The sequence below is a fragment of the Oreochromis aureus genome, linkage group 1 (genome assembly GCF_013358895.1).
Source record: "Oreochromis aureus strain Israel breed Guangdong linkage group 1, ZZ_aureus, whole genome shotgun sequence".
In the NCBI taxonomy this organism is placed as follows: Eukaryota; Metazoa; Chordata; class Actinopteri; order Cichliformes; family Cichlidae; genus Oreochromis; species Oreochromis aureus.
In genome coordinates, this window is record NC_052942.1 from 29,175,433 (window position 1) to 29,419,656 (window position 244,224).

The window sequence follows — 244,224 nt, forward strand, 5'->3', positions numbered from 1 at the left end:
CAGGTGTACTCAACCTCATCACCTCTCTCTCTCTCACACACACTCACTCTCTCTCTCCAAGACTTTGCTAGAGGCAATGTAGAATCAGTGATGTGATTCCTTTTGTCATCCAGATAACTTAACAATTTGCAACTAGGATTTCTTCACAGTGTATGCCCACAAGTAGAATTTTAGCTAAATGAGGCATCAGTAAATCAGCAGGCAATTTAATGAAAGAAAAAGCCGCACACTTCTCTTTTATTCTTTTGTAACATCCCCAATCTCTCTGTTCTATGTGCTGACTGTGCAAGATAGTGACAATTAAGGTTTGAAAAAGACCTGATTTATAATGTGCAGTCTGGCAAGACGGGATATTTTACTTTTCATGGTCTTTTAATGTTTAATGACTCAATTTGTATTTCACAAAATAAGTCACAGAAAAGTCCTAAGCTATGTTGTGTTCAATTCGTTAGGTCATTGCCCCTTTTTATGAAAATCTAGTTGTCCACAGATGAATGCATTTTCAGTTGGGCTGATTAAGTCAGGTGACTTCATTGCCCAGTCCACAACTATTTGTTCTCTGTGAGTCTCATTTAGTCCCCAGTGTATTTTCATATCAGAGTAAGTATAATAAAATTATAAAGTAATATTTGTTGATATAAAGAAAAGAGCAGTTCTGACTGCATTCCAATGTGGAGAGATCATTTAGAAGTAAAAACAATGATTTATTGATGTACAGAGCATGAGTAACAAACGTAATTTGGCAAAAGACTCACATGAAGAGACATAGCTGAGTAGCATCTCAAATGAAGGAAGGAAATAGGACAGAACCCCCAGAGTCTTGATGCTGTGGTGGTGGAGCAGATGGCAGATGGAGTCTTGGATGAGACTTGCTGAATGTCCAGGATAAGATGGAGATGGGCTGGTGGTATGTTGATGAATGATGGTTTGCAGAATGGCAGAGTGACAGAACAGCACAGAGTTTTAAAGAATGGAGAACAGTGTGTGTTATTATGAAGGGGGAGCGGTATATCCATAGAGAACAAAACCTTTTTTTCCTAGGGTACAAATATACCTTTTAATGCCATTAAGTTAGGTATAAGAGTCTATAGGGATTGTCATGCTTTTGGCACAAACCTCAGGTGGCCACTCCAGGAACTGCAGTTTGTGGTAGGCCTATTTATAAACCGGCTTTCTTTTCAAGCTCCAGAGGTTGTTGTTTGGCAAAAATGCAATGCTCCCAAATACCAAATAAACCACAGCCTCTAGGTTAACAAACTTGTAATCTATTAGTTTACCCCAGGAAAAATGCGCACAGCCAGTAATATGTCAGTTAATAAACAACTGGGACATGGTTTTAATATCAAGAACAATATTGACTAACTGTGTTCATGCAGTGTGTAGTTGGGACTGGCATCTCTAAGGAGACTGTTGCAGATAGAGCAATAACACTCAAAGGATACACTGAATGTGTATATACTGTGCCAAGAAAAAGCATTTGGCCCTTCTTGATTTCTTAGTTTTTCTGTGTATTTTTACACTTACATGGTTCAGATCATCAAACATATTTGAATATTAAGCAAGGGCAACCCAAGTAAATACAAAATGCAGTTCTCAAATGATGATTCTACTCGTTGAGGGAAAAAACATCCAAACCTACTTGGCTTTATGTGGAAAAAGTATTAGTCACCTCTTGTTGAATCGTGAATTAACTATTATTAAACACATTTTTTGGCATGCAAAATTCTATTTCACTAGCCACACCCAGGCATGGTTGCTGGTAGATATGTTGAATCAAAACAACAGCTGTCTGATGAAGTAAAGTATGTTAAAAGAGCTCAAAAAGCAACACAGCATGACACAAGGAAACAGCTGAGGTTGTGGACTGCGAACTACAGTGAGTTATTGTCCACAAGTGAAAAAAACCTCTCTTCCTAGAGGTGTCCAGCCTACCAAAATTAGTTGAAGACTGCATCAACAAATTATCTGGGAGGTCACAAAAGGACCCAGAACAGCATCTAAAGAAATACAGGTTAGATTTTTGTCCAAAAGACCAAAAAGAACACAAAGCTTTTCCTCACTTTTTCAAAAAAAACAAAAAAAACCATTCTGGTGATCCTCAAGAGCATTCTGTGGACTGATGAGACAAATGTTGAACTTTTTGGGAGTTTGAGTCCTATTACATCTGGCATCAAACTAACTCAGCATTTCATAAAAAGAACATCATACCAAACGTGTCAAACATGGTGGCAGTAAAGTAATGTTCTGGGGCTTTGCTGCTTCAGGACCTGGACAACTTGGCATAATTTATAAAGGTATGAATTCTGTTCTCTACCAGAAAATCCTGAGGGAGAAAGTTCTGCAAAAATAAAGCAAAATAAAGGTTTTGTTGTGACCTAGTCACCGTCCAGATTTAAATCAGACTGAGATGCTTTGGTATGACTTACAGATTTTTCTATAGTGCACTGTGGTTGCCAAGGGGTCACTGACTGGCTTCAAGGCCTTCCTGACTGCGGCTTCAGTAATCAGTTTCACAGAAAACCAGCAACCTCCAGCAACTATTTGCTAACCACCAAGGAATACACATTTTTTTTCTCTGTTGGATCACCCATCGGGCCTGTGTGACTGAGGTCATATGAATTGTCAAGCTGCTTTGGTGTGCGATGAGTTGAGTTGAATTTTGTCTGCTTCACACTCCCATATTTTTTATAATTGAGAATGTATGATTAACACAAAAATACACTGTATGTATATACATTTTTAAGTAGAAAATTCAGTACGTATTAATGCTACTGAATGTTTGTGTTAGTTTTTTTTTTACACTAATAGATGAAAACAATTAAATATTTATTTTTTCATGGCTTTTTATGGCTATAGATAACCGATAAGCAGGTTTTACAACGGCACACCAGATACCTAACCTGCTGCACATAGCACTTTCAGAATTGACTCAGAGAACTCAAACCTTGCTGATCACATTAAAGAATGGTGGTAGAATCAGTAACTGTTGTCCACTATAGCAATCACATATCAAAGACCAAGGCTCCTATGGTGAGTGTGGATGAAAGATGATCTCACCCGTTCTGTTGTCATACAGTGTCATCGTCTATATTGATTCAGTGACAGATTACTCCCACGGGGAGCAGTATTGGCAGATTGTGTGTGTTTCTTGTTTTCATTTCTGGGTTTCTTGGCATGATGCAGTTGACATAGGGTGTATTGATTGGGCAATTATTGCAACACTTGAGACAGCTGGGATCAGAGGGGTTGGAATAGGAGGAGCATGTGTAAATGTGTTGTTATAGCACCAGGAAAATATCTCTATTGAGCAGCAGCAGCTACACCTTGTACACAGAGACATGAGCACATACGCCCTCCTCGGGATAAAAATGGAATATTATTCCCAAAACACAAAAAATTAAAGAAGATTAAATAAATAAAGGGTGTAGTGGAACATAATAAAAATCAATCCCTGCTTCCTCATCCTCAGCTAAACGACTTGTTCATTAGTGTGACCAGCAGCAGTAGTAAGCAATATACTGTTACATCCGAGTATTGATTTGAAGTGGGGTATGTATTGCCTTTCTCTGTAAAGTGCCATGTAAACCAAGAGAAGCAAAGCTGTTTAATAAGAAAGGGCTTAATTGCTCTGTGTTTAAAAAACAGCTTGGTCTATTCTCAAAAGACCCCAAAAGTCTGCCAAACTGATCAGTATTCATGTGGATTTGCAGATATACAGAGAGCTCTAGCTCATTCCTCACATCCTGGACCTTTAGGTATTTGTGTGATAAAAGTTGCAAGAAGCATTGTTCACCAATTAAAAACAACAGTTGCTGCAAATAGTGTCTTAAATCGGCTCGTGTTGTCACTGTATCACAGAGTGGATCGTATGAGGGAGGGAGACAGAACTGCTTTGCTCTATATCAACTCTCCAGAGGCCTTTAGTGAAAGGACTGCGCCAAACATAAAAAAGGGACTTAACTCGATGTTTTAATTGCCTGTGTGTTAACAGCGCTTGATATAAATGAGTAGCATTTAAAGACCGAATTATAGCTTTGTTTTTAGAAAATGAATCCGTAAGAAAAGAAGTAGTAGGCTCCTATCACACACAATCAAACCTGAGAATATTGATGCAATTGCGTTTTAAAATATTCTCTTAAAAAGTCACTTTTTCTACTGAATCGGTAGAAAAAGCAACATATATTATATATTTCACTATTATAATATTCATAATATATAACAAGCAAATAATGAGCTGCAGGAATATAGTGAATACCATCGCTAGACCATCTGAAACACAGTTACTAAAGCATTGCCTGAGGCAAGGGTGAGTTTCATTTACATCTCTCACATTTATTATTCACCTAGTTTTAGAGAGTCTGGCGAAAATAGGTGGACTAAAGATGATCAATATGAACAGTATTAATATTTACAGTACTCTTAGAGACATTTAATGACTTAAATTAATATTGTATAAACTGCAGAGCTGAGACACGATAAAGAGTAATGAAACAACACAGATGTTCCCTGACTACATATATGAATTCATATAAAACGTGCATGCACACCGAAAAATAGATTGACAGTTCCTTTTTGGACATGGCACCAAAAGATAGACCAACATATAACACACCTGTACACATATTCACACACACACACACACACACACACACACACACTTGGGAGCCATGTTCCAGACATCCTCCAGAGTACGATGGGGGCAGGGGAGACAGTGATGGATTACATGCACATCTGGGCTGTAATAAGTAGGCCCCATATCCCACCTGCATTCAGCAGGAGGCAGGAATCCTGCATAATGGCTCTGCATAGAAGGCCAGGTACCCCAGGCTGTATAATGCCTTGTCAGCGTGCATGTGTGCGTCAGCGTGTACGTGTGCGTCAGCGTGCACGTGTGCTTCTGTCATTACTGGATTTACAGCTCAGAGCAAAATAAAGCAGTTCTCAAAACCATTCAATATCACAGCTGTACCTGAAAAAAGACATGCAGAAATAAACACGAGGTGTATTTCTGATCTTTCTTCTGATTTTGAAAGACACAATAAGGGTATTCATCTGTCGCTCATCATTTAAAGGGATATTGTTTTAATTTGTAAGCAGTAGAAGACATATATATTTTGTTTTTTCTTTGTTTGTTTTGGTTATTGAATCAGTTGCTAAATGTTTCTAGAGTTCCCATAAAGGATTTATAGGACATAATAAATTGTGAAGAAAAAAATCTATTCCAACGCACAAAAGAGACGTCTCCTTTTAAACCCCTAATAAAATCGCTGATAGAGATCTCGCAGGTGCTGGAATGAGACAACAATCGATGGGCCACAAAAAGCAAGACACAGAAAACTACCACCTGCGATAATCCCTGAGCTTGTTTAGCAGGGCAGTCTATCCTCATCATACTGTAGTGCATCTACTAAGGTAGCCTATAGCCTCAATAGCTCCTTAAACCAAAGACACCTGGGGGAAATATTTCAACTTAATTTATTAGTTGCTTGTTCATTTTTTTTATGCCAAAGAACTTTAGAGATGATGGTGGCTTAAATAAATGGTAGATTAATTTTTATCATTGATCATTTTAACTAGCTGTGGCCTGTTGTGTGTTATGCCTCTAGGAAAATTAGAGTTTATTTTGTTGCACTTTTTTTGTCTTAAAACATACACTGCAACAAGAATTTCATGTCTGATTGAGGACAGGCTTTTCACCACTTACAAGACTAAATCTAAAAATTCTATTTAATTGATTTCTTAGATGGATTTACATTTTAACTGCCAACAGTTTGTGCATTAAATTATTTAGGTATCTTTGAAGTAACACACATAAAGGGAAAGAAAAAATAAAAAGTGGTGCTCAGCTACATAAAAAAAACACATTCTCTGTAAAATCACCCCAGTTTATCTGGTCTATAAATACAACAGTGTGTAGAAGAATGTGTATAAAAATCCCACCATGACATTCACCTCTTTCTTTGCTGGCAATCACTTCCACTGCAGTATGTTCACGCTTCAATGCCCTGGCTGTTTGGGAGCCACTGACCCTTTACCACAGCTACTGACCAAGGCTGATGAAATGCTTGACAGGTAGGTTGTAAGATAGGTTAGATTAATTAGGTTGTGGTTTAGCTGATGTTGCAACATGCTCTAGAAGTATTATTCTGGGTGTGTAACACATCAAGTTGGGCCTTGACCTTTTTAGGCTAAAGTAAAGAAAAACACTAGTTATGATGAAGCAATCCCTGGAGGGGGGGAAAGCTGTTGTTTTCCCAAGTGGGTGCAAGCTCTCATCATACTGCATGAGTCTGCATGTGTAGTTTTTTTGTGTGCTGTCTGATGAGAAAGACAACTCAAACAACTGTGTATATGATATATACACAGTTGTTATGTTCTCTTGTTTTCTCACCAAGAGTCTTTACACAAACGTCATGTCTTTATGCTAAAGAGGAAGCTTAAAGCTATTAAAGTTACCATAACTTCCAGTAAAATTAGACAGCCTATCCCAGCTTCCACAGGATAGGTGGAGTACACCCTGAACAGGGTCACCAATCTGACTCAAGGCTAATACTAAGAGACAGACAACCATTCACACTCACATTCACATCTAAGCATATAATATTTTGTTTGTCTGTTTTAAAAAGAAAAACATAATGCTATGATTTGCAATGATTTGAAACCCATATTTTATACACAGAACAACATATGGTTCTTAACAAATGTAATAAATCATCACCCAGTGTAAGTTTATCCCACAGCTTCACTAAATTAACTATATTGGTAATGACCAAAACCTTTTTGTTTTAATGACTTTGTAATGGAATGATTAATCCACTAGTATGTCCAAGCTCTACAACTGAAATGAAAGTTTTAATGCTAAAATAAAATGATTGTTGGCGTCCAAATTCACATTTCAAATTGAGTTTTACAAAAGAAAAGGAAAAAAGTAAACCACATTGTATTTTTTGATTACAACAAAAAAATTATAGTTATTTACTTGCATTACTGGAAAAGTATTTACTTGAATGTTATGCTAGATTACTTAATGTGTGATAATCTCCAATATGCTATGTAGCTGAAATTGAGGTATAAATAATTCTGTATTTTAATCAAATGCTTTAACCGAAAGTTTTTATTATTATTTTACAAAACACAAGTTTGAAGTAGTACACCTCACCATAAAACTGTGAACACAGAATATTTCATCAACAACAGCACATAATATCATCGAAGAGAGAATCTGAAGAAACCTCTGTGTGCAAAGGACAAGGCTGAAAATCAGCGTGGGATACCCGTGCTATTCAGGCTTTCAGGTGATAGTGCATTAAAAAAAGACTAAGGCTTATGTAAAATGGACTCAGGCTAAATGGAAAACTGTTCTGTGGACAGACACATCAATTTTTTGTTGTTTTTGTTGTTGTTGTTCCTTTAAAAACATGGACCCCATCGAGGAGAGGGGCTTGTTATTCTCACTCAGTTCTAAAGCCTGTGTCTCTGATGGTATGACAGTGCATTAGTGCCTAATGAATTGGCAGATGGCACATCTGGGAAGGAACCATCACTAATGAAAAATATATACCACTTTAAGAGGAACATATGCTCCCATCCAAATTGCATTTTTTTCAGGAAGGCCTTGCATCTTTCAGTGAAACCATGTTAAACTACATCTATTAAACCGGCTTTTAAACCAGCTTTGTAGCACAGAAGTCCTCTTACTGTACTGAAAACACCTGGGACAGTTGCACAGCTAAAATCCTATATCACACCAAAAATGGGAGGCTTCGAACTTTAATTTTTCTAAATGTCTCAGTCCACATGAAAACACAGAAAACAAGTGTTTTAACAAGAGCGTTTCAGAGCAACAACTGGCATTATACCCCTAAACATGAACAAATGTTGGCCAATCAAAAGCTCACAAACAATAACAGTTCACACAACTGATGTCATTCGGTCTTGGAGCTGAGTGTAAAAACAAAGCTGGAGATGTATGCTTCAGCAGGAAATCTACGTCACAACATCAAACCCTTCTGAATCCGTATGACGTAAATTAGGGCATAACCCAGTATGCACCTCCCTGGAAATGCAACAACACATCACATCAATGCACGCTGCAACTATTGTGACAGTAGATTTCTTTTTATTTACAGCTACTTTTTTTCCTCTCACTGAGATAAAAACCATCAACATGTCAATGAAAATAGCCATAGTATCTACACAAGAACTCACAAATGTCAGCATGTGTTGGAGGGGGACTGCTACAGTAAAACAGCTGGAATAGGCAAGACAGAATGTAGAAAGAAGTGGAGAATCTAAAGTGACAAATGTTTGCTCCTGCAAAAAACTGATAGCAACAAATAGCTGGGAACCCAAACAACATCACATGGTAATTAACAAATAATGCACCAGCACAAGCATAAATACCGGCAACGATCTTGGCCCCTTCAGCAGGTAAGAGGGCACCTCCTAGGTGAGGTATTCTGGTCACAGACCCAAGACACGCTGGAGATGGTACATCTTTCGGCTGGCATGTGAATGCCCTAGTGTTCTCCTGGACAAGATGGGAGAGGGAGGTCTTGGCTTTGCGACTTTTGCAATAGAATGAAGTTGTGTGAAATTATTTATAAGTACACGTCTAAACCAAGACAGCTAAAGCCCATGAATCTAAACTGTTCAGACAAGAGTGACAGATTTCCTTCCTTTTCAAAGAAGACGATAAAGGCACAGTTGACATTGCGAGACAAAATCTCCATTTTCCTTGTCCACATGCAAACACAGAAACAGAATCTTCGCCAACAAACATAATTAAAAGCAGTCTTCTAGCTACTTACAGTAATTTGCCAACTATGTACACTATGTTGGACATTGTTACATAGCCATTTATTTCTTTTTAGATTAACTGCATTCATAATTTGTAATCTGAAGCCCAAAAATGTGTTATCTTACAGGGTGATTGTGAGGTAATGTAAGTTGAATTTTCTTCTCCAGAGTTTAAGATTTATGTCAACTGCAGAAAACGTGTCTTTCGTAGATGCAGAATTCATTGGTAGTGTTTTTACCAGACTCATTAGCATCATTACTCATTAATACTTGCAGTGTGTTAGTGAAATGTGATCTTACTGATCTAACTCCTTTCTTCCCCAGTTTTTATAAATTGTTCATATGAATTGCCATATATAATGTAGCTTTTTTGTACTCCATCAGAAAAGCTGCTTTTCTCGATATTCACATTTATTCTCTCTGTAGCAGTTCATGTCCCCTTTTAAATTCACTTCCTCCTCAGGACCATACTTGGAAACTTGTCACAGTCTGCCAGACGGCCAAGACAGATGATTTGTGACCCCTTATCTCAAGGCACCAACACAAAGTAGCTGTTTTGCTGTGTTGCATTCGTTTGATAGTAATCTCTGCTCTGCAGGCTCTACAGGGGATGGATTAACAGAACCTGGTCCTGTACAGGTTTTTAAGTAGGAAACATATGTCGTGAGTTAAAGGGTAATGCATTTCAAAGGTGCTAACTTTTTTTTTTTTTTTGCTTTGTTTTTTGTATTGTTTGTTTATTAAAGACAATCATGTTAATAATAAACTCACTCTGCAGTGCAACCACTGACCACAGCTCTCTCCTCCATCTGGCTAGGTTTCACCATTCAATAATATGACAAAAGGGAAACACAAGCAACCGCATTTCAATTGGTGGTGTGCCTGTCCTTCACTCTTGGATGTTTTTCTTCTTCTTATGACTCAACCCATATCTGCACCACTCTCCATCTGGTCCACTTGTTCCAGATGCAACTGCCAGACTTTTTTCTGGCTGGGCCATCTGGGCAGCTCTCTACTGGCGCTCAATTGAAAGCAAATATAGTGCATTTCTTGTTGGATTGCTCTTTTTTTAATGTGCTGCCTCCCAAAACTTGAACACACATTCAAACGGATGGCACAGATAAATGGAAAACCGCCGTTTGGGCAGAGTGCTTGCACTCCCTTGTCCTGAAAAAGAGAGGACAGTGTTATGCAAAGAGTTTGATCTTGCATTGCTGAAAACTATTTTTAGAATAAGGTCACTCATTCTCCATATGAATAATGTTTTTAACGGGTAAATTTGTTGTCTGTGAACTTGTCTGGCTGGATTTCACATTACATATGTGAAATCAAGCCAAAAAACACCCCTCCTATCTCTCTTTCACTTGCAAGCTTTGTTGTATTTGCAAATCATTATAAACACAAACACCTTGGTGAAAGGCTCGGTTTATTTATTCTTCATTTCCTGAGCAATAAATTTCATCCATCATTTCATATTGTTTTTTCTTTCCTCTTCTTTGGCAGCACTATTAAAAACTCCCTACAAATAGAAAAATATGTCTGTCAACGCATCTAATAAATTCTTTTCTATTCTGCCTTCAAGTAACAAAGAACATGCAGTCACAGCATGGTAAGAAGTAGAAAAATAACAACTGAAAATTAAAGATTTACTTTTATGGTGCTTTTTGAACTTCTGAAGATAAACACTTTAGTCATATTAAACATTAGCTGTGATTAGTCAGTGCAGTTATTAAAAGCCACCCACATCTGACAATACTTATACATCAATGCATAAATATACATTCAAGAGGCTGAGACAAAACAAACACTGCAGTCATCTGTCTATCAAAAACATTTTGAAAGACTGCTGCAAAAAAAAGCCTGCATCAGAGAGGAGGGAGAGAACATCTCTCCTATCCTGTCATTTATCTACAAAGTTCCATTGCTTGTAATAAAATAAAATGCCCCTGAGACAAAGAGTTAACTAATTAAAGAGAAAACCAACACAAACCAACACCAACATGTTTTGCACCGTCAAAGGCACCTGCGGCAGCACCCAAAAGGCAGAGGAAGATCCTAACCATCGCACAAAAAGTTGGACTTCTGGACATGCTAAAGGAAGGTAGAAGTTACCGTATTTTTTGGACCATAAGGCACACCGCATTATGAGGCGCATTAAGCGAAACAAAACCGTCAGATAAGGCAAACTTTACTCAACTCATTCTTCTTGCTTCCTCCACTTCCGTACCATTAATGTTGAATTCTCTGGCAGCTGCTTTATTCCGATGTTCTGGACCTGAAAACAGGGTTTGATCTTTGGTTTCATTCTATAATACTGAACTTATTTTTCTACGAAGGTTTGAACTCTGAGAGTATTTAAACAAGAGAGAAAAGTGTGAAAATGTTCATGCCTGTCTGAGAAAAGTGTATAAAGGGTGTAGTGAGGGGTTTTACAGCCTTAAAACATCTATAATAATTGTAACAAAAATAAGCTGGCTGCTTCGGATTTCACCTATCGCGGGTTATTTTTGGCACGCTACTCCCGCGATAAACGAGGGACCACTGTACAATAAAAAATACCTTGAGGTGACTGTTGACCTGGGGCAATTTGAATTGAATTGAGCATCTTTTTGACCGTCATTAAAAATATCATATACAAAAATACTATTTTTATCTTTTCAACTTTTCTGTTGAACTACTAGTGAAAGTTATTTGTATGAAAAAAGCAAAAACAGAAGTTAGGTTAACTGTTTCTTTTGCAGTCACCTGATCTGGCAGCTAATTATTTAGACAGAGAAAACATTTTAAATTCTAATGTATTTTTTTAATATTTTAAATTTAAATGTAAATGTTTGTGTGCCTCCTATTCAAGAGGATGTAAACCTTTGTTACCTGCTATTATAAAGGACTGCATTCTCAGTTTGTGTGTATTTGCTACTACATAGATGAATGCATAATTTCAGATATGTTTACTGGTATTCATTTATTGGTGGACTATAAAGGGAAGGGTTACTGAACTGACCACAAATGTGGCTAACAAAAAAGCCTGTTAGAAGCATTCTATTTTTAATAAACCCAGAAATTTGTGTTTAGATAAATAACACCGACACTATACATAAGAGAGCTTTTTTCCTCTACAAAGTATTCCTTTTGTTGCTTGGAAAACGGCATGTATTCTGTACATGTGCACCACAGTGTTTCACTTTGCTTGGGATGGAGTGTAAATGTAGAGTTTAAATTTTAAGTTCCTTTATTTAAACAAATTTCTTTCCCACGCCCAGTCAGTAAAAATGAGTTATTTTAGGTTCACTTTATTATTTATTTATTAGATGTCACACTAACTTTATTTGTCAATGAGCCTTCACTGAGAAATGGCCAATCTCTGGCTGGTCTGGCAGTGATAGATCTTTTTATAGGATTGCCTCTATAGCACTGACAGCTCCTTACCACAGTAGACTCATCATGCCTGGGCCCGGCTGGCAGGTCCCGCACGAGAGAACATATCAACATGAGCATAGGCCTTAATCACCAGTTCTCATCAGGCTGTCAGGCATGTCAGGCTCTTCATAACCCCCTCCAAATATCCCCACACCTCTAAAGTATTCATACTCCTACCTTAGAATATACAGTATCTGTACTGTGTTACTGTATATATTGCTGCATTAATCACAAAACCTACATTTAAACCTAAAACGACCACAATCACATTTTCCACACTGAGAAAATAAAAAGTGATCTTAATAGTGATCAAATTATATTGTGAGTACATGTTTTACTAAACACACTATACATTCAACTGACAAAATTCATTGCCATTGAAAAAAAATAGAAACACAGATGGCTGCACAAAGTCTAACAGAGAGCAGACAACGCTTTAAAAATGACTGCACAGACCACAGTTGATTTTACTTTATTGTCCATTTTCTGCTCCTCTTGGGCTGTGCTGCATTGATTTCAGGTGGCTGAATGATTAAGTGATTGCACTTATCTCCGATGTGCTCCCCAAATGGGAAATCATATACCTGAGGCACAAATCCCTCAAATAATCTTTCAGCAAAATATTGGGCACTTGCAGCGTAAGCTCAAGGTGTACTGTAGTTGGTAAACACACTTGACCAGATAAGATCAGAATCTGGTGTTAAGCCACAGTGTGTGTGTGTGCGCACGTTTTTTTGTGTGCCAGAGACAGATGGCAACAATAATGCTTTTAAAAAAGAAGATTTACAGAAGCAGAGCGACAGCTCCATGTATAACTGGAAGAATCAGGATGAAAACGGGAAGAAAAAGATGTGATCAGAGGAGAACATATGAGCCAATCAACTGTGGGAAGACAAGCAGAGCAATAAAAAGACAGATAAGAAAGAAGTGAGAGGCTTTCATTACAGGAGTCAATATTCAACAATGCAGTGTTTTTTCAGATAGGACAAACTTTACTGAAGAAAATTATATACAAGAAAAACGTATGCAACCAAAGGAAGTAAAGCAGACACCAAATGATCTCTTATCACGTTTTATGGCTTTAATAGCTTTTATTATCACACACAATAGTATCTCAGCCTAATATACCTTAAACTTCTGCTTCTTCATTAAAATAATTAAAAAAGCTGAACTAGCTGAGCTAGCTGAACTGTGCACAAAAATGGGACTCGTTTGGCAGATGAGTTGTGCCCTTCACCTTGACACTGTGAGCAAATTGGAGAACAAACAGAAATGACAGATGGGCAAAGAAGAGTGTAGGTTCCATCCAGAGGGTGGTATGATTGACCTGGTTCAACACATCTGCACTGCCCAGCCACAGCTCAGATTTTGTCAGTGGTTCAAAAGGGTCTGGCACTGCTGTTTCTGCATTGTGGGAAATGCTGACGACATCGCCTCTCCTATCTGCATATAATTTAACATTAAGCACACATGATTTTGTTTCACATGATTGCAAATTAAACATAGTATATTTTAAAGAAAAATATATCATTCTGTTTGATTTAACTTCTACATTATATAATGATAAATAACTTCACAGCAGCTGTGCCACACTAAGCTACCTGATCTATAATGAAGGGAAAATACAGGTTTTTTTTCACTTTGAGCCCAAATGTGGGCTCAAAGTGAATCCCATTTTATGCTAAAATTCACACAGTTAAATATTAACAAATACCTTCTCACTGGATTGATTTTAAACCCATAGATCAATGGTGCATGATCTTTTTCCAAGTAATAAGCCAGGCCAATAATAACATTTTCTATGAAGGGCGAATCTAACACATATTTTATTCCTTTGATCTGTGCTTTGATTCAGGGACCACGGACAAATATCTCTAAAAGCTTAAAATAACTTGCCTTACTTCATGTTAATAATCAAAACCTGGCATTGCTGCAGAACAAATGCAGGTGATGCCCCGAAAACTGTAAAACTTCCAAATTAGCCTCCTGAGACCCTATTTTATCACATGGGATGTGTCATTTTTGTCTTTTCTGCACCTTATAATTCATTCTGCTTAAAAAGTGTTTGCAAGTGTGTTACTGTTTGTAACTGTAGTATGATGTAAATAAACTCACTGTTTCCTTGTTCAGACATGACGCTTAGTTTTCTACTTCTACTTCCAACTCAAAACAATTAGCATTTTACTTGTTGAAATATAAATTGTTAACAAATGTCTTGCTATAAAATACAATTGTTTGCAATATTTATGCTTGCTGGAATAAAATGTTTAAGATCTGTGTATTTCATTATGCTAAATATTGTTTATATTACTTGAATTTTTTTCATGTTTACCTGTGAATTTTCTCCACATGTCACACACACACATACACGCCTGTTATTATGTATTCAAGTCTATATGCATGTATTCTTATCCCTGTTAGGTGGTGTCCACAAGCATCATGTGCTAATACAATGCTGGCAATGCTTATTAAACAAGAACATAACTCATGCTTGTTTGATTAACATCAATACAAATTCTCCCTCTCATCTGACTAACTAAAGCTATGGCCACACAGTGTTTTCTCCTTCAATTTGAATCTCAATGCTCACTCCTTTCCACACGGCGGCATCTTTAATAAAGGCTGCTGCTTGTCGGCGAGGGTGTCCTGTCTCTAGTGAGATGGTTAATAAAGCAGAGATGTTCTGCCCACATCCAGGGGCTTTGAAAGGGAGGGGTGGGAGGGGGGGTGAAGACTATTATTCAGTCAAGAAAAACACGGGGGCTTTACATACAAGCACCACTGTGCAGAAGCAGTGGTGAACTTTTCTTCTTGTTCTTTTTTAATGTGTTTTTCTCTTCCAGAATCTAATAGCTTCCCTGGACCCAGACAGCTTCACATTAATTGGCCAAGGAGGCGATGCCAAGGCTATTCTACTCAGGTCCTCTGGCGCTGCCACCGCCAACTCAATATAGACCTTGAAGTTCACTCTTATTCTCTGTGTCTGCCTGTTTCTCTCTTTCTCCTTCATGTTATTTTCCCTTTCTTTTTTCCCTTTATCTCTGCATACCTCCCCAGTCTTTGCATGGGTGATTGTTTGTTTGTTTCTCTCTCTTTCACAAACACACACACACAGCCTTTCTCCTTTCATTGATTCCACTTGTTTTTCTCGTCATTGTCCCCATCCTCCTGATGTTTCCCCACTCTCTCTTGCTCTCTCTCACCGTGTCTTTATCTATCTCTTTCTCTCTCCTGGTCATTCTCTCTCTGCCCACCCCACCTGCTTTGTCGGAAGCATATAAAGGAGGAGCTTTAAGTCACAGCTAATTTGGACATTGCCCAGTGGGACTCATACCAAGGCCAGCTCAGCAGGATATCAACACAAGAGGTACCCAGCGGGCCTCTTCTTTCGTTCTCCCCATACATGCACGCATGAAGGCGTAAAGTTTTTTGGCCTTATGTGTCGGACACCATAAATATTGGATTACATGCCCTTTCTTGTACTTTGCCCACCGATAGTCTTTATGTTTGTGGAAGGGGAATTTTACAAGGAGAACATCCTTGTCTTCTATTACTTCATGTTTTGTCTTGCTTCAGTTTGGGTATCCCACCCCCACCAGCACTATTTTGACTACAGCCTTTATAACTTGTATCACCTGTTATTTGAAAAGGATATATTGGACGGTAACAACAGCTCTGACTCTGATCATAGAATAGATTGTCCAGTCATTGCAGAGTTATGCTTCAATCCAGGGTTGTTCAACATACAAAAGTGTCCTTGGTCAAGCAGTTTCAACTCAGTACCTTGTAAGGAAGCTCACCTGCCACTGGTGCCTGGGTATGTGTGCGAATGAGAAACATGTTACACCATAAAATTGCTAAAATAAAAATGTATTGTTTAACTTTAAAATTACATGTAAAAAATGTGAAACAAAGCCCTTAACTAAGGATGCAAGAGGCAGAAGAGGAATGGAGCTGGTTCTGTCGTGCTTCACTACTTTAACACCATATGTTCAACAAAATCCACAGATGCAGATAAATGGCACAAAAATATGAGCATTGGTATATTGCAGTGGGGAGCTTTAGATGCGAGCACTTCGTTTTGTTCTTTCTCAAACCCTTCCCATGCTGACCACTGTGTGAGATGAGAAATGAAGTCAAAGATACTGAAGCCGAAAATGACAAATATCTGCCAAGTTTCTGGAAATTTAAATCAATCAGTTTAATGACATTCCAAAGTATCCACAACAAAGTATGTGATTGAATTTTTTTTTTTTTTTAATTTTCCCATATACAGTGTTATCCTAATCCCGTCTGAGATATACAGTAGTGTGTTCTTGGATTATTTTTATGACAGATTTAAGCACATTTTATACATGCAATTGGTATTTTTTTGCACACTCTATTCCTAAACAACTTTTTTTTGATTCAGTATTGTAACTGCCTATGTTAACCTGCCTCATGATGTCATGAGGAAATTAAAAAACAAAGACCCTTTGGCTGGACTTTTAATGATTCTTCAGATGAAGTCTGGGCCATTCATTTCATAAGTGACCCCAAGGTTGTCAGAACTCTGTGAGGAGACAAACCAAAGACTCTAAGGAACCAAAATTTCTTGACATTTTTAAAAAGTGACTTTGAGCAATAGTTCTCAAGGCCTTTTAAAGTTTTTTCTTTCAACATTAGCTACTTTTCGCTCCTTCCAGTCCTTGTACCTGACCATTTTCACGTATGTGTGTGTGTGTGTTGAGCCACTTAACATTGACCTAAGAATCATTCAAAGAGGCATAGGAGCTATCCCATCTGTCATAAAAGGCTGTATACCGTGGAAAGCTTGCCAGCCTATTGCCAGGATAACACAGAAAAGACAAGAGACAGACAACCATTTACACTCACTTTCACACCTATAGCCTAACCCAGGGGTCGGCAACCTGCGGCTCCGGAGCCGCATGCGGCTCTTTAGTCCTTATACTGCGGCTCCGCCTGGTTTGGGCAAGTAAATTAGAAGTATTTAGCTGAAGTGTATTTTATTTATGTTAGTTCTTTTTAACTCGTAGTTCTAAATTGGAAGATTATTGTGATATTAAAATATAACAATAAAATTATATTCTATTATTTTTTCATCGCTCAAAATAAGCGTCACACTCGCGGAAGCCGGTGTACCCGCCGAAACGCCGTGCATTTATCGAGACTTTCAACCCCAGGTATGCCAATTATGGATCTTCGGATCCACATTATGTCAGCAGCTGTTCTCCACCGTGAACTATGTTAAAGACAAACACCGTTCACGCCTGACAGATGACAGCTTACAGTCCTGCGTAAACTGACTTCGTATAGCCCCGATTTGCGGACACTGTGCGCAGAGGTTCAGGAGCAGAAGTCCCATTGTAAACAAATCACGGCAGACCCGACGATGTTTCCATGAACATGCTTTTGAGCATCTCTTTATTGAGCACTTTTAACACACGGTTGCTGTACGCATACAGCCGGCTGTAGCTTTTCAGCTCACAGCCCGACATACACCACCAATAACACAACAGCACAGACAGCGCAGACGTAAAGGCAGCGAGGCGTGATTGCGGGTGTCGCTCAGGTGCGTCCGCCTCCCCTGCAGCGGCGCTGCAAACCACGCCCCGCCACACGCATTAACCAGGTAAAATTCATATTTAGGCAGAATTTTGCAAATATCTATTTTTCATTTTTCAGCAGCATAGAGCTTTTTTCCAATTATTTTTTAAGAGTCAGGCCAAGGCTCCAACAGCCCAAAGACGATATAAGGGTGGCGGCTGACAACAGTTTTTGTTTGCTACATGGATCATTTTAGTTCAGGTTGGTGTCTTTCCTTTTGTTATATTTCTTTAAGAGTTCAAAATGTGTTGATTACATAAATATAATTTAATTTTCTCTGTAGCACTTCATGGATTTCATAAGCAGCACACCTTAGTTGTTCACACAAAGCATAAAGATAAAAAACAATATATACAGTGTTATCTTCATTTTAGATGTCAAAAAGTATTTGCGGCTCCCAGTGTTTTCTTTTGCGTGGAAACCGGGTGCAAATGGCTCTTTGGGTGTAAAAGGTTGCAGACCCCTGGCCTAACCCATGCATGTCTTTGGGCTGTGAGAGGAAGCCAAAATTCTCAGAAAGAATCCAGACAAGGACAGGGAGAACATGCACGCTCCAAACAGAAAGGCCCTAGTTAGTTGATGGATTGATACCCAGGAGAACCATCCTGTGATGCCACTGCATCCCTGTGGTAAAAAGTCCTGACACAATATTTTGATGAGGCAGTAAACTCAAATCGTCAAAAGTTAGATTAAATGAGAATAGTTATTTTGGTTTAACAGACCTCTTCTTAGGACTGTGTGTGAGTATGCACAATCACAGTCATGCGTTCAGCCATAATTTCCATCATTTTCCTGTTGACTTTGTTGCTCCTAAAATGCCATACCTACTGTATTAGCACATGGACTTAGCTCTTTGTGTGATTCTAAAATATGATATGAATGATAAATGTAAAATAGGTCATGAGCTTGAAAAATTACATTTTAATTTCACACAACAATACAAATGAGGACACCACCAACACAGCCAAAAATGTGCCACTGTCCTAATATTTCTTGCACAACTCACCCATTGTGTGCCTCTCAACTTTTGTAATGTCTCTTGAAATGGTAAGAGGGGTTGACAGCTCATTCGCCTTAAAAAAAATAAAAAATATAAACATGTCAGTTGGTGTCAGCAGTTGCTCAAAGTCTAGCATCCCTGTGGAGCTCAGAGTAATTCAGTCCATCTATTTTGAAACAGTGCAACACTTAGCTTAGTCACAAGCCTGAGCAAAGGCAGACACAGTGCAGAAAGACAGCTATCGATCAGAGACAGGCTGTCAGATGTTTGAGGGAGAGGTTCCCTGGAAATCGCCTCTAACGAGCTCTGCTTTCCTCCCACTGCAGCTTTTGATTCATTGGCGTCGGGAAGAGAGAGAAAGACGTAAGAGATGTGCTATGGTAAATGTGCGGTTTAGTGTCACAATCAATGAAAACAGCAGCAGCACTCCCTTCATAGACATGAACCCGAACACACACCCTTTACCCAAGCAAAATCGTTTTTGGAGTAGAAGCAATAGAGAGGCAAGTGTATTGAGATCTAATCAAATATCCCAACACAGTCCGTGTATTGATCAGAATTTCAAGGCAGAATTAACCAGTGTTCCCCCCTTGTTTGTTCAATATCTTAGAAGAAAACAGATGTTCAGAATGAGCAGAGTGAGAAAAAGGACAAAGAAATTATAATACACAAGAGAAAGCATCTCATTCTTAATTCATGGAAATGCATGGCTAATAAAGAAAGAAAGCAAAATTTATAAATTGTTGCAGTGTTGAAAATTCACCTTTTCAGACATAAAAATGAACATGAAAAACAAAGAAAAAGGAAGTTTTATTTGAGCAATGAATGCAATCAAGAGCAATTTTTCCCCTGCATGTTAATAACATTATAATTAAATAAATCTACTATTGTAAAAATTATAATCTGTTATTCAGTGTCAATTAAATTAGAGCTGGAAAGGAATTATACAACATGTTTTTAAGATTTTTTCATTAATCACCTTGAGAAACAAGAGGATTTGATAACTGGCATAGCACAAAAGAAATGTTTTGTCTCTGTTAATGCGCATCTTTTTACAGTTGCCCTTCATAAATATGTGCAATTTAAAAGGCTTTTCTGACATATATGTTGGCTAGATTGTCACTGAACAAAGCCCTTTACAAAACAGTCACATGACCCATCCTTAATGAAAACAATCATTAGTAGTTTGAGTCAATTATGAGCACATTAATTGCAAAAAAGCTAGAAGTTAAAATTTGCTGTTTTCACTACACTTGTGTGTCCTGTGTGATAAATGGCATCTTCCATTTAACGCTATTTGTATTTGCCATCTTCTTCGATCCATCTATAAACTCTCCCACACTGCAAGCTCAGTTAGACTAGTGAGTGGTCTGCTATGATGCTCCAGAGGGGACATGGATGTGTCAGGGAGGAGGACAGACCTCTAATTAGTTGGCTTCTTTCTCTTGGGAAGGGAGTGTCTCTAAGATGGTGTCCCTGCTTCCTAATGAGCGCATTGGAGACCAGTGAGACAAACCCTCGCTAGGTAGACCAGCAGTGCAGATTTCTGCCTAAAGTACACTTAAAGCACCGCAAACTGTTTGTCCCTAGAGGTCTTGTTTTTTTTTCTGTCATTCACTCTCTTTGTCTCCTTCTTTCACTCTGAAAAGCTTGACCCCCACCAACTCTCAAACAACAACAAGTTACTCTTTTTCTCAGGAGACTTTAACACACATAGGTGAATGCGCACACACAAAATCAACGCCCGGGTATTGGAGACAATCGCACTCTACAATGCCCCATTATTGCTGCGGTGTGCTAAGCAAAGCATCAATACACAGCTCCTTAAGCTCCTAGAAAGGAGGTTTTAATCTGTCGCAATAAGACCACTGAAGATAATAAATTACTTGAGAGTCTGAACATACTTGCACAGGCGATTACCTTCTCAGTTTGTGGGAGAGCAGCAGGATCATCTGTTGACTTGCACAAGGGAAGAAGTCTGCGGAGAGAAATAATTCACACCACCCTCCCACTTCCTACCCCCCATACAAGAGATAGCTTAGTGGGCTGTGTTATGTTGGGGTTTGATTAAAGAATCCTCTCATTAAAAGGTTCCCTCCAGTTACTAATCAAAGCAGAGTCGATATCTGGGAATTAGCTCGCCAAACACTCTTGCCCTGCTGTTTTCGCTCTCCTTCCTGCTTTTGCTTACTCTCTCTGTTCATCCATTTCCTTCTCTATTCTTCTGCTCAACTTTATCTGCATTTTTGTCCCTCCTTTAACCTCACAGGCTCTTCCATCTTCTTTATCTCCCCTTTCTTTTCCTTCCCGTTAAATATCCAGTCTTCTTCTCTGTCCATCCATTCTGCATCTGTCCTTTTATTGCTGGCAAATTAACCAAGAGACGGAAGTCCAGTGCTGTCAGTCAGCTGTACTCTACATATATCTTCAGAGACAGGAGTCAACCAGCCAAGGAGTTACACGTTATTTTGCTTTAAATGTTATACACTGAAAGTATTGATGTTGCGTTTGGTCGATTACACGCTATGGTTTAAGGCTGTTTAGACAAACAGCAGTTTAGTAAAAATCAACCCGAAAGCATCAGTCATTTTGGGGCAAGTGCCCTAAAAAGAACTGTTTATGTTCAAATAACTGTGCAATTCAGCACCCCAGTAATTACAATGAGATGCAATGTTTGCAGGGGTAGATTGGAGAGATGCCCAAAGAATGGACTTGACAGACTGTTGATTGGAAATTGAGCTGATTCCTATTTAGTTCTTACCTTCTGGTTGGAGGTTATGGGATTGCATGATGTACAAAAGTGTACTTCTCTACTTCTTCAGATTAAAACATCCTGACATCCATGAATGTGCAGTCACATTCATTTTTGTCACTCATGTTTTGATTAATTGCAAATATATGCCAGTATAAAAAACTTGCATACATACTTGTAAAGTATATTTGATGGCTTTTGAGTGGCTGGTACAGTGAAAGTATTTTCTTTCTGCATTAAAAGTAGCATGAGAATATACATCAACGACTTTTTAGGGTTGGTGTAGTTTAGTTGACTGATAATACAATGATCCATACTCTATTTCCCACATAGTCAAAGAACACCACATTTGACAAAAATTAAATTTAAATGGCAGAACTCATGTGGCTCCCTTTATGTTTTATCTTTATCGATCTATCACTGCTTGACCTTTCTTGTGTATTCAACAAAGCATTTTAAAGGTTTCCGTAAAAATCCATGCACTCTCTTTTGTATGATCACGCCCTTCACTAACCACTGAACACAGGGCAGCATGGCTCCCACCAGAATCTCTGTCATACCTCCTCTGTCTTTTACCCATTTTGTATGAGTGTTAGATCCTCTCTCAGCCTGTCCCAGACACAGGGGGTGGAGTGGCATCAACAAAGAGACTCGGCTTCTGTGGACTGATCTCTGCGTCCTTTTGTGTTGACACTGTTTTCACGAGCTGTGTAAAAAGCTACAAAGGTTTTCTGCTTCACACTCTGTTGGCTAATTGCATCAAAGCATTTGGAGTCTGTTGTCTCAGCCCCTGTGTTTGTACAAGCATCAAAAGGAAAGAGCTTCAGCATGTGGAACCTGTGCCAGATATCATCTATCCAGCACGGAGGGACACAAGAATGCATAAACCACGAGAGTGTGACGGTGGCATTTGTTTGTCTCGACCTGTACAACAAACACAACCTGACAGGAAATTTAGAAATTCAGCATCTCTCTCTCCCAATAATGAAGGAAACCGTATGGCACAGTCTGCCTAAGACAGAGCGAGAGAGATGCAAAGAATGTGAATTGAAGACGACAAGAATGAGGGATAATAGTGGAGAAAAAAGAGAAATTAAGAATAGTTTCTATAGCAGGCTTGCAGTTGATTAGACAGTGCGTAGGAAAGGGACACCTTGACATGGGATTCATGCAGGGTGTGTTTGTCTGCACGGGCCTTCATGTGATTCTGTATTCATACCCATGACTAAGTATAATCACATGCATATATTCTGTACAAATGCATGACTGTGCATAGAATGAGAATCCATACACTGCACGGTTTTTCCTCTGCACACTGTGTTTGTGTATGACAGCAGGGTGGGCCACACAGAGCAGGGCTTTGTTGAAGCTAAAATGCTGGCAGTGTCTGTTCATTCAGCCATGTGACATGATTTATGTGTGAGATACAGAGTGTAAATGTCCTGCCTGTGACCAGCAGACCAAACAACAGACCAAACCTGAAGATGAACAAAACTGATTATACTGTGTTTTCCAGCTCACTCATATTTCCTACCACTCTCCCTCTATCTCTCTCTCTGATACCATGTCTCTTTATCTCTATTTTTCTCTTTTTTTTCTATCACCCTATCTTTGTTTGACCTGAGATCCCCCACTGCCCATGCCGTGATTTTCCTCACCCATACGCAAGAAAACTTGGATAGACGTGCTCAGCCTCTGGGCATGCTAAGCTACAGTCACAGTCATTGACACCACTGTTTTTAGAAGTTGCACATGTGCAGTGTTGCATTGCCTCGTAACGTGTTTTAAAGATGTGTTAATAACATAAGAAAAATAACAGTTATGCTGCTGTTAATGTGACAAAATGAGAAAAAAAGAAAGAAGGTCAGAAGTGCAGAGTGAGCAACGATCTTGATGTTATGCACAGTTTCTCTGTTCTTTTGGTGTAGACAGCAATGAAATGACAGAGCTAAAAGTGCACAACCATCAAGTATTAACTAGATTTTACACAATGTTGTTAATAATATTTAATTTTAATACCTTTTTAAGAGTTTTATTACCTTGGCACCAACATACATCATCAGTAAAAAGTAACAAATAGTGTTATACCACATAATTCTTAATGTGCTCTCTATATGTATCTCTTATGTTTTAGAAGAAATTAGTACTATTAGACTTTGTTATAATTAAAATAGTAATGATAAATCAAATTATATAAATTGAATAATGGCAAATTTGTGGTATACCACAAATATTTTGAGAATTAATGTGCCATTAATTAAAGGTTATCAGTACAGCAATATATTTAATCTTGAATCGGGGCAGCTCAGCCTTCTGTAATACCAAGTGTAATGGCATTTTCCTGCATGGCACTAACTGTAATTTTAATGCAGCTGTCAAAAAAAATCTAATATTGAATGATTCTGCAAATGTCTGCAAAAGGCAGCAGCAGAGCAGTCATACATATGGAGAGATGGTGGTTATGGTAAATAAAATGTGGTTAATGACAGATTTACTGTGGGTTTACTGTGGTACTGTAAATAAAGTGGCAAATATCAATAGCTATAGTGAATGGTGCAATGTGTCCTGCACTGTAAATCTTGAGGTGCAGAGGAACTGTGCGACAGTCGTTTTGGCTCTTTGAAAGGATTTTTCTTTGAAAAATTGGTTTAAACAGGTTATAAAAAGGTGCTTTTGGGGGTTGTTTTTTGGCTGGGGTGGTTATTTTTTCTCATCAAATTTGGCAGTGAACATCAGTATTATGTGCTGAATAGTATGTAAAGGCCCTTGTTATATTTGTAAGGCTAAGATGAACAACCTTGTGCATCATACACCTGAGACACTTGGGAGAATGTTGGAGTACAATAAGTCTCCTTGTGCCCCAGCTTTTCATGAAATTTGAAAACCTCTTGGTAAAAAAAGACATGTTCAATTCCACCTGATTAAATATGCCAGTTAGTGCTTAAACAATGACCTTACAATAAGACCAATGTTATTTAAGCACAACTCACCTAATTTAATGAAAAGAATATAGCACAACAAATGTTCCATTGAGTCTAGTTATACTATTTAACTCTTCTTCAATGAGCTTCTTTTGAAAATCTTTGAAAAATGATTCATTCTTATGAAAGAGTCTGAATCTGGTACGAGAACATCCAGGGTGAAAGTTTACCAGCCTGATGCAAGTGTGGTTTAACGTCAGTGCTGGGTGGATGAATGCCAGCATTGTAAAATAAAAATATAGATTAACTGTGCTCTTTCTTTTCATACACAGTATTGGCACAGCATATCAACTTTGTATCACAATTAACTTTTAAAATATTACGTTAATAACCAGAACATTCAATTTTCAGTTGCTAAACTGTTTGTACCAAGGTCAAGAGTGAATCGTCAAGCTTGGCATTTTACTTAAATGAGTCTTTGAAACTTTGCCCTTCAACAAGGAATGTTTGAATTGTTTTAGGCACAAAGTTAGATGGGATGAAGGATGTGTGGGGAAAGGAGAGTTGACAGCAGATGAAAAAAGTATAAAGTAGATAAGGGTTGAGAAAGAGAGGAAGAGGAGAGAAATAAAGGACACAAAAGAAGATTAGGGCAGAAGGGAATGTCAGTGTCCATGTGTCCAGGTGTAGAAATGATGGGGAGTGGCAGACTGTGTGTGTAAATTACGGGCTGGCATGTTGAATATTTATGAAGGAGAGGGAAGCGCAAAAGGAAGAGATGGACACAGGAAGGAAATTGGAGGGGACAGACTATCTCCTCTGATGGATAATGACGGCCTCAAGTCACAGATTAAAGCCTGGACAACTGCTTCAATAATGTTAAATCCACCATGGGGCTTTTTTCAATGCATTTAACAGAAATAGGGCGGGAAAAAGACTTGAATGAAAAATTTCTATAGAGAATGTGAAACATGATGATCATGTAATAACGACTATGTTTCAGATAATATTCTCAAACCAAGACTACAACAGCAGTCTGAGTTCACATTTATCATGTTTAACACGCTTTATGATAAGTAAATAAGATTCAGTTAAGTACTAAACAACTGAGCAAACATGTGACTTTCACTTATATTGAATAATATAACAATTATAGAGTTCAAATAAATAGCATGTATGTATTCAAAGATAAACTAAGGTCACATTTGATATTTAAGAGAAACGAATCCATGTGTTTCTAGTAAATAAATTAAAAAATATACATACATACATACATAATGATTTTATTTCTTAATGTCGCAAATCCACACTCAGGTTATTATATCAACACTAGTAAAACCTGTCAAATAATATATAGCCTTAGTACTTAGGTTGATAAGAACATATTGTAAGTACTTTGATTATGTTCAGTACAAAATAGTATCAAAAAGAACCTCACAAATACAAACTTTTTGTAGATCATTACGTGTAGGGTGCAGGACTGTGGATGTAATGGGCCAAACACTTTACAGAGTGCTCATGCACATGCATAGTGGCACATATAGTGATGTTTAATTAGAGCAGCAAGTTCCTTTTGGCAATGAAACCTCCTGGTTTGGGAGAGAAGCATCTGGACAATACTATCCCAGAGGCCCACATGCTGGCAACTAACTGAGGAGTCCCCACTGTGTTTGAAGACAGAATACAGAGCAGAGCAAAGCTGCCTGTCCAGAATAACACATCAGTCAGACAACTGGGGCCAATTCACATGTCCAAAGGAGCGACATACATAGAACAGAATAGAATTTAGGGAGGCGGTTTTGACGATTAAGTTCTTTGTGTGATGAAAAAAAAGAGCATTCAGAGTACATCACTGTACATCATGTCTTCAAAGTTATCTATACTCATCTATGCTCATACTGGGACAATGTGCATTTATATTGAATAAGCTAATTTGCTAATAACCAGATATGTAGTATTGCTATATCTGTTTGCATATACAATGTGCAGACAGTACTGTCTTTCCATTAAAAGGAAACAATGTTATTAAAAGTGCTCTCATCTAATGTCGCACATTTTTGTGGCAATGATGAAAGAAGAGGAGCAAAAGACATTCAGCAGGCAGAAACAAAACCACATGGAAACAGATAGATAGAATGAGGACAGCTTGGACCGGACCTAGAGGAGAGCAGCGGTAGCAGCTGTTCATATTTCCTGTTCTCTCCAGGCCTATATACCAACACATCATGGCAGCATACCCTGGGGATAAATCAGAGAAAGGCTCTTAAAACAAAACCCAATTAGCACAATGTAGCAATAATGGGCTTTTCTCAGGTGCATACTCTATTAGGTCTGCCATCTGCACTCACATCTATATAGCCCAGCTCATTGCATGTTAGATTTAAGCTTACACCAAAGCACATTAAACCAGTTGCATATATTTTAGTCATTTTATCAGTGTTGCTGCGCTATAACCAATTTACTTCTCTTCACGTTATAGAAAGTTTACTAATGCATAACATGAAGTTTAGCTTCAAACAAAATAGTGTTTCCCTTTGAGCTGGTTGCAAATACATAGCAAAATCTTAAAGCAGCATGATTATAAAGGGATTATTTTCTTGCAGAAGATTCTATTTTTTCCCCTGGGAGTGAGCAGATTGACAGTAAGCAGAGCCTGACATAATGCATGTTCTGAAACTTTCGACACAAAGAAACATAACAAAGATTCTGACAAAATAGAAAAGGGGGAAAAGTAACATCGTGGAATATTTACAGTAGATAAGGTGTGGGGTTTTTTCAGCCATGCAGCAGTTTCTTTTCATACTGCACTGCATAGGAATGAAATGTCATCTGGTTTCTTCTTAAGGAAAGAAAACAGCTTAGATTTCTGATAATGTGTTTTTGCTTTTTTATGTTTCCAACATCCACTTGTTATTTAGGTTGGGCAATTTTACATATTTCAGATATAGAAGTACAAACATAGGAGAGTGTAATCTTGTTTTTATTAACCAATTAGTTAGTCACTTGATGCTTTATTGTCATCCAGAAAGGTCGGTATTATCTGAAGAATGGGTGTATGTTTTGAAAGTTACTCAAGAACAGGTCAAGAGGGCAGACTAGAGGGAAATGGAAATATTAAATATAGATGGCGATTGCTGACAGCAGAGTGGAAGAGAAATAAACTTTCCAACCATGGAACACCCTGTCAACAGTATATGCCCACATCCTTATTATCAAGAGGACTCATGTCAGCTCTGTCAGCAAGCTTGAAGTGTCTTGCTATCTGTGGAAATGTGTTAAGTAGATGTTGATCTGATGCTCTCCCTTTGCAGCTCTTCACATTTTCAGAACTGTCCAGTAACTTGGTAATAAGACAATTTTACCACATGCGCATGCTTTTTACTAATAAAATAAAATTAATCAAAACTCAAATTTATATCAAATGTTCTCTAATGTGTTAAGCAAAGTGACTGGTTACTCTCAGGGCATGAAATCATCCCATTTACTAGCCACATGCTGTATAATTTATGGCTGTGGTGGGTGACTCAGGCTGTCTCACTTTTAGCCTGGCAGGTCACAAGATGGTTTTCTAAATGTGTTTTTACAATTCTATAACCTGAGCTGCTAACATGTTAAATTGACTTGGAAAATTTGGTGTCAGTCAGCCACTGTGATGGAAAAAGTTTCTTGGTCAGGTCTTTTTAAAAATAACTACTGATAATACAGCCTTGAGGAAAGCAATCTAGTCAGTGGGGCTCCCATTATAAAGAGCCAGCTATGGCACAAAACCTGTAGACTGATGTTTAACTTTCAAGCCAAATGTTCTTGTTTACAATTAGTACAAAATTAATGTAATTAATTGCAACTAAAAAATCTATAAAGATTACATGGTTATATCTCTGTATTAAGCCTGCTACACATACATACATACATACATTAAATGGTTTTGTAAATAGGCCTAACAGATGGAAACCTGTTTTAATGGGAGGTGGGTCAAACATATTCTGTCTGACCAAATGAATCATGACCTGTCTTTTTTGTCTAGTTCCCAGGCTACTACATAATGGATTTTTCTGAGGATATCTCTGCACGGATCAGCACAGATAGTGTAAGTGTTGCTGTTGCTTCCAGTAAAAAGAACATTTCTTTGTGTAGCACTTGTTACCAAAGTTCATGTGGTATTCAGTTAAACTCTGAGGCTTTAGCTTCATTTTTATAGCATAACTCAAAGTGAATTAAAAACATTTGGCAAGACTTTTCAGCTTAGCCCCGGTGATGGTTAAGAGACCAGGGCACAAATCACCAGAAGACACCACTTGCCATCTGCCTAAAAGATAAAGCTATTCCAGAGGTTACCCTCAGTGAGGTACTAATATTCCATCATTTCATATCACACACAGCATGGTGGCACAATTTTCCCAGGAAAACCAATTTGTAACACAACTGCATAAAATATGAATGATAAGTGAGAGCAGAGAGAGACACTTAAGCAACTTGTAATATGTCACTTTCCTGAGATAACTGTCAAGAGAAAGCACCAAACCATTAAGTCAAAATGAATTTTTTTCACCAGGGTACCATCGCTATGACTCGAAGTTCAGTAAGTAACCTATAAATAGTGTAATGAGTTCGCCTAGAATTATTTGATTTGTTCAAGTACGCAGGATTTGTAGTTGTTAAGTTTACAGTTGACACATTTTCTTCAAGTAGTTATACACATATAAAACTTTTGACTTTCAGCTGCTCTCTTTAGGATTCGCCACAGTGGATCATCTTCTTCCATCTCATGCGATCCCTTGAATCCTTTTCTGTCACACCAGCCCTCTGCATAAAGACTTTAAGAAGTAATGAGGACTGTTTTATACATATTTATCTACATATTTATTGGTATATGTCTAACTGAAATCCCACTTTGTTGTGTGTGTGTGTGTGTGTGTGTGTGTGTGTGTGTGTGTGTGTGTGTGTGTGTGTGTGTGTGTGTGTGTGTGTGTTTTAATTATGAAACTGCAGCTATAGCACTGTGGTTGTGCTGCCACAAGAAGGCTCCATTAGTGACCACAAATAACTGCTAGGAATCAGTGATAGGACAAACTGCCTTATAGTACATCGCAGGAGAAAAAACATTAGAGTACTTTCTTGTTCTTATATGCAGCATGAGGTGTGATCAGTGAGCTCAGAGACAATTCCTGCTGCACAAGAAGAGGGCACAGCACGGTTATGCCAGTGGGTGCAAGCACTAACTTTTATTGGTGTGGATTTTTTATCATGTTATGCAGGGTTTAAAGTGGGATTTAGCAGGTACTGGGGTGGCATGTGTAAAAAAAGGATTACTTAGAAATATGTTCTATAAAAACTAGTTTTATGAGGCTGTGATCAGGTAATCTGTGCTGCTGCCACCCGAATTCACTGCTCTTTGTGGATTTAGCCAACTGAATTCAACAAGATAAGCAGATGTTTCGCAAGCTGTATGGCTGTGCATAAAAAGCTAGTATGTATACAAGGTCTTGTTCAGAGAGCAAATAGAAATTCATCACCTTAAAAATTAAATTAATGCCAAATGCAAAATTGATGGCTGCAGTTTAACTCTGACCAAGAACACCATGTCTGCTCTGTACTAGTGAATTACAGTAAACTTCATCACAGTACTGCAAACTAACTAGTTTGCTCTTAACTACTTAGCAGACCTACATTATAATCATGCAAAGTTTGCATAACACAGAATTAGTATAGGTCAATTTGTTTTGCAGGAAATTTCAGAAAAACATATTTCAGCAACAGATCACATATAGATCAGATATCTGATTCCAATTTTTAAAATAAATTAAGACAGGAAGAACACTCTGAACACTCCTTACCTGAGAAAATAATCTCTCATCTTCCTCTCATGTCCTGACTGCCTTATATCTTTTTCCATCTCTTAGTGTTGCGCATTAACATTTCTTTTCTCTCCAAGGGAAACATTATTGCTGTAAAAAAATATGCATTTACTGTCAGACACAGTTTGAGACAAATTGTGCATTAACAGTTTGTGTTTTGGGTGATATTTGTTGAGCTATCTAAGAAGTTCTATTTAAAATTACCTGCCACTAAAAGAAAGAAAGAAAGAAAGAAAAAAAAATCAATGTTACTTTGTTTATACCTGCTTCACTTCTGTAGCTAGATGCTGAGGTACCATGAAGGCAACTTTACATGAACTCATCATGGAGATGAAAGGAAAAAGGGGATAAGTGTAAGCAGGCTGTGGGATTTCATTATATTTTTATTACTGATCAAGTATCTCCACGCCATCACTAAAAGCAGTGCCAGGCACATGGAAAATTAACTTGTCTGAAAGAAACATGTATTAACCTACATATCAGATTCAAGGACAGGTAGGTTCAAGGATCAAACCACCAACGTTCCGATTAGTGGGTGAGCTGCTCTACCACCTGAGCTACAGACACCCCGTATGAGGGGATTCAAGTCTTTGTGTTGAAGATCATCACTAGTGGCAAAAGATCAAACAGCCGTCTTCAAACTGAAAAGAGACCACAGGCTCCAAGGCTGAAGAGGGTGTGTCAGGTTAGAAGTACAAACAGGAGCATGGTCAATGTTTTCGTCATCATTAAAGGAGTTGTGTACTGGTAATACTTCCCCCAGGGTTGGAATGCTAATGCAAACTTTTGCTGTAGCATTTATTTGTGAGAGAACGCTAACTAATCTCTGGCACAATGGGACTTAGAAAACTGGACTTCCTGGGAATATTCAAAGTGTGACATTAGCACTCGAATTGCCATAATGCAAAACAAGTAAGTATTTTAAAGGGAGTGGCAGTCAGACTTAAATCAGGTCATTTTTTTACTTGTTTTAACTGAAAGAATCACTTGATGTTTTAAGTTAACCTGGTTGTGTTACCCCTCTTATTTGTGAAGAATGAGCCCAGTTTGATAGTTAGGGGTTTGATTGCTGTACCAGTCTCACAATTCAGATTTCAACTTTACATATAATCTGTGTGATTTTGTTGTGCCTATTTACGGAGTTTCTACTGAGTACCAGTATATACTGGCATGCATATTTTGTGGTGGATGATTAATTAACTCATAGTTCTTCCCCCCTGGTGATTTTAATGGGAGTGTGATGCTACAGTCTGTGGAAAACATTTTTTTCTGTCCATGCATTTTGACTTTCAACTGTTGGCATTTCCTTTTTTTCCAACTATGAAAGTTAAAAACCCCATTTAAAAACTAAAAAAAACAACAACAACAACTTTAAATTTAGCTTGTTTTTTACTCCCTATAAAGCTTTGTGAAGCTCTCACAGGACCTACTGTATGTATGTGACTTCTTGTGGTTCTTGTCAATACTCATGTTATAAACTTATAGTAAAATATCAGTGAAACGGGGCTGCATTCTTTGAGGTTTTTCTGCTTTTCCTCTGATTTCACTCAAACAGCATGTCCCCTTGGGCCCTGAGCTGGTGACTGATTACAGATTCTGTCGACAAGCTTAGCATCAGTTTGAACTGTGCGCATGGTTGCATAAATACCCATTTCATTATCCTCTGACAGTGACTCCAACACAATATTTGCCTGCATCAAAAACAGCCTTTTCAGCCTCCTGGGTGATAGTGTTGTCTGTAAGCATTAATAGTAAATTCCTTTACAAGGTTTGTATGATGCTTCTTGTTCTCAACAAATAATATAACCACTGAATCACGACGTGTGTTTTAATGCGATATTTCACACAGTGTTTATTTAGTGCACTGCTTGTAAACTGTTTATTTAATTTTAATTTTCACTGGGATTCATTTTATCACATATTTGAGGTGAATTCACAACTATTACAAGGCTCATCTCGTCTAGTTAGGGAAATATCATCCAGCCTTCACCCCATTGCAGGAGAGGTAATAAAAGGTGAAGGTTTTAAAACCAAACCCAAGCATTTGGTTGAGCAGAGGTGGCAGAGCAGACAGAACCCTGCTCTGAACCACAAGTCTCATTGATTGTCTCTGTACACTCAGTCATCCAGAATAGCTGCCCATTTGGGTGTGTGTATTTGTGTGCAGCGCTGTAGGACCCAGTGATCAGCCAAACACATCTTCTGAGGGGTTTCTGCCGTTACTGTAATAACACACATATGCAAACATCAACATGCATCACCCAAAAGCCCCACTGGAATCATCAAATCTTATCTGTCCTTTCCACAAATAAACTAAATCGACTTAGGTCCAGTTATCTCTAAACCTGAACATGGTCTACTGAAAATGCTTTTTATACATACACCACTTAACTCTTGCAGAGGCACTGACTCATGTCCAGGAATATCTTATTAAAGTATGTTTTTTATTAAATATATTTATTAAAAAAACACACAGCTTGTTTTTTGTTTACACAATGACCAGTAGAGGTCCTTTACACACTGAGCACATTGTGAAATTATTCCAAATCATTGCCAATTTGTCATGTAACATATGTGAAAATGATAAAAATGCATTTAAAAAAATGGAGTCGACACCAAGCAACGAGGAGCTGGTCCTCATGTTTCTTAACAAGAAAAGGAGGAAACTGAGATTCTGGGTTTATCCAATTCTCAAGAGAAGGCAGCAGCAGGGAGCATTTCATAGTTTGATCCAGGAGTTGAAGCTGTATCACGACTGCTTTCCTACATATTTCAGGATGTCAGTGGGGCAGTTTGAACTCTTGTTGGCAGGGTTGGAACAACATCTGAGGAGACAGAGAAATCATTTCAGAGAACCGACTGACCCAGAGCAGTGTCTAGATGTGTGTCTGAGGTAAAGTAGTATTATTTTAATATTTCTAAATCATTGTATATTCAGTACCGGTGCACGTTTTATGCAACAAGTGCCCTTGTTCCCAAATGCAGTGGTCTGATTGGTCAGATCTGTTTATTCATATCAGGAAAAATCAAGCTTGTTCTGAATACTCCGCAAATTAGTTCTATGAAGTTATGCTGTCAGCATGTACAGCTGCATTAAGGTGAGTCTGGAAAATATTTTTATGTTTGTGAAGTTCTCAATGTGTTCCTGCAAGCGGAAGAGCTCGAGATTGTAAAAAAGTTCAGATATCTTGGGCACACTTTGAACTTGATCTTCACTTTTCAAAGTCATGTTATAAATCTGTCCAGCATTGTTAAATTGCTGCAAGTATGTTCTTACATCCATTCATTCTTTCACATATTAATTATTGTTTCACTAACTGGTCATTAAAAAACAGCACTTAATGTGATTTGAATCAAATTCATTAGAATCATTATTCAAAAAGGCCATTGAAAGTCATGATAAAACATCATTTTCATTTCATTACTGTAAGAATTTTTTTTTAAATATAAGTTTCTCGGTATTTAGAATTTGAAAAAAAAATGAAGTCTGTTTTATATATTAGGTTTTGCACTGGAGGTGGAGCTCACACAAGGCACAAGAGTAGATGGGACTGTGAGGTGCCTTATAGGTCGACTGCATTTTTGACTTATTTCTGTCTTGGTGTAATAATTCTAGTTCTTTCTATTTGTTCTTGTTGCATGTCTTTTTTTTTATTGTAAAGTCTTTATATGACCTGACTTGGGACTACAGATTTAGATTAGTTCTGTTATAATCTGTCATGTTTACATGTTATATTTGTGTTATATTGTGGTATATATTGATGTGAATCTGCATCACTAAAAATTGCAAAACAGGAACTAAAATAATATATATATATATATATATATATATATATATATATATATATATATATATATATATATATATATATATATATATATATATATATATATATATATACATATAAGGAGCTCCATTTTTCCTGAGTGAAACTTCAGAACAAAAGTTCTGAGTTCATCTTGAGAAACCTGAAATTTCAAAATAAAAACTCTGCCAAGCGCTGAGAATGAGCTAGTTTAGTCAAAAGTTGCGGTGAGATTGTCAAAATAAAAGCCCCTAGGACATGACAAGATTAGTTTTAAATGTATAAACGTCACCTTAAAGTAAAAAAGAAAAACAGTTTAATGTGAAAACTGTCTAGAAAGAATTAAAAAAGATTAAGGCAGAAGATACAGGAGACAGTCTGAAATCTGACATTAGAGAAATTCTGTGTGTGTGTGTGTGTGTGTGTGTGTGTGTGTGTGTGTGTGTGTGTGTGTGTGTGTGTGTGTGTGTGCGTGTGTGTGGTTTTGGAGGTGCTCACTAATCAGCATTTGTTGCATTACTATTGATATTTTATACATTAGTAATACAAGGCTGCAGAAGCCTGACAGAACCTTAATCCAATAACAGGACTTGTATTCATGCAAGCCTCTGCATCTTTCCAGCTGATCAATAGGAAATGACACTACATCAGAGAGGTCAAATCCTTAGTCTGCACAGAAAAATCCATTTCAAAATTATTTCTTGTGTATGCATACATAACAGTCACAACAATAGCTTTTGTAGTCTGCATTTCTTTCCAGCATGAAATATAAATTAACCAATTAATGTAAATGAATCTTTTATTTATCTTCGAGGCTGATGCCACAACATGTTTTTGTTTTTTCTTTCTAGTTGTGTAAAAACCAACCTATGTTACAGCATCCTCTCGTGTGAAATTTGAGAGTGAGTTTTTCTTATGTTTACTGAAAACACCTCACTGAATCATGCCGCTGTATGTGAAATGACTACTCCATTAAATCCAGTTTTCATAAAGAAATCCACATAAGCATTGACAACATATGAAATATATATATATATGATGTCTGTACAGGTATAACCATATTAAATATAAATAACATGGTAAACTTACCATAGGGTCTGTCTTTCATGGATTCCTTTGAACATCAAGCTCCCACAGCCTCCTTTCAATATTAATCCCTGTATCCAGCTGTGAGAACCTAACCTGTTTCAGTTGGAAATCAATAGCCTGTGTGAATCCATTGCTTTCCTCTTGCATCACATCCTGTGCTATGAAAGCAAGTTATGAGACGTGTGCGAAAATGTTAGATGTTTCTACAACATGCTTGTCCCGCTCTGCATGTAAAACACAACTTCATTATCATCAGCATATGTCATGCTACATTCACATAACTACTGCCATCCTTACATTATAGCTTTACTATAAAAAACTGTCAGATTGTTATTTTTAATAATCGGCCATTAAAAGTCCACTAATGATAATAATGTAAGCTGTTACGTTTTTGTTTAAAAACAAGCCAAACTAAAAGTAAAATTCATTTCAACCACAATAACATTATTTTTCACCTCTGCGTACTTCAAATTTATGTGATTTGAGGAGCTGATTTTGACAGAAAAACCTTTTTTTTTTTTTTTTTTACCTTTTTTCTCATTTTTTAACAGTTGCAGTCCAAACATGGACATGCATCATCTGTGTATGTGTGTGTGAGAGAGTGTATGTGTGTGCTTTTGTATGCTGCTGCAAATTTAGAATTATCTGGCAGCTCTGTAGATTATATCCCTTCATTCTGGAGCTTAGCCTTGTATTTGTCAGATCCATGGGATTCTGTAGTGCCCCTCCTTATTATGAAGTGGCCTAAATGATTTAAACCTCTCTTTCCTCTAATCAAATAATTGGTTGGTGGTGATAACTAGGCTATGTGATTGAGACTAGAGTAATAGAGCATCACAGAGGCAAGGAATTTAGAAATTTGCCCTTGTCCTAACTTCTCAAAGTCCTTATTTGTTCCAAGTCAAATGGATGATTTCTGTAGTCTGGAGAGAAGTGGAAAAACTGCAATTTCCAGCAGTCTTAGCTGGTTGATTTTGTTTGATTTACATGAAAGGGATACACACGCATATTTAAAAAACCGAGGGGGTTAATGAAGACTGACTGAAAGTCACTAGTGCTTTGTTCTCAACATCTACAGGGAGCTTACTCATAAACCCTGACACACAAACATTTTGGCACCCACACACACTCACAACAGGTTGAGCTGCCTGTCAGTCATGCTTCATCCTTAGCCTGTTTCATAAGAGATGAGCATGGTGTTGTTCAGTCAGCTTCACAACAGAAAGAGGATGTGGAGATGGAGGCAAAAGACGAGAAATATCCGTTTTTGCATTCGGCAAACAGCCAAAGCTTCACTGAACCGCAGCCACTTATTTATCAACACTTAAAACAAATATGCACATGCATAAGCATACTGTTGACATACAGTACATCTACCATATGCAAACTCTATTCATACACCCAGCCTTCTCCTTTATCTTTGAATACAAACACACACAGACAGATGTTAGGCAGAAATACATTTAGCAGTTTGTTATCGTCTGTCCACCCATATTTAAAGAAGATTTTGCTAGCCCCCACAGAATTATACAAAAATTAGTCTTTTAATTGTGCCAACCGAACGCCACCATTATCCCAGCGTTAATGTTTCACTGGGTGATTCAGAGCTCCCTCACTGTACAGCTGCATTATCAGGCTTTGTGAAAAAAAATTACATAATTTCAAGGGTTCTGATCCACTGACAGGTTAAATACTGATGAGAGCACATGTAAGTTACATGTAATTTCAAGCATTAACAGAAAAGAAATTCAAATTCTAACATTTCTAATTCTGTAAAGTCTTCTCCATATCGCTTCTCATTTCTCACCATTTTCGCCTAAGAGAAAACCGGTTGTCAAAAACTGTCACGCTCGTTGGCAAGACCGCTGACGTTGGCACGGTGTGTAATGAGGGACTGTCGCTGGAGCACTGAGGGGAGACGGCAGCGACACGCCAGCGTGGGAAACTCATCTAAATCACATTACCAAACCCTGCCCCGAAGGCTCACATGGCTGGCAGATTAACCTGCATGGGCTGTCACCATCGCCTCTACTGCTTTCTCTAAGTTCACTGTTTTGTGTAAGGGTGATGGGTAATAAACTTTGTAATCAGGTCCACAATGCTGAATTACTTAAGTAGTAAATTAAACCCAATATAGAATGATCAAAATTAAGGTGCAAGAAGATAAAATCACCTACTGAAGAGTTCTGGGGAATACTGATGAATCACTCTTATTTACAATGAGTGAATGAGGATGCGTGACACGCAACAGGTGTGGGTGCATCATTAGGTGACCAAACTAACTGCCAGTATTTGCAGCCAACTGGCTTTTTACTGTTGACAGCACACTGCATCAAGAGCCAAGGTGATTTTGTACCTGCATGGGGCAAAGCTCACCTCCCTTTCCAACCAGCCACACTCTTATCTCAGCTGTGATTTGCAAGATGTACTAGTGGTGGGCTGCCAGTTTTGTTAATCCTGTTTTTCTCCTGCTTATTTCATTCAAGAAAGTTGTGTTGTAATTTCTTTTAGTTAGTTTTTGTTAGGTTTATTTGTTGCCTGCTCACTTAGATTTGGTGTGTTTGTGGTGTTGACCTAGGAAAGGTATTTCCAGCTCTATCATTTTTACTATGCTGTAAATAACCACATCAGTCAAGCAGTCTGTCTTCTTAGGTGCTTGGAACTTAGGTGTATTTTATGTTGCTGCTCTGGATGACGTATTGTTTTTGGTTAAATTTCCACATGTTCAGCAATATTTCCATTGCTTATTATTAAAACTGCCACATCATGGTTATAGCCTATTTTACAGTAATATGTGACTTACAGAAAAACTTCTTTTTTAAGTAATCTATATTAAGAGAACCAAACAACATATCGGCACAAACACCTCATACCAGCTGTCAAGCCCAGTGGCAGTGATGATGATTTAGACTTGTTTTACAGCCATGGGATCTTGGCATCTTGCAGCCATTGAGTCAGTCACATACTCCTGTGTATACCAAAGTACTCTGGATTCAAAGCTTGGCTGACACTGGGTCATGAAACAGGACAATGATCTCAAGCATTCCAACAAACAGACAAAAGGACGGCTGAAATATTTAAAAATCAACGTGTTGCAGTGGCCCCGTTCCAGTCCAGACCTGAAATGCTTAAGAGACCTGTACAAATGAATACCAACAAAGCTAAAGGAACTGACAAATTCCTACACAACAATTTCAGAAACTGAAAAAGTCACACAGAAAAGAAAGTGGTTCTACACATTACCCGAATCATGGAGTCTACTTCATTTTCACATGGCTGTATTTACTAAAATCTTAATATTGCCATGTTGTATTTTTATTTTCATCCTCATAAACTTGCTATTAATGTAACCACTGCTGAAACACCTAAGATGAACGGTGCTGAGCTTCATTTTAACATTATTATTATTGTTTAATTTGCTCATCAGTGCTGTCTGACATGGTGCACAGCCAGTCACAGTGGCAATTACTGCTCTAGCAAGAGTCTAGAGTGGCATCATTTGACATAAGTGAGGCCCATTTAGCAAACTGTAGATACTCTGGCCAGAGAGAGACACTCTGCCACCAAGGCTAAAAATTCATAATTCAGAAAGAGACATGGAAATTCACTGTCCGCAGTGCTATTAGACTGATTGTCAAGGTATATTACATTTTCCTCATACATTCTTTTAATAAAAACATCAAAATTATTCAACCACAGGAGCAATAAGCAGACTTACAGATAGAGTGAGGCAGTTTTTTTTCTAAAGTGCTAACAAAAAAGGATCCTTTTAGGCTTACCATTTGAGATCCAGCACTGCAATATCATTCATCAGTTTATCTGTCCAGGGATAGTTTGCTGACCACCCCTGCCCTTTTGCAGCAACAAACTGCTTCAAATTCATTGGCTCAGTTACACACATTCACACCTGGGATATAACCACTGAAACCACATAATATCTTGCTGTTTCTCTTGTACTTGACAGGTCCACTGAAGCAGCTGGGGTTAAACACACTGTTCAACAGAACCTTGACAGAAATCACTATGGGAGGATCTGGGGTCATTTAGTTTACGCACCCAGACTTTCTGGGCCCCTGTGGAGTTTCCGGTTATGTCTGTTAAACATAAAGCACCGCAGTGCGTACATAATGTATCACACATTTCACACATTATGAAACATTTCTAAGTATTTCTACAATTACAAATTTGACACATGTTGTAAAAAAGTCATTATTTGTTAATCAAGCTTTAATTAAGGGACCGGTAAATTTATGCTATGAATCTTTATACTGGGAAAATGAAGAGATTTAAAACTCTTCAAATTCAAAGGATGTCAAGAATATTGCTCATCAGTACAATATTTAAATGAGGGAAATTCAGAATTATTTTAGTTTGGCCATCATGTTGACCTACGTTAACCTCTATTCACTTAATTCCAATGAAGGTCACTAAAGCCACGCAAGCTGATTTAAATATGAGTTCCATTCAATATTGAGCCCCACACTAGGGAGCAACCTTCCCCCGACATTTAAGCCAGGCTTATGAAAACCTAGACATATATACCTAGTGACTGGTGTTAAGTGGAATGAAGCCCAAAGGAGCTCGGCAGGTTTTGGCCCTTTGAAGCTGACAGGCCTGCTCCCTCCTGGCACGCCATGACTCCACTTTCTGCTTTATGGGTAATTTATTCAGCTGAATAATTAAGGGCCAGTCGGCAGCAGAAAGCATGAATAGCAATAAGCACAAAGAAAGTGTTAGTTTCCTTCAGCTCGTAAAGCCAGGCTGCCCAAAGCCAACCTGAGTCTGAAATATTATTTGAAATGGATTTTAGCGCTTTCTTAGGAATGACTGATCTTGTGTAGCATAGTATGTAAAAACTCAGTTTCTTATATTACATTTACTGCAAGGTTCACTGCAAAGTGAGTAATAGATTTTACTGTATGTATTTATGTTTTCATGGTTTTAGTGTTGCATTCTTGCTATTAAATAGCCATAAGACATAAGACAGTTTTACCTTCTCTGTTTCAAATTATTGATAGTTTATGACTAAATATTAGCAATTAGATATTAGTAATTACCAAGGTAATAATTTAGGAACATGTTGGTATTTAAAAAACAGTAGTTACAACAAGGGGCCAAAACCACAATTAAAAGGCCCAAGTAGAACCAAGATAGTAAGGAACTAAACAATTTAACTTAAATTGTTAGATTAAAATACAATATAATAATACAGACAAACTTTTAAGGCAATAATCTGCTGATAATAGAATAATGTATGTCGGGGTTTTTTTTAATCAGTGATTAACACCTTAAAAATCACATGTAAGTTTTAGAAAGATAGATTTGGTAATTAGCATATTATAAAGCTTCATTTTACACACATGATGGTATTTTAAAAGTGGTCTTATTTGTGATTGTTTTCAGTATATCTCATTATACAGTATTCAGAAATCATATCAATAAATCAAAGGAAAAACCTTTTGTTTGGCTGGTGCCAATACATCAAACCTACACAGGTTTTCCAAAAGACAAAATATAGGTGTTTTTTTCTTTTGTTTTGCACTTTTAACACCTTATGAAACTAATAATTTTTGCTGTCAGTGTGACTTTACACACTTATCTGTGACAGTGTTTTGGCCATGAAGCTAGCTAAGTGTAAAAAGCTCAGCCCCAAAACTATAGTATGAGAAAAATGGCCATGGTAGAATGCAAAATGACTTTCTGCACAAAATATAGGAAAACCCACCGTTCCATTTATCCAGAGACTTTTAAATAAATTCCATTACTGTCTTACAGTACTATTTTACCAGAGTCTGACAAATATGGACAGACACACACATATGCTCTCATGCTCCTGGCTCTGTTTCTTTGTAATTGAGGTCTCTGTGATAAGCCAGGGTCAGCAAAATAATGGAGCACAGAGTCCATTTAAAACATGAACACAATTAGGTGGGAGGCAAACACTGCCGATGGCTTCTGACCCCACTTCATTATTGTGCAAATGGAATGACTTTACTATCTCACTCAGTCTCGAACATAACCACTTGTTCCCTGTGTTCTGTACACACTTACTACCAATTGCGCATGCCAGATAACCCACTTATCTCCCAAGCCAATATAATGATTTCAGTCGCTGTTAGACAACAAACATATACTCAGACATACAGTAACACACACTTATTTGAACGCCAGGTAACTACTTGTGGAGAACAAGCATAAACTGTCTCAGGCATCTTCTCATTAGGTGCATTCACAAAACCATTGAGACTTATACCGATCATCAAAAGGCAATTTAACTCTACTAAATTGCCAAATTGAAAAGATCACACAATCCAGCATAAGCAATTACGGTCCAATAGCTTTCTGCCCTGATGTCTTAAGGCACGGACAGAGCCCTTTTTTTTCTTCAGGTGTCTTTCACAGACTATTTCATTGTCTTTGGAAAGACACACGTTTACAGCAGATGTGAAACCTGTAATTTTGAAGGAGATCTCCTGCATGTGTAATGAGGCAGCTGTCAGACTCCTCTGGCCAGTCACTGATTGAGCTGTCAGTTCAAGTGGGCCTTTCTATGTGTTTATATGTGTGTACACGTAAATCCACGGAGAGTCTAACCGGTCGATACAGATCAACAGCTACGACAGCACTGCGCACGCAGGATAAATGACTCGTGAATTAACTGTGCACGTGCATAATGCCACTTTAATTTTGGTTTAATTTGAGTATGCAACTCAAATCCAAGAGCAAATTTTTCTTTGTTTAATCTTCTACTTTGAAATGCGCTTCAGCTGGCTGAGATTTGCACACTTTTGTTTCTGTCAAGCAGGACCGTCAGAAAGGCTTCAGTCCCCGTGACAGTTTCTACAGTTTTTCATGTTAAAAGCCTGGTTTGTCTGCATTATGATGGAGGGCTTTCATGTCGATTATACAGTCAACTTTTTGGAAAATGGGAAAAAAATGTCAGTTTGTAAAGCAGATAGGGTGCCCTTCATGTAACCATTACTGTATGTGTCTTTGAGAACCACAACTTTATTGGCATCTGTCAATCAAGCAAACACACTTGAGAATAAAGCACAACAGTACTACAAAGACATGTGAAGCTACGGGGAGCTCAATATATGAGTAAAGTCATTTTGCAAAATTTTATTTACATGATCCATCCACCCAGCCTAGGTATCTATTTTCTGCCACTTATTCGTGGGGTATGGGGGATCGTACAATCTCATCTGTTTTCAGAAACACTTTCAAATTATTAGTGTTTTAAGAAATATACGTCTTTTTTTATTTGATGCAATAATAGAGGGGATTTGATGCCAGTTAACAACAGTCACATGATCAGCCGTTTGCTTATTTTCTAGCATCTTTGCCAAAAATGAGTTTCTCCAGTAAGTGACAAGATTCAAAGACAAATGTGAAAGTGAATTTATTTGGCTCCCAGGTCTTATACAATATGACATTTTGGCATTTTGATATTAATGAGTTTCTGTGTCATTTACATAGTCTCAAAGACATATTGGATTTATACAGGATAGTAATATTTCAGTGATGGAATTTTAATTTGTAATTGTTCTCTCTTTTCTGTTGTTTTCTCAGTTTGGCTAAGCATTATCTCATTTTGAATGGCATGTCATATCCTGTTTGTTCTAGTCTCTTTCACTGTTTGCCTTTCAACAAACCTGTCTGTTTTTTCTGTGCTACTCTTTATTCTTATGTTTTATCATAATAGTTAATGGACATACGGTATATACACAGGGTCCAAGTTGTGGACAAAAAAAATGGGAATGCATCATTCACAAAGTTGTAAATGATGGACTGAATGACGGTCAGGTTGGGATTGATCTTAACAATTGGGAATGTGGCTGCTCCTCCCTATCAGTCCATCACAGCAACTTTGCACCATCCGTTGCAAAGCTAACAAACAAGTCATGCTATTTCTTCAGAGACACCCTTCAGAAAGCCGCCTTGGTGCATATTTGTAATTTAACAAGATGAAAGAATTCTGATGTCAACAATCCAGAAAGTGGTAGTATGAATATTTCCAGAATTTGTTTGGTGAGTTTCCTGATACTTTGAATCCAGTTAATTTTTTATTTGCTTAGTTAATTGTAGTTTTCACACAGAAACAGCAGCGCCATCTCTACTCTAAGTCATAACTACATTGTTGTTTGAGCTCTAGTCTCTTTTCAAGAAGCAATACTGTGTATTTTAAAATGCAATACTATATTCCTATGTACAGAATTTGTACATGTTTTATTTTATTTTATTTTATTTTATTTTATTTTATTTGCAGATGCAGTTCATGAGTATCTAAGATAAATATGACTTCTGTGTGTAATCTAGTCAGTATAAAAATAAATGATCTGTTGAATCGTAATAAGATTTGACTGTTCATACATTAGCTTCTTGGTATTTCACCAGAGGAGAAATAAAAAAGGTCTGTTTTCTTTGTTTGACAGCCAGAGAGATATTAATCTAAACATTCAAGGGCATCTGGTAATGTTTTGATCTAAATCCATATAGGTTATAAAGGTGATACATCTAGTTAAATATCACAGAGAATTGCTATTTTCCTGAAAACTTTATCTTGAACAATTTGTTATATAATATATGGGATGGATTTCATATGGGATAGGAGCACATCCAATCATCGAGTTAGGGCTCTTTCAGTGTCAAAACAATAGTCGTGTTGGTGCAAACAATTAGAGTCTGTAGCGATAACAAAGCCCTATTTTATAGTAACTGTAAAATGTTTTGCCAGGCTGGAAATCATTTATGTAATATATTTGACTTCCAGCAGTCAAATTGTAATGCCGTTAGACTAATGGCTGCCCTCTTATAGGCTTTACAACAGCATTGGATGATAAGTATAACAGGTTTACATAAATAAACAAGCAAGCGGCAGTATAACATTCCCATCCCCATGGGTGTTCTAAGTCGAAGTGATATTTCTGGGGGCAGGTGTGGTCTGGTGGAAATGCTGCAGTACCATATGCTACATGCACCAGTAGTCATTCAGGAATGCTCTGTGATCATATAGCATAAAGGCTGTGGATCTATATAATCTAATGAATGGTTCAAACTCATGGATAAATCAGGTAATGCAGCTTGCAAAAAAAAAAAAAAAAACAAAGAAAACACATCAGATATTATGAATCCTATGAACGTAAGGATTTTGAGAAACTACGTGTAGAGCAGTGGTTCTTAACCTGGGTTCGGTGAGTCGGTCTCAGGGGTTCGGCAGAGCCTCCTCCGTGACATGCACGGCTCATTTTGTGCACCAGTAAAAAACATATCTATGTCTTGAATTTGAAAAAAATCATATTTTATTTTTCACTAAAGAGGGGTTCAGTGGATGTGCATATGAAACTGGTGGGGTTCGGTACCTCCAACAAGGTTAAGAACCACTGGTGTAGAGGCATATCACAAATGAAAAATAAAGTGTAGTTTGTTCTCAGCAAACAGTTATGGAGTAAATTAGATAATAAGTATCTATTTTTTTGTAAGAATGGCCTTGTACTTATAGTTTGTTTTCAGGATTGCTTCGTCAGCCAGCCAAGGGGAAAGCTGCAGATCTCTTCCCTCCCTTCCTTTCTTTTTATTTTACTTTGTCTGTAGTAGTACCTAACAAAGGCCCATAACAATCACAAAGCCAATATAGAATAGAATAGAATAGAATAGAATAGAATAGAATAGAATTCAACTTTATTGTCATTGCACATGTCACAGGTACAGGGCAACGAAATGCAGTTTGCATCCATCCAGAAAGTGCTTTAGTCGTGATATAGATATATTACAATATAAATTAGCAATAATAGAGATGTGTAAGTATATTACAGAAATGGGTCTATTATGGTATGTTATAATGTACACAGTGTGAAGTATGTTATGAATATGCTATAACTATAAGTATGTACAGGCTGTAGTGAGTACAAGCTATGTACAGGATATGAACAGGATATAAATATGAAATAAAAACTATACAGAAATCTGAGATATACAGTTATACAGAATGTGAACTATGTAAGTTATAAACAGTTGTGGGATTAAAAATTATCGTATGTACAGAATGATTATCTACACAGAACTATACAGTAGTGGTAAAGTGCTACTGGTTGTGGGTGTGTGTATGTTCAGTCCATGAGTTTAACGTGGGTCAGATGTCAGGAGGCAGAGTTCAGGAGTCTGACAGCTGTGGGGAAGAAGCTGTTCCGGTACCTGGTGGTCTTAGTCCGGAGGCTCCTGTAGCGCCTCCCAGAGGGCAGGAGGGTGAAGAGTCTATGTGATGGGTGACTGGGGTCTCTGATGATTTTCCCAGCCCTTTTCAGACACCGCTTCCTGTAGATGTCCTTTATGGCAGGAAGTGGTGCTCCGGCGATGCGCTGGGCAGTTTTCACGACCCTCTGCAAAGCCTTCCGGTCCGAGGCAGAGCTCCCGTACCAGACTGTTATACAGTTGGTCAGGATGCTCTCGATGGTGCAGCGATAGAAGTTCACCAGGATGTCTGAGGACAGATGGTTCTTCCTCAGAGTCCTCAAGAAGAAGAGGCGCTGGTGAGCCTTCTTGACCAGCTTGGAGCAGTTGGTCGTCCAGATGAGATCCTCGGAGATGTGGACTCCCAGGAACTTGAAGCTGCTCACACGCTCCACAGCCATCCCCTTAATGTGGATGGGTGGATGTGGGTCAGCATTCCTCCTGTAGTCCACGATGAGCTCCTTAGTCTTCTCGGTGTTAAGCAGCAGGTTGTTTGTGTCGCACCACTCAGCCAGACAATCCACCTCCTCCCTGTAGGCGGCCTCATCGTTGTCACTGATGAGGCCAATCACCGTGGTGTCATCTGCAAACTTAATGATGGTGTTGGAACCATCAGCAGGTCTGCAGTCGTGGGTGAAGAGGGAGTAGAGGAAAGGGCTCATCACACAGCCCTGTGGTACACCGGTGTTCATTGTGATATATGAGAATATGAGAAAAAAAAACAAGTCCTAATGTAGAAAATTTGTGACTCTTAAGTCAATTGTAAAATGTGTGCTTGCAGACAAATAAGGAAAGCTGAGCTCCATTCAGACCCAATCCAACTCTAAATAAGTAAGACACTGAGTGTTTGTAAAGTAGATCTAACTGTAATCCAGAAAATATATCTACTATAAAAACAATGTGTTAGTTTACACATTGGTCAGAGGGCCCGGTGGCGCCAGTGTCCAGCAGCCTCGCCTCTGTCAGTGCGCCCCAGGGCAGCTGTGGCTACAGTGTAGCCTGCCATCACCAGTGTGTGAATGTGTGTGTGAATGGGTGGATGACTGAATGTAATGTAAAGCGCTTTGGGGTCCTTAGGGACTAAGTAAACCGCTATACAAATGCAGGCCATTTACCATTTACCATTTACAACAAACAAAACTAAAATCTAAAACTCAGCTAATTCCATACAACATTAACACTAAGACTTGAAACTAGCACACCTAAATGATCTTGCTTTTCCCTGACTGTGACTTGTGTAGACAGAAATTGCTGAAACTTTTTCTCTGTCTCATCCATTATCCCTCTCCTTAGTCTCTGTCTGTGCATCATCTGTTTTTAAAAACTCATACATCTACAACATTTTTATTCTTCTTTATCCAGTATAGTGCACTGGGCCAGAATATATGTATCCTTTTTGAAAAAAGTAAGTTGATATTTTTGGAAATGTTACCCTATTTGTTTCATTGCCATCAGTTATAACAGTTAGGTTAACTTAGCATAAACTGAGAAAACAGATGTCACAAATGCTGGTTGATTTTTGTATGGATAGAATGGTCAATATATGAAGAAACAACCAAAAGACCTAATGGGAGTCTCCGAATTTTCTGTGAAACTGTTAATTTCAGTACTGAAGAATAACCATGGACAGGGTGAACCACGATCTTTCATCAAAGCCATCTGTATTTTTTAAAAGCATAATTAGAAATTTATGTGAGGAATGTAGTTTGTATGAATGATGCATTCTTGAAACTCTTGACCATAAAGACAAGTGTGAGAGACAGGCAGTGCATATCTAAAATGCACTCATGTAATTGCACCTTGTATTTATATCAAACTTTCACATTCAAAATTCAGAGTCAGTGTGGGAGTGGGTATTTTGAAAATCCTGATGCAGAGATATAATTCAAACATGTGCAAAATGCTAAAACATATGAGGCCATGTGTAAGTTTGATCCTCTAGCAGCAGAGCTATTGAGCCACTGCCACTGTTCACACAGAGATCAGTGGCTAACATGGCTTTTTGTCGATGAGTTGTAACTGGTATTGAATCCGTGTGTGCCTGTGTGTGTTTAGGTGTGTGTGCTGAGGAGAGCGGTAGCAGTGAATGATATAAATTTTTTAGCTACATCCAAGTCTACATTGATTTTTAAATATGTCCTCGAGGGCACAGTTCACTTTGATGTGCAGCTGCTTGTGCATACAATGCAATGCAATTGAAGGCAGCCAGGATGGTAGAAAAATAATTGAAAGGGATGCAAGCACAGACACACACTCACGCAGATGTAATTTCGACTTCACCTAGAGTGGATAGAAGGTTTCATGTTGGTAGCCTTTTCCTTGGTCATGTTGCACATTTGGTAAAATAAGCCAAAGTTAGTATGTTACGATCTACATCCCCCCTAAACACACACCCTCACATACAAAGGACATGCATACTTAACTAACACTTTCAAGTCAAACATGGGGTGAAGGTGGGGGTGGGATTAGATCAAGGATCTCCTCTGAGCCCATTCTTGTTTACAGTGGTGATGGACACATTGACAGATGAGGTAAGGGAGTAGTCTTCGTGGACTATAATGTTGCAGCAACATTGTGATCTGTAGTGAGTAGGGAGCAGATGGAAGAAAGCCTGGAGAGGTAGAGGCATGCACTGAATGGAGAGAAGAATGAAAGTCAGTAGATAGTAGATGTAAAGGTGAGGCTGTACGGAGCAGAGATAGTGCTGTTAGATGAGTTTAAATACCTGGGGTCAAATATCCAAAGCAATGGAAATGAATGAAAGAGTTCAGGAAGTTGTGAAGAGAAGAGAGTGGGTGAAGACACGTGTCAGGGGTGATTTGTGACAGAAAGATAGCAGCAAAAAGTGAAAACGATGATTTACGCAATAGAGTAAGTGCTGGTAGTGGGATCTGCTATGGTATGTGGTTCAGAGATGGTGAGACTGACAAAAAGACAGGAGGTTTTGAGGAAGTAAAGGTGTCCATGAGGTGAACAATGGGAGATCTGATACAAGATGTTTCTGAGGCTTTTTACTGTGTCATAAAACATAACACACACATAACATACACACACACAACACATAAAAAGACAGACACAAGCTAGTAGTTAGGTTGCAGTTTTTTAACAAATTTGCAGGAATTCCAAGCAATTTTTTTTCACTTTGTTATTATAGGACACTGAGTGTAGAATTTTGAGGTGAAAATGTAATTGATCCATTTTTTGAATAAGGCTAAACTATTACTTTTATGGTATCACACACTGTAAAGTACTTATTTTACTTGCTGGTATTTTCAATATTTGTTGTGCCATGAAATTAGACTTATATATATATATTGTGTCTCTTTGTCTTATCACCTTATTTCTCCTTCCTGTTCATCCAGTGGCTTTCCTTCCTGCATCAAACAACCCACTTGATTCAATAATTAGCTGTGTCTGCCCGGGTGTAATAATGTCGAGGGCACTGGCAGGTGTGACCAGATACAATCTGTTCTTTACCATGTGAAGAACTTCCTGTCTTGGCCAATAACTTAGTCACTGCATTACAAGAAGCTCATTGTCAGTGTCAGTGACATGCACACACACTTCCTTACACTCCCGTCCACACACAAACATAGAATCATCCACCGTCAGTGTAGGTATGTACGTGTGTGTGTCTTTCTTAGCCCTTTACAATTCTGCCCCCTCTTGGTAGCTGTTATTGCAGCTAAAAGTGTCCGTTGAATGTAAACCACACCTCTACCTCTACCAGGGGAAACTCCACTCCGCTTCCCACTCTAGCATAGTGTTTGCATTCACATAGCACTTTGACTTTAATAACTCTAAGATAATACATGGTATAAAATTATATTAATAATAGTAAAAAAAAATTGTGTGATCTTTAGAAAATTGTTGCGCTCAAATTTCTCATCTCATGTCAGCACAGAAACAGGCAACAATCAAGGTGTTTAATGCCATTAATTAAGAGCCCTGTTGACTATGTGTAACTAAATAACTATAACAAAATCACATAAGGCTTGAAATTTTAACATTTACTGCCTAAAGCTGTCGCACTATCAAAATTACATGCGGTCTAATCAGTTCAGCACGGGCTTCATTTGAAACACACTAAACCCCACAGCACAGTATGCTTATTATGTGGCTAATTAAACACACTAAACCAAATGCTAAATTACCCACTGCAGACTAATCATAGGTAAAGTATCCAAACAATGTTGAAATAAAATCCTTTGAACCATTAGGCAATTGGGTAAAAAAAACCTGTGAAAATAAGTGATGCAAAGTCACAAAAATTTGTTCCAACCACTATGAGTCATGACTGGCCTATAATAAAATTTTGTTTTTCATTTGTTTTTTAACCCCTTAGGAGTAAGTCTTAAAAGTACTCAAAAAGCCACAGAGGTACTGCTTGTGTCACACATCCAGTGTCCACACTTTGATTTCAGGCAGCACATTTTTATTGCATGGGTCACTTCTTTCCTGCATTCCTCTTCACTCGTGACTGTCAAATAAAAAAAGAAGAAGAGAATCAAGACAGAAAAAATCTGTACTAATGCAAATATGCAAATGCAGACAGCAAAAATGGACCAAACACACTGATAAACAACTGCAATTTGCAGTAGAGACACAGATTCCTTTTATCTGGGTAATACTAGAGACATGACATTGTTCATCAAGACAGAAGATTATAGGTATGTAAAGAGAATCAGAGAAAAAGAAGTGTGAAAGGAAGTGAAAGCACAGGATGTGCAGGGATCGATGTTGAGCAGCTATATTTACCGTGGTCCAATTAAACAGGAGGAGACAGGAGCACACTAATGACCTGACATTTACACATACTGAACCCTTGATTTGTTTTGATTACACTGTGTGAGTGGGTGGGTGGGTTGGGTGTGTGTGTCTGCGAATAGGAGAGAGTGAGGATTTTTGTAGGTGAACCTAGTGAACTTGTCACCTAGTGAAGGTGGACCTATGAAAAGCAAAGTGAAGTTTTAGAAGTAGCATTTAAAAGCAGCTTAAGTTCAGTAAACATATAAATCCATTAAAATGTCCTCAGATCAGATATGTGATATGGGTTTTTGTTTTGCTAATAATAATTTTATAATTTCCTAAGAAATACATAACATTTAAAGCACCTACAAAGTTAGCTGAAACACAAATACCATGAGCTAAAAGGCAAAAATAGTATCAGTACTATTTGAACCAGTGATGCCTAGCAATGAACTTGTTGCAGGCAAAGCTAAAACTGCTTAATCTTTAAAAATATATCCAGATCAACCACTGTGTTTTTAAACAGCCCCCATGTGGTCACTTATGTAAAACACAAGGCCTTTCTGAAAAGACAGTGGTGTCATCTGTCACCTCGGTCCACTGCTGGCACATTTTGTTCATCACTTGTTGCAATCTGCAATCACTCTTCACAAGATTATTCAATTAGCTACAGTAACACCTTTCCAAACTCTAATTAATATCCTTGTGGCTTTTTTTCCTCCAAGTAATAAAGCTCTTTCTGTACTACCTTCTTGGTGTAACAGCCTGCTCTCCAGCCATTCTCCCAAATCTGTTACCCAGGATTTAAACCTTAAAAGTCTTGCCTTAGACAGTCTCATACTTTGGGACCTTTGATATTTGTATTCTGCCTCTGAGTGAGTTATGTTGAACTGCAGAGCAAGTTCAACATAGCCAGGCTTTCTCAGGTTAGCTGGCTTGATAAAACCTAAAACCTCAGAGATAATGGGTATCACAACAGTGGTTAGCAACCTTTTCTGTTAGCCCAGACTTTCTTATTCAGACATTTTGGATGCTCAAATAAAAGTGGCAGTTTGATACATTACTAGATTTTTCTTCGTCAAAAAATCAATAAATTGAGCATTGATTAGACATTATCGGACAACTGGCTCGTAGAACTCTAAAAATAACATTACATAAAATATTGGAAGGTAGTGATGCATCAATCGACCAGCCAGGGACTGGAATTGACTGATTTCCAATGTTCTCGCCCTGAACCAGCGACTGGCCATTCACTCTCCCATTACCATCTCCAATTATGAATCTGTTTTATATATGTTCAATACGTGCACAGTGCTACAGGCAAATAGTTGCACTTGCAGCCACACACTAACATATTGTTTGCAAGAAGATGTGTTACATAGACGCAATAAAGCAGGTAAAGAATCTCTTTATGTCTATATGTCTGGTTTTAGAGTCTCTTGATTCAATCTACTCTCAAATTCGTGAGAGTGTTTTGCTTGGGACTTAAGAAAAGTGCATTGTTTGAGTTGTTTGGATAAGCATTTTGGAGGTTTGTTAAATTTAGGGTAAGAGTATCTAAGTTTCGAATCGACACAATTAAGGCACTGTAGCCTCATAATGGTGTCATCAGTTCATTGATTTAATTTTTACATAAGGTTCCGCTAACTTTGATATCATGATGCTAACATAGCAGTAAAATATACAAGAGCTAATATTATCAAGACATTTTAACCAAAACTCAAATATAAATATTCTTTCCTTTGAGCTGTAGCGTGATTTTTCCTTCTAGATTATTTTGGTGCATGTTACACAGTTTTAACGATAGCAGCTGTAGGAGTGTCTGCCTTCTCTTGAATATGACAGAGCTAAATGTTGCTTCCCCTGTGGTGCTCAATGCACCAAAGGCAGTTCAAGGTAATTCAGTGATTATGGCCAAGTATATACTATAACCATGTTGAGAATCCATCAACATAGGATTATAAAAGAAACAATACCCTTCTTTGAAATGGACTTAATGCCCAACCTGCCACCGCCTCGTACCTATACCTAGAAAAATCTTCTTCCATCTCCAATATCTCCAGATGCCTTGGTCGACCGCATCGTAATCCATATCCCCGGGCCAACACCTAAAGTAATCTCTCACCCTTTCTTTTACATCATTCCTTATTCTGATATTCCTCATAGCCTCTGCCTATTTCCCCTCCTCTGTCCTCATTTCTCTACCAAGCGCTAGTGAACCATTGTCCTTGCCCAGCTCATTGACGGTGCTACTAAATCACGCTGGATTCTTTCTCGCATGGAGTATTAGCTTACTTTGCTCTGTTATTGCTAGCTCTGGCCCACAGGCATCTGGGTTCTTCATGGTTCTGCTCACGACTGTCCTTCTGCCTCCACGCACACATATGGGGATGCACACCAAATCACATTCATGCACACATCTCAGATTATGCTCAGCATGTTGCAGAGGAGATAAATGGCTCCTCTGTTGCACAGCCACAGGTTGGCCAAGCCTGGAGGGAAAAGGATCCATTTAAGAGCTCTGCAACATGGGGCAGGGTTTAGGGGATAAGGGACAAAAGCAGAGGACAACTAAAATTGAATCATGATGATTTCCAGAATACATGCTCCAGGACGATTGGATTGGGAAAGATGAATTAGTGGAGAGAATAATGCGATCTTATCCAGAAGGAAGGTATTTTATTTTTTCCTTGAATGAAAACTTTGAAATGTAGAGTCAACCATGTTTCATTCAAGAATAGTGACCCACCAAGAGAAGTTTATTATTGTTCATAAATATCTGATTACTGAGCTCACAAGAGGAGGAAGACAGCAACAATATGTCCTAGTTAGAGCCATCTGCCTCACAACAGGAGGAGGATCTATCTGTCTGGGAATTACCTACTGATGGGAAACACCTGAAGGGAAATATGATCCATGTGAGTCGTTGAGAAGTCTAATTATAAATTGCTAATAAAAGGATGCTTCAGCTGTATGTATGCTTTGAATTTTTGAAAAGGCCTTATTTAATATTTCCTTATTTTACTTTTATGGATTTGCTTTGTTAAGCATAGACTGACACCTTACAAATATATATTAATTGTTTAAATTTAAAGTAGTACTCAGGACAGTATCCTACCTTTTGTTTGAGACCTGAGCAACAGCAGCACATCTGTGTGTCAGGGAATTATTCAGTGCTCATACCAAAATAAAAACGATGTCTTTTCCTGCCCCCACTCCCCACCCCTCCATTTTGCCCTGATTTCAGTCTACTGTTAATGTCACGCAGCTTATGACAAGAGTTTCACAACTATGCTGTATTTTAAAAAAGCACTCTTTGTGGACAGTACTATACAGCTCCTGTATAATCTACTGGTCCATTGTGGGGCCCTAGGTGAACTTGACATACAAGGCCGTCCTCATTGACATGCATGCCCATGAATCACTGTCAGAGACAAAGCTATTCTAGTAGTACTGCACTCATGAGTTTGGTGGAATACAGTTTAAACAAGTAAAATAATACAGTATGGTCGTGCTCATGTACATTGCTGTTGCCATATGTAGTCTTTAGCTTAATTATTTAAAAGTGAATGTGGAAACGCTGGAATTTTCAAGTTGATATTTTAGACATAAACTGCAATACAAATTAGAATTATGTTTCCATGCTGGGCTGGTCAAACACTGCTCAGCTTACTGTAGTATGCATTGTCTTGTAACTCAAACTAATGAGATGGATTCAGGAAGACCAACAATTCACATAAATGGATTAAGTGAAAGTCACTTTCTTGCCTTCTTGGCTGCAAACTCAGTAATAAAATCCTTGTAATCCAGCTTGAATGCAACATTCTTTTCAACCGATAGCAATGCAACTGCAAAGCCTGTAAAGTCTGCCCTGCAACATGTAGGTGTGCAAAGAGGTTTTTCTTCTTTTTCTTCTTCTCAGTTTTAGCTTTCAAACCTTTGTTTCCTTGGTACAACAGTCACTGGGATAATCAATAGTTTTGTGGTCGCTTATTTCAGTGTAGAAATGTACTGGGCCTGTACTATGAGTTGAGCTTACTTTAAGATAATCCCAAGGAGAACAACTACAGCACTTCAAACACTTTGTTTTATCAAAAGAACTGAAGGAACTCTCTCAAAAAGTAAGATTAGTCTCATTCATTATACACGGTTTGGTCAGATCTGAGAGAAGCCGGCATTTGTTTAAAAAAAGCAGTTTAAAAAAGTCAGTAAGACTTTGGATCACTATCACTTTGAAGTGGTATGTTAAGATTTTATTCCAGGTTTGGAGTATGTTCATTTGGTTTTGATTCACTTTTCTCTCCTGGATTTGTTTTGATTGCAGTTTAATGTCTATATCAAAAGCAATCTCTGATGCAAAGAGAGTTACAGCTTTTGTTCTGAGCATTTTCCATGGCTAAGTAGAGTCTAAAATATCATATGAATCCACAAAACAACGTTTGGAAAACAATTTGCCATACTCAACCCATGTTAAATTCTGGGTGTGCCCACCACATTACATAAACCAAGTTCAGGAATAGGGACTACTCAGATATGAGTTTGATTTTCCAGATTTTTGTTTTATTGTGTCCTTGTCCCCAACAGCCATTTATGCTTAGTCCACGGGCCTCTAGTTCAGCCAAGAGTTTATTGGGATGAAATCAGTAAGGTTTTCTTCTACATTTGCTTCTAATGATGTCATATTGACAAAACAGTCGTCATTGACATTTACTCTTAGTGGCAAATACCTGGTGGGGACTCAAAAAGCACAGAAAAGTATCCTGCTCATGTGCCATAGTTTGTGGCCATGAAAGAAAGTATCTCATTTTCATTTTTAAAGCCCTAGATAATGTCTACATTTCTGATACTTTTTTTTTTTCAAATCTGGCAAAATTCTCAGTAATGACAAAAGGTCATTACTGTTGTCTTCATCAAGTTTTGCTTTTGTAAATTCCAAAAAGTTCTCACACTAAATGTTGTGTGACTTTTAGAAAGTGTGTTTAAAAAATCCTGCCAGTTTGCTTTTTCTCTTTTTAACTGTGCAATCTCCATCCATTCAGTGGCCCTTGTGATGTGCTGACAATATTATTCTTTTATTTATTATTCTGATATTATTATTGCCCTAATTTGCATTTTTAACTTACCTGTACATTTACAACAAAAGCACGATACAAGCCAATATCTGAATCTTTCTCACACAATAATGAAAATTTAACATGATGACAAGCACGTTTTCACTTTTTTCAAATGAAATCTACTGTCTTGTCATACAGATGCAATGGCCAGTAAATTTGCTCATTAACCTCTCCAAGCTGCACTGACACTTTTGTCACTTTTGAAGAAACACTCTTCATTACTAAGTCTCATCTTTCACCACAGTCTGCAGTAAGTTGTAGTAGGTAACAGAATTGATTGCCCGTACGAACATATAGTTACCTGATACCATTCAAAATACCAAAAGCCTGGGTCCCAGTGTGAGTGGTTCTAATAGTCGCTGTATTATCATTTTCACAACTGTGGACTTCTCAGACACCACATATCAGTGAAGGGAAAGGGTGACTTTATTTTTCTTATTTTTGTAAGTATCTGACTCATTTCTGAGAACTTAGTCACACATTGCACGATTCCATTTCTGCTCCATTTCACCAGCAACGAGATCGAGCCTGCACGACATAAAAAAGAAAAAAAGAAAATGTCAGGGAATATATTAAAGCTGAAGGATCACAATGTGATATCAAAAGATGCATACTTTTTTTTTAAATTAAAACAGCAAATTGGTTTAAAGCAGCTCTTCATTTTCCACCACTTTAGGTCATTACATTTAAGAAAAAATTAGAAATATTTCAACGATGTCCATTTAATAATCATCACATGCCAATACCATGCATGTGTGAATCTTAGTCTCTTAACCTCATTGCTTAACATTAAGTTTTGTGAAGGAAATGCAGAAAAGGTTACAGACTCAAACCTTTTTTCAGTGCTTTAGAGTTTGCTTATAATAAATATATAGAAATATAATTTAAAAAAAACCTTGCCTCTCTTTTATTATCTGCCTTCTTTTGGATAGCATTCATACTGAGGGGAACAATTTTGCTCTTGATGCACAGTTCCCACTGGGATAATTGATGATAATACTGAAACCCTGGTCTCCTACCTGATCGGTGGGTTTGCAGCATTTTTTGCCCACCCAGTAAGGATGTTACTTCCTGTAAGATCTGCTGAGAGATTCTTTCTCACAGTATCATGTTGCTCTTTCATCAAAGAGCCTTTAAACATCAAATGTTTGTATCTCCAGTTTTAGTTACAAGCACAATGTGTCTTGCAGCTGCAAGGCTGAAGGCTGCAGTGCCTTATCAACAGCTCTATTGTTATTGTAGAGCAAGTTTTAGAACCTTTGATCCAGTAGAGATGGAAAAAGTAGAAGTTGATAATGGTGACATATCAACAAAGGTTGGCAGGACATTATGGGTTGGCAGGATCTAGTTCTTAGTCTGCTGTTCTCATGTATGAATAGGGCCACTCCATCTCAAATCAACACATTTTTAGAACATTTTCTGCTCAACCATCTCCACTTACAAATAGTGAAACATTCGAGGCTATTTGACCATTTTTTTCTTGATTTTTAAGTAACATATTAAAACAATTACCCTTTGAAATTAATTTTCCTTGAATTAAATAAAGTGGGATATTACATTATATGTAAGAGTTTTGCCAAAGCATGTTTTAGCATAGTAGCCAACATGAAATTTCCAGAAAGGATTTTTAATACAAAAAAGTTTAAAACAATAATTTAAATACATCAGAGTGAGAATACTTTATCACTCCCTTAATAAATCATGTGGTTGCAGTTGCTCCAAGACAATTACATTAAATGAAATAATACAATATATTACAAAGTTACAAAATATAAGAAATAGCTTTATTGTATACAAATATCTTAATCATAAATATCCAGAATACTACAGAGATTAAATATATGATGATATGATTTACATTTTACTGTAAACTGTAGAAGATTGTTATTAGTTATTTTCACTGTAAAGGATGTGCAAAAGGTTGTAACTATTGCACTGTGTACTGTGGATTAGATGGAGTCCATTAGTACATTAATATGTTTTTATACACATCACACATAATAGATACCAAGATGATCATTATTTTCATATTTCAGTGTGGTTAAATTGAGACCTGAGTTACACATGCCTACAGACAAATCACTCTCTTTCCTCTGGAAACCTCTGGTTACTGGGCTGGGGGAAACGGGCACTCCCCAACAGACTGGCCAGTGGTTGTTGGAGGCTGCTGACTGTCACCAGGTTAAATCAGCCACAAAGTGGGTGCTACAATAAAAACCTCTTTATGACTGCTTTGGTTGCTAGCAAATTGCCAGGATTTGCCTGGTATTTTGCATGGGAGATGCCAACTTGCCTGTAAATGCCAACTAGTAGTAGTGGTAGTGGAAAAAGTCTGATGGAAACAGGAAACAGAGAACATTAACCTTTAAAAGAAAAGTTGTGGCATGTTTCAAAAGGGCAACGTTTCACTACTTTTCAGTTTCACTACTGTTCGGCAAACAGGTGGCAAGTGTTTGCAGTCAAGGCAACTTTTTACATGTCAGCTATGTGCAACTGTAGCAATCTGCTAGAAGCCAAAGCAAACACAAAGAGGTTTTGATGCTTTTGATCTTTGCAACTATTTTACCCTAGTATTCCACTATTACACCTAATCGCAAATAAGTAGTGTAGCTGTGACTAGTCTGAGTTGGTAATAGAAAGGGGTGATTCTAGGTTCAGACTTAAGGGGGGGGGGGGCTCAGCTCCCAATCATAATGTCATGCATGCAGGGCCTTGTAATTAATATTAATGAGGTATGATTTGTTGCAGATGTAATCAACCCTTTTCATACAACGTTTTAAAGGGGAGCCTTTAGTCATCAAACCAGATGCAAAGGCCCAGTCATTAAATAAGTTAAATAAATTTAAATAACTATTTGCGGCAAAGCAGACGAGAAACATGCATCTTTCAGCTGATGATAGTAATAGTCTAATAACAAAAGTTATTAATTATTAATGACAAGCCACACCTCTGTGTGAGCACACTGTGACATCATGACATCAACCACACTGGACATAAAACCCATTTCCATTATATCCTGTACTGTCATCAATAGAAGGGTTAGAAAAAGTTAGGAAAATATAACATTTGAAGATAATTCCAGCAAATAATACTAAACTTATTAATACTATTAATAGTTATTTTTAGTGGTGCTTTAATAAAATTTGGGGGTGTTCAAAAAGGGTATAAACTCACCTATGGTAATAGTCGAATATAGTTTAAAAATGATCTATTATCAACAAAAAAACTTCACAACAAAAGCCATGAGTAAAGTTAAAGTTTGGAATAGAAGAATATGGCCAAAATGTTAGCTGTTATTAATATTCTGCTGAAGTGATTCTGTGTCTGCAAGGAGGCCTTACGCTCCTACTCTCTCCCTCTCACCAACTGTCTGTTCTCTTAATTGGAGCTGGGAGTCTAGGACCACTTCTCTGACCGTTGCACACACCCTTGGGAGGCAGGTCAGTACAGCAGCTAACACAAATATCTGTGTGTGTGTGTGTGTGTGTGTGTGTGTGTGTGTGTGTGTGTGTGTGTGTGTGTGTGTGTGTGTGTGTGTGTGTGTGTGTCTGTGTCTGTGTCTGTGTGTGTGTCTGTGTCTGTGTGTGTGAGAGAGAGAATGAGAGAGAAAGTGGTCGCTGTGAAATAGGAAATTGGCTATAAAAGAACTGAATAAGACTAATAAAAGGCATATCCTGCAAAATTTGCTGTGAGTATTAAGCCGGATATAGTTGGTATGATGAGGAATTAAAATTTTTTATTATTGCTAACTGTTTCCTGAATGACACATCACATGTTAATTTTAAAGAGAAGTATTAAATAGAAATCTCTCTATGCTCTCATTGTGTGCTTTTGGCACCTCATCTATCCATCATTTATGTTCAAATCAAATTGAGGTGGTTTTTAAGGGCTCTGTAATTTCACCTATTTATTTTGCAAGTTCACTCATGCATTGTTTTGCAAGGGCAGTTTTAACAGTTCACTCAGTATATCTCCACACTGTAAAAAGAAAAGATGAAGTACACTCAGAATGAGGGCTTTTTCCACTGTACATCAAAGAGCTCAACATCTTCCATTTAGATGGCTTATTAGTAATCAGGATTGTGAGCCCTGAATGATGGGGGAGTGGGAGGTGATTGGCATTAGTTCATATCTGCTGGAGTCTGTCATGTTTTAGGCAAATTCTGTGGAGTGCAATTTTCTAAGCTTCTGATTCTGTGTGGGACCGTTAACTGTGAAATTTGGTAAAGTGCTTTCAGTGAAATGCTTTTTCAGTGCCTGTTTTGCTTAATGATGTGGGACTGTGTTTAGAGGAACAGCTTAGTGAAATGAGAATGTGGCCTGGGTGACCACTGTGGTCTTAATATAGTTTTTTAGCTAAGCCTTTTTGGACATGTTTTGTCTTTTTCCAGTGGTTACTGATGTTTATCTGTTTTAATATTTTCATTTTGTATGTGTCACAGCATTTGAGCTGCATTCTGTACATCCTTTGGCCTCATGCTCATTCAATGTAAGTACCTTTTTGTCTCATATTGTATTTGTGATTCATGTCTGTCTACAATGAATACCTTTCATTACATCATATGTTCCATTCACTTCTGCTTATCCTTTTCAGGGTCGCTGGGATGCTGGAGCCTATCCCAGCTGTCCCATTTCTTCTAGTTGCATGTTGAAGCTCTACTTGGAACCTTGTTGAGATCCAACCATACAAAATATGAATTTTTGCCATTTTTCAAGCAGTCTTAAACTTTTGATCAGGACTGTATATGGGTTTTTTCCCCCCAGTGGCCAATCGTGCTATCATGTTCTCTTAGTTAACTGATAACCCTTATTGATGATTCAGAATGATGATGAATAATTGCTCTGCTGCATGCTCATGTACAAGTAAGTCCTCTCAGCAACATAGGATTACTCATCTATTGACATATGCAATAAATAAAAGGCCTCTAATGAGGAAAAATCAACATGTCATTTCTTAATTCATCCTTTTATTGACAGATTGATTAAACACAAGTTATGAGTGCATTAGGCTGTGCATTTACGCAAGTTAGATTAAATTACAGAAAGCTTATGGAGGCTCCTCTGTAAAATTAGAACTAAAGAATGATCTGAATGTTGCGTATGATAGCAATAAATGAGCTCAATTATGTATGTGTGATTGAATTGCTCAACCACTGTGTGAGACACTCCATCTATGTATGACAATCTTGCTGCTTTTTTCTTGTCTCTCAGCTTAGCTACTGCTTAATGCGAATCCCATCCTGATCATAAAGCACATTATATTTCGGTGCATGTATGCAAATATGTCAAAAATAAAAATAAAATTAAGTTTAATTTAGTTTTACGTCATGTTCCTTTAAACAGATGTCTTCATGAGTTTAGCGTTCCAAAAGAAACCCAAAGGAAATATGACTAGAAAACAATTATTAGAGTAGGATTTTTTTTAAAAGCCAAAATTATTCAACCCAAGGCAGCAGAGACATTCATAAATTTGTACCAGATGAGACAGATTTATGAAAGAAGCTGCTGTTGATTAGATCTCAGGTAGTCAGAAAACATCTGCTTGTTTAAAATGCAGCATGCGTTTCTGCTTTCAGATTGTTCAGTTCTCTGAGGACCTGTTGGATTCAAACACCACCACCGTCGGCACAAAGAACCAATGAAACCACCTTGTTAATATTAATAGCAAATGATTAAATGTATAACACTTTGTCACCTTTGTAACTTCTCTAAAAGGTACAAATTTTGGCAGCAGTGCACTGTGAAGAAAACATGTTGTTTGGCTGTGACTTACAAGACAACATAGTTTTAGGGTTTGGGTTTTTTTCTTTACTCCTGTGACAACCCGCCACATGGCTGTTGTCTTCAGCACGGAGTCTCTTGTTAGCTTGAAGTGCCGCTATGTTATCAGACTCTCCTCAGTCTGTCTGCCCAGGGCTGACTCACTGCTTGGCATTCACTAATGCCACCCACACCAAAAACTCCTCACACACTCTCTATCACAGGAGTGCTTTATCTGTTTACATCTGTCTTTCTTGCCCACTCAGAGACACACACATCGGGGTGGCTACCTCAAGCTTTTAAGTGTCAGAGGGTAAAAAACAGGGGCCAAAATTTTTTAGTTTTTTTACTTTTCTTTTTACTTTTTTTTGCCATTAAGCTGACATTATTGTATGCCTTGTCCTGTGTAGTGTTCTGTATTGATTTAATCTATGACTTGGTATGAGCTGATGGGTTGCATGAGCTGTAACACTTCCCCTTACACTGGTTTTTACTGTTTATTGTACTTTGCTCGAGTCTCTCTTATTTTGTTGCACTGTATTTAATAAAGTTTCTGGCAAAGACAAGAAGTTTGCCTTTGCATCTGTACGATTTTGCCTACAGGAATACATGTTATATAATTTTGCAGGGTTATCGTAGCCACGCTGCCCCTCGTATCTTCTGACCTTTGGCACATGGGGTTATTCGCACAACACAGCACAATAATCTATTCACGCACACCAGCAGAGACACATATTTTGTCTCTCGTTCTCTTATCTGAAAGTAAACACGTCTTCATTTTGTGCTGGAGGCTGCATGCCACACAGTGTCTGTTGTAATCTGCCTCCTCCTGACAATTCTCAATTCAGATGCATCTGAGCGGCAACACCAATCTGTTTTGTCATACATCAATTTCACAATCTGTATCAACCAGCGCTCTGCAGCAACTTCTCCCTTTCTCTTCCTCTCAGCACTGAATTTCTCTCCCAATTCTTACTCTCTCTCCTTCCTTCAATGTCTTTGTAAATTTTGAGGATTTCTAACTTACAAATAAGAATTTCAGGCTACAGATGTTGTCATGAATAAGTAAAAACAGGGCTGAGAGCATGTCGATCCCAGTCCAGCAGCCAGACCTGGATCTTCAGCAAGTATCAAAATTAGTGATGAGCAGTCAGGCTTTAAGTCTCCATTTCTATCTGTTCATGTTTCTGCAGTAGGATCAATGTGGTGATAGCTTTGAAGTCTCTATGAGCTTTTTTCATATTTGCTTTGTGTTATTGGCTTTGTGTTCATAGGTAACAATGAAAAGAAAGGTCATACATGTGTCCTCATTAGGAGAGGGATTTATGTTGCTGTGTAGGACTGTAGCCTATACATTTATGCTGTTAACTAGTAATTATGTGACAGTACGTTTCAGATCATTTTGCAGAGTAAGGAGAAAGTAATGTAACGAGAAGTGTTACAAATTACTTTCTCCAGCAAGTAATTAAGTAACATACTGCATTACTTTTAACAAATGTAACAGGTAATACGTAATGCATTACTTTCTTGAGTAAACCCCAAAAAAGCTGAGAAGTTATGGATAAGGGCTGGGATTGGATATCTGTGCACTTTTCCCCCCTCCTCCTAAATTAGAATACGTTCCATAGTATTACAGTGTATTTTCTTTTGTTTTGTGTCCATTTGTTGTTGTTTTTTCCAAGACTATTTGGATCATCTACCCATTGAGGAAAAACGAACATATGAGATAAGAAACTGTAAACTGTGGGAACTCGTGATCCATATCCTGCCCCAGCAGCTTGTTTTTTAAAATCCCTGTCAGGTCGATCCCAGAACTCCAGTTTGGTGACATCCATGTGTATCTTGGAGAGCAAGGGTGTCAAAGATAAGGCCCATAAGCCAGAACCAGCCCAGCAGAGACCCAAATCTGGCCCACTGGATAGTTATGAAAAATGTGAATAAGATCATAAATTTTAGACTTTTAACGGCATGTTCATGAGTTTAGCAGCTCACAAAAAAAAGCTGTAAAACTCGAAGCCATTTATATTACACTAGAGTAAATAAGTAATTGATAAACAATGAAATGACAGAAAAGTTCCTGTTTTTCTACCTACTAAAGAAATGTCATTTTTTATACTGGGTTCAAACATGCTCCTTCACCCACATATTATAAAGATGGGATGTCAGTCCATTAATTCACAGTACTGTGAAAAAGAATTTTTTTGGATTCTTTTTTTTTTAACGTTGCATCTTTGTCACTTTTACTTGTTTCAGATCAAAGAATTTTTAATACTTGATAAAGATAACCTGAGTAAATAAAGATGCAGATTTTAATTGATGATTTCAATTTTTAAGGGAAAAAAAGCTATACAAACCTACCAGAGACAGTAGTTTTTTAACTTTTTTTTTTACTAAATTGAACCTATAACATTTACATAATGCTTTCACACAGCAGAAGCCTGCATAGAATCACATTAACAGGTAGGCTCGCACAAGATAAGGATTGCTTGTTTCCCCCTAGAATCTCAAGGTCCTCCAGACATTAAAAGACTATTTTGGCTGTGTCTCATTTTTGTGTGTTTTTGTTTCTTCATACAGGAGAAAGAATGAACATTGGGACTCACTGAACATTTTTAGCGCAAGCATCAGACTTTACGAGCATTTAGTTAGACGTGCCCTTTGACCTCTCCAAAATCAAAAAATACAGTTCACGTATATTTTGAGTTTTCAGGTTTTTCTTTTACAGTTTCACATTTGTTACAAAACGGTTTCCTCTTCCCTTTATTTCATGCATCAGACAGAAGTAAGATCTTTTTCATGAGCTTCTCCAAAGCGAAAACATTGTGCACTTTCATGCTTAGAACATCAGCGTTACCTTTTTTTAATTAGGCTGTTTTACCATGACAGATCAAGATCCAACACCAAAAGACGTAGTGTTTTTAACATCAGACAGGTGACCTGTCATTTTAATCCACGGTTTAATGATTAACCTGTGTATAGATGCACTCCCAGTAACAACACATAGGATGTGGTGTCTCTAAAACTCGTGCAGAATACATAATAGAGAATGATTACTGCAGCTCATTTTATCAGTGTTGTATGACTTTATGAAGCTGTGAGTAAAAGTGGAACAAGTCTGAACAACGATCAGATTAACAGATGAACAGACATGACTGACTGTAGCTGTGTTATGGCAAAAAGCCATTCTAGCTCCTCTTCTTCTCATCCTCCTCCCTCTCATGCAAACATAGGCTTCTTCCAGCTGTTGTTTCAATCAGTTTCAGGTACCAGCCTTCAACTCACCTGTGTTTCCTGTGCACTCATACCTACCTTATACTGGTGTGAACAATTTTGAGACATTGTGGCTAAGAAATGACACATCTGTGCAGTAATTGTGCTCGACTTGAACCACTTGTAGTTGCCATTATGCATCACAAGGCATCATCATGGAAAATGTGTTTTAGTGGTGTGTCAGGTTTAGTGAAAAGAGCGATTAAGACATGCAAATTTTGTCTAAGTAGGTGAAAATGGTTTATAAAGGCAGGATTGATTCAGTAAATCAGTTTAGGACAGTATGCAAGTGGTTCAGAGGATGGGATTAGTGTTATAGCAATTCAAGAAACTGCAAGAAAATCTATTCAGGCTCTTCTTTAAGCTATGGCTTTTAGACTACTATAGAAAAGACAGAACAGTTTATTATTTTGCTTTCAGCTGGTATTATTCTGGTTTCAATTTGGAGATTTTGAGCCTGAATATTTATACAAAAGCCGAATAAATAGATGACTGCCTGAAAGATGATAAATGGTTGGCAGTAATACAAAGAACACAGAAAAAAAACATGAAGCAGTCTTCAAAGCACATACAATGTTTAATGTTTTGGACTATAACTGTGTGGTCATTTATTATTAAAACCAAAATAATACAGAAATATCCCTTCATACTTGCATGTGGGGAAGACCACTCTGGTTCTGTTGTTACCATCACATTGTTTGTGGACTAATTCTCTGGCTACACTTTTTAATGGAGCTTCTGTGCTATTAGGTCAGGGATAAAACCTATGACACAGAACACAGGTGAGCAAATTATAAAGTGAGATACGCAGAAAAAACAGTGTGTATGCAGATGGTGAAGAGAAGAGAGGAGAAGGTTTTATATTCATTAGTGTTTTCTACCTGTTCCATTAGTATTATGCTGCTGCTGCCTTTACCTTTCCCATTTTTGTTTTTAGCTTGCACAACTCAAAGCTTCAGGATTGTTTTTCTCCCTCTGGTTGTCCACATGTGGGAGCTTAATGAGGATAAAGGTGAGGCAGGTATCAGAATAACAAAAAAGACACGAATGAAAGAATGAGCAAGAAAAGCAGTACCTATGCAAATGGACTTAATGGGTGTATTGAAAAGGGTGAAAATGTCTTTCCTTTACCTGGCCTACAATCTTATTGGGCTTCTGAGCTAAAACATGCATGTAGAGGATGTGTGCACCGTTTTAACAGCCTGAGGAGAGCCTTTCAGAATTTTTCTTTTTGCTTTACTCCAGAAGTAAGAAAATTGGTAGTTAGGCAGGTCTCAGTACCATTATCTCTGTTTCCTTTAGTGACTCTATCCTTTAGCTATCATAGATTCTTCTGTATTTAGTACATGTGTTTTTGAGCCACCTCAGTTGATGCAGGCTTAATTAGTTTAAGAATAAAAACAAAACAGTTATAAACATTACATTGCATGACATAGATAAGCATCATTTGGGATTATTAAATAGCCAGAGACTTGAAAATAAAATGTCTTTGCGAGCTAACCCATTTTTTGCACCTGACTTTTTTAATCAACTCATTTTGAGTGAAATGTCAAATTTAAATAGTCCAAAAGCTGACTCCCAAAAAACTGATGTACCAATCCAACTTTTCCAGTTCTGATCTGATACAGATGGCTGTGGTATCCCACTCTGACAAATTATTTTTAATGTGTAAGGTAACATCACGTTTGACTTAAATGTTAAATCAGGACTCTAAAATTACTGAATAGGTATTCATAAATAATAAATTAAAACAGGTGCCCCAAGAAATTGTACAGAAATTTAAATTGTACTGGCATTATTAATTACATTTTTTTATACTGATCTCATTTCAGATGAAATGCACACACACACTTACACACAAACACATCTGGGTCTTGCACCCAGAGTTTCTGAAGTTCTTGTAGTTTTTCTGGATTCTTGTTACCTGTTGTGTGGCTGTGCTGGTTTTCATTGTCCTGTTTGGTCTCCATCTTCATTCATGTTTGAGCTTCACTTTTGTTACTTTTGGAGTAGTTTGTGTTTCTTAAATATATGTTGATCTTTGTTTTGTTATTATAACCTCGCCTGGTTATAATGTTTAGTCTTTGAAATTTTTAATTTATTATTTGGTCACTTGGTTGGGATCCTCTGCTGTTCTTGAGCTCTTCTTTTTTGATTAGTGTTACGTTCTGTTTCTAGCTCTTTGTTTTTGGTTTGTGGTGTATTTATGCTCCAGTTTACTAATTAGTGTTGTTGTTTAGTTCACTCACTGTTTTCTCTTGGTCTTCATGTTTTCATCTTAATTATCATTTCTTTTTTTTTTTCTTTTCTTTTTTTTTTTAACCTGTCCCGTTTGGTTCTTTTGCCATCAGAATTATTGTCTAAAGGCGAAGAAAGATGCCCAACGGATTTACTTTACCAAATTGACCATCCCAGCCTTGCCGTAATGGTCCATTTGATTCACCTTTTATTGTTTATTTTATTTTCACTTGCTGAATACGGGATAGACTTAACTGGGGGAAAGAAAGGGGAGAAAGAAAGAGGGAAAGAAAAACAGCAGGGAAGAGGGACGGGGAAAAAGGGCAAAAAACCAAAAACCAACAGAATAAGCAGACAAAAAAATACATATATCGATCATCTGGATTACCTGTTGAGAAAGAAAGAGAAAGCAAGCAGAAGAAAACGAGAGTAATAAACAACATCACAATGATCTATGGGAATATGACAGTAAATACTAAATGTTAGACATTATTGTGCAGCACGTAAGATCGACAGCGCAGAGTGTGCTTTGAGGTAAGAGCCAAAAAGGGTGTAGTTTGTGTGTGATCACCTGTGTGTACACCTGTGAGCATGGACGCGCTTGTTTTTTTTTGTTGTTTGTTTGTTTGTTTTTTTTAAAGGTTCCTTCATGTAATGATCTGCTAGAGGGTGTGGGGGGCCGCTGCCCCGTCCTCCAGGGCATGACGCAGGTATGGAGGAGATCAAAACTCTAGACATCCAGAGGCCCCCAAAAGTCAAGAGACCAAGGAAGACCAACAGAGGGGCAGCTGCGTCACTATCCCAGAAAGAGCTGAGGAGAGTCCCAGATGAGGGGTCACTCAGCAGCCGCGGAGCAGAAGCCAGGGGGGTTTGCAGTGACGTGCCCGTGAGCTCCGCCGGCAGCCAGCTGTGCCTGAGTGACCGAGCCCCGGGCCGAGAGGCCGAGGGCACCCCGCCTCCGAAGTGGCCCGAGCGAGCCCCAGGCTTCATTTCTACTGAAGAGTCTTGAAGTGTTCCCATGTATGTTGCTCTTTAATTCCTAGTTTGTAGATTCGAGATTGAGTTTAGATTTCTTGTTTTTCTTTAGAAATTTGGATCACAGACTGTCTTATTATCCTATGGTAGTTCTGATTATCTGGTTTCTATTCACATCTTTCTAGGGATGGGATTAGTTCTATTTGTTTCTTTCTGGTGTTATGGTTTATGTCCACTATTTGTAGTTTTTATTATCTTTCCTTTATCTCATTCTGCATTTATGTCTGCATATATTTCCTGATTTACATTATTAGTTTTCAGTGGTCTGCCATTCCCTGATTGTTTTCTAGTTACTGTTAATTCTGTCTACATCTGATCCCTCACATGTTTATCATTCCCAGTTAGATCATTTATACTTATAGGCTCTGTTTCATCTCTGTTCTCCATCATGGAGTCTTTCATCCTCCTTTTTTAACTCTGTCTGTTCCCCATGTACATGTCTGTCCCGTGTTAGTTAGATCAATGTTTCAGGACCTTTTAGGCTTTGTTCTTTATGGACTTTCTGTTCTTTGCAGACCTCCAAAGTACTGTCCCTTTGACTTGCATTTGTCATGCATTTGGGTCTTCTCACAGCGCAGTTTATGATTATGCGTAGCGCTAGCATGAATGGGACAGATGAAGTGAAATAAAGTCAGTCAAACTGAGAAGCGCAAGTGCAATAAAACCATCTCAACAGTTTTTAAACGTGTCCTTCTAATCATGTTTGCCATCTCACCCTAAAGAATTTTATCCCTTCTAACGTTATGGAATAACTCTCCCTAAATCTGCCCTCAGTGAAGAAGAACTTTTGTAAAAATACGAAGAAAAATTATTGGCATTGGAGTGAAATCCCAACAAAAAGTTACTGCTTTCCTGTTAGTTTCTTCCATGTTTTTCCAGATATTATATATTGATTTCTGGTCCACTTTCAGTGCAGTCGCTATGTCCTATTATTGCAACTTACACTCTGCACTCTACTTTTGTTTTTTAACCCAAACCCAGAAGTATCAGGGGTTAGACCAGGAACATGGTTAGGAAGGTTTTGACATTGTCAAGGTTGTGCACTGTGAATTTAGCCCCCAAGTGAGACTGTACTGTAGCTCTTCTGGAGTCTCCTGAGGCATGTAAGGCTTGAGTCACATAGGCGTAAGACGAGTCATTGACCCACTTGCTGGAGGTTGTGGAGGTTGCTGGCAGTCACTAGGTAAAACTGGATGCTAGCACATTGCCGTTGTGTCCCATAGATTGTATGGAAAATACCAGCTTGTCTGCAAACACTTGACAGCTATTCACCAAGACTTAAAACTGTAACATAACCAACATCATTCATATTCAAGGCAAAAATTGTGCCTCATAAAAAAAGCTACAGCAGTGATGCATAACTTACCAAATGACAGGTCATCAAAGGTCACCAGAAAAGAAAGAGAGGCAAATAACCCAAATAACCAGGTCCTGAAGCTGAATGGAAATCCAATGATTCTAAACCAACACTAGCAATATTAAATCATTATAACAGCCAGTCAGAACACGTTAAAGAAACAGTAACTAGAACCCAAATAACAGAAGAACTAATGCTCAAGATACTGGAATGATAATGAAACCAGAACAGCAATCAAAAACTCAATCTCACAGTGATGAGACACTTAAAAAACAATAGAGTACTAAAGAAGAATCCTCGTTGAGAACACACGCTTTACATAGCTTTGGTTCCTTGTCCCAAGGACTTGAAGTGACTCCCCAAGAGTGACAGAGAGAGAGTGGATAAATGTTTACAGAGTTTTTTGTTAACACGAATTTTCAAGATGTTCAAGAAACATGTTAAGTGTGTATATTTCCCCTTTTTCCTCGAGTTTGTTTGCTCATATATAATGAAATGTGATTAATATAAATAAAAATGAATGATATTTAAAAAAACAAAAAAAAAAAAAACAACTCAATCTCATAGTGATGAGACACTTAAAAAACAATAGAGTACTAAAGAAGAATCCTAAAATGCCAAAGCAACTCAAACCCCTACCACCAAAACAGCGATCTTGGTTCAGTGTATTTCTTACAGCTTCTGTGCATCTTGTGCTCTACGCCTCCTCCCTACACCACTTACTATCACACAGCAGGTTGTCTTTCTGCTGTAGTGGAGGACCTGCCATCTCACCCTAAAGAATTTCATCCCTTCTAAGGTTTACTCTTTTCTTTTAATGGCAAGTGATATGCTGGCTAGTCCCCTTTCCTTTGGTCATCACATCACACCGTGGCATTTTTCTCTGGAGGTATGTGACCTTTATCAGGGAGCAGAGCCCAGTGTTGCTTCAGCTAACTACTGACCCTCTCTCAGGGAGCTCATTAGCCAGCCACACTCTCAACTGCCACTTTCCAGACACTTGGGCAATTAAGCTCTTTACAAATACCACCAATACCTGAGGACAGCCAGCAGCCACGGACAAACCAGGAGGGCAAAGCCGATGAATGTGTGTTTTTGTACGTGTGTGTCAGCAGGAGGGATAAGTGTCCAAATGTCTGTGTGTGAATACGTTTGGTCTTTAGGTGTAAACACAACAAGTGTGTGCGGGTGCACACTGAGGTAATAGCTGATAGAAATGTAATTCATGCTATAGCAGTGAAATGTAGACCACACAGGCACAGCCTGGACGTATTTAAACACCAACCAACTGTACAACAACCTTAAGTTATCTATATCTCAATCAGACTTTTAATCAAACTTTAACATTATAGTAATAGATCCATCTTAAATGAGTCTGTGATTATCTTTTCATTATGTAGGTTTCTGTCAGCGCTCTTAAAAAGAGACTTTTTGTTTTTTTGCTCTTTTTTTAACCTTTAATTTGGTGAGTTCTCACTGATCTGGAAGGTTCAGACTTTAAGCCTTTTTTATACAATGACTGAAACCAAATATTATGCCACTATGCAGTCAATGAAAGTATCATTATAAAATAGTATCCCGTACTACTCATTCAGTACTTTATATAAGGGTCGCTGAGAGCACCCAAAAGAATTAACATGTGGGGGAAAAAGAACAACATGGTTTTTTTTTGCACTGCTGAAGTGCAGAAAGGCTAGAATCAGTTGACCTTTGATTTAATATCTCGAAATCTCATTACCCAGCTATATTGATCTTGTTATTGCTACTTGTTATCCACAGTAACAACCACAACCGGTGCCTGAATGATTATTTAAGATCTCTCATTAACTTGCAACTCTAAAGGCTAAAGTGCTGTTAACTCTGTGACTGTTGAGTGTTTGTCACTGGAAGCCCAATTTGAAACTACTAAATAACAAGGCTGATATGATCAGAGGAATGACCAGAGCATAGCACAGTGTCCTGTCTGTCACTGATTGGCAGCTGTTTGGAGAAGTTAAGCCTCAGTGGGCTGTAGTATTTGGTACGTACTTGCAATATCTTTGAATCTGACTCGCAGCCAACCACCTTCTGTCCTCCTAGCTTTCCTGTCACTCACATGACCACAGCAGACTGTCCAATTAAATAAAAATGTTTTAAAAGTAGACAATTTCTCTGATACTCTTTTGATCGTGGACAGTGTCATCTAATTTGTGAACTTGAAGAGCTTTTTGCCAAAGTTGAAAACTAAACACAGAAACTCTTAATGATAGCACACAAAAGGCAAATTAATGTAATGTATTCAAAGAGCTGTCAAACTAAAGAAAACTTGGGAAAGTTACACGGCAAAACTTGCAAACCCCACTTTGCATCTCCTGTCCTGCCTGTTGACCTGGAAGACACAAACTCTGTGTGCACTGACGAGGTGGTGTGAAGACAACGATGGAAGGAGGAAAACGGATAATGAGAGAGATAGAGGGATACTCCTTGAAGCAGCATTACACTCCAAGGTGAACCGAACACTCGATCCAAGACTGCGGTATCCTTCATTAGACAACCCATCTCATTAAACAAGTCTCGCTATAGGCCAGAGTGATACGCTGAAAGAAACACGCTTTTATTTAGGAAGCAAGGCCAATTAGCATTTTCTTTGAGAAATCCGTCTTAATGAGGTAACGGGCTTTGGCATGCAGCCACTATAGTCCAGTTAAATGATTCTTTGAGTCTTTCGTCAGTTCTCCGGGGCACTGTGTCCTAGGCTGTAAATATTTACAGTTCAGAGCTTCTTACTGGTTGCATTAATGGCAGGGTTTTGTTTGCGGAAAAGGTTGAAGTTCAAAATGCATCTGCAATGCAATTGTTTGTGTAGTTTTAGTAATGGTAATCCAGCTGGCTCAGAGGACGTGGAGGGATGCAATTGCGCCTTCTTTGGAGACACTTTCTCCTTCTCTCTCTCTTCACTTAACCACTGAAGCCCATCTTGAAATGTTGAGATATTGTGTGACCGGCTCTTCAGCAAACAATCCTTAATCCTATCACCTCATCTCCAGTCTCTTGTTAATCCTGGACAGAGAAAAGTATTAGGGAACAAGGGGGACATGATGATGGTGTGGAATAGTAACCTGTGAAAACAGCTGGCTTAATGGTTTATCGTATTCTGATTTAGCTGAAAGCTTAAATTGAACCATTAAAACCATTTTTGCTATTAAAGAAAAAAAAGAGTGTTTTTTCTGGGGGGGGGGGTTGTTGTTTTTTATCCAAGTGGCAGTGCAATAGATTTACATTAAAGTACAAATATAGCAGAAAATTGCAACACTTGTCAAAATGTGATCAACTGGAACAGAAAAGGAAACCAGTGTTTTTCCATAATTCTCCACTGTCCTGCATTTTATGACAGTTTCTCCAGATAATAAATATGTCATGCTGAAGGAAGGCTAATCAAGCATTTTATTTTTAAATTCTGAGATATCAGCTTCTGTCTGCTCATGAAAGGCAGCGTTTGACTGTAAAGTGAAAGAAAAAGGAAATTAAGACGTCTGTATTGTTCTCGCTTTGCAAACTCTTCTGACCACAGGAATGGGTGCTCCTCGCTATTCGCTGAGAGTCTCTCCTGCCCCCTGCTGATTCCTCTAGGAACCGTTTGGTTTAGCCAGAGAAGAAGACAGAAAAGCCACCTGAGCTACAGGGTTTAACCCATAACCCATGCTAGAAAACAAGCTTTCTCTAAGCTTTCATTTTACTAGTCTTTGTTTTAGGGAGGTCTAATAAGATATAGAGAAGGAGAAGGGAAAAGAAAGAAAATAACAAGTCAGACAAGATTGTGAATTTAAAGTGGGTGAAAACAGAAGGGGGCAAACATGGGGAAAAAATGGAGACACCTAAGAGAGCTCTAATGAATACCATGCTCTTTAAACCATCTTCTGTCCAGCTATTTGATCTGTCGAAAGCATTCTGTCAGTCCCTATAACCAGCCCTGTTGATTAAAAGAAAGATTTTAGAAAAAGGAATATAAACAGAATCTCGCTCTCTTTCTGCACTACTCTCTTTGTAACTCTCTCTCCTTCTGCTTCTTGCTTTGTCTTTATAGCCATGGGCGATGACTGAATAATTCTGTTTGAGATTTGTAAAAGTAAGGGAGAGAAAGACATCTTGACGTGCTGAATGTGAAAACAGTGATCGTTGAGAGGTGAGAAATATCTTGTCTGCCAGAGGTTGTGCCATAGATTCACAGCTGAGCGTTGAGACATTATTTTGGTGGAGTTTGAATGGCACAAAAGAGAGTGCACTGTGACATCCGTATTCTGAAATTTGCACTGTTAGAAAATTAGAGTTGGATTTCCAGCACTATAATAGCATCTGTTGCTTTGCTGTTGGCAAAATTACGCAGCAGGGGTTACTGGGTAACAATAAACTTTAAGAATCTAGAAAGAGTCCAGCAACTGCTGTTACTGTTACACAAAAATATGTGTGTTTAACTTGAAACTAAACAAGTGTTTTCTTATGCACATTAAAAAAAAGAAGAGTCACAAAGCTTTCCTATTTTAGAAGAGATGTGACCTTAAATCATTGCATTTCTGTCAACCTTTATAGTTTCAGTTTGATTGAGTCTAAGAAAATTAAAGTATTGATATGCATTATGTGCTCTCCTTTATTTACCTTCTACTTAGTAACCTTCTCTATGGAAAAGATGTGTGTAATGTAGAGGAGTAAACAAGAAAGGACACCTGACAACACAAGAACGTCCAGGTAAAATCCATATATGATGCTGGATACATGTCTGCATCCATATATAGAATTAATATTGTTAACTTGTTTAAAACTGAACTCTAGCATGTCTATCGGTTACTTACTTACCTAATAGGCTATAAGGCTGTAAGAGGTTTAGACCTAATTATGAGAGAACTGAAAAAGCAGGAAGAAGGAACTAAAATTTACATCTTCGTCTGCAATCTTTTCATATGATGGAGCTGTGTGTATTGAGATTCCTCTGAAAAAAAGAGAAGATCATGTTAGCATGTGCACTGCTGGGGTGCAACAGTGTGATTCTCTGTTTGAGAGCTGATTGCTAGGTGGTCTCCTGGCAAGGGTCATGAAAAAAACAAGATTTCCCCTCATTGTAGGCGTCAAAGAAGTTGCAGAAATATTAGCAGCACTAGCGGATGGGTGGAGCGACGAGGTAGATCGCTAGAGCGGATCCTTGTTATTCCTCCTCTCCATTCTGATCCCTTGTTAACCCAACTCTCAACTCCTACCCTAGGGAATAAAAAGAATAACTTTCATATTTACTTAATTCCCTCAATGTTACTCGGAAAGTACTTTAAAGTAATTCAATTTTTTGTTGTTGCTTTAAATCCTAGTGCTGTGGTCCTCGGGGAGTTTCTGCCTGTGTATTATAAGCCCTGGAGTTGCCCCCTCCTCTGTTATCTGTAGACATAAGTACCTGTCATAGAATATTAGTTAACTAAACCTATTAGATAGTTCGCTAAAAGGCCAGAAAAGTTCAACTGTGCTTTAAGGTTTACCATCACTCTTTGTCAGCAGAACTAGGAAAATGTTATTACTTCATTTCAATAAGGAGAAGAAGAATTGAAAACAAATAATTATGTCCAAAGTCTTCCACCCATAAAAAAAACATGGAAAATGGAAATAACAGATACAGAAAGAAAGAACCAAGAAGCAAAAAACACATTTATGTTCATGTTAAATATATCACCATAAATCCATCTTAATTCAGGAAACTGATCTACAGGAGACTTTTGTGGTGGACAGAGTGAAACCTTGTGCAGCTCAGCAGCTCAACTGCTGTTTCAGGGAATTATGTTTTAGTATTCTTTTATTTTAATTATACTCTGGAGGAGGGTTAATAGGATGGCTAGTGCTATAAAAACCACATTCATATTTGAGAGGTTTTCCTCTGTCAGCAACTGTATCATTACAGTGTTGCATCTCAGAACAGGAGTGCTAAATGCAGTGATTATGTGGAACATCTGTCGGTAAAACAATTTCTGGTGCAACAGGAGAGGTTTGAAATGCTGCCAGAGCTGTAAAAATGTGACTGAACACCTGCTGACTGATTTGTTAATGTGACTGTTTTTCTTTGCAATTGTTGTCATTCTTATCAATTTACTGCTTGTGAACAGAATATCCTTCCCTTATCCCTCTCCTCTGACAGTGAGGTTCACGCCTTAAAGATAGTAAAGATAACTAGCTACAGCAGCCCTGTGAAGTTTTGGTTTTACTCAGGTGACAAAGATGCAAATTTACTGCACTATGAGCGGTAAAGACAGAATTAGGAAATGTCTGTGACTACAGTCTGGTAAACGCCTACACTGCAATGCAAGCTGTTTCTTTATTGTCATGTTTTTCATGTCATGGGAGCTGTAACTGAGGTCTTGGCCTGACCAATGCTAGATAACGAAGCAGTCAGACATTTAAGAGACTCACCAATGTTGGGGTTGTGACTCAAGAAAAGTAATGCATCACACATTACTTGCTACTACTAAAGTAATGCAGTACGTTACTTAATTACTCACCTGAGAAATTAATTTGCTATGGCCACAAAGATTTGAACAGTTAGATAAAAGCTCAACAAAATTGAGGTTTCAATTACCTCTGCTCTGCTCAGTGCACCACTGTCTCACTGTGCAGTGTATATTAAGAACATTAATGTCACTGAAAGCATATTCATTGCATTTTACTGGCTCCTTTTTTTTAGAACGCGTTAGATAGGAACTGTTTACAATGATTTACAATAACCTAATGCAGCTTAATAGCTCTGCTACAGTTTACTGGCAAAACTGGAAGAAGACAGCTAAACAGACAAATGGATTTTGTTTACTTTGATCAGTTGTTAAAAGAAACTCTGGTCTTGATTAGGTGCATTCCTCAAGGAAATCAATCAACAGCCATAAACAACTTTAACTATAAAAGAAATCCCCCAGAGTCCACTATTTCCTTCGCCTTTGATCACCTTGCATAGCTGAGTGCAGCCTGCTATTTCAGAAATGACTATGAATTTTAAAAGGAAATTCTGCCAACATTTTGTCTTTTAAGAGAAAGTATGACAAGACTAACATGCACAACATTCTCAAATAATTGCAACAATAAATACTTTAAAGATCTTCAGTCCATTTTAAGGATGCCTGGTCAAATTGTTGGCCCGCAGGGAGTGGAGAGACATGTGCCCTCTCTGTCACACATGAAGTTGCCGGCCTCATCTTCTCAGCAGTGTATGCAGACCTTGAGAAGAATGTCATTACCCACAGAGGATTCTTACGATGCCCCCCACTTTCACCACCCACTGTGCAGGCATCCTAACCAAGTGGTAGAAGTTGCTAGGGCAGCAAAAGGCCATCATGGCTGAAAAAGTGCATAATATACTGGGAAAAAAAATGGCCTGTGGGCAATGAAATGTGGCTAAAAACTCATAGCTTAAGCCTTCATACTAGCAAAGTTGGATTTAAGTCATCAAAGTGGTTTATTCTATCTTTTATTTCTCTTCAAAATGAAAAAAAAAAAGATGCATGAAAATTTATGTATTAGCTTGTCAGAAACTTTGCCCAACATAGTGACAGACATGTGGGTGGAAAGACAGATGGACAATCATAATGACAGACAGCGAGCCTGGCTGTGAAATCAGCAGGATGTCCTGAAATGCAAATGTGCAGAGCCTGCAAGATATCCAGTAACATTTTAACACCATGAGATTATGTAACTCTTCACATTATTACGTGAAAAAAATGTTAATGTTCTATTTGCTTATCATCTCTTATGCTGGAAAAGAAGCAGTTTTGCTTGTCAGACTACATACACAAAGAAAACTTTGACTAGTGATATCGTTGTTATTCTTGTGCATTCTGACTGATTGAATCTGCACCATATTTCTGTCCAAACCGTAGAAGTTTCATTTCAGTGTTTGCTTACTTCACAAAATTTTATAAGGGAGTGTTGAAGTAGCAGACTGGAGGTCTTGCTTTTGAAGCAGAACCTTTTTCCTCTGAGGTTCATGTGTTGGATGCAGCTTTGTGTCACAGTCACAGTCAATACACACTGCTCTCCATCTCCATCATCACAGCTCCACGGGGACTCGGAAGGAAGAGAAAGGAGAGAGACAGTGTGTGCATGTGTGCGCATTTGTAGACTATGATTGTTGGCGCCTTTGTACCAACAGGAAATATGTGTGTTTGCTGTTTGGGATGTGTGCGCGTATCTCTGTGGGTGTTTCCAAGTGTGTGGGAATGCATGTTTGTCTCTGAGTTAGTGTGTGTATGCATGCTTGTGCGTATTTTGCATGGGTAGGAATGTGTGTGTGTGTGTGTGTGTGTGTGTGTGTGTGTGTGTGTGTGTGTGTGTGTGTGTGTGTGTGTGCCAGACTCCCAACTCTCTGTGGTATTCTCCACTTCTCTAACCGTCATCCTTCTGTCTGCTATCTGTCTAAGCTTAAAGCGCCAGTTGTTTTCTAAGGGGCCTGTGGGAGAAAAAGAAACAACTGGGCGATTACGCTTTTTCTTTTATCCTCACAAAGATGTTCTGCTCCTCCCTGTCTTGCTTTTCTTCCAGGAGGTCTTTGCTGTGAGGCTTTTCCCTTTCTGCCTTTCAGTGATTTTATTTATCCATGTGCTGCTGCTCAGTTTCTCTCACATCTCCTCCCTCTCTCTTAAATGATGATGTTGACTTTGATTCTCAGTTAAGACTCTCCCTCTTTTTCCATTTGTCTTTTTGCGCGTCCCTCATCTGCTGTGTTTTATTTTCTTTTTAATGTCTATTGAAGCAGCTAAAAATATTCACATTTGTTTCTCAGTGATTCAGACTAAAAGGATGCCCCGTATTTATGTATACTGATATATATACATATAAAACTTTCAGAAATTTGCATGCTATGCTCTGGTCATTACTATTCCGCTCAGATTTTGAATCTGATATCCTGCTGCGCTCTACATTTGCCTCATATCATTTTGATTATGAATAAACATCACGGCCAATCACAGTGCATCCATTTACCTCCAACTCTGATGCCCCTCACACACACACACACACACACACACACACACACACACACACACACAGGCAGCCATTCTCCGTATCATGTTTGAAACACACATGAATACATAATGCTTACCTAGGAGATAAACACGAATTGCGTCTGTTTAACTGATTAGGATTTGAGTGTCGTGGCTGAATGGACAAACCCACGCTAAGACTCTGCTGAATGATCATTTTATTACAAAATATATGAAAGGTCATCCATTGCTTTCTGATAACTAAAATCTGGACGGCTGATATTAAATTGCGGGAGGAGGAGTGACATTAAAAACTGCCTCAGGATGGTGTACGAAAAGAAAAGTAGTTCCTTATCTCACCAGAGCACAGTTTTATACTCCTGGGTTATTGGAGAGCCGGAGTTGAAGCTTAACTCACTGTTATAAAAGTTGTTCAATTTCCAGGTTCTATATCAACCATTTCTGTAAAATTATACTTTCATGTGTGCGTTAAGTATTTCTATAGGGTGTGCAGTCAGGTTCATAAGCATTTAGAAAATGATAATTTACTGTAAGTGCAGACTTTCAGCTTTAATTCAGGAGTTGTAACTAAAGTTTTGCATTAATGTTTAGTAGTTTTGGCACATGGCTGTTTCACGATCTCTGCCACAGTTTCTGTTCTCTCATTATCCATTAAAAGATTAATGGCATCCACAGAGGGAGTAATCTGGAGTAACGTGGTGACTAGAGACCACAGATTGACAATAACATTCAGTGACAATGGGTTAATTAGCTGCTGAAAACATGAAGTTTGTGGGTTTCAAGTTAAACTTTTCTCAGCTTTGAGGCAAGAGGTTGAATTGACTACCAATGAGAGGAAAGGATAACACTGATTGACATATGACAAGGTAGTAAATTAATTAGAAGACTACCTAGGAATCCAGATCAAGGAAAGTCTGCTAGCAACCAATTTTCAGCCCCAGAGCGATGCATGACAAGCACATCGGTTTCTGTGTGGACGCCCCTGTAAGCAAAAGCAAAAGATAGAGTTCATCTGGAAACTGCATTAGGTAGTTGTTCTCTGGAGCTTTCAATATGAGATCCAAAGAGATATGATCATTTTTTTAATTTTTAAATTCCTGGAATTGGGGACTATATACATAAAATTCGCTCTTATTCCTAAAAAGGTACTTTTGTTAAACTCTTGAATTAAGATAAGATAAGATAAGATATTGATCAGTTGTTTATTGATCGGTTGTTTTATTGATCTTTATTGATCTTTATTGAAATTTGTGTGTTACCACAGCTCAGGTACAGATAGCAGAAGAATACAAAGAGTGTACCAGAATATAAAGTCAAGAAATACAAATAAACAAGATAACACAATATGCAATGCAATGCAATATATACAGCGGTAGCTGAGGTTCTATGTACACGCATACCCAGAATGTGTTATGGATCGAGGGCTGTGGGGGAAATATGCAAGTAATAAATTTCAACTATTCTACTATTACTATTACTATGTAACTAATAGATATCTATAAGTATCTGTAAGTACAGACATGTACATGCACACATACGTGTACAAATACACATACATATGTATATATATATATATATATATATATAAAGCTGAAAGTCTGCTCTGTGATTTAAAATCCACTGTGGTACTGACAGAGGTAAAATTCCAGAAATACTGTCAAAATACTTATCTAAGTATACTTTCTTTTTAGTTTTTTTTTTTACCTTGCAGTAATGTTTAATAGGCTTTAATAAGGCTGAAGCCAGTTTTAGTGACTGCGCTCTCAAAGAAGAAGAAGTACAATTTGATAAGACATACTATCACCATAAAGTTTCACTTTAACAGCTTGAAATACAGAGGAGTGAGCTGCTTTCGTATGTGAAAAGGCAGAATAGTTTGACTGCTGCTTTGCACCCTGTCCAGTCTGCAGCAATCCTCAGACACAGCACCTGAAGCAGATCAGGAAAACAGCTCTGACCTTTAAAGCCAGCCATGGCATCAAGAAGAGCAGAACCAACTGTCTAATGGTGTGTAGCCCGATTTATTTATTTAAATACTACAGAGAGTATAATGTAAGCTGTCCAAAGACATGTTGCATTGCATGTGTAAGTGAAATGGTGTAATGCACCACAAGCCCATCACACTAATTAAAATGATCAGTTGACAAGGCGAAAAACATTATAGAGAAAATTACAGAAAACAGGCACAGCTGGAAGGTGACACAGCATTCCTTAAGAGACAAATCCAGGGTCTGCTTCATGAAGAGTTAATGTGGTGGAGGCTGATTTTGTGGGTCCCTCGGCAGTGATAATGTACCCCATGAATCCACGCAGGAAAATAAAATGACCCACAAAAAATGACTTATGATAAGTGACAGGTGTTTTTTGTTTTTTTCATTTTTTCTCACTCACTGTCCAGGGATTCTGTGCTGGCAACAGACTGTTTGGGAAACATTACTGCGGTCGTTTCGCACTCGGGGAAAAACAACAATTGTGCGTCTGGGGAAATGAAAAGGACTGGAGAAAATCTTGCAAATGAAGTAACAGCCATATGCACAAATGCAAATGTGGAAAAAGAGATTCTCCTAACTTGAAAATACAATAGTTGCAACTAAAAGGCTTAGCAAAGAATCGTCTTTTCTCTTTATTCTCTATGTTTCACACAATATTTTTACTCATGTCCTGTCTTTCCATCTGATATCTTCTCTTTTTCCAGTCAGGTACACTATCGTTTCACTCTTTTATAGGTATGATGTCTTCTTTTTTTCCTTTCCCCTCTCTATTTTTGTTCATGGCTCCGTGTCTCATCTTTTTGTAAATTCAGTATTCTCACCCTGTGTCAAGTGGAAGGTAGGAGACGCCCAGGTGTAAATTGCACAGCTTGCGATGGCTGGAGAAAAGCACAAAGCAATTTCCACACCATTTCTTTGTAGGGTCCATCGCCTCTGCTGCCAAGCCCTGTAGGGACCTCAAACGAAAAGAGAAACCACCACTTAACCGCCAGCCAGACAGCATGGAGGAGATTAGGAGAGAAGAGCGCAGCGAGAGGGAAGGAGAAAGACGTTATCGCAGCTCACCCTCGACTAGCAGTCAGAGCCACCCAGATTACTGTTATTGCCACAGATTTTAAACAACTGAATCCACACTGCGGCTGACAATAAAGAGTGTAAACCCCGCTGTTTAAGGGTGGTTCCACATCCTGGAGCAAATAATATGATTCTGAAAAGGACGTGACTGTAACCACCCAGCCTAAACAATGTGTCTGAGGCTGCCTTTATGTGCTATATACTGCTGTTGTCAATGAGGTTTCACAGCCACAGGCCAACGGTGCAAACACCCACAAAATGAAAGCTTCATTTAAGGTCTCTGAAATTTTTTGATTTGGACAAAAGAAATAAAATGAATTGAATTTGAAAAATATTTTGAAATCTATATATGACAAATACCAATGCAATCTTTAATATAATACCCGTCAGACGCTCTGAATCAAAACTGATTTGCATGTCTTATCCATCAAAAAAAGCTTATCACTAAGCAGTTTTGGCTTTAGTAAATAGGAGAATCTGAGAAAGACAGAAATGGGATGGGAGTATCATGCAGAAAAAGTGAGCTACCAAGCTGCCAATCGTTGGACAAGTTTACTAAATCTCAGATTACAATGTTATTTCGCACTGAGTGCCATGTATTATCGGTTAATGGCAACCTAAGTATGATTAATATTAGGTAAAGACTGTGATTAAAATTAATTAAGCTATTGTTGGTGAGAATAATTTTTAGTCTTTAATAATAATGTAATAACCTTCGTTGCAACCTTATAATGGAATGCAAACTCTGGTCTTACGTCCATCCACCATGTCAGACTCCTCCACATCCTTATAGACACCTTGCTACCTTCCTACAACCACTGAATGCTGGCACTGGTTTTGCTTCAGAATCAGTCAATGAAGATGAAATTCCTCAGGCCAGAAAAGCAGAGATTTATACTGTTTGTTGTTTACAGCAAGGACCCTTAGGCCACTTGCAGACTAACAGTTACCATGCATGAAAAAAAAACCCAGTCCTTTCAGTCATTTGAATAATGTCTTTCCAGCAGCACAGAAATGTCACCAGTTTTGCCTCTTAAAAATTAAAGCTTACTTAATCAATTAATCTTCATCACATAAAACATGCAATCTTCTTATATTCTAATTAGCATCCTAACAGATACTAGTTTATCACTGTCATCTCTGTGTGCACAAGTCACTTTTGTAAATAATATAACACTTCAGCTATATAGATGCATATGCTATTAAGGCAAAAAAAAAAAAAATCAGAAGGCTATCCTAATGTTTGTCCAAAAAATGCAACAGCATGCCCCAAAGCATAGTTAAGGCTATAACTGCTAGACAAAAACAGATATTTTCCCTATGTACACCACCCACAATCAATATGATTGAAGTGCAGGCTTTCATAAAGGACTTTACAAAAAAAAATGTATTACCAGTTTAGGAGTTACACCCATTTTTATAGACAATCTCCCATTTTCAGAGGCTCAGAAATAATTGGACAGCTGACTGACAAGCAGTTCTGAAGCCAGGTGAGGCCTATTCCCCTGTTATTTCATGACAATTGAAGTTGTCCTAATGTCTAAACAATGAATGTGAGTCTTGAATTTCTTATTTATAGTTCCTCATTGTAATTTTTAGTATAAATTTTTATTAGAGGCCTATATTAACATAATGATAAAAAAATATCAGTAGATGGGAATACAAACTTCAGTCTAACTTTTTTTATTCTAATTATACTCAGCTTGAATCTGAAGCAAAGGAAGGAAAATGTTTCTCTATGTACAAATATGTAAAGTCAGGGGTTAAAGTGGGATTTAGCAGGTGGGGGAACCCTAAAATTGGTTGTAATGGCTCAGTGTGGGGGAAAGAATCACAACTCAAAATAATTTCTAATTAGAGCTCTGGTAGATTTTCTTAGTGTACAGGCTGTGGACAGCTGACCTGCTGCTCTTTGTGGATGTACTCAACTTGATTCAACCAGATGTCAGCAGATGTTTCATGAGTTGTCCTGGCTGATTTCCATCCTCTGCACTGACAGAACACTGTTTATGCTGTCTTCATATTAGGCACTATAAAGTTACCTTTTAATCCACCTCTGCTGTCCTGTCTTTCTTGCCTTTCTCCATCTCTGAGTCAAGTTAGCTGTCTTACTTTTCTCTCCCTGTGAAATACAGCAGCTAGACCTTTAGCTAGCAACACACGACAAACTGCACACAAACATGATGTTTGTTGAGCTGATCGAAATGTTATGTTTGAAATTACCTGCCAAAGTCCTCTTCTGTAGCGCTGGCTGGATATACCGAAGTACCGCAACTTTGGGACACCTGCATTTGTTCCGGTATTGTGACAAAAACAACAACAACAAAACCCTGACTTTGGCACATGTCATCTCGTTTTATGCAACATTATATTGTTATTAATAAATGAACAGCACTGCCATTCATGTGTTTCTGTTTAGGTTCAGATTGGTTTGATGTTTTAAGGCTCGCAGTGACGAAATAACTCGACGCAAATGCGTGAAAGCAAAAGTAACAGTCCTGTTTAAAAATGTAGGGAGTAAAAGTAAAATGTAGCAAGAAAAAAATACTCAAGTACCGATACCTGAAAATTGTACTTTGACCTAAATGCATGTTGTTGCAAGAGGAAGAGAGAGAGGAAAGTCTCGAGTAACCTGAGAAAAACAAAATAAACCTATCAGAGAAACTTTAAAGTGGCCAAATCAAGAATCTGGTCTATATTATTAGAAGGGCTGGATGCACTTACCAGCTCAGCAGCACTAAAGGAAATTATTTATTATTTTCATGGTTAAGAAAAACAACTTTGTAACATCTAGCCAAGTCAAGAACATTCTTAATGAGGTGGGTGTTTCAGTGTAAAGGTGTACAATCAAGAGACACCTCCGTGAATCTAAATATGGATGGTTTACAGAAAAGTGCAAACCAACGGTCGCACTCAAGGACGAAAAGCCCAGATCTGACCGAAAACATCTAAAAGAGCTGACACAGTTCTGAAATGTAAAAAAAAAAAAAAGGCGAGGGTGAGAAACAGCTCATGATCCAAAGCATACCATATAATCTGTCAAACATGATGGCGGCAATGTTATGGCATGGGCATGTATGCCCGCCAGTGGAACCAGGCACACTAGTGTTTATAGATGATGTGCCTGCAGGATGAAGTAGCAGGGTGAATTCTGAAGTGTACAGGGCTACACTCTCTGCTCACATTCAGCCAAATGCCGCAAAACTGATCAGACAGCACTACTCTGCTGTATGCAAACTACTTTAAGATAAATGTAAATGTTTGTGATCCATTAAACTATTATCAGTGGTAATGTGGTAATAAACAATGAGAATGCAGGCCCCATCGAGAAATGATCAGATCATTCGGTGTATGGATTGATATGGTAGAAAAACATGATAAAAATATTATTTTATTTACCTAAACAATTGTTTTCAGGAGCAACCAGATAAGAGTAACTGGGTCACTGGTGCATTTTCTGGGACTAAGCATGCAACTTTTAGCATGTGTACAGTATACATACTCTTTGTGTCTGCTGTTTTTCAGAAGTAAGCTGTAAATAGATCATTGCCTTTAGCTGTTTATTCTTTCTGCTGCTTGTTTCCTATCTACCAGTCCAGTCAGTACACTGGTTATTACTGCTAAAAAAAATCCATTTGCAATAATTGCAATTGCCAAAAGCCAGTTGACCTACAAATCTCTCAGCTGCCTGTAAAAAGCACAGACAAAGGCTGTTTATATGAGATAGCGGTTCTCACAAAGCAATTGGGGGTTCTAGTTTAATCTTTCTGCGGCCTACCTTTTATTTTGATATAATCTCTGAGAAATATGGTTTTGACAACAGCATTTACAGTATATCACACTGAAAGCTTTTAAATAAGTACCGCAGCACTGAAAAAGAGACAATATTGCTTATTTATTGTAGAAATTCTGTTTCAGAGCTGCAGGGTGGTTCGACAATAATAACTTCCCATGGAAACGTAGTGAGTCTATTAGACTACTGGTCCTATTTAAAAACATGCACACAGGCAGTTTTTGGCAATAATTCAGTACCATCCAAGCTGATCTATTAAGATGTATTACACCCACTACAGACCTACGGGGGATGGAGAGGTCAGATAAAAGTGAAGGCCTCACCTCAAGCTGATGCCCGACATCCAAATCAGCATTTCAAAATCACTCAGCAAGATTAAAAAGGCAGGGAATGGAAGGGATGAGTGGGATAGAGAGGTAGGGAGCTGTAGGATAAGAGAAGCAATCTAGGTGCTCCTGCTTAACTGTTGGCACGATTAGATACATCTTGTTCCATTATGCATTTTCTATTTTCTATTGCATTTTCTCCAAGGAGATTTGAAACATTTCTAATAGCTTTTCAAATGACTTGCTGTCTATATCGCTTACTTTAAGGCCACTCATGGACACGGAGACTGACGTGCATACAGAGGAAACATTGTCCGTCTCTTCTTATTTGTCTTTTGATTTTTTTTTTCATCTGTCACAAGTTTTTCCTTCCTTTGTGGTGTCACTCTTTTCATCTTCCTGTTAATTGGCTTTCTTTCTATGTGGTTAGCTGTTTTTATATTACCATTCATGTTGTTAGAGCAGGTTTAAAACAAACACGACCCCAAGTAAAAGAGGAAGGAGTGAAAATGCATAAATCTGAAAACCCACTGACACACGATAAAGAGCAGCTCTCTGTGCTGCTCTACCTGACACATTATCACCCTGTCTGCTGTTTTGAAGACACTGTTACAGGGTAAGAGATAGAGAAAAAGACTGATGCTGCTGGAGTCTAAAGCAAGAAATAGCAGGACAGACAGAAGGAGAAATTTGCACTTTGCCTTATGCTACTACTGGTTGCCGATGTACATAATTATTGCTTATTTATAATATTTTTTAGGAGTTGTAAATACAGACATAGCACTGGTTACATTTCTTTATTGAAACGCTATAAAGCAGAAATTGATTTATTATATCAAAAAGCAATTTTAAAAAGCAAACCTGTGAGTAACTTTCAGGCAAAAAACATGTTTTGAAGAAATGGTAACACATCTGCATTCAGCAGAGTACCCGGGTAAAGTACAACCCTGAGAAATACACACGATGGATAAACAAACTCCAGCAGCTCATATTTTTTTAAACACTTCAAGCCACACGAGTAAATATACTACAATGTGCATATGAGTAAATTCCCTAAGGAATATTAGTTAAAATGTGGAGTAGTGCAAATGTATAAATAATGCTAGCTGGGTATAACAGGTGCTTCCAGACCACAGGAACTTTTCAGTGTTGTGGTAAGTGTTGGAGGTAGAGCTCTCTATTTTTTCTGTGAGAGCACTGCACCAACAGAGAGCTCTTACCTGACTGCAGTGCCTCTCAGCTCTAGGGAGGCTTTTAGCATCTTTCAGGTGGATGCTTTGATTTCATGACCATAGCATGGAATTTCAATTTTACCGTTTTGGTTTGTCCTCACTTCCACCAGCCTCATGTTGACGGAATGAAAACAAATTCCTATATCATATTTATTATTTTTAATTCTGGACTGTGTATTTTTTAAATGTTCCACAAACAAAAAACGCCTTTTATTACTGACTTTTCTATCCAGGGTTTGATTTTATAATTGTAATTTTGAGTTTTTATTGTTAATCTTTTATTTTAATTCTAGTTACTGCTGAGCTTTTAGTGGAGTCTCTGGTGTGTGTTTGGATTGCTGCAATCCTGGGATCGCTCTCCTGTTCCTGTTTTTTTTTTTTTTTTTTTTTTGTCTTTTATTGAGCTTGAGTTCCTGTTTGAAGTTTATTTCTTCTTGTTCCCCTCAGTGTTTTGCTGCATGTTCCTCCCTCCGTCTCATCTATCTGTTAGTGTCTACTTCACTTTATCTATCATGTTCAGCATGAGTCTTCTTGTCTTTGTTTTTAGTAACTGCCTTTTGGTTATTTCCTGATTTCTCTTGCGTCTTGTTTCACTTTTTACTTCCTGTCTGTCCAATTGTCTCACTTGTATTGATTACACGTGGACCAATCCCCTCCTTTTTCTAAACAGTCACCCATCAGTCTGTATGCTGTCTAGGTTTTCTTTTCTTTTGTTTCTCCTTCCATGGTCCAGTGTTTTTCTAAGTTTAACCTTATGCTCTTTGTGCCAGTTTGGTTTTTGAACTCATTTTTTGATATTTTTTTTCAACAGACACTGAATATGTACTTTGTGTCTGGTAGTGTGCTATATTTGGTTCTCTTCTAGACCACAGTGTGCATTTTTAAACCTGTAACCAGCACAAATCAAATTAGAACACAGTGTTTCAACTAAGTTAATCATACTGTATATACTGCATTTTCATTATGACCTGTCACACAGTATCGTTATTTTGGTTTGTAGATCTTGAATCTAGGAACATGGACTAGTACGGACCACTGAAAATTCCATCCATCCAGAGACACACACGTATATGCATCTATGTTTCATTAGTTGGGGGAAGGGATAGATATATGAATATCTATAAATAACATGCAAACTATCCACTGATCATAAATTGCCAGAGCTGTATTAATTAAACAGCTTGTTTTTGTGGTAAACTGCAATGTTGCCATTTTTAACCATTTTCAGTGTAGTGTGAAACATTGTCAGTCCTAGATAGACATTTTAAGCAGAAATGTATATGTCGCTTGTATTTTAACATATCTATCTCATTTTTACTTTGGCAAAAAAACAGAATATGTTAGATTGTGGCCTGCTCTCCATATGTTCATATAAAGATCCCTAAAAATGTGAAAATGCTACCAATCAAAGTCCTACACAAATGCACACACACAAATGCAACAATATGCTAGACAGGAGGTGACATAACACATCCAAGTCTCTCCCTACAGTGATGGATGAGTCCAGGCATCCCAAAGCGAGTCGAGGCGTTCCACAACATTGACAGAGAGAGACAGAGATGGGCATTTTCTGTGTGTGTGAGAGGGAGAGTGACTGCGAGAGAAGGAGAAGAATGATTTTTGTGCATGTGTGTGAATACAAGAAAGATAGCGTGCGTTCTCATGAATGTGCACACGCGCGCGTGTGCAGATATGTGGGTGTTGATGGTTGTTGCTGAGCGAAGTAGAGCGGAGGGTGACAGTGATAGAGAGGTTCACGGGAGGGGAAAGGGAGATGACTGGAGGGAGAAGAGCAGTGAGAAGGACAAGTTACTGCCGTCGGTGGTTGATGACTTGAGGAAAAAAGGGAGAGGAGAGAAAGACATCATCAGGCGGGGGAGGGGGAAAGCGAGAGAGGGGTCATGGCTGAAAGAGAGGGAGATTCCATTACTCGAGAGAAGGAGTCGGTTGTCTTCGGTATCATTGAGGAACGCTTCAGAGCGTAAGTGAAGTCACAAGCTCACAGCCTGGAAAATGTGTGTCCTGCTTCAAATAAGTTTGATTTCAAAGAGAGAGTACGATCCAAACATGGGCAATATGTCAAGACTGTGCAGAAAGGCTGTTTTGATCAACTAATTTCACTTTTGCCATCACATTCATCTATGCCACTAATGCTGATTTGGGCTAAAAGCACATTTTAGATTTCACCAAACTGTAACTAAAAAATATTATTTTGATCCAGCAAGAGTATCTTTCAGCAAATGCTCAGGTGGGTAAAATGTCTCACAGTTATGATTGTGACCAAGGAATGATTATGTAATCATTAAATTATAATGCGAAATAATCAGGGATCAGACAAGCAATGCAAATTATAATATAAGATGCAATCAAGAGGAAGAAGTGATTTCCTGCAGTTACTGATAGGAGAAGACAGACTAACAGTCAGCTGGGAGTCCTTGCTTTAGATCATGACCTCGATTTCAAAAGAGAACATTGATATTGGAGAGTTTTGCAAACCGAATATCTTTGTTGTGATAATTTAGTGCCACTCCAGCTCCACTATCTTTAAAGTTATTTATTCCTCCAGAACAGGGCTTAGCTTTTCATCCCATCACCAAAGGCTGAGAGTGTTTGTTGTTTCGACTACAGCACAGAAACGGACTGATACAGGAATGAAAAGGTTGATGGTATCCTATCTGCTCACCGCAAGCTAGGATGCCAAATAGAGTACGAAGGCAAAGTGCATCATGGGTGACAGGTACTTTACCAGAAAAGTGACAGGAAATATGAAAGGCAAAACAAGCCTTGTTTTCTTCTCGGAGCACAATAAAGTCACCGGCATGTTTTGTAAAATGATGGGTAAGACCATAAAGTGGTTTGGATTTTTTTTTTTTTATCTTTGTAAATTTCAGTTCCAGATTAGCTAATTGCAGCTAACATCTCATTGTGCATCTAAAAATCCAGACATCAACATGAGGGCTTAATAAATGTAGTACCAAATATGTGACCAGAATGACCTGCAGATACAGGAGCTTTATGTTGCTTTACCAACACTAACAGTGGACATCTAAGAATAGGTATTGCTGTTGAATAGCAGCCCTAATGCGTAATATCTGGGTTTTGGATATAGACATATTACATATTCTCAGTTTGTGCAAATGTCTTGAGCCACCTTCATCATAATTTGCCAGAAAATAAGGAAATAGGCATAGTGATTTATTAAGACATATACAAACATACATGGAAATGTAGTATGTAAGGCAAAAACTGAGACTGTACACTTCTGATGAGCTTGAAAGTATGACCATCATTATCATTACTTAATATAGACTAAACTCTTGGACAAGCTTTCTTGTCATTCTTTAAGTAATCTACAGGAATACTTCTCCAGACTTCCTGAAGGACTTCCAAAACACTTCTGTGGATGTTGGCTACCTTGACTTTGTTCTCTTTCTCTGTTGAAATGTTTCCAAACTGATTCAGTAATGTCTGGGCTCTGGTAAATGAAGCTATTGCCAACCAGGTCCTTTCCACATGGATAAATATATGACTTTTTTGCTTTCACAAATCCATCAATACAGCCCCAAACTATGACAGCTTCTACTATGTTTTACAGATGGCTGTAGACATCTCCCTCCTGATCTCCTCTGTATATATTGACAACAGTTTGAACCTAAAATTGCAAATTTAACTTCATCACTTTATAAGACCTGTTCATAACTCCTCCACTGGCTTCCAGTTCCTTTCTTGTGTAATCTGGCATACCTTAGCCTTTCATCCCCTTCTATCTTCCTTGTGAATGGCTTCTTGACAACCAGGCTTCCATTAACACCATTTCTGATGAGGCTTCAGTGAAAAGCGAGTAGTTGGATGCATCTCTCAGGTCCTGTATCAACTCTTTAGGATTTAGAAATAGGCTTTGTTCCTGTTTCTTAAAGATATGACTATGCTGTTTATGCTTTCAGAAACTGTTCAGTTTCCTTACATTTTTTAAGGCCACACTGCATATCATGCTGAGACGTGGCAGTTTTGCACCAGTACTTCTTTGTAAATCACCTTGTTATTGCCAATCCTGTCAAACTGTGTTATCTTTAGCATTTTTCTTAAATTCAACTTAAGAAATGAGAACAAATGATGTGTTTTTACAATAGACTGCTAGTAAAAATGTGCTTAAAAATACAATTTATAATTGGTTCTTTGCTGAGATGTCTGGTACATGTAAAACACAGACAAAACAAATGAAAAAGAAAAAGGTCAGGTACAAGGACTGAAATGAAATGAAAATGAATGAAAAAAGCATCCAGTATACTTTCACAAAGGCTAAAGAACTATTGTTCAAGACCACGTGTACAAAACTGCAAGAAGGTCTGGCTCATTGGAATAAAAATTTAAATGAGGGGTATTTCAAGACTCAAAAGTGACCTTGTACTGTGCATTTAAAAAATCTGATCTCAATGACAGGTGTAAACAATTTTTGCAAATGTACAAAAAAATTGTAATATCCAATAAAAACAGTTTAGCATAGTAAATTGTGCTTCATTTGAACTGTAATATTTTTGTAATTGTAATTGTAATACACTGTGTGGGTGTACCTAATAAGCTGGTAATATAGTATAAATCATATTGCAGAGCTAAGTTTGGTCTCTGATTTAGTCTATTTAAGCCTTTTGTTATCAGCAGGAAAAAAAATCCCCTCCCTTGATGTCGAAGCATCAATGTAATACAAAATAATGAACACACAACATCCCTCGGCTTGCCTCCATCTCTCATAAGTTGAGCAATTAACAATGCATTACATGTGTTAGGATTTTATTTATGACTAACGAGCAGTTAACAAATCATAATTTCCTCCATGACTGAGTGTAATGTCAGGTCTCAGTGGAAATTCAGCTGAGTTACAGCAACTTGACAGCTGTATTTCATAACGACCCCGCCACGCAAGGCTCAATATCGCTGATTTAAGTCCCTGTCTGTACCAGCCAGCGCACACACAAAAGAGCTGTATCACTTTATCACACCCGGTATCCATCTCCCACAACAAAACAAGCTGCAGAATAAGCACAATACGAGTTAAGTGGTGCTAAAGTTAAAGAGATGTTGATTTGTTGCCTGGCTGGCAGTTTGTGTCAAGGGAGGTAATAATGAATGAAAACAACAAGAATGAGAAGGTTAGTGGAGCGATAGGGACAAACAGAAAAAGTACAGTGAAGCACAAAGGCAAAACAGTAAAAAAAAAAATAATAAAGTAAAGGAGCAGAAATCACAGAGCCAAAAAGAGAAGAAGCAAGCAGAGAATGCAAATGAGAGGGGAGAATATCACGGAAATGATTGCCTCTATTACAATTATCATTAGCATGTGTTGTTGGCAGTAAGTCTTCTCATTATGGTGGATCCTATCATCAGGCTAATTGTGGAGGATGCCGTGTTTTAGCATGCAGGGGGCTCTCTCCGGTATGAGGGGGATGGTTCGCTACAAAAACCCACACGATAAGCTTAACTACATGGCTGACGAAGACGAGCAGATAATGCAATCTCCTTGCGTGTAGTTACACGTCTCAAATGGAGCTGAACAAATCTGGTCATTTATAGCTCAGCTTCTTATTTACAAAAATAAATCTATAATAAATTTTACTATTAGTTATCACTGAAGAGGATCCATTATTTTCTGTCTTTAATCATTGATGTAAATTAAAGTGGTATCCTTATTTTATCATCTCAGGCACACAGCTTTGACCACATTAGCCCCACCTATCTGCTTTTCAAGCCTCATATTTACAAGCACGAGCAAATCAGAAGGAAGTTCTCCTTAAATTGGGTTTAGGCTTTAAAGATAGTCAAACTGATCTGTTTGTTGAACTGAGTGGCCGCATCATATATATATATATTGTTTTTAACTATGAATTATGCTGCTCTAAGATATTTGACTTCAAGAACAAATAAAAATATGGCTTATGGAAATCGCCATCATATGTACCCTCTCAGGAGGAAGCTACATAGAAGTGAGCTGTTCATAGAATCTTGCTTTGACATGAAAATTATCTTTTCTAAAAGTCTAGACTGAATGTGAGAGATTATCCTAATGATCATTTGCTTGGGACAAATATGGGTTCAAACTTGTAGTAAACTTTGTAGTTTTGTCTCTCCGCCCCACTTCATGCACAGTAGAAGCCTCACATTCCCAAGCTGCATTTCATTAGTTTGCCAGCCCATTGCTGGCATATGAAACATTATATATGACCCAAGCGTGTGCTGGCTGGCTTTACCTTCTGTACCATTAATATAATTTTGAATTTCCAAGTTTGTTTTTCTCTTTTGGACCATAACTAATAGGGGGAAAGGGGGAAATTACATTTGTTGAGTTGAGAATTATAGACTACCAGAGATGGGCAGTAACGCATAATCAGATTACTTTTTTCAAGTAACGAGTAGGGTAAGGGATTACTATTGCAAAAAAGGTAATTAGATTACCGTTACTTTCCCGTAAGAACGCTGCGTTACTGCGTTACTAAAACCGTGATTTTTTTTGCGAGAGTGTCTCATGACAATGAAGCGAGTGCGACGTTCGTGGCAACAGCTGTGTGCAGATCAACAATGGATAATATATCGAGTGCAGAGAGAGTATGAGCGTGCAGCGTTTAAGGCGTGGAAGTACTGACCTTACTTTGAGTTTGATTCCGTAAAAGGTGACGAAAACATTAGCGTCCGCTGTTCACTGCGTGGGAAGAAAACTTCTTTTTACAGCGAAAAAACCCCTTAACTTCCAAGCAAGCGCCGAGTGCGCTACCACGGAATGAGAAATTCACAGAGAAACTCGCGGATTCTTCCACTGACCGCTGTGGCACCTGCACCAGGGCAAACATCCGCCTGCTATACAGGTGAAAATAGAGCAACAGGACCTCTGAGTCTTTGACTTTATTTATTTTCTGCTGTGTTTCAGTTGTATGTATTTGAAAGACTGAGTGTAAACACAAAGAAATATTTTATTTTATGTGCTGGAATTTGCAGAAAATAGGTTTAAATGTTAAACAAATTTCTTCCAGTCAGAGAATGTTGCATATAATTTAATTTTTGCTTGATGCATAAAGTTAAAAGATTAAAACTAATAAAACAAGTTTTAAAAAGAGACTTTTCCATTTGATTACACTTTGTATGATGGTTTATGCAGAAAGAGTAGAATTGGGCTGAAAGATCTATCGCTTTATCACCTATTCAGGTTGTAAATCGTGTTTTTAAAAAGTAACTAAGTAACTAAGTAATTAATTACTTTTGAAAATAAGTAATCAGTAAAGTAACGGGATTACTTTTGGGGGGAAGTAATCAGTAATTAGTTACTGATTACTTTTTTCAAGTAACTTGACCAACACTGTAGACTACACCTGTAAATTTCAAAAGGGATGGAATATCTTATATTAATTAATATAAGGACACCAATGAGACTAGGAAAGATATTTATGTACTGTTGCACAGAGGATGAAATATGTAAAATCGTTTGAAGCCATGCCAGAATCAGCACTCTACAGAATGCACTTGCTTAGGAGTTGTTAGCGAGTGTATGCAGACAAGTTCGATACAAACTATAGGTTACCGTGTCAATTTCCTAGCAAAGGAATCTCAAGGAGGTTTTCAGTGCAACATTTATATCTCCCTGTGACCAACTTCACCCGGTGACAGCAAGAAATCTCCCACAACCCCTCACCAACCGTTTGGGAAATACACATTTTTCCCAGCCGGAGGTTACCAGTAGGTCACTGACCACTCTCAAGGCCTGCGTGACTGGGACTTGGACATCAGTTTCCACAGTGATGTCAGCAACCACTCAGAACCAGTCAGGGATACTGTTTCCCTAGCAACTGGTGATTGCCGCACAATCACCAAATGTTCTCCAGTCCTGTGTGAGTAGAGCCTAACATTCTGCAATAGAAAGTTGATCAGAGTACAGAGTACAGTATGATAAACTTTAACACTGTTATTGTGAAAATGTTAGGATTGTGACATTTTGTAACTTACAGTTGTTTAGTGCAGACTCACATAGTCACTTGCATGTCTTTAAATTGGTCTAATATGCTGGTGCACGCTATTTCTGGACTGCATGCGAATTATCTGGTCTTATAACGGGGTTAAATTGTCAATACCAGCTTAAATTAGTCACAAGAAAGAGGATCTTTTTATTTTATGATATCACACTTCATTATTCCATCTATGACATTTTCTCAGATTAAAAATAAAATTTGGTTTCTGTGTTTTTCAGTCATGTTATTACATCTGAACATTGTAATCCTGTGGTTTTTTTGTATCAGCTAGCATAAGTGACTAACATAGTGATGCAAATATGGATAAAAAAGTGTAGTGTAGTGGGTGAAATAAATGTTCATTTACACGCTTGACCTATGAAGTGGATATTTACTCTCCATTCTTTGCCAAGTCTGGTGGGGGTTTTTGTTTTGGTTTGTTTTTCATAAAAACACCCTCCACGTTCACCTTACACATTCACTTTTATTCACACCTGAAAACTTAGAGGCAGCAGGTTCACTGAGAGGGGACTTTCTGGCCCAAAGCTGATATCGCATATGTACATTTAGGGACTAAATGCAGGTTCTAGGATTAACTTGCAGCAGTATGCAAAAGCAGCTTGAAAACTTGCTCATTTAAACATTCTTGTTTAAGGCCCAAAAGTTCAGAAAGTAATTTGCCAAGTGCACTCTGCCCAAGGGAATAACAGTAAAAATTTCCCGTGGAAAATACAGTAAGCAACTCTCACCAAGGGAGGCAGCTCTGCATTTTACATCCTGATGATTCTCAGTGCTTTAGCCTCTGGTTTTGGCTGAAAGTTGTTCAGGTTCATTAATATTAATTGGACAAATGTTGACCAAAGGAATAACACAAATTCTTAAAAATGGTAGTATTTTCTCAAGTGAAATCGTTGCTGATTAGTACTGTGTGTATATATCTATATATATATAGATATATATAGTGAGTGAGAGAGATAGATGCTCTCCATTCTCTCCATTTGTGCCTCCTGTGTTTGCCTGCAGCCTCTCTCCCTCTCTCTTACTCCTCATGTGTTACTCTGTGCCTGATTGCGGACTTGAAGAGAGGTGTCCCAGAACCTGAACAGAGCCCCGCCAGCTGCACCCACTTCAACAATCAAGTTTGCTTCAAATGCAATGCTTTGCCATCTTCTCATAGCCGAAGTTTAGCCTCGACTCTAGCAGTTTGTGATCAGTTTCATTGTTCTGTCTTTATTCTGCTCAGTTTGTGTTTCTCTACGCCTGTAGTCACTTGCTACACCTCTTTTGCGCCTGGGATCGGTCTCTGGGTGACTCCCCTCTGCATTCCCCTCAGGCCCCATCCTCAGGCTTTGGTTAACTCTCAGGATGTGATTTCCAGCACGAGCTTCCAACCACAGCTGCCAGGCCTCAACCTCAGATTCCCAGCTGCCATCCTCAAGCCTTAGCCCCAGATTCCCAGCTTACAGCCCAAGCTAGTATTACCTGTGTTATCCTGTTAACAGCCTAGCTCTTCTCCAGCCATTTCCCTCATCCACTTGAAACTCATCCACTTGAAACGCAGCTTTCTTTTCTGATTTTAAACTGCCTGTTACTGCTCCTATTTCATCTTTCTGTGTGTGCAGCTACAGCAGGAAGTGGATTATTTTATCCAGTACTTAACTGTATCTTTTTCTGGGTAGCTGAAATGCATAGTGCAAACACTACTCAACCATTTTTATTCGATTCAATTCAATTTTACTGATACAGCGCCGAATCACAACAGTTGCCTCAAGGTGCTTTATACTGTAACGTAAAGACTCTACAATAATACAATTCTAATAATCATCATAATACATTTTATTTTAACATGTGTTTGTGCATGTAAGTTAACACCATAAAGTGAATTGCTTTCCACTGAGTGGCTACACTTTTCATTTCTCTATTTATGCCACCTTTTTTCCCCGTCTCATTCATCCTCCTGCCAGCGACCAAGAAAGCCACCTGTGCACATCATCTTAAAGGATGTCTCAAATACTTAAATATGCATCTGGAGGAGAGAGAAGAGAAGGCCTGATGAAGAAGCTGTGAGTGAGGAGGCACAGGTTCATTGTTTGCAGCAGCTACAGAAATGAGGCATGACAAACAGCTGGACTAAGATTAACAACCATGTGATCAAATCCTCTGTTCTTTATGTATAATGTATAGTAGCCATATATTCTAGTCCCATTGTGCCATTTAATTAATTTAACCTATCATTGTCAAAATGTATTTTTTGACATTAGTTTGATATGTAAAAAATAACAGTTAATGTAGCTATATGTGAGAGTAAAATACAGCTACAGTTGAGATTATGTGTATTTAAATGGCAACTGTGTTGAAAAGGCACACAAGAGAAATGACAACCATGCTGAGCATCAGGTAGCATTTATGTACACATGCTCAAAATAATATGCTTTCTGGAGACCAGTGGAACCTTTTTTCCCTCCAGTGGGTGTGATATTCAGAGTAGTGGATATGATATGCAATACTTTATAGCTGTGAGCTATTGTCTGCTGAAACTTGAAAGAAACATTTGAGTACCTGAGACTTACATTGCCTTGATCTAATATTGGACTTTCAGGAATTTAACTTCATATTTTGAAAACTGGACCTAAGAATACATAAATAATACTTGACTTTTTCAGCCTAAAGTAATGATTTTAGCAATTTTCCACAAAAATAGTTTCAAACCTCAATGACAGCTGTGCCCTTACAGTTCAAGAAATGACTGCAATCATGGCTGTAGCTAGGGAGGTAGAGGTCATCTACTAATTGGAAGGTTGGTGGTTCGATCCCTGGCTGCTCCAGCCTCTTTGTTTCTGCTAAGTCAAATCCACAAGACTTTCACATACTTTGCAATGTTAAAGCACTGAACATCAATCTCAGTGTGAACATTTTTTGCAAATAAATAATTTCATGTGGACTACAGCAAAAGTAAATACTTAAGGATGCTAAAATTCCTAAATGTCAAAAAAGTAATAATTATTAGTGGTGTATACATAAATTTATACGACTAAGCAAATAAGAAATTATAATTTAGATACATTTACAGCTGAAACACTCCCTTAGAACTCTTAGAACAAATAAAACACTTGCAGGTTGCTGTAAAAACAGCACATGTGTTGGACAATGGAAACAATAAGAAATCCTTCAGCTTTTTGAGATAAAACTGGAGTGTGCTGAAGTGGGTTGGACTCAAGAGGCTGACAGAATCAATAAAAAGTGAGCCATTTATTGAGGCACAAGTTAAAGCTAACAATGCACAATCCACATGCAAAAATAGACAAGTAATAACTATGAAAACACATGAATGGTTAAACAGACACCAAGATAATTACTGGGGAGAAGGAGGAGGATTGGACTATTTATACATATGAGGTAACCAGTGAGAGGAGGGGAACTAAAACTAAATACAAGACACAGGCAATAAATAAGTGTGAAAGTTAAACAGGAAATTAGCAATTATTAGTAATTACTAATTAGTAATTACTAATAATTACTTAGTGATTAGTAATTAGGCACACAGAACTTAAGCTGACATAACAAAAACAGTAGAAAGATCATTTTCATTGCAAACAAAACACTACGAATATAATATATGTACTTTAAAAATATGTCTTAATTGCCTCCTGATGTTTATATGCTTATAAAAGTTTTCTTTTACAGCTTTGCATAATACTGTTAGTTAAATTTGAATCTAGTGTAAAATAATTTAAAAAAAAAAATAATAATCAATTATGATTTCCTTTATATTTCGAAAGCTTCCTCTTAAATTTCAACAATTTACCTTGACATGGTAAAAAATACTTTTATTTTTGTCCTCACCATAAAAACTCCACATTCGCTGATCAGTGCTCTCCCGTCTTAACAGTAATAAATTATCTCCAAACAGCTACTAGCAAATGCCAGTAAAACTTCAGTGCTGGGACCGTCTCAGAAACTGTGAGTGTGACTCAAAGGCGTATTTGAGCAGTATAATAAATTTGTAACTGTTCTCTGCTTTTCTGTTGGGTTTAATTTCCCTTTCTGTGTTTTTGTCCAAACTGTCAACTCTAAGTTGGCATTAGATGTGAAATTATTTGTCAGTGACCTCTCTACTGGAAGGCTTGAGGCCATAAAGATCCTCAAGAGGGTATGGCTGATAGATGGAAAAAATTGTCCAAGACTGTTAAACAGTGCCAGCTGTTTATGGTATTTTGTTATTGAATGACTCAGAAGTATTAATTTATTTCAGTACGCCAGGGGAGAGAAATTAAAATGACCAAATGCCATAACTGTACAGAAATGTGGGAATAAGTGATTCTTATAGACTCATAGAACATATTCTTTTTCACTATAGCCAATAGCCATCCTCAATAGCTGGAGATCGCATAGGTGAACCTATCCCAGGGTTCACTGGTTAGACTGGTCCCTTGATTTAGTTCCTTTCATAAGACTCGACTGAATCACTCTTCATCTGGCCTCTCCCCCAATAATTTGACTTGGGAGACCCTACCTGGGGGCAACAAAAGCAACCCAACAACATAGCCCCCGAGTTCACTGTGGCACACAAGCCCCTCCACCATGCTAAGGTTGCGATTCACAGCGGTCTTGCACATGAATGAGGAGAGGGAAAATTGGACAGAAGGATTGGGGCTCCGTATGCAGTGATGCAGATACTGTACCAGTCAATTCTGGTGAAGCGAGCTTTGATTGATTTACCTGATGATCCACATCCCTATCCTCACCTATGGACAGGAGCTTGAGTAGCAACCGAAAGAACAAGATCACAAATACATGTAAGAGAAGCTTTCTCCAAAGAGTGACTGGCTTCTCCCTTAGAGTAGAACCTCTACTCCTCCACATAGAAAGGAGCCTGATGAGATGGTTTGTGAATCTGACTAGGAAAACTCTTGGGCGTCTCCTGGGTGAGGTGTTCCAGGTATATCAAAACGGCGATGAGGCCTGGGTTACACCCAGGACATGCTCAAGAGATAATATCTCCCAGCTTGCCAGGGAACACAGAGGTGTTCCCCCTGATAAGCTGAAGGAAGTGGCTGGGGAGAGGGAGGCTCCCTTCTGGACGGCTGGACATTCTGTATACCGTATTTTCCGCACTATAAGGTGCACTTAAAATCCTTTAATTTTCTCAAAAATCGACAGTGCGCCTTATAATCCGGTGTGCATTATGTATGAATTCTGTTTGTGCTTACTGACTTCAAACTGATTTTATGTGGTACACAGCGTTCAAAAATCTGTCAAAAATGTTTTAGTACAACTTTGGTAAGCTATGAAACCGCACCGCTTCATGGATTGTCAGAGCATTACGGCTACCATAATAAGGAGCCTCGCGGAGTAATCTAGGTGCAAAACTTCGTCCGCTTCACGTCCCAAAGTCAAACGAACACTGCGGCATCACCGAGAGGTAAAAACTGTCTAAATTATTTCATCTTTTATAAGATGATCAGCGTTGCTGCTTTACCAGGTGTAACAATTAAGTTTAACATCCAGGCATTCATGAAAACAGAATTTATTAAATTTAACAGAATTAGAAGTTAGCAGGAAGTTAGCTCGCTAGTTTCGACCTAAACATCATATACCATGTTCTGACTGAGAGATTTCTAAAAAAAAAATTAAAGCGTACAGCTCTGCTGTCATTTCCAACATAAATGAAGACAGAAAACTAAACAGCAGTGACGTTTGTAGGGTTACTGAAGTTGGGCTAGCTGGTATATAATGATGTGCTACTTGATCGCTAGCGACACAGCTATGTTAGCATAATATAAACACAGTGAAGCTGGAGGATGAATGCTAACTTTTTTCCACTCGATAAAAGTTAACGTGAGGCTTCCCGATGGTTAAGGACAAATGCAATCGCATGGCAGGATGCTGTTAATGGACCAAACTTTAGTCAGCAAAACAACTGAGATAATCCATCCACAATACGAGGTTAGTTATTAATATACTGCAACAACATGGGAATAGAGCAGCTGCGAAAGAATTCAACATTAATGAATCAATGGTACGGAAGTGGAGGAAGCAAGAAGAATGAGTTGAGTAAAGTTTGACTTATCTGACTGCTTTGTCTCACTTAATGGGTCTTATAGTCCGGTGCGCCTTGTGGTCCAAAAAATACGGTAACTACATTTACCCCAACAAAACCCCCCTCTAACACAAACTTCCGCCCCATAACAGAAACAGTCATGTTATTATGCTGATGACAAACATACAGAATAACTGGTTGCGCAATCTGCACCACACTCAATAATCCACACACACACACACACACACACACACACATGCTCAGATACGCACAAAAAGACACACCTGTAGACACAAACAGGGATGCGAAATGCAATGACACAGATGCTTTGTGTGATGTGCTCTGTGCACCACTAAATACACACAGATACACATTCAGGATAGAAATCAGTTACCTGGAAGGAAGACTGAAATCAGATACAGCTCGTGGTTGCCAACGGCTGGGGTCTCAGTAATTAGCTGTGTTATATGCTTGAAGCACACACATAATAAACTGAAACCAAGAGTGTGGGGTTCTTTTTGTGTGTGTGTGTGTGTGTGTGTGTGTGTGTGTGTGTGTGTGTGTGTGTGTGTGTGTGTGTGTACCCTTTCTTTTTTTTTTTGCTTTGCTTTGAGCATGTTTGATGTGCTGTATGTAGGTTGTGTGCATGTCCAAAGTCCCCCTATGCATTTAAGACCCCTCATCATCAGTCTCAAAGTCTTTTTCAAGTGTGTGAAATGTGTGCTTCCTCATTGTGTGTATGAATATGTGCATGCGCGTGCTTAGTTGGGGATTATTAAAGTCCTCATTGATGTTTGTGACTATAAATTTCAGGCCCCAGGGTAGTGCCGATGCTACCAAGATATGTCCTCATATAACAAACTGGACTAATGAAAGCCAGGAAGTAATTGTGGGACTGAAGCCCTGACTCACCCACCCCACCACCCATTTCTCATTTTCTTCTCCAATCTAACTGCAATCAAACTCAATCTCAGGTGGCAGTAGACTGGTGGGTGCTTGTATATATGGCACCCATGTAATTAAGTTTTCAGGTTCCCTGACTTTATTGTGCTGCTTGGACTGCGCAATGCCAGCAGTAGTGATTAAAGCTGAGCCCTCTTCTATGGATGTGTTTTACTTCCTGATTTAATTGCCTTTATTAATCAGATAAATGATGGAGTATGAAATGTTAAAGCGAGTGGATCTGGGTGCACTTTACCTGTTTGTTTTTAGTGTTAGGGAGATTGCATTGAGATTTTGTAGCGAAAACGGAGATGCAATAATGGTAAACAATGAAATATAACCATAAGAAGGTACTTATTCTGAGCTGGGATAGTTATACATCACAACAACAAGAGTACATACAATTTACTAAAGCTGGTGTTGTTGGTGAGGAATTTCTCAGTGGCTTTTCGCCATCAATTACTTTTATTTCCTTTAAGAAAAAAGCATAACAACAACAAACAAGTCAACTATACCTGCAAAAGAACAGATAAGCCACAATTGTGGACTGTGTTTGAACCAGGCTCATAAAACAAGCAGAGAGGCTTGCCGAGACCCAGGGAGCGTGGGTTTATGTTTGAAGGAGACTTGCAGCTTTAAAATTGTTCTTTGCTGTTCTCGTCATGAAGCAAACGGGACCACACAGCTCACATCCAAGCAAGTCTTTTAGTGTTTAGACCTCTGTGCGTCATCTTTTTATGCCAGTCCAACTACTAGCCAATTTCAGAGACTACAGGGAACAGTGAAGCAAGTGGGAGACACGAAAGAGAGAAAAGACAGAGACAACACAAGTCTGACCCTCACACTCCACTTGTCAGTCAAACATCTGGAGTGAACGCTTGGAGGAAGCAGCCTGTCAAATCCTGTTAATTATTCCCTACATCTCTACTTCTCCTTCCCATCTGACAGGCTGACAATTGGCCAGACCATGAAAAAATGTTTTGAAATATAATAAGGAGCATATAGCCTATTAATATTAAAGTCATACAAAAATAAACTCTTTCATCCTGTCAGTCAGCTTGCTGTGCTATAAAACCCCTATAGTATATTTAATCCTTTGTATATTTAATGATGTGATGGCAAGAATAGGCAAAGCACAAACTGATCATTAAGAATGTTTGGAGCTTGAAAGGGATCGGAAAATCCACCAAACTGAGAATATTTAAGACCAGTGTGAAAAGTATACTCCTCTGTGATTTAATGGCAAAAAGACCACTCTGTAAGCCACAGACATATATCAACGGCTGCCTCTGTGGAATCCCCAGAAGATGGTGAATCCTCACACTTCAGCAGCCAGACTTATCCTGAGAAAAAAGTGGAGATAGCTTGGCTGTGGATTTCCCCACAAAGCTGCAAAAACGACAAGCCATTTTCTGATGGGGAATTAATCAGAAACAAACAGAAGCATTTCACCCCTCTTCAGGTGAACAGTAACAAGATCGAGGGCAGAAATATGAAGCTTCAGTTAAAAAACAGAGTGGACAGTTTTGACTTTTTCTCCGTGGATTTGGACAAGAGTCGTGATGTACGTGACACAACCCAGTTACTCGTGTTTGTACATGGGATAATCACATAGGCTGAGATTAAAGACGATGCACTCAAAGAAAGAGATGATGATTTGTTCATGGGCGTAACTACATCCTTAGACAGGCCGGGGCTGAAATGGACCAAAATGGGAATTGTAGCATCTACTCTTACCAGCAGCAGTTTAAAAAATAGATAAAAAAATTATTACGGAGCAGAATTAAGTTCTTCTTATCAGTATGACCTTCCACAATAGTGCTGGTATCTCATGTGGCCCCTTGAGAAAATTAATTGCTGATCTAGATCAATGGCTTACAAAAATGTTTCCACCTCTAACCCTCCACAGGTTCTGAAGAGGTAAACAAACCCTTTTTAATGCTGTAAAGCTGGGCATTTTAGTGATTTACTCGCTTTTAGAGCCAGCCTCAAGTGGACACTGCAGTTTTTGGCACTTCAGCACTGGCTTCATTTTTCTGCCCCGGAGGTTGCCACTTGGACAGAATAGGACAATTCTATGCTCTCAGCGCTGCCAACATAATTTGTGAAACACAGTTTTAGCTAATGTCACTAATACAAATAATGAGGAAGATTAAATGAATAGTTCCACAGTTTAGGAAACCATGCTAATTCACTTGCTTGCCAAGAGTTAAATAATTAGATCAATACCACTCTTAGATAATATGAACCTGGAACCCAGAGGCTAACTTAGCATAGCACAGAAACAATGAGCAGTGAGGTGGTTCTATCCAGGGTCACCAACTTATCCTAACAGGGCGTCTAAAACAGTACTAAATCCCGCTGTGTGTTTTTTTGACAGTATGTATTAAGAACTTTACACGCATATGTATGTTTTCATTGCAAAAAACAAACAAGCGTTTAAAAAGAGGCTGTGCTCCATTTAGCTGTGCTGTAGTCTAATTACCAACTAGCAACAAACAATTAGCAGCTAGCATCGGTGGCAGGTAGGCCTGAATGGTTCTTAATTCCACAACAACCAGGCAACATAAACAATCTGATGAAAACACGTGTAAATCGGGCCTCTATACACAGAGAAGCCAATTAGCAAATGAGGAGCAGCTGTGCAGGCGAGTGGCTGATAACAAGGGCAGTCAACACAGTGAGTTCTCAGTCCTGTCGCCTCTTTTGATGAATGAGGACATTTAGTGAACATGGTTTTACCCCCTATCCCCTGTATCCCTGTATGGATAGCCAGCTTTAATTATTGATGAGGACATATACATTGCTTTTCTTTACCATCACCTTATCATTTAAAATGAGACAATGCTGGTTAGACATACAATATCCTCCATGCAAATAATAATGCATTGTAAATTTGTGTGGATGTAGGTTTATTAGAACATTAGTGTAAAATAGTAAAAAGTGTTCTTATAAGGTAAATAGTGACGATAAAATGTGTGATTAGTATTTTTCTATATCAGGGCAGTGTTTGAAGTAATAATAATAATAATTAGATGGGTCACCTGATGAATGGCTTTTTTATTTAACTGAACAGGAATGTTCTCACTTCGTAAATGTATGACCTACAAATGTCTAAAATCAAAACCTTAGGGGGTGAAAAAGGGGGACAGAAAGAAAGAAGAAAAAGAAAGCAGCCAAATTTCTTCAGCCTGCAGGTCTCTTGTCATTATGTCACCCAAAGGGACTAGAAGGATGTGTGACAGTCTAAGAGGCTAGCTGGTGCCCTGAGAGAGCTGAGATGCACTCAACATCTAATACATCATGTAAGACAAATGTGTGAAGATAAAACACAGACCAGCCTGAACAATATTAGTGTGTTTATTTCTGTATATGTGTACTTATTTTTTGCTGCATAGGTTAAAAAAAATGTGCACATGTGTGTGTTTGTACATGTGTGTCAGCCTGTTTACAAGTTACGTGTTTAGATATAACTATAGACCACAATAAAAGTCAAGAAAAAAAAACATATTCCCATGTTAAATCTGTAAAAGATGCCAGAATCAGGCCAATCCCAGCATGAACTGATGGCTTATTAATGCACAGGGACCTGGTACCCAACATATTCAGATTGTGCATTTAGCTTTTTGCCCCATTACGGGCAATATTAAGCCGAAGAGTGCAGGGCCATTTCCAAAGAGCCAGCCTGTAATGAGAGATCAGAGGCAAGGTTTTATCATAGGCAATAAAACATGAGAACTGCGTGTCTGTTAATAAGACCCCGAGAGGATTGGAGAGAGGGGGTGAAAGGCGTGGGATCCTAGGATCAAAGAAATGTCTGCCTGGAGAGGAGAGGAGAGGAGAGGAGAGGAGAGGAGAGAGGAGAGGAGAGGAACGAGTGAGAATTTGCAGAGAAGCATAGAACGAGTGGACAAAAGGTGGAATGAATTGCACTTGGATCCAGTAGAAAACCAAAAAGTAATGACAGATTGTAAAAAATAAAGATCTTTTTCTAGTCATCCTTACATTTATGTGTTTTATTCCATCAGCTTTTCTTATCTGTTACAGCAGCAGCATTGGTCTTTGTTCAGATTAATAGGAGTGCTGATCCTTTTAGATGATTGCCATTCCTTTGTTATCCCTACAAAGTCCACTGACATGCCTTTTTCATACTGATGTTTTTCCTGCACAAATGTGGCTTCAACTGCAATTAAAATAATTCAGTTAATACGATTTTCTCAAGCTGCCTATACACCTTGCATTACACTGGACTTGGATATAACAAATTTCCACCTGAACATAATACTGATCTAATGCATAATACTGGAATACTTTAATTTTTTGTCTTCTCTTTATCATAAACTGTCACTCATTGCTTCTTATAAGATGTTTGAAAGTTTATTTAAAATGCTGGACTGTATTTTAAATGCACATTTTTAAAATAATGTAAAACAAGATGTGGCTGTAATGTGTGTTTTCGTTATATCATGTTATCATATGTCATTTTGGGTAGATTAATAGCATATAGGAATGCATTTTTTATATGGTGATAACAGGTTTTTGTATGAAATAACCTTTATAGTAACTATAGCTTTAAAAAGTCTGTGTAAAATATTGCATGGACACATAAATTGCCAAAAAGGTGTAGCACCACTTTAGTGAGCGGAGGCCCTGCAGAAAGTCCTTTTTCATAAATCTTCGGGGAGGTCAGAAATGAAAACATGACTTTGGAGCAGCTGCACTTGATGTGACAGGAGCCTTCCCAATTTATTTTGATTGGCCTTGCTTTATGCAAGCCTCGGGTAGATTTCCCATGGGCAACTATATGTTCTCGCTAAGACTGGGAAATTCAAAATGTGTGATGCCTACAAGCCGAAACTACAAATGAAAGCAAAAGTATCATCCAAGCGGACGTGTCTATTAGTTTCAGCCGAAACGTGTTTTGAAACGCTAACAGTGTTGTGTTCGTTTTAAATACTGATAGCAAGAAAGTGACATCATCTTTACATTTTAATATTTACTGTTTTAGTACTTACTGTGTACATGAACATACAGATGGGGGGAAAAATCACCATGGCAACCATATTTATGCATCTACTCTGAGTGTCAATTAATGCGTTTCTCACCAACTGATTGATTTTAGTGCTTGTTTTAAAATGGAGGGCAATTAGCCTGGTGAGAACTTAATTAAAGATCTTTAAAAATTATTCAGCAGAAGCTAATTCCAAGTGTAAGATGGGCTAATCAGTCTGACTGGATTTATAATTGACTTCAGCCCACATGCTATATATTGTGCGGAGGTGTGGACCTCAGTTTGATCCTCATTTGCAGCTTCACCGCCACCCTGCTGTCTTTGTCAAGCATCCCAGCTCGTGTTGCGTAGAATCCACATAAAAAGGCACAAACCATCTGATCAGTATGAACTGTGCATAGATGCAGATGTATAATTAACTGACAGTAAAAACTGTGGTTTCCCTGGAAATCACTTTCAAGCCAAATACACTGCGACAGTTTATGATTTCTCAGCAGTGTCTCTGATCAAATAACCAACTGCAGATATATATAAGCAATTAATGTTGAACATTCAAAGAGCAGATGGTTCTGTGCTGTTTTTAGATATACTGTTTAGTCTTGATTTCCTTTCTGAGGGAAGCAATTGTTTGAGAGGAAACCTACAGGAATGCCCGTACTGGTCCAATGATTAGAGAAACCATCCTTTTGCAGGGAATGTAGCTTCATTACTAATGCCTAAACCTTTATACCAAACTGGGTCTCAGAGTAACATAATTTCTTTTTTTTTTTAAACAGAAGGAAATCTAGCTCTCTTCCACCCACAGTGACCGTGAATCACACAAACAAATCTGAGCACAAATAATCAGCTTGCTTCTTATAAACAAGTTAAGACTCACATTTGAAAAAAAAAAAAAAAAAAGAATTAAAACAGTACCAGATTCATTACTCTGTGCAGTAACACCTAATTGTGTCAGATCAGGCCTGGGTGTTGTATCGCCCCGAGGCCATAGCTGGCCCTTTGGTTGTTCCTGGCTGGCCCACATGATCAGGCAGTAATGTACTTACTGAAAGGGACTATGACAAGGAGTCATTTATTCATGGAGGTAACTGCATGCTTGGGCTGAAATAAGATAAACTTGCAGGTGCTGGAACCGATAGCAAAGTGACTAAAATGAATCCAAAACTAAAACTGGTGTTTTTGCATTGTATTATATACCAGGCTAAAAGTGCTGTTTTTACAGTGCCAAAAATTAACCTTTTGGTTGATGTTGTAGCTAAAATAGTTAACTTGATTGGTACAGGAGCACTGAATCACAGGCAGTCTGTTGCACTTATGAGGTGCATGAGATAAACATGGCGACATAGGCTAACACGCTGCTGTCAGGTACTAAAAAACACTAGAGGACCTAAAGGGCAGAAATAGAAGAGGGTTTTTTAGAAGAAAGGCAACTGCATCCAGAGCTCTCAGATGCAGAATGGATGGCGGATCTGACATTTGTTGCTGATGTGATGGCACTAAATTATGAAACGTTATTTTAAATATTCTTACTCACATGCCAGCACTGAATATGTTGGTTCTGTTTGGATCTGTTTTAATTTGTGATCAAAAACAAACAAAAAGTTTAACAAATCCAGATACAGATTGTCTGACCTGTTCATTGTGCTTTGCATTTCCACTCATTCAACTTCACTTTAATGTACTCATTCAAGCCCAAAACTGACTAAAATTCTCTCAAAGAAGAAGAAAAGAACCAAAAACTTGCAGATGAAGCAATAAAGCTACATTAAGTTACTTGTATAAGTTAGTCTTCAAAATCTAGCAAAAACTTGCACATTTTTTTTCACAATTGTTTTTGCAATTATTGATGAAATAGTGATAAAATACTGGCATTTCTACTATGTCTGCTTCACATTTTCATTGCCTAATTATGACATCTACTCTTAAAATTTGCAGTTTATAAAGAGATTAAAAAAATATTGAGCGGGATTTAGTTCAGCTGAAGGTGCGGCACAGCTACCCACCGCTGTGTTAGATAGCAATCTGAATCCTAATCCATGACGCTGTTCTGAATAAAAAACCAGGAATTCTTCAGTAAATAACTTTTCCCCCCGGCTGTAGCACAGCCTGGATGTCTCCGTTGAGGAGATCCTGTAAATAGCAGTCTGTGGATTGATGAGACAAACATCCTTGACTATCTGCTTTTTTTGAATTTTTATTTTTATTTTTTGCTATAGGCCACACTGCCTGCATGCTGGGTGGGTCAAGGTGGCACAAAGAAGTCCATAGCCTTCACTCAGAATATTTAATATACTGAATATATTATTCTATTTTAGAGATATCTAGTCCAGAATTTCCACTCCGGCTAAGTAAATATAGTTGACAGAATTGACAGACTCTGTCGGTATTGGAGTTATTAGATTAAAATGTTTCCCTTTGGAGTAGACTTCACAGTCAGATATAAAAATGAAGTTGAAGTTTGACCATTTCCTTCTGCTGATATTTGTGCATGGACTGACATATACAAACGCACAGATGCATGATTCATTAACATTTTCATTAGCAAGAATTCTGGTCACTTTATTCGAATCCCCTCCATAATTTCCTTATTCAGTACCTCAGTTTAGTATTTAACTTTAAAAAGCTTTGAATCAGCAGCTAAGTTCAGGTCTTTTTTATGATTTGCTTTTCTACATGGACTTTCCTTCAGAGGGAATTTGAAATTCATAAACAGGGCTGACTCGTCTGCCCACATCAGTCTGGAAGGCATATTCTGTGCTGTTTTCACTTCCTATCCTCCATGTCCTTAATGAAGCAGGATTGATAGCATGCCAGCGGAAAGAGAGCTCACCTCATCAGCGACCAGCCAGGGGAGGGACGCCCTCCAATAAATAGTGCAGTAAACACACAATTAAGGGCCCACATATCACTGCTCCGTTATTACATCCTACCAATTAAGCGTCGGGGGCAACCTCCTCATTTGTATCGCTTTAAGCCTGTAATCAGTAATTTAGTAATGATGTGCTGAGTCTCAGCTGCAGGCTCAATAACCAGTCAAAGGTTGAAAGTGGGTGGTGGTGGAGATGGTGGAGCATTTGTCTGCATAAAGTGCAGCAACATTTAGGTGAACAGTTTAGGCTGTTGTGCATTAGGTCTTCCTGTTGGCTTTTTTTTTTTTTAAAAAACAACGATGAAATGAAAGTTTCCATATGCTAAAGTGTATGAAATTTTATCCCTTTTTTTCTAAATTATCCACAACCTCATTATTAATTCTGAGCAGCCAGGGGGTATTAATACATTTAACTGATGTGCTGCTATATAGGCCAACAAAAGCACACTCACTTTAATATTGATCATGTTTCGAGCTACAGGGCTGATTTTTAATCAAGTCGAGCTCCGGGGCTGAATGCGGTGTGAAAATAAAAGGTAGACTGGAGGGGATGAGCGCGTATTCATAATCTGTTTTTTAGCAACATGTCTGGCACAAAAGAGATGTGGCGTCTTCACAAGAAGCACTTCCCATCGATGGATCTGGGCAAGCCTAGCGTCAGCTGCTGCCTCAGTCCAGTAGCTTTTAAATGTTTATGTTTGTCTGCCACCTAGTGCAGGAGACTGGCATTTGTCATTATCAGATATGTGTATATGTGTCATCTGACTTTGGTTCTATCACTTTAAATACTTGAGTTTTTGCATGTAAATCACTGATGCACCTTATGTCCTTCCCAGTTTACCTTGCTGGTGCAAGCTTTCATAATCACTGAATAAACATTTTCCAGTCTGTTACCAGAATAATCCAAGTCAGCAGATATTCCTTGTTTGCAGAGCCTTGACAGAAAACAGTGCGACGTCATACCTGCTACAAAAGCAACTCTTCAAGCCTATTAAGTGATCTCTTGTGGATAACATGAGCATATACTGGATGTATGCTCGTGTGAGTGGGTATGAAGGAGGATTTCAAAAAGCTAAAGCATAATATTACCATCCACGACAAATTTGAAAAGTATTCAGATAATGTTAATGATTTCTCCTGATCTGAGTCCTGCTTAATGCCACAAGAACGTCCAAAAAAACACCCACCCGTACACCCTCAGCCATTACACTGATAAATGCATGATAAGTTTAAACACTGACACAACAGTTTCCCAAGTGAGTAAAGTTTCTTTTTACCAGAGCTGATGGCATTTAATAATCAAAAGTGTAGAAGTTTTCAGAGGCAGCAGGGGGCTTTTTTATTCTTTAGGGATTAGAATTTTTCTCCAAGAGAAATATTATCACCCATGAATATGAGTTATGTAAGATAATGCCACTCCGTATAGACCCCCGTGGGTGTTCTGTGCAAAGTTAACATATTTAGGTTGTCTTCTACTCTATATGCTCATCCCATTGCTATAATGTTTCCTCTGGTTGTGCTGGTTGACTGGTGACTGTTAAAGCGTGATTCAGTAGGTCTACAGTACCTTTATGGATGCGGTATATTCGTGTTTGTATTACAGAAAAAAGGTTATTGGCTGTTAGCTGGCAACCTGTCCGGGGTACATTCTGCCTCTCACCCTATGACATCACATCCAATTCTGAACCCTGCAGTTAAGAAAATTGAAGGATGGATGGATGGATTTTATCAGCTTCCCAAAATCTAATTCAAAGGAATCAACTTATCTTCTACTTCTTAGTAATTTTAGTTGTATTTGTTATTCTTGGTAATCCTCTGAGTCAGTTCTCTTAGACTGAACCATAAATTACTGGAGGAAAAAAATTCTAGGGGGCAAATGTCTTTTTGTTTTATTAAAAAATCCAAGGTCGAAATTATTACTGGTCCTCAGTCACAGTCTGATCTCCACACAATAACAAATATCACACAGTCTCTCTATCAAATTTGATAAGTCTGGATGCAGCCACCTTTATTACAGTTGTCTTTGAAGCAACAAAAAAATGATTAAAATATGTAAAATCTGTGGCTTGAATTAACTATAACAACTGTATACAGTTACCATACCAGAGCTAGAATAAGTGTACATTACTGTTAGGCAGATTGGGTTGTGTGTCTTGGCTGTAGTTTCATTGTCTCAATCTCAGCTTCCCCCCTGACTCTGCTGTCTACTGTCTCATCTATATGTTAATGTAGGACTTTTAAGAGAGTAAACAGAAAGACTCCACCAGGTTGCATTTTCTTGCTATACTATTTAAAGTTCCTTGAAGATTTTTTTTTTTTGTAAGTTCCTCAAATTAACTAAAAATGTCTCACCTGTTCTTACCATTATTTTCTTCCTGAAAAAGGCAGAGCTTCTGTAATATATGTTGGCTTTTCCATCGTGAATTTTTGATTCATATACAGCCAGTTTCAGAACATCCAGATATCTATGATGGCTTTTTGTCACAGTAGGGGGGAATGGAGCATACTTTCCATAGGTGATATGAGTTATAGAACCAGCTTTCAGTGCAATGTTTACATTATTACTGCCAAAGTTTTTTTTTAAGTTATAAAACACAGTTTGAGTGGCTAACTTTTTCATCATCCATCCATTCTCTAGCTGACAATGCTCATGGGAATACAAACAAACAGCAACTGTCATCGGGTTCATGGCTGAATAATCTGACAAGAATGAAACCTCTGCACATCAGTAAAGTGGCAGAATGACAGCTCCGGTTAACAATTAACTGAGCAAATGTAGACCTCAGAGTAATAGAGGAATATAGATACATCCATGAATAATCTAACAGAGTCATCTGCCCTTTATAACATTTTTTAAATCACAAGTAGTTCAAACAGGTGATGGCGTCAGCGATAATTGGATTGATGGATGGATGTTGTCTGATATTTTAGATAATTGAAAAACTTGCCTACAGATTAAAAGATACATACATAAATACTGTATTTCAGGCTCTCTTGTCATTTCATTTTACCACTTAATTTAGCCACACATGTCACAACAAAATACTCTTGCTCCATCTAAAGCCCAGACCAGAGGAGGGATAGAAAACCATTAGAGCCTTGTGGTGGATCTCTGTGTGATAGCAGTGACCCTTCAGATGTGTACGAGTGGGTTTTTAGATACACAGCATTACTAATGGACATAATTTTTAAAATAATTCTGTTCTTATCTAGTTGCCCCTTTAACATCCATCATTGCAGGTAAAAAATAAAAAAAAAAAAGATGTATATCTCTAAAGAGCAGGTGCCTGTCAAAAGTGGGATGTGCTGTCATGAATGTCAATCTCTTTGGGGCAACGGCACTGGGTGATGTCTGTGTTAAAGGCTGGATGTATTTATGCATACTTGTGAATGTAAGTAACAAACTGTAATAAAGGAGAATTTAAACTTAATTTGTGTTACATTTATTACTTGTTATATGTTGCTTTTAAAATAAGCATACACCAAATGTTACTAGATGCCCTTCTAACCTCTGAGGATGTTCTTCAGGATAAACAGTTTTTCAGACAAATTTATTTCATAATTTCCTTTTTATAGCTCCAGGGCATGGATGATAATCTCCAATCTACATTGGAGATTGAATGTAGATTTGAGGAAGGGAACTGTAACCAGAGATTTGATAAAAAGAAAGAAAACACTAAGAGAAAGTTGCGGGTTGATGGAATCAGATTTGTGGTTTGATCTAATAACATACCGTTTAATAGGATTCCAGGCTAATTTGAAGTTACACCATTGTCTTAAAATGTTTTTAAATAATATTAAATAACATAAATTTAAAATGCATGATAGCTGAGATAGGTTCAGGCAGCCATCAGGGCAGTTTGGGTTATTTTGGTGCAGTTCCACACTGTTTCCAATGGAGTGGCAGATCCCATACCCCAACTCTGAACATACACTTTTCCTTAATCCTCTCATTCTTCAGAGTCAAACTTTTGAATGACTTATGAGTACATATAATGCCTAAGGTCAAACTTTTATCTTTTTATATATATATATATATATATATGAAAAAATATATACTGTCAGATCAGTGCGCTCTCCTGCAGTGATCACTTTATTCCCTTTGCCGGGGTGAACTACGAGCTGCTTTTGGTGCAAACCCTATGAGAAAAGGGTTTTGTTTATATTATTGAAAATAATCTTCTCCAAAATTTGTGTGATCTTTTGAAGTTTCTCGCATCCTCTCACCTCTTTACTTTGGAGTCATACTTTTAAATGACTCACCAGCACATATGCTGGCTAATGTCGGCTGATCCACCCACAGTTCTTGAGTTTTCTTATATTCACTCATCCAATAAAATGTTCTGATGATGAAAAGAAAGCGCTATCCAGCTTTTTAACCATTAATGAGTTTACTTCAGCGTGGAATCATTTCAGACAAATAAAAGCACATTTTATTCTGTTTTGTATGCAAAGGTAGAGCTCCTCGGCTGACAGAGATTTAAATACAAGTTTTAATCAAAGACAACTGAATGACACTGGAATCTCAAAGCGTTTGCAGTGTCACTTTGTTGTGTAAAGAAACAAGGTATAATTATTTTTTAATATATTTGTTGTTTGTTGAAGTCTGTCTTATTGGCTTGCAACTTATGCTAGCATCATTAGGCTCTGCAACGACGTAGACAGATGGCTGCTAATGGTCTCCACTGAAATGACAGTGGCTCACATTCAATTAGACAGTGATGATTTATTCCAGATGACTATGACCTGAAAAGGAGTTTTAAAGGTCACAAGGCAGCTTATGTTGTGGTCTTACTATTGGCCCATAACCTGTAACTGGAAGTTGAATGAATAGATTAATATTGAAAATGTATGTTTTGCAGTCCTTTGCTAACTTTTACAGTTAATAAAGTTAAAGGGAGGTAAAGTCCTCACACTGATTTTGTGTCCATCCCAGCGGGTGAGATATACAGCAAGTATTGTCTTTGCACAATTCCAGCAATGTCTTTATACACTTTTTACATGACGGCCTTAAATCAAAGCTTTTAGTTCATGGTTAATACGACCTGCTGAATTTCATTCCGAGCACGAAAATAAAGAAGAAGGTAATTTAAGTAAAACTGGTTCCAGACGGGTTGGCTTTGTTGATGTCAGAGGTCAGATAGGAGGGCAACTAACTCATATAACTATTCTTATACCCAAGGTGTGCAGAAGAAGATCTTTGAACACACATGCTGAAGCTTGAAGTAGATAAGCTACAGGGACAGAAGGACCACACCAGCTGCCCCTCCCCTCCTGTCAGCTAAGAACAGGAAACTAAGGCTACAGTTCACACAGACTCATCAAAACCTGAACAACATGAAAGCATCGGATCCATCCTGCTTTGTCTTGGTAGTTCTGGTGGTATGTCTGCTGGTGGTGACATAATAGTGTGGGCATCATTTAAACATCACAGCCTACCTCAGTTTTGTTGCAGACCATGTCCATCCTATTATTAGAAGTTCAAATCATCTCAAACGAATTTCTTGAAAATGAGAGTGAGTTCCCTGCACTCACATGACCCCCACAGTCACGAGATCTCCTTCCATTAGAGCATCTTTGGGATATGGTGGAATAAGAGATTTCCAGTACCTTGTTGAATCTGTGCAATGAAGAATTAAGTCAGTTCTGAAGGCTAAAATAGGCACAACTCGCCGTTAGCTGGGTGTGCTTAATGAACTGGCTGGTGAGTGTATATGTGACTCAAAGAGAAAATCAGCTAAATCAGTTTACATATCTTAAAAGAATTAAGGATTAGAATCATAAGTCTTTAGGTTTATAATTATGGACTGATTCGCTGTGGCTCAAAAAGTTCTTTTATTACTTTGCACATGGTTTATGATGTTATTAATGAATTATTAATACAAAAAGGACCCATTAGATTTATTTAGTCAATTGACTTCTGATTGATTACCTTAAACTACTAAGAACATTCACAAGTTTCACATGTATATTAAATTGAATTAAATTCAAATTAAAGTTATCACAGCATAACATATCAAAGACCACCAGGAATCAAGATCAGGAGTAAGTCTATATTTTTAAAAACCTCAACCAAAGAAACATACTTTTATTTTTTTCATACTGTGTGACACGTTTCTTTGTTATGTTGAAACGCATGGCAGTGTAGTTTATATGGAAGAACTGAGTACATCAGAGGGACGGCTCAGGCTGGAGACAAAGTCAGAGAGACGAGGCTGAGATGGTTTGGACATGTGCAGAGGAAGGATAGTGGAGATATATGTACCAGTGAGGAGGGAAAGAGAACAACCACAGAGACGATTCATGGATCATGAAGGAGGACACACAGACGGTTGGTGTGACAGAGGAGGATATGCAGTTCCCATTACATGCACAATGATAATCATTAACATATCCAAAAACAAAAATTTTCTGACTTTTCCAGTATAAAAATACTGACCAAAACACTATCCTTATTCTGTAAGTTTCATATTAAAAGAAAGTGTTAATTTCCTTCTTACTTCTGCTCTGCCGCCCCCCTAGCCACCACTACATTTTGCCAAAGGAATCTGGCATGGCTGCTGATTTGTGATTTGGCCTGGAGCAACCAAATATCAAAGAACCCCTGTCACCAGGATGCCTGCACCACAAGGAAATCATCACACAGGGAGACACTGGCGCTAGCTGTTTATTTTCATTAAATGCTGATAAAGATTTTTTAAGCGGAAGCTGAGAGAAGATGATGCATGCGCATGGAAAATGTTTTAACTGGAAGTGCATGTAAGGGACTTTCTTCAAAGATTCTTCTTCAAGGTGTATGTGTGACTGTGGAGGAGCAGCAGTAGGGGGCACATCTGTCCTTGCACCTGATAAGAAATAACTTTTGGTTACACCACCCATGCTGACCAGCGGTGCTGCAAAGCTAGGATACATTATTCAGACACACAAACAGATGCACTTATAGAAAACCCACACACGCACACACATACAAGCCTTTGTTGACTGGTGAGATCTCATCTCCCTCTGATCTGTGAAGAAAGTGTTGTCCCCACCCACGGACCAGACGGTAAACAAAAAAATCACAAAATGCTGCAATGTCTGACAACAACAAACAGATGCCACATCTGAGACGCCAAACAAACATCTACAGATTATCCACGTGCTCTGTTCTTTATCAGATCTCATTATCAGTTACTGCTGATGTCACTATTAACAAGGCGTGCATGGTGGAGGGGGGAGAGGGTGAAATAATAAAAGACTGAAGGACCTGCTTGCTTTTAACTAATTTTTAGTCCTGCTTTGACTGACCATTTTCAGATACATATTTTTCAACTATTAACACTGACCATAAGAATAGCACTTAACTCAAGGGATGAACCAGTGCTGTGTATATGCATAACAGACAGCTTAGCAAAGAATCAAATTTAAACTGTATCTTTAGGCACTTTCTTACAAGCAGCTTGTTGCAAAAATCATTTCCTCCCATTTCTTCAGTGGATGAAGAATGGCAAGAATAACACTGTTTGGCAGACAGAAATTAATATTTTTGCACCAATAACGTGATTCTCAAAGAGCTGTTAGACAAAAACTTGGCATATTTCAGGATGGCGTGCAATGTATCCTTAAAATATCCGAAGATAATGGACAAATGGAGGACAAAGGAAGACGTGGGGGGCAGTATCTAAAAGTTATGTTATTAAGAAGAAGAAGAAGAGTTAATCCATCTGTTTAAAACCTAATAAGACAAAAAAAAAAAAAACTTAAGCAAGGAAAATATGGAGAAAAATAACCAAAAATCTGTAAGAAAAAGTCTCATGGAGGGATTAATCTAAATGTTAAAATTGTGGTTCAAATTGTCATCAGTATGTACAGAGCAGGTCAGGAGAGTGGTACAACAGTGAGTGTCTACAGCCACCTGTAAAACACAGTGGAGGCTCTGTCTTGGTTTGGAGCTGGATTTCAGCCAGTGCTGTGGGGAATGTTCTCAAAATTAATGGAATTAGAAACTCAGCGAAATACTCTCAGATACTGATCCACAATGAAATATCACCTGGAAAGTTCATCAACAAGAAATTCATTTTTTGTCGTGACATGATCCCAAACACACTGACATCACAGTAAAATCATACGTAGACAGTAAAACATTAGTAGTCATGATGTTGCCAGTTTTAAGGCCCTTCGAGAAGCAGTGAGCAGAAGCTCGTAGACTACATCTCAGACTACGTTTTCATCTTAACTCCTTAATTTCACAAATTTAAATATTTCCTTTACAGTGGCACTGGGGGTGCTCCTCTGTGACCGCTGCGCTTCGCAAAACGACCGCGAAGCGACGCTGTTTCCCCTTTTCCGTTTCTCCACGCATCTGTCGGCCAGCTCCTTCGGGATCACGTGACGCATGTGAGGGAGCAGTATGGCGGACATGCATGTGGAGCCTCAAAACAAATTGTACCGTTTGTTCAGCTAACCCCGCCGCGAGGAAACATCGATACCGCGCGCGAAGTCGGGCCGGCGGTGGCCGAATGGTCAGCAGGATGGAGGAGGAGAACAAACTTCAGTTTCCGTCTCTGCCCGATACCAAGGAGGATCTTCTGGTGAGATCCTGTATTAGCCGACATGTCCACTGTGTCTGTCTGACCAGCTAATCTGAGCTAGCCTCCACTCCAGTTTTACTTTCTGGCAGGGAACAATATAGAGGGCGATATGTGTGTGTGTATGTAGTTTTTGGGAGGGTGACGTGTTAATGTAATGTGTGATAATGTGAGAGCCATTCTCAAAATTGTCTTTTAATGAGTCTTTTGCGGCGTTTCGGCACTGAGTAGCCTACTAGCATTAGCAATCAACGTGCACAAAGTAAACTAGCCTTAAGCTGTCGTTTTGTGGTAGGAACACCTGCCACAACTTTTAACCTTGGTTTCAAATTCCCATTGTTTTTTCCAGGATTGGGCGTATCCGATGAGACGAGATATGCAGGTGTGTAAGGATGAGTCTGTTGTTTATAGTGGCAAGTTTAATCTTGACAGTTGAACGTCTTTAGTCTATTCTTATGGTAAATGCGGCTTTAAAGTTCTTAAAACATTAATCTGGAGACAGAACAATGCAGCTAATTGTATTTTCAATCATTATAGTTACTGTTTAAACTTTAATACAACTTTGTTTGGCTGTCGTGATACTACTTTGATGATATGTGTACATTTTATGATCAGATGTTTACATACACGCCTCATGGTCCATACATCTGTAATGACTTGGGTGAACAGGTTCCTTTATCGAGTTCACTTCATTTGGTTCTCATCAGCACTAATTTCAGAGTCAATACCATCACTAAGCAGCGTATCAAAAACATTATATTTGTGCAAATCAATTGTATGCTCTGGGTCAAATGTTTGTGCATTTTGGAGATTTTTTTCCCTTCATCGTTATGATCAGTGCTGGGGTCGTTTACCAGCGCGAAGAGACTTTAAAGCGGTCATCCGAGCAATTCTCCTGTGTGACCTGAGGCTGCAGTCTGACTGCTCATCACTGCTTTTGACCCGAACTGTCACCCTAAAATGAGAGATAATTGGTTAGGATGTTCAGGGTTAACCCAGGAACAATCAAGGCTCAAGCCTGCCATGAACTGAAATCTGCTGGAACACCAGCATTACTGTCTATAGTGAAGTTTTATATCCACATCGACTGAGAGGGTCGCAGCTAAAAAAAGAAGCCCCTACTCCAAATTCAGCACCTTTAAGCTGGACTGCAATTTGTCGCTGCCAGCATGGACAAGCCAAATCCCCCTTGGAGAAAGGTTTTATTGACAGACAACAAAGATTTAGCTATCTGGCTACAATGGCAGGTGGTGTGTTTGCAGAAGTAAAGCAGAGGCTTTCAAACCTAAAAAAACTGCACCAGCTGTCAAACACGGTTGTTGTAGCATCATGCTTTGAGGCTGTTTTGCTACCAGTAGTACTGTTACTTTGCACAAAGTGGATGGAATAATCGAGGAGGTAGAGTACCTCCAAAATCATCAACATCTAGATTGTTAAAACTTCAACGCCGTTGGGTGTTCCAGCAGGACAGTGATCTCAAACACACATCAGGGCTGTTAAATGTATAAAGCAAGCTAACATTAAGCTTCTGGAATTGCTTTCCCAAAGCCTCAAATTCAACCTAATGTAAATTTAAGTGCTTAAAAGCAGAGTTCGTGCCAGGAAACTAACCAATTTAAATGAACTCTATGCATTCTGCCAAGAAGAACAGCCAAATATCCAGGAAAAGTTATACCAGAAGCTTGATGATGGCTACCAAAAGCATCCAGTCAAGATATACTTTGATAAGGGACATTTAACCAAAGATTAGTTGGGTGTATGTATATTTTTGACTCTGTGTGGAATAGTGGAAAATACAAAATTATAATTAATTCTTGTGCACTTAATTCTTTTTGTTTTTTTAAACCATCCCAAGAACTCATTAAAAGCCCATAATTACCATGATTCATGCCCATGATGAGTGTGTGTAAACTTCTAGTGATCACAGTAAAATGTCAGTGTCCAGATATAAAATCCTTTGTTAAAGATGAAGAAATGTTGGTGCCTGTGTTGTGTTAATGTTTGCTGTATTTTTCTATTCAGGAGATTTTACCAGGACTGTTTTTAGGTCCCTACTCTTCTGCGATGAAAAGCAAGGTAGTTGCTGGAGGACTGATTTCACTGATTTCTCTTGGATAAGGAGACACAAATAAAATGAATGCATTCATCCCTCATTTTACTTATTCCTCTATGTCTAGCTGCCAATTCTCGAAAGACACGGCATAACGCACATTGTGTGCGTCCGCCAAGACATTGAAGCCAATTTTATCAAACCTAATTTCCCTCACATGTTTAGGTAAGTAAGCGTTTCTGTGATTTTTTGCGCAACATTGGTATGTTTCTGAAACAGGGAGTTTTATTTCATCATGCGTTTTCTTGCAGATACCTTGTGTTAGATATTGCTGACAATCCAGTGGAAAATATAATCCGCTTTTTCCCTATGGTGAGTAAAGAGGTGGGGCGTGTTTTCTGGGAAAGCTCTCTTTCACTGAAAGGTGTGGCATTTGCAATAAAATTTAATTTTCCTTTTTACAGACTAAAGAATTCATTGATGGCTGCTTAGCAACAGAAGGTAAAGGTGCATGCCATTCCCGTTTGTATTGCCTAGAGTGTAAGGCATTTTATTAACAATCTACTGTTTCCTTGCTCTTTCAGGAAAGGTACTGGTTCATGGTAATGCAGGGATATCAAGAAGGTGAGACTACATTTGTTCTGTATGGTGTAATTTCACCTCATATATTTTTTTCAGTTTACAGAGCAAATTGCATGTAAGATAAAGTTGTGTGAAAAGTCTTGAGCAACCCTTCATTTCGTTATATTTTGCTTCCACTGATCTTGACTTCTTTTTTTGTTTGATTTGAGAAATAGTTCTCATAGTCTCTCAAACTTCCTCTTTGGCAATTGGCTGCTTTTCTTCACTCCTTTTTAGTCCAGCCCATCAACCTGATCAATTTCAGAGGAATTTTTTGTTTGTTTGTTTAAGGCCATTTTTAAGAGAGAAAAATTACACAAGAACTGGACTGAAAATCAGTGTCAGCAGGTCCAATTTTGATATTTTTGGTTCGAATTCTGGAGCTGGTCAGATGAGCGATGCAAAAGTGAGTGTCTACAGCCATTTCTGAAACACAGTGAAGGCTCTGTAATGGTTTGGGGTTGTATTTCAGCCAGTGGTTTCGAGGACCCTAGTGGGATTATGAACACAGAAAAATACTGTCAGATTTTGATCTGTCATGCAGTACCATCTAGGAGTGGTTGTATAGTGTAGTGGGTTACACAAAAGGTCAGCAGTTCAATTCCAGGCAGAGACACAAACTCCCTTTCGTATTGTGACAGGAAGGAAGGAATATTGTGTAAAACTGTCAAATCCAGTATGTGGTGTTACCCACAGCTGACATTTGCTGTCATGCAATACCATCTGGAAAGCGTCTGATTTGTAGCGTCTTCATTTTTTTAGTATGTCAATGATTCCAAACATGTTGTCGGTGCAGTAAAAAATATACCTGGACAGAAAAAAAAGAAAATAACACAGTGGAACAATATCAGTCATGGATCAGCCTTCCCCAAAGCCGGGAGCTCAATTTTATTGAGGCAGTGTAAGATCATCTTGATGGAACCCAACAAAAGGCAGTTAACATCCAACGAAGGGCTTTGGCACATCCTTCCTTTTTCTTTTTTTTTTCCTTCAAGACTACTTGAAGATATTACCAGAAAGTGTACGAAGAGTTCAAGCTGTGTGGAAGAATAAAGGTGGTCATACCAAATATTTAATTTCAGGCTTGTTAGAAATGCACAGTTTTTGCCCGGTATATTGTATTTCCATGCATGTTTTTGACGTTTTAATAAACTGCTGCACCCATTTCCCATTATTCTATCAAAATATAAAGAAGGGTGACTCAAGACATTTCACTGTACTATACATCTTTGTTGCCTTGACATCATGACATAATGCCTTTACAGGGAGTGCAGAATTATTAGGCAAATGAGTATTTTGTCCACATCATCCTCTTCATGCATGTTGTCTTACTCCAAGCTGTATAGGCTCGAAAGCCTACTACCAATTAAGCATATTAGGTGATGTGCATCTCTGTAATGAGAAGGGGTATGGTCTAATGACATCAACACCCTATATCAGGTGTGCATAATTATTAGGCAACTGCCTTTCCTTTGGCAAAATGGGTCAAAAGAAGGACTTGACAGGCTCAGAAAAGTCAAAAATAGTGAGATATCTTGCAGAGGGATGCAGCAGTCTTAAAATTGCAAAGCTTCTGAAGCGTGATCATCGAACAATCAAGCGTTTCATTCAAAATAGTCAACAGGGTGGCAAGAAGCGTGTGGAAAAACCAAGGCGCAAAATAACTGCCCATGAACTGAGAAAAGTCAAGCGTGCAGCTGCCAAGATGCCACTTGCCACCAGTTTGGCCATATTTCAGAGCTGCAACATCACTGGAGTGCCCAAAAGCACAAGGTGTGCAATACTCAGAGACATGGCCGAGGTAAGAAAGGCTGAAAGACGACCACCACTGAACAAGACACACAAGCTGAAACGTCAAGACTGGGTCAAGAAATATCTCAAGACTGATTTTTCCAAGGTTTTATGGACCGATGAAATGAGAGTGAGTCTTGATGGGCCAGATGGATGGGCCCGTGGCTGGATTGGTAAAGGGCAGAGAGCTCCAGTCCGACTCAGACGCCAGCAAGGTGGAGGTGGAGTACTGGTTTGGGCTGGTATCATCAAAGATGAGCTTGTGGGGCCTTTTCGGGTTGAGGATGGAGTCAACTCCCAGTCCTACTGCCAGTTTCTGGAAGACACCTTCTTCAAGCAGTGGTACAGGAAGAAGTCTGCATCCTTCAAGAAAAACATGATTTTCATGCAGGACAATGCTCCATCACACGCGTCCAAGTACTCCACAGTGTGGCTGGCAAGAAAGGGTATAAAAGAAGAAAAACTAATGACATGGCCTCCTTGTTCACCTGATCTGAACCCCATTGAGAACCTGTGGTCCATCATCAAATGTGAGATTTACAAGGAGGAAAACAGTACACCTCTCTGAACAGTGTCTGGGAGGCTGTGGTTGCTGCTGCACGCAATGTTGATGGTGAACAGATCAAAACACTGACAGGATCCATGGATGGCAGGCTTTTGAGTGTCCTTGCAAAGAAAGGTGGCTATATTGGTCACTGATTTGTTTTTGTTTTGTTTTTGAATGTCAGAAATGTATATTTGTGAATGTGGAGATGTTATATTGGTTTCACTGGTAAAATAAATAATTGAAATGGGTATATATTTGTTTTTGTTAAGTTGCCTAATAATTATGCACAGTAATAGTCACCTGCACACACAGATATCCCCCTAAAATAGCTAAAACTAAAAACAAACTAAAAACTACTTCCAAAAACATTCAGCTTTGATATTGATGAGTTTTTTGGGTTCATTGAGAACATGGTTGTTGTTCAATAATAAAATTATTCCTCAAAAATACAACTTGCCTAATAATTCTGCACTCCCTGTAAAGGTTAAATAATGCTCTTCCTGAGTCTGTCCGTGCAAGTCCTATTATGAATGGGCAACCTTACCATGACTTACCCTGGATCTTGCCCAAAGTTAGCTGGTGTGGGCTCCAGCTCTGCCACTATTTGATAAGTCCATTATTGCATTTTTCTAACTCTAACGATGCTTAAAGGAAATATATTACATGAAATGATGCACCTTTTGTACCACTTAAGTAACCAAGTTTACTTTTATTCTTTCAGTGCTGCCTTAGTGATTGCATATCTTATGGAAACATTCGGTATGAAATACAGGTGAGTGTTTTTTCCTCACAACAGTGTATTGCTTACAATTTCAGCACATTGTAAAACTAAGCTGACATTATTACACAGAAGTAAGTGGAGTGCAGCATAATTGTTATAATATATAAATATTATACTGGATAGAAGCACAGAAAGCAGTTGCTGCTGCAGTTACTGTTGCTTGCAGAGGTTTCAAGTTCTTCCTTTTTCACTCTGTAGGGAAGCATTCAGCCATGTTCAGGAGAGGAGGTTTTGCATCAATCCCAATGTGGGCTTTGTGCATCAGCTACAGGTAAGCTCATATTTTCACCTTTTAGTGTAGCCTAATACCTAATAATCATACTGTCGGTACATGACTGTAATTGGTCTGTATTAATAATATTGCTACTACAGCAGAGTCACTGTGCGCCCGTCATTTTCCTTTGAAAGAAAGGCAACATTTATATGATGGTATTGGATAAAAAGTTGCATACACAGAAAAAATACAAAATCACTACAGCCTGTGTTGTTATACTGGTTCATTTTGCTGATTTTGCTTTGTGTTTTCTCATTCGAGGCTGCAGAAATGATTTTCCCATCTTTACCACCATATATCATCTCTCTTTAGTCTGCCTTGGCTGGCCACACTTAGTACAAATAACAAGTGGCTTGCTAACTTACTTGGCATGTGTACTTGTGTTGTGTTTTCAAACTAAAGTAAATGTTTTATCACACAGTTATTTTTTTACTTCATTAACTCAAAACAGAAATTGTGGCATGGGCTTACAAATACTGCTACTATAAAGTCTTTGAGCTTCATTAAGTAATTAACTGAGCGTGTAAGAAGTCAGCCAAAAGACAAGTAGTGTAGCTGTTGTCATTCCTGTGATTCTTACAGCTGTAAATTTGATTTGCTTTTAAAGGAATATGAAGCAATCTACCTTGCCAAACTGACCATTAAAAGGATGTCGGTGCAGTTGGACAGGCCGTTCTCGCTACAAGCTGGGATGCCAGGTTTGTATTTAACGTACCCAGTTCTGGAAAGAGAGACACGTCCCATTATTTCTTATTACTGAACCAGTGCAGGTAAAGCATTTGGTTACAGCTTTAGCACAGCGGAAATAATAAAAAATGTGTCATGTTAAAATGAATTCAAGCATTCAAGCAGTGTCGATGGGTCCATTGTGCCATTTTGGCATCCATTATCAGACTTTCTCAGGACCATTAGCTGGTAATGTGGTAATGGTGGGTTACTCATTTGTAAAACGCTGCTTGTTATGATGTTTGACTTTAAAGAAGGCTTTCATTAGAAAAAAAGCTAGCTCCATTGTGACCAATTCATGACTCATAGCATTCATATTTTCTTTAGGTCCTTATTACTATTGACAGTGTGACAGTGTTCATGTTTGGGGATTATGGGTGACGGACTTTAAGTTGCTGTTTTGTAATCGTTCATTTTCTTTTCTGTAATAGGAAGCCGCAAACGCAGCCTGGAGGAAGATGAAGATTTTGGAGGGATGCAGGTCGCAGCTGCACAGAATGGATGAGCTTTGCTGATAATGTTTGCTGTGTGGCAGAGTGCACTCAATTCTTTTTTTTTTTCCATTTTTAATGGGATTAAAAATGTAAATATTTGAACTTTTTCTAAGGGGAAGGGATCGGGGCAGGACGGGAACTACTCATGTCTGAGACATGGAGTACTAATAGGGACTGGGAACAATTTGATAACTCATTTCTTTCTTTCTTTCTTTTCTCTTGAGCTGTATGCACTGATGGGGGACTTTTTTTCTTTTTTGCAGTTTTATAGTATTTAAAGCATTTTGCATTTGCAGCGGGACAGTATTGCAATAATGCACTTTCGATACTTGAATTTGTGTAGACGACCAGGTGGGGAAAGTTGGCAAAAGGGAAAGTAGCCAAGATATCGCCCAGTGGAGGACATGAGAAGAGGAATAGCTACGCCTTTATTTCGGGAGTAATAGGGTTATGGACTAATATCAGACTTAATGTGGGGTAGTAAGGAATAGAAAACTCACTGCTTAATAAAGTCCTGAGTCCTGTTCAGCTGTGTCCTCATTTCTGCCGTCCTTCACTGCTTTTATTAGATTGCCAATAATAAGTCATATTTTACATTTACAAAAACATATTCAAGATTCTGCAACAACAGTTACTTTAGGTCACTCTATAGTGATGCTTGATAATTAAACATCACTAAAGTTGAAACAATATTGCATTAAGAGCATGATGGAAGCTAAATCCCCATTTTAGTATAATTTCCTCTGATAGACTAGACCTGATACTCTTCTCACTTGAGATTAATGTATGGGCCGTTTCTTCATGATACAAAATCAGTTTTAACTGAGGATATAAACTGATTTCATTTATCCCAGCTGACTGGGTGAGAAATGCACCTTTGGACAGGTTGCCATCACTGGACTAACAAACTCAGAAAATTAACACAACCAATTTCAGCATCTTGCCCAAAGACACTTCGATATGTAACTGGGGAATCGGACACCACCTCAACCACAGCATACCAACCTTTTTGAATTCCACCACCATCCTGACCTCCAAAAAAACAACTCCAAATATCTCAAATCAGGTCTTTAGTTAAAACATGGATCTGCTTTTTTTGTAGAAATAAATACAAGAATTTAAAAAAAAAACACCTTAGACCAAAGATGATTTTATTTGACTACTCATTTTGAAATAAATTACATTAAATATGTTCCCCCTCTCTCCAGGATAAAAGAATAATTATAAAACTTAACTAGAAAAGCTTAAATAAGAGTTAATTTACAAAAATCATTTTGACCCATTTCCCATTACAAAAACCTTTAAATGCTAATCCCATTTGGCAACTTAAGTCAAAACTTAACAGCATGTTAACAACTTACCAGTACCTCAAAATATTTTTTCCTCACTTAATGTGAAACTTTATAACAGTCTTCATCAGAGTTCTTGTAATTAAAATTTGATTAGTTATCCAGCTACACATAATCTATATGAAAAAAAAAAGTAAAACTAAATATGTTTAAGTAAAGAAAAAAAGCTTTTCTGGCAGCCGTCTGTCAGTTCAATCACAATCTACAATTCTTAAAGCATATTTGGTTTTGAAGTGACCTTGTAGAGTTGTCTGTTACCTGTTGATTGTTTTAGTTACATAATAAGTAATATAACTTCATTTGGTATCATCCTGATCTCCCACATAGCTGTAATTACCTACAGTTACATGGAAGTCACATATATAAACGGTTCTTTCACTGGTAAATAGAAAAGAAAAACTTTAAGCAATTTAAAGAACAAAAATAGTATATATTTTTTTCTTTTCCAGATGATGAGATGTCAGGTCCACCCTGGTGAGGTAGCCACGGTTACCAAAAGGACAAGGGACTGTGTTGCACTGAGCCTGAACATTCGTAAATGTTTACTCGAGTGTGCTGAAATCATGATGAGTGTTCTTGGATGACTCAGCTGTGACACAACAGCAACCTCATCCACGGGAAGCTCCAGTTCTTAAGACATTCTGCAAGTTCTGATTATCACCAGGCGTGCAAAGATACAGTCCATTTTTCCCAAAACAGATTTTTTTTTATTTATTTTTTTTAAACTTCCGTTCTCAGTCAAAAAATCGACACTGCATGTAGGTCTCATCTGACGCAGAGTAGCCAAACTTCTGGTAAAAAGCCACGTTTTTGGGTGCACATTCAAGAGTGATTTTATAGCAATTCAGTTTTTTGCTGAGAAGAGTAAGAGTTGAGACTAATCTGTTGGGATAAAGAAGAGCGGTGAAAAGTATTAAAAGTAGAAATCACAAGACAAACTATTCAAAATATAGAACTGTCTTTTGATATGTTGGACAATAACTAAGATATTAAAGAAAAGCCAAAGCAGTGTCTTGACTCACAGTTTGCCCAGCTGCTTCCCTCGGCACACATCGCTGACGACGACTTCCTCCACCCGGCCTCTCTACAAATAAATACGATTTTAATTTACTCATTGTCAAGATTAATAAACATGTATGTAATCTACAATGTTAGCTGAGCTTTCCTAGTTAAGGAAATAAGATTGCATTTTCATTTGATAAATTAAATAATTATTAACCCAGTTTATGGCCATATACTGGGTTAATAATTAAATATTAGTCTTGTAATTACCACTACTTTAATCAGTAACTTTTTTACGTAACTGGTGATAAGGAAAACACAGGGAGAAAAAAAAACAAACAAACAGGTGTATACTTGAATATACACAAACTGTGTGTGGGGTATACTGTACTTTGGCACAGGAGTGGATGAATTTGTGTTCAGTGATCAGTGTTGCCGTGGCCACGATCTGACTCAGATTTGTATCCTCCACCACGATGACATAGTAATCTCCAGTCTTCTTCATGTGCTCAAAATTCTCTGTCAAAAAATAAACAAAATGTGTGTGTGTGTGTATATATATATATATATATATATATATATATATATATATATATGATCTGCTGTCTAAGACACAACAATAGTTGTGTTAAATTGAAAATTAGTCATTCAAAATGACACTCAGTTAACAGTTTATGTTCCAAACTAAATTATCTCACTTTTATAATATTTATAAGACGGTAAGTATGACTTACTGGCGAACTGCTCTGGTGTGACATCGCCTGTCTTGGTGAGCTGAGATAAAACCTTGAAAAATCCTGGAATGAAAAAGAATAAAGAGTTAGTGAAAATTATTGTATTTTAATCCATCTCCTGGGAAATTCTGAGATGTTTCATATTGTACACCAACAAAAAAATAACATACTGGTGAGGTTTATGCTGTACAGACTCACCTCTGTTGAAATCTGCCATACAGAGTGGCCTCAGCACCAGGCCTTCCCCTGGACTGCATGGTGAGATTGGGGGAGAGAATGAGGCAGTGTTGCTGCTCCAGTCTAGCTCCCGAAGCAGAGAGGGCTCAAAAAGTGGAGTCTCGTCCAGCAGCATTCCAAAATCTCTGAATGGAAAACACGTACCACAGATGAGTTCAGGGACACACACCCAAAAAAGTACGTGGGCAAAGCAGCACCCAACTTATTTGGCTAATGAACTGATACAAGTCATAAAAATCAGCCTGGACTGAAAGAGCGTGTGCTCTGGTCATACAGAACTTTGACCTGACAGTTTCACTTGGTAAAACGTTTCCTCAGGGTTCACAGGTATGCTTTCAGAGGTTGACAAACCAGCTGACACACCCGCATACAGATTATGCTACGTTTCCTCAGTGTTCATTCATGATCTGTTCTACAGAACAGGACCCAGGGCCTGACCAGGATATGTAATTTGAGAGGGCTTTACAGAGCAAGGGAAGAAGGTAACACTGTCGCTGTTGCTGATGGGAGTCACTTTCTACGACAGAGTTTCCTACTTCTACCACAGGCGTCCTAAATCTTGTTTCCATGGCAGCACCATAAAACATTACACTTTTACAAGCGTAATTGTTTCCCGGTTGAGTGTGGTAAAGAAATAAGGGCAAGCTGCCCACGTTAACTAAGACAAATTACAGTACAGCGACCACAATGCTTAGCTAATTACGTTAGCTAGCCAAACGAAACTTGGGTTATTGAAACCTTTGCCAACTAACCCGGCAAAATACAGGCGTATGTAAACCGTGTTTCCCCTATACTGTCAAACGTCTACACGAGGCTACCTTCATGTAAGCAAACTTATACAGTCCAGTTGGCGTCGGAACTGTATCCTCACATTTCATACCAAATGATAAATTTAGCGTTAGCTAAGCAGTTAGCCACCTGGTAGCTACTTACCAAGTAAAAGCCAACACAGCTAGAGATGGTCCCTCGGAATCCCCACAGTGAAGTGACCTGCAATGACAGCCGGGCTTCTCTACTATAGTTTTGAATGAGGCTGAGCTACATCATTGAGCTGAACACTGTAGCTGCTTCCGGCATTCGTTTCCGCTTGGCACTAGCCCTTGTGTATGACGTGGCAAAGATGCAGAGGTAATTGGCGCAACCCACTGACGTCAATTGATTAAAAGAAATCCAGATGCCAATAGTTTTCCACAATACACCCCAATGACTGTAGAATATTTTCTACAGTCAATGATGCACCCATGATTTATGAAGGGCTTGTATACTCTCATGAGAGGTTTGTACAGAAATACGGTTGTTTTCTGTCAAAAGGAGCCAGGAGCACAGTATTATAATGAATGCCCACTGGCAATACATGTTTATAGGCTGTAGCTCAGATCTATGTGACTGCATCTCTGTCTCTGCACTCTAAGAACAATAATGTTAGCTGAACAAAAGTGGATGAAACACGCTCTTGATGGCATAAGTATTTTTAACTCTTCCCTATAACGGCATTATGTGTTTGTTAATACAACTGAAGCACTGTTACTCATAATTATACATAAATATTATCCAGTAAGCTACAGTTGTGATCAGAAGTTAACATGTAATCATTATAGATATCTGACCACTCTTTCAGGCAGAACTGGTAAAGTTTATTTAAATTGGCTGATTTCCTGGCACAGACCTGGCTTTTAAGTTTGGTCCACAAATTTACAGTAGGGTTGAGATCAGTGCTTTGGGAAGGCCATTCCAGAAAGTTGATGTTAACCTGCTTTATCTGTTCCAAAACCAGTTTTGATGTGTGCTTGGCATCATTGTCCTGCTGGAACATCCAATTGCGTCCAAGTTTCAACCGTCTTGCTGTTGATTTGAGGTGAAGCTGATCATTCTGGAGGTAGTCCTTATTATTCCATCTACTTTGTACAACCACTGTACCACTTCCACTGACAGCAAAACAGCCCCAAACTATGATGCTATCACCACTATGCTTGACAGTTGCATGGTGGTGATAAGAATGCTGCAGGAACACAAGCTAAGTGTGACAACTTCACCTTTACTCCTCCAAGCATACCTCTTGTTATTGTGGCCAAATAGCTAAATCTTTGTCATCTGACTAGAAAATTTTTCTCCAGGAAGATATTTTGGCTTGTCCATGTGGGAAGCTACAAGTTTCAGTTGAGCTTGAAGATGTTGGTTTTGCAGTAAAGGCTTTTTTTTCCTTGATGGCCACCCTTTCAGTTCATGACGGTGTAAGAGTTGCTTCACTATGTACAGTGATGTTGGTGTTCCAGCAGTTTAGGGTTCATGGCAGATTTGAGCCTTTGTGGTTCAAATATGGTAGGGTTGTCCCTGAACATCCTACATTTCCTTTCATCTGAGGGTGACAGTTTGGGTCTTCTTCCAAACTTGTATAACTGCTTGAAATAATAAAATGGTGCCAAGATTTCTCCCCAGCTTGTGTAAATCTACAATTCTTCTTAGAGCTTCACTGGATACCTTGAACTTTCTGTGTGTATACTTGAGTCTGTACCTCTTCTGACCTTGTGTGGTTTAAAGAAAATCCCAAAGAAATTAAAATATTTCTTTAAGTAGTCAAAAAAAAAAAAAAAAAACCACACCACTTCTGATCACAAATATACTTAAAACACACACACACACACACAGCGCCTCAGTTGCACTTGTTTCCTTTTGCTTCTCTCAGTTGTGTACAGAACAATATTGTAAATACAAAATTCTAAACAAAGTTCTTAAAAATAATTCACAATTCTAGGCAGATGTAAATATAAACCTTGTCTTTTTAATCAACAGCAATCCAGGTCCAATCAGAAATCATGAAATGAGAGCATAACCTCAACTAAAGAAAACTTAACAATCTCAACCTCATTTGTTGAACTTGGGAATTGAAAGATTAGGCTGCACTATTAGGACTGGAGGTTTACATCTGCAAAGTAAAGCCAGAAATCAATGTTGTCTCAATAAACAGAAGAAAAAGAAAAACCAGTAAACAAAGGATACAAACCATCATTTGTTAAAAAGCTGTAGAAGCTCTGTTTATTGAGTCTTTTATATTAACATATTTTACAAAAACTAGATTTACAGAAATTATCCATAACTGAACCATCTTGATTTAGGCACAAAAATACCAGAAAGCTCAGTCCAAAAAAAGTATTTAAATTCTGATTCCATAGTTAATGATTATGAAAGGTAATCCATGCATAGGAAAATATATCATGGATTTTAAAAGTTGCTAAGTAACTGAATGAAAAAATGAAAACCAAACTGTCCAGTTTTAGTTTTTTTACATTTTGACTAATTAAAATCTTTAAACTAAAATCCTATGCTAAAAGTCTGAGCAATAAAATGAGCACACAAAGATAACAACACTTCAGCTTTAGTGGAAGTTTGTGGGCTGTTCTTTGGGATAAAGTTGAAGAAAACATAATCACTTTTATAGATTCATGCATATCTCACCCCAAACTGCCTTTTTGCACTGTAATGACAGAATTCAAACACACTTCATTATTATATCTGTCGATATGCATCAACCAGCTTCAGTGAAATATACCAATACCCAAAAAGCTTCGAGGGCCACATTCAGTTTGCACTGTTGTACATTTTCGAATTTTTTAAACCAGCAGGTGATTATGTTCCTCCGCTGGTGTAATTTCTTAACTAGTATTCAATGTAAGCAGACAAAGCCCACTCAAATAAAAAACCCAAAAAGTTTATTCATGAAGATTCTCAGTCATTTGGGTTGCAGAATATTTAAACAAGGTGAAAGTCAGTTATTTGCTAAGAATTTCACTTATTTTGCTACATATGCAAGAGGCACCACCATTTCTAGCAAAAGAAGAAAGGGTTCACAGATAAAAATGACGAAGCCTCTAGAATTGGTGGCAAAACAAGCAAGTTAAAATGCACCACAGGAAGTCCATCTGTTGCAGACTTGACAATTTCTGCCCATCTCAACAGATGGTCACACCCATTAATCAACAGAATAAGAAATAGTTTTACCGCGCAGAGGTTCCTTTAGCAAAGACACCACATGTAACACTCACTGAACAGAATGTAATACATCCCTATTTTCTGCATATGCATCGCAAAGGGACCGGTTTTGGAAAAAAGATTTACAGGCCCATTTCCCCATCTTGTTAAATAACAAAATGCAAACTGTTTGCAACAGGTGATATTACACACTAAATAGAAAACAACCCATGTGGGTGAAAAAGAAGAAAGAAAAAACAAACAAACAAACAACCTTGTTTGCAGCATTTTTTCCTGATAGAAACATTCATATTTGACAGAAAGGCTGAACAATACTAAAGTGACATTCTCTTACGCCTAGGTAAGAAATAAGAATGTGTTATTTTGCCTACACTTAATTCACAGTTGAAACTCATAAAATAACACACAGACACATCAGATGAGTTCCTCCATCCAGAATACAGAATTTTCTGCCATGGGCATAATGTAATAAAAGGAAAACCAAGACTCATATAACAGCTTTATCTACCAAAAACACCTTCAAACCCTTCTCATAAACATCTTCTTGTAATAGTCTTCTGAATGCAAAGCATGCTCGTTTTTTGACAGCCAGTCCGAATCATGACAGCTGCTGGCTGTCTATTGAAGCTGGTGGTTGCATTGTGTGGCACGTGTATAGAGGGCAATGCAACCTTGCATTTCATGACTTGCACCAATTATTATATATATATATATATATATATATATATATATATATATATATATATATATATATATTTATATATATATATATATATAATACTCAAATACTAGGCTGGAATCAGTGATACAGAGGCTATTTACAATAGTCTCACCTTTTTAGGCAGCCTCAAAACAGCTCCAAGGCCATGTCTGCAATGGTTTTTTTATTTTTTTGTGTGTTTTGTTTTATGTTTTTTAGGTGATGACCATTGACTACACCAAATGGGGAAAAAAGTTGAAATAGCTCTGTCAGTGCCTCTTAGGGTAACAATGTACTACACCCTTCTGCTGAAGCCAGAATCAGGGCGCAGGGTCCTGTAGGTTTTGTAGACGTCTCTCTGCAGCTGCTGCCATGGTTCTGCGTCTTAGCACAGTTGAGTCCAATTCTGGGACATCCTCCTCCAGTCCAGGCAAATCTTCATCCTGATCCTCCGAATTTTTGTTCAGATACTTCCTACAGGGATGCAGAAACCATGAAAGGATATTTTTTGTTTGTTTTTTTGTTTTTTTTAAAAACACAGAAACAAGTCAATACTACATTTCCAGTGCCAGAAAGTCAGTTCTGTTTATCTGGATATAGTATTTTCAGTGATTTTGTTGCCCCACAACTTGACTTTGACTGCAACTTGCAATTGTAGCCCTTGTTCTGTTTTCTAGGATGACAGTGTGCAACAGTGAGCTAAAGCTCCATTTCCATAAGAACTCACACCACGCCTGCTACACTAAGTCAACTAAAACAACAGAGGAGACTAAAGACACCATAAAAATACACCTGTGATTAGACGGCCAGCAAACAATCGACAGCTGCAGCGCAAAACAGTGGTTTAAGAGCCTGTCTGGGGAAGCAGTTGAATGAACTGACTGTCACCACAACGGCAAAGCAGCCAAGCTGTAGGAAGGGAAACTTAAATTTTCCTAAATTTAGACTTAGAAAGTGACATTTTAACATCTAATTTATTCCGTCTTGGTTAAAAGAGTGACATAAACTCATCTCAAAACCCTGTATTAAACAGGCACAGAAGTAAAATGACATAGACAGCAGTATAGATAAGCTCTGAAATAATCGGTTATACACTTGATACTGCAGAAGAGATTCTTTATACCCATCCAGAAGTGAGATTGAGAGGCTGTTCTAATAAATGGTGGAGAAAACTGATCAAAATGTAAAACAAGTGTTTTGCATGTGAGGGAAGAAACATGAGCAGTCTGTTTAAACATGTGCATCTATGTGTATTCAACTGTGTGTGACACAGCTTGAATGTGTTACATACAGGTGTAAAGATGTACAGTTTGACTGCCTAACCTGGAACTCGCACACAGTTAATTAAATTATAAGAACTTGAGTTAAAGACTAAATATAGTCAACCACATTCACAAAAACATTTTGAATATAAAATGTGGAAAACTCCAATTTGTAGAGGAACAACCTGCGTGCTTGCTGAAGCATCTCTTCTTTCCTCTGCTTTAACATCTTCTGCCTCTCCTCTGCAGACTTAGAGAAGCGGCCTCCTCTAACCTCCAAGTTGTCAGATTCACCCTGCTCAGCTGCTCCACTGGACCCAGGCTGCTCATCTGGTGCAGGATTAACCTGTAAAGGGGCTCGCTCTATGGCCTAAGAGAGGACGACAAACATAATTTTGAGTTATGAATTTTAAGAAACACACAAAACAAACTAACAAGGAAAACTAAGAGCAAGGCAGAAATCTAATGAAAAATAAAAACTGCACTTAACATTTAACCCCAGGTTGACTGACCTGCGTAGGGAAAGGCACCTGGATACGTCCCTCCAGGATGTTGTCAGTAGTAACTTCCACAGAGCGGGTCAACTGTAAGTCTTGCAGTACCAGGTAGGAGGGCACCTGAGGAAACATCTCTTGAATCTGATGAGCCTGATGAGCACAAGTACATAAAAAGGAGAGTGAGATGGAGAAAACTGGTATAAGTTACATTATATTTAGTCGTTTTTATGCCTAAGCAATATTTGAAGCCATAGACACTGACTAAGACATGGGGTGAAGGCTGCAATAATAAGAAGGCAGCACTGATTTTATGTAAATAAAGTTGTTATAGCCCTAGCAGGACCTCGTGTGGGTGTGTCCTGGCATCTCTCCTGCCTTAGGTGCCACCCTTTTTGTACAGCTGACTCTAATCAGCATTAAGAGTACAGTGAGGTGAGAGAAAGGTGAGCTCTCGTGCCAGAGAGCCTTTTTCTTTTTTAACTTCTCAGTTTGGTGATCAACTCCTGGGTTTTGTTGCTTTCCTTCTTTAAAAGATTATTTCAGCATCTCTCCCTCTGTTAGTTTAATTACTAATAGAAATATTAATGAAACCCTTTAATTTAAAAATGCTGCCTTCCAGTCTCCTTTTTTCAACCCGGAAACTTTTTGTTACTTTGCCCTCATCCCCTGGACCTTTTAGGAGAAAATAACAAAAGTTTTAAGGTCATCAACTGTCTAAAAAGATCTTACAAGTTTAAATATTTCCCTCAACTTGCAGTCTGTATATCCTTTTGCTTAAAGACAACAAATTTCATTAGACGGTAAACTCGAACTCACCATAGCCATAAGCTGGGAGTTATTTGCTTGAGCAATGCCCAAGATGTTAGTAGTATGCATTACTTCTACTGAGAAACTGGGCAGCCAGCTGGCGATACGAGATCCTGTAAGACAAATGCATGGATTTTTAAACTTAGCTGTGACACAGAGCCCATCAGTTTTAGGTCACGTGTCCAGCACCCTTACCATCAAAGTGGAAGAAGTGATTGTGTTGGTTGATATGTGGTCTGGCATCTGGGGGAGCTCCAACTGGGCCAATGTTGTCCTCCAAACCCCCACCCTGCTGCGGGCTTCTTGCTTGGCCCCCATCCCCACTAATATTCAGGGATTTCCGACATGTGGGACACGACGTGTCCTGCTCAAGCCACGAGCGCAAACAAGAGCTGGAGAAACACATATACATACCCTAAGTAAGTCGCCAGTCTGAAAACTTGACATGTATCTTAGGGGTCAGGACAAATTTTCTACATCTAGGATCTATGCAGGGCATCTTACTGAAGCTCTGAATGTATATCAGAGAGCTCACAGCAATAAACATTCAAACAAACAAACTGTATTACAAAAGCTAAGAACTGCTGTGCAGTCTAGTTTACACTTCACTATGTAAATCCTTTAAGGATTTGGGGAACTACCCTAACGGAAGCTTCAGCCTTTAAATCCTGGTAAATCCAGGATGCCGCTATTCTCTTTGGCTCTCTTTTAGCCATTGTTATTTAGGTACATAACACAAACGTTTTCCCAGGACAAGGATGTCAAATTCAATTTTACTTCATGTGCTGGACAACTAACAGCATTGCATAACTTCATGTTTGATAAAATGACACAACTCCAAAAATGCCCCTTTCTGTAAGTATAGTATATTCTGTCGATGTTTGCCTGAGCCAAAGCATAGTTTGTTGTTTTTTTAATCCAAAACCATAACAATATCCCTAATAAATTTCCAGACATTAGAAAGTAAAGCAACTTGAGCCTGAAATCTCTCAAGTGGAATTTCAACTCAACTGTGTCAGTATAGGCCACATACTCACAAGTACTATTTCTAGGGTATGGCACCTCAAAGCAGAGGAAAATAATCTCAACTATAAGCAGTAAAAGTAAAATTATTTACTTGTGGAAGAGATGACCGCAGGGCAGTTTGCGTGCTGTAAGCATGGCATCCCAGCAAATGGCACAATCATCATCATTGGCTGCCAGCTCCTCTGCAGTAGCAACAGCAAATCTGCACAGAGTTCATAGGATATGCAACTATTAAGTAAACAAGTAATGATTAGCAAAAGACTGAAAAAAAAGAACACACACATGAATGAAGTATAAGGAGGCAAGACAACCTTGTCTCCATGTTATTAATGACACGCAGATAGTTCTTATGTCGGCGGACACGGCGCTGCACCTCATGGAAAAGATATCGCAGCTGCATGAAGATAACCAAGCTTGCCATGGACAGCCAGATATTCCCGAAAAGCTAATAAGTGAAATGTGCACACAAAGGTGAAAGATTAGTGGATCAGAAAGTCACACTGGGACAGGAACTGTTCAGAACATGACAGCCATACTGCATCTTACCAGCATATGGATATGGTGCATTAGGTCAAGAAACAGCATGGCCAGCTCCATTATGAAGTCTGTGTAGTAGACATATGTCCCCTTACTCTCCCAAGTCCCTGGATGGTTCAAATCCCAGAGATGAATTGAGTATCTGGAAAGGTAAGACACCGCTCTTTCAGTTCATGAAATGCTGGTGACTTTTAGAAGGTCGGTGGAGACAAAAATACTGCAATAAATAAAATGTGCAACAATATACTGTATATGGTACAATAATACCAAAAAGACTGAAATTCAAGGGTTGAGACAGAACTGTTTTGAGTAACAAAGAAAGAAGAGCTATGATACGGTTCTGATTTCATCATAAGATGTATTTAGTTAAGTGAGTGAAAGTAATCAAAAGCTCAAAAACAAAACTTGCAAAGGTATAAAGAAACATCTTTAAAGGGAAGTCACCATAAACATTATTTTTCCATGTACCAAACAACTGTACTGCAACAGACAGCTGTTACCAGCCAAGGGAGTCAGTACTGTATCCAGTACTGATCCAGGACCTTGGCCCATCAGAGTTGGTGGTAGTTCAATATTAGGAACCCTCTCAAGGACAAAGAAGCCTTTCATACTAGAGCTAATGGAACCAGAGGAAAACAAATAGTGTTATGTGCTAAGATTATCCCCGATTCCAAATTTGCACAGGCTGTCATCCATGCTGCAGTGTGTCTATGAGGCTGCACAGAGACTTACCGCATGATGACATGTCCAGTGCGCACAGTCACCAGCAGACACTGAGGAAAAAAGTAAATGTGAAAATGATGCAACTGTTGTACTCTGCTTTCTACACAGACACTACAGTGATGGCCATAAAATCACAGTCTAAAAGAGCTAGTTTAAACTCTCATTTACACTAAACTCTAAACTTGGTGGTTTTGTTTACTCAAAGACAAACTCTTATTTATTCAACTTTGTTGACAGCTTTTACAGCAAATAAGAATTTTTTTTCCCCCATTCACAAGAGTGCAACTGCAAACTGAAAACACTGATTATGCTTCCGCTTCTTCAGGAAACATAAACATGAGCCAGAATGCACAACACCAGCAAGAAGGAACACACACATGAAAAAGTACTCTTATAATTGTGTGGTGGTGGATCAGAGTCACATTTTAACTGGTTTCTAAGTTCATCAAAGAACTGCATTGATACTGAAAAATGTGAAAACAATTTTGTCCTCTGGAGGGATATCATCTATGAAGCATGAGCACCTATTTTACTAAGTAATTACATGAAAATTAAGGTATTTTTTACTTTTGATAACTACTCTAATTATTCTCAAACAATCCTGGGTTGAACAAGAAAAGAAAGCAAATGCGTGCTGAGAAGTGCAGTTAGCAAACGTGTATAAATAAATACCTGCACCTAAACAAAAGCTTAGACGACATTTAAAAAATGTTTTTTTAAAAATTCATAATCATATGTGCAAAGTGTGGCCAAAACTTTCCCACCGCTTGGCTCCAAGTTCTCACCTCTGCTGCCATGAAGGAGAGCGTGTGCATGCCATGAGAAGCTCCCAGGAGGCCACAGACCACAGCCAGGCCACAACAGTCCAGAAGCAGGGAGACCAGCAGACAGAGCACTCGCACATGGCTGTTCATAGGTGTGGATGGGGAGAAAGACAGCTGTGGGGGGGGGGGGGAATAAACCAAAGGTGAATGAGTATGCTGTGCTTCTTAATTCTTTCTTCTCATGTCCTAAGATTTCTTTTCAGTGTTTATGCAGGTTAAAGATCATTTCCTCAGGATGGCCTTTAAATCCCACCGTGATACTTTTTTGTGAAACTTTGTTACCAAAAAGACCCAGCTATAAATTAATTTAGTGGACATCAGTAGACAAAGGAAGTATAACAATTATTTGTCAAACAGTGGAAAATTTCACTTAGATGCTCATGAAACATGCTGTTGAAAGAGAGTTCATGTTTTTCGCCACTGGCTACAGACAAGAGTTTTAAGAGGCTCAGTAACACACTCAATTTTTACTGTGACATACTGAGAGAAAATCCTACATGTACTCTCTTCTGAAGATTACACAACCCTTTTCTATCAATACAAACGCCTCTCACACAACCACTAAATATCTAAGCACTAGCACAACTAAACTTCTAGCAAAGTGTAAATAACAACAAATTTGCACATTATTATAGATTACAACTAAGGTGAAAAATATAAAAACCAGCTGCTCGGTATCACAAAGACCACAAGGTTTCCAAGCTAAACCTTCAGCACTACAACCTGCATTTCTTATCTTCACCCCAAAGCAAGAAACCACAGTGACAGGAAGACAGAAAGGGGAAACAGCTGGGCAAACAACGGACTACCTCCAACCTAAATTTACAGTTAAAGTTGAAAGACGGAAACAAAAACAGCAAGAGGAACACAATCACATCAAAATGAAATGTTTACAATATGGCAGGTTGAAATAACCTTCTAGTATACTAAGGCAGCCAGCATTACATCACGTCTAACTTTGAATGTCTAACTGACATTTAAAACAACTTAAACCTTGTTTTAAATGTCAGCACTCATAAGAAGGTATTTAAATGTGATATTTTGTTTTCCCCAGCATACAGAATACACTCTGATAGAGAGATGTTAGCGTAGTAACTGAAACTGTATCAGTAGTCACAGTCAACATCCCAGTATAAAAAGCTATTAATAGATCCCAAGCTGAAAAGAGTACAGTTACACTGTGTCTACTGAGGGAAAGCACACTTTTTAAATAAGCATTTATAGAAAGTGTACTGAAGTATTGCTCAGGTGGATAAATCTGGCTTAGTGTTTAATATTCAGAAACGGTTAAGTAGGAACAGAGTTAGATTTGCCAAGCTTTGCTGTGGCATAGATCTGCTGTGGCAGATTTCTATTTATTACATACATGCGTATTACATACATACTGAATTACACAATACAGAAAGCATACCCCTGTAATACATATAATAGACTGGCACCGGTACCTATGCTAAAGCGCAGAATTAATATCTAATATAGAAAAATCTAAAACAAAACAAAACAAAAACAAAAAAAAACCCACACAAAAAACAAAATGAGGGTAGACCAAAAAAACCCTTCCAGAAGCAGGATTTTTCCCCCCTTTTTTAACTGAGTTCCTTCAAAGCACAGAAACAAAAAAATTTCCTGTAAATGTACACTTTTGCAGTTAAGCTCATGATCCATGAGCTTGCCTAACACCACACTGACCATTTCCTATGATATACTGTTTCTAACAGTATCTGATATTTCTTAAGTAACATGTGATTCCTTTCGTAACAGGCAAGAGTTCAAAGAGCTTTGCAGATATCTGGTAAAGAGCAAGTAAGGTACATCACCCATGATTACACTGGGTGATGCACTACTCTCCGATAAGCCACTGAAATGACACATGTATTTCAGAGGCTTTTAGGCTGCATATACATAATGGGAAAAAAATCTTAAATCCTATATTTAATCCTATATCCATTAAACGTATTTCTCATTTCTTTTACCCATGAAATCTACACAACTACAACGTTGTTAGCTAATGTAATTTACTCTAACTGTGATTAGATAAGCCACTGAGAAAGTCAGTAATTAAGTACATTTGCTTTATTCTTCAACCCTTGATTCTCATAAATCTAGCTGTTCTCAAGTCTGGCTTCCAACAAATATGAAAAAAGGAACACCACAATTAAGATAATACTATTATTGTGCTGCACCCCATGTAAAGATGAAAGTTGCATTTTTATCGATCCAGGGCACCCTTTTCTTTTACACTGGTTTAAGTCTCTTCTCAAGTGCCCCAAATCAATCCCCACCAGGTTACAGAAGGTTTAGTTAAGCTTGATTGAAAAAACAAACAAACTTTTGGAAACAGCTTGGCTCAAGGAGTCAAATGGCATAAAACAGAAATAACCACAGACAATAAATGCAACGTGAGTCTAGTCGTATTTGTCTAAAGTGATGATTGGATTTTGTTGTTGTTGTTGTTTGTTTTGTTTTTTTTAAATACTTACATATTCAAAGCGATCCTTGCAGAGCTGAACCATTAGGTGGAGAAAAACGAGTGCGGAGAACCACAGACACCACATGACCACCTCCTCCACTGTCTGGACGTTCAGTACACCAAAAATGAAGATGAACTTGTAGAAAATGAAGTTCCAGAATTTATCTTTCAGGTGCTGATGAACCAAAAAAAAAGGAGACAGGAAATGAGATGAGTGACCATTTGCTTCTTGTTTGAAAGAAGTAAAAACAGCTGTAACAACACAGACTTACCTGCTTCTCACTGACTCTGAGTGGGCCAAACACCACGTACTGAATCATTTTAGCAATTAACATCAATGAGCAGCAGAATGTGTTCACTAACACCTGTAGGTGTGCAGATAATAAAGTCACCATTAGTTTTTGTATGAACTTCATAATCACCATCACGTCACACAATGCACTAAAATCACTCACCCACACAAAGAGACTGTCTGTGACAAGATACCACAGGACAGTTGTTGCCAGTTCTGTGTTACTAATATCATTCTTTAGAAGTTCACGCTCCACCTCGGAGGGAGGCTGTGCCTCATCCGTTTCCAAGGCCCCAAATCCCGGGTCAGTTACTGTGGTGTAGGCACTGAAGATGCTACCAGCAAGCAAAGCCACACTCAGTGCTGTGTAGGTCTGCAGGCTGGGCCAAGGAAACCTCTCCAAAAACAGCAGAGGCATTGCAATCGCAAGCTACGAGTCCACTTCTCAGCTTGTTAAAATGGTGTCAGTCCAGCAACCTGTGAAGGCAGTAGGGACGTTAGCCCAACTTTACGGGACAAAGAGTAAATATTACGCAAATAGAGCAAAGACAGCATGTGATGGCAGCCATTTCGGCTACGCACGAATTTTAAGCTTTAATAACTGGGACACACAGAGAGCAAATGTATCTTTCTAATTTTTAAAAAGTTAGTCCCCCCCAAAACATCTACGTTTACTAAACATTTTGGCTAACCTACACTCAGCCGCCAAGCAGTGCTAACTTCCCTTTAGCAAAAATTACTACCGTGTTTAACTTTAAGTGGAATAATTAAATTAGTCAAAGCAAGTAAAGATGGCTTATCATCATCAACGAGCAACACCTTTACGGAACAAACGGGAGTTCACTCGCATAACATTAGTTACTTTATCTGGCTAATGTTACCTAACACTTAGCCTAGTGGTTAGCTAATGCTAGCCACCGTTAACAACCATCAAACGCTAGACTTGTATTAAATGGTCACTTACAGCTTGTCACAGATTTAAATAAACACAATATCCGGCTTTCCCTGTTGCAGTCAGTGTTGAACTTTTAGTCCTGTGGCACTGGGAACACGATACTTGACAACATCGTCATGTTTATTTCACCGAGCAGACAGCTGGCTGAAAGCTGAAGGAAGGCTTTCCGTCTGCGCAGCGTAATAGCGTCATCACGACAACTTTAAAATCACGGTCATTACAAAATAAATATTTTCATTCAGCAGTTTAATTTAACTAATAACTCGTTGCCCCGTGATTACAAAAGAAAATGTTTTTATATGTGTTGATTTAATTTTTTGATTATATTGTGGAAAACTAAATCAGTGAGTAAGCTGTGGGAGTTTCCAGAACACGCAAGAATGGACGCTCTTTCTTGGGATTGGGTGTATTTTTGGTGCAAACAACAAAAATAGAAACGACTTCACCTCTAGGCTCGTGTTTATAGTACAATTATTTTTAAATTTAAAACCATTTTGTTGTCCTTTCAAACTGCTTTTAGTGCGTACACGCTAAGACACTTTATTGCACTGCATTGTTTACACATTTCACGTTATACTTATCCCCTTAATATCATGTCATATTTTTTATTCTTTTTCTTCTCTGTTTTCTTCCTTAAAAATATATTTAGTATGAAATTTTCAAATATTTTAGTAGTTATTTGAAAGTTAAATGTATACTTATTGTTAGTAATTGGACTTCAGATTCGTTTTACCGCATTAAGACATTTGTTTTATCATATTTTATTCGACTTAACTGTATACCTTTCTATATATTTAATCTATTTGCTGTATGTTTATTTTGTTTAACAAAAAAAAATCAAAATTGAAGATAAATTAAGCATTTATCTTACATTTTCTGCGTTGTGTATATCAAAAAACTAACCTCACATTAACCTTGCATTTTTCAAGGTGTTTTGTGCAATATCGGTAATGTCCACAAAGAAAAAATATTCAACTATATTTAGTATAGTTTTCATTGAAATTGCGGCACTGAAGCTATATGCTTAGATCTGTTTTGTTGTTCTTTCATAAGATGATTACGTTTTCAGGAATTTCATTTGGCATATGTAAAGTAAATTCGTTAAAAATAGATTTATAATAAAAAAGAGATTTCTTTTAGTTGTACAATTAAAGGAAAACATTTATACCTAAAGTATTTGAATTTATTTGTTACGATAAAAGAAAATAGTTTCTCTGACTTTGGGTGGTACTTACAATACCACCCAAAGTCCACTGGAGGTCACTGTTTCTTAACTGAATTATATTAAGACCGATGAATACTCTTAGATAACGTAACTGTTCAGAAATTTACCATACATGTTCTTTTACATAAATTGTGTAACTAGTTAAAGTTTCCTCAAATAAATCTGACAGGGCTCTAGACTAACTTTTTGCCACGGTTGCACCGGTGCGCCTAACTTAAAGTTAGACGCACCGGCACAAAAGTTAGGCGCACTCAAATTTTTCAACCGCATCGCTTAACACCGCAGTTTTACATGTGCACTTTTTGGGGAATTGCAGTCCATACAGACAATATTCATTTCTAAATGATTAACTAACAAACTTGTACTTAAAGTGCTTTGGCAATATTTTAGAAAATGTTAAACTTAATCATCATCTCGGCCTCCTCTGATGACCTGTTGCATGCTGCTGAAAGACAGTGGGGAGAGGGGACACGTGGGCAGTGCATTTATTGCAGCATATAATGTGTTTTCTGGATACACTGTGCTTTTTCAGCGTTCAAAGATTGATGGCACCGTGTCAGAGCACTGCCTATGAATTTCAGACGGATCAGGACTTAACTTAACAAAAAGTTATCAATAGTTCTTTTCATCTTTTCTTATTACCCACAGCTACATCCACTTCTGTCGGGCCTAGGCTGCTCACTAGGGCTGGGTATCATCACTGATTTCTATAATCCATTCGATTCCGGTTCTCAAAGTCCTGATTCGATTCAATTTTGCCTCAGACAGTCAGAAATATTATAATTCTGATCAGTACTGATACATGTGAGACTTCATCAGAATTGTGAACATCACAGCAGATGCCTTTGTGTGAAAGTAATTGAGAATAAAACACAGAAAAACATGAAGGAGATTTTTCTGGCCTGGCTTTTTATAGCAGATAACCTTAAAAATAATCTGCAATATTCTAATTTTGCATAATTTTAAAAAGTTTAAATTTCTTCAGTATTGAACAGCAGAAATTAGCCTTTCTTGTCCGAAGACATTTAAGTTAAAAAAAAAAAAGAAAAGAAAAGAAAAAGACAGCTGCCGACAGCGCTGTAAACAACGGTAGATTGGTGGGTAATACGCCAATGAATAATGCAGAAAACAGAGATTTGAGACGGGAAACTGTTCTTGAAGTACACAGAGAGAGAGAGAGAGAGCTGTGCATGAAGTGTGATTTTTTTTTATCGTGGTGGAAGCAAAACAGCAAAAGTCAGAGGGAATTCATGACCATGTTTATCAAATGTTAAGGGTAGTTTGCTGCTTCGTTTGCTGCTGGCTCGGTGAATTTTGGTTGGAGAGAGACAAAACCTGCAGCTCAGAATCAGCGCAAAAAGAGGTAAACACAGAGCGGACCCCACGCATCAGAATCGGTGAGCTCCGACAGCGTGTCCGTCTACGGGCCATCGGGTGAGAAAGCGAGAAAGACAAAGCTGATTCTGATGTATCGGGTCCGCTCTGTGTTTACGTCTTTGTGTGGAATCCGTGTACCTGCTCTCATTTGCTGTTTGGTGGTTGTTGAAATAGTTTTGTGAACTTTAATCTGAGAATCTGGCATTTCTGGCAAAACACAGTTATATTTAAAAGTCGATTCAGGATTTAATGAATCGATATCGCTTTATTCAAGCTACTCACCTCTCTATCCACCTGCATTTCAAATTGACCACGCCAATCACAGAGGTCCCGCCCCTAACTCTCTGTGATTGGTTTAGTCCAGGATAGGGGCATAATGTGTGTCTGTTGTTGACCACATGGAGAGTTGCAGAGATTTTTTTTTTTTTGTCACCCGAACAGTCTAGAGCCCTGTCTGATAAAAGAAGTGGGGTTATTGATTATTGATTATGTAACCAAATAAGTCCCTGCAACAAGGGCATGTGGTTAGTTTGCCAGAACAGCAGAATTTAAAAATGTCACCCCAGCTCCACCACAGTTTTATACTGCATGGGCCAAAAGGAAAGTCAGGTTTAACATGATATTAATCAGTTGTAGAACTCATACAGCATAGTACAATTCTTCTAATTTAACACTGTTATTATCCGCTTGAGGAATTAGTTTCACTATGACTGTGAAAAAAACGTTTCAGTTGTGTAATGGCCTGACTTTAAACTGTTTCCGTTTACAGTGAACCTGTTATGAGAAATGATTTGACCTCACAAGTGTGATTAGTTTCAGTTCATGAGGTTAACATTTCTGCCAAACTAACTACAGTTTGATAAAAATCTATCAAATTATCAAATTTGCTCAGTTTTTGTCATTACAAATTTAGCAACAAGTGACATCTTCAGGTGTATTTTTCTAATTATGTTTAATTATTGCCTTCGGAAGACATACATACAGAAAGAGTGATCTGTAAAATTTCCATAGTTTAAAGGCAGTTTAAACACAGTTTATAAGGGCACAGCATTGGGGAACAAGTAATCTAGTTAATCTAATATATCCCACCCACTAACAGATGCTATGATGAAGCTATAATCAGCTGTCATACTCTTATCCCAGATTGGTGTATGGTTCACTTTATGTGTATTCATCACTCGTCATCATTCCTTAGAAGGCTGACAAATGTTTTCTTTTTTACTAAGGTTAAAGTTGACAGTCTCCCCTCATTTTTTACACATTAGGCCACTCTTTTTCTAATAATCGTCTCTCAAATGGCAGACTTGTAATGCTTGTGTAAAAGTGTAATACAAATATAATCATCTAAAAGAGGATGAGAATTTCATTTATTCACATCTGCTTTGACATCCATATTTTAGCTATAGCCAATGATTGAACAAAAATAAAAAAAAAAAACCAAACAAACTGCAACAATCAATGTTGATTTTCTGTGAAACTCACATTGAAATTACACTTAAAGTGTGTCAGATAAAAATGATGTTCACACATCCAGCATTAACTTAAAAGAAGTGCCATAACAAAATGATAAACCCACCGCCTATGTTAAGGTGGAACTGACACTTTTCTAAAAGTAAACTTAAAACTAAAAAACCACAGGGTAAGAAAACAGAACTGGGTTTTGTTGTTGACTGTGTGATAAGATTCTTAAGTACTCAATATTATCCCTTTCCTGTAAGCTGTCCCTCCTGTTAGGGAGGGAATTATGGAAATTATGACAAGTACAACATGTTGTCACATATTCCTTAAAGGGTTGTGCAAGAATTTTAGTATCTGTTCAATTTAACTATAAGAGGAAATGAATCCTGCTTTTACGGCACTTATTTTGCTCTTGATGCCGAAATCACTTCGAGCACATCAAATTGCAGCATGAACCACTCAGTTGAGTTGTCTCCTTCAGAGGAGTTTGATGGCAGCACAGCAGTGGCGTGTGTGATCCTCGGTTTGTCCTTCCTGATTGGAGCTCCTGGGAACCTGCTGGTGATCTGGACCATCCTGAGACATGTCAAGCAGCGCTCCCATACTGTGGTGATCATTCTGCACTTGGCTGTTGCGGACCTGCTGGTTTTCATCACCCTGCCTCTATGGATCTACTCTCTGGCTCACACTTGGGTGTTTGGAGCGGTATTGTGCAAGACCTTAGTGTACACTGTGACTGTGTGCATGTTCAGCAGCATCTTCTTGATCACTGTTATGAGCGTGGAGCGCTTTCTTGCCATCTGTCATCCATTTCTGATGATGCGCTGGAAGACAAAAAGCAATATAAAAATATGTCTTGTACTTTTGTGGCTTCTTGCTTTCCTTCTAGGAGTGCCTGCCTTAACACAGAATCTGGAAGAAACTGATGGAAATGTGCAATGTTTCACCAGGGAATTACACTCTGACACCAACACAATTATCGTCCTTTGCCTAGAAACCTTGTTGGGCTTTATAGTTCCTTTCATTGTTCTTAGTATCTGCTACTGTCTAGTAGCTGCAGAGATCAAGAAGATGAGTTTCAATTCAAAAGAGAAATCCATGGTTCTCATCCATGTTGTAGTGATTGCTTTCACAGTGTGCTGGTTGCCTTACCACGTTATCAACATTGTTGATCTGATTTGTATCTTAAGCTGGCCAGACACTGACGACAACTGTGTATCAAAGCCTATCATCTTCATAGCTGGTGCCCTGGTTTTCATCAGTAGTTCAGTAAATCCTGTGTTATATACCTTATTTGCAAAGAACCTACAAGGGAGTCTGGAAGAGTCCCGACTAGTGAGGCTATTTAAGGAAATAGCCACTAACACAAACAAAGTGAGGGAGCTGGCAGTGCAACAGCAGACAGACCAGAGGGCAGCAAGTACAAAAGAAGAGCTGCTATCTGACTGTGTGTGAAAGACTGTGATGATGGTAAAATGTGACACTTGTCATTTACTATTAATTATGAAGGATTAAATGAAAATGTACTCATATTATTGCCATGTGTTGTACTCCTCCATTGTTTTTTATGTATATATATTTTTTTAATTCACGTAATGCAGTCAAAATACATAACTTTGAACTTGTGTTTTGAGAAATGTCTGTGATAATTTTTTTTTTTTTGAACATTTGATATTGTCCACTATTGTGTAAGGTGTTCTGTTTGTTATCCTACCTGAAAAAATAAAAACAGTGCTACTGATAACTGCTCCAAATGTCATTTTGACTGCTGTGACTACTGTATCGTTCTATCAAACTTAAATGTAATGCACAATTTCTTCACTATTTCTGCCAAATACTGAAACAAAACCATTAATTCCGGTCAACCATACGTATAGTCTTTTGAAAAAGTCTAATGTCTGAACATGTTCGTAAGTAAATTATATTTCCACCTGTATGTGCCATCATCCTTCATCATATTTTCCTAGCAAGCTGATGAATATTTCTTGGCTCACTGAAATGAAAGCTGAGAATCTCTCTGTTGTTTACGTATTAGGTAACACCTTTTCCAGTAATGCTGCATGCCATGTAAAGACCTGCAAATGAAACAAAAACAGAAATACAGAGCAGAGAATCCATTTTAATTTTAATTTTACAATTCCTTAGTGACAAAGGTAGAATGTGTTTGGAAATAATTCATAATCTGCTAGTTTTTGTATGTGCTAGTGGTTCTCTAAGTCTAAGACAGTGGTTGTCAAACTGTGGGTAAGACAGCTAGGTTTAAAAAAATGAAGTGAAAGTAACATAAAAAAAAAACAAAAGTCAGGGGAAATAAACAGAAGAAGAGCTTTTTGTTGCTTTGTATTACTGTTAATTGAGTCATTTCCTATTTTAATCTTGTTTTTAGTGTTGAGGTTTTAGCAAAAAAAAAAAATTAAGGTGTGGAGTGTGAACTTTTTTCGGTTTCTGAATGTGAACTTTTGTTTTGGCCTATGATGTAGCAACAAAGCAGAACAAAAATCTAAGAACCACGGGGGTGGTGAAACAGAAAAGTTTATCAAAGTTTCACAAGCTAAAGTAATTTTTGTGTGCAGAGTTGTTCCCTCGATACAGCAAAGTCAATCATTTATTAATTATTCATCCATTTACGAATTAATATCATATCAGTTTGTTTAAAAGTATTTGATAAATACATTTCTACAATTTTTTTAAAAACTAAACTGCACCCTGAAGTGATGGACTTCTGGCACATGCATGAGTCATCTCTGCTTAAAAAGCCCTGTTAGGAAACTCTTTCCTGAGCTTTCCACGCAGCTTTAAAGGGGAAGTGAGGACTTAGAGTAATCTGTTTTTCTTTTCATGCAGACACCACAGTCAGCACATCGCCTTGCAGCATGAACAACACATACCAGCTGTCTTCTCAAGAGGAAATGGCCCCTTCAGAGTTTGATGGTGGGACAGTGGTGGCATGTGTGATCCTTGGTTTGTCCTTCCTGGCTGGAGCTCCTGGGAACCTGCTGGTGATCTGGACCATCCTGAGACATGTTAAAAAGCGCTCCCACACAGTGGTGATTATTCTACACCTGGCTGTTGCGGACCTGCTTGTCCTCATCACCCTGCCTCTGTGGATCTACTCTCTGGCCCACTCCTGGATATTTGGGGAGGTATCTTGCAAAGCAATGGTGTTCATGATCAATACGTGTATGTACAGCAGCGTTTTTCTCATCACCCTCATGAGCGTGGAGCGTTTTGTGGCTGTGCGATATCCATTTGCTTCAGCTCACTGGAAGAGGAAACAAGCTCTGAATAAAGTACTGCTGGTTCTGTGGACTGCAGCACTCTTGTTCAGCATACCTGTCATCCCAACTCAGATTGTTGACAACGATTCTGGTGAGGATCACTGCCTGTACCGTGAATATACTTCTGTGACCCAGGAACTGGTGTGTCTCTTGTTAGAGACACTGGTTGGCTACATAATACCCTTCTCCATCCTTGTGGTCTGCTACGGCTGCCTGTGCAGCCGGATTACTCGGATGACTCTCAAATCCAAACGCAAGTCCACCATCCTGATCGCCAGTGTCGTGGTTGCATTTGGCATTTGCTGGACACCTCATCACATAGGAAATATCCTCTCGCTGATCATCCTGGCAACTGAAAACTCCTACAAGGATGTAGCAGAACATTTGGAAAATGTGAGGTCCACTATGGCTTTTGTTACTGGAGCCATGGTCTTTATCAGCAGCACAGTTAACCCCATCCTCTACATGTTTGCAGCTCGCTCCTTCAGGAGCTCCCTCCGTGACACAGGCATCCAGAAGCTCTTCCGCCACATCTCGAGCACCTCCCCAGGTGAGGGCAACAGGGAGGTGTCCTATGTGTCCAAGAGACCCAGCAATCAGACCAGCACCTCTCATGTGCTATCTGAGTCAAAAGATCAAATAGGTGTGTTGATGACAATGTGTGAAAACAATCCATCTGGGCAGTAAAATTGTACAATGTCTGTTTGCCCTGTGTAGATACTCCTGTGTACTCAGTATTCTTTTTCTGAATAAAATAAATGTTGATGTTTATTTGTATGAAATTGCAATAAAAAAATAACAAGTATATCTGTGCTACACTTCCCTAACTTAATAAATTACCAATTTTGCATGTTTGTATTGTGAATATATTTATAGAAATGTTATAAGTTATGTACTAAATGTCCATAATGACATGTGCCAAATAACCAATAAAAAATTCTATATGTAAATAATGTCTCAGTTTTGTAAAATACAGTTTGTTTCAATTTCTTTGTTGATTCCATCAAAGAGAAAAGGAATAAATAAATTCAAACTGTAAGTTTGGGATCATGATTAAACAACGCACAGTGGTTTTTAATTTCCTGTTATTGCATCTTTCATTTATTTATTTATTTGACCACAAAGAGAACTTCGTCAGAGATCTGTCTGGCTGCTTTAATATAAGGATTTGAGCATTTTGAACCTTTTTGCCTCATTCTGTAACATTTCTGATAAACTTTTTAATCTGAGAATATTTCATAAAAGTGTTCTTTTTTCAGCCATGACAGATTACAATTGACCTGATAGTCTACTTCAGACAATAGTCATGCTTTCAACTTCCTCTCACTGAGTAGATTGCCAAATGAAGACTAGCGTGTTTCCTTTGCTAAGCAGCAAAAAAGCGGAATCGTGCCCTGATGTTTGTCACATTTGCACATGTTGGGAGTGACAGAGTTCGGTGTCCAGTTATTCACTGACATTTTTAAAGGCACACATATAAATAAATTAGTCGTGTTAGTTGTAGTATTTTGCATTTATCTGTCCCCACAGCTACACAGCAATAGTTCTGATTAATTTATCAGCCAGAAGATGGCAGTGGTTGCTCTGTGTAACATTTGTACTTTTACTTAAGGGGTGGCTGTTCTTCAAGAAGTAGGGCAGGTCACCTGCTAATCAGAAGGTTGGTGGTTTGAGCCCCGTCTGCTCCCATTTGCATGCCAAATGTCATTGGGCAACATACTAACCACAAGTTGCTCTCCAGATGGATGCTCTCCGATGCATCGGAGAGAATATTAGATATAGAGCACTTATAAAGGCAAAAGCAAAGAGAGGTGCTTGTATGAATGGGTGAATGAGGCAAGTTGTATAAAAGCACGTTGAGTGCTCAGTTACAGTGCTCATGATATGAATCTGTTGTGGGAACAGGAACCAAGCTTTTCCACTCTTTCTCCACTTTAGAAATACACATCTACAGAGTTTATTCATGATTTAGCCCCCATGAATCTTAATTTTAGCCATATACAGTGAGTTCTGTGAATTTAGTCACTTAGCTTGTAAAAACATGATATTTTGACAAAGTCATTGTACAAATGCACCACAAAAATCCTTCAATTATAGATGTGATTTCATTGTTTTAAACCACACAGCTGGAAGAACTGACATTCCAGCCTAATAATTTTCCTGTCTGTTTAAATATGAGATGAACAAGATCTGATGTGAGAGCATTCAGATTTCACTTAAGTCTTTGGGCATGAGTAAGTTGGAATTATTTTAAACATGACAGCGGAAAATTACAGCGCTCAAAGGGTGTGACAAAACCGAGCTCACACTGGCAAGCATAGTTGACTTGCTTGACATTTTCTCACAGAATGAGGAAGCAACTTGTATATCATCATCAACAGTGTGGCTGTGTTCCCATTGCCTTTCATAAGGCATATTATTACATGCTTACCACATTTAAGTTAGGTTTCAGTCTCTGCTGTATTATAATATTGTGTAGCGTGAAGATTTTTCCAAGAAAACCTGGCTTATACTAATAAAGCCGCATGAACGAGCGTGTATTTTTTGCTATTCTTTTAAGTCATACTTACCTTACAGGACAAGACTTGCCACCTGGTACATCAGAGCCGCCAATCTCTTCCAAAAAATGTACACAGACATGTCAAAGGTTTTAGCACTGGCTCTCTGGAAGGTCATCCACTTTACAGCCTATGATAAAAGTTATGCCAAAGCACATTATTAAGGAGGATATTTGGAGTGTGGATGTGACATGTTGTCTTTCTCAACTTTTTCACCAGTTACACCTGCTGAAAGGAGTTAGCTTGTGACTTTACTGTCCGAGTCAGTCTACATGCATAAGCATGCCCTCAGTATGATGTAATGAAGATAAATGTTCTTTGCTGTTGTGTTGAAATATCATTATATGTCTCAGATTTCAACGTTTTCCAGAGTGTCCCTTAAGTAATCGGACTGGTTTGGCTGGAAATAGTGATTCGACATGAGGAAGGAGACACAAGGAATTACTCTTGAGATAGGGGAGATTTATTTTGAGTGAATGGACATGAAAAGGCAAAAAGCCTTGCATTCACTGCAGTCTGTTGGCCCATAGCAGGCAGAACAGGGAGTGTCAGTAGCAACAAAACCTTGGATTTCTGGGAAGTGGGCCAAAGACTGGTAAAAACTTCACTGCTCTTTTGAAGTACCATATTTTCTGGCGACAAATAGTTTCTATTGACAGGTACATGCAGCGTATAACAATACAGTGGGATTTTAGAGGGAAGAACAAGGATCACAAGCTGGAAATGTAAAGTACAGTGCTAATTCCACTGTTCTTTCTTGTGGTAGAAGTTCCAGGATGTGTCCTGTTGTTTTGTTCTTAATTTTTCCATTTGTCCTTTATTCATCCCTGCATTTACTACTACCTTTTACCTAAAACTGCATTACAATTAAGAAGCCTACAGAAGCAATAAATCTTTCTTTTGCCTGAAGCAAATGCATGTTGTTTTGTACATAGATTTTTTTTTCTGTGATCTCCATGTTTACAGGTTTTCATTCTGCAAGTGAAATAACATTATCTGAAGACAAGGAGGCAAACAGTGAAATCATAAGTGTGAATTTGTGTGCAGAAACACTTTCGTTGTATCAAAGTTCCACACTGGCATAAACATGTAGTGTCTGAACACCTTTTCATAGAATAAACATGCTGGAGTACTTTCTGTTGCCGTGCCCTCTGCACCGAATTACAGCTGGAGCAGAAGTCCCTAACTAACTGTTCTTACCCCAGTCACTTTTGAGATCAAGTTTGACATGGGTTAAGGCAAATGTCTGGACAAGATGTGATCCAAATGGCACATCAGGCCCAACATCTGGCACATAAAGGGTTTTTGTTTTTTTTTAAGATTATGTTCTTTGCAAATTCAGGTAGCACAAAACTAATTTTAATGGAAATGCACAGAGTTTGTCCCGCAGTTCAGTTTCTCTTTAATATACCTTTATGTGTGTGTTTGATTCTGTTCACTTCTTTCCCACTATCACCGTGAGTCATCTGCAGGTTGCCCGTGGACTGCACAGCGTACGCATAAGCCTCATGGAGGTATATTGTCGCCCTGTTTTGTCTTCCACATACTTCCGGATTCAACAGCACCAACAAGCCAATGAGCTCACAACACTGACCTCAGCGTCCCGCCCTCACCTTTGCAAACCAGCCAATAGACGACGCCCCCGGGGCTCTGCTCGAGCAGAGGCCTAGCCATACAGGTAACTCGGTGAAAAAAATAGTAAGGCGAGGAAGAAAAAAAACTCCGGGGCTTGTTATGGAGTTCGTGTGAAGGAAACACGGATTTCCACCCTTCTTTACCAGTTAAACCAGTATCTCTGGATAGAACACACTCAAGTACTGCAACAGGTAGAGTCTCTGACCGCAAAGTCTTCCGTGGCTCCTCTGAAAATAATCTCCCCCTATTTTTCTTTCTCTCTCCGTTTATCTCAATTGAGTTTCCAGCTCTTTTGTTCGCTCTTCTTATCACTTGGAAAAGGTGAACCCTCGTGTTATTTTTTTTATTTTAATCTTTGCTTTAATTGTAGTTTTTACCCTTGTGGTCCCTGATGGCTTCGCACAGTGATACTCTGGTGGTGTTCTTTGGGGCAACAGCTGGTGAAAATGGGGGTAAACTGGGTTCGGATGAGAGGGAAATAATTCTCTTGGTGTGGCAAATTGTGGATCTACATGAGAAAAAGGTACGGACCTTTCTGACCCCCTTCGTTCGTTGTACGGTTTCTTATGTATTCAGAGTGTTTGTGGCATAGTGTCTACCTGTAGAGTCTGACATTTAAATCAACATGGTGTGCTCTCTGAAACCGTGTGGAGCCCGCTTGTCTTGTTATGCTAGCTAACGCTACATCTGCCCGTCGTTAGCGCACCTTTTTAACAGGTGTGCGACCAAATTTGGAAAAAAAAAAAAAAAAAAAAAGCAGACGAAAATGGGGGACAAACACACCTTTTTGGTTTAATATGTCAGCTTCTGGATGTAAACGACGCTTTATTGACAATTGAGTTCTTTTTTTTTTGCGACTGCATTGCCAATTCTGTTTTGTTTGTTTTTAAACAATTCATTTCCTGTATGTGGGGGATCTTTAATTTGCTATAGGTTAGCATATTTTTTGTCATCAAGCTGTATTCCTACGCCATGAAACGCTAAATCCTTTCACAGGTCGGGAAGCTTCATAAATGTTTTGTCAAGCCGGACACTTTGGAGCTGACTGACCAGTGTAAAGAGGAGACTGGGCTGACTGTGGACGACATCGTCAAAGCTGAGCCACTGGACAAAGTTCTGCAACAGGTTAGTCTCACTGGTCTTTTCAGGTGCACTGGGAAACTTGACGTGATGCATACGGGTATGAAAACCACAGCAGCTGCTCATTTTGTGGGAAACCCAGAAGCTTATTAAACCCACAAAACTTTCTTCTGGCAGGTTTTTGCCTAGAGCGTGATGCGATATGACAAGTCTGACTGGGTATTAAGCTGTAAGCTAGAGTAAGGAGTGTCAAATTTCCCACATGATCTTTTTGTTTTTTAAAAGTGGTCTTCCACCTGGTTGAGATGTGTCATTGGTTTAGCCCTGACAGTGAAACTCTGCTGACGGCTTGCAGGAGCTCAAGAGCAATGATGGGGCAGAGCCTCAGGCGTCTGGAGATAAGGAGGAGGAGTCGCAGGTCTAGTCTTGCCCTGGCCTGATGTATGCTGCAGACATCTGGAAAGCAGAGTGTTTACCTGGGACCGCACCTCTGTTTTAGGCAGCAGCACAGACAGGAGGGTGGAAGCTTTCAGGTTGTGGGCTTCATCTTTAGCACCTGGTTACAACACTTGTTTATGACCAAGATGTAATTTTTCCTCCCTTGGTCCCCACTGTCTGGAGGTATGTGTTGGCATAAGTGCTTATGTTGCCAAACATGTTTTTTCAAACCACCCTTGAAAGGAGTGTGTATTTACACTGCACGCAGTATTCCTGCCCCTCCAGTAGTTTATACTTTAAAAACCTCTCATTATCACGGCAAAGCAATATGTTGGTGTTAATGTTTGTGCTGTTGTGGTCTGATTGCAGGTCTGTTTGGGTTTTAGCATTCTTGTTTTTATTGCTTCTTTAATTCCTTCTGAATTTTGGAAGCAGTGACGCTCCTGGGATTATTATACCCAGCGTGTAAACATTCCACAGTTTTCCCTTACATGCTGATGTACATTCAGGTCGCCCAAGACCTCAGCTTCAGCTACTCTATCTTAGATTGTGTGCTGAACCTTCAAATATTAACCCAAGCAATCAGTTTGGTCTTTTCATACCTTTGTCTCACTGGTTGCTTCCTCTCTCTCTGCTCGTCACTCAGAGATAAGTGTTACCCTTGTTGATAGGGGGAAGAGAAGAAAACGGACATTTTTCCAGATATGCAGTCTAGAAGCTGTTGGCTCACGTTTAAAATTTAGAAGTGATGTCCTACTCCAACTTATAAGAATAGGGGGAAACGAGCAGTTGCCTTTTGCTTTCTTTTCTTTTTTTTTAAAAGTGGTGGGCTTATGGTATTGACCTGTGTGGTCAGAGCACCCAAGGACATGTGCTGCATTTCTTTTTTGAACGATTGATTAAGGTATAGAAGCCTGGAGAGATTAGCAGGACTGTTTAAAACTTTGCTCCCATACATTTTGGTGCAATCTGCAAAACACTGTCAAAATTTCTATTTCTATCTGTGTGGTAATTTTCCTACGCAGAACAAACTGACATGTTTTGCATGATGCTTTACCCTTGCATACCAAATGCAGCACAGTAAAAAAAACACAGGATATACCGTAAATCGTTCTATTTCAAGGTGTTGAATAGATGTAAGCATACGTAGGCATTTTTCAACCCTGTGTTTGCAGCTCAGCAAAATTATTTTAACCTCTATGTGGTTGGTGAGCTTTCAGTTTCCAGCAGTGCAGGTGCACTGGATATAGAAACTTGTCACACTTGTCTTTTTTTTCCCTTCTTTTTTTTTTAATTTTTTTATACCAAACAAATGTACCAGGCTGCTGTCAGAACAGGTTTTGTGAAACACGATAGTCCAAAAATATGTTAATGTCACTGTAGCTGTAACACTTTTTACAGTATAGTTTGCATATCACACCTGCAGGCCACTCATGTTTTTCAGAATAAATTTGTGTTTAGCTGTAACAAAGCTATTTCTGACTGTACGGGTGTGGGTTTGTTTAGTTTGCGACACAACCTGTAGTGTGTTTATGAAAAATGTCATGTGATGTCAGACTGTATCTACATTACTGTGAAGCTGAAATATCACATTCGTATGCAGTCACGGCATGTAGAAATGTTTCAACTGTTTCAGAAATTTATCCAGTAATCCAAGTTAATAACATTTAGTTCTCACTTACAAAGGCAGCCAAGTTGTGACATGCTTCTTATGATGAATCGCACGAAAGACTCTCGCACACAACTAGGATTTGAATATTTCAGCAAAAAGCCTTGTAAAGATGACAGATTTGTACTAACACAAATAGTTATGCCAATCCATCATCACAGCTCTGTTTCTTCTGCTGGGTGTGTCTAAATCAAACATGCCGTTAATTAGTATGTGAAAGGAAGATATTAACAGACTGTTTATTACAACAACTGTAGAAGGAAGATATTGAATATATTTGGATCCACTGCAGATCCTACAGTGAGTTTTCAGTCTTCACAGTGCAAGAATGAATAGAATTTATGCTTCTTGTTATCTTATGCGCCCTCATGGCGTGCACTGATTTGGGAAGCCTGGTTCTAAACCCTTGATATTTATGATTGTGACCGTATTTGAACAAGACGATATAAAGCTAAGTTCAGCCAATACAAGCAAACTTGATTAGCAAGGCATTAAATGTTGCAAATATAGTTACTATATTTGTATGAAGTAACAGATTTTTATTAAAATATTAACATTTCAGCCACCTTAACAAGAGGCAAACTTCTATGACGGGCTTTACCGCACAGAAAGCCTACTTGACATCTTAACTAAAGCAAAAATTGCATTAAAATGTTCCAAAAGGCAACACCACACAAACAGAGTCAAGAAGTTTTGTGACTCGATTTAGCTGAGGTGAGGCCGGTCACTGATAGCATTCACCTTTCAGACCAAGTGGTCATGCTGTTAATAATTAATGTTTTAACCATTTTACAAATTAAACAGGCGAGGTATATAAAAATTCAATTGAAATAGAAAACTGGCTGTAAAGTTTAAAATCAAATGTTTAAAGTTGGCCTTTATCTGTTTATTTATTCATTTCTTTAAAGTGTTATTTCAGTTTTTGTATTTTATGTGTAATATGACAAAGTCTAAGCTGACAGGGGGAAGAAAATAAAACAAAATGATGCAGCACAAATAGAAAAGCACAATGTGTTTCCAACTGCTGCACCTGTAAAAAAACAACAAAAGGAGAAAAAAGAAACGTATAGCACCTAGAACACAAAATATGGAAAGTTGGGCATTTTAACAGAAGTTAAAGGCACTGATTTGCCTTCAGGGCAAGCCTTAAGTGGCCATTTAGGGGAATTATACAAATTCGCATGACGCTACTGCCTTGGTTTCATTTTCCAGCCAGCTGCTGAAAAAACTGAAATTGTAGCTGGTAGTAGAGCTCATGGTAGGGTGATCACTTGTGAAGGGGGGGGGGCAAACTAGCTTTATAGTAACACATAAATTCTGATTACTGTTGTAAAACATTTCCCCCGTGATTTTTGGCCTGTAGGTGCAAACAGTGTGAAGACCATGTCACATGTTCGGTGGTGTAAGCGTGTTGAAAGTTTCCCAAAGATATTGCTCGGACACTCCCAGCCGCTCTTATCAGAGGTTGTTTCAGTCACCACCACCTTACCTCACCTCTACATACAAACAGTCCAGCTACAGTAGAGCGCAAACTCTGATAGGACTATGTTCAAAGGTCACTTCCTCCCACTTATCCATGAAAAGAGCTTTCAGAGGAGAGTGAGACGCAAAGTTGCACCATTAATGTGCAAAATGATTATAGTTAACTAAAAGTAAACTTAAAAACTATTTGTGAAAAAACATTTTAGCTGACTAAGATTAAAAAAAGTTGTTCAAAGCCCCAGAAGGTCCTTGAAGGTCATTCATTGAGACTTTGTATGTTCAGAAGACTGACTCACTAAAAGCTAACTCTAAAATTAAAAACTAAATTAAAACCAAGCATTTAACTGAGCAAATAAAAACTCAAGAGAAATGAGCAAAGCCACTCTGGAAACTGAAACTGAGCTAAAATTAAAAACAAAAAGCCAAAACAAAATAAAAATGAAAGCAATTAGAAATCACAAAACTATAACGTGTGCAACAAATATTTTTGGTTCATTTAGACCAAGATAAATCTTAAGATTATAAAGGGGCATCACCAAACAGCAACTGTGATACGGGTGATCACATCAGGATGGTAATGAACAGCCATTTTTGACAGGTGTGCTAGTGAGGAATAATGATCACTGAATTAACAGCACTGTTAATTCAGAACTGGAGCGTGCTGCAGGCAGATTAAACACCAACAGTCCTGAGAAGAAAAGGACTTTAGCTAAATATTAAAAATAAAACCAGATTAATATAGAAGCACTGGCCCTTTTTCAGTGGTCACTTTATGAGCTTGGCTCTTTTCTGTGCTATCGGTGTTTGATTAATTTTCTGTTCTTTGTGTTTGCTCTTTTTAAACGTGGATTTTGACACTGTGGAGAAAGAGAGGGTGTGTCTCTACATCCTCTACAGCTTTTCTCTCAGTAATCCGGCTTTAGACAAAAGCAAAGGTGGAGCTGCAAGAATGGCTGTGAGCAAATATTAGTGCTGTTATCGCTGTACACATGGAATAGAAACTCATTTTAAGTCCAGTCATATTGCACTAAGTTGATCTCTATAACTTTTTGTCTTTTTCTTTTTTTTAAAAATAAATATAAACTGAGCGACTCACACACGCCTGAAGTGAAAAGTAACTTGCAAAAATGATGCTTTGCATCTTTGGGGGAATTCAGCGGTCGTGGATTTAAGTTGCAGAACTGTCTTTTCCTTTCGCATTTGCAGCTTATTGTGAGTGTAATGATTAATGCATTGACTGAAGAGGGTTTTCATCTTGATGGACAATGAATAGTAGAGTTAGTTTTCATGTGGTTTGCATATCACCTGTAAACCACTATCTTTAAAGCAAGTCTGTGGGAATGGTTACGAAAATTGTTTGTTTTTTTGCTAATTAGGTTGTGTATTTGTGTCATCCATAGCTGAGCATGTGGTTTCTCCTTTAGCCTGTTTTTAATTTAATGTTGCAATGACTCGTTTATTAAAAACTCTTACATGTTTCTGTCCATCCATCCTAAAACCCCTTTAATCTAACCCTGAAGCATTTCTTTCCTTGTTAGTCGATGCTGCCAAATAGCCCCCATATTTCTCTTTGACTTTTAAGGAGCAGGTCCCAACATGCACTTCTAATACTCTTGACTGTCTAAAGGTTTGTCGTACAAAGCCAGTGGCCACCAGAAACTAGTCGGTCACTGAGATCCAGGTGGTCTAACTGGTATGGTTCAGAGATGATTTTGAGTGTTCTGGGTTTTCTTGACTGAGAAGATAAGAAATGACTTGTTTATTTGTTAATGCTATTCTCCATTATGTGTTCTGTTTTGCTTATGGTGATATTATCTGGAGCTATAGGTCCCTGGAAATTGGTTGGAGTCGGTTTCAAGTTTGGGCATGAGTTAAAGCAGAGGGTCCTGAGAAAACTTGACATTACCTTGACATTGTACCGATTTTGCAAGATTTGAGAAAGTTGCAAAGCCACAAACTGCTTTCAGAGAGGAGCCAAGCACTGCCTCTTTTTTCAGCTCTGACCTTTATTTTTCCTCTAATTCACCAGCCAGCCTCAAGTCCCCAGTATATTCTAAATACAGTATAAAAGTAAATGGATTCCCTCCTGTATTAAAACAAGATAAAGATTATCTTAAATCTTGGTCAGAAAGGAAAAATTAGTAAGGAAGAGGTTTATTTTTCTTTCCAAATTATTTTCCACAAGTATCATAACTTTAAGAAGCCTAATGCTACCTACAGCAGCTTGCTATAAATCAAATGCTGTGTCAACAATAAGTGAACTCCCAGCTTTATGAAGCAGCATGAAATGGTGGGAAGCCAAAGAAAGTTTGTGAAACATTTAAATGTTTATCTCATAATATGGTGGCCAAAACGGTATGAAAACGTGATGGAAAATTATGGTTGATTGCAACTATTTTGCAAGTGATTTGTTTTTCTGTACAAGAGGTGTCCTTTATTGGCAGTTAACTGCTGCCAATACAGGTTGACAAAATACAAGGAAGGGGGCTCAGTAAATGTTGTAGTTACAAATAAGCACGGCTATGTGGGAGGTGATGGTATTTGGGACTGGGTGGCGAGGCCATCAGAGTTTATGCAAAGTGGAGACCAGCAGGTTTGACTTGTATGGGTTGGGATTTTAACTCGTCTGTACAAAGAGAAAACTGTGGTGCTGGTGATCAGTGGTGTAATCATTCCTCCCTTTTGCCTGCTCCCTCCCTCACTGGGCAAACACTGAAACCTGTTAGACGAGCGTCGCTCGTAATGAGAAAGAGACAAATGTCAAACACAACACCACCTTCACTTTTCTGTCTTTAGATCTCAAGTACACTAACCGATTCTCATTTGTACATGGTAGGCGACACAACCTGAATGATTTTAAGTCCCACTTTATTTTGGATTACTTCCCATTAGCTTTTCTTCTCTCTCGCTCTTTAAAAGATACTTTTAGACAATTTAAATATGGTGTCATTTCAATCACAGTTCTGCTTTTTTTTTTGTGAAGGATAAAAATACTCCAGTCAGTCTTAAAGTGGCCTTTCTCCTTCCTCTCTCTGTATCTATGCAGTTCCAGCAGTCAGTGTCATCAGAAGTAAAATGCCTTGGCAGGACCACGTACACACTTTGTGTGGACAGTCCCCTTGTCATTCGTCAGGCCCTCCACCCAGAAGCTTCCAAAAAGGTGATTATTTCCCTCCATTGCTCCATAAACTGGAGACACATAGAGAGTAAAATATAAAAATATAGGATTTTAGAAATATTTCCAGTAGCTTCTTTTTTTTTTAAATATTTGAAACAAGTCTTATGAATCATGACTCAATAATAGAAAATACTGGCTTTGTAGAATCAATGTTTCATATATGTTTGTTTTATTTATATATATTGTTGCTCTACCCATATTTCTACAACAATAAACAAACTAGATTTTTCCCTTTGATCAGTTCAGTTCAGTTCTATTATAGTTTGTAATAAATTGGTATGCACTGATTTCATATTACTAATTAATTATAGTCTTTTGACTTACATTTACCTACTATTCAGTAGCATAGTGTGATGCTTGTTTATTAGCATCCTGCTGTATCCAGTTTCCATATCAGATTTCCAAACTGTCATTTTGCTGCACCAAGTAACTTTCTTTTTGTTTGTTCCTATCCAGAATCTGGTCCTACCTGAATGTTTCTTTTCATTTGTGGATGTGAGAAAGGAGTTTCACAAATGCTGCCCAAATGCTGGCCCTGCGCAGAAGCTCACACTCACCTCAATGTTGGAATGTATCCTTTGCTAGCCTGTACACTGAAGTGGGACATTTTATAATCCTTGACAATCATGACAAACTGAGTCGTAATGACAGAGTGTTTATACTTTTCTGAAATACTCTAAGTTTAGCAAATAAAAGGTCGTAAAATATAAACCTGTAGTCAGAATAAAAACTAGGATGTGGCCTTAACTCTGTGTGCAGATGTTGGTCTCCCTGCTGTGTCAGAGGAGTCGATAGGGGTGAGGGAGGTGAGGAACATGGTGCAGCTGACGCTCTGCATACTGGCTGAGCCCCACAGTAAGTAATGACAAGCCTTCTATCTCAAGTAACCTCACACTGAACAAGATCCTTAATACCTAGTAGCTGACACTAAATTAGGCACAGAAAGAAGACAAACTGACCCATAGGAAGAGCCGTGCCCTGTTATCAAGGAGACTACTCTGTGTTAACACACTCTGACAACCTTTGATATAATCAGCACTGTCTTTGCATTAGCCCACAACAGGAAGAATATGGAAACTGGAAGCCCTCATGTTTATACAACAAACATTTAACCATGTTAATGTACATAGTGGAATTTTGTCATTTAATTTCTAACACTGAAAGTACACGCTAGCTAAATAGTCAAAGGAGAATGCTGCAGTTAAGGTTTTAACATCCTTTTTTTCTTCACATGGTTACTGATTTTACGTGAACATACAGGTTCATAGTCATACGATCACATGTTCAAAAAATACAAATAGCCATACTGACTGAAGAAAAATAACTTTAAATGCAGAAATAATCACGTCATCTGAGCTAAAGATGTTATGACGAATGAGCCTCTGTTCTTGTCTTTGAATTATCTCAACTACTAAACATACACCACACATGGGGAAGAAAGTAAAAGAGTGACTGTGATAGTTGGTTAATGATTGAACCGTGCCTTGATTATATTATTTCTATTTAAGGAACAAGTACTACTATTGTTTTTTTTTTTTATTGTAACCCACTGTCAAAATGCGTGTTACAAAGTAGCACTTGTTTGTCAAAAGTTTTGTACATACAAGTAAAGTAAGGCAACAGGTAACAATGAAAACATGTCAAACTTTAAAATGTACCAGAGCACTCTGACTCTATCACTGTAATCACAGCCAAGTGTGTTTTGGGGTATTACAAGTTTGTATTGTGCTCCTCTCTACATGAGAGGGAGCATTGGACGTGCGTAAGCCAAAAACACATCCCATAATATGATGTTGTTTTGGTTTTGCTTTTTTTAGATCACAAATTCTCCTGTGTTGAAACAGTGAACTACAAGTTTGACTCAGGCACATGGTATGTATCGACCTTCATCACAAATATTATCTCAGTCCATCTCTGTGTAGGTTCTTGCCACACCTGTTAGGCAGCAGTGCTGTTTAGACTGACAACCCCCCTCGACCATATTCAGGTTTTAGACCTCTCCGGCTCTTAGCATTGATTACAGCAACAAGGAAACCACAAGTGTGTTATTAAAGCTGTCCAACTTTGCCATCAAGTGCTTACCAGGATATCTTATAGCAGAGCACCAAATCCTGCTGTTCTCAGAAAGCCAAAAGCCTCTCACCTCCACAACCTTCTGACATTTAATCATGGGAGTGTGTTACTGTGTTTAGCACTTACTCTGAGTGGCCTCTTGTCTAGTCGATCTGTTCAAACTCAACAAGAATCACGATTTTTCTGTTGGTTTTCCCTAAATCACAGTCATTTCCAGCAAGGCTTTGAATATTCTGGACTCATTATTTTATATATATATAAATAAATAATTATTATTAGTTTCATTTATTTATTTATTTTTAAAATTTTCTCCACATGGTGTTTGGTGCAGCAGTAAGACTGAGCCGGTGGACAGTGAGACTGTGATCAGAGCACGAGGGCTTCCATGGCAGTCCTCAGACCAAGACATTGCTCGCTTCTTTAAAGGCCTCAACATCGCCAAGTACGTTGGATTTTGTGCTCATCTCCCCAAATGTCTTTTGAGCTTTTAACATGTTAGTCACAGAATTTGTCAACGTTTGCAGTTGGGGGAACTTCATTCTGTTACTCTTTCCTTTGAAGTACTTTTCAGATTATGAAATACTTTTAAAGCCTAATGGAAACCTGACCTTGTTGAAACAATTGCTGTGTCCAAGTACAGCCTAATCTTTACTAATCATCTTTTTAACATCCACTGCTACTCTGTTAAAGTGATTTCTAGAAATATTTCTGTTATTATACTTTTTCCATCTGAGAGTCTGACATGCCTTCACAATGTACTGGCAGCAGATAATCTGTTCACACAGAGCAGAAAGACTGGAGGCATAACAGATGTTATGTTAACTGCCAGATTACATAATGCTAGTTTTGCTGAATTAATGACTTAGTCAGGCTTTGTTAGAGTTTTTGATGGCGATGACATGAAAAAACAGTCACGGTGGTAGAAATTGAAGATGGAGAAGATTTTGTTTAAGGACCCAGCAGATATAGGTGATTGTCCTTTGCATTCATTTGTCGGTGCCCTTGTGTTTCAGGGGTGGTGTGGCGCTGTGTCTTAATGCTCAGGGCAGGAGGAACGGCGAGGCCTTAGTTCGCTTCATCAACTCTGAACACCGAGACCTGGCGTTGGAGCGCCACAAACACCACATGGGCAGCCGCTACATTGAGGTGAGGTTCTCTCAGTTCAATTGTGGCTCCATGGTGTAGTTTTTTGGGGGGGGAATTTTTAAAAAATCTGCTTAGAGTCCTCTTTTGATGTCATTAAGAAGTCGAGCTGAATGAGAGATTTAATCAAATTAATACCATCAGTTTTATGAAGGAGTTTTGTGACGTGATTTTGCTTCTTTCCTTGCTTAAAAGTTGGGTGTATGACGTGCCTGTTTGATTTTTGCCTGAAATCGTAGTCACATATTGATATTAAGTTTTCATCTCGTGTTTTTCAGGTCTACAAGGCCACAGGAGAGGAATTCCTCAAGATTGCTGGAGGTCAGATTTCAGATTTTTTTTTTTTTTTTTTTTCTTTCTTTCTCTCCTCTCACCTGACCATGATTACATGGTCATACTGAAAGACTTTCTTAGTGTGAGGTAGCATTTTGTTTCATGGCTTTCCAGCACTTTTTTTTAAAAGGGGGAAAAAAAACACACACATCCCCTCTCACATCTGTAAAAGTGCACCACTTTGCTCTCTTAAAAGAAGGGATCTCCTCTGTGCTCTAACTCTCTCCTGTTACCTGTGTGTTTGCCTCATCCCGTTGGCTCCCTTATCTCAGACTAATGAAAGGCGCTTTGTGAGGTGCATCCCCCACAGCCCCCATCCCTTGCTAATCTCCCCTTCCCTAGGCCAACCCCTCTGAGGCCACTTGGAAAGAAATTTTATTCTGGGCTAACAGCAGTTCACCTGTTCTGTTCAGTTTAGCCTCCGGCTCCATTCCCCCTGAGGGAAAGAGGGCTGTCGCCCAGTCAAAGGACCAACTCGGTGCTAACACAAAGGGGGTGTGAAGAGACAAAGGCATGGCCTGGGGCCTGAGAGGAAGCCAGTAGTAACACAAGGGTAGAGATAGCAGTCAAAAAAAGCACAGTCGCTTGCAGCAAAGAACTTACACTGGCTGCTTGTTAGACCCTGGACTTTACTCAGTGGGTTAAGAATCAATATATATCGATAGCACACTGAACTTTAAGCAAACAGTGGAGAAGCAGACACAATGCATGATAAATGAAAGCAGTAAACATGTAAACAGATGTGTAGATTAAATTGTTTCATTGTTTTGGACGTGAAACTTGAAATTGAAAGATCTAACATTTTTCCATCCTCTGCAAAAAAATACCTTTAGGCTGTCGATCTGAGTTTACTGAGTAAAGGTAGAAGAAACAGAGTCAATAAAGCCATTGAACCAAAAATTATATTAACCTGATCACATATCATATAAAATTAATATCTGGAGATGAGTTATTTAAATTCTTGATCTAATTAGTTGTGAAGTTTCTTTTTTCCCCTATGTACTTTTGTACTTTCTGCATTTGTTACTGCGCAATTTTATAAATCTTATTGTTATAATGTAATGCATTATGCAATTAAACATACATTATGCATTATGCCAGAAGGAATTATTTGCAAATTTTATAATTGACTTAGTGGTGGAACAAGACCATTTGTGTCTGTAAACCTTCTCTTTAAAGGCTGATACAAGTAAATGTTGCCTCTTTTTGCTGTTTTTGTCTCACACCCAAACTGATCTTGCCCTGAAGCAAACTAAATGAGGAACACAATTTACAGAAACTGTAAACCAAAGAGAAAAATTAAACTTGGTTAAGTTAAATGATGGTCAAAAGTGTCCGGCTGGGCAGCTTCCTTAACAATTAACTTTATTTAATAAGAGCTATGTAATTGTAACCTCATCTGTTTATCTTGAATGATCTTTTATTAACCAGTATCACAATTTCAGGCAGCTTTTGCATTAGATTTAAATTCTCGACATTAAATAGGTGACCATAAAATTTAAGACACACATTCATATCCCACTTAAAATAAAATGTGACAGCTTAAGTTTCTTTAGAAGTCACTTTACAAATTATACATTACACATTAAATGGCTACAAAATACAGGCATTTCTAGCATTTATTTCAGCTTCATTTCTTTTAGCCAAGCTTGCCCCAAAGGTTTACATGTCAAACCCTGATTCCATACTAATTTATTGTGCAATAAACTGTGCAGTCTGCCTTTCAGCACAGCACTGATCTGTGCTTTGTCTGTACACCACACATGCAGAAACGAACTGCATGCTGCAATACTTGTGTACCGCAGCTTGTATTTTTGTTTATAGTTTAGAATTTAATGGATTGTGGGAAATGATACATTTCATTTTATCTGGAAATATTAAATCTTTATAATTTGTGGGTGATAACATAAAATACCTTGATTTTTCAGATATTTAATCTTGTAGACTAGCTGACATAATGGCATCTATAGGTCACATAGGCTACGTTCACACTGCAGGCGAAAGCGCATCAAATCCGATTTTTTTTTTTTTTTACCCTATGCGACCCATATCCGATCTTGGTATGACAGTGTGAACGGCACAAATCCGATATTTTCAAATCCGATCTGGGTCACTTTCGTATGTGGTACTGAATCCGATACATATCCGATGTTTTAGAAAGCGACTGCTGTTTGAACGGTCATGTCGCATTAAATCCGTCTTTTACGTCACTGACACAAGACAGACGCCAATTATCAGCGCCGGAGAAGCGCCCGAGAAGACATTGCGAACGCTTCCTGGCCATCCAGTGTAGATGTCAGTGAAACTGTTGGGAAGACAACGTTGGAGAAACGTGAACATTTTATTTGCACTGTATAATCTGCAGATTCTGACAGAAATCTGCAACTATCCTTTGAAGCACCGCTCCTCTCTAAAACAGCAATAAGGATAATTATTAGGTTATTTACATTATTATGTAAATAACAAAAAACTTAAAGCAAAAATTGGGAAACGTAAAGTCCGAAGTCTTTATATTAAGGGCCACCAGTCAAACAATATTGTTTGCTCTGGGTCTAAACAGAGCGCGTTGTGTGTGACGTCTTCTTTTGCGCATGCGGGCCGCGTTGAGCGTTCACACTAGAACGCGTTTGCTGTCGCATTTTATTTGTAGTGTGAACAAGCAGACAAAAAAATCGGATTTGATCAAAAAATCGGAATTGAGCATTAAGACCTGCAGTGTGAACGTAGCCTTAGTTAGTTGATCCACCACTTTGTTTTAGGCTGAGCTGAAATATGATGGCTTGCAATTCATGCTTCATGATTGTTAAATCCTACAGTTTTCAGCTTTTCTTTGGGTCACTGGAATTGAATGATTGTCCTGACAGCAATTCAAAACATTCATGAAACATATTGCCCTATACTACCAGAGGAATCACAGTCACACTTCCTGTGGCTTGGTTGCATTGTTACATAACTGAGTCAAAAGTCTGATTTATGACTCAACTTTGTGTTCCTAACTTGTGGACTGATAAACTATGACAAATGCAAATACTCCATATAACAAGATTTACTTTCAGGTTGGCGGTTAAAAGTAACTTAGTCAGCAGAGAGTGAATAGGACTTTTTGAGAATTAAAAAGTGACTTTCGGAGGTCCTGTGCTGCAGCGAGCTTTATCCTTTCTGTCCTCTGTGACTCTAGGTACATCTAATGAGGTGGCCCAGTTCCTGTCAAAGGAGAATCAAGTGATTATCCGTATGCGGGGATTACCATTCACTGCCACACCACAGGAAGTGTTGGCCTTCCTTGGTCCTGAGAGCCCAGTTACAGATGGCACCGAGGGTCTCCTGTTTGTCAAGTACCCGGATGGGCGACCCACTGGTGATGCCTTTGTGCTCTTTTCCTGTGAAGAGTATGCCCAGAATGCGCTGAAGAAACACAAACAGATCCTTGGGAAGCGTTATATCGAGCTGTTTCGGAGCACTGCAGCAGAGGTGCAACAGGTACATTCTTCCAGTTGTGTGGCCTGAAAGTTTTTCTAGCTGTAGTTTTTGATGTAACAGAAAGACAACATTTAGCTATTTGTGCTTAGATACTCGTTTTAATGCAAGAAAAACAACATGTGCTATTCAAAAAAAAAAAAAAAGAAAGTTTCCCCTCGCAAGATACTTATTAGATGGGTTTATGTTGTGTAATACACTTTCAATTGATTCTTTAGTCCTCTCAGAATAGCGTAAGAAAGTCCTTTTTGTGCAAGTGTGAGAGAAAGTGATGACAGTCACCATGGCCTGAGGTCCACAGCAGCTGTTTCCTCGGGTTTCCAAATAAAAAGTGTTATGGCAACATAGAGAAGTGAGAAAACATAGTATCCAGAGTGCGAGGTATTAATAAATCAGGCAATACTGGAGTTTGTGCAATACTATAGATGACAAAATCATTTGTGCAATGTGTGTGTATTTTTTTTTTTTTTAGTCACCATGACAAACTGTTACTGTTTATGTATTTGTTGTACATTTTTTATGCATCTTCTTTTTGCATATGCAGTCAAGATTCATTTATTCATTTATTTATTTATTTTGTATGTGTCTGTGTTTTCCAGGTTCTGAACCGCTACATGTCCACACCTCTGATCTCCACACTGCCCCCTTCGCCAATCGTGCCTGTCCCGGTCCTCACAACACCTCCGTTCCTTCCAGCAGCGAGCAGCACTCGTGACTGCGTACGCCTCCGTGGTCTGCCCTACACTGCTGGCATTGAAGATATCCTGGAGTTCATGGGAGAGCACACTGTTGACATCAAACCCCACGGAGTCCACATGGTCCTCAACCAACAGGTCAGCCTATTGGAAAGTCATGGGCCCAGGCATACTTGTAATATTAAAGCTCCATATCGTAATACTATCTTAAAAAGAATACCCACACAGCATTTTCACTTACATCTTCATCGCAAATCTCTAAAAATTTGAAAAAGTTTTGTAAGTCTGTTGGGAAAAATGTTGCTCCACAGATTTGCTTACACTTCACACAAACACACATTCATTCAGTCATTTGTTAATTGGATTTCTACCTCTGTCTGTGCAGGGACGGCCCTCTGGTGACGCCTTCATCCAGATGAAGTCACCTGACAAGGCATTTATGGTAGCCCAAAAGTGCCATAAAAAGACAATGAAGGACCGGTACGTGGAGGTCTTCCAGTGCTCCACAGAGGAAATGAGCATTGTCCTGATGGGAGGAACTCTGAACCGCAGCGGCCTCTCCCCACCACCCTGCAAGCTTCCCTGTAAGTCAAAAACGCCAAGGTGCACATAAGCAAGAATTGCAGTAACAGCTGATTGACTGTAATAATATCTGAAAACCGTGCAACCATGTTGGAAATTCTGCTTAATCTTTGCTGGTTTCAGCACTTCTCCACCAGATTAAAACATACCAACACTGAATAGAAAGGCCAGTCTTGTACAAGGATTAAAGTCTCCCTAAGAATGAGCTGTAGATGAAGTTCATCATCTTTAAGTCACACTTTATCAACATCTTAGCTTCATCTGTACTTTGTGTTTAGTGGTGAGCATGTTAAATAGTGGTTAGTGAAAAGGTGCCTGTATTTGTGTTCAATCAGGCTCTTGACCTCTGTAAACAAAACAAAGCCATAGGTCATATTCAAATGAAAGGTGAGGCCAGTGTGCAAGCACCTTAAATCTGCATTCTTTTTAATGGGCAGCATAGGCGGAGTGCTCAGATTGCAAAAAGGTGCCCGGTTGTATAGAAGTCTATAGATAAACAGAGCTCATTTCCTTTGCTGCACACTTTCCTGATTCCTTTATAGACCGTGTTGCTAGTTTCAGGTCATAAACCACAAGGTTCATTTTGCAAATTATAGTCATTATTAGTCATAAATGAGGACATTCAATCACAGGTCATTCATGCGGAGTCTTTGACAGTGTTGGGTGTAGTTCGTTCGTTCCAGAGTAACTCTTCACTGTAATCATGTTACATTTTTCAGTACGGCACTGCACTAAATTCAACAATCACAACACTCACATTATAATTACAGTTATGCTGTTACTTGTATTACAAAGGTTCTTAAGTTATCTGGAGACAAGCTTATATGCAACAACAACAGTTCTTTGCAAGCATCTGCACAGACAACACCAGAACCCAGTGCTTTACAACACTGCATCTGACACTTTGCATTGTGTTTGGTAATGTAAGTATGGATGTAGCTCCTTGGCTTTGGAAACTCATTCCACAAAGCTCTCTACACACTACACTTCTGCTGGCCACATGAAGATTGGAGGTAGCGACTGACACTGCAGAAAGTTGATGACCTCTGCTCACTATGAGCCTCAGCATCCGCTGACCCCAGTCTTTGATTTTACGTGGCCTACCGCTTCAGGGCTCAGTTGCTGTCGTTCCCAGTCACTTCCACTTTAACAGTTGACTTTGGAATATTTAGCAGTGTTGAAATTTCCCAACTGGACTTCCCATCACAGTACCATGCTGGAATTCAATGATATAATGTAGCTGCTACTAGAGGTTAATTTAAGAGGAAGATGGCAACATATTTTTACTTCTTTTTTTAAATATCAAATGTTGACACTTTGTGTTAAATTTACTAAGTACCTACTTGATAAAGGTAGTTTTGCTTTTTCACCTATATCCTAACTAGAGTTAAGAATTGGGGTAATCTCTTTTTGAATATTATTTTACTCAAACTGACCCCCAAAATGCAAAATCTGCCAGAAGGTCAGCAGTGCTGGTACCATGTTGCCTGGCTAACACTGGAACTGCCCACAGCTTCGCACACGTAGTGGCTGTTTGTCTGTAAATAGATCTGTGCCGTCATTTGTGTGTGTTTACACTGCACCATGAAGAACACTGCGAGCTACGTAAATAAATTCGGATGGGTCTTTAGGGGGCTTTCAAGTCGTTTTTTCTGGCCTAGGTCTTATTGTTATAGTTTTGGGTTATAATCAGTGCATCCCTACATGTTTGACTACCTTAAAGGTGCAGTATGTGAAATGCTCTACTCAAAAACGCCATTGTTGTTTCCTTTTTGCGTGTAGCAGCTGCTGTACATTTGTTTCTTAGTCTGATTTATTTTACCTTTCAGAGCCGTTTGAACGCTGACATCTAACACAATTTTGCAGTCCTAAGTTTGTCAACCGTAGGAATGTGTTGTGACATGTTTATGACAGCTTCTGCAATTTATCCAGAGACAGTCTTGCAGCACACTCAGTTGATTCATATACTTCACAGCACTTTACTTGTGGCAGGACTGTACACGCACTCTACACATGCATACCTCTGTCTCTTTCTGTAGGTCTGTCTCCCCCCACTGCCTATGCTGCATTCCCCACTCCACCTGCCATTCTCTCTGAAGCTGCCCTCTACCAGCCTCCCCTGCTTGCTGCTCCCAGACCTCCTCAGACCACCGCACACAGCCCTGCTCACACTCTGGCATACTACCCCCCTCAGCCACATCTCTATATGAACATGAACATGAACTACACTGCTTATTACCCCAGGTAAGTACATTGTGATCTAAAGCACATGTCGAATGAGACAAACTGATAAAGGTCAAAGGTTAAACTGCAGCATCACAGGCTGGCAGAAGAATACAACTGTGAGGTGGCAGTTTTAGTATTCATCATAACTTTGCTTTTCCACTTATTCCCATTTGCTCTCCAGCCCTCCAGTGTCTCCCTCCACAGTTGGCTACTTTGCAGCTCCACCCGCAGTGGCAGCAGCAGTTGCAGCTCAGCCCCACCACGCTGCAGCTGCCGCCTCTCCTGTACTACCCCAGCCTGGTGCCCTGGTCAGGATGCAGGGTCTGCCCTACAATACTGGAGTCAAGGACATCCTCAGCTTTTTCCAGGGATACCAGGTCAGTACATGGAACTGTGAAATGAAGGCATGTTTTAATTCACAGGAAATGTGGAGCCAGATACTTGAAAAGCTTTTTGTCTTGTGTTTGGATGTATCAGATGTATATATGAATTTTAGCTGTAGCCAAGCTTTTAAGATAACGCCTTTAATAGTGACAGGATAATTGTTCTCAGTCTCTTGCAATGATTTGGTAGTTACTCTTCCCACAGTGGGGGAGTGCCACATGAAAGTTTCTAACTGTTGAACCACTCGGCACATTTACTTCAGTGTTTTTTGTTGCAAAATTACACTATAGTACTACTCAATTAAAGGGACATGTGTGCACTTGTGCTCTTCCCCCTCCTGTTTGCTTCCCGTGTCTAATGCCGCCAGTCCAAGTTAGGTGGAGTCCCCTGAAGCAGGTATGAACACTGATAGGTGTGGCATCAGACATTTCCCAAGATGGGGAGGGAGAGGGGTGGGTCTGAGGTGTCATAGGGTGGTTGTTGTTGCTGCTGTTGTCGTTGGGGCAAAGATCTGCGGTCTGCTTTTGGTCTTCATGGTTCATGTGTTTTATAAATTTGTGTGTATATAAAACTGTGCAAATATCAGGTTCAGAAAAATAAAAACTTGTTTTGATTTGCACGCTCAAGATTGTCGGAAGTAACAGAGAAAGTGTGTGTGTGTGTGTGTGTGTGTGTGTGTGTGTGTGTGTGTGTGTGTGTGTGTGTGTGTGTGTGTGTGTGTGTGTGTGTGTGTGTGTGTGTGTGTGTGTGTGTGTGTGTGTGTGTGTGTGTGTGTGTGTGTGTGTGTGTGTGTGTGTGTGTGTGTGTGTGTGTGTGTGTGTGTGTGTGTGTGTGTGTGTGTGTGTGTCAAACACTGACTGTTGGCTGAACTATTGCAATCGTATCCCTGTTGGAGTGTGTTTTTTTTCTGGCTGCAATAGCAACTCTCACACTGGTCCTGGGTGAGAAAACCATTCCCATACCAACACTGGTATCCTTTACCACACACTCCCCTCACTAAACACTCTGTAGTTAAAATGACACCTGCTCAGGCATTGGTGTGTGTGTGGATGTGTGATGTGTGTGTGCTTTGTTTTTCCTCCTTCAAATAACATGTAACATTTTTCCCAAAACTGTGTACTGCCATGTGTGAAGCATTGTGGAGGGCTCCCACCCTGACTGTGTGTCCGTCATTATGCTGTATCTGTAGTACGCCCCTGACGAGTACAGCGTGGTTCAGATGAGCGAACAGGCCAGGAGTCTGATTCAGCCCAAAGAATGGCTCTGTCTTTAGGGACTCGCCCCAAGGTAAGAAGAGCCTCCGGACTAGAGAAGCTGAGTGGAGGGAGAGTGCATGTCCTAAACTTGACTAACATCTTTATGTTTCGGCCGTCGCACGACATCAGATACAAATCGCTACTAGCTTTAAAATCGCCAGCAAGTACTGAAGTGGTGCTTTGAAGGTCATAATTTCTACCAGTGTAGTTTTATTTAAATTTTGAAGTGACATTTCACTGACAATATTTGGATACATGCTTCATTTAATATAGTCATTTAAATAATGAAGTTTTATTCTTCAAATCACCAATTTGGTATTCATCTGGCTCAACAGAATCATAACTTTAATATAGCTTGAATAAATTTAAAAGTTGCTTCTCCAGACTGTTGTTCTTCTTGTGGCAACGGAGCATTTTTATATTAATAAATGTCATCCATGTAACAATTAGACAGGACTCTGAATCTAGCATCAAAGATTAAAGCTGCCTCATAGCTGAAGTCCCTCCTGCTGCTGAGCATCAGATGGTATCATATGAAGCATTATCAGGTTATAATATAATATAATATAATATAAAAAGAAAGTATAGTAGTCAAATTGTCAGGAAGGCAGGTGATCTATTTAAAAAATGTATTTTTATACATACTAATGGGTTGTGGAACAGTATCCAGAAGATTTTGTATCTTCTGCACGCTGTGATTTTTCACAGCAGATACAGCGAAATGTCCTGTACAGCAGCCACAATCTGGAGGGGTTTTTTGTTTTTATTTTATTTATTTTTTTAACAAACCAACCTGAGCTAAATCCTTAAATCAGGTTTCGTGTTTGATTAATAGCCTGCGGACTTTTAAGTGCCTGCTTTGCCTCGCCTGTTCTGCAGCGATGGTGAGAGTTTAACAACCTTTAACAACATTTAACAACCCACTGAGCTTCTCACTGGTGAAAAACTGGGTGTCATTTTACATCTTGTTTTGCAAGTATTTAGTCGTTGTTAATTTCCACAAAACTGCAGTCAAGTAAAAATGTCAATTACAAACCATTTCCAAGACAATATTTAGACTTTGAATCACTGATGTATAAATTGCAGTAGAAGCTGATCATGATTCAGCACTGTTAAAGTGATCCGGCCGGTTTCATGATGTCAATCATTACTTTTGGCTGTATTCACAAAAGAAAATGTTATGACTGTCTCCCTTTGTAATGCTGTGACATGTGATTGATAAAAGGCTTCATGGATTGGTGCTGCTGTCACTGCTGTTGTGATCAGTGGATTGATACATACCTGCATGCCTGAAGGAATGAAAGTTTTTTTTGTTGCATTGAGCTGATTTTGGTGCAGGATCCGAATGCATGCAAACTAACCAATGATTGTATTGCGTCTAAACCTGCCTTGTGGGTTTCAGGTCTCTGAGAACAGCATGTGCTCTGCTTCTCTCTTCAAGCTTTTTGTTGCTTTCTGACTGGACCGGTTTGATGAGATGGTCTTTTCCCAGTGCATTATTCCTCCTCTGCTTTGTGGGCTCCCCCTGGTGTTTTCATGCTCCAGGTACATTAAAAATAGACTTACTGACTTTATCAATTTTTTTCCCCTTCTGCAGCTTCAGCCAGACGCCGTTCTCATCTTGTATAACTTCAGTGGCCAATGCAGCGGCGAGGCCTTGATCACCTTCCCCAGTGAGGAGATCGCCAGGCGGGCTGTAGCCGAGCGCTCCAACCACCCCTTCTATGGGCAGCAGGTCCACTTGGCCTTCTGTAACTGACCACTAGCCCTCCATCTCCTTCCACCTCGCTCACTTTAGCATCCCACCGAAGAGCACTCTCCTGTAAACACCTCGTCAACCTCCAGTTATTCCAATACTCTGTCAAACAGCTATTGCTCCTCTCACTTTTCCACGATCTGCTATTCACACCTGACACTACTGGTCCTGGCACTCCTGAAGCTGCTGTTGGAATTTGAGCATCTACTGATGCTCAGATTTTCAGGTTCATGTCACTTTGTGGATGTCATGTATAGCATTTCTTTGTATTTGCACCAACTGTAATAGCTGGTTGTAGAGAAGAGAGAGCAAGGAGTGTGGACAGATCATATCAGTGTCTCTACAAACCTAAATGTGGATGATTATTTAAATGCACACTGCATGTGTTCCCCATAAAACTGTACAGATGTTCATCCTGGAATGCTTGAGGCTGTAAAAAAAACAAAATACAAAATCAACCAACTTCTACACACAATCATTTTTGTATATTTCTAAATTTTCACTTTGCAGCAGTGTGGGATTTCCTGTGTGTTCACTCTGTGCAAGCACAGCTGTGTGCATGCATAGGCTTTTGTTTATTATCTGGTGGCCTGCAGCAGTGTATTTGTAACACTGAAAAGAGAAAAAAAAGCCATAAAGTGTGACTTAGACTACTGAAAGAGAGTATAACTGTACACTTGTACTTGTAAACTGTCATGAATTCATTTGACATAACTTTGAGCTTCAGGGACTACTAGTTTATACACAGCTGTGCAAAAGGAGCAACTAATGCACAACTTGTGTTTTCTATAAAAACCATTTATGTACAACATACTATCATCCTATTTAGACTTTTTCCAAGCACTACAGATTTCTTTTTGCTTCAGTCAGAGACTTGAAGAACTGAGTGTCTTTAACAGAGTAGCACGAGAAATTAATTCTATTTTTATTAATGTCATTTCTTTACAAAAACTAAGATTTTGTTATCAAATGTAAAAGAACATGTGTTTCCTAAAGTTGTTTATAATTAGCTACTGTATGTCTTTTGTTCTTGTCTCCAGAATATTTATGTCTGTCTGTAGCATGCTTTAATTCCTACCAGAGTACTGTGTAAAGCTGCATGAGTTTTTCCTGTGGCAGGCCCTCTGACAGCTCACTTAGTTTTTCACCTTTACTGCGCCTACATCACCCAGAGTGCAATACTGGCCCAAAAGAGGCTAGGTCAACCTCTGGTGGCAGAGGAGATATTTCTTTTTGTAGCAAGTTTGAGACTTGCCTGAATTTAGATCTATGTATAGACTGTAAACAATAAAAAGTGTTGACGATGATCTGTGTTAGTTGTTCTTATTTAGAGACAAATGCAAAATACTGATTTCTAGCAACTTCTACACCTGGTGTTTGTTTTGGGGGGGTTTTTCTCAAAATGCTGATACGTATTTCAACCTCTCAACATCTTTTAGGCTACTATCAACCCACCTAGAGGCGTTTAGATTCTCACTTAAAGTAAGAGGCCATCTTGTTAGGTCCACTTGTTTACCTGCCTATAAATGTAAATATCTAATTAGCCAATCAAATGCTACCAACTCACTCCAATTGTGCACATAGATATGCTCAACATGACCTTCTGTGTTGGTGTCATAAAGCTCCACAATCCTAATCCCCATATTTCAATCAAATGGAGCATCTTTGTGATAGTGGAACATCACAAAGCTGGTTGAAGATTCCCATCGTGGATGTGTAGCCGACAGCACCTTGTTGAATTGATGGCACAGAAAAGTAAGGCAGCTCTGAAAGCAAAACAGGGTCCATCCTAATAAGGGCAAGTTCTACCTGATAAAGTGCCCAGTGAGTGTATTTCAGGGGCAGTGTTGCCTTACTGTAAAAAGGTTGTGGGATCGAATTTAGTCTGTGGCCTTACTGTGTGCAGTTTGCATGTTCTCCCCATGTCTAAGTGGGTTCCTCCCACAGTCCAAAAATAGGTGTGAATGTGGGCATGAATCTCAGCCTTACCTCTGTGATAGACTGGCAACCTGTCAAGGCTATAGATAACTAGATAAGCAGAAGAAAATTGAATGGATCTTCTATTCTTTGAAAATGTGCCATTTAAACAAAGTAAAACAAGCCCAACCCTACCCTTAAGACTAGATGGGTTGATTACCTGTTACAGCTGAAGCGGTTAAAAGAATGTCTGTAAATAAGCAACAAAGTCCTGTTGGATTGTAGAGCAACCCAAGCGTGGACCTCCCAGAGATTCTCAAAAAAAACCCACAGGTAACCTGTTGGATCTAGCTAGACCTATTCCAAATTAAGAGCAGATTAAAAAAACTAATTCTAGATGTAAGCTCTGCCGCCAGCTGCAGCACGTTCTTGAAGTTCCAGTAGATGGCGCCAAAGAACGGTTTAAATTTTTCACGTAGGTCTGGGAACCGAAATTCAGAGGTTCAAAAGTGTCAGAGCAAAAGGAAACGCGTACGTAGACGGACACATAACCACAACTGAAATGAGTTTCCTCCTTCAGTTTAATTTCGGGACATCTTTGGCACAGCGTGAGTGGAACAACTGTAGAGAAAGACGACACAAAGAATCAGTCTCTGCAGCAGCAAATGGTGGCAAAGTTTAATTTCGGGGGAAAGTGGGGACATTTGTGGCTGAACCTGCACTTTTTCTGGTGATCACTGAAATTAAAGGTGATTCGAAAAATGCTAAAATAAATAAGTACGGAAATAAATGCACATCTGCCTAGTGCAGAGACCAGACTCCCGAAGGTCTTTTATGATCTTAAAAAAGAAACTGGAAAAAAGGAAAACAAAATAAAAACTAATGGTTTCAGAGAAAGTCCGAGACCCGAGACTTCGCCTTTGCAACCACATCAGTGGCACTCCAATCCAACTGGTCCCGCTACAAGTCACAGTCCTGGATCAGTTTTGCATCCGGGAAACAAAAAACCCTCCACGTGCTACAAAAAACATGAGCACACATGTTTTAATAGATCCCGGAAAACTGAGTAATTGCTTTGATGCTTCCGCGACCTTTGCAGAGTGAACGTGCAGATCCTCACAGACGGGAAATCAGTTTATTACCGAATGTAAAACCCAGTCTGCGATTTCAAATACGGACATTAACACCGTTTTACTTGTTAGACTTCATGAGTAGCTGGTTTATGTATAAATGATTACAGCTCAAGACGATCGCTCAAGTTTACAAGATGAGACTCAAAAAGAGACGAGCTGATCCTGCTGAAAATCGATCACCAGACAGCTGAGTTATCAGCAACTGGTCTGGGTAAAAAAGTAAGATGAGATGTTCATATGTGGTTCCTTTTTCCTTGTATTTATCGAGTACAGTAGGCTGCTGTGTAAAAGTCTTGAGCCACCCCTTATTTCTTTATAGTTTGTCAGACAATCATTTCTTAAAATAGTCTTTAGTAGTTCTTCTGGCTTTCAACGTTTCTGCTTTTTTTTTTTTTTTTTTTTGTTTACGTATTTTCAGTCTGGTCCTTGTATCACATGGATGTTTTCTTTGTTAAGCCACTTAACAATCACCTATGAATCATTCAAGAACAAAAAAAGCAACCTAACCCAAGGTGATGAACCAGTGTGAAAGCAAGACCTGATGCCGGAGCTGACAGATGAATCTGGTCCTTCAGTTCATCCACCTACTGTTCACTGAAGCTTCATCATCAAATGGTCTGAGTGGAGGGATGGGGAGCTTGCCTATAGTGTTAAATAAATAAAACGAATATCAAAACATTGATGTTTAAGCTCACTGGAACTGTACAAACTGTGTTTTTTTACTTATATATTGAACTTCCACCTATGCTTATGAATAATGTTTCTGAACATTAATAAAATCACTTCACCAATTTACCATTAACTTAGCAAAATACAAAGAAAAGTTGTATAAAATAAAGTTGTATCTCAGAGTGATCGATGAAAAGAGTGAGGTGACGCAAAGCCATGGCTGAGCTTTTGGTTTTATTGACATACACTAGAGTCTACAGTATGATGCAAGGTATTATTCCCTTTGAATAATTTCAAAAAGCACTGCAGTCTTAAAAATTACAAAAATTGAAACATACAAAATATACAAGAAATGACAATACAAGGCTTGGTAAACATAAGCTAAACCTGTATTTCCCTTATTATTATTTTTTTTTTTTACAAAACAATCATATCATTCTATATTGTGTATGTATATATGTGTATATACATATATATATATATATATATACACACGTATATATGACATGACACTCATGTCCCCACCTTTTTTAGGAATGACATCCATTTCAAAGTATCAAAAATAGAGTTGTACAGTCTCTGTTGCTTTACTATTATGTAAAGTGGGAACAAATTGTTCGGTCTTTGGTTATGACAGACGAGGGCAGCAGCCAGAGTTTACTGTCAATGCTGGTTTTGCTTCTTTTTAGTTTTTTTTTTTTAATTATATATTTTTAAAAAAATTTTATGGGTTTTTTTGTTTATTTTGTTTTGTTTATTTTGTGTTTTTTGTAGACTCGCGTCTTTCAAACTGCAGAACCAGCTTTATGCAAAAAAAAAAAAAAAAAAAAAAAAAAATCATCCTTTTCCTCCCACCCTACCCTTAAAGTCCACAACTCCGTCTAAAAAAAAAAAAAAAAAAAAATCAAACAAAAATAATAGTAATAGTTACCTTCTTATGTCTTACACATAGAAAAATAACAACAACCCAGAACAGCATACAGACACACTGAAAACTGGTTTTCAAACAAGAGTTAAGGCATTCTAATAGTTTACATAGTGACATGATACTCGCACTATCTGAAGGTTCAGGTTTTTTTTCTCTGTGAAGTTCATAAGCAACTTTACACCTATTTTATAATCTCCTTTCTCATATATAACATCATATCTCACATTTGCTGTTACAATTTGCATAGCCTAAAATACATGTGTGTGCTTCTCTTGTTGAAAGTAGGACTCTTAAGATTCCTGTCTTCTGTACAGCATATTTGGTACAAACATCAAACACTCATCTGCACACTCACTCAGAACTGAACCTATTAAGATGCTTGCACCGCGTCCTCGGCAAGGCTGATTGGCTGATGGACGAATCCAGGATGCTAACGGAATCAATCAAGCATCTAAAACACATCTAGAGTCTACTCCTATAGGCATCAAGGTCTTTTTTTTGTCTTTTTTCTTATGTAAAGGCAATAGGCAGAGTCTGAATGCATAGCATAATCATTTTCACCTGGAAACTCACTTCAAACCATAATTAAAGAAAACACTCCTGAGCTCTCCTCACCCTTGTCAAGCTTAAGGCAGAAACCAGTGGAAATCTTCAAATCAAAATCAGTATGTGTCTGTTCACATCCACGTCATATCTGACTAAAAACCTGCCTGAAGACGCTCTTTCCTCAGGTTTGTTATTGCTGCCGTACAGGCACTGCATATCTGCGAGGAGAGAAAGAATGGGAACAAATAAATCCTGGAAACAATGGAGGAGGAGTCTTGGATTGTTATCAGCAAAGACTGATTGTTTTTAATGGAGGGATGTGGAATACCCCCGATACATCCGATTCCTTTTTTCTGGAGTCCAGGATTTCAGCTTTCATTGCTAAACAGGGTGCAATACATAAACATTTTTATGCATAAATACTTTCTCATAATTGCCGCCTCAGCTCTCATACCACTAGAAGTATGACTGCTGTTAGGAAACTGAAGGCACACAAAGGGCCCTGGGAGATTTGGGGAAATTTCAGAGGCAGAAAGCTCTGTGTCTGTGAACCAATGAAAAAACTTCTCTCCAACACCAAAATAATCTGCATCTTCATGCATCTTCCAACTCTCCCTCATCGGGATTCCTGAAATCACATCCGCGTAATCCGAGTCCCATATCGGTTTCTGAAACAGTTAAACTTAAAGCCTGCTGTGCAAAACAACAACAACAAAAAGCTTTCGCCACCACTGAAAGCTCCTAACTGGTAATAAGGCATTTGTTCAATGTGAAGAAGGCGAAGAAACAGAGGAGAAAGGAGAAGAAAAGATGGGGTATGGTGGTGGTGTATGGGAATTAATGTACAGATATCTACACGGCTGCAAGATTACAAAAAAATGTGGAATGTTGCAGATCCGAAAGAGACCAGTGCCACAAGAGCTCGTTCTACCTGCCAGGACCCCGCTCCTCTAAATCTGAATATTTTCATCATTTACAGGAGGGGAAAGAAGGGGAGTGGACATCATCATCACAGCAAATTTTACTCACTCAGCCTGACAGCAAAGCTTGGCTAGCAAAGCTTTTTCTGAAATAATTATGGGCGTTCTCATCATATTAAGCCAATTTCACCTCTTAATTGTTCTGCCACACTTTCGCTGATGTTCAATTAAACCTGAATATTTTATAGCACCCTGGTGCTTAAGACAGTGTTGCCTGAGAAATTGGCAACACTGAGAGCACTGCCACAGCCTTCTGGCTCATTGTGATTGTGCACTACTGAGCATCTCTTATTCTCATAAGACAAGTCTTCATTCACGAAGGTCAATGCTGGTGAGAGGGCGACGACAGCGCATTAAGTTGTCTCTTGTAGATAAACTTACTTAAAAAAAGGTGAGTGCTCCAGACTCACAGAGGTGAGAACTGATTGGTCAGGAAGACTGGGTGCTCTGAAGGGTCATACGCACACCTAACAAAGGGTCACAGACAGCCCTGAACATTAAAGAGCTCAAGAAGAAGAAGGTTTTTGTAACGGTTTCTCATTGTTCTCTGACAGTTTTTACCCTGGCTCTAACTTGGCATGGCTACAACATCCTCCTGCTCACATTTTCTTTTTAATCTGTGTAGTTCAGCATCAAGTTCTCTACACAGGACAAACAGTTTTAAAAGAAATCAGAGGAGTGTCTTCTTCAGGCTGGTGAACTTGCAAATCCTTGTGGTTTGGAACAGACTCTCCCAACTGTATTCAGTCGTTGACAACAATCGTCTCTCTTCAACCCCCTTCTTCCATCAGGACCAGCACCCGAACCGGCACCTGGGTCCATACTGGAGGTGAGGAAGTGGCAGGATTTACGAGGTGCAGGGGATTGGCGCAAGGGCCGAGCTACGACTGGTTGGGGGACTGGGACATGTCTCTGTCGATGATCTCATTCACTGTGAAGGGAGACAAACAGAAAAAAAAATTTATAAATATTCAAAACTTTAAATATATTATTTTGTCAGAACATGTGCATTTCTTTCCAGCAGAGGTCAGTGTAGTTCCACCCTGAGTTCCTCATAGGACAAAAATAGCAAATTCAAACTGCCAAAAGCTTAAAATGGGGAAAAAAAATACTCTAAAAAACTGGCAAACCCAAAGGTCACAAAGTCATGGCTCTGACGTGAGATATAATCTCTCCTGACATAACAAATGAGAGAAACTATTCCATTCACTGAATGTGCCAATTCTAAACCGTGTTCGAGTCCAAGAAATGTTAGCAGTTAGCACAGCACATTGACTCCTATAAACACACACTCCTGTGCAGCTGGCCAACCAGCAGGGCCGTCCATTACTTCATTAGAGATTTAATGGTGGTTCAGTACATTTCCTCAGGCCCATTCATGGGGTGTGTAAGCATGGCAAAAAGGTTGTGTAAAACCAATCTATTGTTAAACACGTTGTTGAGCCCGGAGAGGCACTCAGGCACAGCGAGGTTAATTACTCAACACACTCAGTTAGAGCCTGATTTTAAATAAATAACAAGCAAGTCTTTCTCAGCCTGTTATCCAGCCAGCCTGAATGGTTGTTTTACATCTGCTGCCTCCATTCAGAACTCACACTGGGACCACAAGAAACACAGCAGGGAGCCAGTAAAAACTGCAGCCATGAAGTAAATCAGCTTTACTTTGACGTGGTGAGGAAGACATGAGGACAGAAAGAGTAAGAACACTTTCATTTATTTTAAATTTATGGAAAATGTGAGGTGAATGTTTCTTCTTTTTTTTTTTTCCATTCTTACAACATGTATGAGTTCACCTTTTATCCTCTGACTTCTTCATGTGGTTTCCCTAAGTGTTTTAAATGACACGATGACAGGTCAAAAACACAGAGTGTAGAAGTCAGGCTCGGCAAACTGGTTTGGGTGGGTGTAGCAAAGACCTCTGGCCCAGTGTGACACCAGCACTCAAAGGCAGCTATGTCTGTGCATGCCCATCAAAATGCAGCTCTTCTCCACCCCACTCTGTCCACATGTGCAGCTATAGTGCAAAATCAAGCCCCCACTCCTGAGAAGTTTATAAGCAAATGCTTTACTGTAACTCAGTTAAAAAATGTGACAGGGAGCGACTTAGTCATCGATGAGCAAATGAACCAGCCAAGAGTGTTTCTTCAGAAAAAAGAAACCATATTCAAATTTAACAACACGCACACAAACACACATAAACGCTGTAAAGTAATATAAGTGGAGTAAGAAAGCAACACAACCTTAATAAATTCAGCAAAACAAAGAAGTCTTAACATTTATTTTGTTAACCTTTATTTCTGTTTCACAGCTTCACTGCCGCCTCCTCAAACTCAAGAGTACTTCAAGTTCATTTTTTCAAACTGAACACATGATTGTCTGTCACAGTCTCTGTCATGGGACCAGAAGCGCAATTTAGTGCCTTGGTGTACTTTATTTGTGTTTTCTGCTGTTCGCTTTTGTGTCTGGCCACCATCACTCACATCATCCTGTTAGCGTGGGAGGCTCTTCCTTTCCCATGTCAACCATGTTCACACACACACACACGCGCGCACACTCTCACACTCACAGCAACACCACGCACTTATGAGACTACCGTGTGATTATCAAAGCAAACATTTACCTTTGAGCATACAGTCTAACTTTGACGTATAACATGCAAGTGGACTGGTTCATTGCTTTGTCACATAATTCCTCATGTGAAATAAAGCTCTGATGGAGGACCACAGATCTCCTTTAAAGGCCGTGACCTTTTGAAAGACAAGTGCTGCAGCTGGGCTCAAAATAAACTGCATCTTACAGCTGTTAAAGGACCGCCAGAGCAGCAGCTGTATTGATAAAATGACACAGCTATAGACTGAGTTTCTTTTATTTCTGTAACACCAGTTTAATGAAGTTCAACAAAGGTTTTACATTTGACTTCTTGCATTTTTAATCCAGATATCTTAATAGCACTTAACTACACTAAACGTAATTAAATTACTATTAGTGTGTAAGAAAAATCATGACTGTGAGCACTGATGGATCAAATTAGAGGTACACATTACAGAGTTGCGCTTACAGGCCTGTCAGAAACCTGCACAGCTTAAGCGTTATGTGGTAAGCGCTGTTTATTCAAGGGAGTGAATCTGCCCTAATACCACAGGAATATGAGCAACATAGTGTGAAGTGCGACAGACCGACATTAAGTGGGCGTCTGCAAAAACTCATCACTTTCCGCTGTACTGATTAGATTGTTGCATAGGCAAACATTAATCTATCGACCGATAAATACGTAAGAAGAGACCCAAAAAAAGAAGAAGGAATTAGCATAAAAAATTCACAAAACCCAGCTAAAGTTTAGACTTATTCCGCTCATTTCGATTCGATTTGTTTTCTCAAAAAAAAAAAAAAAAAAAACCCTCTAGTGAGGTTTCCCAAAATGAACTGTCAGAAATATTTTCATGAGGCTTCGGTCTCGATATTACATCGGCGCTCGATGTAAATTTGCACGATTTCGTGTGGGGCCGTCGGAAATAAGCAGAACTTATTTTGGAAGAGAATTTCCATCTCAAAAGAGACATACAACGGAAAGGAGTTTACTCCACCTCTGCCCATTTACGATTCTTTTCTGTTTCCCTTCTCATTCAATTCAACAAACTACTTGGAACAGCTTCAGTTTCATAACAAAAGTTATAACGTGTGGACTAAAAACTAGAACTAGCAGGTCAGTGAACCAAAACGCTTATCTCTAAGGAGAACAAGGCCAAAACCAGCAAGCAACAGTAAGCAACTGAGCAATCATTGCAGTCTGTAAAAATAAAATGTTTCCCTCATCACTGAGCAACAGATAATCTATGCTTCAATTTAACCTGGAGCTCCACACATCAATAACCAGAAGTGAAACAGAGGTTTGAGTCGCACATAAGCTATGACTGGTTTCATATGCCATAGTATTTTCTCAGGTTTACTGGTATTGTTCATGACGGTGCAACAGAAAACCAGTGATTCAGCGCTGCCTGTTGTAGTAACTGTGGCTCTGAATGTCTCAGCCGAAGGGAGATCCTCTGCAGATGACTGGGAGGGGGGCTCCCTAGTCAAAATATACATCTGCAGTCAGCCTACTACCACTACTACAGTTACTCCTGCTAGTAAAGGCTACAATCAGATCACTCCATCCTCTGGGAGCTAACAGATTTAAATCCTTTAACTGACTGAAAAGAACAAAACGAACCCTTTTCCACAAAGTGCTGCCTCCTCTCTTAGTCATTGATTGCGTGGCATGATTAAAGACGTTAATTTAGAGGGAAGACGATTTTTCCAGTCGCCATGTATGCAGATGTTTTTTTTCATCCAATCTTTAGCAATACACTGTTGTGTAGTTTCCAGCACAATTAAGAAAGAAGTTTGTCTTTCAATGCAGGAGAAAGACAAAACTCTTTGAGATGAGCACCACTACTGGCTGCCCGTAGACTCGGTAAGAGTCACAACGAGCAAGAAGGTCCAGAATATTATAGATAATACCTCAAACCCAGGGGGAAAAAAAAAGTGTGGGTACAAAATGTCAGGCAGATTTTAAATCTTAGAAATAAACTGCTAAGTGAGAAATGAATTTGTTGTCAAATCTGCATATTGTGATTGAAGTGGTATCAGGGGCTCTGTTAAATTTCCCTGAAAGGAGGTTTCACATCTAGCAGGAGACCACTGTGACTGGGTTAGCTCACGTTTCTAAAGTGCATGTCAAAAGAGGCATATTGAAAAGATTTCCAAAATGCAAAACAGAAGTGAAACAGGCAGATGGTCATTCAGTACGATAAACATGTCTTCTGTCGAAATGGAAAGTGGGTAATTATCAAAACTCTTTATGACACACTGAAAAAAGTTCCCTGACCCAGGCATTAAAAACATTACCCTGGCAGTGCGGCTTAAGCAAATAGCTCAGAGTTTGAGTGATTCTTCGGTCCAGCAAATGAAGACAACATGCCACAATGGAAACACTGGCGCAAAGGGAACAGAGGGAAGCAAGACTCGGTTTGCTTGCAACAGGGAATATCAAAGCACACAGTTTCCACTTGCAGGGCCCTGTAATGACATGCACACATCCTCACAAAGCCTCGTCTATGAGAGCAAACTTTAAGTAAAAGAGCCACTGACTGATCACACACATTGGAAATAGACGGTCAGTTGATAGAACTGGTATTGAAATCTTCCAGGCTTGCTCCGGAAAAGTCTTTCCCCCTCCTTTTTTTTCCATTTACCCTTCATCTCAGCTGCTTCTCTGTGATCCCTTTATGCTTCATTTTAATTTTACTTCTGGAGTGAGTGAGTGGGTGGGTGAGGGCACAGAGCATACCGGAGAAGCTCTTTACAAAGTCTCAGTTTCTCAAAGTCACTCATCTCTGTGAATCATCTGTGGATTTCCCATTTGATCTAACGGTAAGTGATTCGCAAGACTCTCGCCTTTCAACGAGGACACAGAATTGTGGTTCCACTAAGCCGATGACCGGAAGACAGAGTTTTAAAACAGAAACCACTGGAGTTTGAATGGCCACTTGGGGGCATCTCCAAAGCCCACACCACTAATAAAATGTATATACTATTGGGTTCTTCAAATATTTTCATTAGTAAGTCTAACATCCAAAGATATTTCAGGAGCAAAGCAGGAAATCTTTTAGATTTAGAGGCATTAGAACAAACAGAAGAAAATTATTTTTCCTGTAATATTTTTGGCTACCAAGCAGGAATGCAGCGGCAATGTAGCATCAACAGGCTAAAGTGACTCACCGAAAGCTCACGGGCACAAACACACACAAAAGCTTGCAAACACACATTTCCACAGCTTTACAAGGGGAGCGAAATCTGCTTCACTACAATCTGTCAAGTCCTTACTTGTGCACCATGAAAATGTGGTGACTAGTATTAATTTTCCAGTTGAGCACCAATGCTCCATACCTGGCTTAAGAGCACAAAAAACAGACTGTCAACAAAGCAACAGAGACAAAACTCTGAAAAACCTTAACCACAAAAGCAGCAGTGCTACTTTCCAAAATAATATCATGTGCATATTTAAAAATAAAATATTTTAAAAAATGAACGAGCTAAACTACTTTTATTACCACAGAGGGATTTCTAGGCTTCCCCTTCTAACGAAAAATGCAGCAACTGGCACTGTCTCCATACCAGGTTGCCTCTGCCAAGACCTCTGCATTAAACTCTTTAAGACCCTAATTGTGTGGAAAGATGACACAGAAAGTCCTTTTCCACTTGTTTGAGGGGAAAAGACCAGCAAATGTTTGCCATTGTTTTTAAAGAGCAGCAGTGGCATTTAATGGAAATCTATTTTCCTTTCACTGCTGTTTTTTTATGCCAGCAAATCAGGAGTTTGGGGTTATTTGTGTTATTCTTCTGCCTAATGGCAACATGAAGTCTCTAACTCAGAATGTGTTACAGATTTCATGCTGTCACACAAAACAACTGATTTATTTCTGTTTTTTCATGAAAAAAAATAGTTTTCTGTAAATGACTTTAATCTGATGGTGACTCTACAAATGAACTTTTCATTCCTTTTTAAAGGAAAAATATCAACGAATTACAGTTTAGAAAAGGATCCAAAGACAAAAAGGTATTTGAAAGTCTAATTTTATGTTTAATTTAATTTAAGAGAAAGCTGTAGCTGCATTTCTCAAAGGTAAATCCAATATTTACTGGCTTTCCCCCCCTTGGAGGGCCAACTGCTGAGAAAAGGTCTTTTTGGATTACTTGGTGAGTGGCCAGTTCACCACTTTTTTTTTTTTATTACGAACTTTCCAGTTCTCAGCTCTTTTGCAGCATTCAGGGTGCACACATCATGTGCAGGATGCACATCATGAAATGACTTTAAATAAACAAATGACGGTTTATCATTTAAAGATAAGCAAAATGGGAAGTTGTTGGTTTCGGTGGCATTATAACGTGCCTCTCATTACCTGGTACATACCAAATTATTTCTGTCTGCTAATATGAAACTACAACAGCTGGTGAATTCACAAATACTGGAAACGGGAAAAAATTGTCTCATTTTCTGTGAAAGTAATCCATCTGCTAGCACCTTCACACACGACTTAACAACACATTATCTTTCTGTTAAAGAAACAAGTATCACTTTCATTTGGGCTTAAGTGTAGACTTCATGAAGTGGCCCAGTAAATTAACTCTGTAAACTCTTACGCATGTGTGAAGCAGCACTACTGAGCTGGTGAGTGGATTCTGTCAGATAATGGTATAGACAGTCTAGCTGCTTCATAACCCAACTCTATTATTAAAGCTAAGCTAAGCCAAACCAGTGCTGCGTTCACCATCATACTGAACATAGAAGAGATTAGTGGTGATCTTTAGATAACGAGCAAGCACATTTTTTAGTGCAAAAATGTTGCTTAGGGAATAAATCTGTGTGGAGCTATTCGTGCATAATGAGCAACAAAGATGGAGCAAAAAAAAAAAAAAATTCTCCCAACATGTGAAGACTTTTCTTCCACCACAAAATGCTTTTTGTGCTTTTAGCAACAGCTGGTGAAACTTTTTCATTTGTATGCAGTCTATTTCCTTGTAAACACAGAAAAACAGGACAATAAAAACATATATTTAAAGATGTGTTCATGGACACTGCCTGGCATATTTGATGACATCCACAGGATGATACGTGTCGCTCAATGTGCATGTTTCTGTGTCATTACTGTGCCGGTGTCTCTGCCTCGAGGAGTGCAGGCAGCAGGGCTCTGCCTATTATTAACCCTCAAAGCCATAGCTCACAGTTTGGGGCAGCTATGAAATTGGGCAGGGCAGCGCTGACAAAAGACCGGCTTTTGTTGTGGACACACGCTGCGCGCAGTGCCGACACTACAGCAACTGCTCACATGCAAACAAAGCCAATAACACACATGCTATTCTTTCCCAGCTGTGCTCTGCAAACATAAAGACAGTCACGTGCAGATTAATTAGTTAAGTGCACAGGTTGGCAGCAAAACAGCTTCAGACTCTGTCACCATGACCACTATGCATTCTTTAAGCCGCTACCATGCTCATATAGTCACCAAACAGACGTGAATATATAGATGCTTGGAAAACCTGCCTGACAAGCTCACGGATTATAAACCTATTAATCACGTATACGGCACCTAAACGGAAACTATAATTCATTTTCTGGTTAAAGTTCTGATAAACCTCGCTCTATACACCAAATGTGACAAATATTTGTTACAAAAACCGGTGTCTTTGATCATTTTCCATTGAGGCACCACCCAATTATATTCTGTCCTGTTTTCAGACATCAAAGCAGTAAAAAAGCTCCATATTTTAGCAACACTCTGTTAAATCTCTTGTTGCTTTTACATTGAGAAGATACTTCTTTGCTTTTGTGGCTTATGGTCTTTCACTGCAAAGCCTAATAAAAATAAAGCATGGCTGCCCATGTATCACAAAGAAGAAATTATGTATCCATGTTATTTTTATATACATCTTAAGTGCTGTTTCTCCAAAGATACACTTCTGTGTTTAGACAGGAATGAAAATTTGAAATGTACATTACACATTGTACATAAGCATTAAATTATTCAGTTTACACGTCAATTTAATTTCAGATTCCAAGAACATTTCAGATTGAACGTCTCAGTTGAGTGACCCTGCAGTGGGTTTGGATTCAGGACTTGTCTGTCCATCTGTCTGTCAGTCTGTCTTCTCACCTCCTGTGTCTCCTGCTCTGTACGGGCAGGCGCATATACACACACACACACACACACACACACACCCCTCCACAATATCAAAAAGATGCACACAAACACAATACACACAATCTCTCCCTAACACACGCACCAAGACACACATCTCGCGCATGCTATGGTGTGCGTCACAAGTGCCATCTGCTTGCTAATCAGAGCAGTTTTCTACACATTTGTATTCCCTCTTCTATCGCTGACTTAGGTCTATGGTAGTACAGCAAAAGTTGAGCTTAAGTGTGATGGACATCCATGCAAAAATAGTGAGTCTATATGAAACCAGTCAGAGAACAAACTCTTCTAAACACAACACGCATTTTATCAGAAAACGAATGATAATTATGTGCAATCGTTCAAAAATAATAATTTTAGATTATTTTTTTCAAATTATGAAATCAGAATGCAGGTTTATCGTCACGCTTCATGAATTCATGAACTCTTATGGTAAAATTTGCTGTCTGCCAAACTGGGGTGTATGTGGTCTACTTAAGAGAGAGTGCTGCGACCTCCTAAAACTCAGAGCTGGGTAAAAACTCCACATTTCTACTTCAAAACATGGCCTACAGAGCTGGGCTGGCACAGAAAGCTATTTTTAGCCACAGGCTCAAAGGGAGAGCTTACATTCCCGTCTGAACTGTGTCACTCACAAACTTTTTTCACACTTTTTTTTAATAAGAGATTGAGTACAGGCAGCTACTTTCAAAGTGACTGTGTCTCCGTGTTTGACAGGGGCAGAGGCTGAATAAAACTGCGCTAAAGTTTCATGTAGAAAAAAAATGCGGCTAAACAGATTTCATGTGTGCACATGAATGAGGCTGTGAAAAGGGAATAGCTATATGTAAGTTTTATGCACTATTGAACTCCAGCAGCTGTTCACACGACTTACTGAGAGCAGTGCTGTGTTAATGAGACTGACCCTTTCTAGAACGCAGTATCACACTTCCCTTACATAGCCTTGCCAGGCTACTTATTAACCCTAAATCTTCAGAACTCTCATTTGAATATGTCAGTAGTGGTAACACAACCTACAGATAAGGAGGTAGGTGACTTAGAACGGTGTGGATTAACATATTTTAGGACGAGAAGTTCATGGATGAGAGAAAAAAAAAAGGTGCTAAATGCATGTGCTGACTTCATGGTCAATAGTTAAGTCAACAAGTTCTTCTGAGCATGCTAATTAGAGTTGTTAGCGCAGGTACACACACACTCACGTACACACAAGCACACACAGGATGTAATTACTGCAGCAGCACACAAACGTAGTCGTCGTGTTCCAGCCACAGTCTTTGCAAGTAGCACAAAATGATGCAATCCTCTCCCTGCCTTCAGCTCCAAGGAGCCAAAACATTCAAAATGTAATTAATCTCCAAACTGCTGCCACAGATACAGAAGCTCTGTAGTCCACAATTAGACCCTTTAATATGATACTACAGCTATCAGTCTTATTGTGTCTATGTTACCCAATACGAAGTCACAAGACCCCTCAGTAATGAACCTGTGTACACAACTGTGCACTGCAGTGACAGATGAAACACTATCACTGTTATCAGGCATCAAGGTTTCAGCCTCTTGAAAATACAACAACTGGTGCTGTGTATTGTTTTACATCATCAGGTACAAATTTATCTTGTGCGTCACATATTGTAGGGTAAATTTAATCCCTGAGCGGTCCCTTGTTTCAGACTGAAAATGAGATTGATCACAGATGGTTGTGCTCTAAATATCTTGTGTAAAAGGATAGGAAAATGTGATAATGAGAGTTGAAGGCTGGACTGACAGAAAACTGAAGAGTGAGAGTCAAAGACGCATAGTTACACAGAACAAAATAGGGTTGCAGAGAGAAAGAAGCATGATAAAAAAATAAAAATAAAAGGTTGATGGAATAATAGTGTAACAATAGTAATCTCTATTTCAGATTGCTTTGTCTGTTTTGTGTTACTTCTGAAAGACAGTCAAATTTGAATGAGTTCAGCTCTTCCTTTTTATGTAATGACAGTTAAAATAGTGAAGGCAGCTAGTTGTAAACATTGAACTTTCTCCCACAGGTTACAAGTGTTTCGCTGTTTATTAAAATATAAGGTAGCTACTGAGCCTAGGCAATATAAACTAAACCCACAGGAAATGTTTTGAGAATATAAGGTCATATATCTCACCATCATCCAGTGTGATGTCCTGTAAGCCAATGGAGCGGAAGGTGGGCTCCCTGTCCTCTGGCTCCTGTTTAATGTTCAGCCTCTCCCCATCTGATTGGAAGGGCCCCTGAGGGCTTAGAGGATGAACCAGAGGGCCCACTCCTGCCGGAGAAAGGCTAGTCATGACTGGGCTTGTAGCCTGGGGAGAAAGTTGTCCTGAATGTTGCTGTTGGAGGGGCCCCAGAGGACTGCCGCATGAGGTGGGTGAAGATGAGGTGGGAGACTGGTACGGCAATGAGTGGAGCTGAGGAGAAGAAGGCCCAGAATGGGGAGAGGGGACCATCCTTGGAGGAGGGGCGCTGGACGTTGTGGGACAGGATGCTGATCTTTGACTAACTGGGTGGTAGCCCATGGCTCTTTGCAATGGTGTGGTGTGCTGCCCTGTTAGGGGGTGTCCACCTGGAGAGGGCACCTGGGTGGGAGAGCAGTGATAGCTTCCCAGCGTTTGGAGATGTGAGCATGAGGGAGTAAAGAGGGGTTGCTGGCTCTGTGGGGAACCCTCAATGGGGTTGGTTGTTGAAGAGGACGGAGCGGTTGGTGAGGAACAAGGGGAGGAGGGGTACACCATTCCCATGCCCATTGGGTGTGATGTTGCACTGGGACTCTGCTGAAATGGCATCCTCTCATAGCCCTGAGGAGAAAGGCTGGGCTGGCCATTGAAGGGCAGGCTGTGACCATGACTGTGCTGCATGGGCTGGTAGGAGGAATGAGGAGGAACAGAAAGCGGAGGGGGAGCAGAGTTCGGGTGGTACGTCATTTGGCAGTCTGCAGGGGGGTGATGCAAAATGTGACCCTGGAGCTGAGGCAGGTGCTGGAAAGATGGGGAGCCCAGGGAGGGGCAGGGGGTCTGCACGGGTAGCAGGCCAGGTCCGGAGCCCGTGGCCAGGCCATGAGGGGAGCTGGACAGAAGGTTATCCGATGGGTGGCCCAGCTCAGGAGAAGGCAGCTGGGTGCGCACCAGACTGCCAGCATGTGCCATGGGCATGGAAATAGGAGGTACCGCAGGAAGGTCCAGCTCGTCTCTGTGCTCCTGTTTAACCATAACTAAAGGGACAGAGGTACACACAGACAGGAGGAAGGGAAATGAGAAAATTCACACTGTCAGTTATGACTACCAACCAAATTCAGCAAGAAAATAGATAAAAGCAAGACATACATTTATCAAGCCGTAGTGTTATCAACAATATCGCTGCTATTTATGCTTCAGGTATAGTAGTCCAAAGACCTAAACCAGCTACAAAAGTGAGTTGCAATTTTAAGTTTTTCCATATTTTCAGGTCCCACTAGTTTCCTCTGAATTGTGGTTTAAGGCTGAAAGTAGACCAAAAGACCCTTGAAGCAGTAAACAGAATTTCTGAAAAGTATGTATTTTGAATTTGATCTCCTTTTAGAGAATAAAAAAAAAGCCTCCCATATTTTTTATACTAAATGGGGCCATTTCCTTTTACTGTGACAGCTTAGAGCACTGCTATGCCAATCAGTAACCTATTTCCCAATCTGGTGCCTTGTGACAGTGAGTTTTATTTTTATCCAGCTCTGAATCAGAGAGAGAGCATATGTTGTCAGTCTGGCTGCCATCATGTGAAGTGTTGTGTGGGAAGAGGAGCTGAATGCCCCCCAGCCCGGATCAGACCAACAGAACCAACGAGTTCACTGACTGTGCTTTTACTCACTTTCTGGGATTAAAAGGCAAGAGGCACAGTAACGGTGCTTCTAAACTTGAAATGGCTTGAAAAGGAGCCAGGGAATACAAGTATAAACAGTATATAAGTAAGCTCAAGATGTTTTCATCTTTTATTTTCCGAAATGTATAAAAAATTCAGTCCAAATATGTGAGGTTTATCCCAGTTACCTGAATGACAATGCAGCGATTTCAAAACCCAAAACAGTAACAAAGGTTATTTGTTTATCAGTTTTTCTCCAAGTTTTCTCAGAACACATTCTTAAATTGGGCCAGGGCCTCTGCAGCAGCCCACGATGAAACATGAAACCGACTGATTAGCTGATTTCTTTTTTCTACTTTTGCCACAATAAAGGAGGCGGTGTCCGTGGTGACACTAGCGGTGTCAGCGACCCATCTTGACTGACTGAGCAGGGTTATTCTACTCTGCTGTAATTGGCTGAACTAATCTGTCAACGGGGAAAACAGGAACTGCCTGTGCAGAGTGGGCGTGCTTGCAAACAGAAAGGCTGGGTGGGTGGATGGGCAAGGCTGCTTATACACATAAACACACACACACAAACACAATTATACACACTGCTGCGGTGAAAGTAAGGGTTTGGATGTGTTGCACAAAATGCTCACATGTCAATATATTCCGCCAACTATGTTTTCAGTTTGACTTGCTTTATGAGGGAAAAAAAAAAAACAATAACAATATCTAATAACAAGACATAAATTTGATCCAAAAAAGGCTTTGAAATATTGAAGAAACTTTAACAATAAAATGTTAAGACTGAGTTCCTTCACGTTTTAAGAAAAAAAGTACACTTTACTCCGTAACTCACACTCAATGTATAATAAAAGTTTCCTGGATAGCAAAAGATCTGTATCGTAAAAACCCCATGCAAATGCAGTGCATGTCAGGAAAAAAAACAAAAACAAAAAACGGTTGGCTCTGGATTGAGAAAGCTTTACAAAATAAACAGTTGGCAGGTGTTAATGTTATTGTTAGTGGAAGAGCCCTCTCTAAACCACAGCAATGCTTTCTTTGGAGAGAGAAAGAAAGAAACGAGGTTAGCAAAGCCCCCGTGGAGAAGCGTGCAACATGATGTCTCAAACTTTTGTCATTAACTTGGGAGTGTCACACAAGCGTGGAGCAATGCCAAATAATACTTAAAGTATTATCTCACATTGCAAAAATAATAAATGAAGTAATTGTGTACTTTCTTAATTAAGAAAAAATAAACTTATGACTATAGACTCTAAAAAAAATCCTGTGTTTACAAACATGTTCAAACGCTCTTTACATATGTTTATTAACATCAACAAATACTAAATCTTTGATAAGCTACAAGACATTTAGTATTACAATAGTACGTGGAATCTGCAGTATCATCTGAACATTTACTATTAGTCTGACACAACCCGAAGGTAAAATGCTTTTACTTTCACTATGCGCCCAATGCCTCATGTGGTCCTTTAGTCTAAAACACCATCAAATCAGATTAAACATCAATTAAGCTAATTAAGTAATTAGGTAACTAGAATAATGCTGTTTTTTGGTTAATAAACGAAACCATAACAATTCCAATAGACTATGCAACACTACTTCCTTTTACATCGTCACCAAGTCATAATAGCACCTTGCTTTCTGTCTTGAATAATGAAGACTTTCATTTATAATTACAGGTCTAATTGATAAATTTCTGTAGCATTTCTAGAAACTAAAAGTGCTGGTGAAAGAGAAATCTTGAAGTGAGCTATAATCATCACCTTCATCTAATATTTGTTTTTCACTTCCTAGATTGGGTTGTGGATCAGACTTTGGTCTGCTCCAAAAATACCAGGGTGTTAACAGTCCTGATGGATTGTGTGATCTTAATGTGCAGAAATGGCCCAAACTCCTCAAAACTAAATTTAAGATACATTTTTTTAAAGCTCTTTCTTTATAAATCTGTTCTTAAGACTTTTAAGGACCCTTAGCCGCTCTGTTAAAAAACACAAGAACATTTCAACTCACCTGAAAGGTAAGTGAAGCGTTGTGATTGGCTCCTTTTCCGCTTGCCATTGCAGACATAGAACTGCACCTGCACGGCTGAGCTCACACTCTTACTGTGGTACGGAGGGACCTCAACCACAATGCATGACTACAAAAACATTGAGACTTATTGTCATGAAACATATCACAAAGTTAAAAGCACTGTGGAAAAAAAAAAAAGCCATAATGTAACTGCACAGGTTAAAAAAAAACTAAAAAAAAAAAAAAAACTACTTACACCTTGAGTTTTCTCACGGATTATTTTTGCCTCAACTTCCCACTGTGGTCGTCCATCTGGAAAGAATGGTTTTTAGAATTTTTAGGAAAAGGAAAAGGCTGCATAAAGAAGCAAGAGACTGTAGATTGACTGAGATTGTAATGTCAAAGTTAAAATTCTTGAAAGCACATAAAAGGGACTCCAAAGTTTGTTTTTGAATTTTTGAAATCATCAGCACTGTCTCAAAATGAAAAAGGAAACTGCACACATTAGGTTATACTAATATATCAAGAAAATCTTCAACTGCTCCTGAGTGGCAGCCCGGCTAAAAACAACAAAGTGAAGCAGAGTTTCGGTGAAGAATTGACTGAGAACTTGTGTGCGTGAATCATGGAAGCTAACCTATAATGGTGAAGTAGACGGCATCACTTTATCGCATCACTACAATACCACTTCAGGCCAAACACAACTTGAATCTTTGCAACTTTGAAATACACTAAAAGAGGGATATAAAATACAGTAAGAAAATGATTAACTAACTAAAACGCCAGGCTATACATGATCACTACTGAGTAAAGCACTTTAATTCAGAGACTCTAAAGTATGTTGTTTTAAACTTGTTTTGCAGAGTCTTTCTATTTTCAGCCTTCTTAAGTATGGCTCAAAAAGAGCCAAAGGCCCTGGAAAAGTAAAAATTTCAGTTTACTCAGAATATCAGGAGACGTCAAAATAATGTAGATTAAAAAGCCCAAAAGCCCTATGAAGAAAATCGGGCTTCTGAGCCTTTAGTAATCCAAATATCATGCTGTTTGTCTTGCCTGGTTAAAATTATGGAGACAGCAGTGGAATAATTGCATTTATTTTAAAATAACTTTAAAGTGCCAGGTTTCTGGCTGGACAACCTCTTTTCCAGTTTTCCTATGAGGGATCTAATTATTTGGCCAGACACCTCAGAGGCAGCTGCTTGAAGGGAAGCAGCTGGGGTGAAAACACTGACAAGCTTGGACTCTGGCTGGAAGAAATCAGTCACTGCACCATTGAGAAGAATATGAACTGTGACAAATAAACTACCCAATTACCTTTTAGCTTATGTTAATTTGCAGTTACTTTTTTCAGTATGTCTGTGAAGGTTCTGAGAACCTTTTTTCAGGGTGCCTACATGGTGCAAGTAAAACATGCACCTGCACAGCCTCTTCCACAAAAACCAAAGGATTCCCCCAAATACCACTTTCAGGCATCTGCAACAAGTCTGCAGAGAGGCCTAACCTACATGTAGATCCCTGCAAACTAAGCAGTCTTAGAGGCAAGTTACAGTCATTGCAACATATTCTACCAAAATCAACTATGGGTTTTAGAAGGTATACTGATCACACAGAACATTAGCCTTACTTGTAGTAAGCACATTAGACAGATTCACTTGATTGCAAAAGAAGAGCTTAACCTGTTGATAAAAAGAGAATTTTTTTCCCCCTCAGTGAAGAAAATGACCTTGAATGCCTTTGAAGCCGACAGCAGTGCATTATAGCAGCACAGCATGTTGACATTCAACAGGCAGGAGCAAGGGCCCCACATGCTCTGTCAGACAACAAGCTTCAACAGGAGCCTCATACCACCACTGAGACAATGACTCGGATCATTGAGACACCCTGCACACTCCAGTCAGAGGGAAAGAACATGCTCTTATTGTGCTGGGAGACCGAATAAAAATATAGAGGGTGATTGCTTTGTATGTTGCAACTGTGGGCTTTTTCTTTTTAAAAAGCTACAGCTGAAACACTGGAGTAACCAGGCTGTATTTGAAACAATTCAAGGTAGCCTTTAAAGTCAAACCCCTTCTATAAACAGTCATGCTTGTAAAAACTGACTCATACCAGTTATGGACTTACTTTAACATCAGTGTTTGATGAAGAGTAGCAACAACAAATATATATGCGTAAATTGGTGTAATTGTGTTTCCATCTCCAATTATTGTATATTGCATTAAATTAACAAAGAACAAGATACACACTAAAACTATGCAAAACCTAACAAACCTAAACATCTATCTCCTTTAATAGGCTTTCACTCCAACTAAGATACAGATTAGATCTGTATCTGTATATAGTAAAGTTACTTAGTATCATCTTGCAATGTAAGTAAGAGTGACAGTGGGCAAATCTCTCCAGTTTTTCATAAATCTGTTGTCCCTCAATTATGAGAAACCGTGGAAAAATATCTGTCATTGCCTCTCTTTTTTCTTCCATTCCAATACTTATTCCAATCAGTGTCTTTCTGCACTAAAAGCAGGGGGATTAGTCATAATGAGGTAGATCGTTTACACAAATCCAATCAACATTATTGCCCTCTCTCCTTTCATATTCTTCTTCCACAGTCCACTGCGTTCATGCACCAGCTTTTCTCCCTACCCAAGATGTGCCTCTTGAAGGTTTCCACTTGCAACATTTCTATGCCATGCTTCACCTGGTACACCTTAAAGAGCTAAACACATTCCTCCAGGCTGCTTTTTTTTGTCCTTAATTTTTTATTTTTTTTTTTTGAAATGCCTCTCACTCACTCACTCACTCACTCACAAAAACATCACTCAAACTTTCTGCCATGTGTGAACTTGATTCTGTAGCTCTTCATCACAAAAGTGCCTCAGGCAAGCAGAGACTGGCTCAACAAAACTCATGCATTTAAAATTTCCATCCCAAGTAACAGCTATTATATTTGTTGTTATAGAGTCGTGTACAAAAGAAGGAAAGGATAAGGCAGAGAAAGAGGCCCACTTAACAGAGACTGGATGAATACGATGGGGGGTTTAACTGAGGCTACATCTACAACACGTTTTCATTGTAAAACAATGTTTTACAATGCAAAAGCTCTCTTTCTAAATGTGGGGCAAAGTGTGTGCATGAGTAAACAGGAATCAGAGGGTTGGTTTATGTAACAAATACTACAGTAGAAGAACAGTAATAACAAAAAGACCACAGATTTCTTTGTTTGGACGGACAATGAGGTGGACGTGTACTAATGCCATTAAAAAAAAGAGGACTTGCAAATGCAGGATGAAATCAAGAAATGTATGTGTGCCTAGCTATACTATTATGGCTATGATAAGACTGACGAGACCTGTGTAATTGTCTGAACAAGTCTCAGTTTTTTGCCGCACAGACTAAACCACAATCCTGAATTTTTCAAACTAAACCCAGACCAGAATCACTTTTGGTTAAAGTCATTTAGCGGGTCTTGAAATACCAGATTAGTGAGGGCTGAGGCAAAGGTAATAAAAGTTGCATGCTTTAAATTAAAATGATGTGGATGTAGATATACCCTCAGTAATTTTTTCAGCCTAGATAGATAGATAGATAGATAGATACTCTATCAATCCCACAAGGGACTCTTAAGTATTATATATATGTAAGTATTATATAACTAAAACATTCTGGTTTTAGGATTTTACATTCATCTTGTTCCCTAGACTCACATACTCTTTACACAACACCAGTATTATTTAGTAGTGTACCAAGTTTTTGTCACTTGCATACCAAATGCAAGCCCAGTTGATTGTCATTCTTGTAGATGCAGAGATGTCCCCATCTCTACTGCTCTTTAGCTTCAGCTGTTAATGTTTGCTGGCAGATGACGGACTACACTAACTGTGGCATGTATTGTACACATGTGTCTGTAGGTGTTTTTCATGTCATCAACATTAGGAAAATCACCTTGCTGCACAAAAATAATTTAAACATTTTACTTGTTTCAATTACAGTGTTTAAGTAAATAAATGATGGCGGATTAACAAAACAAACAACAGTTATGGGGTGGGGTCCTACTGCAGTGATTTGATCTTTATTTAAAAATAACAAAAGAATGATATCAACGTTATACTCTGCCACAGTAACTGTAAATGTGACAACTGCAACATAAGCATGAATGATGATGTGCTAATTGTTTTAAGTGTTAATAAAAATTTGGTTTAAAAAATATTGTAAGCACAACTAAACAACTCACATAATCTGTTTGGAATTTAACAAATTAGCCTGTTGGAACAAGAAATTTTGTGAGGCTAATATAATAGCTGTGAATGTAGCTGAGAAGTGACGCACATACATTAGCAACACTGTTAGAAGAAGTCACGAGTAATTTTACGCTTTTGTAATATATACTGATTTTCTCCAGATATTGTCTTTTTTTGAGAAAACACAGGTCACGGTCTAGTAACAGCCCAGAAAATATGTGTAATACAAATGCAGAAGAAGTACAAGACCTCTCGCAATAATGCATAAAACGTGGGTTTATATGATCTCACCGGGAAGAATATTCCACTGTAAATGATAGAATAGTAGGTTTGGCCTGTGACTAAAATTATACAGATTGAAATGACACATTTAATGTTTTACTCGTGGTGGCTTGTAAAAAGCATGAAATATTTTTGCACACACATTTGGCACGCATTAATTCTGCAGGGGTGGTTCAAGGCTAAGCTGCTGTGCGAACACAAAACTTACCAGGGCCTTTCTCCAGGAAGATGACCTTAGACTCTGGGAAAAAGTTGGCGCCAGTGATGACCATCTCTTCTCCCCCGCTGACCAGACAGCTGGTCAGGCTGGATTTCTCCACCTGGGGTAGTTCCTGAGCTGACCGCTGGGCTGGAAGTGGGATAGAAAGGGTTGGGGAGATAATGACTATTTGTTGAGCTGTATTATAAATGACCTTATGTTATATAGGTAAGGTATAACATAAAGATAGAACAGACTGTAGATTTAAAACCTCTCTGAAAGCCTACGTATAAAAGATAGAATTATGTATTATATATTTTTGTGGGTCTTTGTAGCTTTATAGATAACCAGGCTAGAAGGGAATAGAAAAAAACTGAACACATTTACATTTTTTACAGTTATCAAACATTCTTATCTAAAGTGACTTTCAATGAGAGCAAACAGCAGATTAAATCTTAAATTGCTGCAAGCTTGCTAATAAACAAGTGTGTGTGTGGGAAGGTTTGTGTGTTTCTATCTTTGTATCTTTCCTGTTCTGGCTTTCTGAATGAATATTTTTGTGTGTGTAATGCTCAGTTTAGGAAGCAGACACTCACAACACTCCACAGGAATGGAGGCAGCCTGCAGCGACAGCACCTTCCCATTGGGTTGAGGGATGTGCACTCTGAACACCACGCGGACCCGTGTGTTCTTTCTTCCGATATCCGTCTCCCCCTTCCGCAGCTCAATGTCTGAGTTCCGCAACTTAAGTATGCCAGCACAGTCAATACTGCAGGGTAATGGGAAAATAGTTGGCCCAATACAGCACCACCGGGATGGCAAGCATCTAAGACATATTTAAGTAGTAAAGGCCTAGGAGTGATAAAAACCAACCACAAGCCCAGCAGGGGATTGGCAACAAGAAGCCGGGTTGTAATTGCTCAAACTGTTGAAATTAAAAATGCCTGTGAATATGATTTATTACAAGTGTAAATGAGAAAATCCCTTCCTATTAATTCCAATGTAAATGAAACCAGATCTTATATAAATTAATCATTCTGCTGTTATAGGGATCCTAAATTTATTAATAAAATTAGGTTCTCTGCTCCATGGGAAACACTCAAATTTTCCTTCTGCCCCCAACCCTCCCGTTGGTTTAAATTAAGAAAATCTATAAAATCCCCTTTGGAAAATATTACAACTATGTATAATCATAAAAGAGGTTATTTTTCATTGGACATGACTTCCTTCATGGTGGTAAACTCATAACTAAGTAATGCAACCCTAAAGTGGTTTTGACATTTACCTGGCTGACATGTTGTTTTCAGGGAGGAGAGGAATTTCGAGAACTTTGGTGCTTGAGACCAAAATTTCTTGGCTGGCTGTGGCTACGGTTTTCCCGGTGATCCGGTGCACCTGGTAGAAGGCGTGCGGCCTCAAGTAACGGTCATCTGCTGTTCCAATGAACATCTGCAGGTTGATGGGCTTCTCATTGTAGCCAATTAGCTGACACAGACAGAGACAGAAACACAGAACAAAAACAGATGTTAGTCCTTGGGTTCCAGATGAGAGGTGCTAACAAAAGAATACTCTTCATTTCCACTGCCTTAAGAAACAACCTTTTCTGGAATTAATCTTATTGACAGGTCCAGGATGTTGTGATATTTCTGGCAGAGCCACTGGAGATTTGTCTGACACTTTGGCCTCCCACCAGTCTGATACTGATGTTTTCAACTAATTGACTTCTAATTTTTTCCCTCTACATGCCCACTCATCATTGACAAGTAAACCTCATGTACTCAGCAGTTTCAAGAAAAAAAAAAAGGAAGTTGTATTTCTACAGTAGTGACCACATTAATAATTAATGGTGTACAAATTACCATAACTGCCAAGATGCTAAATCAAACGAGTTTTAAGAAAAAAACGTATAACCAAAAAATCCAATCTGTGTGATACAGGTTGAGATTTCGAAAAAAAGGTTAATACAAATCAATGGCTTTTTTAATGTAGTGATTCATTAAAAACTGGTGAGGAGCAATGCTCTTTGGCTGTTCTTTGAGAGCTAGAGCTCTGGTTTGAACTCAAACAGGTGAGATGTCTGATGAAGTAAAAATGTTGTAGGTTGGGTAGAGACAAGGGAAAGATGGAAAGGAGAGCAAAACCTTTCCTGCTCATAAGGACAGAAAAAAATACACAGACTGCACAATCCCACTACTGTTGTAATGTTGTACTTGGCAGACTCTGTGACGGCAGGATGGCACCCCCCTTTATACGCACTCACACCATACTGCCTCACAAGTCCACACCTCCAGCTCAGATGGAGGGCAGCCCATTGAGGTTAACAGAAAAGAACAAGGCCTTTCATTGCTGTTTCACCCCAGGAACTGCCAAGCCTCAACCCCACCACAGCTGGCTGTTGACCCCTTCCTCCCTGCAGGTTTGCGTCATACACCGCTGTGTCAATGCCTGGTACAGAGTGTTTGGTGCATTGACAGAGAGAAAGTGGGTGTAGCTTGGGATCTGTCGTGTGCTCTTCCAAAAGTAGCTAAAATAAAATCGGTCACCATCAAGAACCTGAAAACAAATGTGCCTGAAAACAACAGAGAGGAGGCACTGCTGCAGAATTGTCTCTGTGTTTTAAAACTACATTAGTTCAAAGAAGTATTTCCAGCATTCTTAAAAGGTAAACTGGATCCAGTGGTGAGATCTATGTTATGGGAATTGCTGTCATTAGATGCATCTTCATCTCTTTTGCTGTTAATTGCTGCTTCTGAGATTTTCCCCTTTGTGAAAGAAGTCAAGGTATGGCAGTACCTACATTAAAGCAGTGGAAAAACTGAGAAACCCCGAGTGGCAGATACGAGTTGTGCAGGCAGACTGCTTGAGGTCTTAATTTTCATTCATTTTTGTGAGCTAAATAAATAAGCTTTTATCTAGAAGGCATCAATAAAAGGCGGTTTGTTCTTAAAAACAGCCCAACGCTGTTTGTAGCTACTAAACAAAATTAGACCGGTTATTATACATTTCTCTATAATTTGCAGTGTCTCAAGCTGAAACCACACCTTGCTGCAAAGCATTATGGCATGCATCAAGTGCAATGACAGAAAGGGATAAAGTGGCCAAATATATATTTGGTTAAAAATGTGTTAAAAGTATTGTTTTACGTTACGCAGAATTTAAGGTTTGCTGATGGGTACCAAAGAAATAAGTGGCTGCATTTCAAACTGTGGCTTTCAAAAAAACACATACAAACAAAAAAACCCGACAAAAACAGAATTTCCCCTAGGCTTAGCCTGAGTTTTCAGAGCAAAAGCTCCCCGCCCATTGGTATGTTGACACTTCTCCACCACATCCTGCAAATTTGTTTCATTAATGCTCAGTGATGGATTACTTCAGCTGAATGACTAAACAAAAAAGTGATTCACGTTGCTGTTAGGTGTGTGTTTTGCTAGTTCTTAAAGGGTAGACTGTGATGCAATAAATAAAATATAATCTTTGTGGCACTATTGACACGGTTGATGACCACAGAGATTAGCTTCCTCCCTTAAAAAATTATTAATTCAAAGAGAGACCTTACATTTTTGCAATCAAATTTCATCATTGAAACTGACAGATACAGTGTCTGTGAAGGTTCTCAGTCATCCAGGTCATCGTAGTCTAAGGAGCTTGGAAAGAAAAGCGTCTGGACTTCTTTAAGTTGCTTGAAGACGTTTCAGATACAGTCTTTTCTTTCTCACCATTATCCATGTCAATCTGAATTCAACACAGAACATCTGGCACAAGAGATGTATTCGGAAGGAAGCTACACCAAGGGCCAACATGAGGCCCCACCAGTAATGGGTTCATCTTTAAAAACCACATTAGATCTTAAAAGCCACATTGAAGAACAAACCTTCCAAGTAACGAGCTAACAGGTAATTATGCCCACCAGCTTGAATGGATCCACGGCTATAAATGACACCATTTTTCTGGAGTCATGAAATGTAGAGTCACAGGAATCAACAGTCTGTGGGCTTTGTTGCTTGTTTTTATGATCATGCCTGCACAGTGTGGAAGTGATCATAGACAGTGCTTGCACATGTGTATGTGTCTTTGGGCGTGTGTGTGTGTGTGTGTGTGTGTGTGTGTGTGTGTGTGTGTGTGTGTGTGTGTGTGTGTGTGTGTGTGTGTGTGTGTGTGTGTGTGTGTGTGTGTGTGTCTATAAATCAAGACATGTTTATTTGTAGCACCATGTGTGTTCCAGACAGGGTAAAAAGAGTTAAAAGTGTCTGGAAAAATGCATCTGTGAGAGGACAGACAAACAGGAAAAAATTGAAAACCACAAAAGGCACAGAAAATCTTCTTTCTTTTTTTTTTTTTAAAGTACGGTACGGTATGTGGTATGTTTTGTTTTTTGTTTTTTTTTACTATTAGTGACAATAGTACCTTTGTTGAGGGTAAACATGTTTAACATTCTGTTAAATAAAGTAGAAACCTAGTTTTTCTGCAACCATGAAACAGAAGGTCTCCTATTCTCCTTCCATTCATTTAACCCCTTCATCTTGGCCTTTTTCACTCTCTTTGTGTACACATGAGGGATTCTATGTGGACCAGGAGTGTTGACAAATATACACTTAGCAGGTCATGAGTTGTTTTCAAAATCAAATAATCAACTGGCAAAACCTGATTAGAGAGCCAGAAAGAAAAGGCTCACTTCAGCAGTCCCAGTTAATCAACCCCGCAGATGAAACAGAAACACACTACAACACGTGCCAAGCTAGTCTCTGTCATAGTTAGTAAACCACAATTGCTTTTAGTTTGGCGTTTCCTTCACTTGGTTTACTTTGATTAATTTAGATAAGTGAAAAAACAGCAGCTTCACAAAACTGATCTACACGTATAAGCCCACAGAACAAGTACAGCACACAAGTAGTGGAAGCTGCACAAAGAAAAACCACGTCACTGCATTTTTTTAACACCTTATTACCCTTTCAAATCACTGCATTTGTCTGTGAAGCACTACAACGAGGATCAGAAAAAGTAATCTAACTAGACTTCAGGTGACCTTTTTACACATTCAGTTCAGAAACTGGATAAAGCATCACCTGCTAACAACAGGACATGTAAACAAGTGCACATGCCATGGCTGCGATTGTGCCATGGTCTTGGCACAAGACTGCCGACTCCTCTTCTCGATAGTGGATGCACACGACACATACCCTTGACTTGTTTCACATTCCTGAGTGCCCCATCCTCCACCCCGTATATCTATGGCTGAGTGTGAAATACCACAGGAGGGTGGTCTCTACACTTTTAACTCCTCAGCTTTCTGCCTGTTCACTGAGACCTGCTGGTCAGTCAGCAAGTAACTCAGGCCTGATAGAGATCAGTTCTTATATTAAACCAAACTGACATTAAAACCCGTCACATGACCCCAGGCCAGTGTTCACTGGAGCATGTAACTAACTTCTGATTTCTATCTTCTGACCATGGATCGAGTTTGGGATGAACTCCCTCCCCTAAAATAAAACTCCGGGATACAGTTACATACTCAGCTCATACTAAATAAAGTACCACTTATTTTTGGCCTTCATCTGTTCCAGTGATCCAGTAATAAGGCTAGAAGCTGAGGGGAAAAAAAAAAATCATTGTATGCATATAGAAACATGGCAGATTAAAGGGAAAAAACTTCACCTGACGGGATACGACTGGATCTGGTGACTCTAATGTCATGGAGGTGCACTTTGCTCACATAGTTTGAATCTACTTGTGCCACCAGAGGAAAAGATTACCTGAAATAAGAAATTCGGAGTAATTAACTTTATCTATGAAACTTTTTTTTATCCTGATGGGAGTGGTCTCTTCTGTGCTGTCAATCATGCACAGAGTGTTACTGAATGGTTTCACGAGTTTAAAATTCTGGAAATCATGTGCCAGGACCATTTGCAGTGATCACACACCAATCCAGCTGATTACCTAAAGGCAGGCTAGGAAGGTCCCAGCGTGTTTGTAGTCCGCAGGTGCTACACAGAGCCTTGCAATCCTTGTTCTATGTGTTGTAGCTGTGTATTGTCACCAGAGGGCAGCTTCAAAATTACATGGGTCAATGTGGCTTGTGCTTATTTTGCTCTTCTTTTGGTTCGTAGTGTATTCCTCTGTCGTTCCCTTTCCTGTTGAGCCCAACTTTTCAAACAAATCAGCTTTCTACATATGCATAGCACAATTTTTGCATAGCTAAAGACAAATGGACACCAATAATGTAGTGATCCTTACCCACAATAAGTGTCACTGCAAATACAAAGTTTTCCTGAGTAAAGTTTTTCAACCTGGTGGGAGTGGTTCCTTATTCAGGATGACATTACCAACCATCTACAGGACTGATAAAAAGTAGCAATGGGCTTAACTCTGAATCCTGAACATAGTGAGTGACTTTGTCGTGACAAACTGTAAAAACAAACACAATACCAGCACTCACTGACAAGTTTCGTCACAGGTCAAGACTAAGGTGTCGGTAATCAGCACAATTTGCTAAAAACAATAGCGACAATATATGTAGAGAAAAGGTCCAAACTTTAATCAACAATGGTTATGGCAGATTTTGAAAAGCCGAGTTAGATAGCACTGGTTTTTGGGGTCAACGCCTAGGTGCACTTAAGCAGTTCTGATGTTCCAAAACTCCACTAAAGACACATTATATTTTATTTTATTCTACTGTTGATACATAAATAGGCACATTTTTCTGAAAAAACCCCCCAAAAAAACACACAAACAAAAAAAAACAAAAACAGTAAAGCTCCTGTTAAGAGCTGTTCTTGTTCAGGAGGTCTGATAATGGAACATCAGGGAACAGCACCTGCTCTCAAAAGAAAAACACGGGCTCTCTTCACACATAGTGCTTCATCTACACCCTGGCATTCATTACATGTCTTTTACTTGTTTTGTCCTCTTCCTTTTTTTTTTTCCCTTCACTCTCTTCAAACCCAACATCTTCTTTCATCTCTTCCTTTTACGTTTGTCACCCTCTTCTCTCTGTCCTCTTATTCCTCTACTTCTGATCTAGCTCACTGCCGTAACTCGACACTGTCTAACAGCTAGTGCCTGAGTCTGCTAAGTTGTTTCGCTGTGTTGCTCCATTGTTACCATGGTGAGACTCTGTGTGTATGCAGGAGTGTGTGTGTGTGCGTGTTAAGAGTGAGCAGCTACGTGGACTCCACGTCGATGCAAACTATAGCCCTAGAGCGTATGCCGGTTGGTGTATGTGTGTCAGACAATGTGTGAATTTAAGTGTACTGACTCTGGTGTAAACTGCGATTCTTGCAAAGTTTGGTCGTGTGTGAGTGTATGTCTGTGCGTGTCTGTGTGTAACAGCCTGACCAGCATGTGTGTGCAACAGATGTAAAAATGGGAGAAATGGTGGTCAAGGTCACCAGAGGACCCGTTTTTACTGGCAGTGGTTTCCCTAGTGTGACATGGTGGTACCATGGCTTGGGATCTATGCACACGCGTGCGCACACACATACACACAGACACACACAGATCAGCTCACCCAGGCTTGCTGTTTGCCCAGCACACTAGGGAGGGCAGCAAGAGCCAGGGGGCCGGTTGACTGTTTGTTTAAACAAGGTCAATACATGCGCACACTCATGCGCGTTCACACTGTCACACACAGAGAGCGTTTACTGTATACTGCATGAGGGCTGTATATGGCCTTGCTAAGCTGGTCCAAGCGCAGTTCTTCTTATTCCCTATTCTAACCTCCCCCCCTTTTACTCTTCGTTATGCACATGCACACACCTCTCTCCTCCTGCTCTCAGCAACTGTTTTCTTGCTGTGCTTTAAGCCTGATTACAACAAATGAGAGCCAAGCTTCTGACATGTTTACATCAAATACAACCCTGGGGCAAAACAACACTAGCTCCAGCCAATTCACATAGTGCAACCCGCATGGCTCTGCATTATTGTTTGTGTGTCTCTTCACTGTACCCCAGTCTATTCAGAATGAAAGGGAAACGCATGTCAAGACATAGCAGCACCTTAACATTAAAAAAAAAAAAAAAAAACACCAACAAAATTACAAAAATACATGAAAGAAACTGAGGCTGATAAAATAAGAGAAGGGGTTAGAGACACCGTAGAGACAGACAGTAATGGGGTTATGGACATGCGTTCAAGCACTAGGATCAAAATCATTTAATGCATCCAAGCTGGTAGAAATATAAGGTCGTCTCAAACAACTTCTGTCGTATTCTGTTTCAAATGTTTGTCCCCAGACACCATAGCTTAATTTAGATTTATGAACTATAGTAACAGATTGAAGGTGGACATAATATATTTTGATATTGATATTTTTCCATGCATGTCATAAAAATACAGGATAGTCCCATTGTGTTTATGCACATTTTTTTTTTTTTGGGGGATTGATTGTTTCTTCACTTGCTCCACATCTGTTGTGTCTGCCTCCATCTATCTGTAGCCTAGTCAGTAATAACAGAGGGGTCTTTATATTTGTGTGGGTGTTGTAGCACTCAAATAAGCTGGTTAAATACGCACAAGGATACCTCAGCCTTCAGCCAGCCAGAGAGGCTTTGGACTTATATGTCTCCTAGCAACAGGTGTACTGATTAAGGTCTGCAGCTAGCCCCAGAGGAATGACTAAAACAGCCAGTCACAGATGTAGCCACATCCTACAATGAAAAGTTATATTAAGACAGTCAGATGGTCACTATTGCATCTTGTTGAGAGCCCTTTCGGGACATCTTTTTAATACAACATTGCTACTTCAGTTCAGAACCATATTAGTCAAAATAATATCAATAATAATATAAAGCTTAATTATTTTTGAAGGGTTGGCTCTGTTCTAGGACCTCTATGCTGTTCCATATGTGGAACAGTCTAAGACAGGACCTCCCATTAGAATACAGAATGACAACAAATGCAATATTCATAAGTCAGACAAAACATTAAATGGAAGAACATGGGGTGGAGGTGAGTCATGGAGTGACTTTCATGGGAAGCTGCAGGCTGGAGCAGCTCAAATACTAACAGAAGAGAATAGGTAATATGAACTGATGGAGATCAGTTGCTACTACCTTAGATTTTGGGATTGTGGGCAGAGTGTGATTTTGTGGCCTAATAGACTAATTGGTTTTACCAACATGGACAAATCTAATTTATGTGTGGACATCCCCATAAAAAGCCCATTCTATGCCAGAAAATTCCCAGATGTCTGAGGAATGCACGTTGAATTTAAGCTTATATCCTGTCTGCTAGGACAAAATGATTACATTTCCATTTTGTTGGAAACTAGATTGAGATAGTAGGATTTACCACATTCCTGCTTTATGGATTAAAACCTTGAATTGCTACTACAAAGCTATAGTTGGTCAACTATATAATTAGCCATAAGTATCAGTCTCTCCATAAGAATATTTAACATTCCTCAGATTCGATGGAGCTATAAATTATGCCAATTATAATAAATCAATGTAAAAACTCATTCTTTCTTTGTCTGGGTACCATGCATGAAGACAGGAAACCAAGGCTTCAAGACCCTTTTTCTCAAAGGATCAGTGATAACCAGCAGATCAAAACCATAACCCTAAATTTTACATATATTAACAAACCAAGATGGTGTCAAATTTGCAACCATTCATGGTCTCATGTTTTATTTAGTAAGCAAGAGTGAGATGAATTACATATGATGCTCCCTCACACTTAAGTGAGGCAACAGGGTCTCCCCAGTGGTTATTCTGACCCGTTTCTTCTGTGGTTATGCTTCTTAAGAGGTGCTACATCCTGTGTGTGGGGCTCAATACTCCAGGTTTGAAATAACTGACCTAAAACCACTTCTTATCTTGTCCATTCATTCATTCATTTCCAATGACTAAGTGACTAAATAGAAATACACTAACATATCACTTTAAAATAAAGTTGTTAAATAGGTTTACAAAAAGCATATTTCAAACTTGCAAACACAGCAGTCACACAAAAATAAACATGAGACTAGCCTTCATAATTCTGTTGGGACTCCTATCTAAAGATAAACAACCAACTATGTGAATAACTGGCAGAACACAAAAAAGCTGGTAGATGCCTACATGACATAACAGAGAGATTTGCAAGAGTGTGCCCCCTATGTACTGAAGGCTGTTCTCACACTAGATGCCTGGGTTTGATCCCACTGTTTTCTTCATTTTATCCACCCTCTTTCTCTCCCTCTCCATTCATACTAATCATTATACAATAAAGCCAATAACCCCAAAAGCCAAAAGAAATCAAAAAACATTACAACTGCTAAAAGAGAGGTCAGAAAAATAGGCCTTTCTCTCAGACATCTGTAAGTATATAGACCCAGAAGAACTGAAGACACTGATATAAGACCACACAAAGACAAAGACGGTATATGATAACCTACTCTGCTGCTCCTAATACTGCAACAGAGTAAGGCAAACATATTTAATCCTTTAAACTACACCAGCTCCACATTGTTTTTTGTGTTGACACAGCAGTTCTGTGGTGCGCTGATTTGTGCAACAGTGCAATCACAAAGGGAAGTCATTAACATGGCCAGATGGCAACTATGGCGTCACCTGATGACATCACACTACAAGACTGTGTGAGTCCTTTTACTCTTCCAAAGTGCAGATGATATATAATCTACAGAAAGTAGACAACTGTAGCGGTTTCATAGTATTTATCTTTGAAGAAGAGCTTGCACTGACTATATAGCAGGGAATGGTGACAAAAAGAAGACGGGTTTTTAATGTCTGCAGGATTTGAAATACATTAAAAAAAAAAAAAAAAAACACACACACAAACTCTATGTATAAATCTAAATCTATTCAAACTCTTCGGCAGAGAAGATGCAATCAAACATGGTGGACCCTGTGACATTCTGCCTTGAGGGAACAACTTCACACAAATAGTGCACCTGGGAAATATGCTATATACAAATGTTCTGATTCCTTGTGTTCAATACATACTGAATCTGTTGTATGGGATTTTCTCCAATAAGACTGCATGTTTCCTGTATTTGCCATCTATGCTTTTATTTAACTTATGTATGCCCTTATGTCCAGCATCTTATTGTGTATTCTCAAAACAATAACACAAAGCACAAAGTGTGTGTGTTTGTGGTTTTGGTTTTCGAAGTAAATGTGTTTCAATGACATGACAGTGTAAGAAATGACCTTTCAAATAAGGTGTTTTTTTGCACAGTAAATTCAAAGACGCTAAAGAGACTAAACAGTAGAGGAGTGCATGTTTGGTAAACAAAGACTGACTGTTAGACCTGCTAGACAATTGCTGATGCTTTCTGTCTTCATAGTAGTGCAAGACAATGGTTAATTGCTTGTCAAGTGTATTTAATATCTACACTGACATACGGGTTCTGTACGTGAAATGATTGTTAAAGAAGTGACTTGTTCAAAGTTCAATACAAGTAATGAATGTTGAGGCATGAAAACCTTTAACTTTAAAAAACTGCTAATGCACTACAAAAATTGAAGGAATATGTGTATTTGTTGAATAGAGATCTTTGTAAGGACTTCTGTAGTTTCATGTCACAATGAATGTATAATCAAACAGGTAAACCAACAAATGACTCGCTCGCACATTCTTCTCACTTGTACAATCGATTCACCCACACATTTTCTCTCTGTGCACGGAGCTCCACACCATTGCTGTTATCTGTGCCTTTCCCACACTGTCTCTGCTTACTCTCTCTGTGACAGTGCATTATTGTTTGTAAATCTGATCATGAAAGTGTGTTCTAGCAGAAACACATTTGATTTTCATTTTCATCACTGGCAGTGGCAGCTTACTGCTACTGAATACAAACAGTAACGGCATGCTGAGAAAGATTTAGCAGCAATCTGTGAAGATCAAAGAATTATTCTGAAGGAGATTTATTGTATGGCAATTTATCAAGAACTGAACAAAGATGATTTATAAACTTTGCTCATCTAAATAAGGCACACTAGGGGAAATAAATTTCATTTCTCTTGTGACTTATCATCTGTGCTTACTTCTTGACTTTAACTGTTCTTTGGTTTCTAATCTGGGTCAAGACTTAGCTCAACATAAACTAATAACACAATCAACTAAAATAAATAAAATTTAAAATAAATAAAATTACAAAGCAAATGTTTGGAGTCCATAAACTTGAGTCTGTTGCTTTTATACAATATTAAAACCACCTGTATTGACTGTGAGGGTAAGTACAAACCAGTTTCCTGCTGGGTTTGGAAATGACTTTTAAATTGCCTTCTCTGACCTAAGATATATATATTCTCTAGTCACTAACTACTACAAAACAAGTACTGTAAGTTATCAATTCCCTTTAGGAATGAGAAATGAGGGCAAGCGTGGCAAATACTTGGTTGAAAAAATTTGATAGCTAAATTATGCATCGTCACATATGGCTGTACTGAATCTCAGTCTAACTGAGGTAGAAATGGTTAATGATTGGCCTGAAGGGAGCCTGCATGAGTGAATGTATAAGGACATAGACTGTTTCTAAAGCAACAAATGGCAGTGTCTGCATGCCCTTGTTTTGTGAAGTGTATTTTTGTTTGGGCACACTGCTTATTTAGTACCACAGTCCAAAAACAAAAAATGATGTACGTGGCACTGTAGCACAAGCTGGTAAAGGCAATCCCATTGGGATGACTGGACTGCCAACCAATCTATCAGTCTGAACTCAGTCATTGTTAGGTTACGCAACAATGATTATGGGCAAGCATTAGACCCTTTATTAATCACATACAAAGAAAGCTTGTCACTGGGACCTTAAAATATTAATGCGAATCTTCCTCTCTCTCTGAGTAAAAAGCACACCATAGCTCTGTGCTGGCTCACCGACTCTCTCACAGGTGCTATCAAATGACAGACCAGCTGACCAGGCTACAGTGACAGCTCTTGTCTGCCTGCTTGTCTTCCTGCTTCAACAAACTGATTGACAGTCTTCTCGTGGGAGAGTCAGTGTGATAATCTACTCATCCAAACATCTAAACTGACACCCTGAATCCAGTATTCGTTCCCTACAACCAGCAGATGTTTGAGGTGCAAGCTTGAACACTTACTTTTTTTATAGTCAAATAACATACAATGATTCTTAGTACATCATAGGCAGGTGCTGAGATCATTGTGAAAGCAATGAATGATCCCATTTTAACTAAGCCACTGATGTGTCAGGTTTATATCATTAGATGGTATTTGAATTTTAAGCCAGAGTGTTCATCTTTGTGCAAGCTATGTGGAAAAAACATATTTCAATAATCAGCAGAGGAAAATTCCTACCAACTGCTGAATTTAGAAAGTTGGGTTCAGCCTTTTTTTCCATTTCATGTTTATTTTCAATCATGAAGGCTCCAAGAGTTGACATCTAGACTGTGGTTGGTACAATGGGAACTTGATAATGTAAAGTATAAGGTTAGGAATGCATGGCAAGCATTGTGTTAACAATAAATCAGTTCTGAGCTACGGAAATTTAATCCTCAGTATGGCAAAGGCACCATTTCTTGTATTTTGCTCAGCTTATGCTCTGTAAAAGTCATTTTGGCTTTTTTTGCCACAAGATTTCCGTACAAGAAAAAAAAAAAAAAAAAAAAAAAAAAAAAAAAAACAATCAACACACACACCACTAAGCTTGTTAGTAGTAAATATCTTTATAACCTTTCTTAAAGTTGAGTAGCAGGAAGAGTTACCTTTACAACTGGATGGCCACCGGATGCTGCTTTGACGGCTCCTCGGCTGCCTTCAGTCTCATAGTGTGCTCTGTGGTGGGCTTTGGGTTGTACCTCTATCTTCAGTTCATACTGGCCAAACTGGCTCGGCAGTGGCCAATCTAGAGGAGGCAGTGAGGAGGTCCTGAGGAGGGAAGGGAATACCACAAGCATGCACATGCACACCCACACAGAGAGACAGAGACATGAAAGCTTTGGTAAGAGTTGTATTGTTCAAAATATCCAAAAGCTTAAGTCTTAAGAGGGCACAATCTTATTATGTTATTTAAATGTAGATAAATCATTTTAATAGTCATAAAAGGTCAAGCAGCACAATCTAAAGCTAATGACTGATGACAGCAATCTGTCTTAAAGATGTCTTTAGACATTCAAAGGCTGAAAAAGTGGTAATCCCCTTTTATGGGCTGAAATGGTGCAACAGGTACAAAATGGGGGTATAAAATGCAGTGTGCTTAGCCCCATCAGACAGTGAATCACTGGAATACCCACATGTATGAATCCTGTTCTTAAACGTAACACTTGTTATAGGTCAAGTTAAGAGTTAAAACGGTGAATCATTTCCTAAGAGGGACTTTTTTTGTCTGACTCTTTATTCGTTTACTGTGTGGGTCAGTGAATAGGTGGTAGGACAAGAGTGTGTGTCAGACAGTGCATATTAATCTGTGTGTGGGTCTGTGTGCATACTGTAGAACTATATATGTTATGTGCTGCACACTACATGGGCTAGTATTGTGTGTGCTTTTCCTCTGGGCCTCTTTTTGTTATCTGTGTAGGCCAAAATCATATTTGAACAGCTGCACTCGAAAACAAAACACTCAATGGCCTTCTCCACAGAGAAACTAGGTCTCTCCACTTGAGTGCATTAGAGCAGTTTATCCCCAAAACATTTTGTAAACACTGTGAGCCATTAATATCAACAAAGCCATGGCCTATTCATTAATTTTATTTTATTTGTCTATTACTGCACGTATTGTTTTTGATTATGATTTATTTCAATATTTTTAAGAACATTAAATAAAAATAATGACTTGAGAGTAGAGTGCCACGTTCCCAAACACATTTTGACATATGGACAATATAATGAAAGAAAAAACTGCTTTCGAAGTCCAATTATAGGTGAAGAACACTGTATTAGATCTGTCTAATAAAGAACATAAATTATCAGTTTTAATTCACTGACATTAGTGATTAGTTTGATTAGTTTACGTACATTCTTTTGTTTTTTATAAGCGTTGTTTGTTTTTTTAAACCCAATCGTTTTTGTCCTGAATTGGTGCAAGTCACATTTCAATCCATTGCCACACCTTGAACTGTTTGTGTGTCATGTTATTTTTTCTTTCAGTAGTACAACACACGTATTCAGATGCATGTGAATACATGCAGCTGGGCATTAAAGGACTGAATCAGTTACGGTCTCAGTACTTTAGACAGCTACAGGCGTGATTAAGTTTTATATATGATCTGTGCCTGAGTACTCACCACTGTAAGCTCTTTCTGCAGTGCCCCATTTTAGAATTTTTTGTCTGCTACTAACATGGTGCAGCCTTCGAGCATCAAAATTTACTCTAAACTGTATGACAGAATTTTGAGAGCCCAAATAATTTTAGAGGAAAGTTTGTAAAGTTTTAGCCAGTATGGCCGACTCACTTTTCCATTTTCAGATGCCTCTCACGAGCAGTCTGATCAGACTGAATTAAGGACATGTGAGTCAGGCTTTCAGTGGAGCCGTTTCACTTCTTAAACTACCAAACAACATAAACCCACAAGGAAGCCTTATTTTTAGAGTAAAAAGGCAAGTCTCGGATATTATATAAATGTTTTTTTCCAGCTAACCGAAGCCTTTGATTTCACACCAACTGAGCTATGCTATACAGGGTCTCCTACCACTTTAAAATGTAACTTCTTACACAAAGATGTGCCAATCATATGTATGGTGCAATGTTGCACATGGAAACACTAACACTTTCAGCAATGCTTGATTTTGTTTACTTATTTTTCTTTCTTCTTCCTTCCTGTCTTACTATAGGTTATTTTGTCTTGGTGCTATCATAAATTAAAAAATAAATAAATAAATTGTAGCACCATGTCAATTTCAAAATCATCAGTTTGCCAATCTCAGTAGTTTAATTTTCAAACTAGAATTTGACTGAGAGCATGTAACAATACCAAAGCTCCCACACGGTGTAACAGAGGCATCCCAACCCTTATGTTTTCCTCCTAGTAGCCATGACATAACCACCGACGTAGTGTGGGTTTGCATGGCTGCTATGGTGACAGGAGCAGAGGAGGACAGAGGAAATATGAGCTTGTGACGAGGCAGGGCAGTGGCCTCTGTTCTGACATAGCATAACCTTTCTCAAATGTCTAAGCCATAGTGTAGGTGCTCCTCATCCAATAACATTTCCACAACCCACCCAGTCTTCGCTATAGCCTCCGTGGTCACAATTTCATCCTTTCCATATAATGAGGTATTCTTGCCATCCACACAAGCTGCAAAAATTGCAAAGTCTAATAATATTTTATTTGCAAGTTCTTACTTTAATTCAGCACATCTTAATGGCCTTGTCCACGATTTAGCAGCAAGTATAAAATGCATGACCTTCAAACAATAATGCCATTTCTACTGATCCCTTCAATTTTAAAATAATTTTTTATGCGAGTTCTATTACTTTTTTCATATTTGTCCTTTCTGTTACTTTCATCTTTTGTAAAAAAAAAATCTAATCTACTGGTTGTTGCGGTTTACTGGGAGGAGCTGCACACGAAACATTTATCACCAAGTAAAACGGACCTTTTGCTTAAAATAAAGCTTATGTTACGAATGACATCAATTTGTCACAGCAGACAGCTCAGGAAGTAGAGCATGACAAAATTCTTTGTAAGAGCAAGTGTCAACTCCCCGCTAATTTTTCATTCCATGTGGGACATCTGTTCAAAACACTGCTACTGACTGAGATGTTTATGCATGAAAGCAACTTAACATGAGTATTTTTATATTATTGTCAAAAAACACACAAATAGAAAAACTCCAAAGAGAATAAAGGCCATATGAAATGCAATACTATCTCAATGAAACAGGCAGTAAGGCTCACATATGGATGGACTTTATACTGACAATGTTTTATATTGCTAATGAGTTTTCATTTTATCGCCCAGTTCTAATTTAAATGTTTCTTTTAACTTTTAAATTTACCATAAAGTCTTTAATCATGAAGACTAATGGCATGTGTGACTAGCAACCAGACATTTGTTGAGAAATGCTGCTGCCCTCACTAGTCAGTGCCAGAAATACCAGTTGGTTAAATGTACATTCTTATTTTATAAACTTACAACTGCAGTGACCTGTACAAAGATATTATAGTGCTACTGGCCATTACCGGGGCTGCAATTCTGACACACGGCTATGTCTCAGTCTATCCTCCTGCAAATTGAAGTTGTAAACAAGTGAGTGAGAAAGTAAACCGAACATAAACCGAAGTGATATTCTGCACCAGTTTGTATACACTAGCGTGAATGAAATCAAGGGTACTGCTGCTAACACTGCTAAGGTTAGCCAAACTCTATGAACTAATCTGATACTGTGTGTATTTGCGAGATTATACACGGCGCAAAGTGCAGCACATTTTAGTGACATTTAAAACCTTGATCCTTGATAAAGACAGAGTCTGTGACAGGACAATTGACTAACAAAACAAATGTAAATTTTGACAAAAAAATCAAGAGGAAATAAAGTTAATTTTTTGCTACAAAGGATTTATAAAAGTCTTTTTTCTAGATTTTTTCCCAAGTGAGAGTTTTTTGTGCATTTATACACGTAACACAGAGATAACCAATAATTATATATAATAAATTATCCCAAGCATGTGGGAGGGCCAATCAGGATCTAAAAGCAAATCGCTCTGTTTACTTCACTTCAGACTTTTGTTTAACTGTCTGATCTGTTTACCAAAATTTACCAAAATGTCATATTCATCACTACTTGAATAATTAGCAAATGAATTACCAAACTATATCCCCACCAGTTAATAAGACTCTGACATGTTAACTGATATGCTGTAAAATTTCACTGCGTACCTAAGTGCGTGGCTAATTTCATCAACATCGTGGAAATGTCTCAATGGAGCCATGGAAAAAATTTACTTACCTGTGTCTGCATTAATTTTGCCCCTTTCACAGATTCATGGAGCCTCTAATGTCACAAATCTCATGTCTGAAAAGACCTTTAGAAGGTCAAAGTGCAAAAATCTAATTGTGACTCATCATAAATCTGACCCTATTATTGTCTGGATAGTGTTATGGCTAAGTGAGCAAGCATTTGTGTTATGTCTATGGATGTGTCTGTGTGTGTATTTGTGTGTACCCCTCATGCCATATGTGCCCTGTGCTGATTTACAGTGCTAGGGGCCAGTATACATAAACAAGGCCATGTCTTCATCTGCTACACACATTGGAGAACAGACAGGACACTTCGCCTCATATTTCTGTGTATGTTGGTAGGTTTTTAAATACATGCTGCGTTTCCTTACACGCACACAGTGTTACACCACTGTCACGTCTGTAATGCTAATATATTGCTCAAAGTTCCCTCATTATGGCCCATACTGATCTACAGAGTGCCATCCACAGTCCTATTATTCATATACCATGCACCATGATTGAAATTTGCTGCACTGTAGAGTTTACAGTTCTCACCGAGAGAACTGGGCTTTCAAATTTTATGACAGCTCACAACACTCATAAAAACATTCACCACTCAGGTCTGTGGATTAACCTTGGCCTACTAAGTGTTTTTAAGACTGACATCGTGCTGCTTTACAAAGTGGTGATCAAATTAATAATTCACAAAATGGTGATAAAGGGACAGCTATCGCCACGTCACCTGGCAATTTTGGATGCCATCCACAAAGAATCTCTTATTCTAATATTAATGACAAATGTACAATTGAGTACCTTGGTCAAATCTTTGTAAAAGTCACAAAAGAAATCGCAGCAGATCACATTTTTATTACTTTTAACACCAAAACAAGTCCATACTGCATTCAATTGCATGGACAGAGATGCACGAAAGGCACACACATGCCTCTCATGTATATCTGTCAGTTGCTGTTGTGAGAATGTATTTTATTTAAGCATATCCTATTCTAGTTATCTGTGGCCTTAATTCATAGCTAATATTTGTTATTCCAAATCCTACACCATGGAGAGAGAGGCAGAGAGACTCTGCTAATAGCAATAATAACACAAAGTCCTAAATGTTCAAAAGTATTTCTACACTACACTGAGGATGACATCCCATAAGTCGAACAACTCATTTGGACACAGAAAATACTGAGAATGTGTAGAGTGACTCTGTCAGAGTTAGACCAACGCTAAATGTCTAAAAAAAAAAAAATCACCCTTGTTCATAAAATGTCCAAAAATGTTAAGGAAGGTAATACAGTTTCTTAAGTGTCATTAAAATCCAGTCCATGGGAGCAGTATTCCTTACATGTATAGACACTACCCAAAGGTTAGTGTCTATCCATGGGAGCAGTATTGCTTACATGTACAGGGTTAGTGTTCTGCCAGGAAAAACCCTGGTGTCCCACGTCTGAAAGGGTCTTTTCTTCTAAACAAACAGTAAGTAAAACATAAGGATATTATAAAAGAAACTTCTTTTAACGAGATGGAGAATTACCCCTTGCTCTCAACTGATTTTTTTTTTCCCCAGACGGTTTATGTCCCACAGACTTTTCCACAGCATTTGAATACATTTGAATTTAAATTGTTATGTGACAATCATTCACTTCTTTCTGCTTTCATTCCTTTAACATTAACATATTTACCTGAATATAGGTGTATGACCAGGCTTGGGTTTATTCCATGAGAAGTGCGAGGGCACCGAGAGGAACTGTTCGGCAGGCCCATCCTTCTTCAAGCTGTGCAAGGCCTCGTCTGAAGGGGAGTCTAGATTAGGAGACATATTTCCTTGGTCATCTAGTCCCAGTTCCCCTTTTCCCGTCTGCATAGTTGTTCTGTCCTGTGAGGTCTTTCTGGTCTTGGAAGGGATGTCTGCCTCTGATGCGCAGCACTGAAATGGTGACATGCCTAAAGAAGGACTGCCAACCCAAGTGTCCTCTGTCACGCTGCCCCTAGGTGAAGGTCCCGGTGTGGGTGTGGGTGAGTGATGGGGAGATAAAGAGCCAGGATAGCAAATATCAGCGCTAGAGTGACGCCTCTTCCCACAGGGTGAGGTGGGACGTGAGGAAGGCCTGGAAGGTGGACGTGGGCTGAGCCAATTCTCATCAGTGACACTGGTGCGTGGCGAGTGGCAGGGTGACTGTCTAGGAGACAAGCTGATGGAGTGGGACTGGTGCACAAATGTGGGCTGGTGGTGCTGCCAGTGGGGCTGCTCCTCCATAACTCCACCTCCACCAGTTTGAGGAGAGGGACAGCCCGGGGAAGTAAGAGGGGAGCCCAGGTTAAAGCGGGCTGCTGCTTCATTCAGCTCTGAGTCAACATCATCATAGACATGTGAAAATGATTCACAAGAGGAGGCATCAGAGAACCAGCTCCTAGATGAGAGGCTGCTGCATGGACTAGGGCTGAGAGAAGAATCCCGGTAGGAGTGATCCAGTGGCAAATACAGGTGGTCTCTGGACAAGGGCCTGTCACTATGGTAGTCCCCGTCAGGGCCATTGGCCCTTAGATCCTCCTCGTTAGCATCCATCTCCTGCGGGCAGCTTGGGGAGATGGATGTGATCTGGATACTTGGGCACTCAAAGGCCTTTGGTGCCTCCACAGGAGCAGAAGGCAGCATGGGGGAGGTACCATACTTAGAGTCTTGTGTATCATAGCTTGGGGGCTCAGATCCTGGTTTTTGTGTCTGAAGGCGTGAAGTGTTGATGATCGGGGAGTGAGATGGCATGCCATGGCGAGGCAAGCTCATAGACTGGTGGTTAGTGACCACAGACTGGGGCTGGCCCACATTCAGGATATAAAATGATGTGTTGTCATCAGGCTCCAGATCTATGAGAAGAAAGGAAGAGAAGATTAGGATATAGCAGTGTGTCTATTGGGTTTTCCTGTACATGTTCCTGACTACGACTTAACCAGGTCGACCAAACTCAGACTATAGCACCAAAACTAAAATGTCAAAATTAAAGGAACCAAGACACTGTGAGAATTCTTGAATTCCTGGTCTGTTACATTTAAAAGGAATAAAAAGAGATGCAATGTGTCCACTGGCTGACAATACAGTTATCCTAGTATTAGTAAGTGAATTTAGCCTGCTCCACTCTTGTTTTCAAATAACTATTCACTACAAGGAATACACACAAACCCCTTTTGTGGTCACCCAAATTTTAAAAATGAGGTTATGTGGTAATTTGTGTGGTTGTCTCCTGAGTTTGTGCTTGAGTCCAGTTTCAGGAAATTAGATGTCAGGGTGTTGCTGGGTAGCAGACAGTCATACAGGCATCATTCCAAGAGGGATAACCGATGAACAGCACTACTCAGGAAACAAGTTCACACAACGGTGCGTGCTGTCGGCTGTCATCACAACTAGTGCCGGCAGGCTATTTATACCAAAGGTCATCCGGCACAGCCAGCATATACACACACAAACACACCCACACACAAACAAATAGATGAGAGCCAATTGTGTGCATTGGCACTATTTGGCTAGAGTTTATCAATAAACTTCCATTGCTATGCTCTACTGCTGCCTTTGGAGTACCCCCCAAATCCTCTTAGTGTTTCACATGTGTTGCATTTGCAGAGATGCTGTCACATATAAAAACCTTCACTGGCTTCATTTGCAAAGTTTCTGCTTATGAAACTTCTGTCTTCTAACAGTCAACCAAAAATTACTCAATGACAAGTCTTAGTCAAACAAAGTTTTGAATTGCTGGCTGGATGCAAAACAAAAAAAGACCATACTTAAAACGATGAGACTCAGTCTTAATGTTTAAATTGCTGGTCCTTCTGGTTATTAGATCCTAATTTAGTTTGACAGGCAGGAAAGCCAAAGTCCTGGGTCATTTTGAGAAGACGACCACAAGAATTTGAAATCTAACCTCCGCGCACACATATTAGCATGCATCATTTACCAACCTCAAGCCTGGCTTATCAGTTGAAAAACTAAGCATGGCCCTTCCATCTAATTTTACATGAACAGTCGCAACACTTCTTGTGGCGACACATTCAAAGTCATTACTGCTTTTGCGGGTGCTGCTGGCTTGCTTCATGTGTACTTGTAAAATACATACTTTAAGGGCTTCTTATTACCTGTCAATTACTTGCTTGAAGTAACTTCTACAAGTCAACTATGAAACTTCTTTCCCATGGTCAAAGACAGAAAAGGCAAGTTCAAAACTAAGAACTTCTATAGTACTATATTTTACCACACAAAAAAAAGTTATACAAAAAGTGCATATTCAATGAAGATGAACAAATTAAAACAATGTAGGCATCATATAACATCAGACTTTCTCTAAAGCCTTCATTCTATTATGAGTATAAGGTCTACTCTAGTGTAAAAGTAAAAACATAAAAAAATAAATAAATACAATGATTTACATCACTTAAACTGCAAAACATTCAAATACGACATCAATGAGTAAGCTTCGCTGAAACCACACTGTAGCCTGTACAGGATAAGGTTGTGAAATCATTACAAAACACTTCCCCATATTCCTTGAATGTACCTACCCATCTAAAATACAGCTTTCTTAGATTTGAAACAGGAATCAAGGCTATAACAAAACTTAAATCTTTGTTAAATTGTCAAACACAGATAGAACGACCTTAAATTGGGACTTCTCATAAATATTTCCTCTTTAAGTGATGGACCGATAACAGCGGTATGACAGGTTTGTCAAATCAGATGTCAAGGCCAGTTTTGAAGAAGTTTATAAAAAGCAAAATAATTTTGGAAAGAGAGCATGGATCCATGATTTTGCCTGCCATCTGTGTCCAACAGCAACAAAAGTGGCAGCAGCAGCAGCAAGCCTTTTATTTATAGCTGCTCGGCTTCTCACAGGCCCTGCCTGCTTGTCACAAGACCCAGCAGTGTATCCTCTGACGACAACATCTGACTGACAGAGAGCAAGAGAAGGACAACAGAAAAGAAGAAGAAGAAGAAGGAGGAGGAAGAAGCTGTTCTAATTTGAAAAAGTGTATCCTCTGATTCATTGATAACCTCAACTGTGAAATGACAGAGTACAGAAACTTTAGTGACTGCAGTTTGTTCTTTTGTCTGGGCTGCAAAAATGTTCAACTATGCACAGTAATGATGATAAGTGTAAATACAAAAGTATCTTTGTTTCTTCCAATATCAACTAACACTTGCATATTAAAATATTTATATTTATTCTGACGCTTTTACCTTAGCTTGGAAGACTTGCATGGTCTTTGTGTATGTGGTACTTTTGTGGAATTATGGGTGCATTATTAATGTATGTTACTACTTCTTATTGAACTGCTGCCTATATTGTCCAGGACAATATTGCAGGAGGGTTTTTTATTCTCAAATATCTACACCGCACAATTGTAAAATTACAGAGAAATAGGATAAGGCAGGAGAAGATATATAAATATCAGTGCAATGTAGCACACGGCCTTGTTTAGAGTAGAGTACGATTTGCGTTAACTGTAATAAACAAAAATGTTAAAAAGAGAAGGACAGGAAAGAAGGTACCAAATGGAAAGAAGAGAATAGTCTAAGAAAATATACCTTCCTCTTGCTTCTCTGAGGAGGTGCTGTTGCTTAACACCATACAGGCCAGGAAAGGAAAGGAAAATGTAACATTGCACTCAAATAATGTAGTAGTGTTTTCCTGCCATAACAAGAACATAAGCTATCACCACAAATCAGGAAATTAGCTTTTGCAGTCGGTAAGGCTATGCTAAATGCTAAAGGGCTTGGTTATACTAGCAATTGCTAAATTGCTACATAACAGTCATGGAAGTTGTAAACTGACTGCTTATTGTCTTTTGAATCCTCTAGTTCTTTTGTCTGGGTTTTGCAAATAACACAAGCTAATGAACTAATTTTAAAAATAGGGTCAGCCATTTCCAGAGGCTGAATGGTAATCAGCTGCTGTCTTTGTGCTACTCACACAAATTATGAGAAACGGTGTGAACATTGCCACAAAATATGCCCACAAGTCTGACATTATGCCAACTTAACCTTTTACTGTGCCCAACTTACTACTACTATACTATTACGTACTGAGTTTTTTGGTTTTTTGTTAAACTTAGGTCCATGAAGGCTAAGCTTGTTTATTACTATAAAGACAATGGAAGTTATCTGATAAATATAAGGTGACTTTTAAATTAAAAGAATTCTAGCTAAACCCAAGTAGGCAGAAATGCACTTTAATGCTCCCCTAACATAATTTAATTATGTAATACATAAATCATAATTATTAATAATGCAATTATGTTCATCCAAACATAACTGCTTTGTTTGGATCTTGTTTGTATTCAAGATACTTAAAAAAAAAAAAAACACTGTGAGGGAGTCTTGGACTTTCCATTAGGTGTCTGTGTTGGCCTGGTGAAAGTAATGAGAGCAACTTGTCTCTAGAAAAGTCCATGACTCAGTCTCCTCAGATGACAAATGAGAAATCCCTCTGCCAGGTAGTCCTACGGTATCAGTGGTGTAACAGTTCGTTAACTTCAGTTATAGAACTGTTACACCACAGTTGTTCAAAGTTCAAATTTATATCTTTTAATGGTGATTATCATATTAGCTCTTCTCTGTGTTCTATAGTAGCTTATTTATTATTAGATTACAGGTAAAAATTAGGTAAGAAAGTTTATCAACTGTTACACTTCTGTGTATTTTTATCCACCTCAATAGACTGTGAATAAATAAGTAGCAGATGAGGGTCAGATCGGGGGCGACAATGTTACCTGGCTCACAGCCCTTTCCTTGCTTTGAGTTAAGATTAGCCTGCTACCTAAAACCTTCCAGTGCAAGGAAACCGGTGGGCGGTGGGGAACCCCCTTGTCGGAGCCAAACCCCAGTCATTTAAGGGGAGTAGGACAGGGTGGGGCAGGAGAGGACAGGAGAGGAGACCAGAGGAGAAGAGAGGAGCAGGACAGTAGTAGCATTGTTGTTTTATCAATGGCACTGGTTGCAAAGCCTCTACCCTGTTCCTGAAAGCCCTGTGCGTCACAAACTCCTCAAGTGTCCATACATTAGACAGGCAATCTGGTTAAATAAAGATCTCTAAGAGGCTTTGCTGTACCTAAGCTAATAATAGCTCCACCTCACTGGGAGATCTTTCAGTGAAGCATGGAATGGTGGATGTTTTTGACACACCACCAAGGCCACTGTGTTTTTACAGTAACCACAGGGAGCAGCCTGATCCACTGGCAATAGTGGTATTCGCTCCTTGACAGGAAGCTCAACGGGCCTCTGGCTGACCGTCACACTGCATGGGGATTCTCACTTGGGGGATAATCCGCAGAGACTTTGTCCCTCCCGCCTCCTGCTTTCACTGCACACAAAGTGTGTCAGGGTCTTGTGACCAGCAGTGACACACAGGCCCACATTCTCAGAAAGTCTAGTTTACTACAGAGAGAGGGAAGGATTTGTCTCCCCCAGAGAAGATGACAAACTCATTGCTCATTGCTGCAAGTCTCTGCTGGTGCGCCCAAGATCTTTCTCTCGACCTCTCTTTGTGCTTATGTGCAAGTCTATGGGTATAAACGAGTGGGTGGTGTATGAATGTGTGTACGTTCCTGTGTGCCTGTGGTTGTGTCTCTGTGCCTTCCTGTGCTTTTTTGCACTTATTGAATGGGTATATGAGCGATCTTTGCATGTGTTTGTGCGTGTGCACTAATACATATTGTTGTCTTAGGTTACCAACTAGACCCAAAAGCATGTGGTGCTGGAGCAGGAGGGTAATCTAAGCCAGGGTTCCCTTTGTGGTGGGCAAGCAGGTTGATTAGAACAGGCTCTGCTTACATCCCCTGTACAGAGATCTTTGTGTTTTGCCCAGTCTCCTCTTTCAGTTCTCCTCAAGAGCTGCTGATCAATGGACCAGAGCAAGTGTGCCAACATGCCATGAACTGCACCATATACATCAGTGAAATGATCAATTAACATATTTAAAAAGAGTTAAAAAAAAATTTCAACTCTATGTATAGTAAAAAGTAAAAAATCTAAATGTACAAAGCTGAAATATTGTTTTAACCGTTTCCTTTTTTTCTTTCAACATTTTAGACATCTATCAACTATCTATAACACAGATACAGATTATATATCTGATATCAGTCCTTTTTCTACATTTAACCAACATGTAGCACTTCAATGTGTGGGATTTAGTAGGCCTAATTTGCTGTGATACCAAAAACTGAGTTAGCAACTAACTGCAACTTAATGACTGTAACCAGTCGTGAAAAATCGAAACACCTTGTTCAGTTTAGGTGAACAATTTACAATGATTTGGCAACAACTGTTTTATAAATTTTTAAGAAAAATGTAGATTAAAAACATTATTTATATTTTTAACTTCTGGATTCAAACTCATTTTTACTATAATTACCAGAAGAGCTCATAAAAAGTGAATTTAAGGATTTCCTATTGGGTCTTCCAAGAAATCTGCAGTTGGCTGTGACGCACTTGCACAATCATATTGTCAGGGCTGGTCTATGCCTATGGCTCCAAACCTTTTTGAATGTGTTTGGGCCAAATCTACTAGACATCTCTCTTTGCGTAGGTTGCTGGGTATATGTCCACATAATATTTAGTGAGATGGAGCAAAAGAGAAATGAAGATATTATGAACAATGAGGCAGGCTGGATCTATCTGGAGTCATGAAGTAAAATATACGTATAAAGCATAATATTCAGAAAGGAGTCTCGCTTTAATGTTGCATCAGCAGAGCCGTGCTACTGTCTTATCCTGTAATGTTATGTTAAGATTACATCAAAAAGCCTTCCTTTGCTGTCACAGAAGACTCACCAGCCAGCAGAGGCTTAACAATGGAAGGCTAAGCCAATGTTAACATATGCCGGCAGCTAAATTAAGCTCCTAATTAACAACCTCATGCTGAGATAACATTATGGGATAAACACAGAGTGCCAAGTAACCACCTGAACTAAATACTCACCACAGTACCAAGATCCACCTCAAACACATTGCTAACTGTGTTTGGGGGACATTTATTTAATACTACAAAAAGCTCTCATTAATGGTTAATACTTTGTGTACCTATTAGACTAACTTATAGTGAAATGCTTAATGTAAATTTCATATATAAAACTGATTTACAAACTATAATTAAAAACTGAAGAACTTGAGAAATGCAGTGCTAAAGAAAATTAAACTAGCCAAACAACAAAACTAATTAGCCTGTTGCATGTGCAAATCATAATTATGATATCCAACTATTATTACAAAAAGAACAAAATCAACATAAAACAGTCACAGTACCACATTTTTGTCTTTTTTTTTATAAAACAGCACACTCCCTTCAATATGCAGTTGGGGGTTTTGCTCTCACAAAGCATTGATTTGTTCACCAAATAACAGGGAACACAAGCAGGGGTTAATCCATGGTGAGACAGGTTCACTTTACCTTACTGATGTGTTGTTGCAAGACTAACCCTGCTCAGTGTGACAGGAACCACAGGATCACACATTTGATGAAAGTGCTTGGCTGAGGAACCAACAGTGCATCTCAACAGAGTGTGTGGGAGTAAGAGTTAGGCGCCAAGTCAGAAACGCGCCTAAACATGACCACCTTGACCTGACCATAGCATCACAGTACTTCAGCTAGTCTTGGATTGCTGACTTCAGTTAGTGCGGTGAGCTATGCTAGATGATTGCCATTCATCTCCTGTCTTGCATCCTGTACTTGCAGACATCCTCATGTGTCTCAGTTTTTTTATTTACAAATTTAATTAAGTCTTCAGATGAAGATCTGCAAAATAAACTTTTAAAAATGTAAGTTTAAAGTGTAATATTTGCATGTTTCTGTAGTCAATAAGTAAAATTCAAGTAATTTCAAATAATGTTCTCAATATTGCCAAAAAACACACAGTAGTTTTGCCCTAAGTGACCAGTTCTGCATGTAATCACAAGTTTTTGAGTAAAGAGGTTCATCCTTTATCTCAAAATGCATGTTCAAAGTTCCCCTTTAACTTCACTGCTCTAAACAACCAGTTTTTTATGTCTATATACATGTAATCACAAAAGCTTGCTGATGATACAGGCACGTATTGGTTTTCAGTGGAGCAGGAAAGCTAGCTGCATGATGGCCTGCAATAACCCAGAGGAGATAACATCAGAGGCTACTGCTAGCAGGGGTGACATTTAAACAATCTGTCAGAGCTGACTGTGCATGTGCCTGAAAAAGTCAACTAGGGAGAGGGAGCATGAGAGAAAAAGAGCATGGAAGAGGGAGAGAAAAGAACAGAGCAAGCAAGTGAAAGAGACACACAGAGAAAAGGAGAAAGCACAGAAGGCATAGTGTGTGAGGAGAAATACTGAGCAGATAGAGATGGAAGAGTTGGCATTAGTACACTACACTAGTACAAGGAACTAAATTCTTCAAAGCCATCTATTTATTTTGTACGTGGTTTGTTTCTGGATTATCCAAACACATTCTTAATCTCAAAAGTGTCTACCTAAACCTGTAGGCCTTGACCCACCTTAACACATAAGTAAATTACACTACTGCAGCAAAAGAACCATTTCTCATTCCCTTTTTTCCCTCACACAGATAGAAGAAATGACATGATAAGAGTGGCGTACCCTCAAGAAAAGGGTCCAACAGCTCTGTTGTGGGAGAGCCTTCCAACATCCATGTTACTCTTTATCATCAGCTTGAAATCAGGCCAAAAAAAAAAAAAAAAAAAAAAGAGAGAGAGAGAGAAAACTAGCAGGAAATAATCAAGGAGCAAACAGGAAAACAGCAATTTCCCCTTCAAAAAACACAAATGGAAGTGGTTATATATCCAGATAGAAGTCAAAACCTAGAAACACTTCCTTCACATCTTTTTCAAAGCTCTACAAAGTTAAACCTTTTTTTAAATACCAACCCAAAATTGTGTTTATAGTCATATGCAACCTAAAAAAGAAATTTTTCATGTCAAATGAAAATCACCAGATAGAATATTTACACCGCATTGTGTGTCAGTGTGTACCACCACCTTTTAACAGTACTATAATAATTCTTCATATGACAGTGTATACACAATTTATTTTAACATAGCCAGAGCCAAATTGTGCTAAGTAAAAATTTTACTATTGATTTTTGGCCTAAGGCACCAGAGGTTTACATAACAACCCGACAAGTGATTATACTACCACAATCTCGATTCGCAATTGTTAAATTTTGTTTAGCCCATCTGTCAAAGTGCACATGGTCTGCATTCCATAGATCTACATCTAGTAGAGTAAGTATACTCAGCCCATTGGCTGCCTATTGAAAACTTTACCAATACTCCAGAAGTCTTCTTTTTTTGGTTAGCTTCAAGTCATTTTCTCATTTATGGGAAGTGTTCTACTACTGATAAGTTAATAGTTTGATCATCTGGTCTAGACCTGATCATTAAAAACAGGAAGGAGGACTTAGGAGAAACTGAATTAGTAGAGCTTCCATTACCAGACACTGACAGAAATATGGCTTTGAGGGACAGCCTAAAATAAAGTGGGATTTAAACCACCCAAATCCTGATGCAGCAAGCCACACCTCATGACAAAAGCGGACAGTAGAAAGACAGAAAATAAATGAAACTAGATGCTGGAGTACGACAGCTTTCTCTCTGGGGTAATGCAGTCTCTGACATGTTGATACAGTGCAGCCAGCGGTAGCTTCAGTTACACTAAATTTAAACTAGACAGATGCCATACATAGTTGCTCATGCCTCGCCCCAGGAAACAAACGTCTCATTCATCACACAAGGTGCTAGGAACCTCTTAAATCAGTAGGGTTGGGGGGCACCCACGTGGTGATCTTACTCTACATGTTGACTTCACATATGACTGATGTTTGACCTCCATTTTCATAGAGATATTACTGCCTCAAGATTAAAAACTGTCACCAACTGAACAAAATACTTGACTTCCTCAGAAATAATATAAACTTTGTTTGACCAAAAAGCTTAAAATTTAAATTAAATATTCAAATATTAAATTATGTCCTAAATAAAAAGTTTCAGGCCCAATAGAAATTAACATAGTAAAGGTGAAAAGGTGCAAACAAAAATTAACTGGCAAAATTAGCTGATGAACATATTTTAAGCTCGGATGAAACCTTTTTCTCTAAGCTAACCAAAAAATGCAATGCCTCCTTCAGTTATCCAAAGAAAGTTTAATATTATTTCTAACAAATATCATGACACTTTTTATTGTGATGACACCTGTTTGAGTGACTTTTAGTCTAGACAAAAACACACACTCAAAACACACCTGGGCAGAGTCTGGGAGTGCCGGCACACACTCACCTGACATTGTGGCACACAGCATTCTTCCACTTCTCTCCTCCTTAAGATCGCAAAGTGTTTGAGCAGTAAAAAGTTGAAGGCTGGAGGGACAAGAGGGGTTCTCTTGCTCTAAGTACGGACGAGTCACTAGAACCTGCCGCCTGCCCTCTGCCACTCTCTTTGGGAGCTCAAAATAGTCCACCATGAGAGCGATGTAATTTCAGTCTTTCAGTCTTTCCCATGACAAGGACTGAAAGGATCATGCTCTTGGTTCACAGAAGCTCAGCAATGACAACAACACAGATAAGGGCAAAAAAAGCTGTCTTCACTAGCTGCTTCCAATCTGATCATTTCATTATGATAAAGATTTGACTTGGCATTTCGTCACATTTAAGCATGACACGCACAATCCTACAGGTACGAAACATGTCACAGCCCATTAACAGAACAAACCTGACTAGTCAAAGTGGCTGTGGTGACGGCTGGCATCTGGAGATTTCATTAGCCTAGTTCAGTCTCTCTGATGTCACTGGTGGTCTCTTTCATATCCTGAGAAAGCAGCGAGAGGCTTTAGTTGTCCTGGTGGCGGGTCTACTATTCTGTGTGCTGGTATGTCAGCTACCAGCAAACCACAAAAAAAACTTCTTTTAATGTGTAAGACAAGAAAACACACAGAAAAACAGCCAGCACATGTGGAATACAAAAAAAAAAGAAACAAAGAAAAGGTTTACGCAAAGTAAACGGTTCGTGATCAGCAGCAGCTAGAGAGTGTGTGCCCCTCTCTCCTTTCATTTCATCCAGCCATCTGAAGCCCACATGGCATGTCTGGGCAGACAGCCAGACACCTCCACACTGGATCTACTACTCTGCCACCCATAAAGGGCACTTCTTCCCTCTGCCTCATATCACCTCTAACACCCAATGAGGCCACCACATAATCATGACCTACATAACCCAATAGTCACCAATATTTTTCTCAATCACCTCACACGACACACTTGGCCACAAAAAGGGTAAGCGGTACTTTTTTTTAAGAAAATTGAGTAAATACTTTACCATACTATAAGATGGGTGGTTTTATTCTTATACATGAAAAAAATATCAACAATATTATCTAACTACTGACATGCTTACCTTATTAGATGCTATCGATAAAGTATGTTTTAAGTCTTTCTGTGAAACCATCAAATGCAAATCTCTTATATGGCCACTTTCAATTATTGCACAATGGCATTTAGTTTTAGGATACAAAGAAAAAAGTTCTATAACTGACAAGCTGAAAAAATGTCATCTTATTTACCAAGAGACTTATTTCTACTACATTCAGATTCTTTCAAGTGACAAAAGACTCAAGACTCACTTAAAACAGAAAAAATTGAGACATGGTTGAAAATCCTCAGTACAAATTGTATTTGAGCCATTTGTGACCAACAAACGCTTTTGTCAAAGAGTGAAAATCCATCTATCTATACATCAGTTTCCTTCCGCTAATCAAGAGGCACAGTACACCCTGGACAGCACACCAATCTGTCGCATGGCACACTGAAAAATAATGTTGGTATTGAATTAGAACTGGAAAAAGCTTGAGAACTACGTTGGTTAGTTAATTAGTTAATTTTCTAAACTATGGCGATTTAATTCAAGTCTTGAAAATCACAAGACGTGAGATAATAATTGTGTGATGTACTCATTTTCTCGGGCAGTTGGAGGCTCCACAAAAGGATCTTACAAACCAGTAGTTGACATCTTGACGGTTACATCAATCTTTGAACTACAGTTGCGGGCAGGAGTTTGCATACACTTATCATGAGGTTAACGCCATGATAGTTTAACCGAATCATTGTGCAGCAATGTCCAAAAAACAAGATGCACAAGTTTGCACATGGTGCACAAAGTTTGAAATTATTTTGGACTTTCTGTAGCCCACTCAAGCTTAAATATAGATATACAAATATAAAATCACTTAAATGTTTTCATAAGTGGTGCCAAAGGTTCTGTGATGTCTTTTAAGTTATTTTAGTGATCATGATCGAGTAGTTTCAACTGATATACATATTTTTTTGCCAGCATAAAAAGGGTTTGTTTAACAACACTCACTGGGTTAACCAGTACGAAGAACAGAGTCTAAGAACTCTGTAAAGATCTAAGGAGACTGCTAGATTTACACAACTTGGGAAGTTCTCTTGGAGGCATTTCCAAGCAACTGCAGATTCCAAGATCAGTTCAAACAACTGTACGCAAGTTCAAGTTATTCGGATGTGTCACCACTTTGGCAAGGTTTGGAAGAAGACCCAAACTGTCACCCTCAGATGAGAGGAAACTGTTAGGAACCACCAAGGCTCAAGCCTGTCATGAGCTGGAAATTGCAGGAACAGCAGCAGTCCTCATGGACTGAGAGGGTACCAAACAAGAAAAAAAGTCCCTACTCCAAAATTGATGCCCTCAAGGTCAACTGAAATTTGCTGCCCATAAGCAACATGCTTTCTGGAGAAAGTTTTATGGTCAGATGACACAAAGTTTGAAGTATTTGGCCACAATGCCAAGACATATGTTTGGTGGAGTAAATGAGAAACCTCTCTCTCTCTCTCTCTGTATATATATATATATATATATATATATATATATATATACACACACACACACACTCTCAAGATCTTATATCTTATACATATATAAGATAAAATGTTTGCCTAATTTAAAAAAATATATAATATAAAATATAATAAATATTTCAGTTTCACACAATTATGCAAAACTAAATTATTGCATTACCATTTTATTATTTTGTATTAATTAACACTTAACTAATTTTTTAGCACATATATTTAGATACTGATATTTAGCCAGTATGAACCATTTTATTAATTCTGCAAAATTAAATAAATAGTTTATTAGTTAAATACCGCACCACACAAATTGTTTTAAATCTAGTTTTGTAGTTTATTGTCTTTATTGTAAAGCACAGTGAAGATAGGAAATCGAGGGGGAGAGAGAAGTAAATATCCAGCCCTCCAACATCAAACTGATGACTCAGCAGCTAAAGGCATTTTTTGCCCATGTGCACCCAACCCTTGCCATACGTTTGTCCCTAGACAATGCCTTTCATAATCTTTTTTTTTTTTAATGAAAGCATTTGTGTATTTGTTTTCTTCACAAATAAAATACTTGTTTAGCCTCTATTATAAAGCAAGACTCTCAATCTCTAGTTAAGCTGCTTCACGAAGGGAATTGTTCTTTTATTCAGCCGCATGTAATCGGGGAAAACCCTTACAGTAAGTGTGCCCAATGCCTTTGAATAGAACTGTGGAATATTTCACCTCAAAGAAATGACAGTTTCCTGAGCAACAAGAAAACAGAGAGAGCAGGAGACAGACACTCAAACAAGCAGACAAAGAGTAGCAGAACAAAAAAAAAAGACAGATGGAGAGGTGTGGTAAACATTACCACACCATTACATAGAATTTTAATCATATTCACATACATACAAGCAAGCAAACCAGTTAGGCTGAAAGTTACGTACACATTTACAGGTCAGCTTCATGTATGAATAAGATAAAAACTGCGATGCTCAGATTTGTCAGAAACCTGAGCATCTTTGGTTCACAGCTTATTATGCAGCTGCTAAAACATATATAGAAAATATGATGCTATTGCTTTATTTTTATTTTGGAAGACCTTTACCACTCCTATTTAAAACACTTAGATAAAAGATCTGAAGAATTAACTGTACAATCACAAGTGACGAGTAACAATACAATATTCGCACTAATGGTTCCTTGAGTTTTTATAAAAACAAGCCCTAACTTGAGCTTTGGCTTGCAAGTGTGCAACTCCCTGTTACTGTGGCTGAGTGATACAGTTATACACTCGAGTTATTAATTTGGACAAGCACCCCTCCTTACAACCCTCGCCCCCCCAACCCCATTTTTGGCCAAGTCACACAGTCCAGACCAGATTAAAACCACTTGCACAGTGGTGCTTTTATTCCTACACTTATTCCAAATGCAGTTTTTCCCCTCACACCATCTCCAAATCGAACTCCCCCCATTTTTTTCCCCCAAATCAAAGGAAAAATGTATTTAAGACTGCACGAGCCAAACCCTCATGAACTCGTTACTTTGCCCAAGTTTCAGGCTGAACTCAAATGTGCAAACACAACAGAAAAAGCAGAAAAACATAAATTAGCAGGTTTCTAGCAATCTCATAACCTTATTACATCACTTGCCCTACCTGTAAACCTCCACTTTATACGTAAATGTCCTTTTATTAACCGTATAAGTAATCCAAACTCAAAACGACATCAGCATGTGTCACTACACAAGTGCCAAAGCACTTTTTAGCAATATCAGATCCCACCTTTGTTGGTATGTGTTTTGCTTTTCAGTTTATTTAATATTTTATTCTTCTCAAGCTTCTGTAATTATTTAAAAATCCACAAATCGGGAGTTCCTTCTGGTCAGCATTGGTAAAAGCATTATTCTCTCTTTGCTAGTGGCGTGACACCCTCTTGCCAGTTTCCCGCAGCTAGCGGATCCTTGAAATCTTTTCTGGTACTTTGCTGCCTCAACCAAAAACAGCCAAATATACAAATGGAAAAATCTGCTCTTCTGAATTCCACTAGATTACAGAAAACAACTACCGAGGGGCACAAAATGAAAATATGCAATAATCAGGCAATTTATTGTCTCAGTATATTTAGTATAATTCCCATTTTACTTGTGACCTGTATATCTTAATATTTAGCAAATTTTGCAAGATAGTCATCAACTACTATGCACTACTTCAAAGCCAAAATATTCTCTGCTGATAGAAATCAAAGGTAGCTTGTCAGGTTTATTTACTCTTTTTTGTGGCAATAATAAGACAATAATACAAGCTGTACTATTAGATAATAAGCTTTTCAGTTGACCCATGAGTAATGTACACCCAAAAGTTTAAATTAATCACAAATGTCTGTCCCACCAAAAAGAAATTCATTCCATGTACAATTATTTTCATCATTTTCTACTGCTAATCAATACAATTATGATAATGTGTAATTTATTACTAATGAATAAGGCCACTACATGAGCAATTTAGTTCACTGCTTCTCTATGGGATATTTATGTCCAAGAAAGTTGGATGAAAAAAAAAAAAAAAAAAAAAAGGTGTCCTCCAAGATTTGTGCTTTTTGTTAGGCATTACCTTTGCAAGCAGTGGTAAGAGAAAGACAGTGAGGACAATGTCACGCCACAAAGGTTTTTGTTTAGATTCAAATCCAAAGAATGCACTGGACACACCTGAGATCACAAGACTATTGTTTTTAACTTTCTTTTTTACCTTGCCCTGGATGTAAAAATCACATGAGGAAAAAGGAGCATTTTAAGAAAATGTCCTTAAATACTAACAGCATGAAGCATCAATTTAAAAAAAAAAAAAAGATCTAACATTTGTGACAACAACAACAGCTATGATGTATAACCCACAAACAGCAAACTAATTGATACGCCATGAGTGTGAAAATTTCCCCGAAGCTTCGTCTTGCAACCTGTTAAACATGTGACAAAGTTGCAGACTTTCACATATTTAAATTTGCATGTATTAGCTAGCTTATTTCAAAATATTTTTACTCCCAGAGGCCCAGTATGGAATCACGTTTGTACCAAACAGGAAAACATAAGTAGTCTCCATGCCATGAGGTGATAAACGGTCCAAACAAAGTTCTTCCTGGAATTTGTCAAGTTACAAAGCTGAGGGCCACCTCACCTCTGTGCATGCCCTGTCTGCAAAAATTTATCTGCAAAGGTAGTGTTTGTATTGACTAAAGTTTGTCCCCAACTGAAAATAAATTTTAAAATATAAAAGTTCTTATTTTTACAACTTCTTTAGAATTTCTTTGTAAATTACAAATCTGTATGAGTTTCAAATAATTACTTTAGGTCTTTGAAGCACACTAAGTGGACAACATCACGTCTTTGCACTTTGTATTTTAAAATATTAATTACTGATAATGCATGTGACTAAATTAAATCAACAACAATAATAAAAAGTATTTCATAATGATTGTTTGCATCAAAGCAAGATACAGTCAGTTATTTTTCTGGATAAGCTTGCACCCCCTTCTCATTTTATCTGTAAACAATGAGTTAATAAAAGTTTTGACAACATTACCATGTGCTACTTTTGCAGATATGTACCTAGTGACATTCAAGGTGTATGACTCTCTCAGTTATACTTCACTTAAAACATAGGAACTAATCTATAAGGCTCCCCCAGCCACCCCAGATTTCGGAGGCGGTTAACAGTTCACAGACTGTCTGTTGCAAAAAGAAAATGTAGGAGACATTTGCAAGTTCAAACTTTCGCTGTTAAATCAACCAAGGGCAATAAGAGCACTCCTGCTAACCTGCTATGTTAGCATGACAAGCTAATGACAGCTGGTGGTGTGTTCACGAGCTTGGTATAGAAAAGGCATGTAATATTTGAAAAGCTCCATTTGAGAGAGAAAAAGCATTACAGCTTATATGGTATGAGGCTGCAGCTGAAAGACGGCGGGCTAACTGAAAGTAGCAGTAGATACTGACTAACTTATGTTACACGACAAGTGCCTTAAGTTTACTACTAGTATAAAACATGCCACTGGGAACAGTGGAAACCCACTGACCTGCGGGGCCTAACGGCTGCTGCTGCCCTTCCTCTCCGAATATCAGTCTGAAGTCCAGCTCCTCATTCCCGGGGCAGTTTGCAGTAGTCATCGGGTTTGACAGCTCGGGTTTTACCCCGCCACTCGACCGTCGACCGCTGGAGCAATTTACGCTATATCCTAAAGTGTCACAACATTTACCGACTGCCACGGCGGACGCCAAACTTCAACTTTTTGTTCATTGAAATCGCGAGCTTTCGGAACCCGTATTTCTTCCCCCCACCCCCCGCCTCCTCCTTCGTGTGACAAATCCAAAAAAAAAAAAAAATGCAGGTCGCTGTTCTCCTCTTCCTCCCCGGCAGTTAACGAGTGCAATTCTGGCTTCAACTTCAGAGAAAGTCGGCCGCCCCCCTCCGTCTCTACTCGTCTCACTACTTCTCTCTGTCTCCCGACCTTTCGTCAGCGCCAAAGAAGCGTTTCCCCGCGTTTAATGTTCGCCGTGGAACCGATGAACTGTCACAATAAAGTCACCGTTCATCTACCGTTCTCTCTGTTTCCCTCTCTCTCCTCCTATCTGTTCTTGTATCTCTCCACGGAGGTCCTATCCCAACTTTTACTAACCCCGCGTGACAAGGCAGTTCCAGCGGTGACGTCAGCAGACACAACACAACACAGGGCACGCGCACGCAAGCACACACATACACACATCTCCTTGGCTGCTATGGGCTTAATAAATAGGTTTGAAATTACTAACCTGCTTGAAATACCGAATATATATTGCTATTTTTAATTTATATTTCTTCTTTGTTTACAGTTCTCTTTGCTGTTTGTTTTTGGTGAGATCTACTTATACATGTGCTGCCTTTTAAAAGGTGCTATGTAAGAAAAATGGGTAGTGGGTAGGTGTAGTTACTTAAAGCTTCAGTCCACTCGTTTTATGATCTGTAATGCGTGTTCTTCCGCTTTAATTGTTGTCAACATTCATTTTCATGGGAGTTTTGGTTGTTCATCATTATTTTCTTTGCCTTCTAAAACCAAATATACAAGCTGATGCTTGATGATATGCACATAACAGTGGACTATGTGGGAGAGATTTATCTAAAATTCAAAAATATTTACATTTTCAAACATGCAAAAATTTGAAGCTGCATGTATTGTCCCCACTGACCTTGTAACAACTGGGTCTTGCAGCCACTTTGCTCTTTTTAATTGGTCCTTCAGTCTCTTCCAACCGCTACCCATTAGATTACATCAATTGCACCTGCCCCCAGCCCTCCCTCTTTGTGCGTTCTAATCCAAGCCAGGATGGGTGAGTAAGTATAATGACAACCTGCACTTTTTACCTTTAGATCCCTCGAGCCTGTCAGTACCGAAGCCCATTAATTTCTAATCAGCCAATTTAGGCTTGTGAATGGGCTATACAGAGAGGCAGACAACTTGATCGCAGCTTGTGCTGTGATTTGGCATGTAGATGGTGCTGACTGAATCGCAACTCTAACACAGAACTATTCATAATGCTGTTTGTTTGTTTTTGGAAATTGTTTTATTCTATCCCCTTATCTACAGGGCCAAGAGAAGTGTTTCTCGCTGGTATTTACCACCCTTACTGATGGCTCTAACTGTTCATTTGGATACTGCTTTGCTCTTGGCGGGACTTGGTGGATTTTTCATACTGTAGCACTGTAATAAGAATGCATCAAAAGAAAAGTGGTTGAAAAGGCGAGCATGGCCATTCAAAGAGAAATTATTTAGACAGGTGTTTTAATAATGTGCATCCAAATGAATGGTTTTGCTTAATGACTTTGTCTAGTTGAAGATTTAAATTCTGACTCTTTCTCACCAAAGACAAGGTACGAGTAAATCTGCGCCTAGAATAAAGCAATAGTAAATCCATCTTTATATGGGCTGCTCCAATACCTTTAACCCTTGCGCTCTAACCCATCAATCTTTTCAGGATAATCTTTATTGGGTAAGTAACACAGAGGTTGGTATACTCCAACTAACTTTAATGGGCTGCTGCTTTGATGATATTTTTGGTATTTATATTCGTATTTAGGTATTTCCTGCTTTCACCCTTCTAGAGATATTAGTGCAAACTAGTTGTACACAAATCTTTTTCATCTCTTGATAAATTAGGCAACAGTGGGGCATATTCACATCTGCATTGTCGCCCCTCCTACACACACACACACACACACACACACACACACACACACACACACACACACATCACACACATCACACACATCTGCGGCTGATCAAGAAAATACAGCAAGTTTTTAATGTTTCACCAAAGGTTTTTGCAACACTGATAAGCATAGTTATAAAGCATGCTTTTTATTGCATGCATTACTGCTAGGGCACTTTTTATGATCAAGTTGCACTGAAAAGTAAATAAGACAATACATTATTGTTCATGAAAAAAAAAAATCAAGGTGGACATTTCTGAAATCTAAGCAGTTACAAGGGCAAAAAGGAGTCTTTATATTTTAAAAAACTGCTTCAGCAGCAGAACTTCTTGCTATAATTCACCCCATCCTTCTGCATATGCAGCAGTCAACACCGTCTTATTTTTCTGACACAGACACACATATACCTATGCAAGAAGCATGTGGGCGTTCAGACAAGCACTCAGTTCTCAAATGCATCTGAAAACATCAATATCACATTTCCTGTGGTCTTTATTTCCAAGCAAAAGCACAAAATTCAACCCTTTTCTTATTATTTGACATTTTATGAAGCGTTCTCTGTAGGCAGACATGTGTTCTACTTAGTTTTCTACATCTGGAGGATTACAGAGTCCTCCAGAGTTCCAAATATACATTTTAAAATGTTTTTCTAAGTCTTTCCACCTATTAATGTCATGCCACTTTTGCAAACTACTTGTTAAGTTATACAAATGCACAGAAAGAGAACAAATACCTGTCTCTCATAGATGCATTGACTTTAATAAAAGAAGACCACTCAAAGCAGCAATTATATGTAATTACTGTAAAACTATGCCACATTCTTGTAAGTAAATTGCATTATAGATTACATTATGCATAGAAGTTACTGTATGAATCTTAAGGCTTTTATGAACTTTAGCCTTACCGCTGAAAAGAGGAACCAAGCAAATTTAAAACAAACACCACATATCGTTGTTGCAACAGTTTGTTTAGCATGATTTTTAGTAGCAGGGTTAAGAAAACAATCTGCCTTAAAAATGTAAAATAAAATTATAGCTGTATCTGACTCAATTACAAATACAAGTAGGGCACTGGCTATAAAACAGAATGAGAAAGGAATGAAAAAACACTTTGGCTGAAATTGATCCACGTGTATATTAGTATAATAATATTGGAGTTATAAATTATAAAATTATTATATTATCATGTTGCAATTATATAACTTGAATGAACTTTCTCCTGTGCAGAAGTCATGTCTCCAGACCCACCCGTCTCTAATTCAGGTTACCTGCATCTCTTATCTTCGCAGATGACCTTTGAAGGGAGAAGATAAAGAAAACAAATTGTGTAGGAGGCTGTAGATGTGGTTTGTGATATTATGTTCTTGTAAAGAAAGTTATGGAGGAAAAAAAAGCAGCATCTACCCCCACACTGGTCCTGTTTCAGAGGTGTCATTCTTTCAAGGATCAGAGTTTGCACACACTGCAGAAATGCAATGCAGCACCATGGCAGCATGTGCAATGTTCACAAAATGTCAGTGAATATCAAACTGTGTGCAACTCCGTATCTGCATGTCAGCTGATAAGATTGTAAAAGCTCATGATAATGAAAGTAGTAAAAAAGAAATAAGAAACTATCTATGCTGTCAAATGTCTGAATGCAGTTAATTCTGTGTGCAAATTGTACCTTTAATTTTTGTGTGGTAGATTTATAGACTAGCAGCAATATTTACCATGCAGAAAAGGTGCGTGTGATGCATATAGTTTACAAGACAAACAGTAGTGCAGACACATTATGCTTTTGTTTGTGTATGTCTATGTGAAAGAAATGGACAGACTTGAAAAACAGTGCAAGCCTTTGCTGACATTTCTCCGATTAGGATTTTGGTTGATGTGAAATCTACCTTGAAGTTTTATGCTGCCCTCTTTTGGTCAATCTGTGGAACTGAATGTTGATGTTTAATACTTGAATAATTCAACAAACACCAATTGGTCATAAAGCCTTGTATGAATAGGAGACTTGCCCTATTTAAAATAAATTCACATGAAGTAGTACATAGACTAATACATGATCAACTCAGCTCTTTCCTGCTTTGGGTACAGCACACAGTTAACCTCACAGGGATTCCTACAGCCAGAGCATTTGTTTGGCCAACATGTAACAGAGTCTCTAATACTGAAAGTGTGTGTGATGTTCTGAAGCTACACTAAATCAATCAATGAGCTGATTCATTCAGCACATGCTGAGGGTAGCTGATGTACAATCAATGCTAGATCTGACAGCAGCACTGATGCAGACAGCTGATTTTTTTCACCCCTGATGTATAAATACCTTTGTCCTTTGCATAAAATAATATGCTGTGTGGGAAGATACAAACTCCCATATCAAAATACAGTGATAAGAGTGTTTCCATTAAACAACTGAAGAGAGGCAGAGTAAAATGGCAGTAAAACAGCTTGTTCCCCCTATTCGGACCCTCTCTAGATGCATGCCTATGGAGATTAGTCTCCTTTTTTATAAGCTTGCACACCAGTGGTAAAGCCACAATGGATTATCCCCCTCAAGGAACTGGGCACCAGCAGGATCTACAGCAGACATACCTCTTGTGATGATACTGACAATTAAAATCTTGGAGCGAAAGCCCAACAAGAACACATCTCAGCCATGTTTTAGGTAAAAGGTTGGGTTCTAATGATTTCATTAAATTTGTGTTTAAAATCTTAAAGAAATCAGTAAATTCCAACATAATCTGGGTCTGTTTCAGGTTCAGTAAACCAAACCAAAACAGCCATTGTCATGAATGAGCTTCTGCTTCTTCCTTATACACTCACTGACCATGGTGTTATTAGGTGTGTCTGTTCAACTGTCAACTTGGTCGTTGATACCAGATGTTCTGGTCTGAGTACTTCCGAAACTGCTGATCTACTGTGATTTTTCCCACACAGCCATCTCTAAAGTTTACAGAGAATGGTGGGAAAAAGAGAAAATATCCAGTGAGTGTCAGTGAAAATGCCTTGTTGATGCCAGAGGTCAGAGGAGAATTGCCAGACTGCTTCGCGGTAGGCAATAGTAACCTCAAATAATCACTTGTTGCAATGCAGATATAAAGAAGAACATCTCTGAGCACACAACAGTCTTGTCAAATCCTGATGTAGATGGGCTTCAGCAGCAGAAGACCATAACAAATGCTACTCACAGGGAAAACTGGACCATAGAAAATTGGATTTATTGGTTTGATGATGTTGCTAACCATGTCCACTCTTTCATGATCACAGTGTGCCCATCTAGCAGGATAGGGTTTCCATGTCCCACAGGTCAGATCCTCTCAAACTGGTTGCTTGAACATGACAGTGAGTTCACTGTACTCAGATCTCAGTCCAGTAGAGCACCACTGGGATTTGGTGGAACAGGAGATTCCCATCATGGATATGCAAATGACACTGCAGCAGCTGTATAGTGCTATCATGTCAATATGAACCAACAGGCCAAAAGTTTCAACCACCTTGTTTAAGCTGTGCCATAAAATAAATTAAAGCCATTCTGAAGGCAAAAGCAGGCCTCACCCAGTGGTGTCTAATGCATGTGTCATTGTATTGTTCTTTCTGTATGTTCTTGTTCAGCATTTAATTTTTTTGTGTTGCACAATTGTAGAATTTTGTTTCTTACTGTGCCTAAGGTTATAAATGGTTTGATGCATAACATCAGTCTTGCTACATACTTGTCCTTCCACAAATAACCCATACCTGTTCTTGTCTTTTTCTTATAATGTAATGTAGTGAGTAAACTTCATGCTAAGGTTACAACTTCTACAAATGGTATTTGTTGTTTGGTGAAAGGGATTGAGGAGAACTCAAAGTCATGTGGACTGTTATTGACAGTCACTGCTGAGTCAATGACAGTGTGCTTTCTCACCCTAGAGTAATCTATTACAGTTTCTTACATTACCATATACAGCAGGGTGTGCTAAATGCTCAAGCCAGGCATCAGATGAATGAGTTA

The 244,224-nt window shown here is 38.7% G+C and overlaps 7 protein-coding genes across 9 annotated transcripts; 4 read left to right on the forward strand and 3 right to left on the reverse strand.

Annotated features, from left to right (window-relative positions):
- The first annotated feature begins 117,627 nt into the window (after positions 1-117,627).
- styx (serine/threonine/tyrosine interacting protein) lies at positions 117,628-125,640 on the forward strand. Its single transcript, XM_031732774.2, has 11 exons — positions 117,628-117,831; positions 118,178-118,210; positions 119,851-119,904; positions 120,006-120,103; positions 120,190-120,250; positions 120,343-120,379; positions 120,463-120,502; positions 123,559-123,609; positions 123,817-123,889; positions 124,500-124,590; positions 125,050-125,640. The coding sequence occupies exons 1-11, from the start codon at positions 117,664-117,666 to the stop codon at positions 125,121-125,123; spliced, it is 780 nt and encodes a 259-aa protein (XP_031588634.1). The 5' UTR covers positions 117,628-117,663; the 3' UTR covers positions 125,124-125,640.
- A 602-nt stretch (positions 125,641-126,242) lies between these two features.
- gnpnat1 (glucosamine-phosphate N-acetyltransferase 1) lies at positions 126,243-129,534 on the reverse strand. The gene is made up of 6 exons (XM_031732775.2): positions 129,368-129,534; positions 128,396-128,559; positions 128,198-128,260; positions 127,855-127,982; positions 127,484-127,545; positions 126,243-127,343 (listed from the first exon to the last, which is right to left on the reverse strand). Exons 2-6 carry the CDS (start codon positions 128,547-128,549, stop codon positions 127,196-127,198), a joined length of 555 nt encoding a protein of 184 aa, XP_031588635.1. The 5' UTR covers positions 128,550-128,559; positions 129,368-129,534; the 3' UTR covers positions 126,243-127,195.
- A 1,659-nt stretch (positions 129,535-131,193) lies between these two features.
- Positions 131,194-142,697, reverse strand: LOC116314684 (E3 ubiquitin-protein ligase AMFR). The gene is made up of 14 exons (XM_031732776.2): positions 142,524-142,697; positions 141,723-142,036; positions 141,540-141,632; positions 141,278-141,442; positions 138,759-138,911; positions 137,983-138,023; positions 137,260-137,392; positions 137,025-137,158; positions 136,805-136,915; positions 135,883-136,079; positions 135,697-135,800; positions 134,896-135,030; positions 134,569-134,753; positions 131,194-133,595 (listed from the first exon to the last, which is right to left on the reverse strand). Exons 2-14 carry the CDS (start codon positions 141,975-141,977, stop codon positions 133,442-133,444), a joined length of 1,860 nt encoding a protein of 619 aa, XP_031588636.1. The 5' UTR covers positions 141,978-142,036; positions 142,524-142,697; the 3' UTR covers positions 131,194-133,441.
- Positions 142,698-146,140: 3,443 nt separating this feature from the next.
- On the forward strand, positions 146,141-148,483 carry LOC116314714 (delta-type opioid receptor-like). Its single transcript, XM_031732817.2, has one exon. It carries the CDS (start codon positions 147,025-147,027, stop codon positions 148,027-148,029), a length of 1,005 nt encoding a protein of 334 aa, XP_031588677.1. The 5' UTR covers positions 146,141-147,024; the 3' UTR covers positions 148,030-148,483.
- A 591-nt stretch (positions 148,484-149,074) lies between these two features.
- On the forward strand, positions 149,075-150,805 carry si:dkey-148a17.6 (uncharacterized protein LOC108190685 homolog). Its single transcript, XM_031732816.2, has one exon. The coding sequence runs from the start codon at positions 149,448-149,450 to the stop codon at positions 150,537-150,539; it is 1,092 nt and encodes a 363-aa protein (XP_031588676.2). The 5' UTR covers positions 149,075-149,447; the 3' UTR covers positions 150,540-150,805.
- Positions 150,806-154,042: 3,237 nt separating this feature from the next.
- On the forward strand, positions 154,043-177,124 carry esrp2 (epithelial splicing regulatory protein 2). Of its 3 annotated transcripts, XM_031732778.2 has the most exons (17): positions 154,046-154,236; positions 154,416-154,568; positions 155,042-155,170; positions 161,761-161,874; positions 162,349-162,463; positions 162,652-162,747; positions 163,710-163,764; positions 164,297-164,407; positions 164,979-165,111; positions 165,387-165,429; positions 168,620-168,921; positions 169,518-169,751; positions 169,999-170,197; positions 172,235-172,439; positions 172,603-172,798; positions 173,995-174,092; positions 175,659-175,794. In XM_031732778.2, exons 2-16 carry the CDS (start codon positions 154,437-154,439, stop codon positions 174,076-174,078), a joined length of 2,148 nt encoding a protein of 715 aa, XP_031588638.1. In that variant the 5' UTR covers positions 154,046-154,236; positions 154,416-154,436; the 3' UTR covers positions 174,079-174,092; positions 175,659-175,794. The 3 variants fall into 3 exon arrangements, with proteins under 3 accessions (XP_031588637.1, XP_031588640.1, XP_031588638.1); XM_031732777.2 differs by lacking the exon at positions 173,995-174,092 and having other exon boundaries at positions 154,043-154,236; positions 164,300-164,407; positions 175,659-177,124; XM_031732780.2 differs by lacking the exon at positions 173,995-174,092 and having other exon boundaries at positions 154,045-154,236; positions 175,659-177,124.
- A 2,627-nt stretch (positions 177,125-179,751) lies between these two features.
- On the reverse strand, positions 179,752-238,750 carry nfatc3a (nuclear factor of activated T cells 3a). The gene is made up of 10 exons (XM_031732781.2): positions 238,079-238,750; positions 220,836-222,018; positions 214,972-215,134; positions 202,593-202,792; positions 201,904-202,076; positions 201,317-201,457; positions 196,848-196,903; positions 196,592-196,718; positions 192,870-193,952; positions 179,752-182,921 (listed from the first exon to the last, which is right to left on the reverse strand). Exons 1-10 carry the CDS (start codon positions 238,167-238,169, stop codon positions 182,872-182,874), a joined length of 3,267 nt encoding a protein of 1,088 aa, XP_031588641.1. The 5' UTR covers positions 238,170-238,750; the 3' UTR covers positions 179,752-182,871.
- Between the last annotated feature and the right edge of the window lie 5,474 nt (positions 238,751-244,224).

Bases quoted from the DNA above. Each gene is read 5' to 3' on its own strand.
- styx (XM_031732774.2), top strand. From the start codon at position 117,664: ATGTGGAGCCTCAAAACAAATTGTACCGTTTGTTCAGCTAACCCCGCC. The intron at 120,251-120,342 runs GTGAGTAAAGAG...TCCTTTTTACAG, and splicing joins TAATCCGCTTTTTCCCTATG to ACTAAAGAATTCATTGATGG. The intron at 120,503-123,558 runs GTGAGACTACAT...TTATTCTTTCAG, and splicing joins AATGCAGGGATATCAAGAAG to TGCTGCCTTAGTGATTGCAT.
- gnpnat1 (XM_031732775.2), bottom strand. From the start codon at position 128,549: ATGCTGCTGGACGAGACTCCACTTTTTGAGCCCTCTCTGCTTCGGGAG. The intron at 127,546-127,854 runs GTACAGTATACC...ATTTATTTGTAG, and splicing joins TCATCCACTCCTGTGCCAAA to AGAGGCCGGGTGGAGGAAGT. The intron at 127,344-127,483 runs GTGAGTCAAGAC...TTATCCCAACAG, and splicing joins GGGAAGCAGCTGGGCAAACT to ATTAGTCTCAACTCTTACTC.
- LOC116314684 (XM_031732776.2), bottom strand. From the start codon at position 141,977: ATGCCTCTGCTGTTTTTGGAGAGGTTTCCTTGGCCCAGCCTGCAGACC. The intron at 141,443-141,539 runs GTAAGTCTGTGT...TTGGTTCATCAG, and splicing joins TCAGAGTCAGTGAGAAGCAG to CACCTGAAAGATAAATTCTG. The intron at 138,912-141,277 runs GTAAGTATTTAA...CCCCCCCCACAG, and splicing joins GCAAGGATCGCTTTGAATAT to CTGTCTTTCTCCCCATCCAC.
- LOC116314714 (XM_031732817.2), top strand. From the start codon at position 147,025: ATGAACCACTCAGTTGAGTTGTCTCCTTCAGAGGAGTTTGATGGCAGC.
- si:dkey-148a17.6 (XM_031732816.2), top strand. From the start codon at position 149,448: ATGAACAACACATACCAGCTGTCTTCTCAAGAGGAAATGGCCCCTTCA.
- esrp2 (XM_031732780.2), top strand. From the start codon at position 154,437: ATGGCTTCGCACAGTGATACTCTGGTGGTGTTCTTTGGGGCAACAGCT. The intron at 154,569-155,041 runs GTACGGACCTTT...ATCCTTTCACAG, and splicing joins TGGATCTACATGAGAAAAAG to GTCGGGAAGCTTCATAAATG. The intron at 172,799-175,658 runs GTCAGTACATGG...CCCCTTCTGCAG, and splicing joins GCTTTTTCCAGGGATACCAG to CTTCAGCCAGACGCCGTTCT.
- nfatc3a (XM_031732781.2), bottom strand. From the start codon at position 238,169: ATGACTACTGCAAACTGCCCCGGGAATGAGGAGCTGGACTTCAGACTG. The intron at 222,019-238,078 runs GTCAGTGGGTTT...TTCTTCTCATAG, and splicing joins GCAGCCGTTAGGCCCCGCAG to ATCTGGAGCCTGATGACAAC. The intron at 196,719-196,847 runs GTAAGTAGTTTT...ATGTTTTTGTAG, and splicing joins TCCGTGAGAAAACTCAAGGT to TCATGCATTGTGGTTGAGGT.